General features: G+C 45.5%; 9 protein-coding genes and 5 long non-coding RNA genes across 33 annotated transcripts; 6 read left to right on the top strand and 8 right to left on the bottom strand.

Moving 5' to 3' along the window:
• The first annotated feature begins 823 nt into the window (after positions 1-823).
• On the top strand, positions 824-13,342 carry LOC121077454. 2 transcript variants are annotated; one of them, XR_005824054.1, is made up of 5 exons: positions 824-986; positions 1,150-1,225; positions 2,402-2,474; positions 3,693-9,289; positions 10,231-13,342. It is a non-coding gene; the product is annotated as an uncharacterized LOC121077454 (long non-coding RNA). The 2 variants fall into 2 exon arrangements; XR_005824053.1 differs by lacking the exons at positions 824-986; positions 1,150-1,225; positions 10,231-13,342 and adding an exon at positions 1,742-1,772 and having other exon boundaries at positions 3,693-6,750.
• Positions 13,343-13,533: 191 nt separating this feature from the next.
• RLIM (ring finger protein, LIM domain interacting) lies at positions 13,534-31,200 on the top strand. Of its 6 annotated transcripts, none has more exons than XM_040572372.1 (4): positions 13,537-13,614; positions 22,653-22,841; positions 23,691-23,774; positions 24,600-31,200. In XM_040572372.1, the coding sequence occupies exons 1-4, from the start codon at positions 13,545-13,547 to the stop codon at positions 26,132-26,134; spliced, it is 1,878 nt and encodes a 625-aa protein (XP_040428306.1). In that variant the 5' UTR covers positions 13,537-13,544; the 3' UTR covers positions 26,135-31,200. The 6 variants fall into 6 exon arrangements, with proteins under 6 accessions (XP_040428307.1, XP_040428306.1, XP_040428310.1 ...); XM_040572374.1 differs by lacking the exon at positions 13,537-13,614 and adding an exon at positions 13,631-13,790; XM_040572375.1 differs by lacking the exon at positions 13,537-13,614 and adding an exon at positions 16,247-18,188.
• A 6,809-nt stretch (positions 31,201-38,009) lies between these two features.
• Positions 38,010-60,156, bottom strand: SLC16A2 (solute carrier family 16 member 2; the record flags this gene model as incomplete). The annotated part of the gene is made up of 6 exons (XM_040572785.1): positions 38,010-39,179; positions 39,667-39,895; positions 40,492-40,635; positions 40,818-41,280; positions 43,817-43,961; positions 59,790-60,156. Coding segments are annotated over 6 exons (1,569 nt in total), but the record flags the coding sequence as incomplete, so codon positions are not given.
• Positions 60,157-63,668: 3,512 nt separating this feature from the next.
• LOC121077376 (wiskott-Aldrich syndrome protein family member 3-like) lies at positions 63,669-73,416 on the top strand. 2 transcript variants are annotated; one of them, XM_040572599.1, is made up of 9 exons: positions 63,669-63,789; positions 67,707-67,864; positions 68,566-68,700; positions 68,821-68,974; positions 69,871-69,988; positions 70,104-70,279; positions 70,756-71,013; positions 71,093-71,478; positions 72,436-73,416. In XM_040572599.1, exons 2-9 carry the CDS (start codon positions 67,732-67,734, stop codon positions 72,591-72,593), a joined length of 1,518 nt encoding a protein of 505 aa, XP_040428533.1. In that variant the 5' UTR covers positions 63,669-63,789; positions 67,707-67,731; the 3' UTR covers positions 72,594-73,416. The 2 variants fall into 2 exon arrangements, with proteins under 2 accessions (XP_040428533.1, XP_040428534.1); XM_040572600.1 differs by lacking the exon at positions 63,669-63,789 and adding an exon at positions 65,910-67,036.
• Positions 73,417-74,849: 1,433 nt separating this feature from the next.
• On the bottom strand, positions 74,850-81,093 carry LOC121077377. Its single transcript, XR_005824005.1, has 2 exons — positions 78,947-81,093; positions 74,850-76,522 (listed from the first exon to the last, which is right to left on the bottom strand). It is a non-coding gene; the product is annotated as an uncharacterized LOC121077377 (long non-coding RNA).
• A 3,407-nt stretch (positions 81,094-84,500) lies between these two features.
• On the bottom strand, positions 84,501-85,669 carry LOC121077512 (G-protein coupled receptor 12-like; the record flags this gene model as incomplete). The annotated part of the gene is made up of 1 exon (XM_040572784.1): positions 84,501-85,669. A coding segment is annotated over one exon (984 nt), but the record flags the coding sequence as incomplete, so codon positions are not given.
• A 64-nt stretch (positions 85,670-85,733) lies between these two features.
• LOC121077133 lies at positions 85,734-88,295 on the bottom strand. The gene is made up of 3 exons (XR_005823912.1): positions 88,161-88,295; positions 86,725-86,946; positions 85,734-85,832 (listed from the first exon to the last, which is right to left on the bottom strand). It is a non-coding gene; the product is annotated as an uncharacterized LOC121077133 (long non-coding RNA).
• Positions 88,296-93,708: 5,413 nt separating this feature from the next.
• LOC121077132 (ubiquitin carboxyl-terminal hydrolase 12-like) lies at positions 93,709-124,634 on the bottom strand. Of its 5 annotated transcripts, none has more exons than XM_040572012.1 (9): positions 124,470-124,634; positions 111,637-111,717; positions 107,290-107,503; positions 106,110-106,336; positions 104,881-104,957; positions 103,914-103,997; positions 103,070-103,267; positions 101,079-101,157; positions 93,709-96,035 (listed from the first exon to the last, which is right to left on the bottom strand). In XM_040572012.1, exons 1-9 carry the CDS (start codon positions 124,515-124,517, stop codon positions 95,934-95,936), a joined length of 1,110 nt encoding a protein of 369 aa, XP_040427946.1. In that variant the 5' UTR covers positions 124,518-124,634; the 3' UTR covers positions 93,709-95,933. The 5 variants fall into 5 exon arrangements, with proteins under 5 accessions (XP_040427946.1, XP_040427949.1, XP_040427948.1 ...); XM_040572015.1 differs by having other exon boundaries at positions 107,290-107,363; positions 124,470-124,609; XM_040572014.1 differs by lacking the exon at positions 124,470-124,634 and adding an exon at positions 110,877-111,069 and having other exon boundaries at positions 111,637-111,691.
• A 6,160-nt stretch (positions 124,635-130,794) lies between these two features.
• On the top strand, positions 130,795-142,324 carry LOC121077130 (ras-like protein family member 11A-like). Its single transcript, XM_040572011.1, has 4 exons — positions 130,795-131,506; positions 132,862-132,918; positions 135,318-135,400; positions 139,756-142,324. The coding sequence occupies exons 1-4, from the start codon at positions 131,362-131,364 to the stop codon at positions 140,221-140,223; spliced, it is 753 nt and encodes a 250-aa protein (XP_040427945.1). The 5' UTR covers positions 130,795-131,361; the 3' UTR covers positions 140,224-142,324.
• On the bottom strand, positions 140,880-176,419 carry LOC121077131. Of its 3 annotated transcripts, none has more exons than XR_005823911.1 (6): positions 176,339-176,419; positions 174,342-174,465; positions 170,571-170,746; positions 155,962-156,064; positions 145,691-145,857; positions 140,880-140,966 (listed from the first exon to the last, which is right to left on the bottom strand). It is a non-coding gene; the product is annotated as an uncharacterized LOC121077131 (long non-coding RNA). The 3 variants fall into 3 exon arrangements; XR_005823910.1 differs by lacking the exon at positions 176,339-176,419 and adding an exon at positions 175,309-175,594; XR_005823909.1 differs by lacking the exon at positions 176,339-176,419 and having other exon boundaries at positions 174,342-175,177.
• Positions 176,420-178,409: 1,990 nt separating this feature from the next.
• On the top strand, positions 178,410-210,422 carry LOC121077121 (ligand of Numb protein X 2-like). Of its 4 annotated transcripts, none has more exons than XM_040571998.1 (10): positions 178,410-178,746; positions 190,964-191,426; positions 194,017-194,243; positions 195,639-195,835; positions 197,089-197,457; positions 199,997-200,176; positions 201,646-201,820; positions 201,983-202,193; positions 206,802-206,960; positions 208,242-210,422. In XM_040571998.1, exons 2-10 carry the CDS (start codon positions 191,038-191,040, stop codon positions 208,375-208,377), a joined length of 2,043 nt encoding a protein of 680 aa, XP_040427932.1. In that variant the 5' UTR covers positions 178,410-178,746; positions 190,964-191,037; the 3' UTR covers positions 208,378-210,422. The 4 variants fall into 4 exon arrangements, with proteins under 4 accessions (XP_040427932.1, XP_040427933.1, XP_040427934.1 ...); XM_040571999.1 differs by having other exon boundaries at positions 178,433-178,582; XM_040572000.1 differs by lacking the exon at positions 178,410-178,746 and adding an exon at positions 178,911-179,197.
• Positions 210,423-213,133: 2,711 nt separating this feature from the next.
• On the bottom strand, positions 213,134-239,579 carry LOC121077122 (pre-mRNA 3'-end-processing factor FIP1-like). The gene is made up of 16 exons (XM_040572002.1): positions 239,249-239,579; positions 238,785-238,824; positions 235,695-235,779; positions 234,325-234,431; positions 232,946-233,004; positions 231,771-231,881; positions 229,070-229,200; positions 228,146-228,270; positions 227,091-227,196; positions 225,448-225,646; positions 223,735-223,761; positions 221,145-221,202; positions 220,491-220,546; positions 218,946-219,144; positions 216,838-216,996; positions 213,134-214,289 (listed from the first exon to the last, which is right to left on the bottom strand). Exons 1-16 carry the CDS (start codon positions 239,340-239,342, stop codon positions 214,157-214,159), a joined length of 1,689 nt encoding a protein of 562 aa, XP_040427936.1. The 5' UTR covers positions 239,343-239,579; the 3' UTR covers positions 213,134-214,156.
• LOC121077128 lies at positions 238,847-257,080 on the top strand. The gene is made up of 2 exons (XR_005823905.1): positions 238,847-239,062; positions 253,188-257,080. It is a non-coding gene; the product is annotated as an uncharacterized LOC121077128 (long non-coding RNA).
• Positions 241,180-265,261, bottom strand: CHIC1 (cysteine rich hydrophobic domain 1). Of its 4 annotated transcripts, none has more exons than XM_040572006.1 (6): positions 264,770-265,091; positions 257,755-257,809; positions 250,881-251,036; positions 247,657-247,713; positions 247,372-247,431; positions 241,187-242,359 (listed from the first exon to the last, which is right to left on the bottom strand). In XM_040572006.1, the coding sequence occupies exons 1-6, from the start codon at positions 264,949-264,951 to the stop codon at positions 242,150-242,152; spliced, it is 720 nt and encodes a 239-aa protein (XP_040427940.1). In that variant the 5' UTR covers positions 264,952-265,091; the 3' UTR covers positions 241,187-242,149. The 4 variants fall into 4 exon arrangements, with proteins under 4 accessions (XP_040427941.1, XP_040427940.1, XP_040427942.1 ...); XM_040572008.1 differs by lacking the exon at positions 241,187-242,359 and adding an exon at positions 242,661-246,600 and having other exon boundaries at positions 264,770-265,030; XM_040572009.1 differs by lacking the exon at positions 241,187-242,359 and adding an exon at positions 242,661-246,600 and having other exon boundaries at positions 264,796-265,000.
• Positions 265,262-266,406: the final 1,145 nt, after the last annotated feature.

Below are 266,406 nucleotides of genomic sequence, written 5' to 3'. Positions count from 1 at the left end.
AACATATCCATTTCTGTTTAACATTTTACACTGCAATTTTAACATGTTTGGAAATTATTTGCCTTTTTCTTTTAGAATAAGCTTTATAAATATTCTGTAGAGTCAATTGAAGTATAATTCTTAAGGATCACTCTAAGACGCCTACAAAATCTTGTATATTTTTAAGTGTGCCAATTTGTAAAATATTTTGTAAGTGTATATTTTTCTTAGAAAAGTGCTGTGAAGTGTTTGTATGTGTGAGGTTTCCCTTTTTTTGCACCTTCGGGTGTTAATAAAAGGATGTATACTTAAAAGTTTCTGGTTTTAAAAACCAAAATACAAAGAAAAAAATTAAACTTTTGTTGGGAATTTTGTAATAAAAAGAAATGTTGTGAAAGAGTGTAGTGATATTGTGTAAAGGAAACTGGAAAATTTGTGAGCGCTTTGCTGTTTTATAGATCCTCTTGTAAATTATTCTTGTAATATTTTTGGTTTTGTTGTTCTTGTTGCAAAGGTTTTAAATATTTGTGACTGACTCTGTATGGTGAAAATGTCATATTGTTAACTTGCTGAGTTTTGTTATATTGTTTATGGAATAAATAAAAAAATTTAAAATCTCATTTTAAGATCATGTATGAAGAAGAAATTAAAACTGCCATTTATTGAATAATAGAAATCGTTTCTTTAAACAAATTGCTGCCACCTGAAACAACCAAGTGACAGTCCTACCACCCCTCACACAGGCACTCCTGATTGCAGCCCTCCTGCTTAATTGGGCTCATGTTAATTACTGTGAATTGCATTAGAGACTAGGGGTATGACAGGGGATGGGAAGAAGTGGGAAAAGTGCCTGTGTGGGTTTTGTGTCTTCATCTCTGGCTTCTTCCAGTGGGAAGTAGGCACTGGGAGCACTGGGTTTTTGTCCCGGGGCAGCTCTGCTGGGGCAGACGTTCCTGCAGGATGGGGATGCCATGGGCTTGGTCTTCGGGGCCTCGTGGGAATTGGAGGTGATAAAACATCACTGTTCCTTTCCTGACTGATGGGAACAGTGGGGCGAGGGCTCTCCAAGCCCTCCGCCTGCAGAAAGCAGGGCACGGCGCCATGGGGAGGGGGATCCTGGATCAGTGGTGCAAGGGCTGGAAAGCCGGCACAAGTGTTTTCCAAATCCAGGGCAGTGTTGGGTCAGTGCACCCCAGAGCCTGCTGCTGGGCTTCAGCTCCTGCTGTGGGTACGGAGAAGCCACCTGGTGAGTTGGGGACACAGCTGGGGATGTGCTGAGATGCTGCTGAGCACAGCAGCGAGCACCCACAAAATGCCGGGCAGCCAAACCCAACCGCTTGCTGAAAGGAAAAGGTTTTCTCCATCTTCGCCAGCGCAAGGCAACAGAGTTGCTCTTTCAGCTTCCAACCCCTAAGTCCCAATGGGATGGGCAATTCTTGGGAAATACCCAATTTCTCTGGTTTTCTCATAGCAGCAGTTTTTCCTGCGTGGGGAGGGCAGTACGGGGGAACTTCACTGCTTCCCTGTCGCTGTTTGAGGCTGAAGCTGACAGCGCTTAGGCTGCTCCATAAAGTGACTGTTGCTTTAGGAGTTCCTTTGCTGCTTTCACAGGCTGTTTTGTAGAGGCTTCAATTTGTTGATTTTTTTTTTTTTTTATTAGCCTATCGGAGGTGCGATGTAAGCAGAATGAATGCCCTAGTGAGCCCACTGAGCATCTCAGAAGCAAATCACGTTCGTGAAGCTGCATGTAACTGGGCTGATGCACAGGGCGGTGCTCGAGGCAGGATTGCCAGGTAAGGGCTCTGGGGAGTCAGGAGCAATGCTGCAGAGCACCACCCAGTGCCCACTGCCATGTCCCTGCTGTGGGGACCATAGGGCTTGGTGTGGGGAGGGTGGCACGGCCATACAGATGGGCTAATGGGGTAGCTTGGGGCTCAGCCTGGACAGGAGGCTTGCTTCTGATGTGTAGGGGGAGCTGCTTTTTTGCCAGGAGAGCCGCTTTTGCTGTGCGGATCCCTCTGAAGTTAGAGCAGGGTGAGGGCAGAGGTGGGCACGGAGCGAGTGGTGATGGGCAGTGGAACCTCAGCACCACTGTGCTGAGCAGAAGACAAACTGCCTGGCTGCGAAGGGCAGATGAGGGTTAAAATCGCTGCCACTTGCACTGCTCAGCCCCAGCTTTGCAGCCTTTTAAAGGCAAGGGTTTTGTCATGGCAGCGTTCCTTCCAGTGGAGAGCTTCCCATATATATATAAAAAAATATATATGGTGAAAGCTACCCTATAAAATAAGGCACCCACTAAATGTACACACTCCAGATCTTTGACCCAAATAAAACAAATTTAATTATGCAGCAAAGCCCGAGTAATGTTACAGAAAGGGCCCTGTTAAAGTGCTTATCTACTGCATTTATTTCACATGCACAGGGCTAGAATTAAAGTGCTGATAACTGCTGGATGACCCACCATCCATCCATGCGGGGGGAACCAATTGCAAGAGGTAACTTTTGGTTAATATCAGCCTCAGCCCACCTCTGGGGGGGTACCAGGCAAAGCCCCCGAGCTTCCTTGGACCCAGTCTGATGGGTTTTTACACACCATAAATTGCGGGTGGGAGCTGCCAGAAAGGGGCCTCGTGGGGTTGGTGTCGGTAAAGGGACGCAGGCAAACGGATGGGGTTTTGGTGGGATTACACCTATGGCAGCCTTGCTCAGGAATATATTTTGTGCTGCACCAGTTCAATAAAGCACTTAAACACACACTTTATCTTAAGCATGTTAGAGATTATATCCCTCTTTAGCAAAGCGTTTAAGTGTGTGCTTAATTTAAGGATTTAATTAAGGATTTTAATTGTAGACTTCAGTATGTGCTTACCTGCTTGGCTGAATATGGTGAGATTACTCCATGCTGAAGATTTCTACATACAGTAAATGACTAATTCCTCCAGAATGAAGATGCTACATTGTTCTTGAACAATGCAGCTAAAATATAAATAGGAAAAAGGTGAGAGACAGTCAGCTTGATTCCTCCAGGTGAAAGCATTACCCATGACCAAAGCTGAGTTGATTAAAATCTAATATAATTAGTTTTCACCTCTAAAGTGCCATTACAGATCAATAGAACAGGGTACCTTAAAAATGAGTCTCCAGCTCATAAGCTTTAATTACACAAAAGGAAGGATTCACACGAGAAAGGAGATGGAGACCTTGAAATGTAAATGGCCACCAAATAATAGGCTGTGAGGCCATTTCTCCAATCATTAGTGGTTTAGGCTGATTTCTCTAAGGAAAGAGAGCTTCTGCAATTGCATCATCAGCCTGCCTTTGGGTCATTTCCACTGTGTTTGAATTCTGTGATAAATTTCACTTAATTGGGGGAGGGAAAAAAAGGATTCCAATGATCCCGAGCTTCTGCAGGAGCATCGGCAGCTGCTGGTACAGTGCCAGAGGCTGAGCGTGGATGCTGCCACATTGCCACAGAGCCGAAACTTGGCTTCTGCACCTCCTGCATCGCTGCTGACTTAGGATGCTCTGGGTCCCAGGGGCCTGAATTGTCTGCTGTGATGTTTATTTTATTGCTTGTGTGGTCTAAATGTGTGGTAGTGATACTGGTCTGAACTGTAGGAGTCACTGTGCTTTACTACAAAATGCAGTGAAATGTCCGTGTGTCGTTTCTTTGCCTCTTTTTCTTCAGGTTCTTGTTATTTTACTCTCACCAGCTGAAGTTACACAGTCAATGACGCAAGGGAAGACGTGGTAGCTGCCTACAGGGGAGAGAGAAGTACTCGCAAATGGGAGCGAAGGAGCTGAGACTCAGAATGGTTGGAGGAAATTCAGAAAAAGGCCTAACTCCTCACAAGGCAAGGAATGTATTTTGCCAGTGTTTGGTGGTATTCTTCACCATAATGTCTCCCAGACAGTACGAGTTGTTACGTCCCTATGGTGCCAGCGTCCTGGGCGTGAGGATGTAACTGGTCAGGTGGTCAGATTCTTCCTCTTCTCTTTTGATTTCATTATCAGTCAAGCTGCAAAATCATTATTTTTCCCTTTTCATTATATTCCTCCCCCCAATTCTCACCACTTTCTTACCACCTAAGTACTTCTTTCTCAAACACTCCCCTCCTTCTGCCTGTGCTGCTGTCTCTGCAGAGTGTCCTTCTTATTCCTTCTGAGAGAAAGGAACTACACCTGCGACCTCCCTCCTCCCCCGGCTCCCCTTCACTCCTCTCTCCCTGCAAACACCTCTGTCCCGCTGTCCTCTGCTAACCCTTCTCTTTGGGCTCCCCGTGCCACCCCAAGCATCTTCCTTCCCTTCCCAACCTTCTCCAGGAGCTGCTGGTCAGCAGTCACCATCCCAAGCCCTGGGATGGCAGCCAAGACTCGGTGTCTCACCAAACCTGCTGCTTTCTGCCACGTGATGATGTTTCTCCTCTCTGTCTCTGCTCTCTGACCTGCTGAGGACTGCCTGCTCTCCACCTTATTATCCTCGAGCAGGTCTTGCATGAAATCCTGCAGCCATGCCAGTGGTGAGCTAGGATGCCCCCTGGGCTGGGGCAGCAGGGCTTTGTGGTCTGCATGGTGACCATCATCAGCTACAGGAAACTTCAGCCTTGTGGCTGAACATGGCCCTTGGAAATGGCTCGAGAATGGAAGATCGGACGCTGGGTAATAACTCATTTTATAATACCAGCAGGAAAGAGGAGTGCTTCCTGCTCCACTAGGCTGTAAGGATATCCTTGAGGAGAAGCCCACATGTTCTCGAGAAAGGCTGAAATCCAGGCCTTGGTGCTTCGCATGATTGCCGTCAGAATTCAATTCTAGGTTGCAGGATTGTGCGGGACCAGGCTCCTGCCTCTCAACAGAAACAACAGCAGGGGTGCGTGGCTATGCAGGCAGCAAAATCCAGTAGTAAGACGTACCTGCGGGATGTGACCTCTGCAGCACACAAAATGCTTACAGCTAGGCTGTGCAGCAGAAGTGGCTCAGGAGTGGTGGCTGCAGGCTGGCAGAGTGGGGACACTGGCAGCAGGGAGACAGCCAGACCAAGCACTGCGTCCTGCTGTCTGAAAACGCAGCACAGGTTATTGCAGCAGCAGGCAGCGGTTGTTGGAGCGAGCTGGTTTTGCCTGTCAAAGCACCTCCACTTCAGAGAGTCACTCGGCATCGCTGAATGTGCCTTCGGATGATGACCTAGAACATTATCTCCTTGCACGTTGCACATCTCCCATCTTCTCTGAGAGGAGGGAAAAGAGAAACCTATGGCACTTAGGAAATGGAAATAGAAAAGACATCTTCAGATGTTGTAGCAAAGCGGTGATGACCAGGACCCCTCATGCCTTACGCTGTGCAATGTGGTGCAAGCATTGAAACCTTTTTTTGGCATGCAGAGCTGCGATGGACGTGCTCCTGTCTCAGTGCTCCACCTGCACAGACAGAAGAAAATCTGAGCAGTGTCAGGTGCATGACCTGCAGACCAGGAGATGACTCAATCTAATTTCATCCTGCAGTGAGCACTGGTGCACCTGTACAATGAGCAGCACGTTATCACACCCTTTGCTCAACTATCTCTATATAATATATTTGGTCTTTATAGCCTTTGGTACATCATGTTATTTATTCTTTCACCTAATGTATTTGGAGCAACTTGCTAGCAACGTGCAGCCCTATTTATCCTTCTAGGGACAACAATAGCGGGAATAAATGTTAAACTAAAGGAAGGAATAAAAAAAATAGCAGCTCTATTTGTGCTATGCCGAGATGCGTTTCTTGGCAGCCCTAGAGATTCAACAGTCTGGTATTTATCACGATGAAACGCAGAAATGTCTGATGATTGCATGAAGGGAAATAAAGAGACTGAGCGCACACTGCAGGCTGAGAGATAAGGGTACGTGTTCATGGCAGGCAGCTGCTGGAGCAGTGGTATGTCAAGTCGGCTGCCAGGGGCACGGATCAGCAGCGGTAATCGGCAGCTGTTGGAGGTCAAGCCCCGTGGTGTGGACGTAGCCGCTGGGATTTCTGCCTCCGAGGAAACCAAAGGGCAGCCTCAGCTGCAGCTGCTAGCGGAAAATCTCCCTGAGAGCTGGACCTCGGGGTCATCCTGAGAAGCTGCCACTGTGATGTTGTGAGCCTGAAAAGAAGCGTCAGCCTTGTGCATGAGTGTGCTTGTGCATGAGGAATTTGCACGTGAAGCTGCCGTGACGGTCGGTGCCTGGGCCACGGCTGTGGACAACGTCCTCAGAGGTGCAGGCCAAGGAGATAACGTTCATTACTCTGTACGGAGGGAGGGAGATAACCACTCTTCAAGCAGTTGCATCCCAGTGATGGAAGTCCCTCATCTCCCAGTGCTTTGTGTTATTTACAGGAGCACAAAGCTGAAGAAACTCATGCTTCTATTTTGGCTTCAGTTTGTCCTTTTACACTACAGAGTACTTGGCGCAAGATTCAAGGGACTAATGAACTGCATCCCAGAGCTGGCGTTTCCTAAAGACAGCTCAATATAACATGGGCATGCTGCTTATCGCATGCATCTTGTAGGCTCACATAGGTGGCAGTATGAATCTTTGCCTGGCAAATTCCTCTGACAACTACTTTCTCTGTCCTTTCTGGCCTGGATAAAACCACCAGCCTTTAGGACCAACGATTGCCTCTCCTGCAGCTGAGACCACTGAGTTACCCTGGTAGCAGGCCCTGTCACTCCACAGTGCCAAGGGCATCAGAAGCAATTAAAGAAAAATGAGAATTGATTTGAAGAATGTAATAATCATTCAACTAGCTGGGGAAAAAAAAAGATTGTATCATTGATAGAGAGTAAATGTTATTCTTTCTGGTATGATAAGCATTATGGAACCCACAGAAGTAAGCCTGAAACCTCAAGGACTTACACCATAAATGATTTAATTCTGAAGAACAAGAAAATAATACGTTGAAAATCAATCCAAGAGGCTAAGAAAGTGAGAAGTGGGCAGCGGAAGGGTTTCTGTCTCCAGTGTTGGCTCAGGCTAAGAGCCAAGTAGCCCTCTGGCCCCCACGCCTGCCTTTTCATAGCAGTTTTCCTTCCCAGCACATCATTCTCTGTTCATATTTGTAGCCAGTTCCACAGCTATTCTTGGAAATACAGGGATGTTCCTCCTTGGCAGTTCTCACGAGGTCTGTCCTGTTGGGGCAGATGCAGCTGGAGCTTGGCCATGCTACAGCTCCAGAGATTCGTGTCCTGGTGAAGCAGAGCACCTCCATTTCCAGGTGAGTTTTCCCTACAGGTAGGACACATCTGGGATGTCAGAGCTCGTAGCTTCTGGCTTCTCATTGCTCTAAGAGGGGACAAGAAGGACAGGTTCATTGATCTTTGTAAAGCATTCAGTGATTGCCTCACTCTTCTTTCAAGTTCTGGATGTCCCTGATACACAACACACACATCAAACCCTGCCCAACAGAGTAATTAAGCGGCTCTGCTAACGGGGTGTGAGAGGATGTGCCTGACTACAGCTCATCCAGGATTGTCTTCCACAGTCCCAGGCCCTCCGACATGCTTCTCCCGCATTTCTCTGAATTTCTTTCTGCATTAATTTCAGCTGGCCCTGGGATTATTTGAAATGTGGCCTTGGGGGACTTGTTCAAAGGCACTGCCACCACAGGTGACTTTGCATTTTAAACCGAAGCATTTCACTCCTAGCTGTCTGGACACAGGAGCTGCTCAGCACTGCTTCATTAAGCAAGTTATTTTTCCCAGAAAGAGCAAAACATTGAGAGAGGAATTACCATTTGCTTGTGAAACAGCTGCAGAAAGGATGAGGCACAAGCCCTATGTGCGTCCCCCCTGCTACTTGTGTGATTAACCAGATGGCAGAGCCGAGAGTCACCCACTCGCACTTGCACGACATGTGGGATGTTAGAAATTGCACCTGAATTGAGTGAGGATTGGTAAGGGACCTCCAAAAGAGTGGTTTTGATGTGAACAAGAGGGGGACCATCAACACTGAATAGGAAAATGTCTGTGAAAGATTTCTCTTCCCCCCTGGCCCCACCCCATGTTTCCATTTTTTTCTCCCATTTTTCCCTTAAGGACTTTGACAATGACCACTTAAGAAAACCTCCACTCTAGTTTATCAACACAAACAAATGAAAAGAGAAAATAAAACCTGCCCATGGTCCTCATTCCCCTAAACAACAGCTAAACCCAGCAGGCACCCAATGCTTTCGAAATGCCAAGGGACAGCAATAAGCTGATGTTATTTGGAGGTGCCCTTACCCCATAACACGCTTAAGTTTCTCGGTGGCTTATACTGCTCTTACAGCACGGAGTTAGAGCCAAAGGTCAGCAATAAAGCTGTTCTGGTTATTTTATTTATTTATTTATTTGTTTATTTATTTATTTATTTGTGAATGCTGATTGCCCACAGCTTGTGCTGCTCAAAGCAGCTACGGCTCATGCTGAAAAAGTTACACAAGTGAAAAAAGTGTTGGAAAGCTGTAGCCAGTTACAGAGACGGCCAAAATCTAAAAAAGGAGGTGAGAGGACTGGAAATGACCTTTTCCTGTACCTGGAAGCACACACATATCATTAAATATTTCCAGTGGTGGTCACTGTCGTGGCAGGCAAATGGTGGGTGGGTTGTTTCAGTGGACAGCCTTCCCCACTGCTGAAAATATTCCTGTATACAGCAACCTCGTGCTGATGTCCAGCTAAGAACCCTTTATTGTTACATCTGTCATGTACATTTCTACAGACTGCATTTAAAGTGTCATTTAACCTTTGATTTCTTAATGAACTATGCTCCTTGGGTGTCTCTCACAAAGATGTGCTGTCCAGCCCTTGGGGGAGCCTTCCTCCAACCCTCTCCCTGAAGAGGTTGCAGGATCTCAGCAGCCATGCCTGCAACAGAGGTAATAAAACCTCCCTCGTCTTCCTTGGTGTCCCCTCCTTTTGGCTTCCAGGGAAGTGTTAGCTCCTCTTGTCACAGCATCTCATTAGGAGCTCGTGCTCAGCTGATTATTTCTCTTCTGAATCACTGTTTTCTACGACTTTGCCTCCCGCCCTGCAGTCCAGCTGCTGCTCTATTCTTAGGCGGATGACTTTACATCTGGTGGTGCTGAAAAACATGTTATTTGCTTAGGCTCAGCTCATTAAGTGTTTCAGATTAGGTTTTGTAGTGGTGACCTGCCCCTAACTTTGTACATCTGCAGATCACCGGTAATGATTCTGTATCTTCTTTTAGGTCACTGATCGCACATTAAATGGTGCAGGGTCAAGAACCGACAGAAGGGAACCGTGCCATGTTCAGCGATGAGTCTGCTTACAACTGCACTCTGAGACCCAACGGTTAGCTTTCAGTCCAATTAATATTTGTAATATTGACTTAGATTGTTCCTCTTTCTCAATCAAAATATTATGAAAGACAAGATCAGATTATATCAGCACTGCTACTTGACAGGCATGATATTAAGAAAGGTATCTGGTTAACTTGACAAAGCCTAGTTTTCATAATGTTACAGTAATAGCTTCTTGAAATGGTTTATTAGCGAGGCCTCTTATCAGCCCTATGTTATTTTGCTTGGAATTGCTATCAGTACGACAGGGATACACCATATTTACTTAAATAAAGGCCATACTTCCCCCCACAGGCCTCTGCTTCATTGCAAGGTGTGATATCCCCCCCTTGTCTTTTGCAGACTTGTTCTACCTGGCTGGGAATTAAGGAGCTGGGATGTGGCAGGATGGTACCTGAGCTAATATTTAAGCTCTCCTGAGAGTACAGCACTGCCTGATAAAGAGGTTCCTGATCAGAATTTGTTTATGTCTAGCAAATTACTGAAAACTATTAAAAATGCCTCCCTAAGGTGCAAGGTTTTCTTCTTTCAGCAGTTTAAATCTCTTTGATGCCAGATCTGCTTATTTAAACATGACCAGCTTGAATATCCTCTGAGATATGGTTTGAATGGAAAATATTTTGTTGTATAAGACATAAACCCAGGTTTCTCCCCCCACCAGAAGGTAACTTGTCCAACGAAGAAGATGGCCTGTTGTGAGCACTGGAAAGCAATGTGGGCAGTACTGAAGTGGAAAATAGAAAAGTTAGACTGTTAGCAATTGTTATAACCTTAGGTTTCCTCCCAGGTTAGTTCTGGGCTGCTACGTTAGTGTACAGTGGCTTCATTTGCCTGCTCAGTACCTGGCTCTGCTAATACTTTGAGTATATAAGGATTTGAGTGTGTCAGTTTGTTAGGTCTTTTTTTCTTTCCTTTTTTTTTTTTTTTCTTCAGGTTTAGAAGCTCCCAAGAGATTCAGATTTTTCTCACCTCACTGCATTTGGATTATTACTTATCTATATTGTGAATAAATTATTTTAATACATTCCAAGGAAAAAAAAAAAAGCAAACATTTTTCCTCATCTATCGCTGCATACCAAATAACCAGTTTTTAAAACCCAAGGGGATTTAAAGCAAATTTATTTACCCTCATTGAAGGAAATGACATTAAACTTACCATGGAAAAGTGTTGTAATTCTCCTTTGCTGTACATACATTACCAAACCGCAGACAGGCAGTTAAGGATGAATTACACCAAGCTTTTGCTATAGATTTGGGATTTCTTCCCCATACTGAAAAGTTCTCTATGCAAATATGTTTTCCCCTACAATATCTTTGAAATACACTGCTATGCTGATCCTAATTTTTTTCAAAGCTGCCAAAGAGATGTGTGTGCACAGGTCATTAATTGTTATTAATACTAACTGGACAATGAAATCTACTAAGCAGTTTTGAAAAATCAGAGCTTATTCTGCATCTGATCGACCCTGTGAGGGCATTCGCAAATCATCTCAATGCAGTGGGTGGGGAGGTACTTGTCCCCAGTTGTCTGCCCTGGACCTCAGCTACAAGATTTTACTGCTGAAGTAAAGTGTACTTCAGCAGTACATCACTGGGTTTTTCATCTGCAAGCAAACTGGCAAATATCTACCCTAAGAATGTGAACTCAGCCAAAGAAGTAAAGTATAGCATGCTTCATTCCTCTGTTGCTTTCCATTTCATGATGTTCTAGACTTTCAGTAAGGTTATTCACTCAAAAATATTCTATTGAGAGAAAAAGAAAGAGACAAACAAACAAAAATACTTGCCAGATGTCATAAAACACTCTGAGGCTGCACCAGGAGCATAAACCATCACCCTTTGGTTCAAATAAAAGAATATGCTCCACCTCCCATTTGCTCAATAATCCTACCATTTTGCTGCTTAGGTTACTGGTGTATAACAAAGCCACTTTTATCCCGCTCTGACCTTGCCTGGTATTCAGAAAAGGCAGGGAGAAATACAGGATTCATTTTCATGCATAAGTCTCTGTCACAGCTGCATCACCTTCTAGTTCTTCAGTTCTTTGAGGTCTCTCATCGGAGTACTCTGGTGGGCGTCCTGATGCTTTACTGATTGCCAATCCTCACGCTCAGTGGCTGTCTTATCAGTTGTCAGCAAAACGCTTTCCGTGATAAAATGGATCAATTGTATGCTGATCATCTGCTCCTTGAATTACTGATGTTTTACAGCGGAATGAATTTTTTTACCTATTTCAAAGATGTCTGTCAGAAAAGAAGGCTTACATGCTCAGCCACGGGATCTTTCTTTCTTCAGGGGATAGTTTCTCCAAGCACTGGAATCTATCTAAATAAAAAAATCTGTTCATCATATGTCAGGAACAGCTCCAAGAGGACTTTTCCCAATGGCAAATATTTCGGCCCATTAAAACTGCAAGATTGCTTTTTTGACATTAAATTACCCCCCCCCCCCCTTTTTTTTTTTTAATATTATTATTTTTTTTAATTTTACTCACGTTGACCACTAAAAACAGATTTGTTAGGTCATGGTTTGACCCTACAGCAAATCTAACTGTAATGAAGGATCCATAATGGAGCAATGATGCAAAGCACTGATGTGATTTAACTCACTGTCCCAGCTCCCGTTTGCTTTAAAAACAAACAAACAACAGCTTAACCTTCTGTAAGCAAGTTTTATTCTGGGTTAGGTATCACCTTTTTATTACAACTTTATCAGGAATCATCCCTCCACCTGCAGCTGGAATAAACTTCCATGCTTTATGCTCCGTGTAATTCAACAAAAATACAGTGGGGAATGTACATCTGATCCACATGGAACTGAGATTGTTCCTGCTCTCCTTTAATTATGCTTTTGGCATCATGGTCTTAGTATCATTTCCATTCCTGATCCCATCCTGTAGCAAGTGAAACTGATGAGAAAAAAAAAAAAAAAATGTAACTGAACGCTCCATTCTCTCTAGCACAAACACTGTAGTTGCCTTTTGAGTTCTCAAATCTGAAGGGGAAAATTTGAACTGTGATTATTTAAGAATACTTCATTTACATCAATAGTTGGGCTTGTCGCTTTCTACATGTTCAAGTTTCAACAAACTTTGAATGCCAACCACCCCTCAAGTTGACAGCAATCTCACTACTGTTATCCATGAAGTACCAAAAGGAGAACCGAAGGTCTCCCATGGTCTTTCTGAAACCACATAAATCCTCACAAAGATGCTCTTCTTGTGTGTTCTGGTTCTTCCTCAAAAATAAAGATGACGCTCATGGAAATTTGTTTTTACTGTTCCTAATGGCCTTTTCAAGAGATACTTTTGAGTCAGTAAAATGGGATCTTTTCAAACTTCTAAAGGAATCCCTTCTGTTCTCTGCAAAGCCTTAACCTCTCCCTCTTCTTAAACCAGTGCTAGTACTCAGTGTGGCACTCCAGCCCCTTGGGTTCAAAAATGAGCTCATACGTTTTTTTTCTCTCCTAGTTCTCTCCTATTTCTTTTCAGCTACAGTTTTCTTCCTGCTGTGTCTTATTGATTTCTGATTCTGCTGCTCTGCCAGCCTCTGACAAGGGATACGCACTGATCCTGGAGGTAACAGGTGGAATTCAGCTTCAGTGAGTGGAACTACAGAGATATTTAACCTATCAGCAGGCTTACAGAACATGGGAAGTGTGGTGTTTGATTAATTAGGTTTCACATCTAGCCTTTCTGTGGTGTGAGGAGCGTCTAACACATGGCACCAGGCCAGCCTTTGCTTTATGTAGTGTAGCCTGAGTAAGATGAGGGGAAACCCTATGCATCTACAGAGTGAGGAAGGTGAACATCTTTAACAGCCTTGCTGCTAATATTTTTTCCTCAAAAAATAAAAACTAGCTTGGGAACGCTGGACATTGCCCGCCTCAAGAGCTGGCACCTCGCGCTGTGAGGTGACACGAAATGGCCCCCATACCAACAGGCCTGGCTCTTGTGGGAACACTAAAACTGCCAGTCATGACCCTTGAACAGCGCCACCCTTGGGCTCTACCGAGCCCCGGTACGGCAGGGGGCGGCAGGGGACGGCAGGGGGCGGCAGGGGGCGGTAGGGGGCGGCGGGCAGAGGGCGGCCATCGCCTCGCCCCCCCCCCCCCCAGCCTTTGCCCCTCTTCAAAATGGCGGCGCCCCCCCCTTAGCACGGGGCCGCTCTGCCCTCCCCGGAGGTCCTCCACGCTCCTCTCGTTGGTGAGCGGCCACCCCGCCCCGGCCCTGGAGGCGCCGTCGGCGCATGCGCAGGGCGGGGAGCGCGCGTCTTCACTTCCGCTGTCGGCGGCCGCTTCCGGTCCCCCCGTTCCTTGGTAACAATGGAGCACAAAATGGCCGCCTGAGGGGAGCGGCGGGCGGCGGGCGGGCGGCGCTGCGGCTCTGGGCGGACCCAAGGAGCCGGGGCGGGGGGAGCCGGGACCGAGCCCGGTTTGGGGGGGGGGGGAGCCCGGGGAGAGCAGCGCACCGAGAGCCGGGCGAGCGGCGGGCGGTGAGTGCGGGAGGCCTGCGGGCGGCCGCCCAAAATGGCCCGCGGCGGGGAGAGGCGCGGGGGGGAACGAGGGGGAGCCGGGGGGGAGCGGGGGGCGCCTCAGGGCCCGCTCCGCTCCCCCCCCCCCGGCTCCTCGGGGTGTCGCGGGAGGAGATGGCGGCGGACGGGCGGCCCTGCCCCGGGTGGGCTGGGCCCCGTCACCCTCCGGGGCCTTTAACAGCGAAAATAACGCAGTGGAGGGGGAGAACCTGCTGCTCCCCGCGGGGGGGGTTGTGCTCCCCCCTCCGGGCAGGGCTGGGGGCTCTGCGCCCTCCGGGCGGGGAGGAACGGGGAGTTGGACCCTTTTTGGAGGGGGAGCGGTTGCAGGCGCTGCCTGGGGCCTCGCCGTGCTGCTCAGTGCCTCGTTCAGCAGCCCCAGCCCTTCAGGACCGTGTCCTCGGTTTGTGCTTCCCGTGGGTTGAGACGAGAAGGCCTCTAGTGGGAGACGGGGCAGAGGAGCTCTTCGCGTCGCTGCGTCTCTTGTGAGGGTCTCTATCGGCTTGGGACCTGCTGAAATCTGTAATGTTGTCTGTTCCTGCCCTGTTGGCATGTTAACCACGTTACCTCTGTGCTGTTACCTTAGTTGTCTGTGCAAGTTCTTTCTTCCTTTTCTTAATACTGCTCGTTGACATTCATGTTTACCGTGTCTCAAAACTATTGTCAAGCTCAGTTGTAAATATATTTCATCATCTTCGGTGGTCTGCTTTAGTGGAGGAGCAATATCAAGCTGGTGTAATGTGTAGATTTTAAGGTTAATTATTTATTTTGATTTTAGCATGTAGTAGGAGCCCCACAACAGGTTTCACAGCAAAAACACTGATTTTTTAAAAAACATTTTTGTTTGTTTATTTTTCAAAAAGCTAATCAGGAGGAGCTTATAAACAAGAATTCAGACTGCTCTGTGCCCAGTAGTGCAGTCGCACAGATGAGGTATTTCCCTACCCAGGCTGGCAGTAGTGGTTGATTTCATATTGTCAGTTGTCATGAGGATGCTAAAGGAGTCCCGATACCAATTTGTCCCTGAACGTTAATTGCAGTGACTTGACCATGTTTTTATAAAAAAAAAAATAGCTGGCTGCTTCTTAGGCAGTTAATTATCTTAATTAAGAGTTTGATGCTTAGTTTTGTTGTAGTGGTCAACTAGCACTTCAAATGACTGCATTTCCTCTACAGATTTACCATTTTGGTATTAAACAAATTATAGCTTGGAATTTCGTCTCCCCTGCTGCTAACAAGTGGAAAGCATACCACACATTATAAAATTAAGGAATTTTTGTTAATGTTACACAGCTAAAACATGACAGTTAGCAGTTCTGACTACAGAAACATTTGTGACTGAATAAGCGCACCAGCGTTTGTTAAGCATGTAGTGGCTGACATCTGTATCATATTTATTTTCCATATTCCTGAATACATAGACGTACCAAGGTGCACCGGAAACAGTGCTACAAGTGTCTGGTCTCCATTATGTTTCTCTTTTTTTTTTTTCTGTTTAAGTATTTTTAGGGGAATGAGTAATGTGATCCCTAAATGGAAATATTTTCTTAAACACCCGTGCGTTAATGTACCTGGCTAGTTTATCCCTTTATTCCTCATCCCTATGGAAATGTATCAAAATAAGTTCCTTGATCTTGGTAGAATGCTTCTAATTGCAGCGGAGGTGTTGTAATATCTTTTTTTACTGCTGTAGCTTAATGTTTTGACTTAATTTACATGAGCCTAAAGGTTCCATCTGAGTCCAGCTTAACAAGTTACTAGGCTTTTTTAATTTTTTCGTAGAGATTTCTATTTCCGTGTACTAAAACATCTCTGAATCCAAGCAAGATTATTGGGTATTTATCAGAGTTCTTGAGCCATAATCTCAGTTTTGAGGAGAGCTTATCAACTCTTTAGCTTGGAAAAACTTGGTCTTGAAGGGATAAAACAAAACTCAAGATATGTTTATGATGGTCTTGTGCATCTCAAAACCAACACCTCTGAACAGAGCAGTAGCGTAAGAACTTAGAGACAGGATCATTGTGTGGTGAGTAGGGGCAGCCAGAAGTGTCACGCAGACTCAGTTTTGCTTTTGTGCAGATTCCTGGCTACAGGTAAGATCGCAAGAGACACACAAGGCTGTGCCTCCCTCGTGTTGTCATTAACGAGGGACTTGTTAGTGTCTTGCTGCTGATCTGCAGTGCTGAAGGTCAGCTTTTTACTCAAGGAGGTCTGCAGAGTTGTGCAGTCTCGTAAAACCATCTAAGGATAATTGAATATGTAGGAAAAGTCAGGGCGCGCTCACTTGCTCCTAATTTAGTAACTTAAAAGCATTTCACTTAGAGTAGCCTTAATTTCAATATGCAAGATATATGTGCACATAATCTTGTTAAAGTGCTTGAGCTTGCCTGCCTTAGTTTGTCGTCAGAAATGGAGTTACAGTCTTAGGGATAGGTACTGAAATTCACTTAGATTTTGGTTAAATGTATTTTCCACTTTCATATTTGTTGGGTACTAGACAGTAACAATAACAACAAAGAATCCTCGCAGCAGAATCACTGGGTGGGTTGTATTTGCAGCGATTGGCAGCGTTTTATTGGCCTTCTTGTAGAAGCTCTATTGGCAACAGTTTTGTGGAGAAAGTGAGAGTAAACGTAGAGCTGGGCTTTCCTTTAAGTAAAATCCAGCAGGACACGATTGGTTTGGCGCTTTCACTGACCAGAAGTTCTCCTTCTGCAGAAATCAAAGCGCTACGTGATGGCCTTCGGTTTTGTGGGCACAACTTCCTTACTTGTCAGTCCTGTTTATGCCGCTGGCTTTCCGTGGCAGCGCTGGGTACTGGCGTGCAACATCACTTCTTCCTTCGAGCTTTCTGTGTGCTGAGCTAGCAGGAAGCTTGCTGCTGGGGGAGAAGAGCCCAGCTTCACAACTGTCTTCTCCCAGTGCTGGAAGGTTGTGGTACCTTGTGGACGCTAAACTTTCTCTTCTGTGGTACCCTCTGGGTTTGAGCACAAAAGGAAAGGCTGTCTTAATTTTGTTTTCAACATCTGTGTGAAAAATGCTGTGCTGATAAGCGCAGAAGATAAAACGTGAAGCTCTTATTTTGGCGATTGTTGCTGTGTTATATATTCTTAGTTCCGTCTTCATTCCACATGCTCACTGTTCTGGAATTGCTAAGTCCCACCCTTTCATCCAGAAGGTGATGCTGGAAACCTGTAATGAATTGTTTTGTTTTTGTGCCTAGATCTCTTTGAGGTGGGATACAGTAAGATGGCAAGTGTTTGCTTCTTCTTAGCAGCTTGTTCTGTTAAAATGTTTTCATTGGTTTTTTATTCTGTGGATTTTTTTGCAGCTGTGCTGAACAAGTATTTATTTGCTTTCTATTATTTAAAATATACGTTCAGAGTGATGTCTTGCTGTATGGACTTTGCTTTGAAATGTTCTGGGGTAGTGAATTGGCTGAATCCGTGTTTAACTCTCCATATTAAGTTAGCACTGAATTTTATTGCAGTTTCCCTGATATACTTCTTAGAAGACAAGTTTCTTCCAGCTTTCTACAAGTGGGGCATGTTCCGTGGTATTTTTTGAGGCAAAGAGGACATAGTTCTTGTCTGTTTAGAATTTGTGGTAAGTTTAATCAGAAATCTAGAAACTGTGTAGAGCTGTTGCTCATCAGACTGTCAGAAAGCAAGAGTAGGAGAAAAAGGAGTACGTCCAAAATTCATGCTGCGGTTTCGAAAGGTAGAAAAGTTCCTTGTTACCATTTGAGATGTAGATTAGTGAATTGTACCTACACCATCATAGCCTTCAGTCTAATCTCCAAGGAAGACTTGTGTAGCTACCCAGAAAGACAAAAAAAAAACTTGACGCAATGAAGCTCCATGTATAATGCAAATAGCTGTTTGATTTCACTGTTTCATGGTATCTCCTTTCCTTAATGATAGGATTCACTGACAGTTTTTTGCTTCTGCTTTCGAGCTTGCAGTCTCGAGAGATGAAATATTTAAGATGAAGATGTAGTTCTTGTTATGTCTGCCTTTCTGCTAGCTTTGGTTATTGAGAAGTTGTGTGCTGACGAGCATGGAAACTATTTCTACACTTCTGATACACTACTGAGCCTAGTAGTCGGATCGGACGTGGTCCAGGGGAGTCAGTACTGCCCGTTAGGTTGATTCTGTTTGTGCTTAAAGAGCCTGGAGTAACAGAACTGCCCGCTGTAGCTGCTGTTCTGTGACATCTGAGAAATGGAACGGGAGAGACTTCTGGCTGGGGCCGGTCCTGCTGCAGGGGACGGTATGTTAGAGCTGCTGGAGCCAGAGTTTGTGGAAAGAGTGTTGAGCAGACAGCTGCGTGGCTCTTCGGCAGAGCTAAAACGTCTCTGAGGTGTGTTCAGTGAAAGTGGGGAGAAAATAGTTAAACAAGCCAAAACCAGAAATATAAGGTGTTGTAGCTTCCACTACTGAGTCGCTGCTTTTAGTCAAAGGGTTTGATAATTCCTGCAGACTAGAAGTAGGCAAGGTGCTCTACTGGTTGAAGTACCTAATTAAGATGAGGTTATGAATCATAAATGAGAAATTAGCCTTTTGCTGAGCACATCTATGAGACACTTATTCATATTGTCATCATCCTTTCTGTGTATACCAAGGTATTAATTATGTTGCTGGGACATGAGGTAATTCAGGAAACGTTCGAACGTACAGGGCGCTACGACTTTGCACGTAACGTTGAAATACCAGGAACGCCTAGATGGGGGGAATTTGAGAGATCTTTGCTGCACAGCCGGCTCGTGAGCATCTCATTTTTTTCTGCACATCAGCTAAGTGTCTTTCTCTTCTTAAAATTTGAGGCTTGCCTCGTAAATCTGATGAAGATTATAACGTTAAGGTTTCGTGTTTTCAAGAATGCAGGCTAAGTTAGTGTTCTGGTGTTCAATACAGATAACTGATGTCAGGAAATATTAACCATTTTCGAAGGGGAAAGAGGTAGCGATTTAGCAACGTGACTTCTATTCCATCAGTACTTTTCGGGGAAGAATTCTCTGGTCTGTCAATGCTAAGCACTATGGAGATGCCCAGTATTATTGGTGAAGATAAATGGACAACAGGAGTGTTTTATTACTGCCTGCTGTCCCACTAGTTTTCTTTTTAATGACTGTAAATTCCTGACTGGCTTTTGTTTACACACCCATGACTTGGCATACGGGAAATGGTAGGATATTTCTTGTGCTGTGTACCGTGAGAATGGTCACTTTGCATTACTGAAGGAACATCTAGAATTCGTCAATCATCCCTATCCAAAAGAGCATATTACATCCTCTTGAATAAAATGATGTATCAATACCTGCTTGGGGCTTGCTGTTTTTGCTGCCGCAGTCTAGCAGCGGTGGAGAGACAGCTAGTCAGCTGTGCTCTGAAATCTCAGATTGTTGAAGCGTAACTGCGGGGAAGATCCTTTGCTGACTTGTCAAAGGATGGGAGCACCACTTAAGAATTCACTGTAATATTCGCTGGAAAATATCTGGATATTCAGCTGCTGAAGAGTATTTCCCTTCATTTATTTTTTTAAGAAAAAGTGGTTTATTATAGCTGTGATTCAGTACAATATCTTGTTTTGGGCAACCTTCAGGTGATTTTTTTTCCTGTTTCCTGTAAAAAGATTTTCATTACTGGATATCTTGGCTGAAGCTGGCAGTAATTGACAGATCTGAACTTCCTGCTCACAGATGTGACCTTCCCCACCCTTTGTCAACTCAGTGCTGACAAGGGAGAACACTAAATAAGGAAATTCTGAATCTTTTCACTTGAGTAAGAACAGTCTTACTTTGAGTTGAACGAAACCACTGGGAGAAAGAGAAACAGTTGAAGTGCACCTGCTTATTAGATAATCAAATGTTGGGTATTCTTCTGTAACTTAATAGTATACCTGTAGCTTTTCCCTTGTCAGGTTTCCCTGTGTTGCTGTAGTCAGCTTCCTTAGGCCAGTCATAATTTGCTGCAGCATATGAGCTGAGAGCAGAAGCCTGAATCCCCTGAATGAGGGATGGGTTTCCACTTTGTGTGACCCTCCACTGCATCAAAAACAGAGCAGCGCTGCCACCATGGAAACCCTGTAAATGGGATTTGTAGCTGAGACCCCAGATCTGAGGCTTTTTCTTAGCAATGATGTCTCTTCAGTCTTGACCAACAGCGGACTTTACAGTTGAAAGATGAAAGCTGAAACAGGAGGAAAGGGGAGCAAGCCTGGAAATAAGTAAGACTGACTTCGCTGTAGTTTCAGCATTCCTAAAGAGTCAGCTATTGAAGCGTGCATCAGTCTGTTGGTAAAGAAGGTCATTTTTCTCAACTTCACTTGTTTTGCCTCTGCCTTTCGTCCCTGACCAGGAATAGTGTCCACTTCCACTTCTGAAATGGAGTGGACAAAAGTCTTTCTGTCAAGTAGGTGTTAGATAGCCAAGGTGCCCACAAGCACTGGAGTTTGCAGTCAAAAGGAAAATTTCAAAGCATAAGCAGTAAACAAATGTCATACTTTGTATACATAATGTACTCTTTTAAAACCTGTTGTTGAATTAGCCTAATGCTTACAAATATGTTAATGTTGCAGTTTGTGAAGAACATGTGTTTTAAACTCAGTAAAAATCAAGGTAGCAACCATTTTGAGGAAAATATTTTACAAACAGCTTTATGCTGCCCCTGTCCTTTAGTGCTACTGCATTCCCTAATTTTCCTAATTGTACTGTCAACTTTGCTTCACTGTTGTCAGTCTCATGGAAAAAAAAGAAAATGCTGGTTAGAGCATTTCCACAAAGCTACTGCATCTTTCTGGGCTTTATTTTGGAATCAAGTCTCATTCTACTTGGGATATTATTCAGGTGTATCTTGTAAACAGCAGCAGCTTTGTCTTTCTGGTATTTTCCTTTGATTGGATATGTCTTGAAGTTAGTTGGGGTCATAGTTCTGTTACAGAAAGCGTGTAAAAAGCTGTCACATTTCAAGCAAGCTACGTTCTCGTTAGAAGTACGTGTCTGAGGTTTGAAGGGCATACGGATTTCATAACAGCCCAGTCCGAGTGGGACGTACCTGCTGGAACTGTTGTGCAACTTCCCCTGTGAGTGGGTTTACTTGACAGCATGTCACATGCGAGTCTTCAGACTGGCCATGCAGTCTTCGGATTGCACCCGAGATGTAGCAATGCAGGGACAGCTGATGGCCTTCCATCTGAAACGGTAGTAACCCTACAGATTGCTGCTGCTTACTGATGGTTTTTTTAAAAAAAAAAAAATTCATGGAGACAAGTACCAGTAGCCTTCTGCACCTGTAATGCAGAGGGCCAACAGGTCATTTGTGCTTTAACATGACTAACTTAAAACAAGTTTTACTGTGTCAGAATGAGCATTGGAGTAGCTATTTCTATAATCTGCAAGTCTGCAATAGTGGGATGTCCTACTCTGTGGAATTTCCTACTGCTACACAGAGGTTGTCAGCGCGCTTTAATTTTCACAGTAGCAGCTGAAATAAACTCCACTCGGAGATCATGCGGCACTGGTGTTAACTGTGGGCAGTCTTGACTTGACAGCTGTGCTGACAAACCAAAAAAAGATGCTTTTTGCACTAGACAGATGTCTGAGTGTTGGAAACTTTCCAGCAAGAAGCAAAGAGCTTTATTCTTCCATGTCACATGCAACATGGTTTAAATGAAAGGAACGTTTTTTGATGGGGAATATTATTGCAGAGCTTTTTAGTGTGCAGAGGATTAGCTTGCTAATCACCTCTCTGAGTAACTAGATTCTACCAGTTATACAGGAAAATTCTTGATGTTGTGAGTAGCGAGGCATAATGATTAAGGAAACTAGTTATTTTAACTTCATTTGATATATTTGCATGGCACAACTAGTGCCAGTATGTCTCCTGCATTTGCATGTCTTTTGTTTTAATTTTGATCAAATATAGACACTGTATTCATTAATTTTCTTTTTTTGAGACGCTGTGAAGGATCTCTTCCAAATGAAAAACTATGTGAGGAGAAGATTATATTTAAAAAAAAAAAAATAAAACCACATTATAGAAAATAGTTCTTCGAAGCAGAAGTTATGGCAGGTATACATGGTGGAGTTTTGTCCTGGAAATGTATTAGTCATCAACATCAGTAATTCACTAATTACTGAAACTTGCAAGCAAATTCTTCTCTTGACATACAACTACTGAGCTGATTTTACAACCGCTTTTTCACTTTGGAGGATACTAATAGCCCTGTCTCGTTTCTTTTTTTCATATATAGTGTTCTATAGCATCTTCAGACTCATTTAAATCCCTCCATTCTGTTAAAATTCACTTGGATGTTGAAGAGGGTGTTTCTCTTAATTGGCAGTAAATTAGATAGATGTCTGCTTTCTTTACCATAGTGCAGGGAAGGAAGAAGTGATGAATGTTTAATCTTTTAGAGTACTCTTTTAGAGTTAGTATAATCATGAATGGTTTGTGCCTCATGCTACGCTGTTGTATGGCACTGTAAGGCATGGTTCTGGGATTCACGAGGCAGTTGCAGTATTAGGAGTATTTTATTGCAAAAAGATTGTTGTGGACACTTAGTAAACTGATACTATTCCATGTGTTTGTACTTGCTGCTTTGAATATAAGTAGTGGTGGCTCTAGACTTTGTAGTTCTGGAAGTTGCTCATGCTTTGAGAATGATTTTGTTGCGATCCATGTGGCTATGCAGCCTATCTTAACTGAAAATTCATTAGCAAAGTCTTTTTTTCCTCAACTTAATGAAGAATATACTACAGGTTAAACATCTAAATATCATGCTGTGTTGCACTAAGTTGAATGAAGAGTTTTTTTTCTTTTTTAGATACTCTTCCATTTGTCAAGATGGAGAGCTCAGATTCTAGTGATAAAGGAAATATCGATCAATCCGAAGCACAACGTCAGAGTCAGCTAGATCGGTTAGATCGAGAAGAAGCTTTCTATCAGTTTGTAAACAACCTGAGTGAAGAGGACTACAGGCTTATGAGAGATAACAATTTGCTAGGAACACCAGGTAGGTTATGCTTGTGTATACACATCTTACTGGAATCGCTTGTAGTTGATTTGTGTCCTTTTCTGTTCTCCTCAATCTTTTTCACCCATTTAGTTCATGTGCTGCAGTTGTGTTCTGTGGTAGGGAGTAGCTTGTTGCTAACTTATACATACTCAAAATTGAGGGCTCCACCGCGAAGAGGTGATTGGGACAATGTGGATTCATCAGATACAGAAGTCTACTGTTCACACCACTTGATGGGAACATCCAGAGCTGACCCTGTTATGGCCCCTTAGACTTCTGTGATAGAGAAGTAATCGCCCTTAAGCATGTGTGAAAACTTTATGCTGGTATTAAGAGTTTATAACTAGGATAATTAATCTGGTGCAAGATTCTGCATGGGTGTTTTTATGTCCATTTTCAGTTGACTTACTACTTTAAATTGACTCTTCATAGGATGATGCCTAATTGAAACCAGTTATAATTTTAAAACATGACTTCAACTAATTCAACTTTTTTCATGCTTGTGAACATATTATCATTTTTTTCCCCACTCTGGACAGTCATTTAATTGGTATAGGATGAAGAAAACTGCTGATGAGTTGTAGAGGTTGCAGAACCAGAAAGCACATTTGTCTTTTTTGAGTAGGTTGACACTGTTGGATCCTTCAGCAAAACTTATTTGGAAGAGTGGTGCTGAAGTGTCTGAACTTCCCCTTAGCGACCTGCTTGGCAGTCTCATTATAGCAGGATTTAATTAGAGGAAAAAAAGACAAAGCAGTGGCTTGTACCTTCTGTAGAAGCTTTTGATAATGCTTGCCATACATATGATTTGGAAATATTTTTGGAAAATTTTGCTTATTTTCTAAGGTGAAATTACTGAAGAAGAGTTGCTGAGAAGGCTACACCAAGTTAAAGAAGGTCCGCCACAGCAAAACAGTGATGAGAATAGAGGTATATACAGTATTTGTGAAAACTCTTAACTTTAGCACCCCATACGGACCTTAACTTGAGTGCAGGAGTGGAACAAGTTAAGCCTAGGCAGGTGCAAGGTGAGCTTTGTTTCAAAACTAAGTGAACGTTATGTCTGATATCTGCTGCAGAGATCAGTTTGGGACAGATTTCACCCATAACGTGTCTGTTACTTGCATCAAAATAAAGTTCCATTTAGGTTTCTTTTTCTTTATTTTTAAGATTGTTTTCCTGTCTGCTCCCTTCTAGGATGCTTTTTGGCAATTCTTTTTGTTTTTATTCACCATTCTTCCCTTCCAAAGGTGCTCTGTGGGTTTTGTTATCACCCCTCTAAAGAGGTTGGTGGAGGATTCTTGGAGCTTACTGCTGGCGTTCATTCTTTAGTGAGATGGGTTTGCTGTAAAGCTGATCTTCAAGTGAAGGGTCAGGACAAACATAGGTCTCAATTCAGTGGTTGCTAGATCCCTTAATTGTTTGGAAAGGAAAGCACAGAATATTGATGTGTTTTAACACAGGAAATAAGACTTTCCATTTACAATAAATAATACGTGTTACTTAGACTTGTTTGCTGTGTGATGGCTGCAGCCTGTCTGTGCGTGTTAGGAAAAAAAAGTCCACTCCTGCTCCCTTAACAGAGCTCTGGTAGATAAGAACTGTGATGCTACATGTGAAACCACAGTTGCGCTTGATGGGATTAAGCGCTTCTAAACTGTCACTTTTTTAAATTAAGCACTTATGTTTTTGGAAAAGATCACTCCAAAGTTAGCTAAGTACTCTAATTTTGGTAGTTCACTGTCTTTTTCGCAGGTGCAGAGTCCGCAGAAGATGTTTCAAATGGAGATTCTATAATAGACTGGCTTAATTCAGTCCGACAGACTGGAAATACTACACGAAGTGGGCAACGAGGAAACCAATCTTGGAGAGCAGTGAGCCGGACTAACCCAAATAGTGGTGACTTCAGATTCAGTTTGGAAATAAATGTCAACCGTAATAATGGGAACACAAATCCGGAAACTGAGAATGAGCCATCTGTAGAGCCTTCCAGTGGGGAGGATTTGGAAAACAGCCAAAGTGACTCTGAAATTCCAAGGTCTGAATCACCGTCTGTAAGGCAGCCTGGATCAGAAAGGGGCACTTCAGAGGAGCTAACAACTGAGGAAGCCTCTTCTCCTAGAGGGCAGAGGAGAGCGAGAAGTAGGAGCCCAGAACAGCGGAGGACACGGGCTAGGACTGATAGAAGTAGGTCACCTATTAATCCAGTGAGTGAGGCTACTCGCAGGTCTCATCACAATACATCATCTCAAACGCTTGACCATTCCTCGGTGAATGAAGCTGAGGGAAGCTCTAGAACTAGGCAGCATGTGACATTAAGGCAGCATACAGTGGGGACTGAGATGCCAAGTGAAAACGCAGTTCTGTTTTCAGCCCCTGAAACAAGACCTGTTCCTCAAGCAGCAGGTTCTTCAGAAACTAATGGTGCCAGTGAGTCTGCAACTCCTGGGCAGAGGCCTCCTACCATAGTGCTTGATCTTCAGGTGAGAAGAGTTCGTCCCGGAGAGTATCGGCAAAGGGACAGCATAGCCAACAGAACTCGGTCCCGGTCCCAGACCCCTAACAACACGGTCACTTACGAGAGCGAACGGGGAGGGTTTAGGCGCACGTTTTCACGTTCAGAACGGGCTGGAGTGAGAACTTACGTCAGTACCATTAGGATTCCTATTCGTAGGATCTTAAACACAGGCTTGAGCGAGACTACATCAGTTGCTATTCAGACTATGCTGAGGCAGATAATGACAGGCTTTGGAGAGCTGAGTTACTTTATGTATAGTGATAGTGATGCAGATCCTAGTGGCCCAACTCCAAATCAGAACGTGGATGCTTCCGAGCCACAGAACGGAGGTGGTAGTAGTTCAAGCAATGAAAGTACGGATGTTAGCTCAGGGGAGGTGTACGAAGGTGGTAATGAAGGTGGTTCAACATCTGGTGCCAGACGGGAAGGTCGCAATACAAGAGGATCGGTCACGTTTGAAGAAAGTGGTTCTCTACCATTCCTTAGCCTAGCACAATTTTTCCTACTAAATGAAGATGATGATGACCAACCAAGAGGACTCACCAAAGAACAAATTGACAACCTAGCAATGAGGAATTTTGGTGAGAGCGATGCTCTGAAAACCTGTAGCGTGTGTATTACAGAGTACACCGAAGGCAACAAGCTTCGGAAACTGCCTTGTTCTCACGAGTATCATGTCCACTGCATCGATCGCTGGTTATCAGAAAATTCCACTTGTCCCATTTGTCGCAGAGCAGTCTTAGCATCTGGTAACAGAGAGAGTGTTGTCTAAATGAGATCTGAATTTATGGCCAAGCAGCTAGTGTAATAGTGATGGGCAAAGAAGTCACTTCCTTTATGGCCACTTTTTGAGTGGTACCTCATTGTATAGTAATGACTTGGAGTGAATCTTCCCTCATGAGAGCATTTTCTCTGTATTCAAGCTTCTAAAATTGTAAAATTAATTAGGGGTTTCGAGATCTAGCCAGTTTGTGTGATTAAATTTCACTTGTCCAAAGACGCCTATCCATTTAAAAATACTTTTTTCTTTATGAAGTTCTAGCCCCTTCCTTCCCTCAGTCCAATAAACATTTTGTCCTAAAGATTGTGCTTATGAGGAATCTGAGAAGTCATCCCAGCTTAATGTACATGAGTGGTAGATGATTTTTTGCAAAAAATCCAACTGACTGAAAAAAAAATAACACGAATTTAATTGCACACTTGAACATACTTTTAATTTTCATACTGGGTTAATATTGGACATGTCTGTGTAAATAACACTAATGTTAGCCCTTTCCCCATCACTATGGCACGCTGTAGGATGAGCTGTTAGCTTAATTGGGATATTTATCTTGTTGTGGAAATATAAGAATTGCCTATGCTTGTTTAAATAAAAAAAAATCTGTTTTAAAATTGTAAAGCTTTTTTGTAGAAGCTCAGTACTTTTCCAATGCACTGTTGTACTAACGCATTAAGAATTAAAATTGTACCATGCTTAGAAATCGAGAATGCTTTTCATACAAAACCCACCACACAGAGAGCAAACTAAATACAAGAGAGCTGCTTTTGTAACTGTGTGCCTGTCAAGAGCAGTGCATATCTGTACTATTTATGTGAAAAGCTACTGTAATATAAAAACGGTTGAATTAGACATCTTAATTGCATTTAAAAAATGGAAATTAAATGTTTATAATTGCAGTGTTTTGGCTCAGTAATGCCACCCAAAAAGATGATAAAAATTAGAAACTGTTCTAATGGCTGTTTTTTCTTTATATGGTTACTAATATATAATAATATAAACCGGTGTGTACCAGATTATTCCGTGAGGTTTATGCCCAATCTTTGCATTTTTTACTTTGAAGTTTGAGGTAACCCTGTGTGATTCTTCAGCAGACAAATAGTGACTCCCCCCCCTCCACCATCAGCTTCAGCAATATTAGTAATCTCTGCATCTGTTCAGTGAACGTGATCTATCCAGTGTTGGTTCGAGTGCTACAGAAAAATAAGTATTAACTGGGAGAGATTAATTATTAGAGTGCTACATTAAATTTGGAGATTATAATTGATTACTGGAATATATGTAATCTTATTTTTAAGATTGGCTACACATTCAAAAAATACTCCTTATACTCCCATTGGAACGACTAAAAATTACCTTTAGAAGTATGTTTGTGGCACACTGAAATGGAGAACCAGAAAATGTGTTGCTGCCTCGACGTCATCCTGAGCAACCTGCTTGGGTGGCCCCGCTCGAGCAGGGGTTGGACCAGATGGACCCAGAGGTCCCTGCCAACTGCAGCCAGTCTGATCCTGTACCTTAACTCATCAGTGTCAGGGGAAAGCGTCCCTGCGCTTCAATGAGCTGTCTTTGTTTTATTCTCTGTTGTTGTTTTTTTTTCCCCCTAGCTTATGTCTGCAACAGGGAAAGCAGTATTTCTTTCACCTCCAGAGTGGTAGTTGCAAAGGGATATGAACTGCTCTTGCTGGCTGTAAGGGAAATGTTGCGTGCTCCTCAGATGATAAAACCAAAGCTAGCCTATCTTTTTTTTTTGCCTAATTAAAAAACATTTTTGATGTTTTCTAGTGGTGGTTGCATAAAATACAGTCTCTGCTCTAAGCCATTTTTAATGTCTCATCAGTTAAGGATTCCACTATGTCCCAAAATTCCAAATTTTTAATACGTGTGCATTTTGTAGTGTTTGGTTCAGTGGGAAACCCTGACTGGCTATTGAGTTTGCTTTCCTCCTGGTGGGACACACCGTCATGGCACAGGGAATACATGTTTTTTTGGGATTTTGTTTATTTTTAACAGAGGAATAAATAAGCTCGTGCTCTTAAGTTTTTCCCTCTGTGACATGCATCGCTCTAAAATTGGAAGTTAGTTATTAATTTCAGGTGCTGGACTCGTGAATGTAGGTAATGTATTTGATGCCAAAATTTCTTCAACAAAATAACACTTCTGAATTTTTTCCAGTAGCATTCACATAGCAAATACTTGCTACTGGTTGCAGTTTCCGGTAGCTTTATTGACTTACTGGAGCGTAGAATCAGAAGGAAAAAAAATCCTTCTCCACATGAATGCCATTTTAGATTTTGAAAACCTGACATACATTTCTGAAGACTAAGCACAGTGACCAGAAAGAAAGGAGCCCATTAGTGCTACTTAACGTGAGGCACGGCTGCGATGCGTGTCATTCAACATAGCTTTCTTTTTTAATGTTCTGAGTTTCCAGTAACTGTACCCTTTGGTAGGCTGAACTTCACAGTTTTGTTATAGCTTAATAGTGGCATGCCTTAACATTTTATCTTTCTGTAATGATAGCAACTAATAAAATGTTGGAGGTTTCCCAAATGGTACCAAGAGCAAATAATTTAACCTCAGTTGAGAAGCCCTTGAGTGTTCTCAATGTTTTACACGCGTTTTCCAATGCTGAGTGTACTGAGGGTGCTAGGTGCCCAACGTCTGGAAGAGTTGGCAGGAATTAAATTGCTGATACAATGAAGAGCTCCTTGTGTAGCTGAGTCATCTGTCGTCCTCTGCAGTAGTGCTGGGGAAGAGCAGTGTCCCAGCTGCTGGGAGCTGCAGCCAAAAGCTCGGTGGTGGCCACAAACGCCTTTGTATCGTACCGCATCCACAAACCCCGCGCCTTCTGCGGGACGGTTGTAGGGCTGGGATCTGGCAAGAGGAATTCCCAAGTGCTGCTGCAGTTTACCCTAATATCTTGAGGTAATTCCATTTCTGTCCTTTTAAGGTTATGTTGCAGTTAGGAAAAGTCAGTGTTTCTACTTCGGTTGCTAACAAAAAGTGAAATGCACTAATTTTAAAGGCTCGCCGTTAGCCGATTTTGCAGTTTATGTCATTATGGTATTGAGATTTCGTACGCATTGCTGCCCTCGGTTTACTCTTTCTTGGTATTACAGGCGGGATGCAGCACCTTTACTCACGCTTATAGCCATATGAAAGGTTAAAATGTCCATTTTTGTGATTTTGAGATGCCTGCTCGTACAGAAAAGAGAAGTATAGAGGCAGAGGCAGCCTTGTTGCGGCAGCTGCCTGGTTCGTAGTGCCACCTTGTGGGAGCCTCTCTTACCCTTCCTTCAGAGCCGGCACAAATCTCCATCTCGTCACTTGGAGCAGCCTGGTTTCTTGCATCGAAGGCTTGCGCTTTGTTTTTGAAGGGGATTCCCTGTTACCGCCTGCCTCTGCCTGCCTCCGTAGTTATCGTGGTGTTTCTTTCAAACGGCAAACCACCCAAGCTGCTGTTGTGAGCGCTTATCTGGTGGGTGAGCTGAATTCCTGTCTTACAGGACAGCTCTCTGTCTGCAGGACCTCCATACACAGCTGTGAAAGCAGTTGCGAGGCCAAAACCTGGAAGAACGGATGGTATTTTTTTAATTAAGAGTATGTTTGATAGCTTAACTCAAATTGCAAACTGATACAGAGTTGTGGGTGCTTACTTTTTTTTTTCTTTCTTTCTTTAAATTAGGGCTTTATCCATTAAAAGACTGTGAAGACTTATTCCTGGGGTTTGTTAGATTTCCTTTTTATGTGCACTTTTTTTTTTTTAATCACTTACAAGAGGTTGTTTTTTTTTTTTTTTTTTTTTTTTTTTAAAGAACTTGTAGGCAGTTAATTGACTCATTTTAAAAATGATTTCATTAGTGTAGCTACCGCATGCATAGAAATTACTCATTAAAAGTTTAAAGACTTTTGGTAGGAAGTATTAGCGTGCATGCGTAGCAGCTGCACTAACACGATACTGTACCAGTTTTGAAGGAGCCATAATTGTCCATTGTGTCAGCTTGCAAACTAATGCATTTCCCACTAATGTTGACACAATGGACCATAATGACTGTCATCCCAGTTTCCTGTCAGTTAGCTGGATTATGCAAATACGTCGCGTCCAAAGGGCTGTTTCCCTGTCTAATTGCAGGGGATGTTTATCTTGCAAGGGTTGCCTGCACAATGGGGAGGCTCCACGCCGTGTAATGATAACGAGGGGCTGACTAGAAGACGAGGGAAGAGGCAGTGGCACAGCTGGCCGTGGGGCTGTGACTTTTGGCACTGCCAGGTGGCTTTTTCTGAATCTCCCAACGCAATCTTTGCCACCACACTGCAAGGTTCACCTGGTTGGTGTAAGCTGTGGCCTTATCTTTGGCTTGAGATCCTTTTCATTACCATAACATGTACATATGTAAAAGTGTCCAATATTTTGGTTTTCTCCCCATCATACCGCAGGGACTCGTTGCTTGATGAGGGTGTGTAGTCAAGTGTTGGCTCGGAGCCACATTAAGGGAATCTGTAACAAATTCAGAAATATTTCCAATCTTTGCATACGCTAGCCTGTTTGTTTTTTTGTTTTTTTTTTGTTTGTTTGTTTCTTTGTCCTTGACTAGGGAGGGAAGGAGGAAGGTGAAGAGACAGAACTGATGGTAACTTACCCAAAGTCTGTGTTGTGTTAAAAAAGAAAATCAATTTGCATTTGTTATACCAGGGCTTCCCAACCTCTTTTTGAGATGTCTTTTAACTATACTTTTGGGTTTGTTTTGATTATTTTATGTGGTTTTGGTCCCTTCAGCTAAAACACCCAACACCCCTTCCTGAATCTCCCTCTCTGCCAGTATGGCTATCGGTTGGGAAGCCCTGAATTCAACTGAGAATGTAACAGTTTTCTTTTTTTTTTTTTGTACAGTGCTTTACATCTGTTTATACTGAACTTGTTTAGTACAAAATGGTACTCTGAGGTCATCGGACAACAGTTCGACCAGATTTGATAGTTAATATTTAGGAGGAGTTTGTTCCCTATGTAAGATGTCATAATGCAAATTTAAATAGACTCAATAAAATGCATGACGTGATCATTTTGTGCTTGATCATCACTCCTTGGTCTTATTCTTCTTAGGGTGGGAATGTGCTGGAGTAACTAACGATGGATGTGGTAGGAATTTATGTGTGCCTTTTGCCTTGAGGCTGGGCAGAAAGAAAAGACCTGGAATGGTGCAGAGTTTAGTTCCCTGAAGCATTTATTGCTCCTTAGTACATAAACTAGAAGCAATAAATCTTTGATGAGCCAGACGTGTAAATCTGTCCTTGGATCATGTGGGATACCAAAGCAGTAAGTTATCTCCTGAGTGCGAGCTGTGACTTTTACCAGTACCCATCAGCTACCGGACACTGGCAGTGCTGAGCCCCACCAGAAATGCAGCAAACGCTTCACAGTGCTCGTGGCTTTCATAAGAAGCTCTCACATATGGCTAAAAGCTTCACCATAAATTTACTGGCTGATATACATGCAAATGCTTGCTCGAGTGGGAAAGAAATTTTGTAGGGTGTGGGGAGCTGACTTTATTACCAGCGCTTCCCTCACCTCGTCTCCGCTCCTCGAGTAGGAAGTCAGAGCAGAGGCCTGATGGCATGGAAGGAGGAGAAGGGGCAGGACAGCGATGCACAGCTCGAAAACACACAGCACCCGTCGTTTGGGTGCCATGGACTGCTCCTACTGCCAGGTAGCTGTCTCAGCTGCTTGGCAGCACTGTGCTGATCGCCTTGCTGTGGCGAGGAGGAAGGTTTGTGGGCTTCCCCAGGGACGCGTTGAGCAAGGATTCTGCTCCGGTTTCAGCGTCCCTAGGGAGACCTCTGGGAAGAGTTTTTTCCCAGCTGCCGGAGGCTTCATCTTGAGCTCTGAGGTGTCCTGCTCTGGAAGCGTACCAGTTCAAACCAAAATTCGGTCTTTACCATAGGCCTGAATTTTCATTTCGGTGACTTCACCCATGAAGCTGTTCCCACTCTTTCCATACCAGGAACCCCCCGCCAGCTCCCTGGCTTCAGCCCTGCATCTCCCTGCAGGAAGTCCTTTGGGTCATGTATCCCTGTGTTTGTTCCTTAAAAACTGCCGACTGACCCCCCAAATTGCTTTAGAAGTCCAACCCAACCTTGGAGCACTTGTGCTCTCTGGAGGCTTGGGAAGGGCTCCGCAGACCACTCCTTGATCTCGATGGGAGCTGCTGGTTGTGGTGGGGAGGGAAACAGAGGCTTCGCTGCCAGCTCGTCTTCCCTATCTGTTCCATGATGGGACCTCTTTGGGGGCTTTCAACATAATGAGTCTAAGCTCAGCTGCATCGTGGTTCCCTAAGCCCATACAATAAAGTTGTATTAGGAAAACTAAACCCACTTTTTTGCCTTAAAGGAGACGGCATTGTCTTTGACGCTAATGAGAAGCTGACACTGCATGCTCCGTTCCCCTGAATAAATCCCCTGCTGAGCCGAGCATGTGAAAAAGCAGGCATCGAGCCTCCCTGGCAACGACCGCTTCATCGAACAGGGGTCGGTGCTGTCTGGGTAGGGTTTCTGGCATTTTGGCTGCCATCAGGTCTGGGGTTTTCAAAGAAAAAGGTTGCTCAGAGCATGTTCCTTGTGGTAGCATCACGGTTGGTGCATTGCAGCGGTGCTCAGCTGCAGGAACCTCACGGAGTCCAACAAGAAGTGCAGAGTCCTGCAGATGGAGGGGAACAAGCCCAGGCACCTGGAAGCACAAGGGTTAAGGGTATCCTGTGCTGCATTGGGAAAAGTATCGACAACAGGCCAAGGGAGGTGACCCTTCCCCTCCACCCAGCACTGGTGTGGCCACACCTGGGGTGCTGGGTCCAGTTCTGGGCCCCCCAGTACAAAGGGACATGGACGTACTGGAGAGAGCCCAGCACAAGATGTCAAAGGGCCTGGCGCACCTCTGCTGTGAGGAGAGGCTGGGAGAGGTGGGACTGCTCGCCCTGGAGAGGAGGAGGCTCGGGGAGGACCTCACCAATGCCTGTGAACACCTGAAGGGAGGGTTTCCCAGCGGGATGGGAAAATGGGTTTGGGCTGCTCCGAGCAGGGCTGGTGAAAGTATCAGCACGGGTGGGAGAAGGCTGTGGGAACAACGAGCAGGCTGGGGGGCGATGAGGCGCCGGCCACGTACGCCAGGGCTGAACAATGCCGCAGATGGGCCGATAACAGATTTACAACCCAGCGGCGCAGCGGAGGAAGAGGTGCGAGCCACAACAATAGCAGGAGCCAGGAGCCAGAGCCCCACTCACCCAGCCCACCGCCGAGCACCCACGCCGCAGTGAGCTTATGGCAGCTGATGTGCCAAAAACACAAGAAAAGCACACCCCGAAGCGTCGCCACGACGAAGCAGACAGCCTTTCTGCTCCACACAGTGTGATTCTGGTCCTGCAGTGCTGGGGGCTCAGCCCCTCCAGCCTCCTGCTCAGCATCGCTTCAGGGGCAGCGGTCCTGTGGTCGCTGCCCCTGGCCGTGCACAGCCTCTTGCTTTTTTTTTCCTCCTCCCCTGTGTTGTACTTGCTTTAGATCTAAGTGTGTGTGTATATATATGTGTGTGTACATATATTTTTTCCCCTCCCTTGTTTTTCCCTGCTGCCAATATTACATGGTTTCCAATACAGCCTCCTGCTGCTCTGCATTAAAGAAATCCCCCAAAACCCAAGCTGAAATAAAGCGAGCATGCCCGCTGTGCTCACCCACCCAGCCACTCGCTCTGGTCCCTATGCCTCCCTTTGGTGCTGGGGTGATCGAGGGGTGATGGATCTTGGGTCCAGCACAGCACAGACTGTGTGTGTACTACCAAAAGTGACTGCAGGTATATATACCATTCGCATGTGTGTCTAAAATATGTACGTATTCTGTAGCTCCTAGTAAATTAATATAAGACATTGACATGCTTAGTATTTAATATATAAAATAATTTAAAATTTAATATATAAGACACCAGTTTTCAATTTTAGAAGTAATGGTTCCCAGCGGGCAGGCTCACAAGCACACTGATGGAGCTCTACGTGTGTGCATGCTGCCTGCCCTGTCCCTGCACGCATGGCACGCGGAGGAGCGCTGCTGCTGCCGCCTTTGAATCCCTGTTTACTGCCTCTTATCAGCTCCTGCTGGGGGTTTTTTGAGTATTATTTGCAGTAAATATCCCTGACTTGAAAAAGGGTTGAGATGCATATGGAAAGAAAAATGAAAGCCTGAGCCATATCAAATTAACGTGTGTGTCAGCTTTCATCTGATGTCAATTAAGGCAGCTAGCGTAAACAAATTTTTACTTTAGAGTAACTATTTTTTTTAAAATTTTACTTTAGAACTCTTGCTAAAAGCCATGTTTTTGGTTCCACTCACCCCCTTTCTTGAACACCCTCCCCAAAACTGCTCCTATTGGCAGCACAGCTTAACTCTCCCTGCGCAGTGCTAATGTCCAGGAGGCCTCACTGTGTCCTGAGCCCCTGCCAAAAGGAAGAAATTATTATTATTATTATTATTATTATTACTAGTAGTAGTAGTAATAATAATAATAATACAACCCTGGTGCGCTGACACTGATGGGATGCATTTCTTTAGAAAACCACAATCCCCTTCCTTTTTAAACTGGTTTTATTCTACACATTTTTTTTGAACAACAGTCATAAAACATTCATTACAAAAATGTGCTAATATGGTTTTGTTTTGTGTTTTTTTTTGTTGTTGGTTCATTTTTGTGTTGTTTTTGTATACCAACGATCAGAAATTCACATTTTGAAAGGACAGCCATACTTTTAAGACACACATTCAAATACTTTACTTCCAGATACAATATTTTTAGGGGAATATAAATCGCTTACAAGGAGCAGATGTCAAAAGAAGAAGAAGAAAAAAAAAAAAAAAAGAAAAATTTCAGTTCTACCAGTTTCTTCACCTACATCTTACAAGCTCTTATGAGGCCAGTTCTGCAAGGTGTGGCTTCTCCACCCTTTCCAGCAGCGACTTTAAATACTTATTTTTTAAACCCAAAATGGGGCCCTAACCACCAACGGCTCCAGGCCTGATTTCTGCACTGAATTCAGTGCCTGCTTTCAGCCACAGACACCTCTGGTTCATTAACTAAATGGAAATTCAAGCCTCCACCCCGGTGCTCTCACGTGGAGTCAGCTCAGACATCCACCCATCCGAAAGCAAATATTTGGCTTCATTTGGTTTTCGTGCCGCTGGATTTCAGGGAATTAGGCAGGATAATTGCCCCCAAAAGTCATCTCTCCTTCTGTGATTGGTGAAAGGCTGGGAAAGCCCAGGTCTGGAGAAGTGTCGGGTCCTGTTCTGAAACGTGGATGCCAAAAACCCAGCGCCATCCATGCGGCGCGCTGGAAATCCCAAACGTCATCCTACTGACGCCACCCAGAAACGTGCTCTGGTAAACAGATCATCTCACACGCCATGACCAAAAATGTACAAAAAAAAAAAAGAAAAGAAAAAAAGCTTCATTCCTTGCTAAAATGGACACTAAGTCTAGCTGCTAACGATGCGCCTAAGAGCCGTGCTCCTCTTGGCAGCCGGAGCTGGAAGGTGCAGTGAGGAGGAGATTTTGGGAAGGATGTTCAGGAAAGAGGAGGCACTCGGGAGAGGCACGGCCTCCCTTGAGGAGGCCCGGGTGCTGCAGGCAGGACATAACCAGGTGCACAAATCTCGTTCTTCAAACACTGGGTTCGCAGGTGAGCTTGTTTTCCGAGCACTGATTCGGGTGCTGCAGGCAAAGCTGGGAGCCACAGGGTCACACCACCGTTGGGTCAGACACCAAGGCCATGTCCTGCAGGTCGCATTTGCCAAAATGTCCCCCTGGTGAAGGTAGTTGTGGCAGCAGGGATGGGTTTTGCTCTGCCGGGGAGGGTGAGGATGGGGATGGGGGCACCCAAAGCCCAGCGAGTCCTTGAGGTGGTAAGGGCATTGCAACATTTGCAGGGGAAAAAAAAAAAAAAGGCAATAATAAACCACAAAAGTGGTTGTGCAGGGGGAGAATGCGAAAGCACAGTGATAACCCTGGCGTGGCCAGGAGCAAAGTCCACTGTGCTTCCCAGCCAGCAAACCCGCGGGCAGTGCCTCTGTGGGAGGGAGCCGGCCAGGTGCTGAGGGCCCTGTTGGGCACATGGTGCTCCTGGGGGGCGAAAGGCAGCTGGGATTGAAAAGAAAATGCCTCACAGAGAGGCCCAAAAGGGGCAGGGGACTTGCAAGTGAACTGGGGCTTTCTGGCATGTTCCCATTTCCAACAGCCAGCTGACAAGAAGTGAACAGTGCCAGCATGAGAATTACCAAAGCCAAAATAACCGAGGTAACACCCAGAAAATGATGCTGGGCATGGATGTGCACGAAAGCCGGGGCAGCAGAAGTGAGAAATGGAGGGATGATGGTGCTGGATCTGTCCTCCCAGCTCTGCTTTGCACTTGTGGCTCCTCTGTGACCACCCAGAGCCAGGCTGGAAGCCACCTGAAGCTTCCTGAGATGCCATGGAAACATCCATTCCAGCTGGAGCAAGAAGAGTTAAACCCAGCATCTCACCCGGCCGTAAAAAAAAAAAAAAAAAAAAAAAAAAAAGAGGAAAAAAAAAAGACAACAACTCTTTTGAACACCCTGAAGCTAAAGATTTAGGAAGGCAGACCCAGCCAGCCCTTGCGCTGCGCTGCCGGGGCACGTCCCGCGCTTGATGTGCGCTTACATAAGGTGCGCGGTCGCCTGCAGCGCCAAGCGTGCCGCCGCCTCTGTCGGCAGGAGAAACTTGGTTTTTTTCATTAGAAAAAATAAGTACAAGGTCTTTTTTTTTTTTTTTTTCTACACAACCCTGCCTTCCTGCTTGGCCTCCTGTGCCCACCTCCCAGTGACCGCTCCAACCTTCGCCCTTCCAGCCACACACGCAAGCAGAGCATGGGGTGAGCCTTGCATCGCCTTTCCCGTGGCAGAGACTGGCCTCCTGTTGGCCAAGGGCTTGTGTTGACCAAGAGCACGACCTTGACCGGACAACAATGATGCCAGCAGGTTTGGGAGGCTGTTAACGGGCTTTGGTCCGTGATGTGGGCTGTACACCTTCCACCGAACCTGGGCAGCCCATGAATGCACATCTAAGTGCCCTCAATGATAAGAGGCTCCTCCAGGGAAAAAAAAAAATCAAAAAAAAAAAAATTTGGGGGTGTTGAGTGAGGCAGGGCTCTGTAGGCACCTCCACCCCTCCTTGGCTGCTGGCTGATCCAGCAGTGCAGCACCGAGCCCCCACGGCCCCAGGCACAGGCTCCTCCCAGGGCAGAGACCTTCGTGGGCAGGCTGAGGGTTTAGGGCAGGTGGAAATCAGCAAAATGTGGGGATTTAAGCTGTTAAATCGCTTTATGAGCTAGAGAGGTTTTACAGCCACAAAGTTGGCTGTGAAACCATTCACCCAGTGGGTGCAGTTACCGGGGGCTCTGCCTAGCAGCATGGGCATGGGCTGGGTTTGAGGCAGTGCTGCTTCTCCTATGGCTGGGCTGCAGAAGATATTTCTTTCATTTAACCCCCCCCCAAGCCCTCCTCATAGGGCACTAAGGTCAAAAATACAATTTGAAGAGCTTCATCGGCTTCAGCTGTGACTTCAGACTCCCAGACTTGCACAAGGAGCCACAAGGCAGCGGCTGCCTTCCTCCAGCTGCCTGCGGAGGAGCATCAGGTGACCCAAGGACCCAGGGCTGCTGGGTGCCACGGGCACCTTGGATCCCACTGGCACACATATGTGGGCTTCCTAAAATATGGTCAGGACAGCAGAGATGTGGCAGGGATGCCCTGTGGGAAAGGACGGGTAGGAGATGTCCTGGGAATGCGTGCTGAAGAAAGGGCAGGTTGAACAGACACCTCACAACACACCCGTATATTCTCCAGCTCGTACAGGGACAGAAGTAACAAAAGCACAGACCACAAGACCTTACAATGCATTAACCAGTGCAGATTAAAAAAACAGAAGGGTCAGAGGGGCATGCGGGGTGCGGAGCTACATACAAGGCTCTCGTTTTTAATGGCGGGTGATGGGGAGGAAAATCTGACGTAACCGGGATGGAAGCTGCCTTCGGTCCTTGCTCTCACCCGAGTTAATCCTGGCCCTGCGTGCCTCCATCTCTCCATCTAGCCCAAGGGTTTTGCTGCTTGGAGCTGCCTGGATGGCCCAGACCTCAGGCACCAGATACCGGAGTGGAGGTGGGAGGTGCCCAAGGCACCAACGGGTCTCCTCCCATGATTTTAAGGCAGATTTTGCAGGATGCTCCTGTCCCCGTGAGCGCACACAGCCACAGCTCTTGGGGAGGGCAGTGGAAAAGGAGGGGAGAAAAAGCTGAAAGCGGGGCTTGCTGGCCATTAGTCTGGTTTTGAGTTCCTCCTCTGGAGCTGCTGGCTCTGGCACAGCCTCTGGACCTGGCGCACCAAAGGGGGAGGGGAGGGGATGGGTCTCTGGAAGGGGCAACAAGCTCCGGCTGTGGCCTGCTTTAAAAAGACATTTATTAGCTGTAAACCTCTGTTGTGACGTATAGAAAACTGGGAAAGGAGAGGGAGGTCGATCAAGTTTGAATCCTGGTGAGAGTTTTCCTTAGAAAAAACGGTTAGAGAAAAAAAAAAATAAAGGTGGCTTTGAAATCAAAACTGTCCCAAGAAAAAGCGTTTCTGCTAGTTAAACGCCTTCAACCAGAAGAGCTTTTTCTTTTTCCTTTACAAACGTAGTGCATCTGCAATCACTGAGAATTACAGTCTGGCTAGAAAAGGGCCTGTGCTTGGGCTTGTGGAGGATGCTGGTGGCGATCGCGCGTGCCGGCGCGTCAGATGTGTGCTTCAGAGGCAGGGCAGCCAGGCAGCAGCTCGCCATTCACCACCACCTCGGGGGCCAGCATCTTGTCCTTGCCGGAATCCAGGCGCTGCTTCTGCAGCATCCTCTGGTGGACCAGCGGGACGACGGAGAGCACCAAGCCGCCAACGATGGGGGGCACTCCAGCGAAGTAAAAGGCCGCATGGTAATTCCCGAAATAATCATTGAAGTATCCTTGGGGGAGAAGCATAACAGTGGTTATCGGTCTTATTTTGGCAGGACAGGACAAAGTCAGATGCATGCAAACAGTCTTGGATGCAAGCTGAGCAGGCACCCTTGGAGAATAACACATTGCCATTTATTGGCACCGGAAAAAATCCTTCCGATGCAGGATGCGGGATGCAAGATGCCCTGCGCAGCCCACAGTAGGCTTTTTCCATTGCTTAAGAAATTCCCTAAATTCTTTTCCCTGCTCTCCTGGCCATGAGTCATTCCTGGCCAATTTTTATCTCGGCTTCCGACAGTAATCAGTTAATGTGGTCGCTCTGCTCTTGCTGTCTCCTGCTTTCATCAGCACGGGGAAAGGCGCTGAGATACTGCAGTCTGTAGCCAGAAAGTTCAAAAGCTCTTACACCAAAATATCACCACGGGCAAAAGCAGCCACAAGCATCTGCTCCCTCCCAACAGCTGGGCCCAGGTCTGGCCCGGCGGTGATACCAACCTGCTATCGGCGTGCCCGCGGTCATGGGCACGGCCATCAGCCCCATCAGGTACCCAATGGCCTGGGACGCCTGCATGGGCCCCACCAGCTCAAAGGCGATGGGGGCCATGATGGTGGTGAAGAAGCCGTCACAGAGGCCGAGGAAGAGGCAGATGACGATGACGCCCTCGAACCCTCGGCACTGCGGGACCATCATGCACATGATGCCGAACAGCACGAAGGATGCCACCTGGGGAGACAAAAGTGGGCATGGCATTGGGGGACGGGATGAGTGGGGTAGGGGGGCAGGAAGCCACTCTGCACCATCCCGACGGCCACTTGAGGCTGTCTCCTCCGGGAAGGAGGAGGGAAGGCTCCTGGGCACGTAGCACGAAGACTTCAGGAGGAGCAAGTCCTAACCCTTGTGTTTCTGAGATCCTCAGCTCTGCAGACTTGAACAGGAGCAGCAAAACCAGAGCCATCTGATCACACTACAAGACCCAGGGAGAGAGGATCCACCAAATGCTTCACTAGAAGGAGCGACAAGCCCATGGCATTGAAGACGAGGCCACCCAAGGGCAGATAAGCATCTTTGCCCAGTGCCAGCACTGGGACCATCTCCCTGCGCCATGCAAGGGTGGCTTCTGAAGGCTACTTCAGAAGTCTTCCTGTCCTCTGGGCTCCCAGCCAAGATGGCCAGACCCAGATTTTGTACTTTTTGTGCTAGAAGCTGCAAGGGTGTTAGCTAATGGTCTGTAAATGATGGGCGATCTGGGGCTGACAGTTCCTAGTGGTGTTAATGCTGATGTGGCGATGTTATCCCCAGCTGCAGCAGCCACAACGTACCTGCAGGTAAATCTTCTTCAGCCCCGGAATGCAGTCGCCAATGCGGCCTGAAACCAAGCGCCCCAGCCCGGACATGGCTCCGAGGCAAACGGGGAGAATCCAGTCCTTTTTGGTTTCTTTAAATTCCTTCTCCACGTATTTGACCTGGGATGGACGGAAGGACATAAGGACGTGAATCCTCTGTTAATTCATCTCAGCAGTGGGCAGGACTTTGCCTGCAGCAATTTCTTGGCCTTTAGTGGCTCTGTCCCCACTGCTTCCCTCCTCCTGCCCATCTCCACCTTCCCACCACTTCCTTGCCCGTTCTAAAGAGCCAAGGCTCTTACCAGGTGCATGTAGGGGACAAAATACCCCAGGACGGCCGTAGCGATCCCAAAGGCCCAAATCCGATAGGTCTTTCTCCGGAAAACCCTCAAGTTGAAGTACTTGCGCATCTGGGACCAGCACTGCTGCCGCAGGCTCCGGCTGCCCAGCTTCTCCTGCCCATCGTGCTGAGAGTCACAAGAAGGTGGCAGGATGGGCCGGTACGTCATGGACAGGAATATCTGGATGAGCATTAAGGCACTGAGGACTTGGAAAGTGTGCGCCAGCCCGATGGCCTTCCCCACCATCTTCAGGAAGAAGGGCAGCGGCACGGAGATGAGGCAGCTGCTGCCAGCCACGATGCCGTTGGCCAAGCCAAGGCGGCGCTTGAAGTAGTGGCCAAGGATGACCAGCGAGGGCTGGAAGGCAAAGGAGCTGCCGCAGCCGAAGAGGATGCCATATGTGAAGTAACGGACCTCCAGAGACCTGTTGGGAAGAAGACATCAAGGTGGTCACGACACGGGGAAGGAAGGAAGCCTTGCCACCCCCTGCAAGCCCTTGAGTCAAGACCGAGGGCTCGCATGCCACCGGCGCTGCACAGACAGCCTGGCCTTGAGGAGCTTATTCCCCAGCCAAAGCGAGGATTATCCTCGTTGCACAGCTGGCACATTAAAACCTCCAGGAAAATGAAGTCTGGCTGGGGAGTGCTTTCTGCATGGAGGAGAAGGCAGCAGCCAACCTGCCTGCCTCGGGAAGCTGACCCGACTTGAATGTTTTTTTAAAGTATTGCGAGCTAGATTCTCTAAGGTAGGCAGGGGGTTATTTTTAGCTACAAATCCTTTTTTTTTCTTCTTCTTCTTTTTTTTTTTCCACTGAAACAACTAATTGAAAACATTCTGCACTCAGCGTTTCAAAGCAGAAGGCACCAACCCTGGTTATTAGGCACTTAGGGAGGGAACATCACGTTTCTGCCCAGGCTCCAGGCTCCTTAATTACGTTCTTCTTCTTTAAGCTCCTCTGGGAGCTTCAATTAGGCAGTTAATAGATCTCATTTGTACCTTATGGAGGTGGCTGTGCTTTAGGAGGGAGCGACGTAGCTGCTCTGCAGAGCAGGTGGAAAGTCTGTGAGCCTTTGGAAGCAGCCGCTTCCCAAGGGCCAGCCTGGGTTTCCCAAGAGAAGCAGCAAAGAAAGGAGCCCAAAGTCAGGCGGTGGCTGTACCCTTGAGTTCCCATGAGTTTCTGGCCAGATGAAGGATTTGCTTTCATCCCTGTGCAATACATTCAGCTGCAAAAGTATGCCATGGGAGGAGGGTGTGATGGAGAGGTTTGGGCAAGTGATGCTGCGTGAAGGGGGTCTTCACTCTGACACCCAGAGCTGCTCGTGTGAAATACTGAGTGCTGCTCACGGAGCAGGGGAAAAGACAGCAGCTAGGATCTAACAGAGCAGTTCAAAATTGAGCAAATGTTTACAAGCACATCATTTCTTCCATGACAAGCTCGTCTCTGTAGCTAGCCAAGCAGAACGGGGAACATGAAAGCTGTACCCAGCGGCTCAAAGACAAATGGCTGTCATGAAAGGCAATTTCCAGCTACTTCAGGGCAAAGCCACATTAGAAAACCCATCCCCGGAGCCAGGCAGGCAGCTGGGCTGCCTCTGACCTCCCATGCACCAGCCCTGGCCACCTCAGCTGGGTCACACCAGCTTTGGTGCTGCAAATAAGCTGATGTGTTGGATAAGTGGAGACAAATGCTGCTGGTCCCATCTGCTCGCCGTTGATGCTGAGACACCCCTGCATGGCTGTGCCAAAGCCAGGCTCCTTCCAGCCTTGCTTCTCATCCTGGATGTCCCACCCTGCTTGCTGGGAATGTTCCTGGATGTCCCAGCTGCTCTCCAGTGGGAATGGCGGCACCATCTCCCTCAGACAAGGAGGTCTCCTGTGGGTAACAAGGTCTCCTGGGATGTCTCCCATGGATAACGAGGTCTCCTTGGTAGAGGAGGTCTCCCATGGATAACGATGTCTCCTTGGATGAGTTCTCCCATGGATAACCAGGTCTCCAATGATGAGGTCTCCCATGGATAAGGAGGTCTCCCATGGATAAGGAGGTCTCCTGGGATGAGGTTTCCCATGGATAATGAGGTCTCCTTGGAAGAGGAGGTCTCCCATGGGTAATGATGTCTTCTAGGACGAGGTCTCCCATGGATAACAAGGTCCCCATGGGTAACAAGGCCCCCCCTGGGTAATGAGCTCTGCTGGGAGGAAGAGACCTCCCTCCAGCAGCTGCCCCTCACTGGCACTCACCACGAAAGGTGAACCCAGCAAGATTTCTCCCCTCCTGAGGCGAAGCGGCTCTGGGGTGGCTCAAGCTGGCCCTTCATCCCCAGCCCAACGGCAGATGTACCCGCAACACCCAGCCCCATGTCCCAGAGAGTCCCCAGATTTACAGGGATGTGTCCCTGCTATCCTGCCCCTTCCCAGGGTGGCGGGGACCCCAGGCACCCCCAGTGCCTGGAGCCAGGGCACCAAGCAGGGCACAAAGGAGCCAGCGTCCCAGGGTGGGAACAGAGAGCGGGTGGCACGCCCTCTGTGAAACTAGCATGTTTTTGCTCGGAAAACCACTTCTTGGAGCATTTTAATTAAAACAACATTGATCTGAGCTGAATTCAAACCCATGGAAACATTTTTATTCAGACAAGCTGGGGTGAACGATGCTCTGGAGGATGCCTCGCGGTGCCTTTGAGGCCCCATGCAAAAAGCCACGTGTAAAGGACACTGGGGGTGACCTCGTTTTGCTCTCCTGACGATGCAAATGTGTCAGGTCGGAAAGACTATTGCATCAGGTAGACCTGCCATCAAAATGCATATCGGCAAGCGCCTGCCTGGGAACATTCACGGCGAGCCCCTCGTTTGGGTAAAGCTCATTCTGTCTCATGCCAGGAGAGCTTGAAACCACAAAATCTGCCCCAAATGGCAGAAGCTGGGGGGGATGGTGAGGAAAAGGAGCTGGGAAGGGGCTGTCTTACTTGGTGAAGGAGCTGGAGAGGAGCCCGATGAAGGCGATGGCAGCTCCCAAGGCAGCCGTGGTCCTGCAGCCGATCCGGTCTGTGAAGATGCTCACGATGGGAGAGCAGAAGAAAATCATGCCCATGGCCAAGGAGCCCACCCATGCTAGGGAGAGAGAAGAAAGGTGAGGGCTGTGCATTGAACGAGGAGGAAGAGGAAAAAAATCAGGGCATGGAGCCCATTGGTGCCCAGCTTTGGGCCATTTGGATTTGGGGTCCTGGGTCATGGCCAGGCGCTGTGGCTATCCGACACCGCTCCCCACCATTTCCCAACCTCCCCCCAAGCGTGCCGGGAGGCCTCCCACCTCCTTAGCGGGGTTTTCCCACCCCTCCCTGTCCCACCAGCAACAAGATGTACCCAAACACAACAGGAAAGGCATGTCAATTACGGGGCAGTTTTATATACAGAGCAAATGAGCAGCTGGTGATGCTGGTGTTATGGGAACCGGGTGTCAACAAGAAATGAAAAGCAGAGACGTGGCGGAGGCTGGAGGAAGGAGGAGGGCAGAGCAGGCTGGCATGGGGGGACCACGTCTTTCAAAAGCTGCTGGAGGTGTGTGGGTCATGCCAGGTTACGTCCCCTCCCTCCCCTGGTCGGACCCAGGAAATCCCTTCCAGGAGATCCCTACCCACCTCTGGGGAAAATCTCTGTCTGTCTGCTTTAAGAAGATTTTATTATTCACAGATTATTTCAGCCCTGCCCTCCACCTTCTCTCTTTAATGGTTTCTGTGAGTGTTTTTGGGAGGAAAGGCAGGCTTTCAAGAAAAGCAATGTGGTGATGAAAACATCTCAGCCTGCCTGCGCCGAGGAAGAGCACAGGGAGCATCCCGCACCCGCAACACGCTCCCTGCTGCTTTACGCCTTTTATTTTCCTTGCACCTCCACCGACAGCTCTGCAAACCCTCTCAGCACACAACAACAGCCATGAGATCTTTGGAAAATGGCTGGGTCCCTATTAAAAGAAACCCTCCCTGCACAACAGGCCCCCCAAGCTCAGCCTTTCACGGGGACCACACAGAGAAGCTCTCTCCAGCCTGGAAAAAGCTGACCCTTCCGAACTAATTGCAGGGCTCTCCAGGACCCAATTTACTCAAAACACACACACAAAAAAGAAAAGCTGAGGCCGGGCAGGAGCCCTGCTGCAACGGGGGAGATGGGCGGGAGGGAGGCCAAGATGGGAAGGGCTCATTAACGTGGATAATGCGCTTCCCGAAATGTTCCTTCGGCTGCAGCCAAGGCAGTAAAACGCGAGATGGCCCCGTCATGTTTGAAGTTTGTTATTTTTGGAAATTGCTTTAAGAAACACGGAAATAAAAGCATAAAGCGAGTATTAAAATTTAAAGGGGCCAGATTCAGATCTTAATAACCCCCGAGATTTACATGCAAATAAGCAGGATCAATCTCTGGCCCAAAACACGCGCACTCACCTGCGGAGATCAAAGCGAGCCCGGGCGAGAGGCTCAGCACTGGGCGCGTAACAGCCTCCACGGATTTGTGTTCGTGAAAGGAGATAGCACTCAATTAAACCCGGTAAACAAAACAGATCCCCATGGCAAATTGCTCTACCTTTAGAGAAAGAGCTTACCACAAGCAATGAATAAAAATAGGTTTTGGTAATAACAGTGAGTTATAATTAGCAAGAACAATAGCCCGGCTTCCAGAGGAGGCTGCAGCCTCCCCAGCACAGCCAGCTCGTGGCGAGGCCGTGGCCTCTGGACCTCAGCACAGGCAGTGGGGCTCGGTGGGGCTCACCCCCGTGCTACCAGACCGGGGCTTCTTGGTGGCACCAACCCCTTTTTGGCCCTGATCTGGAGGAAAGCTACGGCTACAGCAGATCCTGAAAGAAATTACGGACTGAGTCCAGCTCGGGATGGGGCTGGGATCCCCATGATGTGAACACGAGCCTGATCAAGGCTTGATGGAGGCTGGAGGTGCCGTGGCATGGCCACTGCCTGCCACCAGCTGAAGGGGCTCTGGGGATGGTTGGGATACACAAAGAGCCCTCCGTGGGGCTGGTGGCCTGGTGCCCAGGCCTTGCCACCTCCCTTTGCTGGAGCAGAGGCGTTCATGGAAGCAAGACGAGGGCAAGGACCCGAGACGTGGCTCCCAAATCCCCCCCGGTGCTGAGCTCATTGTTCCAGCCTTCACAAAAACACCATTAACAACGGTGCCGCACGGCACTTTCGGCTGAGTCTATTTGTTCCTTTAAAAACACCTCTCCAGGGAGACGAGAGGAAGGGACGTCGTTGGCGGCCGTGCTTCCCCGCTGACCCACATACCGCAGGCTGGGGGGATCAAGGGCCAGGAGGTGACCTCAGATCCGGCGCTGGAGGAAGTGTCTTCCCTTGCTTCCCGCGGCTTCTCCCGCTTGGCTGGGGATGGGGACGGGGATGGGAATAGGGGTGGGTATGGGCATGGGATGGGGATAAGGGTGGGGATGGGGTTAGGGATGGGAATGGGATGGAGGTAGGAAGGGATGGGGTAGGGATGGGATGGGATGGGATGGGATGGGATGGGATGGGATGGGATGGGGACGGGGATGGGATAGGGTGGGACGGGGACGGGCATAGGGAGTGGGATGGGGATGGGGATGGGGATGGGGATGGGGATGGGGATGGGATGGGATGGGATGGGATGGAGATGGGGATGGGGTTGGGCATGGGGATGGGCATGGGGACGGGGATGGGGACAGGGATGGGGACGGGGATGGGGACATGCTGCAGAGGGTTGCCTTTCCCAGGTGCTTGGTGTTTCTTGCAGGACAGATGGGGCTACAAAGATAATTCCGCTACCTCTCCCCACCCACTCCATGTCTCCAATAAATAATTTCTCCAGTCGTGCTGGGCGGAGATGTTTGCTGGGCACAGCAAGGCAAGTGGAGCTCTGCTGGCATGGCAAAGCTCATCACGAGTCCTGAAAGCCCTTCACGGCCCCACCTGGGTCGCATTTTGGGTGGCCTGGGAGCCGCAAGCCCTCGCTGCACAGCTGACAAGTGCTGCCCCGAGCATCTGCAGCTGTTTGATCCCGCAGAGCCATCTGCGTCATCCTTGCATCCTCAAAGACGAGCCTGACACGCTCCCGGCATCCAGCTTGGAGGGCTTGGATGAAGGCAGACACGAAGTGAGGGCTGAGGAGGCCACCACCATGCATGGAAAGGGGGCATGCTTAGGTGAGGAGCAGCAAAGCAAAGCTGACGAGCTGCTGGGCTACTCTGGGCACAAGGCGGTAGTGCACTGGTGGCCCCACGTGCAGATAAAGCCAGATAAACTCATTAATGGTATAGCAAGCCCCACTTGGTACCATACCAAAAGCTCCAGAACAAAGTCCTCCTTTATCGTGGTTTTTTTTTTTTTTTTTTTCCTGGCTTCTCCCCCTCCCTCCTTCCATGTGCAACTCACAAACAAGCTGTAACTCAGGATGCAGGGAATTGTTCAGCCCCACAGCAATGCCTCGTGCGTGCCATGCCGCATGCAGGGGATGTTTAAGCGAGGTCCCAGCCACCCCCTGTCCTTGCCCCGGTGGCTGCTTCGATCTCTTGTGACCACGAAGTGACAGATAGAAGCCTGTGCGAACAAAAGTCCCTGTATTGTGGCCGTGTTAAGTGGGGATGGAGGCAGACCTGTGGTTTGGCTCGGCAAGAAGCAGGCGCAGAGGGTTTTGTGCCGGGGATATCTCCTAGAAGCGTACCTCGCCTCTAGGAGCCGTACCTCGTGCCTGCCCCGAGCCATAAAGCCGGCCCCGGCTGGCGCAAGGCACGGGGCGAGTCTCACTGCCTCCTCCCCAGCTGCAGCAGCAGCAGGACCCTGCGCTCCCCCCGGCACGCAGATCCTTGTGAAACCCACCCAAAACCAACAAACAGCATGTGCTGCGCAGATGGGAACCGCTGTGTGCTCCTCTCGGCAGGCTGGGAAGGATTTTCTGCTCCGCATCTCCTCCTGGCTTACAATTTTTGCGAGATGATTCACCTACCACACACTGAAGTCACCAAAAACCATAAGAGCTACAGTTGCGACAATTTTGTCCCGACAAGGGGAGAGGGATGCCTCCGACCCTGCAGGACCCCACTGCCAGCAAAACCTCCCCCCACCGTGTCTCTCCGGCCCCTTCTGCCCAGCACTTTTATGAAAACCAGACCGGCTCCATTTTAATGGGCTGAAAATGCCCTCCTCCCGCACGCTGAGCCAATCTGTAATTAGCCTTTCATGTAGGACGATGTTTATTCCTAGCGGGGTTTGTCTTGGCACGCTCACTCCCTCTGAAAGGCGCACACATTTCAGGACTCGAACCCTGCATTTCGTTCTCTATCTGCCTGTTAATAGTCATTGTTCCCAAGCCCCTTTTCAAAGCACACCCAAGAGGAGAAGAAAGATCCTTTTTTTTTCTGAAAAAAACCCTCTCCAGCACCAGGCACACCAGCAGTGAGTGCAGCCACGCTCACACACACACACTGTTGCCGATGCAACCCCTCACCAAGACCTGGGACGCCTTCCTCTCTGCTTTCCATCTTTTTATTTATGGATATAATTCTATTTTCCTGGCTTTGGTGCCCCTTAGATGCAAATCGATGCAGTGCAGACCCCAAATCGATGCAGTGCAGGGAAGCAAGCCCCTGTTTATTTTGCAGCTCATGCAGGGGGAAAGCGTGGTCCAGTGGCAGGGTTAGGGTTAGGGTCAGGATTTAGAGTTAGGGTTGGGGTCAGGTTTAGGGTTAGAGTCAGGGCCAGGCTGCTCAGCTCTCCCCAGTCCCCTGCACCCTGGCAGCTTGGGGTTTCCTCCAGGCCCCCGGCTCCTCACCACGTGTTTTTGGGGAAAAAGTCCGTGTTGCTGAGCTCAGACAAGTCCCAGAGCCAACGGCAATGATTAACTCCAGCCGGACGGCGCGGGTCAGCTGTGGCCCGGACACCAGCTGCTGCACGTCCGAAATTTTAAGCCTTTGGAAAAGCCGTGACCTGACCAAACTTCACCGGGCTTTGGCTATGATTAACCTCTTCCTGCCCAAGGCCAGCCCCAGCCTGTGCAGCTGGTGTACATGGGGACCATCCCCAGTGGGACCTCTCCACCTGTCCCTGTCCCACAGACGTGTCCTTGCCTCCGAGCCCCACCATGGCCACTTGTAACTGGGGGGCTCAAGCTGGTGCCCGGCTCCTAGGGCACAAACTGGGAGGACAGGGGTGGCGGAGCTGCAGGAATGCGCCCACTGCTTCGCCTCCTCCTGCAGACTGCCGGTGACAAGAGGGCATTCTGCGAATGAGGCAGCTGCCAGTCCAAGTCCTTCAGGGCTTTGAAATGCCATGCAGCCGTGCTTCGTCCCCATGCACACGATGTTTCCTTTGCACAATTTGTTCCCTCAAAAATGGCAGGGCTGGGAGAGGCCGGAGAACCACGTAACAACCCAGCAGGCTCCCAGTGGGTGGGGGGCAGAGGTCCCCGAGCCCCCGCCCCCAGTTTTACCCTGCGAGGGGTAAAACCAAGACTGGGACACCTGGGGCACAACCAGCACTCAGTGCCCTGGGGACCCTCCCAGATCACAGCTGGTAGCCCACAGCTGTTCCATCCCTGGGAAATCTCCATGCCCTTCCCGTGCCCCCGGCAAGCCCTGCCTGTGCCACACTCGGGAATCCTCTTCCTCCCACCAGGAGGATGGGCTGGAGGAAGGATGCTTTTTTCCAGACTGGAAGAGACAGAAAAGCTCTCCTCCCTGCCAGATTTCTCCCGAGCAATCTTCTGTTTCCCATTAACGGTGAGAAGAAACCCTCGGCTTCGGCCCCGCGCTCCTCCCAGTGCAGCTCCCACGGGTGTTTGTCAACATCCCAGAAAAAAGGCGAATTCAAACCAGCCGGGCAGAGAAAAACACCCTTCCTTTTTTCAAAGGGAAAACAAAGAGGCTGGGGAGAATAAATGGAGGCAAAACACTGGGCTTTGCACAGGCTCACAAAGATCTTTTCCCCCCCGGTTGAGTGCTTGACAGCCTTCAACCCCCTGGAGAGCTGAGGGCAGCGATGGGGCAGGAACAGCCCCAGCTTGGTATCAGCCCCCCTCCAAGGAGGAAGACTCCAAAAATCTTCCCCCAAAACACCCCCCAAATCTTCCCAGATGGAAGGAGACACCTCTCCATGTGTCCCCCTGGGGGGGGGGGCTGATCAATAATTAAATGCCCCTTGCCCCTCTCCTCCAGCAGCTCTTGCCAAACCCCACCCCGCCAGCGATGTGCCCGCACCCCTCAACTTGCCGAGGCGATTTTTGGCTCCCGTCCTGCCTCCCAAAACACTTGCTGCCCCTCGGCTTGCCCTGGGTCCACAGCAATATCTGGTGCAGAAACACTGCTCCGGGCCCCACCGGTGGGCGAGGCGGGGAGGGCACCCACGCACTGGGTGCCTCCTCCCTGCACGGAGCCGCCCTCCAGAGGAGAGCACAGCCGAAATATTTCAGCTATGCTCCTCGTTCGCCTACACCCAGCGAGGCCCCAATTTGTCCGCCCAATAAACGCCGATAGACGTGGCTGTAAATATGAAAGGGAAAGTCTAGGCGGCGGCAGCAGCTGCTGCGGACGCTTTCCAAAGCCCTCCCCCCCCATGGCTTTTAGCTTGTTTTGCCCCTGAGCTTGGCTCCCATTGAGATGAGGCTCGGAGAGCTCCCAGTGACGTGGGACGGCGCACGGTGATGCTGGCCACATTGGGGATCCTCCATCAAGTCTCTGCTATGGGGCTAATAGGTTAAAAGGTAGAGAGGTATTAAGGCAAGGTATTTGGGAGCCATGTCCGTGCTGCAAAACCACTGCTTGGTGGAAGATGTGGCCTTGAGGACACGGCTTCCTCCGCCTGTACTGGGGGGTTTCTGCCTTGTCCCCAGCGAGGTGATGCCAATGCCTCTGGCTCGTGCTCCTACAGCCCAATGCTGGGGAAAAAAATCCCCCAAACAACGCAAAGCTGGCATGTTATTGCTAAACCACACAGCCAGAGGCCAAGAGGGGTAAAACTTCCCCGCGATTTTAATCTCCTGGAGTTTCCTGACATTAAAGCAGGCGTTTGAGAACACCTGGGTATCTCGGAAAAATAAGACTGGGCTGCAATTACGCAAATCTGATAGCTGAAGGAAACCGAAGAGCAGCAATATATAGGGATTTTATTATTATTATTATTATTTTCAGCAAGGAACAGGTTATACCCCTTTGCCAATGGGGTGTTATTTTTGGCTGACCCGCTCTCATCTGAAAGTTTTCCAGATGCGGGGACGCATGCATCGAGGTGCATATATATACACCTGTGCGTCCTGGCACATATACCCACGGATATGTCCCTGCCCAGAGCAGGAACGGGGCCGAGGGGATGTGGGGACAGCCCGGGCAAGTCCAAGTGCCTCGGCAGCAAAGTGCCTCCATCCGGGCGGAACGTGAGCGCGCCGGTGTGGCGTTTTGCTGCATCAAGGGCTTTTTTTTTGGGGGGGGAATAAATAACCGAGCAGGTCAATGAAGGGTTCCGTCAGGCACTGGGGAGGTTTTGATCCTCCTCCAATTCGTGTTCAAAAGCTGTATATCCTACTTCTGTGCAGGAAAATGTCAGCAGGTCCCAGACATGGGGCTGATAGTGGTGACCAGCCATTAAACAGCCACTCAGCTTCTTTTCCAGCCATTTATCTTCCATTTCTCCCATGGAAATCACCCCTGCCCAACCCCAGCCAAAGGGAAGAGCAGAGCCCAGTGGTTTCAGCTGCGCAGAGCTGTTGTTCTCCAGGATTTGGGGGCAAGGAGGGATGATGCAGGGCACTGTGGGGCTTTCCCTTCCCCCTGCTGGAAAGCCGGGAGCGGGGAGAGGCTCTGCTCACCATGCCAAATCCACCCAGGCCACAGCGTGCCCAAGGAGAGTGCAATGGGATGGGTGCTGGGGGAGCCGGTGCTCGGGAGCCCCCTGAGCTGCTGCCAGTCCCACCGGGACGAGGGCTCGGGACCGGTCGGAGCAGCTGGGAGATTACACGAGACATTTACAGAGCGGAGGAGAGCCTCCCCCTTCTGCCTGGATTGATGATGAGACCAATACCGGCAGCTTCTCGCTTAACCTGTTCGACCATCGGGGCCGAGCCAAAACTTTACTCATTCATAAGAAAATGTGCAAGGAGATTGACTCGTCACCAGCCCTGACGAATGGGGAAAACCACCAGCAGCCCACAGCTCGCACACCGGTGCCTTTTAAGCCTTCTATCAAGTTCCTGAACTGAAATGCTCCCAACAAAGCAGGGGAGGGAGTGATGCATGGCTGGCACACCCCTGGGAGCTGCCACCCCAGCACAGCCACCAGGAGGGAAAAGGATCCCCGAAATCCAGCCTGGGGCTAATCTTATCCAGGGTGCAGCCAGAGAGGGTTAATAGCCAACCGCAGGGTTCAGATCAGGACCCGAAGTGCCTCCACTCGCGGCTGTTTGCTTTACGGTTTGCTTGATGAACTGAAGCAGGGCAGAGTTTAATAGCTTAAAAAAAAATCCACCGTGATTTTTTAGCTTTTGGCAATACAAGTAATTTTGTGCGATTCTCTCTTAATTAAGGCCCTCTCCCAAAACACAGCACATAGCCAAGCAGCAGAGCTGGAAAACTGGGCTGCGAGAGGCGGGTCCCAGGGGATGGGCTGCAGCCCTGTCCCTTGTCCCCAGGTGTTCCTGAATATCACCACATTACTCGTGGTGCAGAAGGCAGGATATATGCAGCAGATCTTCTCCTCTTGGCACCCAACACAAGCCTCAAAGATGGAAAATCTGTGGGCTGGGCAATGCAGCAGGTGGTGCCCATCCTGGTGCAGGGGCATCCCCAAGCGCCGGACCCCGCCGAGTAAATTTTGAAAATAAAAATAAAAATAAAAAACACCCAACGCAGCTAATATTTACCCCTCGGCAGCACCATATCTCGCTAGTGCTCCGCTATTATTACACACCGCAATTAAATGATAAAGCTCTAATTGCCTTATCTGAGGGCGGCGAGGCAGTGCTGGCCAGAGCCGCGCGTGTGCGCAGCCGCAGCGCTGGCAGCATCCCTTGGGGGTGGCATCACACTGGGCATCTTAAAGCCAGACAAAAGCCTCCTCTGAGCAGGGGGGGCACAGCAAGGAGGGGCTGTGAACAGCCAGGGTATGGCACGTCTGGACACGGGGCTTATAGCATGGATTTTGGCACACTTGGCTGCAGCAGCCAAATTGTGCCGCTTGGTTTAGAGGTGCCAAGCGCCAGCACCACTGCACGCAGAGAGAAGCAGCAAAAGCAAACCTTGGTACTTCATCCCCGCGTTCATCCCCTCTGAAAGAGCCCTGCTGAGCCGCACCATCTTTTCCCTAAAGGTCATCATCCCTTTATTTAGGTTTCCAGGTCTGGTGTCACCCGAATCCCAACTCTTGCCATTTTTCACCCCTTTCCCTGCTCATCCCCAGTGCCCACCCAGACCCCATGAGCAGCCCCAAAAGCCAGTGGGGGCCCTGTTCCCACCTCACGGGGCCGGGTGCCGCTGGGGTGCAGCCACAAGAAAGGCCGATGCAAATCGCATCGTTAGCATTCTTTCCGTTTTAATAACCCAAGGTGTTACCAGCAACAGTGTTGCTGATTTTTATCTCCGCAGTGCCCTTTTAAGAGCTCCAATTTGTTTTTCTTGGAGATCTCGTTTTGTTTTATTAAAGCTGACACCGAGAGGGAAAGGAGACATTCTGGGCCCAGAACAAAAATATCCCATTTAAATACCACGTATTATTTTCTTGGAAACACTTCTCCTTTGACTTTAATTAAGCTCTCCCCGGGCTGGCGAGCTTGGCGTGCCTGGCTTTATAGCCAGCTTAATCCCCGGGCAGCCCCCCACCCCCTAGAGCTCCCTGCTTCCATTGTTTACATAAACCTCAAGAAATAAACGTGTTTTTGCTAAAATACATGGATTAATAGCTGGCTCGAGGTCAAGGACGCCTTGACGTGGCCTCTTTGCCACCGGCCCACCCGTGGAGCAAGCGCGCAGCCCTGGACGCCCCACTGCCTCCTCACTCGTGGCTCTGCCGTAGCCAAAAAAGCAGCTTTTATGGCTTTGGGTTTTTTTGGGGGGGTTTCTGGGAAGGGATGGGGAGAGCTCTGCCTGGTGCCAGGCCATGATAAAGGGCAGACAGTGCCCAAGTGCGACATGTTGCTGCCGGGCTCATGCAAGCGTGCTATGGCGATTGCAAAGCAAAAGCGCTCCCGAGTTGGGAAATCCCAGGAGGGAGCTTGTCCAGGCACTGTGGCGTGCATGCCCATTAGGTAATTACCGTCAATCTTTAATCATGGGCGGTTTTCTCTGCCGGACCCGAGGCTGAGGGTGCAGCGGGAGCTGCCGATACGTTTGGTTTGCTCCAGCATCGTTCAGCGAGCCCCAGCACCCGCTTGCCACAGCCCTGCCGAGGGTTTATGGAAACCCGCCCGCCCAAACGCCCGGCAAGTACTAACATCCCCCCCGAGAGGGAAGGATTTCACCTCCCTTCCACGTGCAGGAGCTGCCGGCACAGAGATTAAGGCCAAGAGCCTGAAACAAAAGCTTTGTTTTGGTGCCCGACATGAGATGTCCAGAAAATTACAAAAAAAAAAAAAAAGGGGGGAAGGGGATTTTGGGGACGCTGCTTGCCAAGGGCTGTGTGCCTCGTCCCCGGGGGACCACGGGGGTGCCCTTGCTGGGGTCCCCCTGCAGCGCTGCACCGGGCAACCCCAGCAAGTTGGCCCATGCAAGGCTGCCGGCCCTAGGTGATGCAGTCCCCGGCAGGTCTCTGGGAAAGGAGGAAACAACCCCTCCGAGCTGCTACATCCAAACCCAGAGCCAAAACAAAACAGAAAGACAGGGGAGAAACGGAGTCCCGTGACACCAAGGCGTGCTGTTGCTGTCCCTTGCAACCTGCTCCGCTGTGGGTTTGCAGACCCAATGTCCCAGGGCACCGTTTCCCAAAGCCACAGGCACCATCCCCATCTTGCAGCGAGGTGTCCATGCTGGGACACGGCACCAGGAGCTGCTCTGATGGTCATCAGAGCATCACGGCACCATCCTCTGCTGGTCCCATGCACGTCGGGGTGGCTGCTGCCGAAAACGAGCCATGGCGGGGTAAAACTCTAGCCCAAAAAGCCACAACCTGGTGGTGTCCTGCAAAGGGAGGGAGCACGGTGAGGCTTCACCCAGCCACCTACCCTAAATCACGTATGGGGGATCTAGGGGTTAAGCCCCAAAAACCCAAAGCCCTGAAGACGAGCCAGCCTGCACCCCGGGAGGACGGAGCAGGGCAGCGCTGCTGCCCGCGGTCCGTGCCCGGCAGCCGGCAGGACCAGTTGTGCGAGGCGCCGGGGGAAGAAGCGATCCTGAACCGCTCACACATGAAAAGCGTGTTGCAGCAATGCTGGGCACACGTCACGGACGTTTTGCAACCGCCCCGACTGCCTTTGGGGTGGATGTACGGAAATAGCCCGGCATGAACCGAGCTGCTGCTGTGGTACCGGTGCCCGCCAGCGATGCCCAGCCCAGCGCATGCCCCACTGGGCAGGGACGGGTGCCAAAAGCAGCATCACCTTCCCTGGGAGCGGGGAGCGATCAATCCTTCGAGGAAGGGGAGGAGAAAAGAGCAGCAAGCAGCGAATGCTGCGATGGGTGCAGCTTGGCTGCAGGTGTTGCAGCAGCACGTGGGTGCTGGAGCACTCAGCTCTGTGTAGGAGACGTCCCTCTGGGCACACTGGTTCCTGGGGGACACCACTTTGGGAGCCACCCATGGGGTTGAGGTGAGACCCTACGCCCCCCAGCACCCACCCTGGCCCTGCGCATCGCCTCCTCCCCAGCCATGCTGACACTCGAGCTGCTGACATTAGCCGAGCACCGCTTTGGCAGAGCTCCCGAGGAGTCACCCAGAGGAGAGAAAAAAAAAAAAAAAAAGCAAAAGGTTACCCGGCGCCTGGTGCTGACAGATCCCAATCCCCTGAAACAAACAGCCCCGGGTGCTGCGGCTCCCTCTGGGATTAGCTCCCCATTAGTATGGCGGGGGCAGTGCTGCTTGCTGCCCCCTGTATTCCCGCAGGAATTTCCCCTCGGCACGGTGCAGGTCACAAAACCAGCCTCCAGGCACTCCCCTGGCATGGCAGGGTGGAAATCCAGGCTCGCCCTTCGTCCCAAGCACCCTGAGGTGCCCAGGAGGGGTCCAGCAGCCCCCGTTCCACCTCCACCAGCTCTGGTGGTCTCCTTCACACCAGGTGGGGGGGCCAGGAGTACCTCTCCTACCGGGGTGCTCAGCCTGGGGAAAAAGGGGGCTCAACAGGATCTTATCATTGTCCATTAATTACAGAAGCACAACAGAGACTGGAGAACTCCCTCAGCTGGCTGCTGGAGGATGAGGGTGAGGTTTGGAGACCTGGGTGAGGTCTGGAGACTTGGGAAGCCCCCAGCATGTTCTGGGTGTGTGGGGCGAGTGATGGCAGCCAACAGTTAATAATAAAAGCACCAAATCGTGCAGATTTGGGTAAGGAGGTGATGGCCCAAGTGCCATCTTCAGGAGCCCTCCCAGGAGCTAGCACTCATCATGGGTCTTAGACACATCTCCCAGTGTGTAAGCACGGGTAAGGTTGCTGACCCCGACCCCAAAGCCCAGAGCAAACACCTGGGGAAGATGTCTTTTGCAGCAGCGGGCTAAATAAAGTGCACTTCGGTGGTGGCCGCTCCCATCCAGCCTCCTCCGGGCTGCGGAGCACTGCTAAAATTAATTGGGACCGCTTCCAAGAGCTACCTCCTGTGATTTACTCTCCCCGGGTTTTCCCTCGTGGAGGCGGCTCCAGCAGCGCTCACCGGCCCTGGGGCTCCTCGAGCCCCAGAGGAGGCCGTGCTGGTTCCTCCTCCTGTTCCCTCCTTACTTCAGCTTTATTTTGTCATGAAACAAGCTCACGCCTTCTCACCGAGCCTCCTTGCTCCATTACGACGCTGGCTTAAAACCAGCCCCTTCCAGCCCAGCTCGCCCCCCCGGGCACACAAAATGGGACGTCCCCGAAGAAATTCCCCGTGAAACCAGTTGGGAAGCCGGGTACGAAGATGACACCCGGCCAAACCTGGCTGGCATCAGTGAGACCAACGAGCCGAGGGCTCCGACAGCCTCCACTCCCTGGCTGGGGCCGGGCTAAAGGGGGGAAAGCTGCTCCCCCCGTCCCCACGCACGGGCGGGAGGAGGAGGCTGCAGGACGCACAGCCGCACTCGCAGGGGCTGCGGCCGAACCCGAGCAGCTCCTCCGAGCACCCGCAGCTCCCATTTTGAGCAATCGGAGCATTAAAGATTAAGCAAAAGGGGAGTTAATCTGTACCTAGGGTATTGACATGAAGCGGAGGAGGGGAGAAAAAGGAGATCAATGAAAATATTACTGGGGAAAAAAATAAATCAACATGATCCTATCCCAGGTGCCCAACCCCAAAATTAGCTAGGGAAAAAAACAAATAAATCAATGTAATCCTCTCCAGACCCCAAAGCTGCCTTGGTGCCTTCAGTGTCCAGGCTGGGGCCGGCAAGCACCACACGGCACCCAGCAAACACCCTCAGACATCACCCAGCACCTCTCCACAGAGGAGAACAGGCTTTTTCCTGGCTCGTGTGCAAGGTTGTTGTTGTGTTGTTTTTTTTTTATCCCAGTGTCAGCGAGCCCTCTGCCTCCCCCCAAAAAGAAAACAAAGCCGAAAGCACAGAGTGTGCCTTGCAAAAGTCCCAGCTCAGGCTTCACGCTGCGAAGGGGCACGGCGGTGGTCGCAGCCACTGAGTGTTTACAGACACCTCGCGGTTATATTCCTTCAAACAAAGCAGCGTATGCATTCAATGCATTGTTGGGAGAGGGTTTGTTTTCACAGCCTGACCCGAAATCTGAACTCCGTGGATCCTGCGTCTCTCAAGATCAAACGCGAGAAAACGTGACCAATGCAAACAAGGAATAAACCTTGATAATTATAGCCGTGTGCTGGGGCGGCTATTGTTTGGTTCAGACTAGTACCCGCTTCAGCATAAACATAACCCTATTTTTAAAGGGATGCTGGCTGGCCTGCGGTGGGGCTTTCCGAGCTCCCTCCTGGGCACAAACCCACCTGCTTGGGAGCGGAGAGGGGCTCTGGGAACACAGCCCCCCGGGGCTGAAGAAGAAAGAGAGGTGCTTGGGGCCATGCTGGGTGTCGGGGCGGGATGGGGCCGGCAGGTCCCCATCACGTCCCCCAGTTCTGCAGGGGGCAAGGGGGACCCCAGAGCTCGGCCACCACTTCCAGCCGTCAGGAGCAGATGGATGCTGGGGAACAGACAGACAGACAGACAGCACCGGTCTTTTCAGGAAGGCCGTATCACTTCAGTGCTTGGAAAGGAGCTACAACACTTTTCCTGATTATGTTTGCACGCAAACGACCGCCGCGGGGAAATTATGCAACCCCGTGCAGGGAGGGACAGCGGCGGGGGGGAGGAAGGGCTGGGGGGGCCCTGCTCCATGCCCCACAGCCCCCATGGACCCCCATGGATAAATCCCCCTGTGGATTTACCCCAAAAACCGTGGCACAATGAGGTGGGACCCACTGGCCCTGTGCGGAGCCCGCCGCACTGGGGTTATCAGCGGCCTCTTCGTTAGGCGCCCAGACCTAAATGCATATTCGTCACCCAGGCAATTTAATTACCGAGCCCAGGTTCACCTCACACGCCCACACACCTTTCTTTTTTGAGGCCTCTGTGCGGTCATAGCCATAAATAAATAGATCTCAGGAGCAGGAGGCAGATGCTGTCTCCTCCGAACCCCGTCTTGGGCATGCAGCCGTGAAACCACCAGAACTCGCAGTATTTAATTTCTTTTGTTACAACTTCTGCAGTTCTCTGCCTCAGGCTCTCCAGATAGGATCACGGGGAGCAGGAAACAGCGCGCTGCGCGATGAGCTTCCCGGGGATGGCACGCACAATGCACAGGCACACACACACATGGACATCAATCACGGTAATTACAATTGTCTGCACGTTCCCAGCTCCCTGCCACGCTGCTGCTGCCCGTCATCTCTCTGGTAACAGCACCACGGGGTTAATTCTGCACCCCCAGGGTTAATTCTGCACCCCAGGGGTTAATTCTGCAACCCCGGGTGCAGCCCGGCATTGCTTTCCTCCTCGTGCACCCATGGCTGTGGTCACTGGTACGTGGGGCAGCTTGGGCAATGGTGGTCCCCAAAATTCAAGTTTGAGCCCCTTGACATCCCCTGGATAGCCCTAGCCTCATCCGGAGTGATGGCAAAACCACAAGCACTTGTCCCTGCCCAGCAAGCTGGGCCACGGTGCCCACCATGGGGACGGAGGTGACCTGCTCCTGGAGGATGCCAAGCCCTGGGACAAGGCAGGCGTCCCTCAGGGACCCCTGGCCTGCCACCCTGCAGCTGGGGTCCCTCTGCCAACTCCACTCAAGCAGAGACATCAAAATGAGAAACATCCCCGTGCCCAGCGTTAACACAACGCAGCCTCGAGCTGGTTTTTGGTCCCACCAAAAGGCACCGTTTGGGGACGAGGCCCCGTGGCAGTGCTTCGGGACCCGCGCACACCGGGTGGCAGTGGCTTCGAGGAAGCGTGGCTGCCAGGCAGATGCTCTCCCACCCCAATCCCAGAGATAGGGCAGGCAGGCAGCCCAGAAAACCCACACCGAGAATCAAGAGGCAAACCCAACAAGCGGGTAGCCGGCACACGCTGCCTGCTCCTCACCCCAAAACGCAGGGCGGGCGGGCGGGACGGGGTGCGGGCACGCTTTTCGGATGAATTACTTTTAATTGAGTACGTAGTAGCTTAGAAACACATGACAGTGCCGGAGATAAATATAGTAAGGAGGGCAGGGATGGCGGGGGCAGGGAGCAAGCACAGTTCAATGCCTCCAGCGGAGGCTCCGGGGGGCCGGGATGGGAAAGGGGTTGGGAAAGGGGTCGGGAAGGGGGTCCCGTACCTGTTTTAAACTCCAGCGCGGGGTCGTTCTCGCCCTCGCCCAGGTCGCTCTGCAGCATGGTGTAGATGATTCCGAAGGAGTTGTGGATGCCGAAGATGGAGCCGTTGCACCAAGCGGCGGCGAAGACCACAACCCAGCCGAAGCCGCCCTCGGGGGGCTGGAAGGGCGCGGCGGCCCCGCTCCCGGCCCCGTTCCCGTTCCCATTCCCGGTCCCACTCCCGGTCCCGGTCCCGTCTCCGGTCCCGGTCCCGGTGCCGTTCCCGGTGCCGGTGCCCGACTCCCCCTCGCCGCCCGCCGCCCCTCGCTGCGCCATCGCGGCCGCGCTCCGGCCGCCGCCCGCCGCCCGCCTGCCCCGCAGCCGGTCCCAAATGCCCGCCGGCCCCCCCGGCCGGCCCCCCCGCCCGCCCCCTCCTGTCGCAGCCTCCCTCCCCGCCTCCCCTCCTCCGCCGCCTCCATCCTCCTCCTCCTCCTCCATCGCCCCAACCCCGGCCCCTACCTGCGCGCCCCCCCTCTCCCCTCGCGCCCCCCCCGCCCGGCCCTTTCTCCCCCCCGGCCCACCCCAAGACCCCCCCAGCCCTCCCCGGCCGGGGTCCCCGAGGGGCTCAGGGGTGGCCCCGGGTCCCGCCGCCGCCCCGCATCGCCCAGCGCCGCCGCCACCGCATCCTGCGGCGGGCACAGCCCTGGGGCGGGCCCCCGCCAGCGCCGCCCCCAGCCCTCCCCTAAAGTGGGGCAGCACCGGGAGGGTGTTGTATTGTGCTTTTTTTTTTGGGGTGGTGAGAGAGGAATAAAAGATCGGGGGGGGGGCGAGGGGGGAACCCCTCGCCCGGCAGGTGAAGGCGGCTCAGGGGGCAGGGAGATATGGGGCGGCCTCGAGGGGGTGTCCCCAAAAAGCCGGCGGCTCTTTGGCTGTGCGCCCCCCTCCCCCCGCCCGTTTTTACGCAGGGGTTTTTTATTTCTCATTTACACCCCCGATTTACTCCAGCGCGGCGAGATTGCGCCCCCACCAGCGCCACCCGGCCCCGCCGCCGGAGGAATTGCAGATTTATTCCCCTTCCTCCGCCGCAGTCTCCTCCCCGGATCCCCGACTCGGCAGCAGCAGGATGGGAGCATCTTCCACTGCCCCCTGCCGACGCTCGCAGCCGCAGCTCCCAGGTCTCAGCCCCGCGGGGGGGGGCTCCGGGCTTGCCCCTTCAGCCCCCCCTGTAGAGTGCAGCTGAAACCCAACGGAAAATGGGGGAGCCCTTCCCCACCGCACACGGCATCCCGATGGGATTTTTCCCCCACCCGTAGTCTCGGCAGGCCCTCGTGGGGTCTTATCCTGCCCACCTCGTGCTGAGCCCCAGCCGGCAGCATCGCCTGGTGGGACGCCAAACAGAGCCGGGGGGGCACAGGAGTCAGTGGCTCCAATAAAAAGCAGTCGGTGGCTCCAAAAAAAAAAGCAGCAGGGAAGGGAGGCTGGTTGGGAATATCTTACAAAAACACCCCGGGAATCGTATCAGAGGGATGTGCCCTTGGAAAAGAACAGGAGTTAACAGCAGGCTGCGACCTCCCTGGGCGCTGCGTGGTGTCGGGGGACTCCAGCCCCGCTGCAGGGCTGTTCCGAGCCAGCATCGAAGACAAAACATTGCTGGCAGCTTCTGGTGCCCAGACAAAAAACCCAGCTCCAGCCGGGACATTGTCATGCCTGGCACAGCCGCGGCCCCACATGCCCGTCATTAGCGAGGCTTTTCTTTGTAGCTTTCAGCCCTGGCTGCGACAGCCATGACATCTGGCCTGACAAAGGCGACACACTGTCCTCCCGGGGGAACAAACATTTTCGGGGCAGCGTTAAGGCAGCAGTCACCCCCTGGCAGGGAGGCTGGAACACAGAGGCCGGAGGCTGAGGCTTGTCGCGGGGAGAAGCCAGCGCCCCAAGGGCTTTCCAGGCGTCGAGCCCCACGTTGGGCTTCGTTTTGCCATTCCAAATTGCAGCGCTGTGTTCTCTCCAGCTGCCCACTCGCCTTTGCCAACCAGGTGAAGAGGTGTGAAGGGTGGTTTCTGTGCATGCCTCATTTCTTTTGCACCTCACCTCTCCAAAAGCAGCGCCCGGCCACTGGCTGTGCCGTGCCGCACCGCCCCACAGGACATCCCTGGGGGCTGCCTGAAGTGCTCTGCCGACCGAGAGATGTGGGGCCGGCGCACAAAGGAGGCGAGGATCCAGCTGGAAATTAATATTTTATAGAACACCAAGAAAAAATCAGAGAGGCTAATTACGGTGATAATCATCGCGGCCTCCAGGCATTTCCGTGGAAGTCAGGAGTTGCCCAGGATTACCTCACCCCTTGCAGCAACCTGTGCGGGAGGAGAGCGCGTGTGGTAGCGGCATGGCACCTGGGATCTCCTCCGGGACTCAAAACTCTTGGCTTTTGGCTCTGGTTTGGCATGGCTACCATAGCTGGGGCCAGTGGAGAGCTGAAGTTATGGGTGCTGTGGCTGGGTGCCCACCCCAACACCTCCTGTGCCACCAAAAGGAGCCAAAGCATCAGTGCAGGAGCTGCTGTTGAGTTAAGTCCCAAACAGATTAAATCGCAAAGAGCCCAGGGCATCACTTGCAGGGAAATATGGGGATGTGCCCCCAGGATAAAGTGTTCCCGTGGTGGTCTGGTAATTGCACATTGCTCTGGGCATGGCAAGTTCCCCATAGATGGGGAGGTCAGGGGTCACATCCTTGCACGGCGTAAGGTTGGCCCCATGCTGGGCATGGCAAACCTGGGGCACCTCCGTGAGCTGTGGGGCTGGGAGGGCTGCCCTGCCCCGTGGTGCAGAGCGTGACCACTGCACACACACCAGATTTGGGAGCAGAGGAGCATCCTCCCATCCACCCAGCCCCATGGGTGCTCTGCAATCCAACTCCTGGCACCATCTGAGCCACCTCCAGCCCAGGAATGGCCTGGGAAGGGACATGCCTAACCAACATGATGCATGAAAAAGGCAGAGTCGGTATGCAAAGGCTGGACCCTCTGCCAAAACACACCAACAGGAGCACCGTGCTGTGTTCCTCTGCCCGTCCCCATGGTGTGGAGCAGATGGCCGAGCTGCGTGGGGTCCTGGGGCACGCAGCCTGCACCTTCCAAGCCTGGCCACGTGTCACCAAAAACCAGGGGACAGGACAGAGCCTCCTGGCACAGCCTCGCCAGCTGGTGGCAACCCTGTGCCGGGGGTGCAGCAGGATTTGGAAGCCCCACGGCTTCCAAAACACCAAAAGGAGAAGCAAGCCCTGCTTCCTGCACCCACACCTCCAGCCCGATGGGTGACACAAAATCAGCCTCTCGACAAGGGCGGCTCCAGCACGTGGCATGGAGAGGACCACCTGGTGCCAAGGGGCTTCTTGGTGGGGGCATTGGGCTGATGGTAGTCCCATGGGGATGCCCAGGGTGCGGGGACGTTGTAGGGCAAGGAGGAAGTGTGAGGGAGGCGGTGGCCACAAGGTGACCACAAGGAAGCTGAGAAGATGGTGCCCAAGCTGCTGCCCATCCTCCTGGTGCATCCTTCCAGCATCCTTTGCCTGGCCTGCTGCAGGATTTCTGCCTGGGCAGTCTGAGCCCTTAGAAAAATAAATAAATAAATAAAGGAAAAAAAGAAAGGAAAAAAAATGAAAAAAGGGGGAAAAAAAGGGGGGGAAAAGCAAAAAAAAGAAAAAAAAAGAAAAGCAAAGGGGTTGTCTTTTTCATCTTGGGGAAAAAAAAAAAGGGGGGGGTGGGGAATAAAAGATTTTCACGCTGTCTGGAAGGGGGCGAGAGGGGGGGGCATCACCTCGGGCTGGGGGGGGCCGGGGCCGCCCGTGCGGAGCGGGGCGGAGCGGGGCGGAGGCGGCGGGGGGGGGGGACACATGCGCCGTGCGCGCACTGCGGAGCGGCGCGGAGCGGAGCGGAGTGGGGCGGCCCGGGCACGGCGGCGGCCGCAGCCCCGGAGCCCCCCCCCCCGGCCCCCCCGGGTCCCCCCCAGCCCGGAGCCGGCGGAGGTGAGCGGGCGGCCGCGGAGGAGGGGGGCCGGGGGGTGTTTGGGTTTGGATTTGGGGTTCCCCCCCATCGCTTTGCAGGTTTTTATTGGGGTGCCCCGCGCTTCTTGCAGGGGGGCACCGCTTTGCGTTTTTGGGTGGGGTGGGGGGGCTCCACCGGTTTGCATCCTTGTATTGCAGGCGTGCCCCCCCCCCCCGGTTTGTATGGGGGGTCTGGATTGCTCTGCATCCTTGCATGGGGGGCTCCCTGTCACTTTGCATTTTTTTTTGGAGGTGGGGGGGGATCCTCCACCTTTTCTTTGAGGGGGGGGTCTGGGCCTCTTTGCATCCTTGCATGGTGGGGGTGGGCATCGCTTTGCATCCTTATGGGGGGGATCCTGGCCACTTTGTAGCCTTGTGTGGGTGGGGGGGGGGTAGGGAGGAGGGGGGGGGCTTTGCACCCGTGCACGGCTGGGGAGGGGGCTGTCACCGTGCATTGCCGCATGGAGGGGGGACCTGCACGCCCTGCACGGCGGGGAGGGGCCCTTGCTTCGCATCCTCCCTCGCTTCCCATTTGTGCACCGGGGGGGCCCCGCTGCCGTGCATTGCTGCAGAGGATAACCTGGACCTGTGCGTGCCCACCGCTTCCCGGCGTCTGGAGCCCCCCCAGCAGGCGCACACACCTCCAGGGGTGCAGAGCCCAGGCCTCGGCGCTCGGTGATTCAGCTTCTTGTGGGGAGCTTTGATAACGGCGCTCCAAACTCCAGCTCTCGGTGCCTGGCGGTGGTGTCACGGCGATGACATGCCCACAGATCAGGAATTATGCTTTTTTTGGGGTAGTTTGGGGCTGTTTTGGTTGTGCCAGGCATCCAGCAGCTGGCCTCGAGACGGGGAGCGCAGGACCTGGGCGCGCAGGCAGGTCAGCGATGGCAGAATTAATAATTCATCCCCAAAACTTCGGTGCGCCAAGGCACACCCCTCGATTGCTATGCTGCCTGGATTTTAGAGAGGCTGCTGGTTTGGGTGAGAAAAAGATGGCGAAAAAAAGGTATTTGGATGGCATTTCTGTGCTTCAGGAGCATTCCTGGTTCAGGCTGGGCAGCACGGCTCAGCACGGCAGGCAGGAGGTTAACGTGCGCCGTGCTCCTCTGTTGCAAGCACAGGGCACGCCGAGGGCTCTTGCACATAGCGCCTGTGATGCAACCGAGTCCCCAAATGCCCGGCTCCTTTCCCCAGGAGCTGGAGAGCCCATGGAGAAAACCAGAGCTGAAGCATATTTTGCTTCGAGCTGTCATCTCCCTCAGCCCAGTTCTGAACTGAAGATGCTCATCCTCCATTTTCTGGTAGATGACAAATCAACCGGGGATGCCAAGCTCTTGACAAGTAACAAGCAACAGCCCTCAAGCCAAAAGGAAAAAACAAAACAAAAAAAGCCAGAATGCTTTTTGCAGAGCTGCCCATCTATCGCAGGGCAACGCGATTTTGCTGGCTGGAGCGCGGCTGTTCCCGAGCAGTGAGCACCCGGTGCCCAGAAAGACCCCTGCTGCTCGCTGGGGCTGCCCCACGTTTATCAAAGCGCCTTCTATTTCGGGGAGAAAAAGGCCGGTTTGTTGAGCAGCGAGCGTCCCGTTCACACAGGCCGCCGGCATGAGAGGGAGAGAGCCGGCCTTCCTTTAATGAGCTGGGCACAGAAAGGGAGAAATGTCATTGAAAGATTTTCCTTTGGTGATGGGGAGCCATTAAAAACAAGGCGTGATTCCTGGGCCAGCCGGATTTTTCCAGCCAAAAAGCACACGGGATCGGTGCTGCCCTTCCCCTGCCCTGTCCCCTGCACTCCCGCAGACCATGGAGAGTGACAGAGGAGGCCCCCACATAGCTTCACCCACTCCTTTTCCTCTCCCCTTTGCTGTTAGGGTACCCATTATTTTCGCATAGATCCAGAAAACCCGCATCAGCTGAAAACCAAGGAAATCATCCCCATGAAAACCTCCTTGCCAATTACTTTCTGGCATGCGCTGGTGGCATAGCTGTAAAGAGACAGTTTAGGTAAAAACATGGAGCCTGCTCGTTTCAAAGCAGCAGGACCAGCTCTTTATTCTAACCACAAGGTAAGGAGGCAGTCACATTTACAGCATCCTCCTAAGGAGGCTTTTTGGCTAAGGTTTGCACTGCAGAGCCCAGCCTCACGAGGGGTTTGTGATTTAGAGGCGATTTAGCCAAATGCTGTTCCTCGAGCTGGAGCGCTTTGCAGCAGAAGGGGGAGGAAAAAAAAAAAAACACTGTGGCATTTACTAATAAAACTCTTCAGGAATATTTTTAGCCGTGTTATGTCGCACTTCGCCACAAAGCGCTCGCTTGTGAAGCCTCCTGGCGGAGGCAGAGGGCTGGGGGAGAGGCGCAGGCGGTGCTCCCGGTGGGATGTGCTGGGGCACGGGGCAGCCCATGCAGATCTGCCCCCAGGCTGGCCAGGCAGCCAGCTTCTCCTCCGCTTGGCTGGAGGGCCTGACCCTTCCCCTGTCCTTGGAAATGGGAAACAAGCTTGTTAGAGATGGGCTTGGCAGGGGCTGGTGGGCGCAGCTCAGCCCTATGGTTCCTGTGTCAGCTGCAGCTGATCCTCGCTGCCACCCAGGATCGGGGCTGAGACCGCCCCACTCATCGCATGTGTGAGCCTCCAGCCTCCCTGAGCTGAGGGATTGGTAGCCCAGGAGCAGCCCCCCGTGGCCTTTCAGGTCTGTCCTTTTTTCATCTGTTCCCATGGCAGGAGCCACCTACAGCACTGAGATCTACCAGGGCACAGCCACAGCAGCACTCAGGGAGCACCTACAACCCTTGGCCAACCTTAAATAACCTGGCCCAGGGGTGCGGTGGGCCCCAGTTGAGGCTGCTGAGGATGGTTATGGGCTGGCAGTGCCCACCTGAAGATGGCAATTTGGCCCTTTATGGCCTGCAGCCGCCCAGGTTTAGTGTCACCAGTGGGTGGCTCTGCCTGGCTGGTGGTGCTGGTGCACCCGTGGCCACCTGCAGCGCTTCCAGGAGCGGTGGGGTCTGGTTTTCGGACCACACTGGACATGTAGAAGAAATAATGAGTTAGTCTTGGCCAAATTCCACCTGTGCTCAGGCTCCCCCTTTCCCCTTTCCCATCGCTGGGCACAAGCGGCTCATTAACAGCTTTCTCCCTTGCTTTGGGAAGCGCCGGAGGGAATAAGCTCAGCAGGCAGAATAGCATCTGCCATTGTGCTGCAGGAGCACAATCGGCCCTTTCGGAAGCTCGGTATTAATGATTTAGACACAAGTTTTGCGCTGTTTGGTCGGGGCAGCTTGCATTTGCATTAGAAAAATCCCGCCGAGCTGGGGAGCCCGGCCGGGCACTATCAATGGGAAACTGTTCTGTGCAGCGCCGCCGGGGCCAAAAAATGCGAGCTCGGCACATTTCTGGCTCCTGCTGTGGTCGGCATTACCCTGTTGATGCCTGGCTGCCCCGCTCCCAGCTGTTAGCATCGCTGCTGGGAAGCTTCTCCCTCTGCTGCCAAAGCATTTTACGGGATGTTGATGAAGATGGGGGGGTCCCAGGTTGCACGGGGACAGCTAATGTGGGGCTGGCAGCGCATGGGGGCACACAGGGATGCTGCGGGGAGCAGGGCAGGACACGGTGGCCCGGTCGGCATGGTGTGAGCACAGATAAAAAGAAAACCCCGGGGAGCTTTGCAGTCAGCTGGAAATGATGGAATTACAGGCGCTCGCTCGTTCCTCTTTGGGTCAGGGTGTTGTGGGGCCATCATAGGGGCTGTAGCACATGGGGGTTTGCTTCTGCTTTGAGCCCAGCTCTGTCACCGCTGTGTCCCAGATAAGTCCCTTGGGAAGAAAGGGGAGAGAAGCGGGGGGGAATGCAAATGGAAAAAGCTGTTTTGGGGGTCATTTCTTCCTCTTTTTTCCTCACCCAGGAGAGTGTGAGCGCTTGCCGGCAACATGCCGCTGGTGAAGAGGAACATCGAGCCCCGGCACCTGTGCCGGGGGGCTCTGCCCGAGGGGGTGACGAGCGAGCTGGAGTGTGTCACCAACAGCACGCTGGCTGCCATCATCAAGCAGCTGGGCAGCCTCAGTAAGTCACAACTCAGCGTCCCCTGGGGACATCCCCCTGGGGGCTGATGCCACCCTGCACTGGGGCTGGGGACAGCCAGGGTGCTGGGATGCTGCGGTCGCTCGCCCCAGTTTGATACTGGTCAAAGAGCCCCTGACTGGGTGGGAATTATCCAGAGAATAAAGAAAGGAGGATGCTCAGGTCCAAAGGGAGGATGTGAGGGCGTTTTAAGACGCTTTCCTTCCATCTCTGCTCTCTTTGAGAACCCCTCATTTCTTGACTTGTCTGGAAATAGGACAGTCAGGCTACTTATTCAGGTTTTAAAAACCCTCTTCTTTTTAATGCAGAGCACTCCTGGAGCCACTTGAATACTCCAGGCGAAAGATAGCGCTGTATAAAAGGTCCAAGTCCCTGCCTGCCTTCCTGCCCCAGCTCCGATTCCTGCAGCAAAGGGAAGGACGAGAGCACTGCAGATGCGAGTGGGGACGTGTAATAGGGGAAACCTATTTGGCTTCTGAATATTGAATTAAAATAGAAAGAGCAGCACAGGCTCTCCCTCTAGTGCTTTTTTCGCCCCTCCAGAATTAGATAACTTTCTAAAATATGCCCAGAAAGAGGAACGATGTACTTAGGGAGCTGCTGGCATGCAAAAAGTCGGAGAGGATTTGGTGTCCCTGTGGGCAGCAGAGTGCCAGGTCACAGCTCATGTGCCCCCCCTGCAGGCCGGCACGCCGAGGACATCTTTGGGGAGCTGTTCAATGAGGCCAACAGCTTCTACATGCGGATGAACTCGCTGCAGGAGCGGGTGGACCTGCTGGTCATCAAAGTGACACAGCTGGACTCCACCGTGGAGGAAGGTGAGGACCACGGGGCGGGAAGCACCGTGCCCGGGGCGGTTTGGGGGCTGGGAGGCACCTGCCCGGTGCCGGGTGCAAGGCCACCCCTGCATCCATCCTCCCCCTGCCCCATGCCCCCAGTTTCTCTGCAGGACATCAACATGCGGAAGGCATTCAAGAGTTCCACGGTGCAGAACCAGCAGGTGGTTTCTCGCAACTCCATCCCCAACCCGGTGATGGAAATGTACCAGCGCTGCGACAAGCCCCCGCCACTCAACATCCTGACACCGTACAGGTGGGGCAGCCCCTCTGACGCTCCTCAGAGTGTGGGGAACCCACGGGGACCCTTCCAGGAGAGGTGCCAGGGTGTGCAGCCACTTTGCTGCTTGGTGAGGGCTGGAAATGCTGTTTTCCCTATGGCTGTGCCACCGTAGGGCACCTGGAATGTGTGGCCCTGCACCACAGAATCACCTAGGTTGGAGAGGACCTTCAAGATCATTGAGTCCAACTATCAACCTTGCATGTGCTATAGCTCTGGTGCTAATTTGCGATGACTGTTTTCAGTTTTGGTGCCTAGAGAGGTTGTGGACTTCCTTGGAAGTTTTCAAAAGCTTCTGGACATGGTCCTGGGCAACCCGCTCTGCATGGCCCTGCTGGAGCAGGGGTTGGACCAGGTGGACCCAGCGGTCCCGTCCAACCTCACTCATTCTGTGGTTCTGTGAACCTGACTTACCAAATCCCACCACTTAATCATGTCCCTTAGTGCCATATCCGCAGGATCCTAATGTGGTAAGGTAACCACAGTGCAGGTAATCACAGATCCGTGTTGGACATGTTCATGGAGGTCCACCAGCTTACAGCTGTGATCATACCAAACTTCCCCATGGGGGGAAAGGGGTCTTCTCCAGAAAAATGATGGGATCTCATTTGGGGGAATAAATGCCCAAGGCAGCTGCCTCACTGTCCCTGCTCGCAGTGGAGCCCTTGGGCTGCATGGAAAACCTGTGTGGAAAGCCCCAAAAGGGGCATGAGGGTAGGCACAGGGTAGGGACCAGGGGATGCTCGTGGAACTGGTGATGGTGGGAAGAGCTGGGGGGGTGGGGTCTCCATCCATGCTCTGCCATTGCTAGCACTGAAACGTTTTTGGGATTCCCTCCCCTGTGCCTAATAGTCCCCTCCTTTCCCCCCCAGGGATGACAAGAAGGACGGCCTCAAGTTCTACACCGACCCCTCTTACTTCTTCAACCTGTGGAAGGAGAAGATGCTGCAGGCGACAGAGGACAAGAGGAAGGAGAAGCGCAGGCAGAAGGTAGCGGGTGCAGGGAGGGCGCCACGATGGGTGCAGCTGGGCGATGCCCCCCAGGCGTCACCCAAGGGCTGGAGGACGTGGGGTGGAGGTGGATCTGTGGCTTGTGTGCCCCCAGGAGCAGCGGCTGGTGGAGGACTCCACCCGGGAGGTGAAGAAAGTGCGGAAAGCCCGTAACCGGCGCCTGGAGTGGAACATGATGGCGTACGATAAAGAGTTTCGGCCCGATAACAGGTTCTCACCATCCCCATATCACATGGCATCATCGGAAGGATCACTGTCCCCAGACAATAGGCAGGTTTTACCTATTATGCGTTCAGCTCACTGGGTTTCCTTTGCTTTTCGGCACTTCTGGTTGTCTTCTTCATCCTTGGGGGAATGCACTTCTGGTTGTCTTCTTCTTCGTCCACGGGGGAACGCAATTCTGGTTGTCCTCTGTCCATGGGGGAAGGCACCACCCGCAGCAGGAAGGGTTTCGGGGCAAGGAGGGGGTGATGAGCCCATGCCTGTGTAGCTTCAGGCACAGCACCGTCCTGGTGCCCACTGGGGTCGCATCCTGGACCTTGGTGTTGGGATGAAGTCAGAGAGCTTTAGGAGCCAAGGGAGGAGACTGGTCCAGCTCCATTGCAACCTCCTCTTCCCCTCCGTGCCTCCTTGTCTGTCTCTGCTTTGCGTCTGCCTTCCTCAACCCCACAACACCCCAAACCCCCCTCCTTGCCCACCCCGACCCCTCCCGCCCGTATGACCCTTGGCTTTTCCCTTTGCCGTAGATCCTATGCCTCAGACGCTGCCGACCACTCATACCCAGCAAGCCCCAACCACCCAGCACAGCTGCTGGCCCCCGCTGCCCACCTGCCAGCCGAGCACAAGGAGGGGGTCCTGGCGGCCGTGCCCCCCCAGGAGCATGTCTACCGCCCGCCGGCAGGCAGCCGGCAGAACAGCCTCAACCGTGCCCAGCCGCCCCACGCACCGCAGCCCCCTGAGGCTGTGCTGAACGGGCCTAGGCCGCACTTGGTCAAGGATTTTGGGTAAGTCCCTAGGGTTTGGGGTGAAGGGGGGTGTCCGGCATCATTCCCCATGTTGCTGACACTTCTTCCTCCCTCACAGCCCACAACCAGTGCCGATGGCAGAGTACTTCGTGCCGCCAGCCCCGCCGCCCCCACCACCCGTCATCCCCTCGGCACAGACCGCCTTCGACAGCCCCATGGCAGCCCCCGCAGCGCTGCCCCCCGGCGCAGCTGCCCCCCAGTCCTACTCGCCCTCGCCGCCACCCCCCGCACCGCCCGGCCCCTACTCTGCTTCCCCGCCACAGGCCGGCCCCATGGGCCCCCCTGTGGCCCCGCCACCACCACCACCAGGGCCCCCGGCGCTCGCCGCCTCGCCGGCGCACTCGGTGTCGCCGCCGGCCCCTGCCGCCGAGCTGCGGAAGCCAGCCATCCCGCTGATGCCCATGAGCGATGCCCGGAGCGACCTGCTGGCGGCCATCCGCAGGGGTGAGGCGGGGGGGGGGGATCTGGGGGGGGGGGGGGGGCACCCCGGCCAACACACCTCGTGGTTCAGGGCTGGGGGTGTTGGCTTGAGTTGGCTCAAGGAGGGCCCTGGGTGAGGCACCAAGGTGGTGGGACCTGAATGGGACCTGAATCGATGGCCCCAGTGGGGGTTGGAGGGGATGCTTTTCGAGGGCTGTAGCACCTCGTGTGGGGAGAGGGCTGGGGGTGTTCAGCCTGGAGAAGAGGAGGCTCCAGGGAGACCTCACAGCAGCCTACTGACACCTCAAGGGGGCTATGGGACAGCTGGGAAAGGACTCCTTACTGGGGGATGTAGGGATAGGACAAGGGGTAATGGCTTAAAACCAAAAGAGGGTAGGGTTAGATGAGATATAAGGAAGAAATTCTTTACTCTGAGGGTGGTGAGGCCCTGGCACAGGCTGCCCAGAGGAGCTATGGGTGCCCCATTCCTGGCAGAGCCCAAGGCCAGAGTGGATGGGGCTGGATGCAGCCTGGGCTGGTGGGAAGGGTCCCTACCAATGGCAGGGGGCTGGAATTAGATGGGCTTTAAGGTCCTTTCCAACCCAAACCCTTCTGTGATGATTCTTTGAGTTGGAGCATCACTGCCAGGGAGGTGGGAACCCATCTCTGGAGGTGACTTGGGGCGTTACGGCAGCACTCCTGGGTCCCCGGCCTCCTTTCAGACTGCAGCTGATGCAATTCTCCAGGGTTGTGCCCATTCCTCCTTCCTGCTCAGTGCAAATCTTCAGGTTGAACGGAAGATTTGGCCTCCAGGAAGCTCCAACATCCTCAAGGCTGGGTGGAAGCCAAGGAGGAGGGCTATAGCTTAGTGATCATGGCCCATTCTCTGGCTGTCCCCTTCCAGCCAGTGCATGTAACTGGGGGTGGTCACACATGCTTAGGGGTGATGCTGCCCCTAAAGCCTTTCCTTTCCTAATGCAGGGATCCAGCTGCGTAAAGTCCAGGAGCAGTGGGAGCAAGAGGCCAAGAAAGAGCCCGTGGGCAACGACGTGGCCACCATCCTGTCCCGCCGGATCGCGGTGGAGTACAGTGAGTCGGACGACGACTCAGAGCTGGACGATAACGAGTGGTCAGACTGAGGGGGCCGGGACCGGGCTGGCGGGGAGCTGCTCCGCACCAGGTGCGTACCTGGGTGCCCACACCCGCTATCAGCCCCGCTAATTCAGGAGCTTTTGCTTTTTACACCATGTCGAAAACCATGTCGGGCAGCGCTGGAGGCTGTGCACGGGTAGGACGCGCCTCTGGGGCGGTGAGGCCGGGAATTAGCAGCACCTCCGCGTTTAACGATGCTGGAAATGCTCTCTGGCAGTGGGTAATGCACGGCCACAGGGTGGCTTTGTTAGGGAAACGACACCACGAGGCAGTAGGGCTTTTGCAGCTAGATGTTAAATGCGTAATGGGGAGATCGAGGGGTTTGCAACCTCTGAGCCCGTTCCCATCCTCAGGACCAGATTTTTGGGAGAAAAGCGTGAAGGCAAGGCTCGTGCAGCTGGCACATGTGTGTCCTGGGGGCAAGGGGCTGGGGTCCATGTCCCAAAAGCCCCATAACACTTGGCCTGACTGCTAAACCACTGTAGTTATATTTGACAAAAAAATATAAAAAATGCTGCTCTTAGGTAAACCCAAACCACTGAAACAGAGCGATGCTCAGTCTCGCTCTCTCGATTTGCACTTTGTAGCCCCACAAATGCCACTAGTACAGTCAAGGACAATTGCATCCCAGGGCACTGGCCCGATGCTGCCCGATCCTCATCCCCAAAGCATGGCACCGGTGGGGAGCACGGGAACAGGGCCCCTGCCACCGTGCCAAAAATACCAGTTTGCTCATCAAAATAGAGCATGATTCATAGCTGCCTTTTCATGCAGCTATTAAGGAAGGATTCACAGGGCTGGGGGTGCAGAACAAATGGGTGTGAAATACTGAAAATATCGCTGCCAGGGGTGAGGATCTGCAGAGGGCTGGAAGAGGCTCCCCACCAGCAGAGAACGGGCCAGTACCAGGCGTGGACCTATCTGACACGGCCACCTGGCCCTCTCTTGCATTCCCATATACCATGAGCCCCAAAATGGGGGAGAAACCTGAATCCTACCCATTGCATTGCTTTTGGGGACTTTGTGCCCACCTCCCCAGCAGCCGGGTGGGTGAGCACATAGGTAACATTCCCAGTCCCTGGGAGTGAATCAACCTGTAAAGCAGATGGGAGGATTTGGCTGGGACCCAAAAGGCTCAGGGAGGCTGATGCTTACTTCTATCTACCCTGAGAACTGCTGGTCTTGAAGGACGCCCTGAGTACATGCTCGTTTCTCCTCCGGAGAAAGAGAGAGACCCTCTGTGGTGAGGCACAATGACTATAGCCCCCCGCTTAGCTGCTAAGAAACATCACCGTGAACCCTTGACTGTGCCGAGTGACACAAAATAGCCTATTTTGTTTAATGCGACACTTCCCATTTCTCTGCATCCCACTGACTCCTCTAGATGGGACTCGAGCAGCATGTCAGGCTCCTCTCAGCCGCCCCCCCCCCCCAAATTTGGCCACAGTGGATGGTCCCACAAGCATCAATGCGGTGCTGAGCAGGGCTTGGGCCAAGTGCAGGAGAGGGCCAGAGTGTCTGGGGAAGGATTTTAGGTGGGAGGCGAAGCCTGTTGGTGCTGGCAGTGGTTCTGCACCCACTTCTGCCCTGTCACGGGCCACAGCCCTGCATTTGATTCTCTGTTTCCTTCAGGGAAGTCCCCCTTGGCATCAGCACAGCTGGAGGAGCTGCACAGAAAGTCCTTGGGGTTTTGGCCCGGTGCCGGTGCCCGTCCCATGGGAACCACCACCATGTCACAGCAGGGGTCCCATTGCAGAGCAGCTGGGATGTGACCTGGAGAGAGATCAGAATGAAGCCTTGTCTAAAAAAAAAAAAAAAAAAATCAATCCAGAGTAACATTTAAGCAGCCAGCTATCAGTACTTAGTGTGGAACAGTGTTAATACAGATGCAAGCACTGTACTGTTTGTATGTACAAAGAGAATGGTTATTCAGGTAATTCAGCAAGAGATGAATTCCCCCTAAGGGAACAAGGCTGCCCTGAGCCGTTAGGGTGCTTTTGGGGACCCCGTGCAGGGCTGGGACACTGCCAGGACATCTTGTTGTCACATGGGGACAGGGAAGGGCCTTGGGGACGTGTGGGGCTGGCTCGTCCCTCAGGTCTGTGGGCATCCCCGTTCTGGGGAGCAGAGCTGTTGTGGCAGGGGCTGGATAGGAGCCGAGTGCCTCCACAAGACCAGGTCTTCCCCTGGAAGGCCAGGTCTCTCCCCAGGCCCTGCTTGTACTATGGCACAAAAGCCATGAGATAACTCCAGCGGGACTCGCTCTGGTGGCACCCGACAGGAGCGTGAGTTTGCAGGGACAATCCGGACCCACCACCTCGTAGCAACCCTGTGGTGCTGGGGGTTGGAGCCATCACCCCGTGCTGTTATTAGGGTCAGTGCCATCACATGGCAAAGCACTCGACAATCACACACTGAAGCCTTGCTTGCCCTGCGTGGGTTGTGTTGATGGAGGAGCCAGGAGCCTCGTGGTGACAGGGAGCAGGGCTCGCCCTCATTCCTCACAGCTTTACGTTCTTACACCACTCTTGGGTGTCCCAGCACATCCTCACCCTTCACACTCTGCCCAAGGAAGCTCCCAGCCCCTAGTGACTATCCCCTTTCACATAGCAAGCCAGCAGGACCATACCCTCCTGGCACTGCCCACTGCTTGCAGTCACCATAATCCAGCTCTTCCCAGGCCTTGGCTGCACTCAAGCAGTCTTGATACCCCAAACAGGCAGATCCACAGGTGGCCTCCCCAGATAGATGAACACATTGCAGCTCATTGCTCTGGTTTCTCATGTAGTTGGTGAAGAAGTGACCTGTACAGGCTGTGGACACCAATTTCTGGCCCAACCATAGCACACTGTGCTCTCCCCAGCTCTCCTGGCAGCATCACAAGGCAGACAAGCAGCACATGGTGGCACTGAAAGCCACAGTCCCACTCCTACAAGGCCAGCTCTGCTGACAGAGCAGCCTCTGTGGTGCCTTGACATGCTCAGGCACCTTCGAGGATGACCGTCTTCATTTTAGGCATACTCACCTAATTTCGACCAGGTCACCTCTGAAACCCAACACGAGCTCTTTGGGTGGTCTGGGCCAGGCTAGCTCTGCTGGAGGTGGTTGTGCCGTGCTAATTAACTCTGGCTGGCTGACCCATATGCTGCACACTCATTGTTTTGTACATATGTGCCTATTTCTGTATACTCCTCCAAAAGTAGGCCATGCCGCATTATACAACCTGAAATGCTCAAATCCCCATGTGGGCTGATATAAAAGTGAATATTTAAATATTTTTATCTAACTTGGCAGCCATTAAAAAACACAATCCAGGTCACAGATGATTGAATTGCTCCTCTCTCTCAAGTGTACCCAAAGTGGGCTGAGGAGATCCTCCTGTACATTAAGGGATCACGTTCCCTGTGAAAATACGGCAGTGACATTTCGTTGCCAGCAGATAATCACGGAGTGCCAAACATTTAATGAGCCCAACCGATCTCCTGAGAGCTCCCCTTGCCATTTTATCTGCCTTCTCCTCCTTGCCAATTTATGGGCACAGATTAAAAATAATAAATAAAAGGCTGCCAACAGGGGGAAGTGTATTCTGTGCACGTACAAATTAATTAGGCTTGAGTCAACCAAAGAATAAATAAGCTGGTTTGAGTCTGCTTAGAGATATTAGCAGAAGACTCTAGTCCCCGAGGTCCATCAGGAAACTCTCGGGCACCTCAGATTTACCTGATGATGGATGTTTTGAAGACTGCGGTGCCCGTGGTATGCTGTCTGTGAGGGCTGTGTCAGCTCTGAAGTCTGGTCTAGCTGAAGTCTCGTGAAGGTCAGTGGAGGTTTGGTAGTGGTCACATCCCAGCTTCTCCTTGATCTCAGGTGAGCTTTGGACTTGCTGTTGGTGCTGGCAGCTTAGAGAATCAGTGTCCTGAAGAAATCAAAAGGCACTGGGTGGTTTCTAGTTTGCCACCCTAGGCATAGACCTGGGGAGGAGCGAGCATCATTGCCTATGGGGGCTCCTGATTTTGCACTTATGCTTGCCACCAGGATGAAGACTTCCTGGGCAAAACAAGACTGAGCACAGCTTCTCCAGGGAGCTCCCTCCAGATAAGAGCCCTCAGATTTCCTTCCACTATCTTTTCCACCTGTACCTCCTTTTCAATGCCCTGACAACCGGAACAGAAGCTTGGCAGACGTCCCTGGGAGCAGAGCATCAACACCTTTGCTTTAATGTCAAAGGGAGGTTTCACACAGAGCGAGACAGGCTTTGCAGCACCAGAGGTGCTGTTTTGGAGGGTGCTTTCCAGAGGTGTGTGGTCAGCAGGAGCCCCACGCTGTGTCCCTGGGGATGGAGCACGGAGGGCCATGGGCAGCTCTCCCCATCCACTCACTGAAGGCCCTCCAGCGCAGGATGCTGGCAAGGAGAGCGTAGGCTGGTTTTGGGGGTTTTGGTTTTTATCATTCCTGTTTTTCTCTCGTAGTAGTTACTTAGGGGTAATGTTTTCTAGGCTGGCATGTCACTTTACAGAAAAAAAAAAAAGGGACAAGAACTCTGTCCTGAGGAGCTTACAGTTTACAGCAAAGACCATATGACCTGCACTGCACTTTAGAAGCCACAAATGTACAATTGTTCTCATACCCATGAATTTACCCTCCCGACTGGGCAGCAGCACCTCGAGGACCGTTGTCCCTTCCCTTGGTGACCCCACGACCAGTACCACAACCACATCCCCCTGCCATCAGGGAGGCTCTCCCATCTCCCCGCCGTCCCCCCACAGAAGTGCCTGAGCAAAGCATGGGAGTGACAAAACCAGCATGTTTTGTCCCCATATAGGTGGCTGGGCTGTTCCCTTGAGGTGGGGCCTTTCCCAGGCCCCCCCATACCACATGGGGCTGTGCTCCTCTGGTATGCCCATGCAGTCCACATGATGCCCTCCTTCAGGGGTTTATACCTAAGCCTAAGCTTTGAAATGCTTCAGTCTTTGAGAAGCAAAAGCAATTTTTTTGGTGAATCCAATCTTTTAACAGACCCCAGGCTCACTCACGCAGGCTTCAGTTTCTCCAGGTGAGAGTTGTGCTTGCATTTTGCTGGGAAGAGGGGGGAAAAGACATGCTTGGGGGGGGGGGGGGGGTGGTTTGCCCCAAAGCCTTCAGTTCCCTGCCCACAGACATGGCAGGAGGAGGTCCCTTTGCTGGGGACCATCCTGGTGGTGGCACCGGGCCAAGGCAGGGCCTGCAGCAAGGGACAGGCTCACACTGCAGGATGCCCTTAGGCTCTTCCCAGATGGGACACACTTGGCTATGGTGTCCCTTGAAGGCAATGTTAATGTAACATTGTCAGTCTTAATCTCTGTCCCATGCTGGGACAGGGCTCTGAGGCCACAGAGCCCTCCATAACACCACACAACAGCAGACCAACCATCTTCTCCTTCCCCTGGGGACATCTCTCCTCACAGAGCTCCCTCTGCAGCCTTGTGCTTTTAGCAGAACACGCTTAAATCTGCTGTTGACTGTTGCATCTGGGGTCTTGTGAGCCCACGTGGTGGGAGATGAGCCTTTCCCTGCACTCCTCACCTGCGGTGACAATGTTAAGGGACCACATTGGCCCTGGGGGACTGGCTCCATGCTAGAATTACCATTGAGCTGAAGGCACTAAGATGGCAGAGGGAAGGAAATCAGCCTGTCATTTTTGGGTGGCTGGTCACACTCCCACCACTCTGTGGGAGAATATCTCAGGTAGGCAAAACGAAGGGCAGCAGGGGGAGCAGCATGGTCCCCATGCCAGTGTCAGACTGAAACAAGGCCCAGGCCTGAGCTGTGGCAGCAAAGTTAAATCGCATCTCAGGGAAGGTGAAGATGGAGAGACTCAGACAGGTTTCTGCCACAGGAGGTCTTTGAGAAGTAGGTAGGTGGACACCGGAGAGAGGGCTGCAAGCCCTGAGCCTGTCTGGGGCCAGGGTATGGTGTGGAGGTGCCTATGGAGCACCTCATCCATTCTGGTGGGTCTGCAGTTCTGCCTCATCCCCTTCTTCGGGCTTGTAGCACCACAACCTGCAGAGCCACCCTAGCAGCCTGGGTACATGCCCCCCCGAGCTTTGTTGCCCCTTTGCTGTTTTTTGACCCTCAAATATAATAAAGATTAAACATACTAGATTAAGATGTGAACTAACAGCAGAAAATCAGGACATACAGCTGGTACCACTGATGTCCACAGACTGCTGTGTGTATGCAACACTGGCACCTTAAGGCCAGCACCTTAAAAGTTACCCATGGATTTGGGGTAGCTCAGCTGAGGGATCTAAAAAAAAAAATAAACCCCCCATGAAAATAAAACCAAGGGAAAAAAACTTACATGATTGCCAGGAGAAAAAAATCCATTCTGCCTTCCTCTGCTAGAGAAGCAAGAGAAAAAATCAGATCCAATGTTATTTCCCAGCTAGCCACCAAAAAAACAGAGCAGTCATCAGCATAACCACTTTCAAAATTGGGTTTATAAGAAACCAATTCACAAGAACAAAACAAAGAGCATACCAAGGCCTACTTCAGCAGGGTCTCCTACCCTTGTAGGAAGGTCTTTTATGCCTGAAGGCCCCACCTCAGCTCAGGTGCTTCAAATCCCGTGAATTTTCACCCATTTTGGGTGTTTGTGTATGCCTGATGCCTCAGCTGGGAATGCTTCCCCAGCAGAAAGTCATTTGCCATGGAAAAACTAACCATACAATTCCTGCATTAGGAATAAAGTGGGATTTGAGCCCAGTGAAGTTACCGTGATGCACGTTGAGGGACTGTTGATTCCTCTAGAGGTGCTCTGGAGGAGGAGAGGTGCCACTGCTGGCCTCCCAAAAGCCGTCCTGGTATGAGCCTTGATCCCAGAACCACCACCAAAGCTGGTTTTACCCTGAGAAGCTCCAGGTCTGCATTTAGCTCTGTCCAGTTTTCCACAAATGGGGCCTCTCTTTGTGGTGCCTTTCCTCACAGATTGGAGCAGTTTAGGACAAAGAAAGAAAATCCCCACCAAAAAGAAACCTTTTGCTCTGAAACACATTTTTAGGGCTGTTTCGGGGTTGATGGCTCCTTGTTTTAATAGACTCCCTTTTGGGGGCTTGCCTGGGGGATCCTGAAGCAGAAGCCACCCGGTGTGAGTTTGGCTCGGTGCCGCAGTGCGGATCCTGCTCCAGGTCAAACATGGGGCTTGCAGGAGGAGAAGCTGGCAGGCAGCAGGGTGGGATTATCGTTGACACAAGTGCCTTTTCTGGAGATCCCCACTGCATTTCCAAGGAGCTCCCGGGGGGGGTTGGAGCAGTGGGTGGTGGAAGTCCAGCAGTGAGAGTGCCCGTCCCCTGCCAGGGGGAAGGGGCAGAGCATTTCTGGGCACTGGTATGTGTTTATGATGCTCGGCCTGCCCTCTCCCAGGCGAAAACCAGGACAAAACCCTGAGATGTCCACCAGGATTCCTCCTTCCTTGCACCTGAGATTTTATCCCAGGGCAGTTCTTGCATCAGTTTTTACTCTGATCTTGGCCAACCTAAGGGATACCCACTCTGGCAACCACACGTCTCTGGGTGCAAAAACAAGCATTGCACCTTGGGCAGGGGACGGACCCCAAAAGCACACAGTAGGGCTGCAAGAAGGGTGGAAAAAAGAATCCCTGCTTTGCTGCAGGACATGCTCCTGCTGGTGGGTTTGTTCCAGGGTGTGTGCTGGGGAGCCTTTCTCCTCCTCCTCCTCCTCCAGATGCAGGACTGGAGCCGTGGGTTTCCACCACCTTCAGCAGGAGCACGAGCACCTCTGGGAAAGGCTGGCAAAGGGCATTTCTGCCTCCCCAGCCCTGCTGGAGAGGCTCAGGGCGGGGTGTCTCCAAGGGGAAGGCACGGTGGCATGGCAGGGACAAGGACAATGTCCTGGTGGTACCTCGTGCCTGGCATCGGAGGGGCTCATCAGCTGGTGGAGATGCCCTGATGCTCCAAAAGGCTCATTTTTTTTTAATACCGGCAGACATACCACCAGCTTTTCCTTCAATTTACCACTTGATAGAAGCAGCTGATGGGAGACAGGCATCTCTCCCACGGGAGGGTCATACATTGCAGGCTATAACCTGATTTCCATTATTATATAGTTGACATTAAAGAAGAAAGAGTCGTTCACTGTCTAATGGGGTCTTTTAACCACGTGCACTTAGTCAATAGGTGAGTAGATGTTGCTGCTTGTATCTATCTACCGTACACAGTTGCTACGTGTGAACAAGTGTATTTCTCCCTGGTGTTGTGGGTGTCCTGCCTGTCGTGACACTAGGACGGAAAGGTAGGGACAACGTTGGTCGCAGGATGAGCTTTCTTCTGTACAGTGTAGAGAGGAGTCCTGCGGAGAGCCGGAGCACCGCTTGTAACTACATTTGTTAAAACGTCATATGACATAATCCCGAACTGTTGACTCTTTATGCATGTGCTAATTAAAAATAATAATAATAAAAAAAGCGTAAAATAAAGATTTTAAGAGGTTAAAGTATATATTTCATTTCTGCTTTTTGTCAGCTTGCCCTCGCCGAGCCTGTTTGCTGCGGGAGGAGTCATCAGCCCCATGATGCTCGGATTTCTATTAGAGGCCAGGGGCAGAGGAAGTGGTGCAGAGCTGTGATATCTCTGTAACCCTTATTTTAGAGAAACCAGCTCTCAAAGATCTATTAATTCCCAAGGGTATGTAATCCCTGACTGCCTGGGTAATTAGATGGCAGAGGACGGCCTTCTGCTGGAAAAGTCTCTGTCCCGGAGGCTTTGCTGAAGGCTCCAAAGGGATGCATGACCCGGGGGTGCCCTTTGCCCAAAACCCACCCAATCTGCCCCTAATTGCCTGAGCCCAGGTCAGGGAAAGTGTAAACCTGTAGTAGCCTGGGTTCAACTGAAATGAAGACACAGACATACACAGTTTGGCACATACCTCGGCCAGGAGCCCAGGTCTTCAAATGTGTTTATTTTAACACCCTCTCCCCCCGTTTTTGGATAACCTCTTGACAAATCACTTTAACAGTTTTATTTACAGTAAGAAAAATAAATTACTCTTACAGATGAATGTATAATATTATACACAATAGAGATACAGTGCAATAACAGCATTGATTTGCTTTCACTCGCTCATAAAGTGCATCGTAGGGGCTTGACTTTACCATGGCCAAACAGTAACTGCACATTTTCCTTTGAGATCAATTCTCCCAGTCAAGTTAAAACAGTTACATCAAGATAATTTGCTGTCCTGATTGCTCTGAAGCGTCCTCGTTGCTGGGAAAGCAGATGTGATGAGAGGGGAAGGAACAGCGGAGGAACAACCTTGGTTTAGACACAATTGACATCAAGCGGAGTTTACAAAGGTGACTACTTCTGTCCTCAGCCTCTCCAGTGCTTTATCCTACAGCGTTTTTTGGCTGGTTTTAAGATCCTTTTCCGTATGACAGTTGTTGTATCCCAGACCGATGGGTTGGCAAGTGCAGCCGGAGGGACTTGGCTTTGCTAAGCCATTGCTGGGCTTGGAGCTGGGGACAATCCCCATTCACATCCCCCAAAATTCACATCCCCCAAGTCCAGGGGCAAAGGAGTGGTGGGCCACCCGTTGTGATGTGGGCCGGCTCTGCTGAACATCTCCTTTATCTCTGCACTGCTCCGTGTTGCAAAGTTTTCCAGCAGGAGTGGGAAGGCTCAGGTCTGCGGGTGGCCAGGACAGGGGCAGGGCAGCTCTCAGCAATTTTGCAAAAAGCAATGGGACTTTTAACAGAAATGGTGCAGATGGTAGAGACGGAGCTGTTAGCAGCAGCACGGCCACCTCGCCCCGAGAAAAGGTCGCATGTGATAGAGAGGAGTTGCAAGGGGACACCATGTGCATCGAACAATTACTCCTGACAATCAAAGGTAGCTGCTGATTAGTTGTTAACAAGGAAGCAAGCACTTGATGCTGGTCAGTACACATCAATACAAATGATTATCAAGATCATTTTTAGAGACACCCCCCCCCCCCCAGATGTGATGCTTTGACAAGAAAGAGGTACTTCGTCCCCCACCAAGAACAGTAATGGTTTCTGGGGCTGTTACGCCAGGTTCAATTAAAACTCCTTTTTTTTGAGATGAGCAAATAGTGGCTGTCGTATCAGGACTGAAATCCTTAGGGTCACGCGTGAGGGTCACACGTTTCCATGGTTTTTCTGTGCTGACTGTGCCCTGAAACCAGCACCGAAGGATGCCCACCTCGTTTCCCACCCCACATGCAGCTTTGCTGGCTTGGGAGGGTTGGTGCTGACGACCAACAGAAGGGGGCCCCAACATCCAGCAAAGCAGCCCGGTGCCCTCACCGATGCCCAAAGTCTCCACTCAAACCTTTCTCCAGTGAAATATGTTCTTTGGGGAAAACAAAAACAAACAAACAACAAAAAAAAAACACTGAAGGGAAGATGCAGTGAAATGGACAGAGATTTCCACACCCTAGTGCACACCATGTTACCTTAGGCACCTTCACCTTCCTCCTCACCTCACCTTATTTCTTTTTACCCTATTCTTACCTCCTCTCACCTTACCCTGTTTCTACCAATGAGTGTAGGATATACAAGAAAACACAACTTTGGGCATGCCAAGGTGTGCCCAGAGCTGATGAGCTCATGCTACGTCTCACTCAGAAATACAAAACGGGAAACGAATGCTGCCTTCCAGAGCAGCTTGTAGAAAAACACTTCCAAAATGTTCACAATGCTTCAAAAGTGGTTTAAACTAACTCTGCATTGGGTGTTCACATCGAGGAGCTGCAGGGACCTGGCTGCAGTTACAGAAACCAGAAGAGAGGAAATGAGCAGAGAACGGTGTGTACATATATCTATGTTACTCTTTTATATATAACTCTGTATATAAATATATATATATTAACTTTTATATGCATACTGATTCGACATTGTACCTCCTGCCCATTGCCCAAGGTGTTTAGAAAGGAAATGAGGGGAAAAAAGAAAAAAAAGGGGGGGGGGGAAGGAAAAAAAAAAAAGGAGAGTGGCCATTTCTGAAAGGTGGAAAACAAGTTCAAGCCCCGTCCATGCTTTGGACGCTCTCAGCTGTGTTTTCACGCACTTGGCTTTGTGGGGCTGGACCCGGACAGACACACGGTGCTGTCGGGTGGCTGTGACCCCCCCACAGCATGGGAAAAATCCTGTCCTGCCCCAGTGGATCGGCTGGTGCCCGCAGGCAGCTGCGTGGTCTCTGCCCAGCCTCCCTATATGGGACCTGAGCAAGCCCGGATCCCTTTTGGGATGCGAACCCTCCCCCCCCCCCCCCATCCCTATACAAAGCAGAGTGGAAGCCAGCCCGGGAGGGAGCTGGCTGGGCCAAAAATCAATTTTTTTTTGGGGGGGGGGGGGGATTCCCTTGGTGCCCCCACCGCCATCAACCCTGCAGCAGCCCAAAATAGAGGCAACCCCCTAAAGTGCCTTCGGCCCCACAAGTCCTTTGCAGACCACATGGAGGCACCGCGCCCTCCCCAGCCCCATCCACCCCCCTCCATCTCCCTGTGCTTCTCCGGGGCTGCCCCCTCCCAGCCAGAGCAGCCCCCCCCCCGTTATTGCATAGCAGAGCAACACCTGATTTTGGGGGCCCCCCCGCCCCACACACATGGGGCAAGTGCCCCCCCCATGCTCCCAAAGCCGTCCTCAGCTCGTGGCCCCAGGGGGCGGCAGGACCACCGAGCCCACTGCCTCCTTACCCGAGACGAGACAAACGCCATCCATCGTACGGAGATCCTTTTTCTTTCTTTTTTTTGGTGTTTTGTGTTTTTAAATAAAAAATAAAATGTGTACGAAAATAACATTTCTAAAGGAAACCATTATCGTTCTTTTCTCTCTCTTTATCCACTCTCCACCTCCCTCCTTTTTTTTTTTTTTTTTAAATTTTTTCTCTATTTTTTTTTCCTTCCCCTTTTTTCCTCTTTCCCTTCTGGCCACCTGCCCATGGAGCAAGATGCGCAGGCCGGGGCTGGGGGGGTGGGGGTGGGGGCTCCTCCCGGTGGGAAACATGAACGGCGGAGGGAGAAAGGAGGAGGAGGAGGAAGAAGAGGCGAGCGAGGGAGCTCCTCACACGTCGCTAGATGTCCTTGGCCTGGAGGAGAAGGCGGAGGGGATGCAGCCGCAGCAGGCCAGCCAGAGCGACTTCTGGATGTCCGGGTTGCGGAAGGCGTAGATGATGGGGTTGATGAGGGAGTTGCAGGTGGCGGGCAGCGCCAGGGAGTAGGTGTAGACGGCGGGGTAGCTGGAGTCGGCCACCAGCGAGTAGATGGCCAAGGGGATCCAGCACAGGGCGAAGGTGCCGAGGATGAGCGAGAGCGTGGAGAGCCCTTTGCGGGTGGAGGTGGCCTGCGCCGTGGCGATGAACTGGTGCTGCACGGCGATCTGCTGGGCGTGCCGGAAGGCGATCTTGCAGATCTGCAGGTAGAGCTGCAGCATCAGGGCGAAGAGCAGCAGGAAGGCGACGGCCAGCACGGCCGCGTTGTCCTTGGTGACGGGGCGCAGCACGCTGCAGGCGCTGGGCTCCCGCAGGCAGTTCCAGCCCAGCAGCGGCAGCAGCCCCACGCCCAGGCACAGCGCCCACATCAGCAGCACCGTGGCGCAGGTGAAGCCCAGCGTGCGCTCGCTGTGGTAGGTGAGCGCGTTGTACAGCGACAGGTAGCGGTCCACCGTGATGGCCAGCAGGCTGCACACCGAGGCGGAGAAGGCGGCCAGCAGCAGCCCCGCCGCCCCCAGCTCCGCCGCCTCGCTGGGGGGCCGCAGCAGGTAGCGCACGGCGAAGTTGCCCACCAGCCCCAGCCCGGCCAGCAGGTCGGCCAGCGCCAGGCTGCCGATCAGCACGAAGGTGGGAGCCCGCAGGCTGGGCGTGTAAAACAGCACCGCCAGCACCAGCGCGTTCTCCGCCGCCACCGCCGTGCCCGTGGCGCACAGCGCGATGTCCCAGGGGCTCACCGGGCCCCCCACGCCGCCCCCGGCCGGGGACCCCCCTCCTCCTCCTCCTCCTCCGCCGCCGTCGCCGTCGCCTCCTCCGCCGCCGCCTCCCGGGGTCGCCGTGCCCGGCCCCCCCCCGCGGCCGCCGCCGCCGCCGCCGCCGCCGCCGCCGCCGCCGAGGGCCAGGCGCTGGGCACCGAGGCTGTGCCGAGCCCCGGGAGCCGCTGCTGCTGCTGCTGCGGGGGCTGCCACGGCCCCCCCAGGGCGCCGGGGCCGTGCAGCATCGCTGGGGAGAGAGGGACAGGTCGGCTGTCAGGGCGGGGGACACACGGACCGGCTCCGGTGGAGCCCCCCGCAGCGGAGCCCGGCACCCGGCAGCCTCCCGCAGCCACCCCGCGGGGGCACCGGGCTTCTTCTCGCCCCCCCCGCAGTCCCCTGCTCCGCATCCCATGCCCATTCCCTCCTCTGCCCCCCCTTCCCGTCCCCATCCCCGTCCCCATCCCCATCCCCGTCCCTGTCCCCATCCCCGTCCCCATCCCCATCCCCGTCCCCATCCCCGTCCCCGTCCCCGTCCCCGTTCCCGTCCCCGTCCCCGTCCCCGTCCCCATCCCCATCCCCGTCCCTGTCCCCATCCCTGTCCCTGTCCCCATCCCCATCCCCATCCCCATCCCCATCTCCATCCCCATCCCCATCCCCGCCCCCCCCCCCGAGCCCCGCTGCGGGGTGCCTGTGTGTGTGTGGGGGGGGAACAGCACCCCGCCGCTCCCTCCCCAGGGCACGGCCACCTTTTTGTCACCCGTTTTTAGCGCAAAGCCCCCCATCCCCCACTCTTTTCTCTCCTCTTTTTTTTTTTTTTTTTGGCGAGTAAAAGCCGCTGCTATTAATAGGCCAGCCCTCGCATGGATGCGGCGCCGCTGATGAAAGGAGAAGGCAGCGGCTGGGGACAGCCTGCGTTAACTTTCTCCTTCCCTCCTGCCTTCCCCTTCCTCGCAAGATGCTGCCGCAGAGCGTCCCCCCCCCGGCTCCTGCAGCACCCACCGCCGGCTCCTGACCTGCTCGGTGCCCACCGTGCCCCTGCAGAGCCCCCCTGGCCCTGGGAGGCTCTGCCCGCTGCCAGCCCCCCACCAGCATCGCCACTTCCCTTCCCATCACAGCCCAGCCCGGGGTTGTCGTCTTACCTGGCTCTAAGGCTGGAGGATCAGCTCGCTTGCCCCCGTTTTTATTTTTCCCCCTCCCGCTCCTTCCAGCCCTTGGTGTTGAGCCTCATTCCTCGGCGAGCATCGCTAATAACGTTGGTAGATAGCTGGCATCGCCTCGCACTTAATATTCCTGCCCCATTGGATCTGCTGATAAATCTCAACTCTGACGTCAAAGTCTTCACTTGCATTCATGATCCAAGCCTGTGAATCAGAGCGGCTGTGAGCAGAATAACAACGAGGCTGGCTCCCCGCTCCGCCGCCACGCGCGCGCTCGCCGGCACGAGGGGGCCGCACACACGCGCACGCACGCCCCTCCCATGTGCCCGATGCAGTTCCCCAAGGTCGGGGCCCAACGCAGAGGCCCGCAGGGGTCACAGCCCCCGGGGAGGCCAGGCCACGCTGGCTTTTTCCCACCCGGTGCCCAGGGACACGGGGATGCCGAGGGGGGAGCAAGGCGGCGTGCTGCAGCTGCTCCCCTTGGGAGCAAAGCAGCCTGGCGAGACGCAGACCCCAAAGGCACGGTTATTTTCCAATGGCTCTGTCGTTCCCAAAGGGAGCTGCGTCTTCGGGGTGGGGACGCTGGGCTCTCTCTGATACCACTTCTCCCCCTCTCGTGCTGGTTTCATAACTTCATGCTCTCGTCCCCCTCTCTCGCGGGCTGGAGCTATGCGGTACAGCGAGCGCGGTGCCGCCACGGGCGTGCAGCTGCCGATGTGCAGTGACAATGTGACACTCCGGTGGGGAACGGTGGCTTTGGCCGCCTCCAGCCACTGCTGTTAGGAGCAGACGGGCTCCCCGTCAGGCTGAGACCACACAAGGGGAAACTGGGAAGGCTCCCGGAGGTCCCAAGCGGCCTCTGCTCTGAGCAGCGGTCCCCTTGCCCACCCCATGCGCACCTAAACAGGGCTTGGCTCGCCCCAAATCCTGCAGTGCTTGGCTGGGACCTCCCCGTCCCTCCAGCTCCTCCAGCAGAGCTCCACTCAGGCAGCTGGGTGCCAGCCCCATGGCATCCCACAGCAGTCCCGAACCGCCCTAAATCCACCTGGGGGGCACATCACACCCGCAGCCCTACCTGGGGGCACATCCTGGCTTAGGGGTTGTGCTTTTTCCATTAAAAACAGTGGCTGGCATCAAGCAAGAGACAAACCCGTGAGCTAAACCACCCAATTTCTACCCTCCTCCGTCCGTAGAGGATGATAACTGCGGTGCCAGTGACTGGCATTTTCACCGGCACACCCAGGGACATGACCGAAGCACCCCAAAAAGGGGACACGCCCACCCTGCTGCATGCACGGGGACAGGAGCCCATTGCCAGCACATGGGGATATGGCCCCCACACTGTGTGTATGGGGATAGGCCACGTCAGTGTGGTGCATTTTTCTAGAAAAAAGGGCTTTTGCTTAATTTCCCCCCACCTCTCGTGGTGTGTTGGGTGCTGTGCCCGGCCACCCTGTCAGTGACTGCTTCGCCTTGGCCGCAATCTGCCCAGCTGTAGGAAACTCTGCGAGCCTGCAGGGGAGATAAATTATAAAAATATTAGGGTAAATATTCGTGATAATGACCAATTAACACCAACCCAACTAACCCTACGTGGCACAGTAGATGGGACGGGATGGGACGGGATGGGATGGGATGGCAGTGGGGGGCTGCCCCTTCCATCCACCTTTCCGCCATTTCCCTTCATTTTTTTGTTTTTATTTTTTTATTCTTTTCCCTCCCCACAAAGGTCAGCTCTCTTGTTGGAGCCAAAGTCACGATCCTGGCCCCTGATCGCGGCGTAGCTGTGTTTGATGAGTCACTTGGTTCACAGGAACAGGCTGGGGTTGCTATAGAGACGGCGCGGCGGGGCGAGGATCCCTTCGTTACCCTAATCACTTCGTGTGACGGAGAAAACCCAGCCACGAGCGATTCCAGGCCGAGCTCCCCTCGCACGTAACTCTTTTGCAGTTTCACACCCTGAGCCCTCTCCCTGCAGCGCCTCGTGGCACGGGTTTTGGGCAGGAGCATCCCTTCCCTATCCCAAATCCCGCTGGGAGAAACGAGATGCAAGCACGGTGCCGGCAGAGCTGAGCCTGCAGCGCTCAAGGTATTGCAGAGAGTTCGTTTTTGGGTGCTTTTCATTATTTTGGGGGTTTATTTCTTGATGAGGATGTGTTCCCTTAACCCAGCCCAGCGCAGCGCCCGTGGGCTGCTCCATTGCAGCTGCTCCCAGAGCCCGACCCTTGATCCTCTGGGATGGGATCAGGTCCCCGTCTGCCTCACGGGGGTCTGTCCCAGGTCCTGCCTTGCAGGGTGCCCCCACCCCTGCCTCGCTGGGTCACTGCACCCCAAGCCCCATGACCCCAGAGGGGACAGCCGGGTCCTTGTCTTCTGCCCTGTGGGGAGTGGGAGATGCAATCAAACCATCGCTGAACCCCGGTGGTTAAACCCGGTCCCAAATCCCTGAGGCCAGGACCACCTGTGGCCAGGTGGCCATTTCAGCAAGACAAAAAAAAAATCCCCATCAGAGCTTTCTCCATCAATTGATTTTATTATTATTTTTTTGCGATGCACCATAGGCAAACAGCTTCCTAAAACAGCCAAGCCCAGCGGCGTCTCCCAGAGGTGCAACCGAGCGAACCAGGGGCTATTTTTATCTGCTCATTTTTTTCAGAAAACAAAACAAAGCCCAGGAAAAAGCACCCCCGATGATCCGTGAGAAATAAACCCAGCCCAGTCCTGAGGAGCATCCCTGCGTGCTTGTGGGCACTGAGCCAGTGGACAGGAGCGCTTGCTCACCACAAATTGAAAGAAATTCAGGGGATTTCACCCCAAGGCTCATGGACTGTTGGGACTGCCTGCCTGGTTAACTGGAAATAGGGCGGTGAATGTGCTGACTGGGGACAGATGCCACTTGCTGGGAGGATGCTGAGCAGGTGAGGCAGCCCTGCTGAGCTCGGTGGCAATCCTTTCATCCTTCAAACCTTTCCAGGTGGCTTTTTGGAGACCCCAGAGCTCTCTGCAGATGCACTTCCCCCAGCCTGCAGCCTCAGCCCTCGGTGGAGGAAGGAGAGGAGGGTCTGCGGGGCAGGAGAGTGGCTGCTCGGTGCTGCAAGGCATCGGAAATCCCAGCCGCTTGCACAAGCCGGGCTCCCTCCCTGCTCCACCAGCCCAGCATGTTATTTTTTTCAGGGCTGGGATATAATTAGCGCCCGTTCTTCAGGAGCTGCCGCTCACCGTCACGCCACGTTTTCTTTTCTTAGGAATATGACTAACTTGCAAGCGATTAAACATGCTCAGGGAAAGAGAGGAGGGGGAAGCAAATTATTTTATTTTTTTTCTCCTTTGGAAGAAAAATGATGATTAAAAAAAAAAAAACACCTTCAGGAGGCTTTTTGCAGTTGCAGAGAACAGAATAAACTCGAGGAGCGATGTGTGGTCAGGCACGAGGTGGCCATGGGTCCTCCCAGTGAGGATGCTCGCGGCCATGGAGGACACCTTCCTGCCCGCTTCTTCCCTTCCCCTTCTCCGGGGGACAACCACCGCTGGCACAGAGGATGCTCTCATTTGCAGCCCCCTCTCCTGGCTGAGCCCTTTCAACACTGCGGGTTTCTTGAAGCTCATCTCCTCGCCAGCGCTGCTTCGAGGAAGGACATGTCCCCCGGGACTGCAGGCAGCACCGCTCTAATTACCACCGAGCTGCGGCCTCCAGAGAGCCCGAAACTGGATCCCGCTGCTTCAGATGGGTTATTTCGGAGAGGTTTGGTGCTTTGTTGGAAGGTATTCTTAGTTTGGAAAGAAGGAGATAATGTGGTTTCCAGCCCGCATGGGAGTTCTGCCGTCCCTGAGCCACTGCTGTTTAACCTGCTGGCAGCACTTGGCTCAGACAGCTGGGAAGGAGCACCCAGAAACTTGTTTTCCCAAATTCATTAATGGGCCTCCTCCCACCGGGGGGCAAATGGGGAACGCCAACAAGAGCAGAGCTCAGCTTTCTGCTGGGTCTTGGGCTTAAAAAATCGAGACACCCCCAAAATTCACAATTAGTTTTGTACTTGCTCTAGTTCCATCCATCAGAAACCAGGCAAATAAGGGTAAAAATCTCCAATTGGCTCTTTACTTAAATAGGGATAAGTCAACGAAAATATTTCTGCTTTGCACTAACCCATGCACTGACGCTCACCACCCCCCCCCACCCTTGTCCCCAGCTTTTGGGGGACACGCAGGGACCCGGCACAGCCAGCAAGGGACTCAGCCAGGCGGCCCCTCTCCAAACTGAAGCAGTTGCAAAGAAGTTTGAAGGAATAAACTGGATTTTTTCCAAACTCATGCTCTTTTGCTTGCAGAAATATTGTGACTCAAAATCTGAAAATGAACAGTTTAACATAAAAAAAAAAGGAAAAAAAAAGAAAAGGGGGGGGGGTGGAAGCGTTGCCAAGAATAACACATCCCTCTCCACCACCACGTCCTCACGTGGTTCGCCAGGAGGTGCTGAGGGTTTGCTGGCGCGAGAGTAGAAGCCGAGGGACCTGCAGGAGCTCTGCAATGGGGCGGGTGTTCTGGTAATGGCGCATTTCACCTGGAGGTTTTACCTCCGAGATCCCAACCCTCTGCTCCTAACTGTTGATGGGCACAGATGTCCCTGCACAGTGGGGCTTCCCTGCCCTTCCCTGCCCTGCCCGTCTCTTCCCATTTTTCCATGTGGAAGGAGGAAATTCAGGCAAAACAGAGTGTGAGGACATGGTCCCTGCTCTCCACTGGCTTGTTCCTTGTTGCAGTACATGCAGGCTGCTTTTGTGCTGAAGGAAACAAATGCACTAATAGAGTGCTAATTAGGACACTTAATTACAGGCGAAGTTATTCAGCTCCTACTGAAACCTGCCTGCTATTTGCTTTTGTGCCTGGAGAGAGGAAATCCAGCCATTTGTTTCCATCGCTGGCTGAGGCTGCTGGTGGGGAGCAGCCTGAAGCCTGCCCCGGCTGCAGGCTGGAGCCCCTCATCCTCGTCCTCATCCCCGATAACCCCAGGCCCTACAGCCCTGGCAGCCACCACAACACCCCACCAGGACCCTCCGAGTTTCTCAGACAAATGGCAGCGCAATTCGTGCCCCCGCTTTGCTGGATCCAGGTGTTGCAGGCGATTCCCAGTGTTGTGGCACCAAAAGCATTTTGCCCTCGGTTAATTTGGGCCAACGTATCCAGAGTAATACCTTTGGGGATCCGATATTTTGGGGCCTTCACAGTTCTTTATTTGCCTGGCCTTCAGGTCCGGCTCCTCCTCTCGGGGTTCCTGAGCTACCTCTGTCCCCGGCCCTCTTCCCTCAGCGCGGCGACTTGTGGGGATCAACCAGGCCGCAGGGGGCCCCCAAAGCCCCCAGAAGCTGTTGACACCCGAGGCAGGACCCTCCATAGCCTCCCTTCTGGAGGCCAAGAGGTTTCAAAGTGGCTTCTCCATCCGACAGAGCCTCTGATGGCAGCAGCGAGCTCCCCAAGCCCTTTGCTTTCCTCCCTGTCCCCTCTGACCACAGGCTGACAAAAAGCTGGTTGAAACGAACAGCCGAGAGGCAGAAAGGGTGAAACCGTCTTCCTTTGCAAAACGTTGCTTCAGAAGGAAAATATGAAATGGCCTGCATGTTATCCCACCCAATCCTGCTTCATTTTTAACCTTTTGTACTCTGGATTATCACCTATGGGCATCTAATCCCAGTTGGCAGCTGCTTTCGGCCGAGCACAGCAGGCCGGCTGGGGAGGGGGTATGCACGCAGAGCAGCCTGAAGGTTAATTAATGCAACGACAGCAGGGCTTTACATGCTGCAAATTAATTGTGTTTCAGGGGATCGCTTCCTTTTGATGAACGCTGAGGACTACAATGGGAAGGTTTTATTTGTCTCAGGGGCCTGTGTTAGTCTATTTTCTTTCTTGCACCAATCACATGCGATTTGTTTTAAATGTATCCTAAACTGAGCTGGCACGGTGACTTTAAAAAATCCTGCTGGTAACTGGAACACGCTGAGCACAAACACCAGCCCACAAACAAGGTGACGGGCATGGGGTCGGCTTCACCCCCACCCCAGCACGATGCTCTGGAGGAAGCCCTGAGGGTCAGTACAGATGCAACCATCCATCGGGGAAAAGCAAAACAGAAGCAGCCCCCAAATCCTAGCATCAATCCTGCCTTGGGGCTCAGAGCTAAACCCACCTTACTAGCAGATCTGCTGAGTGTGGTTGGTCAGCCTCAAGGCTAATTCTGGGAAACGCTCCTAAAGTCACTCGAAGTCAAGCTCACGTACCCCAGAGTAAAAATTAGCTCTATTTATTTATTACTAACGCATGTCCCAGCAGGGCATGGACCAGACATTATTTTGAATTTAAAATGTGCTTTTACAGAGCAGCTGTCACTTTGGAACCTCATTTGCTTCTACTGCATTCTGACTTAGTCCCGTGAATTCCTGCACACAGGAGCAGCGCAGCCCTGAACCGAGTTTTTCCCGTGCAGAAGCGGATGACACAGAAACAGACCTGTCCCGCGATGAACCTGAAAGACTCCAAGCATATGGTACTATTTTTGCCTTTCAAATGTCTCTGTTCCAGATCAGTCAGATAACATCTGCAACAAAGTCTTACAGAGTCCGACAGCAAGGGGTAAAGAATGGAGAATGGAAAGAAATCAGAGGGAAAGGTGACGGTGGAGCTCCTGCAGGGGCTGCAGAACAGATCAGGGAATAGCAGCGATGGGATGGGTGTCAGGAGAAAAGCCTCTGGGTAGAGGCTCCTTCATTTACCAGCACACTGTCTGTAATCTATAATGAATTGTTCAGTTCTCTTTAGTTTAAGCTGCTCCCGCACAGGTTATATGCACGAAAATACAGTGGTCAGAATCACTCAGCCAGCCAACACAGAGAGAGAAGCTAAGGAGAGAGTGACTAAGCAATTACTTTTTGCAATCCGAGGCAGAGGCATTCAAGGAAAACACTTGTGCCACGTGTGTTTGATCATATGTGACCTTTATTGGAGACAGGTGGGGTCATTTATTATACAGAAGTAACATCACACCATTCTCTTCCAACTTAATACCTTTTAGTTTCCTTATAAATCTGTAGCAAAAGTGCACTTTTAACAGTTTTTAATCTATAGTATATATCTTTCAATATTCTCTCTCAATCAGGTATTTGTAAAAACGTATCACCAGATACACAAAATACATGTCTAGTGTACTACATTAATTTTTGTATTTCCTGTTTAGATTATTTTTAACTCAGTGCTCTTTTTATTTTTTGCAAGACTTTCTGATGACAGGCTTCTGCTAGCGCCACCAGGAGAGGACTCACGGCTTGTAATGGGAACAAGGGGAGAAGACTCGTAGCCAGGAACAGTTTTCACACAACAGGAACAAGATGACAAGGATGCTTGCTGTTATTCAATGTCTCTTAAAATGACAGTACTCTGTATAATAAAAAATAATTTAAAAATGTCCATACTTTTTATTTTCTGGAGAAGGAGATGTGCGAAGAGTACTAAGTACTGTACTAAGCTGGAATCCGACGGCAATGACTGATTCGCATTTTGAAGAGAAGTTAATTGCTAACGTTATGCTTCTGGTCATGGTAAGGAGAAACAAATACGTACAGCCACCACAAGAAAATGTTTGCGAAATGCTGTTTTCCTGAGGACAATATTTTGGTAAAATCTCTTCTATCCTGTACAAGCCATGGAATTGCATAAGTTAAACGTCCTCAGGAACAACAACCACTGGTATACACCATGAACGGCCATACTGGAAACAGACACAAAGAGGACAGCTCTGGTGTTATCTAACAAGATGAAGGAAGGAAAATATGAATTTCCTCTGGTAGTTTAGAGCCAGCTGCGACAAGCTTTGGCACAGTAACAGGACTTTTCAAAAAGAAAATTACATATGATTTTCAGAGATTTCTTACAAACTCCCATAGTCTTTTCTTTCTAGTTATCCTTGAGATTATAATATATACACACGTAACGGATAATTACTTAATTTCAGTCTTCAAAAGACTAACAATTTCCCCTGTTAAGCAAGGCCTATAGAGGTAAAACAATCAGAAGCATTTTTAAGGGGGTTATGATTCCCAGACTGGTGCAAATGTTACCAACAGACGATGAGGAACACATAGCAAGGCCATGTCTGGGCTGGTTGGCTGGTTTTCCTTCTTACATGATCATTATTGTGAAGAACAACTGGATTAGTTTGGTAAATAATGCTTCCCTTGGTTAAGCCTTCACAATTAGTGCTGTTTCTGTGTATTAGCATAGATTCAAAATGCTAGTTGCATCAGTTTACTACGTATTGAATGAAATGTTGAACAGATCCTGTTTCAGAAAGAGGGCACTTTTGGTTTATGCAATAGCTCCAAGAAATGCTGTAACTTTAAACTTTCTACAGCAACTGGTTGCCAGACATTCTTCAACACAACTGCTTTTTTGCTCCCCTTAAATGTGCAGCAATGAGGCTCTGAGTCAAAACTTCTGCTTCAAAGCAAAAACGAACATTAGGCTAAGTGTGGATAGCCCTATACCTTCTGAAGAAGAAACAGAACAGTAAAAATAAAAATGCAGAAAGAAGCAGTGCTGTTAGTGTTATCTAAAACCAAGGTAATGCATAATGGGGAATTTACAATGCTGCAGTCAGAGTTTTTTTGTCTGTTTTTTAAAAAAAAAATTACAGACTTGACATTTCCAATATGTCTTAGCTTTGCACTGCTTCTCAAGTCTGAGTCACCAAAAATATCCAGCAACCAGCTGCTGTTCATATCCTAAAATATGCCTTCAGCTGACACTGAATATTGAAATCATTCTGCTAAAATACAGAAAAACGACGACAGAAACCAAGGTATAGCCTCAGGCCAACATTAAATGGTAAAAATTCTACAATGCTACTTTTAAAACTCTTCTTCAGTTCATGAACAAATAAGCAGCCAGGTTTCAAGTAGAGGTAACGCAGATTTTGGAAGATAGCACGTTAAAAAAGCCCAGAAAGAAAACTGGAGCAAAAGCTCTTCTTGTTACGGCAGTCAGCACTAATCCTCCAAGAAATGGCAGAGAGAAACCTTTATTCGCCCTGCTGGATCTGTCCTGGTCCTACAGCAACAATGAGTAACTGCTTCTGCTGTCACAAATATGTTCCACTTGGACATATCTTGATCCCTTTTTCTTTTATTTATACATACATATCTTTTGTCTTAGTCTCTTGACTGGTAGAAGAGGATATATCCAGATTCTGAGTTTTTGGAAATGTCTGATGTTAACCCATAGAACTCTTCAATGGCCTGGGCATCGATTTTCTGGAAATTAACAGGCAGAAATTAGTCTCAGTCAAACACTGCTTTAAGAATCCTTTTCACAAACAAAGTGTTATTTTCCAGCTCTCAGGGGTGATGCTGGAAAGCCGCACAGTATTAGTACAATCATACTTAAATATCATTGAAAACAACAAAATACACCAAAATATTTTCTCCACTTATTAACTTATTCACTACTGCAAATAAGTGAATCAACATAAAATAATTCCTCTCTGAAGTGGTGCACTCTTAAGCTGGACTGTAAAAGGGGGGGAATTAACAAAATCATTCTTAAAATGTTACACAACATTTTTATTTGCCTTTTCATTCAGATTGGAGTTACCTTTCCTGACCATAGGTCTGTAATGTAAATGAAAAAAAGCAGTCAATGATTAGCAAAGAAAGATTTTATATAGTTGGGAGTATATAAGGCCCTTCTTGAGCAGATTTAACATTTCATGTTCTTGTGACCCTCTTACATACAGAAGTCCTGCAAGCGCCACTGGTTAACTATACCATGAAATCTGTGGATCACACCCGACTGTAATCCTCTGGTCTTATGAGAGCTTTTCTTCCTTCAGATTTGCTGGTACAAAGCCTGCTGCAATGTTATCACAAGATTCGTGCTTTAAGAGAAATAACTTATTTGCCATATTAATAGAATTAAATGGCTTGCTTATACTTAGAGTTGTGAAATACTTTAAATGTCTGGAGGGCATTTTAAAGGGCTTTTAAAGATGCAAGTTCTACCATCCTGATTCAGCTCCTGAGAATGACTGGCTTCACATCACTGACTTGGATCCTGCAGTCAGTGGAGAACAAGTGCAGAAATTGAAGTGCTGAAATAAAACACCCCCAGTGGCCTGTGCTGCTCAGCACTCCACACTTGTTTTAGTATTTTAAAAGACCTTTAGGACTTTGGATTCAAAGATGAGAGGCTGATGTAGCCTGAACTTGTTGAGGAAGACCAAGGGGAGAGTGGTCTAAAGTAAAAAAAAATAAAATCTTTTTTTAAAATTTTATTTTTATTTCCCAAGGACTAGAACTGAGGAAGCAAAGAAGCACATAGAATACGAGTCTCTGGGTTGAACATGTCTGCTTTAATCTTGAAAGGGAGTAGCAGAGACCAAGCTGCACTAACATTTTAAGAGAAAGGGACCATGCAATGACTGCATCAAGGAGCCTCCTTGGCTACAGAATCCATTTGGCAGTGTGATAAATGGTTGCTCACCGAACAGACTTCAGTATCACCAGCAAGCACAAAAGCATTGCTTTCTCTAAGTGGCACTGCCAAACAACCCACAAGCTCAGGCCACCCTTTTCCCAGCCTATCTGAAGCATTGAATGCAAGAAAAATGTCTTAAGTTTCCAGAAGATACATTGACCGCAAGACTAGGCAGTGAAAAATATTCCCTTGAATAGTTTTGTTAAACATTTACTGTTAAAATCTGGGGAAGGGGGAGAGAGATAAAACATATTTTGGTTTTCTCTCTCCCCCCTCTTCATTTCTGGACTTCACAGAAGCTGAAATCCTACACTAATGGCATTTGCCTTTTCACACAGTTCACTGAGATAATGTCTACTTCAAATTGTTAGATACATGTTTTAATAAAAAAATAGCGAAAGAACATTTTCTAGTCCTTGTAATATATTTAGCTGACAACTCAAACATTTTATTTTAAGTGCCAACTAGTTTGCCGTGCAATCAAGTCTATTTCCACTACTACTCATTCTGAATGCAATTCAAATGTTTTACATAGATTAATTCATCCTACAGATATTTTTAGTTTTATCATGGCAAAAACAGCTTCCTTTTTAGATTCCACTATCCACAGAAAACAAAGTAGAAATGAAAGAGGATTATATAGACTTTATTCTTCCCATCCTAGCTGGCTGCGTATGTTGTGGACAGCAGATTTTTACCCGGTTGCAGCTTTAGAGCAACAACTGGTTGATGGTTTCACAACTACTTTTACGATTCTGTAGCTTCACTTGGCTTTAAGATGTTTTTTTCCTGTCAACTGAGCTTAAATATCCTTTGATCGTTTCTGGTTCCCCAAACCGCATCTTCCTTACTCACCATCCACAGCATTCAACTGAATCCTGCAAGTCTGTGAACAGACATTTAAGAGAAGACATGCAATCATTCTTGCCCTGTTCTGGATTTGGAGAACTTCAGGAATGGACACCTCTGTTTCAGGTACAGATCACCATGATGTATCAGTTAGTTCTCTAATGACAACGTGCCAAACCCGCCAGAGATCATTTACTCAGGTTTCTCAATTAATTTTCCTTGGCAAAGTATCCCATTTGGACTGACTGACGTCCTGGATTTGACTGACTGACGTCCTGGATTTGATGCAGTTCCTTTTCACATATGCTGTCGTATGTTTGCTTATCATTTATCTCCAATTTAATTGAAAGTTGGCCTCCCAAGCAAACCCAAACAGATAAACATGCCTTCACTGCTTATGACATTTAGTGGGTAATAAGAATAAGCTACTTCCTATTGATACTTCAGAGCTATTAATTCATATCACTTATCAAACACACAACAAATCTTTTAAACCGTATTAAAGGGGAAAAGACTTTCTCCTGCATTCTCTTTTAGCTGCAATATTTGTATATGGGTACGAGGACCTTGGCCCCATCTTCTGACGCCTGCTGACTAATACCCATTTGGCTACGTAGCCGGTTCTCACTCAAAATGTTATGTCTCCAAAGCTTAAAAGAAAACTGCTTTCATGTTCCGAGAGTCTCTGAAGAGTAGGAGGCTCCTGTGGCGAGCCCTAAATACAGAAAATCCTCCAGAATTCATGTTTTGGGAGATTCCAGGGTTAGGGGCTTCTCTTCTTTTTTTGCCACTCAGTTTTTGAGGCCAACCTCTGAAGTGCCATACAGAACAACGTATTTCCTGCAGTGGCACTGTAAGAACAATCACAAGCAGCTTGAAAACAGTACTTGGTTAAGCTCAGAGTAGATAGCTAAATCCCTTTAAGGCAGCAGATGGAGCTGACAAAAGTCATTTCAGCTTTACTTTGTTTTTTCAGTGAATAGCCTACAGCCCCAGAAAGAAACTAATTCTCAGGAGCTGATGACTAATTGGGGAGAGCAAGAACAGATGAGCAAAACTGCAGCTACTTCTTCCAGAAGCCTGTAGCAACAGCAAAGGAAAGGCAGTCTGCACTACCCTGTTCTTCTTGATCACTGAATCTCCAGAAATCCAGGTGACTTCTGGAAGGCTGAGGAAAGGCAAAGGGTGGTGCTTCGTACATAGAGGGAGCTGAGAGTTAAGCTTCACCTTTGTCATGTTTTTAGGAGGCAGGAGCAGGACAGTAAGAGCCCTTGAGACAAAACCAGCAAGAATGCCCACGCTACACGCTTCAGAGCGGCCCAAGGAGCAACACTTGATCGGAAAGGGTCAAAGACCTCAGGTGGCTTGTACGTAAAACTCTTGTGCAAGTTTTTGTGCCCTCCGTGGGCAGGAAAAACAAAGCCTCAGTTTCACAGAAAACAACACCTGCAAACAGACAGCTTTCGAGCAGGAAAAGGAATCTTAAAAGTCCCAGATCTGCAGCTGGGGCAGGGGGAGTGCTACAGCACAGGGCCACACTCCTAAACCTATTCAAGACTCCGAAAACTCACAGAACCATGGAAACCACAAAAAGCAGAAGTTTCATCTGAAAGAGCTTTATTTTTACAGCTTTTAAAATGAACTCTTAAAGAAGGTGAAATTTAAAAAGCCATGACCTAAGTTAGAAAAGCAACTTTAAAAAAAGCATATCTATTCAGGAGAGAGGAACTACATTCTAGCTTGTGACAGCTCCTTGAACTTACTATCCAGTAACAGACAACACATGTTTAAAAGCTCTGTTTGGCACAGCTATAAAAGTGCCAACGATATTTGTGGATTATATTAATTCTGATTTGACCTGAAAGTTAGGATACAACATAGATGTGACTCATTCAAAACAAATATGGAATAACAAGACAGTTATTTTACATTACTTTTTAAATGCCAAGTTTATCTCCTGGATGAAAATGACTGACTATTTGCATTTAAAAATATTAAATTGAGCATTATTTTCAAAATGAGGTGACATATAATTATGTACCACTGCCACGACAGAAGAAGAAAACCCACAAAATACAATAGTGTGGGAAAGAACTGTTCATAGCCAGAGAAGTTATTCAAATCACCAGGAAGTCACACCTGATGCTCAGAGCTGCCTGAAGAATAAAAAAGGGAGAGCTCACTACATCATCATCTCAACACAAACCAGGGTTTTGCTGTACCTGTTCAGACACGTAGCGTCTAACCTTAACCTTGACTGTGAGATCTCAGAAGCAAAAAGTATACTTTTGTCTTTACAAAAAGCAGTTCTACTGTAGTATTTGTTCTACAATTTGATATTTGGTTGATATTACGTGAGATATATGGATGAACATATTTTGGATATTAGATTTATGGGTATGTTAAAAAATAAGGAAAATTTGCTTGAACTGACTATTTAAATATTATTACCAGTAGCCCAAACACCTCTGTATATCCTCAGGACCTTAGTACAGTCTCCAAAGATTTTTTATTTATTGTACAGACTTTCTATACTTGAATTTGTTGGGGAAAAAATGTTTACAGGAAAAAAAGATAAGAAGTTCTTAAATGCAGCAATGAAATGCAACTATCAGAAAACAAGTTAGCAACAAAAAGGAGCCCAGAAGGTGGTCTAAAATATGAGCATTTCAGATTTTTATCAAGACCACTGCAGTATTTGAGCCTGAACAGCTGTACACCACCCTACATCTTAGCTGTCAACACAGCCATTGCATTGGTTTGCCCTTCTCTGTACATGCATCATCTTTGTAGAAGCGGTTAAGTGATAAAGTTTACTTCTGAAATATCCAGAATTCTTCTGTGCATGGGTTTTGCAGAAATCGTTTCACAGGTGCAAGAGCTAATCCGAGACATAAAAATAAACCCTTCACAAAGCTGGAGTGTGATGCTGCCTACACAGCAGTGTTTTCACTCTGTAAAAGCACACCTACCTCTACAATGTCATCATCAAACAGCAACCAAAAGCCATGGCTCTTCACAATGGTGATATAATGTCCACGATTTGGACCACTGCCAGGGGAAAAAAAGATTGAAGATTTATTACTCCTGTGCCTTCAAAGGCAGGGCTGCTGCTCTCCCACATGATTCTAGCTCTAACTGGCAGAATTAGATTTCCCAGCTGTTAATGTTGTCTAATACTACCCAATAACACTGACATTCTTGGACTCTACTAAATTGCTTGAATTAAAATTTCTATCTTTGCTACCTGCCAAATTCAATATATTCAAAATACACTATTCCATAAACATTTTAGGTAATCATCCATATATTTCAAAACTGAAATTAAAAGCCAGTCACTTCAATCACTGTTTTGTCACATAATCATCACTGAGTATTGTGAACACTTAAAAATTTTATTAAGCACTTATCTGAAATACTTAATTTGTACTTTTTTTATTTTTTAAATTTAATGTGGTTTAGTCTATCGCTGACTGCAGATGGGCTTTCTGCAACTGCTGTTCCCAGTTTTCCAGTCTGATTCTCTCCCCTGTGTCCTGAATGCTTACCTTGAAGGGAAGGAACAACAAAATTACTTAAAGAGAGAAGGATCTACAGGATAAAGGCAGGGACTGTCCTGAAAAGTTGCCAGCTTGGGATAGGAAACTGTATGGGTGGGAAAATACAAACTATCAATCTAACCCCAAATTCTCAGGGAACAATTCAGGGGCACAGTGAAAAAAAAACGTATTTTTTCCCCATCTTAACTTTTTGTTTAGGACCTACGTAACGCACGGAGTATTTGGGGTTTTAGCCGAAAGAAAGTAATTCTCTAGTCCTTCCAGAATTACTGATATACTTAAACACTATACCTGTCACAGAATGAAACTTCTGCTTATAATGACTCAATGAAAAATAAAACTATGAAGGCAAAATATTTAAGGCAAATTCTGAAAACTCAAATATTTAGAAAATGAAGTCTATCCTAACTCTTTGGTAAGCTTCTAGTGAGAATTAGAACCAGAAAAGTCATCGGGCCCCCTAAAAGCCCCATGTAAGGCAACAGGCTTGAGAAAAAAAAACAAAGCCATTTAATCCATCTAAATGATGTTTTAACAATGTAAAGAAATGGCTATTGATAAATGCAGCTATAGGTATAGCAAATTAACGCCTACAGAAGATGACATAGGATGAGATCTTAAAATGATAAAAACAGGAATAGTACAATTGTACCACAACAAAAATCACCTAGAATTATATAGTGTTTATACTAAATCTATACAGTATTGACATGTTGAATACTGTCCTGCTCCTCACAAAGATGCTTCCACCATTTCTGTGTGCTGTAGTACTTATTACTTTAAAACTCGCACTTCTAGAAGGCAATCATATTTATTCACTTCCACAACTGCTTTTTTTTTTTAGTGTGCTTATTTTTTTTCCTCCTTGCTATTAAAAACAGAATTAAAAAATACAATAGAAATTTTATAAAGTGTAAATTAAAAAAAAACAGCAGTACATAGTTGATTCCGCGTGGTGGCACCAGCTTCTAAAAAAACAAACCTTCAGTGGTTCAACACAGGATCTATAAACTACTAATATTTTTAAAAGCCTTTTCCAATATTTGTTATTTCACTTTGGCTTCCCTGGAAAGCCGTTGGGTTTTTGTTTGTTGTTTTGGAAGACTGCTCTTACTCTGCTAAACCTCAGAGAAACAACTTTTCTGATTTGCCAGCATATTTGAGGGCTCATAAACAAGCAAGCCTTAGACTGTGTAGTCTGAAAGCAAAATTTAAAACAGTTAAAAAGTGAAAAAGACCCACAAATCATCATTCATTTTTTTTTTTTTAATATTTTTGGAAAACTAGCTTGGCATGCTCCCATATTGCCAGCCACTGTGCTATTATAAAATGGCATATGGATGACAGACTCATTTTAAATTTCAAGAGGATGCATTTAAAGTCTAGAAAGCACAAAGACATACCTGCCACAGTGAACAACTACAGCCACAAGGTCATACATTCTGTCAGGATTTGTAGCATCTCCTGAAGTGTTAAAGAGCCGGAGCTCCAAGGGGAAGACTACACGGTAGGAAAGTTTGGTGTATCGATGCAGCTGGTCCATGTATTTGAACCTTTTTAAGTGCAGAGCTAGAATCATGGGCAACTTTTTCACTCTCATTCTGGAACAAAATTGGGTTAAACAAAGAAAAAGGTGTTAGCAGATCACCTAAAAACAAAGCTTTGTCCAAAAATAGTCTTAATACGAAGAAGTCTCTTAAAACACGTCTAAAATTTTGATGAAAGGTTTTTTTTTTAAAGGCTGCCTTTCCCGTATGTATTCTGGTGAGAATGGGCATCATTTCCTCTGAAAGATTAACTACACAACTGACGTCTGAATGTAGGACAACTGTTTGAGCTGAAAACATCAATTTTTCATCATATCAATGGAAAGAAAGGGATGGAATAAATCTGTCCGGGTGTTCCAGCTGCTACCAAGTACGAGATGAGAAATGAGATTTTTGCACACAGTATTCATAATGAAAGCAGATGGGTGGCTTTGAGCTGATTAATGCTAACTGGGGAAAACACGAATGTCTGGAAACACCAGATATAAGCTCTTCTGGGAGGAATACAAAATTAATCTCATTTCTCTCTGATAAGATTGCCACAAAGTTACCTGGTCTCCCCACTTTTCCTTGCTCCTTTCCCCACCAAACACAGATCAAAATAATCCTGCACTTTCTTTTTACTGATTTCACAAGGTGCATTTTCTAACAGCTGCCTGCTTTAAAAGAACATCTATTAGCCTGAGTATTTTAACCTTACCTTTTCTGTGCTTCCTGTTTACTGCGGCACTGCTCACAATAGTATTTATATTCACTGCATAGAGTTTCAGTATTACTAAACCCTCTGTGGAAATGAAAATGAAAGAAAAGTCAGATAGAGAGGGATATTCAGTCAGACCACCAGCTAAAAGTTACTGCTAATAATGATGAAAAAAACCACACACAAGATAAAATTCTTATTCTCAACACTTATATCTCCCAAACATTTTAGGCCTATTTGTCCCAATCTTGGGCTGTAATATCAACGCTCAGCTAGCAAAATCTGGAAACGATACCACCAGGTACTAACTGCATACTTTCTAGGTAGGAGTCAAACGAGATAGGTAGCACGCAGCAACTAGGTAATCGTGTTTTCTTTCCAGAGACAGCCACTCCATGTGGCAGGCATTAAACAAACTCTGGCCATTAGCCACTGACTAGGGAAAGTGGATTATCTTTCGGCTCCTAGCAATTATACATCCGTTATCAGCTTTTAAAAAGCTAGCTGCTATACACAACTTGTAGTATCCTAGCAGCTGATAAGCCTCGGATTTGGCAGTCAGCTACGTGGACCAAAACTTCTATCAGCAACAAGAACACCTGCCTCAAACAGCAGGACCAGGCAACTGAAATGCACTAAAAATATTAAACAGGAATATATTATGAATCCATACATAATATGTTTAGTTTCATAAAACCCAACTATGTTATGTAACAAATTAAAAACCCCATTAAAGAAAGTGAAACCCAATCTTCCACACCAGCAAGAAATCACCACACTCAGTGATTACTAAAAAACACTAAGAAATGAGCAGCAACACCAGTGGAGATGAAATGAACAGCACTCTGAACAGAACGTATTTTACCATAAGCTCAAAGCCTTCAACTGTTGCACATAAGAACAAACAAGGCTCTTCCCTCTAACCAAGGGCAGGTTATTTTTTCCATTCACAACTATTTTCATTTACCTTAGACAGTGTGTAATTGATGTATTTTGTTCCACATCAACCGACAGATCCAGAAAGTCCTCATCTTTGCTACTAACCTTGAAAAAAATAAGAAAAAATATTTCATAACAGTTTATAATCTTGCAGATTTCTTTTAACTATTTCTGGAAGGGTACAATGTTCTCAATGCAAACAGACTGATTTGAAAAAAATACATACACACACACACAGAGGTTCTTTCTTGAAGTAAATTAAAACTGAAGAAATAATCTGATATGCAGTTATAATCCAAAGGGGATTTTTTTTTAAAAAAAGCCTTGAGCTTTCAAGACATGTTTGCTTACTTCACTGGCAAAACCAAGTTTTTAACCACTCAGAGCTGGAGAAGCTTTATCTGTATTCCACTCTGCTCTGTAGACCGCATACAGTTTTTTGCTGCATTTCTGAGTATAACAGCAACTACTGATAGGAAATGCAGAAACAGTCAGCTGGATTTTCAATTAAATCCTGGGATGGCTTAGCAGTTAGGAAAACCATCCTTCCATTTGTGGAGCAGTCACATTTAGCTTCTAAATTCTTGAGACAGAATCTTATTAATTCCATTTTTAGAGCTTCTATTCACCACACAGCCATAATTTTAGATTTAAAATGCCAAGAGCACTCATTTCAGTTGTAATTGCTTCTCTCTTTCTCTCTCCCTATCTGGGTTTTCATTTTTTAGAAATATTAAATCAGACATGGCACATTGCTAACTACAAATTCCTGGTCTGAAGGTAGCGTGGTTCTTCTAACTCTACACTTTGACACTTCTTTTACTCTCAAATAGAATGGCTATGGACCGGCACCGCAAAGCACAGACTTTTAGTTCAAGAACCATTAAATTCAGTTAATCCCAGAGTTAAATAAATAGTGAGTAACTCTCATGAAGAAACATAACAAACTATCAATCACTGACACAAGAAATAACATGAAGACAAAAAGGCAGCTCATTTCAGCCAGGTGCAGACTGCCTTGATGGAAACAGGGAGGAATAATAGAAAAAACACTATGCTTTTTCTGAGAAACATACCTTAATGAGTATTGGTTTGAACATAGAGGTGATACAGTCATAAAATAGGCTATGCTCCATATTTTAATAGAGAGAGTGTAATTTCATCTATCCTAATAAATGAAAAAGTGTGCTTAGTATTAGGGAAATTGATCCAGAACCTGTGAAAAATCTAAGAGATTTTGTTTTGTTTTAAACGTACAGCCTCACAGTTAAGACATCTGGTTTCATTGGTTAGTGTTCCTTGGAAGATTTCATGGACCCACGTCAGATCAGTCTTTTCCCCTTCTTCACTCTCAATGCTGCCATTCTGGAGCTTGCCATTCTGCTTCTCCTGCTTTTTCTCTTCTTGCAGTAAGTCAGCAATAGTGTTAAGTAGGTAGTTCAGGAATTCATGTGCATCCTGCTGCATATAATTATCAAACAATTCTGGAAAGGAAGAGACAACGAAAAATGAAAAATACAGATAATACATAATATCAAGATACTACACTTTCAGGAATCAGTAAGTACCCTACTACATGACACCACAAATTATTTGGGGTTACACTGTAAGGAGTCTTTAAAGAATTGGGCTTTGTCGTTCTAGCAGAGGATGTTAGGTTACCCTCACCTATTCCTCTGGTTGCATGAAACAGATCAGAAGCTGAAAAGTAACATGAAAGAAGTTTAGTTTGAGCATTTCCTAGAACTGAAGAACAATGACTGTTGTTGTTTTGCTTTCCTTTGGGGAAGAAAAGGAATAAAGAAACTCAGATGGATTGCCTTGGGCCATTAGCTCATTAAGTCCAGCATCAAGGGGCAAAAAATCCCCTACTAGTAAGCTTATCTTTTCAAGTTCAAGCAGAGAGGATAAATCAACATACACAACTTCTCCTCACAAACCAGCCCTGGGAAATAACCACCAGTTCTCATCATAACAAGTTTATCGTACCACAAATGTAAGGAAGCAGGATAAGGGTGGTTAAGGCTCCCTACAGACCTTAACTTTGACTGGCTCCGTAAGGTCTGTTTAGTCATGGCAAATTCTAGCAGTGACCTGAAGCACGATGACTTGCAACAGACTTCTAGAGAACACGGTGCCAACAGGGAGTAACTGGAGTACTGAGACTCGTGTAAGCTCTCTGTACTTGGTCTGAGCAAGCACAGAAACAAAGATATCCAGATAATCCTCTTATGACACAGCACAGTTAATTCTGATATAATCTCTTCCTATGCTACAGAGGTGGCAAAATTCATACCACAAACTGGAGTTCAAAAGTATTCCAGAAATCTGCTACAACCTGACAATTTGGACTCACTTAAAAAGGAAACTGTTCCATTTTTATATGCTTAGGTATTCAATGCTTAAATCTACATAAAGAATTCATTTATTCATTTACCATTTTCTTTCCTCAATCGGGAAATAAATTTCTTGGGTGGGATGACTCCCACCTTCTTCTTTTGCGTAGCAATACTGTTGAAGAGATCAGAAAGGCATGTCAGGAGGCTTTCCTTCTTTCGAGGCTGCACTTTGTATGCCAAAACTTTTTCCCGAAATGGACGACAAAAATAAAGTGCCTGTAAGACTGAGTTGCAGTAGCAGGTGTTGCCGAACTGGTTAAAACAGAACAAAAGGAAAACAAACATTTTTGTGTTAGGTCTGCTAAAAAGTAATAAATGAAGAGAGGTTACTCATAAAGAATGTCACATACTGAAAATGGACACGTTGCCTGTCAGAGGTCATTTACTGGGGAGCTACTAGTAGGCATGTTCTGAAAGACTCATCCGTACATCATCACAACTGGAAGTAGCAGTAAAATGAAGAAAACAGTCACAGTGATATTGGGCACCAAAAAAAAAAAGCAGGAAGGCACTGATGAAAAAAGCCAATTGAGGGCTCATCATAAAGATCAGACCTTCTGGAGACAGCATATTATTAATCCTGGTAGGGAAGATCCTGGCATTACCCATCTGGAGAGGTGCCAATGGTAGAGCAGCACAGAGTAAATACCAAAAGGAAGAGGCGGCATCCCTGCATCTTGACTGTGTTACAGCAATGAGAGCTCAGCGCGTGAATTCATATTTCTGATTTGCCTGTGTCGCATACACAGATTACTTTTTGGAGATAGTTAGCAAGGTATGTCTAAAGTATTTCCTGTTTACAATGAAATATGAAAAGTACATGATGTAGGCAAATTCAAAGAGCAGCTGTTTTACATCTGCCCTATCTGGAGGCAGTGTCATTTTAGAGAAAGGAGGACAGCGATAATGGCTTCCATAGGCAGTGTTCCACATTGCTTAACAAGCAGAAACAAACTGAGATATTAGCATATCATCTAGAAGAACTACAGTATTTTTTGAGTTATTTCTTTGCAATTTATTGTGCAATTATATTCTACAGTGCTGTCATTTCACAAAAGTGAAACAATTTTTGGTTTGCCAGTCCCAAAATATTCTGGTAGTGAGATTCTGCAGCCCAAGAACATTGAGAGCAAAATATTAAGATAAACAAAACGAGCATTTTTTTATTATTTTATTATGTACTACTCAGAGTATGGCCACTACTGTTCACCAGAATTCAGTGTAATTAATGTAGCACAACGACTGCAAGTTTGCTGACTGAGTGAAACAGAAAATTAATAGTTTTAATTCACACTGCTCAAAAGGCTACACCATTACACATACATTAACAATAATTTATACCATATGCAAACATGGAACAACATTTAAAACTGTTATTGACATGAGGAAAACAAATATACAAGCTGAACAAACATGAATTTGGATGGAACCCAACTCATGCATATGAATGACCTTTAAATCAAGCACACAAACAAACATCACACTAACTAAATCTGCATACAATACAAAACAGGCAGGAAAACTACCACAAGCCTGACTAGATACCTCATCTGGAAACAGTAACATATTTGTCCATAATAATTCCAGAAAAAGAGAGAGAAGAAAGTAGAAGGTAACACCTTAAAAAACTGGGAGGTCATGGCGCAGCTTGCGTCCAAAAAGTTCGCAAACACATAGCTAGTGAGATTTCAGGAGTGTCAAAGAACATCCAGTTAACTGGTTACACGTGTACTGCTTTGATGCTGCCCATATAGTAAAAGAAATATTAGAATCAAACTACATGGAAGAGTTAAGAAGTTCAAATGCTATCCAAGTAGCCTTAAAAATTGCTGACAGTAAGAACAAGATGCTTTCCAGTAGCCAAAGCTATGTGGTGAAAAATTCACTTAATGGCATGCTTCAGGCTTAAAAAACTCTCCTTGCATAAAATATTCCTACTAAATAGTGTTTCAGCCTGCTTTGTTTGCTACCACTTTTACACAACATAACATGGAAGCACTTCTCTTCCTACAATCAGAGGACAGAGCCTGCCGGAGTTCAAGAAGCATTTGGACAGCGCTCTTCGACACATGGTCTGGTTTTTGAGTGGTTCTGTGTGGAGCCAGGAGTTGGACTCAATGATCTTTGTGGGTCCCTTCCAACTCAGGATACTCTACGACTATGATTCAATCACTATCTTACCTGCTGGTGTTTTAGGTATTTTACAGCATGCCAAGTACACTGCAGAAAAAACACGTGATACATTTTATTTCAGAAATTCTGACTTCTTAAATGCCAGAACAAAATCCTTCCAACTTCAAGCAATTCAGTGCCTTGGGAAACTTCTGAACAACTCTATTATTGATCTACTCTTCTCTATATTAGAGACAGCTCTCCAAAAATAAGCAGTATTACGTATCAGTGTTAAAATTATAACTTAAATCAGTCTGCGTTTAGAAGAACACTAGTCAGTTCCAACCACGACCATAATTTTGCTAGAAATTCTGCCCCAAAAAAAGGAGGTTGTAGCCATCCATCTTCAACAGAAAGCCAAAAGAGAAGATGGCGTGGCAGTTCTCTGTATTCAGGCTGCTGAATATTTCTAGTCCTACAGTCCTATGCACAGATCAGACATTCAGTTTGTGTGTATGGAGTCTACTGCGACCTAAAATACAAAGGAAAAATAACTACAAACATCTGGTATTTAAAGCATAAAGGAAATTCAAAGGCTCATTTTAAGACAAGAAGCTTTTTAGAATGAAAACTGAGATGAAATTCTAGAACTAAAACAAGGTATGAGATGAAATTCTAGAACTAAAACAGTGTTCCATCCCTCTCACACTTCAGTTCAACATTACACAAAATCTCTTTCAGTAGCAGCTGTCAGAAGGAAGAGTCAGAGCTTTCCCCGACACGCTCTGCAGCGGTGTTAGCAATTGTCTGACTGCAGGCGAGCTGGTTCAGCTCCCTGATCCACAGAGGAAACTATGAAACAATTTTTGGAAAGCCTTCATTGTCCATGGTTTCAACACCTGGTTCTATTTGCAGTGCAACTACATATTTACTAGTACCGAAGTCATGAAACTGCACTCCTTAAAGTGCTCCAATTAATTTCACATCATGAAAGAACTAGAAATAGCTTCGGAAAAAGCTCTCCAAAACAAGCATGAGAACGATCATTCCTAAGAAACTGACTGCAAGAAATGGAGCACAACAGTATTAGTCATATTTTGTCCTTCTGAACAGAGAATGGATGCGGACATAATAACTGCGGTTATTTTTAGAATGCTGTTTTCCCTCTTCACACTGCTCATCACTCTGCTATTTATGTTACAATTGGAGATGCCTTCCATTTTCTCATTATGGTGCAAACCTCAGAAGCTTTGGAATGGCCATTAACACCATACTTACAGAGTATAACTCAATGTGTTTAGATATCTTGGTGTCTGAGAACATAAACTGCCAGAGGCCCACACAGAAGGCAATGAAAAGAGTTTCTGATGAGCTGCAGCAAATAACACTTTAGTAGCTATGCTAACCTTGCTCTGTGCATCTAAAGATGATCATCTCTGTTTTCAATGAGATGTACCTAGATGACCAGCAAAAAGAAGTATACTTGGGGTTCTAGTGAGCTGTATTTTCATACCATGGGTACGATGCCACAGAACCTGTTTCTATCAACCAGCTTCCTACATTCACTGTAAAAGATGTCACAGGCCCAACAGCTGCCTTTCTCCTCCAGAAGCACTGGCAAGATCAACACCAGTTCTCTCCACAGTTAATTTAGGTAGACAATTCCTCCTGTTCAGCAGATCCTAATGAGGTCAGATGCACACAAGCTGATAGATAGAAGAAATAAAGCTTTTTAGAAGGACTCATTGTTACAAAAGGCTGTCAAAAAATAGAAGAGCAGTGTTACTACATGTGAGAAAATTATTGGCCAAGTTAATATCATTCATCCGGCTCTGTACTTGCTTAGAAGAACTGCCACAAATCACACGTGAGCAGGACGTTTTAGAAAAGTAACACTTAAAAACCTCAGGAATCCCACACACCGCAGTATCAGCGTAACATCAAATCTCTCTTCTCTAGATGGAGAGAATACAAACAACATACACACTTTAATGACTTTTCTAGTTCAGTACTAAGATCTTATATTTAGAAATGTACCTGGTAGGAAAAATACTCTCACTAATCAATATTTATAATAAAATACTTACTTTTCTGTTTTTAAGACAAAATTTATATCTTGGTTAACAACGAGGCATTGCAGGATGTGGTGTCTGTGCAGAGTCCCCCTTTACGTCAGAAGGGCTCAAAATAAAGTTCTAACAGAAGCCTGTTAAATTCCAAACTACGATGTGAATTAAAAAAAACAGCACTTAAAGCATAAAACATGCACTTACATTGACCAAGCCAAAGTAATGCTCATTCACAGGGAACTGTTCAGGACCAATCTCTTTCTCCAAAGCAGAGGCATTGGCGCCCTGCAAAGAAGCAGTATGTTAGAGAGAAGAAAAAAAAAATCACAAAAAAATCCAACAGAATTCATACTACCACCACAGAAACAAAGAAGCTAAGAATGAGGTACTTCCATTAAGAATTAGTAGCTGGTGTTTCCTATGTTCTTGAAAATGAAATCAACATGACAACTTTAATTTATTATTATAAAAGGCACCACACTTTCACTACAAGATTCTACTTCATCAGCCAGAACTACGGCAGACCACCATCTGATCTAACAGAAGTTTTTTTTGCATTTGATTTTATTTGAAAATTTCAGCAAGAAAGTTGTTCTAATTTAAGTTTTCTGATTAGTCACAGTGTAGAAATGCCAACTTAAACTTAGTCAAGCATGTACTGTAAAAATAAAGAAACTTGTAACACACACACAGAATTTTTAAACCTAGAGGACAGCAACCATACAGTCTATAAATTCAACGAAAGAAAAAATGTCTGTCTGATGTGGACTGCACTTTCATGAAAGAACAAAAAGACAACTCCCTTACGGAATCTATTGGGGGATGCAGGAGGGAGGGAACTGCATAAATTTTAACTTCCAATGTATTGCATACAACTTCACAGCTAATATTAAAACATTGCTATGTAATCTCGACCTGCATCCATCAGATGCTATGTGATCATCAAGACTTCCGCTGTTACCTTACAGCCATGTTTAAGGTGCCTGAGTAACTAAGACAGGTACTTTCACCAAATTCTCTGTTCTAAACATATTTCAACATGCATTGAATACTTTGAATACTCTAAAGAGTATACTTCTGAGTACTCATTAGATCTTTCAATGCTGTTACAGTTTTTGAAGGTAAATATGGCTGTTGATTATTTGTCTCTATCATACATAAAGATTTTTTTTTTTTTTAAGTCTTACCTTCACTGACACTTCCTATCAGAAATACTATTTTTTTTTCTTCTCTCCCTCTTGAAAAGTATTATGGACAGGTAGAGCATGATTAAGATAAGAATGGAAAGAAAAATTTTATATTTTATGAGACATTCCTCAAACTCAGCCCATTTGGCAGTGCTTTGGTACCTTTAATTTAAGGAAGCTTAACCTTACCGTGTATTTCTGGATATATCCTTGAGTCTCCAGCAATATAATGAGGACAGAACTTACTATTTATAGAGAGGCCCCCAAAATATCACTACATATCCATAGGGTTTTAATTATTGCACAGAACAAGAACTAAAGCACACCAACATCCAAGTTTTAAGTTTGTTGGTTCAAATTCAAAGTGGTTTATGCATTTCTTCCCATTCCCCCTCCCCCTTTTTCTTTTTTTACTCCACCAACACCTCACAGCTGAGCTCCCAGTGGGGATTTGGTGCCTTCCCTCACACCCCACTCCATCCTGTCCTCTGATGCTTCCTGATGATCGCCCACCAGCCCTCAGCTGCTTCCCATTGCATCTGTACAGCTGCCTAAGGAGTCACCATCCTCCAGTGCAGCATCCAAGCACTTTGGACTCCTGACTTCTGTTTTGCATACCCAAATCACTCCACCTGAAACTTTCTGCAAACAGGGATCCTACTGCACAGGTGAGCCATATTAAGGCTTACATTCAAACTCCTCAGAAAAGCACTCAATAATCACAAATTAGAGCCCAGCAAAACACAATTCACCTATTTCCCTGAAGCTAGCAATGGTTTTTAATTGCTATTTCAATCATTTCCATTAGCATTCTGCTATTAATATAAGCCTCTGGCAAGTAGAGACTATATTTAGACCATTAAAGACAACATACGTAGAAAGAAGATAGAAAGAACGAAGAAAAAAATTCTAAGAAACACAACAGAACCTAAGAAATAACTCAGTTTAAGAGGAAGAAGGGCAACGCTGTAGTCAGATCTCCCACATCAGATTTACTGGAATTACATACATCAAAAAAGACAGAAAACAAGGAAGATTCAAGTTTTGGTACTATAAAAACCACACCAAAACATAGGTGCTGATAGATTTACAAGCCAGGCTCTTTACAAGCAGCGATTACACACGACATTTCTGAGGCATCACTGCCAGTTCAGGCAGCTCCTCTCCTGTTTCCCTACACCCATTCCCTGCTCCCAACTACTTTTTTCTTTCTCCCTCCACTGTGTCCCCTCCAAAAAAAAAAAAAAAGGAAAAATATAGTAATAAAAAAAACCCTAGACCTAAGATTTTTTATCTACCATTACCTCTGCCCTTTTACCCCCCCACCTCCAAATGTTTACTTCTATCTACTGCCCCAAAATTGTAACTTCGATAAGTTAGCTATAGGAGTAGATGAAAAATTAAGGTTTCTGTAGTAAATTAAATGCCTAATTTAAAGTTATTCAGTTGCAGAAACTAAATTAACCCAACATTTAGTCACAAAGTTTCTGAAGGCTCCTGTCAGATGGCATTTAAAATTAGCATACCAAAATCATGTAAACCAAAACAAGACTCAGACTAATTGTGTGGGGAATCAAAATCACAAACTACTCAGACGGAGTTCTGAAGTTGTCGATTCACAAATTAAATAATACATAACATACTGAAGAGGCTTTGGAAAACGTACATGCCTATCACAGCATGATTAAATTACTCTACTGCAAGCTGCACAGTGATTAGAGCGATGCAGCGCGGGAGTGAGCTCCAAGAAGACCTAAGCTCCACAAGGCAACAAATATGTAGCGAAAAACACTTCCCAGTGACAACACCAATGGGCCTCGGGCATGTTTCAGGATGGAAACACATGATATTTGTGAGTAAGGCACATAGCTGCAGTCCAAGTTCAGCTCCTCGCAATCTGTGATCCTTGCAACTGAATTTGCAAGTAGCACGTTAACCAGCTGGGGACTTGAGCCATGCCTTGCTGTAATGGAGCCTGAGGAGCAGCGTCGCTTTCGGACTGAAAGGTGTTATACACAGCTTCCCACCCTGCTACAGTATTTTTCCATCTTGATAAATACCCCTGCCAACAAACACCTAGTCGTAAGAAACGATGCACACTTGGTAATTTTGGAAACAAAAATCCCATTTCCCGTCTAGAAATAAAATTAACCAAATTGGCAAGCATCCAAGTGAGAGACTTGCTCTTCGGTTATTTGAAGAATCAAGGAGATGTAATTCTGCTGGCATGCCACAGAGAAACCCTTCTGCATCTTACAGCTTTGATTTTTCTTATCGTTTTACATGCATTCAATACTGTTTTGCTAAACTATGACACACTGTGGGAGCAATAAAAACGTCAAGAAAAAAATCACTAATAGACACCAATCGGGTTTTCTTGGCATATGAAAGCTAAGCAAGCACTGTAAAACAAAATGCAGCTAAATGCACAAGTTTAATGCACAAGATCAGAATTGACTTCTCAATGCAATCACAAGACAAACACACCTCACAAAAACCTCAAAAGAACATCCCTGGGACTTCTAGGAGGCCAGTGAAACGCTCTCAAGGAACTGCTGCTCTGGTTTGGGCAGAGATAAAACTTTTTGTACGCAGTAGTTCTGAGAGAACACAGAAAACACAAATTTGTAGTCAACACAATCACCCAAAAAAAAAAGCCATCCCCCTAGTCTAACTGAAGTGGTAGTACTGATCTACTCCTGTAACCAGACTCAGCGATGCGAGTTCAACACTTCCATAGCGGTGGGAGAGGTGACAACTGCAGTTTCAGCAACCTGAAATCAGGACTTGTAATTTTCTAGAAGTTACCATGCCTTAAAACGATGTCTCAGAGGTTGGCCGCACTTTGCCAGACCTCCCCTATGCTGTTCACATCACTGCGGGCACAAGTGGCTGAGCCTAGAGAAAGAGTGAGCTCAGTTCACTGGGTTTGCACAGGTTGGCACTAACAGCGAAAGGGAAAGCTGCTTGGCCCCTCTGAGCTATCAGCATAATAAATACTGCCAACAGCAGCCAAGAAAACCCCAGCAGCATACAGACAACAAAACGTTTTCTCCTATAGCTGCAGTCATTTTACTTTGTGGATACTGAATCTTAGAAGAGGGAACTTTCCAAGAATAATCGCGCTCACTGATTTCCATCAGAAAATATGAGGAATACCCACTTAAAAAAAAAAAAGTCCCACATGCTGACATTTAAAGAACCAAACAAAGCACAGGGAATTGTTAATATTCAAGTTTTTCCCCAATTTTCATATCAGTTTGGTGAGGACAGCACACCAACATTAGATATGCGTGACATACGGGGAAGGTAGGATTGAGTACAACTCTTGTTTACCCCAAGAGCACAAAAACCTCTCTAAGGCAGGTTTCGTGGAGTTTGGTAGTGCAAAAAGGGATGTGAAAAGACTAGTTTCAAAACCCCTTACCTGAGGTAGCTAGCTAGGCAAGTCATCACAAAGGAAGTGATCCTACAGCGTAGCTGAAATTTTAACTGCATAATCCCTCAAAACCAGAGAGATCTATGAAGTCTTCCAACTTGGAAACTGAATCGTTTTTGCTCAGTAGAGCAACGTTAAAGTTTTATATCCAGTCTGATGCACCACGCAAGTGAAAAAACACTGACAGACTTCTCTTCTACCCACCATACACAGGTAGCTTTAGGGCAGAAACAGTTACGAGGCCCAGAGCTGAGGAGCTCTTCTGAGGTTACGGATGAGCAGCAGAACAGCTGGGAGTGATTGAATACAGCACAGAACTGAACCACGGTCAGCAGGTGACAAAATCCACATGCCCAGCATCCTCACAGTTCCTACTTCAACTTACTACTTCTCTTCCTTCTTAGCACTGCTTTCTTTTTAAAAACTAAAATTCACGCAAGTCCTGCTCCTCTGCAAAACTCAGCTGCAAACAAATGGATTATTATAGAACAAGCAACATTACAAGTCAAATTTCTTATCCCGAATTAACAACGTTCACAGTTTGAAGAATTCACACTTCCATTTATAAGTATCTGCTTCTTGCAGCCATGAAGATAACCGTACAGATGTGGGAATGGTTACAAAAGCAGTGCCGTACTATCTCGATAAGCTTGCAAGCAGACCTCCTGAGCACGAAGCAGCTGCTGCCATAGCTTCTGCAAGAAAAGGATCAGAATTAGCACAACCCCGGGTCAGTATCCTTGCTGTTATTCAGAACTCTTGTCAAAAATAATCAGGTCAACGCCACACTGCTGCTTGGACAAACAGTGAGCAGAGTGGCACTGAAGCTGTGAAATGAAGTAGGAAAAAACACACCAAGCAGATGAAGGGAAAGGGCTATGAGCAGGAAGATCCCACTGCCCCCTCTGCAACACCCTGTGGGTTTGGTGGGGGGAGGCAGAGTAGTTTACGGGATTTCTTGTTGCCAGCTGAATTGCTCTCAAGGACTAAGCACCCAAGGAGGGCTCAGGCAGCTGTCCTGCACATTTTGGAGGGTGCCAGATTCACATCTGCTTTGAGGGAAGGGTGGAATGTCTTACATTAGCACAACTCTGTGGCTATCTGGAACTGGGTCCATTTCCTAATTGTGGAGATGGCAAACTTATGGAATAGGTTGGAAGAGAGAAGTACAATAAGAAAAAAAAAGAAGAAACTATGGTGAAAGAAGAGAGAATAACTGAAGGCACAAAAAAAACCACGTGTTGAAATACTCACTGAAGGCAGCTACCGTACAAGCAGCATTTCTGACATGCTCTGCATTATGCAGCATTCTTGAAATTACACAGGAAAACCCATGTAACAGCAGATTGTCGATGGATTTATAAGTAGCTTCATTACTAGCTCAACACAAAGGGACAAAATACTAAATACTTTGTCTGCCTTCTCAGAAGGACGCAGAAATTTACAGATACCTAAACAGGCAATGCACTTGCCAAACAACTACTAGTAGTGGTTTTTTAAATGCTAGCAAAGATGACGCAGTTGCTTACAGTACAATACGAGAAAGTAAACAGAACCGTGAAGCTCTTCTCATATTTTCAGAAAAATGCAACCAAGAACTTACAGTTTGTTACTTCTTTTAACATTAATGAACTTGTTAAAATCTATGAGAAATCCAAGTATATCATTGCTGAGCTTATTTAGGGGTGCTCCATCCTTTTAGATGCTTCATTTACAGTTTATTTGAAGTTGGCAGGAGATTTTCAGAAGAGTAACTCCTAAAGCCATCAGTATACACGTTACTGCTCTCAGAGTTCCCGAAAAAATCCTATCTGTATGTTGCATGATGTTTAAACTGCAGTTTCCTACGCCTGCACGTATCCTTCAACTGCTCTGCTAGCTAAAATATACCCAAGACCAATCTCATCACCAGATTACTTTTAACAAGCTAGAGAGAATCAGTTAATTTAAAACTCTCCATGCCCAACTCCATACAGTCCATGGAAATCTGAAGTTGCAGACTCTTTTCTAAGATAAATTACTTGCTGTGTACGTATATTTAAGCTCAGTGCAAAACATTGGTTTCAACGTTGTATGCTTTTTATGCAAACCTTTTATCCTCTTCCCATTGCAATTAATATCATTCAGTGCAAATGACATAATTTGCAGCTTAGTTTATGCCTAGAATTCCATTACAGCTGCACATTCAGAAGCTGCAGAGCACGGCTGCTATAGCAGCCTGTTGAAACAAAAATGCCTTCAGATGTACCAGCTTGGGCTCAGCACCACACGAACGCAGCTTCTGGATTGGAACCAGCTGATTCCCACTGAGCGCACAGCGTGCACCTGCCTGCAGAAGACATTTCCCTTCAGGAAAGGGAAAAAAAAGAGGAAGGGATCCATGAGGGACTTCAGTATCCAGAACAGATCTGGTGCACTAGCCTCGCTGAAGCCACTAATTACTCATTTGACCCTTTCTTTTTAAGGAATTAGAGCAGGAAAAGATGTGGCATTTGAAAAAAAAAGCCAGGAAGTGGCTTTTAAGTTGGGCAGAAAGGCTCCAAGGGGCACCACCAAACAGCCCTCAAGATGACAAAAGCTCATTAAATGAGCTGCATGACTAACGAGTGATTTTGAACGAGTGAACAAACAAAAAGCAAAAGGAAAAACGAACAAGAAAGCCAGGCCAGCACTACTCAGAACGTTTCAGGGAAGAAATCCTCGCGCAGCAATGCCTTTTGTACTCTGCCTGCATCTCCTTTGCTACGTTCGCCGTCGTAATAGTTCCAGTTTCAGGACTACTAAAATCACCGTGTGGGAGAGCGGAGGGGGAAGCAAACCTGGGGCTGTATTTCTGAAACACTTGATAAAACGTAGAGCCATGATTTTCTAAACGCAGAATTAGATGCTACTTCCCCTTCTTCTGAAACTTCGTGGCTGTGTGTAGCACTGAAGCCAGACAAAGAGAGCCGTCAGCTCAGCTACCTCACGCTACGACTTCAGTTTTGAAATGATCCCTTTCACGCAGCCAGGAAGGCTCACGTCCTCAGCACAGCAAACTGCGGTAAATTGAACTTTGGATTCCAGCACTTAGCATGCTTATGCAGGCAAACAAGCTGATAATCTTGAAAGGTGCAGGTACGAGAGTGCCGCAGACTTCCCAAACTCCACGCTTTTAAATGTTACAGAATTTTCTGAGTCTGCACAAAGTGCACGCACGGAAGGCTGGCTCTGGAAGGAGTAAAAAGGGAGTAAAACTTACGGAGCATGCCAGCGTTATGGAGACCGACGGGAAATTACAAAATGCTGTGTTTCAAAACAGATTTACTACTACCAAGTGTTTCAAGCCTTAAGTACAGTTTTAATTAAAGTATTTTTAAGTAAATTAAACCAGAGTGCTTTGTAAATTGTTTCATACAGATGTTTATGTAATTAGGAGCTGGTCTTGCAAGGTCCACAGGATCTGTGCCTCACTTACTGAGGTACAGCAAGTCATACGCACTTGCGAAATTCCATAATTTCATGCTCTTTAAAATTAGACAGCAAAGCCAGGCTCCAGTTAAAAGAGCACACAGGAACGACGCCGATTAGGGTTTGGAAGTCAGGACTCCAAGCAGTAGTTTCTGTACCTTTGTAACACGGTACTGTAAGCAATTCATTTCTCCCTCCTTAGCCACTGACTCCAAGCTTACCTAAGTGCTCACAGGCAGCTCCGTGAGGTTCCTCCTGACCTTGGGTTTCTCTCAGTTGACTCAGTAACACATTTAAGAGCAGATGCCTTGCCACGACAGCTCTCAGGTATTTGAGGACCTTTTGGCCCTCTATAGGAACACACACAGGCCCACAGGTGCACTCAAAGCCCAGTGCTCACCAGCATCGCTCTTTTGTGAGTTGCCAATGAGATTTTAGTGTGAACTTCACACATCAAACAATATTGGAAGAAGTGAGGATGTGGGTGCTGACAGAAGGCCAGACTTAACCTTACAGATTTCTGAGCAGGTTGTAACTTCAGGCACTACGCACGTACAGGTTAAACAGGCACTGATGCATTGTAGCTGAAGGAAACAAGGAGACCAGCAGAAGGGCACAAACCTCGGGATAATAGCACAAAATACAGCCACAAGGCCCACTAGTGGGTCTGAAGGTGTGTATATTCACAGCACTGCAGGAGAGGTTAAGTGGATAATCCACTAGGAAAGGAGCTAAGAAGATAAAGTACCAGAAACAAAGCATGATGACCTACAGTGCAGCCCTTTACTTTGGCAACAAGTCCAGGAAGCTTCTGGACTGACATCTGTAAGAGCAAATGCTGAAAGCCGTGCACTCTCTAATGTACAAGCCAGTAAGTGATGTGTGTGTACACACACACAGGTACTCACTGTCTTCAAAACATCTCTTCTGAATCCTGATTAAAGAACAAAACAAGCAAGATTCTACAAAGCATCTCTTGAACAATCTTCACTCTGCTATTTTAATACCTTTTCCCCAGCATTCATACCTCATTTTAAAAACTGCAATAGCTCCTCTAGTACCCATCCTCTAGTGTAATTCATGCCTGGTTTCAGTGAACCACACACTGCCCCCACGTTTCTCAGTGCTCCATGGCACAACAATTGTGCTCTCTCACTTTCCCAGAGATAGTAAAGGCATAAAACCTTAAAGTTTATGAATGATCTGAGATCACAACAGACACCAGGACAGCAGAAAGACTTACCTATGTGGTAGCTCAGGACTCCTGCACAAAACCCTAAAAAGCCTTCAGAAGAAAGCAGCCCACTGTCCACCTGTTGGGCTGCTAGATGCAGGCCCTCTGCCTGCCAGGCACAGGCTCACATCTCCACGCTGCTACAAGTCCAGGATCCGGAGAACACATCGATAACCACCCCCCGCACACCCAGCCTTAAACTAGAGCACAAGCAGAAAAACCAGCGTGACCTACCAACTAGTTTGCAAAGAGTTACACACACTTTTTCCTTCCCTACTATAAAGCAGGGCATTCTCAAGGTGTGCATTAAGTACACAGATGAGTATTTGTTTCCCTTAACTTAACAAATCAAGAAGCAGAGCACTGCTGGAAACAAAAGTCTGCTGAGCTAGCTTGGCTTCTGTCCTCCCTTCTTTCCAGTTCCTCAGTGACACCTTCCCAGCCATAAATGCCATTTCTCTGTTAAAGCTAAAACAAACGTCTAAACATATAGGTGAAACAGCAGGAAGGCACACAGTATACATCCAGGACATGAAAGCCCTGCTTGAACTGAATAATGCGAATTATTCAGGTGGCAAATGGAAATGTATTGCTTACAAATGAATCAGTCATCCCTTCTCTAGTGCTGAAGTTAATAATTATATCCTCACTGCACTGATTCAGAGGAGTAGAGCAGAACTACCACCAATTTGTACACTGGATTTGAGTTCTTCATAAGGCACGTCTTGCTGGTTTAGCAAACAATTAGACATGAATCTAGGGGAAGTGTCCCTAATTAGCCTACCAAGAAACACCAATATTTCTGTTAATAGCTTACTGAAGACTTTTCACAAAGCCTGCAGAGGAAAAGATCAGATCTCTGTGCTTCTTACTTTGCTCCATACTAGCGTTCTGATTTGCTTATACAGACGAAAGAAAAAAAAAAAAAAGGTTATTGTCAATGCCACAAAAGACCCTGACTGGTAAGCTCAGTTCTACAGCTGACTGTCACAGCCCTGGAGCACAGCAGGCGCATTCTGGATCAGACGACACAGTCAGACCCGTGGCAATTCAGCCCTCCTTCCTCTTGTAGTCAAGAGAGGATTCACATCTGTCCATGACTGCACATACACCACAGAACTAGAAACATATCGGTTTAAATATACTTTTGAAACAGGAGCTATGCATTTTTCATGAAGCAGAAGGTAAGGGGATAAAAAAAAAAAAGTCTCAACAGTTTCTGTTGAGTCTTTCTGTTTCATTCTGCCACTTAATTTTGCTGTGACTTACAAAAAGAAAATGAGAAATCCTAGAGTCCGTGACAAAGACAAAGGCCAGGTAATAAAAATTAAGACAAAAGGACAGAGCAGAGAACCAGAGCTCTAGTTGGTAGCTCTTGGCTATGGATGTGCCTCGCCATATGGTGTCAGCATCCTTACCAAGCGATGAATCACTCTCAAGTTACCACGTATTTTCCTGTGAGCTCCAATCTTCCCAACGCCGTAGTTGCCACACAAATGTTATGCAACTGCTGAAAGAGGGACGGTGCTCACACACCGGGAACGCTACGATCAGAAGGCACAGGAGAGGTGATCCACACTACAAAAACCCGGGAGTTATTTTAAGGAGGGGGGATCGAACTCAAGTTACAAACGTACTACTGCCTGCTAATGAGTTTGGGCACGGAATTCAGTTTTTAAAAAAGAGAGATTGCAGAATGCTGGAGTGTCTGAAATGGTAAGTCAGGAACACCAGCCCTTACAGTACTGACTGAGGTCTGAGAACGACATAAACGTGTGTTTCAGCTTTCTAGCCCAAAGTACAGATGATGATGTCCCTGCCTATGGCAGGGGGTTGGAACTAGATGATCTTTGAGGTCCCTTCCAACCTGAGCCATTCTATGACGAGAACTGTTGGTAAAAACTGCATGTTTTACTAGAAGCATGTCAAGTACTGTACGGACAGCACAGATTGGCATAATTCTCGAGAAAGTAGTTTCCTAAAGGGACTGTGTTAAAGTAACTGAATGGTTTTACAAAGAAGGCTTACATTTTTTGCGTTCGCGTTGTGACAAGGCAAATGGTATTTTTACTTACTGGACATTGAAGTAGATGCAAATAAAGCAATTCATTTTTTAAAACATAGCACCCAGAACCTTACATTTTACATGGCAGCTGAGGAAAAGATAGAGTGGCATTGCAAGGAAGTTTATCCAAGCCACATAGGCAGGTAGAACACTTATGCTGAAAAAATCCATAACATCTGACAAAATGCTTATATCACAAAGTTGCAATATTGGGGTTATAACCCCAAAGCTGCAACAGGATGAAAACATAATTGCTAGACATCTTCTATTGAAAATAAATATTACTTCAGAACGGGCATTAATAGGCTACAAGTATCTGCTTATCTTTCATCTAGGTCCCAACCAAAATTAAGGTAAGCACGGGTGCAAAAATGTATCCCACACTGAATATGTATAGACAAAGTCTCTAAAAACAAATCACAAACACATGAATGACTATAGTCAGGTTTGGCTGCATAGTCATAGGAAAATGCACTGCCTTACGTTTACCCTCTTAATCTGAGGCTCAGTCAGCTGATCTCAGGAATGCATCCAAAATATTGTATGGGACTGAGTCAATCGCCTGCCTCTGGGGTACGGAACTCCGCAACGAAGGCGTGATTCAGCCACCTCTCATGACCTTAATTTCACCTGTGTTTCTGATGGGCAATTAGAAGTACAAGTTGCTTTGGAAAAAAAAAGGAAATCTAGTGAAATGAGCGAAGTATGAAGTTCTGGGTGATCTTCTCCAATATTTAAATTGATTTTTTAAATCAGATACTCATTGCCTTAATTAAAAAATAAAAAATAAAACTCGTTACAAGTATTACTATGACTCTCCAAACACCAAGCTTTGTAGAACAACACTACAGTTCAGTTCAAATGGATCTTAGGTGAATCAAAACTGGTGTCAGTACCCACATGGAAAGGCAACGGAAAACCCTTATTCTCTTCGTACAGGTCAGAAGTAGCAGAAGTTGCAACCTTTCTGAGGATGCAGCCCATGCCTGCTTTGCTACTGTTTCAAACAAGATCTAAAACTGAAGTTTGACCAGTTGGAGTAATGGAGATGGGGGGTACAGAGCCACTAAAACCCATGTCCTCAGCCTGATCTTATGTTGGATTTTGGCAATTCAGACCCCTACACCAGCTCGTACTGCTCAAACTCCCCACACTAGGGATAAATACAGTGTGCTTAGACGGCATATCCTTAGTGAGATATGATATTACACTATGAGCCACCTGTGCTTTAGAGCTGGACAAGCCACTTGCTGGCCTCTATTTACAAAGTAGCCTCATTAAAAACCCTGCATAACCACGCAGTTAGCAGCCTGCCTGTCGCTGGGTGTTTTTAGCAGCACGCACCATGCCCTGCTCCACGCACCATGCCCTGCTCTACGCTTTCACCCAAAACGATTACAAACCTTTCACGATAACCTTAAACGGTGCAGTTACCACAAAAAAAAAAAAGCGACGGCCGAGCTGGAGGGGAGGAGAATCCCGGCTCCCTCAGCTGCAGGCACCCCCTGAGGGCACCCCAGACCCAGCATCTGAGGCCTCCCCCACACCGGGGGCTCCCCCTTTTCTCCCTCCCCAGCCGGGCCTCGCCACCCGGCAGCCTCGGAAGCCGCAGCCCGGAGCCCCGTGTCCCCACGGAGCCTCGGCCCGGGCGGGCTCACCCACCATGGTACAGATGGAGGCGAGTCTCCGGACCGTCATCAGCGCCTCCATCCGCCCGCCGCCGCCGCCGCCGCCATGTTGCGCCGCCGCCCGACTGACAGCGGCAGCCGGGCCGCGGGTGGCGCAGCCGCGAAATGGGGCCGCCGGTGCGGCGCCCAAGCGGAGCCGGCTGCGCGCCGCCGCGCCCGCCCGCGGGTTCCGCCTCGCCCCGCGTTCCGCCCCGCTGCCTTTTCAGCTTGGGAAAGAGCCCCCAGAATGAAGGCCAGCCGTCAGCGAGCTGCCAAGGCCACCGCTGAGCCACGTCCCTAAGTGCCACGTCCACACGTCTCTGAAACATCTCTGGGGATGGGGGACTCCGCTACCTCCCTGGGCAGCCCCTTCTAACAGCCCTCTCTGTGAGGAAAGTCTTTCTCATACCCAACCTAAACCTCGCCTGGCGCAACCTGAGGCCGTTGCCTCACGTCCTATTGCTTGTCACCTTAGGGGAGACCTTATTGCTCTCTACAGCTACCTGAAAGGAAGGTGTGGGGGAGCTGGGGGTCAGCCTCTTCTCACAGGTAACTAGTGATAGGACTAGAGGGAATGGCCTCAAGTTGCCCCAGGAGAGGTTCAGGTTGGAAATGAGGAGACATTTCTTCTCAGAAAGAGCTGTCGGGCATTGGGATGGGTTGCCCAGGGAGGTGGTGGAGTCACTGTCCCTAGGGGTGTTCAAGGAAAGGTTGGACGTGGTACTTGGGGACATGCCTTAGTGGTGACATTGGTGGTAGGGGCATGGTTAGACCAGATGATCTTGAAGGGCTTTTCCAACCCTAATGGTTCTGCGATTCTATGATTCTATGAAAAGAGACCGGCACCCTCCTGCCACCACCTTCTGTCAGGCAGTTGTAGAGAGCAATAAGGTCTCCCCTCAGCCTCCTCTGCTCCAGGCTAAACACCTCCAGTTCCCTCAGCAGCTCTTCATACATCTTGTTTTCTAGTCCCTTCAGTGGCTGCGTTGCTCTTTGCTGAGCACATTCCAGCGACTCAGTGTCCTTCTTGTGGTGAGGGGCCCAAAACTGAATGCAGAAGAATCACAGAATCATGATGTCAAAAGGCCAGAATCATGATATTAAAAGGCCAAGCTGGAGTTACATCCCCACAATGGTGCAATGGCTGGAGCTGGGGGACGTCACCAAGCTCCCAGTGAGGAAGGCAATGGACAATGGGGCACTGAATAGTCCTGAAGGATCATCTGGAACTCATCTTCTCCCAAGAATGTCTTCAGCAGTCGTCAGCACCCACAGGCAGGTTTATATAGAGCCATCCAGCATGATGAGGGAGATGGCCATTGTTTCTGCACCAAGTAATTGTTTGCTGCTCTGCACCATGCATCCCCGTCTCAGCAAAATCACAAAAAGGAGCCTTTCAGAGCACAGCGCTGTGTTAACAGTGTCTATTGTACACCCAGCAGGAAAGGAGTGAAAAATGCTGCCCAGTCACTATGTAGCACTTCACACACTGCATACCAAAAGCAAATACCTATCAGAGGAAAAAATCCCTTGTGGAGACAGATGGGTGGAAGCGTTTGTTGTCCCAGCGATGACAATGTACAGAATTCTCTGTGTTGAACCTGGAAGAAACCTGACTAATATTTCGGGTGGCCTATAAATTAAGTGCTGTTGAAAAGCGCTGGTGAAGATCATAGGAAGCCCTGAGCTTATGCTGCGCATGAAACACACCGTGAGCAGGACCGATTCCACATGCCACCCCTTGCTTCAGCCTTGACCTTGTGGGAATATCTGTGGGGAAGAGCTGGTTCAGTTTCCAAAGCACAAACTATTTTATGAGGCCAAGATGTTTCTATTCTATTTGAGTTGCTCGCCTGCAGCGATGTTCTCTTATACACGCTGTACTTCCCACGTCATCTACTATAGGATCTCAGGGGAGAGTGTTCCGCAACCTAAAAAAATATCCTTAAAAATACACTAAAAGTGAAAAAAGACACGTGCAACTTACAGGGTTTCCATGAACAGCAATGCAACAGAATTAGGGACAGGAAATACAGAAATAGTGGAATCTGTACAGCGTTTAACCAGATTTAACTGTAGATTTAAATGATCACCTCCCTTACAACCCAAAATAGAACCAAATATGATTTATCACAGATGTCGTAATAGCATCTGAGGACGCTTCCTTCCCCACTAGCCTCAGGATCGGAACAGTTTATTGCTGGGTACAAATATGGTGCTAAAATGACAGTCTTGTCCCTAAACAACAACTTCTGAGGCTACTGCTGAGCCACAACTGCCTAATTTTTGATGTTTTTACCTGTAATCAGCCCCAGCACAAGGTGCAATCCTGAACACATAGAGAAAGGCTTGCTCCCCATGCACATCACATTCAGCACTGTTTGTCTTACCTGCCACAAAGGTGCTTTGTATTTGCCCCTCCGGGCTAGGAGGTACTGGGTTACTGGGAGCAAAAGGTGGTAAAAATGCTACTTTTGTTTAGTGCTGAAGCTCTGCAGTGTGAGAGCTGGCCTTTGGGCCTCACATTTGCAACAAAGACAGTCAGACAAAGCTGCAAATATCAGTTTGTGCTTGTTTAGAATACGTTCAGGAGCAGGGGGTGTTTACAGGAGCAACCAGCTACGAGTTTCATCCCAGCACCTGCAAAAGCAAGTGGCTTTTCCCCAACACCACACTTCACACATCTGCTCAGAAATGTGCCACGCTTCTCTAGCAGTGTTGCCATAATGTCAAAATACTGTGCAAAAGCATCAGAGAGACACTGGGGGTAAATGTAACCATTGCAAATAGACTTTTAGAATAATTTCTTTTTCTTTTTCTTTTTCTTTCTCTTTCTCTTTCTCTTTTTCTTTTTTCTGCTAGGAAGAAGGGGAAAGAGTGAGAACAATCTCCTTCCTCCCAATATGCAGGGATCTTAGCAAGATGCTCTAGCTCTGCTCATCTGTTTCTCCTTTTGTAAAATGTATGAGGAATAATTACATCCAGTTTTGAAAGCAATTTGACATCCTCGTATGAAAAGCACTATGGTAATGGCAAATATTTTTGTTTTTATTATGCTTCATCACTGAAGATATGCACAAGTGCCAACAACAATAAAAATAGAAAATCTTATAGAAATCATAGCCAAAAGTAACATAGACTAATAAATAAATCTTAAAAAAAATTGGTGTGGAAGTAACGTAATCTGTGTGCAACATGCAAAGGCAGATATCTTTGCATGGAGCAACCTAACGAGTGGTTAGTAAAATCTCCAGAATCATCCAAATGTTTTCAAAATTGCTCTGAGTTTTGCAAACATTCTCCCTTTAATTTAAGCTATTGTTTTTCCAGAAGAATTTGAATTAAAAACATGTGCTTTTTTAGCTAAATATAAGCCCATTGTACACAAACAATGAAAATCTCTTTTAAAAACAATTCTTATTCTACATGCCAAGGGTTATACAATCTTAAATAGTGTGAATCCTTCTGCATGGTTTCACTCGGTGAAAAGACTATTCTGACAATCTAGAAAATCAAATAAAGATCAGATACAAAACCCTCTGGCTTTTACTACGTATCTTACTCAAATTCTTTCCAAATTAGAGCCCCAAATTTATCATTTTTGGTTAATAAGAAAAGGAGTTTGGGAATCTATTTAAAACTTTCTGGAGTGTATGTTGCCTATCAGAAACTATTACTCTGGACAGAGATTTCCGCGCGCAGTGGATGCAAGCGTTGGTTAGAAGCACAAGAAGCCTGGGCTAGTGCATCAGAAAGTTAGATTGAACCATATTAGCCAAAGAACTAGAAATCGATTGGTCTGCTTCCAAGATTCAGTCTAAAACTGCTTTCACATTTGTTTTAAGCAACCAGAAGCTATCACAGCTGCCAAAAGAAGCAGTCCAACATTTCCTCCAGCACTGGTCTTTCATTCCTGCCTCGACACATCTCCTCTCGGGTGTCAGCATCAGCATCCGTGTAAGCACATGGCAAGCAGCTTTTCCAGTCTCCTCCCAGCAGCTGCTCCAAGCCGTGACCATTTCAGTTGCCCGGCTCCACGCCCTCTCAGCCCCCAGTGTGGTTTTGAGATGCAGAGAATCGCACACTGTGCTGGCAGTGGGGATGCTCTGAGCTTTCATGTCGGCAGCAAAAAGCCACCACATGTCTCGTTCTCCATTCCCCTCCAACATTTTGCTGGTTTTTTTTCTTCTGTTGCACACTGAGCTGATGATCTCAGAGAACAGCCGTTGATGACTCCAAGGTCTCCTTCCTAATTTATGGGTGCCAAGTCCAAGTTCAGCACCACTTAAGCATAGTTTATGTTATTTTTCTCTAGATGCATTGCTTTACATTTATCTAGACTAAAGCTCCTCTGCCAGCTCTCTCTGTGCTTGCTTTTGTGAGATCCTTCTGGATTTCCTCAGCAGTGACACAACCCAAAAGGACATTTACTTCTGTTCCTGTCAACGGTGTTGCCTCTCTTTTCAAGCAAGACAGCAGACCTGTATTCTTCTAGGAACGTCTTTGCTCATATAGAACATTCCCCATGATATTGCTTAATTTATCTGGCCGTTTTCCCTGGGATGAAATTGTTCTGGCCACCAAGAAGCTGGTAGATATATTACCACTTGTTTTTATAGGAAGACTTACAATGAATAACTTTGTATTACTCACTCACATATGCTTTTAATAGCAAATGGTAATAAGGGTTCCAACATCCTACACTTAGGGAAGGGGACATTTACATACTGCTGCTAGCTAATCCTAAAATTTATAATGTGTCCAGCTCAACAACACATTTCAAAGTGTCCTGTTAATCGACCACAAGATTTTGAACATTTTCATGTTCCTCCTTTCATTTGGCCAGTTCTTACAAAACTTCTGCAAGATTAAAGCACCCTGGTAATGAAATTTCCTGGAAAAGATTTTTCAGTGTTTGGGTGTTTGCAAAAATCTGGAAGCCAATTTACACTGGAAGATTTAAAACTGTTCCCATAGGAGCCATGTCCCAAAAGACACAGGATCTGGTGTCTCCCTCCCAGTGCCACGAGCTGGATAGCCCTCCAGGCCTTTTGTTCTCCCTCTTCATCAGCTGACTGTCATGATGGCCAAAGTAATAACCCTTCACACTTACACAACAACTCAGCACAAATACAGCTTCAGAAGGAGTTTTTAGAGGGGAAACCAAGCCCTGGAAAAGTGATACATTCATAAATCTTCTGCATCCTGTGCTTATTTTACTGGACTGCTGTGCACCAAAGCTGGATTTTTCTGAAGCTCTGCACCCAGGTCATGCTCAGCATGCATAGGTCCTGTGTGAGGCTGGCATGGAAATTGAGATCATTTGAAAACCTGGCCCCCAGTGCTTTGAGAAGGGGTGGTAATCTAGAGACCTGGCCTGATTCCCCTTCCTCCTGTGCTAGCTCACTGTGATACCCCGGCCTCCAAAACCTGCTTGGGAGAACTCTTGTGTGTGCTGTGATTGAAAGCAGCTGCATGAAAGCGTCTGGACAGAAAAAGCTCTTCTGGTGGCTGCAGCCTCTCTGTAAGGAGCCATGCCTACCTTCTGCCTGGTAGGAGTGTGCAGAAGACAGGAGAAATCTGCATACTCGGGTCTCTGAGATCTGTGGGTGGATTAGCTTTCAGTTAATATCTCTGTTTCCCACGCAGCGTGGCAGAGTACACGTCTCAGAAGAATGCTGTCTGCACCAGGCTTCCTTCTTCCCACCGCTGTCTAAAGCCAGCCCTACCCTTTGCAGATCTCTTTTGACCAGTTTTTTCAGAGATGAATGCTCAGACTGTACTTTCTGTAGTTTCATTTACATCTGTTTTATATTATTTGCAGTTTTCCTTTATCTGGGCCATTCCCTCCCCACTGCTCGTCCCTTTTTCTTCCCTCCCCATTATCCCTGATAACTGAGAGTTGCTTGTAGCCCGTGTACAGTTACGTGCTGTCATCCCTACAGACCTTGCAGCTGCCAGCTGTCTTAAAACTACACCGGGTTTGCCTGTAGAAGTCATTCTTTCTTCATTCCGTCTGTCTGGCTCTGATGGATACTGGCTTCTTTAGCCTTCCCAAGCCTGTTGTCAGCCCTAAATTCACTTTTCCGTGTTCAGAGAAACAGCAGTGCCCCAACCCCGTGCTGACCCACATTCCAGTGGGCAATTACAACTAATAACATGCACAAACCAGCATATCAAATGTATCCTGGAGGATACAGATACGAGCTTGTACTTTGGAATAAAAAACCTACTGCTGTCTGAAAAATGGGGGGGGGGAGGGGGGGGGAGGGGGAAGTGTTTATTTTCCTGAAGAGGAGTGTCCCATCAGCTCCTGCACCCTGAAGGGGCCCAACTGCAGGACACAATAGGACAGGGAAAACAACAGAGCCTGGAGCTGGAGCCCATTGAAAATGCAGAGAAACTAGACAGGCAGAACGGGATGATTCAAAGTGGAATTAGAGCAGGGCACCGGGGTGACTGTCTCTTGCCGCTGTGACGACTGAAACACAGAAGAATCTCGTTTTAGCAAGGAGCCAAGGGGCAGCACACAAACCAGGCGGCAGGGAGATAAAGCGGGGAGCGAGGGAGCGTGGTTGATGGAGGCACACGCTCTGTGCCCGGCTGGAGGAATGTCCTGGTTTCCCTCGTGATTGGCTGGGGAATGGAGGAGTCAGTTTTCACGGGGGTTGATCAAAAAGTTTCCTTTTACTTTCCAAAGTTGCTGTCTGAGCAGAGGCATCGGGAAGAGGAGGCCGGTGGCTGTAACGTTCCTTGGGAAAGCTACTTCAATGAAATGAGAAGGCTTCTCTGCCCGGGGATACACAGCCCAGAGCAGACGCCGAGAAGCTGCTTTCCTCCCTTTCTCTCCCAACTCCTACTGGAGTTGATCAGCTCTCCCTTCTGGCATGCGTCTCATCTCTCAGGATACGATGTCACAGTATTCTACTAACTTTCTCTTGCTTCCCATACCAGAGTACCCGGTGCTAGACTGCGTGCCCAACAAAATCATCAAGCTCGTGGTGCTGGGTGGCAGCAGCGTGGGCAAGACAGGTAAGCCCACAGGTGTCCTTTGTGCTCTTTGCTTGCTGCTGGCTGCCTGCGACGGTGGCTCCGATAGACCCAAGGCTGTGCCAACCCCTTTAACCATTGCAGCTGAAGCATTTGAAGTTAGTTCGTGCTTATGTTTGTTTGTTCGGTGCCTGGTTTGCCAGGAGGATTTGCTGCAGGTCTGTGCGGCCGGCCAGTGCGTGGGGACTTCTGTACTCACAAATGAATCTCCGGGGTCTTGTGCAGAGGGTTTAACATCTAAATTTCCACTCAGAAAAAAATGGGCTAGTGATTTTTATTCTCCTGCTGTAAATGATATATGCTCTGTGGACAAATAACAGCGCAGGAGATGTATCTTCCTGTATTACTCTCCAAAGGAGAGGAGAAGAAAGGAGGGTGAGGAAGCATTACTGCTTTGGAGTAGACGGTTCATGATTTCAGAAATAATTACGGGAAGATCCGTTTTACTGCATCTGGGGTTCCACAGCACTCAGTAAAATGTTTCTTTGCTTTGGATTTGAAGCAGCTGTTTCTGTATTATTTTTAGGTAACTTGCTGAAGGTAGCTGCCCATGTAAATGTACCAAAGAGGTGACTCAGTACATACTGTGAGAAAAATGATTGTTTTAGATGAAATCTCTGATACAGTTGTTTGCAGAACAAAACTTTTTATTTAGATATTAACTGAATGGTTTTGAAAATTATTAGGAATCTGCTGAGATGAAAGCACTACAGTAATATAAATTCCTGTGACCAAAAATGAGATATAAGTGTTATAAAGAGATCAAAAAAAGGAAAATGTTCTAATCCAATAGTGTATGAAAGCACCACAGGTTAAGATGAATAAGGAGGTAATGCCACACCATGACCTGTGTGTGCACAGTACATGCAGTTTGTTTGCTGGGTGTGATTAGATATCGGTAATGGGTTTCATTAGAGGGGGACTGAGGATTTTTAAGGCTGGGAAGAGCCATTTGATCCATCAGCCACACTTCTGATATGGCACAGAGGTCTAAAAGTTGGTATTGGGATTAGTTTCAGTATAGTAAGGGTTTGGCTTGTTACTCTTCTAAATTATTTTAAACCAAAGGTCAGATCATTATATCTGCAGTCACAACAAGCAGCCCTCCACACCCTATACTGAATAGCCTCACTGAACTGGAGGGGTATTTTACAGTACAAGGTGCTATTTTTTTGTGTGTGTGAGTGCAGAGAGGATTTGCAGAATAGCACGTGAGCAATAGCAAGATTAGCTTGGTTTCATATTATACTAACTCTTCCAGTAAGATATTACATGTGTTCTGCAAAGACTGACTTTGGTTCACATTAAAGACCCATATTTTTTTCATTGTTTTACAGCCCTGGTTGTGCGCTTTCTCACTAAGAGATTTATTGGAGACTATGAAGCCAATACTGGTGAGTCTGCTCTCTACTGCAGTGTTGCAGATAGCTTAAAAAGGAATCTACTCTATTTTGTGACTGGTGCATATTACAGGAAAGCCAAGCAGTGTTAGATGCCCATAAGGTGCATATTTTCAGTTAATAGCCTCAAGCTATGAAAGCAATAAATCAAAGCCTCATTATTTATGATCCTTTTAGCTGTTTTTTTTTTTTTTCCCCAACTTGAAGGAAAAGGATCAGAGTAAAAGGCTTGCTTGGGGACATACCTATACTAAAATGCAGACTGTAGGAACAACTTGCATATTGACTAAACCGCAGAAACCCAATGCTGCTCTCTCTGCAACCCCAGGGAAGCCAGAGGAATTCCAAAGTGTGTAAATGGCAGTTCAGAACTTTTTTTTTCCCTTTGTATTCCCTTTTTTCAGTGTCTTTTATGACAAGGGAGACTTCCAAATTGAAGTCTTCTTTCCGTAAGATAAGCAAAGTGGCCATGCAAACTCCTACTGTGTTTCTTGTTTAATCCCGACACCTCAGGGGATGTGCTCATGTGGACTGTTTAATTCTCAGCCTCTGTTCCAAGTAAGTGCTAACTGTATCAGCCAGCATTGTAGAAGGGATCACTGTGCGCATACCTACTAGCACATCCCACACGTAGGCCGCCTCAGATTTGGGGTGAAAGAGGAGGAGATTCAGAGAAGTGACTGCTTCACTTTGGAGACACATGCTGGATTTAGAATGGTGAGCTAGGAATGGAGATGGCAGTACAAGACACCTTTGATCTCTGCCTGTCTGATGAAATACAGTCTGAAAGCTCCTCCTCACAGCTCCCTCTCACTGACCCTAAGTAACCTCGATGGTTGCCTGCACTATTTCTCTTTCTTTTCCTTCATCTTTTCTATGGGAGACCGTAGATCAAGTCAGACTTCTGAGCTTTGGAATGGATTGGTGCCGAGAACCACATGCTTTTCTCATTAAGCTACCAGCCCAACAGCCATGCTGTAGAAGAAACAAATATGCCAGAAATAAGAAACAGGTGGTATTGTATTTGTGATCACTCAAGCATGCTTTTCCTCCACTTGGGTATAAGTAAGAGCACAGCGTCTGGAAGTACCTGATCTTTTTTCTGCAATGCATTACAGACTAGAAATACTATGTTGTCTGGTTCAGGGGTGCAGTATCTTCCCATAAAGTAGTACCATCTTTTTTAAGCAGCTTAAAATCTGATGTGTTTTAATAAATAATTCCCAGGACGGCTATATTACCTCACAGAGTCAGTATTAAAATATAATATGATAATGTTGGATCCAGATGCAGTGAACTTTGCCATATTAAATTTCCTTATATTGTAAATGTTTCTATGAGCTCAGAATCTTTTCCACTGGAATAAAAGCACTTGTTTCCCTGAATCAAATCTTACAAAGATAATTTTCAGAAGTGACAGCATTATTGTCACTAACCGACCTCCCTGCTGGTCTGAATTCCTTGCTCTCCAGTAGATGGGATTTCTCTAGGTTTGAGATGAAGTACATCATTTAAAATGTAGCGATGACAATTATATTTGGACAACTCTGAAAGGTCAAACACAACAGCTGTAGATATAGCATTTCTTGTACATCCATGTGACTTGCATTAAGTTCCAAAGAAAAACGATGATGACATCGGTCTCTGAAGCTGTCCTTATCACAACCACAGACAGTTCATAAGATCAAAACTTAGTTTTCTTTGTCACTTCATCTGCACTCCAGTACCAAAATAAAGGTCAAGCCCAGAACAGTCATGCTCCTATGAGAGCTGGGTCAGCCTTAGACACTTTGCCAGGGCTTGACCTTGAGTATCAGTCATTCAGACTAACCAGAACTCTGATTTACTTTCTGGGGATTTCAACCAAACTCTGACTGCTAAGGTCATACAAATTCCAAAGAGCATCTGGGTATTCTGTATATGCTCACCTGCTCTGTGTCCAAAACTAGAATACTTCCTTTTTTTAAAAAAAAAAAAAAAAATTCAGAAAAATGCAATAGGAAGCAGCTCACCTTTTTTAGAGTAAACACCTGGATAGCTTGGCTTGAGATTAAAAATATGTGCCCTCCACATTTTAAAAAGTTAACAAAACGGACTGGAAACCTGACTGGGATTGATGCACCCACTGTAACTGAGTATTTGACTCACTACAAGTGCCACCCTTCCCATATACCATCCTAGGGATACAGTGGGAACATCCAAGCACACAGCAAATACAAAACCACTTTACTTAAGTAAACAGCCACTCAACCTCCCTGGTACCTTTCACTTTTCTATAAGCAGCTACATATCCTAAGCCTCAAAAACTAGATTTCGACACTTCCATTTTGCCTTTATGTACTCTTTCTTTGTTGTTACAGTCCCTGCCTCTAATGATTTTGCTTTTCCACCAGGTGCTTTGTATTCAAGAAAGTTCACCATAGATGGGGAACAGATCTCCCTACAGGTGCAGGATACTCCCTTTGTTTCACTGGAGGTAAAACATCTGCTCAGTGCATCAGTACTTTACAACACAGTTACTATCTCTTGTTCGTTGCCAGCACTGTCATCTGTTAGTATTCCAGCAGAAATACACCTGGGCTCAAACCCAAAGGAAGACCAACAGGGGTACCTTACCTCCACCAAAACGAGCCCTTGAAGAGGTTAAATCAGGCTCTTTTTAGGAGTAAGTCAGAACTAAACCAAATCTATTTCAAATACATACCTACATCCCAAGCCTAGATAGCAGGAAAATCATAGGCTGGCTTGCTCTTGCCAACTCCCTGTTTTATTTCCTGTCAAATAGTTTCTGTGTCTGTGCAGCAGAAAACTCACCTGCCTAGAGGCTCAGCTGGCTCACCTTACATATTTCAGTGCACCCAGAATCTCTCTTCTTGAAAAAAGGTGTTTCTTTTCAAAGGGACAGGCCTCACAGAAACTGTCATTTCCAGCTAGGGTGCTTTTCGATGCTTTCCCTAATTTTTCATGTTTTAATTTTATTCATTCCTTATTTCTCAGTTGTTGGCTTTTACATATACCCCTCTTTCTATTCTTATTTTAGATATTCAAGGTTTAATATTTGAACAGGAACCTGTTTCTATAAATATTCTTACAAACAGATTCCAAAATAAAGATGTCTTTTTTTGAAGATCTGCTTTACATGTAGAACAACATGATGAAAATGGTGTCAGAGCAGCAGGAATTGTGATGGTTTGTTTTTACAGGAATGTTGGAAATCTCAGGAGAGCAATAATTCCTATAGAATAGCTGAGATTTCATGGTAAAATTAGGCATCCTCTTGTCGCCGTCAAATCTAAACTTCTAGGTTTGGCTTTAACCTCAGTCTATGCTCAGACTTGGCCAAATATATGTCTGGATGGGAACACCACCATCTCTCATCCACTTTCAAGCTAGCCCTGGACGGCTTTATATATCCTGTTTAGTCTGCGTGGACCCATGAGCATGGGCTCATTTCTGTGCTCGTGAAGAGCTGTTCCACCCTGAGATTACAGAACAGGGTAAGCAAAGCTCCCCCAGCCTCAGCTTGCATGTCCATTTTCTCCGACGACCAGAAGCAGATTGAAGTGGAAAGCCTTGACAAGGCTCCAAACTCTCTGCTGTGAGAGGTGCACAGAGCAGAAGAAACCTTGTTTATTCTGCACACTAAAAAGCAAACAAAAGCCATTATGGAAGTCCTCCAAATATTCAAGTGGGACTTAATTGTACAAAGACCCTATGCCAGCTTGCTTACAGAAGACATAGCAAAGAGAAGCTATTGGTGGTGATTAGGCACAATAGGGAATGCCTGATAGGCTTAGCAAAGGGAATCCCTTCTCTCTTCTGTCCCCTGGAGAAAGGAGGGAGTGAATGAATTTAACTCCCCTCTCACACCAGATACATGTTTATTTTCTGATTTCTCTGTTTTAACTAAGACTCTGCCCTAAAGTTCAGAGACTGTAACCAGAGCTCTGCAAAATTTAGTAATGCCAGCAGCTGAGGTTTCCTAGTCAGGAACTATTTTAATTTAGTTAGGAAGGAGTTTCATTTCCTTTGTCCCAATCAAAGGTCTGTAGTGTTTCAACAGTTCCCACAGACATGCTTATCTTAGCTTGGATCTCTGCTGGCATCAAATAATGTATCTGAAATCATTTGAAAGGATTGTTCCTGAACAGAACTTAAGACTGAGTGAGAATAGGTCAGATTTTCTGTTAAAATCCTTAAGAGAGTTGTTTGTAGTGGGCAGGCTGAGCAGAGCGTTTCAGGAGGAAGTCATGTGGAATCACTCAGGATTCTTGCCACACTGGAAATGTTAATGTTTAAGAGAGAAACAGAAGCAAGGAGATAACTGGTTTTGTTAGGTGATTCATTGCTGCTTGGACTATACATGGCAAATGACTGTGTGTTTCAAAATTCATTCTGGAGCAGAGATTTCCATTTAAAAAGTAGCCCATTAGCCTTTGATTTTCCTGAATAAAGCATTCCATTGGGGATTATCCATCCATCTCACTACTGGGTGGGCCTAGCTGGAGTAACTGAGAATTCCTGCTCATTAGGGCTCCCTTGAACGTACACCTTCTCCCAAAACATTTTCCAACGCTTGCCAGAGCAATTAGTTCTTTTTCCCCATAAAGGAGTTTGCTGGTGAAAAGAGGCTAATTGTCTACAGATTGGATACAACTCAGACACCAACAGTGCAAATTGCCCTTCTTCCCACAGCCTGCCCTGGCCTGGCTGAGTTCACTCTCATTTATGTTTCAAGCAAAGCTGCTAGTGAGGCTCCTTCTTCCTTCTCTATGCAACCCTGTTTGTTTTTTTTTTTTTTCTTTCCCTCGGGTGGGGAGCGGGGGAGAGGAGAATGATCAGGACATCTGTTAAACAATTTCTAAACAATTTCTCTGCTAATAAAGGACATTTAAGATTTAAGTTTATATTACTGTGATCTGGCAAGAGCAAAGAATTACTAGGTATGATGGGCCAGTGCCTGTATTGCCCATACTGAAATAAGTACAGGGCAAATAGGTATATCAAAAGGGCAGTTAGAAGAACTGCTGTTGAAAGTTTTAAGTCTTATTTAGACTCTGAGCCTTCAGATACCCTGTTTCCTCCTTACCACAAAAGGGTCTTGTCTGTGGTCCTTCTTTTAAACTGTCTGACACACCATAAAGAACTAATCAGTTTTGCTCATTCTTTACCACCTCTGCTTCCTGAAGTTAGGCTTTGTAATTCATATTTAGATGTCTAAACAAACGTGATCTGTGTTGGGAGATTGCTGAGCACATGCAAATCCTGTTAAAATGTATGAGAAAGGCAGATAAGTGTTATGTAGATAGATAGATATGGGAGCATATGTTCTAATATTTTAAATTTCCGTAACTAATATTGACCAGTGGCTAAATTTTTAACATATTTTTTGTTCTTTCCTATGACAAACTAGATTTCTGTCAAAAAACCTCTAAGTGCTTTTCCAGGTGTTTTATGCCTTTGGAATGAGTCATTACATGGCATCATACATACATGACAAAGCAATTTTTGAATGATGTTGAAGTATGTGAAATGTTGCCAGTTTCAGTGTAGGAAGATACTATCTGACCTCTTGTGCTGGATCTGTCCTCCACAGCCTGAACTGAATTGTTTACTGGGCATATTCTGTCGGCCAGTAACTGTTAGATAAAACATTCATGGACATTAGTGGGCTTTGGAGAGGATTTAAAATGCCTGTCCTAAGTCTTACTAAAGTTCATGAAGATTTCTTGAATAGAATTTAGCAATAATAATAACAAAAAATGTTGGACTCTTATTTATGATGCTGAACTCCCACTAAAACACCCAGGAGCCTCTAATTCCTTACAACTTCAGCAAGGGCTGAATGTGTATCGTGTCTTGTTGGGTATGGAAGAAATTGCAAGTTTCCAGAAAGCCTGGATTATTGACAGGAATGTCAGTTCTTATCAAACCGAGAATACTGGTAATAACTGCAGCACTGATCTCCCTATCTAGCTGGGAAACATGCCAGCAGGGATAACAAAGGGTAGAGGATTAGCTGAAAATAGCGTCATCTAGAAAAGTGAGCAGATCTCTTTTCAAGCTCCACAGTATTGTGGTATTGTATTCTGTTTTATATTCCCCATGCTGGTGACTGCTATGACTGTTTGAGTAGGAGCTGTGATGGACAGAACAAACTTGTGACCAGCAAAGCAGTAATATAAACCCACGGCAGCTCCATAAATGAGCAATGAGATTCACCTCATTTTCAGTGGCAGTAATTGGCTATTTGCAACAAATTGCTCTTTCAAAGTAACTTTACTTCTGATTATTTGGAAAACTATATGGCAGTAAAACCTGTCAGGCTTCACTTAACAGAATTAGTGAGAACCCCCAACCATGGAGACATCCAATACAGAATTGGAAAAAGACATAAAAAAACACCTTGGGGAACAACCATTCACTTGCAATAGTATGACTAGCCTGCTGAGATTTTCTAACGCTTCTACTATGCCAATCCCAATTTTATCCACAATAAAAGGGCAGGTTGCTGTCATAAGGATTTACTACCAGAGAATTCAAAATGAACTTTTCAATTTCAGTATTAGGTTGTTCTCTTATTTTTAACCGATTGGCTTTGATCCCTCTCCACTTCTGTGCTCCTTGTCTGTCATATGCTACTGACACAGAGAGGAACGTTCTCCTGTCCCCAGTGCATCCCCCAGCAAACAGAGAGGTTTCTGCCTGTCTGCTGAGCAACAGCCGTACTAATACACAGCTTTGAGTAACTAACGGTGCTGTATGACTGTTTGCTCCGTCTGCTCCCTGTTCTCAGTTTTCTAATCTCACACCTCTTGGTTTTGACGGCAGGATGACACTGACAGCATATGTTGCCAAGAGCAGATAAACCGTTCAATCTACTGGGCAGATGGCTTCGTTTTTGTTTACTCCATCACAGAATATGAGAGCTACCGAGTCATCCGGCCCCTATACCAGCACATCCGCAAGATTCACCCAAATGCTAACATTCCCCTGCTTCTGATGGCAAACAAAGGAGACCTCCTGCGAGCCAGGCAGGTGTCCTCCAAAGAAGGACTCCAGCTGGCAAGTGAACTGGGAGGTACTTACTACGAAGTCTCAGCTCGGGAGAACTGTGAGGGAGTGCATGAAGCCTTCCAGCAGCTCTGCCAGGAGGTCAGCAGGATGATTGGGAGCTGCAACGGAGAGAAACGAAGAGGCCTCCACCTTGTCCGACCCAAGTCTCCAAACATGCAGGACTTAAAGAGACGTTTGAAACAGGCTCTGACTTCCAAAGGGAAATCTGCCACTACGCTTTGATGTAGCTGCCAGAAATTGGTTTCTACATCCCTGAAAAAAAAGGCAAGAAAATAAGCTGGTAGTAAGGGGAATCAGCAATCAGATTGTGTGAAAGGTTCTTTCATATTGTCTACACATCTTCCTTAAAAGTCCCATATTCATTCAGCAAAGGAACTTACAGAGTGTGCTCTTTGGGGCAAGAATTTAGAAACTGTGATTTAAAGAATAGATTGTCGCAAATTATTTCTGTTTCAAAATGGACACAGTCATACAGTTTAGGCTTATAATGTAGATTTTAATAATAAAATAATTAAATTCTACTATTAAGAGAAGTGGCTTCTCTTGAGGGTGGTTGTGTTCCTAAGCATAGGCAATAAGCTACAGAAGGACACCAGGAGAGCGACAGGAGCTATAATGACAAGCAAAACTTAACAGATTTGCTTAGTCATCAGACTGGAAAATAAAGGCAAAAAGTAATTTTTTTTAAAAGTAATAATTCAGAAACTGCCGTTTAGAAAGTTCTTAGGAACTTGGAGAGTGATTTGCAAACTTATACAGTGTCTCTTTAAAGGGAGATTTCAAAAAATGTCATTTTTTCAGATTACTTTTCTTTAAACACTTGTTATTTATGAAAGTGATTATATGGGCAAAATACTTACTTTTAGCAGCATTTTGTAGCCAGTTTCTCTATGGTCTACTTGTCATTTCTGAGTAGGCTTGCTACATGGCAATGAGGGACAAATAGAGCAGTGTGGCTGTAAAACCTGCTCAAAAAAAAAAGACTGTATTAATCAAGACCAAGGACAGAACGTAAAACTGATTAACTTTTTTTTTTTTCCCAAACTAGTTAAATTTCAAGCTCAAAGATACTGTTTTAAAGAAACAAGGTCTTCACACAAAGTATATCTGATTCATTTATTTTTATTTTTTTAAAGAATAAATGCTTTTTATGATGCCTGAAATTCCTGGCTTCAGGAATTTATCATTTTGTTATTTGCCTTAAAACCAGACTTTACTTAATACCTTGCAATGCATCCAAATCACCAGTCTGTCAATAAATATTTCACTGGCAGCATCTCACTGCATTGGGTGCAAAGGGATTTGATTTGGGTGCATCATGTGCAAAGGGATTTGAAGCTGTATCCTGTGAGCTGGCCAATTTTATGGTAGCAATAACAACAACATGAAGCATCCATCATTCTGTTCCTAGTGGGAGCAGAGAGAAACTGGGTTAAACCATGCAAAAGTCAGGATGCAATGATCTTTTCTTCAAACATACCATCCGAGCAATTCACGGGACCATGAAATGAAGTAAAGCTCAGTGATTTACACCAAGGAACACAGAAGGGAAAATCCTGGTTTGATGGATGTGGAAAAATACTCCCAGCTGTAGTTTCAGCCAGCAATACCGAGCTAAATCAACCCTTTACTCGTGACCAGCAAAAATGTAAATTGAGTCTGATGAGTATTTATAGAGCTCAGGTCTTGAAAATTTATTTTACATTTTACTTGTCCCTGTATTAGACAACACTAGTCATGATTTTCCTTATCACTTGGATTTGCTTTATCTACAGCTCACCTTCAGTTTTATTTATTGTTTTCCACAGCTGGACATCTCAGAATATCTTGTGTTCGGATTAATTTAAAATTCTTTTGTTAACACAAAGCAACTGCCCCTTTTTTAAAATTAGTTTCAACTGGTAGTAGGGAGCAAAAAGGAAAGTTGGATCATCCAAACAGGGACTCAAACACTATCAGGGGATTTCTACTTTAGCTTATGGTTTATTAACAGATTGGTATTTGAGCAGTGTCATAATTCATTGCTGGCATTTTGGTATAGTATTAATCAGCACAAAATTTCAGTATTTTAAATTACTAATAGCATAGCTCAAATATCAAACCTTTAACATGAAAATGAGCAAACAGTTTACAAGAGACACACAAACTAAAAATTATTTACATCAGAATAACGATCACCAATTTTGAAGAACAACTAAATATTTTGCCATCCCGGTACTGTATAATAAGGGCTAAATTTGCTGAAGACAACATGCTGACATTTGTTTTCATAAAAGCCTAAGAGAATTAGGTGCTCTATCCTATTAAAATTGTTTGCAACTTACTCTTTCAGCTCTAATCCTCTCTTATTTGGGAAGAAAGTTTCTTCCTAAAGAAATTTGTTTTGAACAAATTCCAAAACTGTCAATGTTCTATTTTCAATAGCAATTAATAAAAAAAAGCAAGGCCTTACCCGAGTGATATATAAAACGGCTCATTTACATCTCACATCTTTAAATGTTCTTTGTTTATATTAGACTAAAAATATTTTTTTTCTTAATACCCTGCTTTAGAAGTATACACAAGTATTCCTACGTTTGTACTCCTACATAAATTAGTCTTCCCACATTCCTGAGGCACTGGCGGGGAAAAAAAATCTACATTTTAGCTAAGACCAAAAAATATTGAAACATTTAAGTCTTCTCCTAAATACTAACATGTGGCAAGCATTTATTCTGCCACAGAAACTTGAGTATAGTATTTCCTTTGTTCATTGAACAGCAATACAAATCCTGTAATAGCTTTGATACTGGTTTTGAGCCAGGACATACCATCTACAGAGGACAATAGAGCTCAGCATTTTTATTAGCAGCACAGTCCTTGAGCAACAGCATACACCACTGTGCCACTGACGGCTAAGCAAGGCTGAAGAAGGAGAACAGTAGCCTGAAAAGCAGGGGGAAGAGAACAATATAGAATTACGCACCTAAAAATAATCATGTGAAATATCAAAGATTAGTCATATAGAACCTGGTCCTGAATTAGCATCTTCAAGCTGCCACAGAAAACATGCATTCTAATGAAGGTTTAAAACGAAGCCTTGAGAGAGAAGGTACCTGACATAAAGTCATGCGAGAGAATGAAAAATGGATTTGAGGATAGATGGTGGGGGGTTTTGTTTGGGGTTTGTTTTATTTTCTGTTAGCGTGGCAAATTCTCTTCTCAGTTATCCTGGTTAAATCCAAATTAATTCTGTTGGAAGCAATGAGCTGCAGAATTCACTTTCCTTCCCCACCCCCCTCTCTTTTCATTTTTCCTGAGCAGTTTAAATCTTGTGCAGCATCTGGTTTTCAAGATGGTTTACAGCTGGGTTTACTTGGGCACAAAGCAGTTGAGTGATTTGCCCCAAGGTTACACAGCTGAGCAAGTACTTCAGAGGAGCTCAAAAACTGTGTCCTTTGTAATTAATTCCTGACTCCTTACAACAACTACCAGACCATACCACCTCCCTCAAGGTATGTGCAAAGCATAGTTAGTTGTATTACACAAGAATGCAATTAAAAGTTGGAAAAAGTTACTTGAATTACAACCTGTATTAGAAACTGACTGAGCAAAATATTTCTGATGTGCTGGCACTGTGAACAATTATAGTAGTAATGAGACTGGCTCGTGAGTTATTGAAAATATTTGTAAATGATTATTTTCTGCAGTATTTCTGTCAGCTGTATTTTTCACACATCTTTAGCAGTTCCCCCTGGGAATACAGTGTGACTTGGGAGACAAGAAAACCAAGCCTCGTTTTTAACTTTTCCTGTTACCTGCTTGGTGATTTTGGCCAGATCTCTTAACCTAAGTTACTGTGTTTATAAGGGTAAAGATATTTACACATCTTTGCAGTGCACTCTACCATTCCCAGGAAAGAATTACCAATGATAAATATATGAAATTGCTCACATTTGCAGTAGAGACGGCTTAAATCTTAACATCTGAATTCAGATCCCTCAGACTCAGGTTGTTGGGATCCCACGTTTACACTTGAAGCAGAGGAGGAAAATGGAAAATTCAGATCTCTATCTCAAGGGACAGCTCAGACAGAAATGTTTGTATCCAGGCTTATCACAGGATTTATGTCAGGTGCCCAACCAAGGAGGGGTGAGTACCTGAGACGTGGAAAGAAACTTTGTACTAGAAAATAGTTGTCTAATTGTTTCAAAAAGCAAACTGGAAGACAGCCAGCTTATTGTTGCTGCTGATTTCCCTATGCTCTTTCCCTATGCAAGCTAGAAGACTGGGTCAAAATCACACTGACTCTGCTGGAGTTGCAGCGGCGATGCATGACCCTGAAGTGGCAGAACAAAATGACATATTTGCTGGTTCTGAGTTGTTCCTGTGTTTTCAAATAGTTCTTATGAGCTGTCCTTGTCTCTTCTGGGGCTAGTACAGGAAAGCTGTGGATTTAAGTTAAAAAGACCTCTGGACATTATCTAAAAACCTCAAAAGCAGGGACAATGGTCCTAGAAAATGCTATCCAATCTATCACCTCTGGAGACAAAGCACGATTCTTCCTTTGGTACTTTTCCCTCCTGCTCTCACTGGCTCTCCCTTTCCTTGTTCCTCTCCATTCATGCCTTTGTGTTGGCTTAGTTTAGCAAGGAATATTTCTGCAATCGTTCTTCCTTTGATTCTGAGGAATATTTTTTGGTGTTTAGTTTGAGATATATTTCCAACTATTTTAACTCCAAACATGGTTTATATCAAAAGAAGAGTATCTACTTAGCCTTTTGACCTTATTTACCTAAATCATTTTAAATTACATCTAAATCAAGTCAGTAGACCTGTGTATTTAGACAAACCTTTGAATTCATGCCATTTGCCCCCAAATGCTCTCGCTGATTTAGCCCAGTATCTTCTTCCCCTGTTTTGTATTTACCAAGTTAAGCTCATTTCTGTTGCTTAGTCATTGCTTACTTAAACCTGTTTAGTTCTGGTAAAGTTTTACTGCTCTTCTCTGAAATCTCTTTAGTTTAATCAGCCAAATTCTCTTTTCTAAGCAGCTGTGCAAGCTGCAGATGAGCTCAGAACAGCTGGTGACTTTCTGCTCTGTTAGATTTTTGCCTGTTATTGAAGATTTTTGAATAAACAGGAGTATGGAGAGAGAAGCATCAAACCTAGTTCTAGTCTCCTTTCACCTGTCAACTTCCTTTGTTGACAATAATTTTATCCGTCACAAAGCGGACAAAGTTTATCCTAAATGATTGCATTTCAGTTTGGTTCCTAGAGATGGAAAAACACCAAATATGAAGTGGATAGACGAGTTGATAGGCTCTGTAAACCCTAGGATCCAATTCATTCAGGAGCTGTCATACCAATCCTCTTTTCTTTAGGAGATACATTTTTTACATTTTCCATTTTATCCAAATGGGTTTCAAGAAACAGCCTCTGGATCTCGTCACACAGACACTTACTGTCTCCTCTGTAGCAGGTCAAGGGGAAGCTGCACATTTTCTAAATGTGATAGGTGAAAGTATGCATGTCTTGTGCTGTTATTACAGATGATTGTGGAGACTGTTCCTAAGGATAATGTTTTTCTTCTTTCTGGGCAAAAATGCAGAACACTAGCAAACAGTAACTGGCCATTCTGAAAAGAGTTTAGCTGTGTTTGCTGAATCTGGAGACAAACTGTACTTCCTTTGCTGGTTAGAAAACTCACCAGATAAATGGGGGCTGGGATTTTTCTGATGCAGCCTTTGAATTCTCACAGAGAGTTGAATTATGTCACTTCTTGATTGTGATCCAGGTTTCCAGATGCTTGCAGGAGCCACCACTCTTCACACTGTGTTCTGCATTGTATTTCACTTCAAAACTCTCAATATTTCCCTGATGATGAAAAAGAGAAACAACTTCGGAGTATCATGCTGATGTACAACAGCCCATTATCTTACTTCCCTATTTTTGATAAAGACATGAGTGTCTTCACTTGATGAAGACCTGAAGCGTCTGAGCTGCTTTTGCAGTCGCTGGGGACTAGAACTCATAATCTATAAGCATAGGTATTTATCATTTCAAATGAACAAGACTTTTCATTATTTAACTAGCAGAATGAGTTATACTGTCACACACCTCAGCAGTTCTGTGACTGTCAGTAAAGAGCAGTGGGATGTGGAAATGAGAGACATAAAATCTCTAAATTACACTCCTGTGATTTTCTATAAGAGAAAGAAAGAATGACTCTCCCTTAAGCACTGGGAAAGGTAATAGGCTGGTTGCAGTGCTGAATATAAAGAAAGTAGCAATGGCAATTCTGGCTAACAAGTCTGTGATCCTGCCCCTTAGTTTGGGAGCTGGGACAGAGCTCAACATTTGTGAGAAGAACCTCCTAAGTGCACAAAGAAGGCTTACCCTTATAAAAAGGGGAAATGGATGGTTCTCTGAGAAGGAACCAAAACGTTTCTGTGAACTACATATCTGGGGGAGCTCTGCTGAAATGGAAAACCAGAATCCAGGCCTTGGAGAGCCGTTTGCATTTCTCATCCACAACTTTTCAGAGCAGTGGTGAAAACCCCACGTCTTCATCACATTGCAGCCCACACAACCATTACGCCTGTGTCAAAGTCACTTTTCCTAAAGGACTACAGTAGTATTGCTGATCTCAGTGTAGACACCAGTACTGCTCCAGCAATGAGCAGAGGGTTTGATCTACCATTTTTATCCACCCTTTTATCTGCCAAGACCACCTATGAAGTCCAGAGTCCAAGAGCTAGGACCAAATAGATGTGACTAGTGTTCATCAGTCTGTGCTGGGATCAGTAACTGGCGCTCAGGAGAGCTATAATCTGCCAAAGAAGCAGTTTTTAAAACCCAGAATACATATTTGTGTCAGAACTGTGAAATGATACATTTTATATGCAAGTGTTATTCTGCTAGCATTATTTATTGGGCTGCTTTGAAGAAAGCAAGAAGTTTTGTTTCTAAATCCTGAGTGTTAATCATTAAGACTCCTCATTTTATCTATTTTTGTGCTTTTAATTTTAGCCATTTGCACTTATGAACCTTGCACTGGGGAATGAGCCGAAGGAAATGGAGCCAAAGGTTCATCTCTTTGTACGTTTGGCAATGCACATCCACACCCGACGCTCTGAGTATGTCTAAACACTGGAAGAACCAAGGATCATGAATAGGGTTGAGAGGATAGGTACAATTTGTAAAGACCAGGCACCCCTTAATCATAGTCCTGTGGCTGCTGGTAATAGCCACTGGCAAGACAGGCACATCCATCTATCCATACAGCACCAGTGTTCACCACCTATTTGAACATGGTTTGCAATGAGCTTTAAATCTGAGGGATGAGGGAAGAAGGCTGTTGAAGGGTTAAATGTTTCCTGCTTTTAATCTAGAATCACGTAATGTGGAATGAATGTTTCAGCTCAAAATGTTTCCTCACTCTGACAGTTTCATGGTGTGAGGTCAAAGTGTGGGGGAGACAGAAAGAAAAGAGGGGGTGCACGGGGTGGCGAGCCAGCAGAGCCAGGCAAGCACACGAACTCCCGGAGAAATGACAAGGATGGTTTCTCAAGCAGCTTCAGCCCAGCTGGAAGGGGCCGTGGTGGAGCCATCAGCAGCGCCTGTGTGACTTTAAGGGCTTCCTGCTCCGGCTGCCTCTGCTTCTCCCATGTGTGCGTGCTTCTGCTCTGGGCACGGTTCCCACGCTACATTGCAAAATACGCCTTGAGTTTCTCACAGTATCGCTGCCCAGACACAAACTGCAGCTCTGGTCCTTCCTGCACCCCGCAAATCCAGGAGGTGGGACTCCTCTGGGGGCAATGCCTGCTATATTTATGTTTCCTGCCTGTGCGGATCTTTTCCTATGCTACCAGATCTGTTTTGTACACTAAGGAGCTCTACCTAGGGCGGCAAACTTCAATTTATAAACTCGTCAAATTTCAGATGAACGTGAATCTGCAGACCAGCCTGATCTCAGATCACTTCTTACATACTGACCAGCCTCGTTTGATTTCACCTGCAGGCCTCCTACATGAGCAAGGTGATCACTCATTCATGACTACCACTTCCTATGTCAAAACCTACTCCTACAGACTAGTGCATCACGTTTGTCTGTTTTCTCTGAAGTTTCCATCTCCTCTGTTGCAGGTAAAACAGTTTTCATTTGGGGAATTTGTACTTACTTAATTTCTTGCCAATTAACGTGAACAGCTAGGCACTGATTAAGGGGCTGAGAAAAAATAAAACAAACAATTACACAAACACTTAAGCAAACACCTTTCAGCCTTCTCCCCCTGAAGCCAAACGCAGCAGCCTTGACCTCTGCCTTTCACCCTGGGTTACTCTCAGCCCATCCCAAATCCTCGCTGCTCTTTCTTAAACACAGCCGAGCGGGGCCACCTGCGGATGGTTTGGCACACAATGGGGCGTTGCGAGGCTTTCAGAGCTGCTGGTGACAGGCTTGTGGCATGTCATGGCCATGTCCCACATGGGTCACCTTGGCAGCCCCTGGCTGCTAAACCTCAGCTTGCAGGGCCGCAGTGAGCCCTGTAGTTTATGCCCAATATGCTCCTCCTGCACACCAAAAAGAACTGCCCCCCACCCAAAGGATGGCAGTAACACAAAGAGGTTCAGGAGATCAGCCTGCTGCTGAGAAGAGAAAATTCTCCATCTTCCCACCAAATGATAACAAATGTCTGAAGGGAATCATCTGACAAATCCTCTTGCTCAACACCACTCGCCCCGAAGCTGCATGAAAAAAAAACAAACTCCTTTCATGGCAGGAAATCCTCAGGCCAGTTTGTCACCAGGATTCAGAAAGATTTAAATAACGGAGCTACTGACATTCGATTTTGACTGGTGGAGGATACAGCCAGAAAAGCCGGTCAGCGAGCGTTTCTGTGGGCTGATAGGTGCTGATCCTATTGCTATCGGGCAAAAGTGGGTCAGATTGCCTTCAGGGTAAAGATTTGGGCTTCTCCAGAAGAATCACTGGATTCTAGCTCAAGCTAAAATTAGCTAGTTAGGTCTTTTTAAGAGTTCTACATGAAAGCAATTTCCTAGGAATTAGGAAAATGTCAAACTCAAGCCCACAGCTCCAAACATTTTATTTCTAAAATGGGCCCCATGAAAACTCCTTAGGTCAGCCCTGTCAGTTTCCAGCACCCAGTTTCAGCCTTTAAACTGAACGGAAGGATCCAACCTTAAGTCTCTTTTTTTTAACCCCAATATTTATTTGGGGATCTCCTTTGTGGGTCACTACCAGTTCCTCCAACCCCAAATCTTTGCCCTCCCTGTGTCTCAGGCAGGTTTTCTGGCTGGTGCAAGAGGCAGCATAACCTGAGACTCAGAACACTGCCAGGTGCTGTTCAGGTTGTCGCACACCTACGCACTGGTTCCCACTAAATTAAAATGTTACTTCCTTCCTTCGTAGAGTGTTTTGAGATCTATTGATTAAAACTCCTGTGTGTAAGCCAGGTGTCATGTTGTTTTAAATATTCTCTTGTGTGGAGAAGGGCTGATGGTTTGTTATTAATAGAGCAGGAAGTTGGGATTAAACTTTGCTCTCTAATCACAAACAAAAGCTACAAGAGCTCTGTAGCTTCTGGGTAAACCTAGGAATGAACAACTGTTCCTAAGGAAAGTGAATCCCAGAAGGAGAAACCCAGATTGATGTCTCAATGGGAGCTGAATTAAAACAAGGTCAGGCTTGGCAGCCTGCCTCCTCTTCACCTTGTGAATATTCTCCAAGGGACTGATCTGGAACACAACTATTTTGACACAGGGTTTCCTGTTGCAAACGCTCTATGCAAGCTCCACATCAAGCAGCTGGGATATTTTGTTTTGTGTGCCTAAACCACATTTTTAAGTGGTGTAACTTGCCATAGCACCATGAGAGTCTTGCAGATCAACAGAAATCTGTCAGCTTTTATTAGCTGAGGATTCAACCCAGCCTAAAAATCACTCACAGCAAGAAATGTTTCTGAGGCTAGGATGGTAGTTTCACATATGCAGACAAAGCAGGGCATTTTTCAAAGCCCAGAGTACCCCTGCAATTGCAGAGAAAGCTTTGTAGAGGTACCTTTTAGGTCTACTGGTTCTCTCCATTAAGCCACATGGAAAAAGTTTTGAGAGTCGTGTCAACAGTGAAACAAAAGCTCTGAATGTTCAGTGGCCCTCTGATTTGCTTTAAACTCCTGGTGCATATTTTGCATTCACTTTCCAGGAATAGCCCAGTGAGATTCTTCCTGGCACAAAAGCTCCAGCAACTAGGATTGATGTCTATAGGGTATCAATTACCTTGTTGTGCAGCATCAGAGTACTACGACTGCACGTGGGAGTCCTGTGGGTTAGTGGAGTCCTCCCATAAAACAAATATGATATTACAGCAACAACAGAATATTTATAGATACCTTCTAGCACGATACAGAAGCTACTGCTGGCTGGCCTGGTACATCCAGATAGCAAGCCGTTGACTCCACAGCCATACCAGACCCAGACTTGAAAGCACAGCAGTTAGCATGAAATTGCATTCTAGCTAACAATCTCTTTTTAACTGCAAAAATGCATTTTTTTGCAGTAACACAGCCCTGTTGCTTCCAGTTATGGGGCTGGTTTGGTTGGCATTAACTGAGGACTCACTGCCCCACATTACTGTGTGATGTGGGCATGCCCTTAGAGTTGTACAGCTGGGTATTTGTTCTGGAAATGCTTGCATGCTCACCCACTCTGCACAGAAACAATGCAATGTTATTTTTTTTTCTAAGTGGTCATAATTAACAAAGCACAACCCATATAATCACACAGCACTGCTCAACATCATTGGAGAAATACACAGCAAAAGAATTACCTCCCCACTGCTTTTGAATAGCACAAAAAAGTAAATAATCTTTCCACAAGTATTCAGTGAGCAAAACAAAGCCTAAATTCATCAGTAATATCATCTCCCTGCCTTTAAAGTTCAAGCAGTGTTTAATAAAAGCTCTGTGGTATGGGCAGCCTTTACAATTGCTGGGCACTTACTGTGCTGTGAATTGGAGATGTGACAGACACAGTGTTCTATAAACATCGAAGCTCACCAGTGCATGCTCAGCCACTGCAACATCACTGGCGGCAGGAGCTATGCTGCTGCGGTGCGTGCCCAGAAATCCAGGTCTGAGAAAGAGCGAGCCCCAAAAAAACAAACAGGACTCTCTCGTCCAGTTATTTAACAGGGCATGAAAGCAATTAAAGAGATACTGAGGAAACCAGTCATGGAAAAATTAGGTCGTACTATTTAAATTCAGCTTTATGGTTACATTCTTTCTTTAGTAGGTTTCCCTCCCATGTTGTTTCCCTCCCATTACTGTTGTTTCTAATGATAATAGCAGTGACACAAGCATCAAGATCTTTCAGCATTCTTCTGGCTACCTACTGCCCTATTTACCCTCCAATGTTCTGGTAAGTCCAGGTGCCCCAATAAAGATATCATCACTATCTGTAAAGTAAGGAACAGGAAACAAAATGAACCATAAGGAGACGCTAGGTCCATTATGTGAGTTTTATGATGTACAAAGATTAAAGAAAAAGACAAAAAATTAGTACCAACATAACAAAATCAACCAAATATTTCAAGCAAACGTAGAGCAAAAAAGGAGCCTTGTTACTGCAAACCTGTTCTTCTAATACCAGTGCTTCTGTGTGAAAAAGATTTTTCTTCACTTGATTTCAATGGATCAGCTTGTTTAATGTTTTCCCTTAAGTTCTTGCCTCTTTCAAGGCAGATACTTTAACCTCAGTTCTAAGAAGCAAGATAAAGTCACTTGAACATTGCCTAATGCTATAGTTGTGGTTCCCAGATAACTGGTGGTTTAAGACCTTCAGAACCACATTGTCTTTGTCAAATTTTCACCTAATAGTGCCAGGCAGGTGCATGACAATCTATAGTTGTGGTTTTTATAGCTGACAGCAGTCTACAGTCCCAAAAGTTTGTGAATGGCCTAGGGTAGATTAGGTTTTAAAGAAAGGATAACAGCAAATTATTTCTACTGCACCACTTAGTGTATTATGTAACAAGTGATTACTCTCAGTTGATTATTTTTACCTTATTTCTTTAACATCTCCTCTACATATTCAATGGAGGCAGTTATGGGCCACTGAAAACTGTTTTATGTGACATCCTGTGCCATTTTTGAGTGACAGAAAGGCTGTGTTGGGGGTTATGTGTTATACCAGACTTTAAGGCCATGATTTTCCACTACTGAAGTGCCAAACTATGTACTTGAGCTGCCACCACTCAGGCATCCAAATTAGCATCTGGGGATTTAATGAAAGAGGGTGGCTGTTCACCAGATGTCCACGGACATGTAATTGATCTAGGCTATAATGGACATCAGTGTAGAATTTGGCAAAATACCAGCTGGGAAACTAGTAGTTAAAGAATGGGAAACAATGCCTGGTATACGGATGTTGCTGTAGATTAAATTAAAAAACAAAACAAAACTATTTAAACTAGAAATAGTAACAGTAACTGAAAAGCATTGTACTGGTGTAAGCCAAATACTAGAATTTCTGAAGAATCAGGAACCAATCTTGTTAAATATTTTCATGAATGACCCTGGCACAGACCATCAGAGCATGGGAGTAAAGCTTGCTGATGATGTAAAGCTGGGAGGTTCCATCTATATGCAGCAGGATCAGAGTGCCCTACAGGAAGAATGGCATTCCTCTGGGGAACTGAATCACAGCAATAGGATGCAGGAGCAAACGCCCAGGGACTGAGAACAAGAATTTCTCCTCTAATCAGTGAGAAGCAACACAGGAAGAGAAAGGCTGTAGCATATTACAGCAGCGTGCATGAGTATCAGTGTCTTGCAGCTCTGAAACAGGGCATGTGATCTGAGGATGTTGAACAAAACAGTTACAGCAAAGGCAGAGAGTGTTGTAAGTGGCACTGTTCAGGGGCTGCCCAAGACCATCCTGTGAGTACTGCTCTGATCACCCGTACTCCCAATAGAACAGGTGCAGGCAGAGGAATTACTGAGGGTAGGAAGCCTGTCGTACCAGAGGAGGCTGAAGCTGTGCTTATATTTTTATATCTCTGACCTCCAAAGATCCTGGAGCAAGCTCTGAGCATGTTTTTATGTCCACAGGGCTAGGACATTACATTACTTAGGGAAATATTAGCTCAGATGTGACTGGGTATCAGTGGAAGGGTTACACAGAGTTCCTATGCCCCCCTGCAGCCTTCCTCTTCTTGTTCTTGCCCCCAGGCTGTTTCTCTCCATTGTGCCGACAGGAACATTTCTGCAGTCACCTGGGAACTGAGTCAGAAAATTGATCCACCCAAAGAACAATGCTGCAACAACGAAAAGCTCATTTTTCAAGATCAAGCCTCTACACAGTCAATATCTCTGGACTTCTTTGAAATCTGAGATTTACTCCATCAATGGTAACCTGGGAACTTTGGGAAAATTGCATTTTCATTGTATAGACAGGCACCTTTCTCTACTTGGGCGTGCAGGAAGTATTCCAAGAAGGGACAAAGTCACTTGCTACACACCCGTCTGAGTGGTGAAGAAAAATTCCTCAGCAAAGGAACAACGTTGAGCAGGAGTCAATGCAGTCAAAAAACTCAAGTGTCCATGAATTCCCAGTAGCCCAGAATCAGAAGCTGTTATCTAGCTATGGGAGCAGGAATGTTCTGGAAAAGCTTCCCAGTGGGGGACAAACACTTTAACTAGTTCTAAGATGAGGTTTGACCCTTAGGGACTGTACAAGACAGCTCTGCAACAGTTGGAAGTTTCCTTCATGTCTGACAAGGTCCCTTCCAGTGAGCTGGTACATCCAGAGCCAAGTGTTGGGTGCCCCGCTCCAAAACTCTTGGTCACAGAATACAGAAAAATGGATTTGTACATTGGATTCTACATTCTCTACACAAAGTTAAAAACTTGGCTGTTTCTCTCCACTCTGTATTTTTGCAATACAGTGCAAATTCCACCATTAGAGTTTGCCAGCACTTTTCACTAAAATGTCACAAGCCAGATCAACTACACAAGGTGCATGACAGAAGAGAACAAGGCTTGAGAGACTTTTGTCTTGGAAGGAACAAGTCCTAAAGAAAGTGTGAAAAGGGCATATCCTACTCTTTCATGCTGAAGACCGGCATTGAATTCATCCCCACACCATTCTTCAGCTCTATTGAACTTTTCCATCCTCAGCAGATTGACTCCAAGGGGCTTAAATACGCAGAAAAGAGGAGCTGGCCACGAAGGTTCAAAAGAATGTAATAAGGATGACTGATCCTTAATGGAAAAAACAAAAACAACAACAACAAAAAAAAACTCAAAATGTTAAATAAGGAATAAAACATGGTTTTCTTCTGCACCATCCTAAAGCTGCAGCATGAAGCTGGGATGACGTGGGGCTTTCCTGTAGCGTATGCCTCTCCCAGGAGTATGGCCATGGTCACAAGTGCATGCTGCAAGTGCTGGGGCCCCAGTGAACTCCCACTGTCTGCAAACCTGCAATGACACCTACTGGTAACCAAAGATGTTCCTGCTCGTGGACAATGTGAGCCTCCTTGCTTCCAAATACACGCGAGATTTCTTTTATCCCCTGGCTTTCCATCATCAAGGTTCGCCACAGTATTTCTGTACATCCTAGCGCAGGAAGCTGGGCTCTGCTTGGCCTGGTTTATTTGCAAACCACTTATTTACCATTTGTCTTCTGTTCTGAGCTGGAACACATCAGGGTAACTGCCTTGTGGGGGGGCACTGAGACCTCATGACTTCTCTTGCCTAGGGCTAAGTCATTCAGGTATGTAAGGACTTTCGTGGATCACTCCCACACTGCCATTTCTGTCATCCTACAGGACAGGAGTTGTCCTTATACCGCAGTCCTTGGCACCCAGCACCTAGCTACTCTCTGAAGGCCTTGGAAGGTGACCCTCTATCTGTGGTTGTCTGCGATGACACCTAGATGGTCACTCCTGAACTGGTGAAAAGAAGCAAGTGTCACTTCAAACAAAACAATCCCACTGCAGACAGCTAGGGAAACCAACCGTATTTAGTGGAAGTCTAGTTTTAGAGCCTGAAAATGAAAAGTTTCAGAGACAGTGGTACTACATTTCTTTCAAAAACCTCTGCTTCTTCACCCTAAAATTAAGACCTTGACAAAATACATCAACCAAATCTGTGGAGGACTGACAGTACACTAAGCACAAACCAAAGGAAGGCAGGAAGTCCTTTTCAGCTCAGAGTTAGCATTAGGCTTTCTAACATTGAGATAACACAGAAAGAAAGGGAGGACTGTGGAGGAAGAAACTGCACGCATTCTGAAATCTGGAGGGGTTTTAACATGCATGTCCCAGACTGCTGGAACACCGCAAAATGATTAACCCTTGTACAGGGTCCCATAAATCACAGCAAAAACACAAGCAAAGTAATTAGAGTTGGGAATCCCATGTCAGATTTTCTTACTGAATTTCTTGGATTTGTCCTAAATTTTAAATCCTCTCCTTTGTCTTTTTCTAACATATTCCTGGGTAGCACTACAGCCACGCATAAACAGTGAAAATTCCCTAAATTATTTCTATGACTGTAACAGTTGATTGAAATTAGTCACCTGCATTAAAAGAAAATCAGTGGTGAGAATGCTCTGTATTTGTAAATAGGTAAGGAGCTGGACAGATTATCTGTTGGCATCCCTGAGGAGTACGCAGCTTAATCTCATTAACTTTGGATATCTTCAGAGTAGGCACACGTACCTGAGGACTAGTTTTCCAGCAACACTCTACAAGTAGGAGAAATGAGTTACTTGAGTCACTTCATCTCATCCCAGATACCCAAAAACATCTCTGCAAGGGTGAGATGAATTATGCCTCGAGAAGAACCTATTTTTTTCTCATATAGAGACACCATATATATCAACCTTATGTAATATATATAAAAACCTTGTATAAAAGATCCTGTAAAGAGAATGTAGTAGAATTGTAGCAAGTACCTGGCAAGTATCTACTCTGTCGCTGAACTCAATGAACTCTCACTCCTTGTGTTGGGGGAGAAACCTTGCAATAGCTTTTTGTTGTGCTTAGCATGAACCTTCACTGCAAAGACATAAGGAGAGACTTTGTTAATTCATTTTATGAAGGGTTTATCAATTTTGGATTAGATTTTCAACATAAATGTAAACCAGCATTTCTTATACAAAACCGAAGTAGGTATTATGTGGTGGCACCTTGTGATCACACTAGCCCACGTATTTTGAGGTTTACCTTGTCACAGCACCAGTGCCTGGGAGGGGGTACAAGTACTGGAGCCCAGTTTGGATACGTCGCGTTTGACACCATTTGACAGTCACTGAGGAAGAAATCCTCTCCAGTGCAGAAAGCCATCACAGGAGGCAGAGCATCATTTGAGCCCTTAATTTGGGCATGAGTAACATTTTTCTCATCCAAATCTTTCTATGGCAAAATAACATGTAGAACACACTATCTTTTTATATGACTCCAGGAAACCATTTAGCTTCCAAATGGACTAGTTTGTTCATGGTTATAACAGGCAGAGAGCTAATACACTATTTACTTAATTTGGCAAATTTTGAATTCTTCCTTTAATTAGAGCTAAATACAGTCTGTTCTTGAAATTCATTTATTTATACTATTCTGCATCCCCCCTGATATAATCAAAGGAGAACTCTGACTCTCCCATTTCTGCAAACATGTTGTTCCTCCTGCATTTAGAGTGCTCGGCATTCCGCAACACTCCGAGGCCAAAGTCTGTGACTTAAGTGAACCAGTGCTTTGGCAGGAGTCACTTCTTGCAAAAATATTTTTGGCCTGGAATGACAAGGCTTATGCAGCTCTCCACAGCTCCCTATCACTAAAATACCACAAGCTATTATGGAATAAAAAGGAGTCACAGGGCCAAGCCAATGTCCTATGGATCACTGAAAATCCCAGAAGCTGATCCAATTTAAGAGTCTGTCCTAAAAAAAGATGGATTTCTTTTTTTCCCCCAAATCACACTATCGCTAAAACTTGCCTAAGCCACATAACACGATAGCATCTTGAAGGGTGAAAGAACAATGCTACCTGTTACCTCACCTGCACGAATTGCCAGAATTCAAATCCTTCATCAAATCTTCGTAGCAACACTGAGTGCAATTGCTCTTTTTCAAGCTATCAAAACCACTCAAGATACACAGCATGAATTGATTAGCTGTACAGAAAGACTGGATTAGCAGCTGATGAGCTATTACAATTTAAGCTCCTGCATCCCGCTGTGTGTAGCACTTGGGCTTAAACTCCCCGCTCTGATTGCCTAGCTGGTGCATGCTTAAAGCACCAACTAATTTGGATTACAGTTTAACGAGGGGCCGAGATGTAGGCTAGTGTTACAGCCAGCTCAGGTATCTGCACATGCCACTGCTGTCACTTCAGGGACTGTTGGGTAAACAGGAATGAAAACAGAATATGAGAGGGAGCTAGCTGTGCCAGGAGCTGAAAAGGTAGTGTTTTTTTCTGGCCAAATGTCACTTCAATAAGAGACGGAGATTCTGAAAAGGTTTCCTAGAGATCTAGATATGAATTCCGTGCTGTTACTCATGGTGCAAGAGACAAACATCCTTCACACACCACTCTTCAGAACAAACACTGTCAGAGTGGAAGTGCCTGGGTGAGGGAAAAACTCACTTCACGAAACTACTGCAGAGGTGTTTCACCTTGGATCGGTTCTTGAAGCAGGAAAGTAGAGGGATGCTCAGTCACCATCCCTGTGTGTGACCAGCATAACCCTCGGCACAAAAAACTGATGTGCAAAAGGCCCCTCTTCTGCTCCTTTTACAGTCATTTATTGCTCCGTAAAGAAAGAGAAAAACAAATGACATCTCATCCATGCAGCATCGCAGCAATTCAGCCTTTTACTGATGTTAAGTAGCAATAGAAAGTTTTGGAAAACAGAGAATCAAAGGTGCTGGATGCCAATACGTAATTAATCTGTTTTCATTTGTTCATTCAAGTTTTATTAATATGACAGAAGAAAAATCAGGGGATCAGAGCTGAGCCAAATGCTTCACACCATAAAGATTCATTTTGTTGTTGTTGTTGTTTGTTTTTTTGTTTTCCTGAAATCTTTCTGGTTTCGAACACACAATAGCAACTAAATGTCTCCATCAGGATTAGGCCATAAGCCACCCACAAAAAACAAGCACTGCCAAATATAAACAGTCCCAATTCTTTTTTTCTGTCAGCAAACAAAACACCATCTTCTTGTTTACACAGAACAGTAACCAGCTCTGCAATTAAGTAAGGCAAAAATTCAACAACTGATTTGCATGATTTTCCATGCAAATGGAGCATTCGTGGAGCCAGCAGAAAGGTAGGAGCAGCTGATTCTCTCCAAGGAACAACGCCGGGCAGGTTAAATTGCTTTGCTCACTGATAAATAAAGAGCAACCGCAATAAAAGAGCAATGCAGCACGAAGGGCCAACTGCTTCCTTTTCCCTCCACAGAGTTATTTAGTATGAATTTGAAATTGTTAGTCACTGCAGTGTGTGGGTGCAGCACACGGAGGAAAATAAAGATCACTTTCAGTGAGAGCCTTTCCAAATACACGAACACATTTATTGAAAAGTTAGCTCCTTACCCAACACTGAAACTACAGTGGAAAAAACATAGCTGCTTTGCATGTCACTGACCCGACACCAGCATTGGGCAAGGCACGGTGAGTTACTCTCTTCCTAAACTGCGAGTGCTGAAGGCAGGGATTGTCTTGATCCCTGTCTCAGGATGCACCGAGCACTATGTTGGTGCTCATCTAATTGAGAATGATGGTTAAAATGCCAGAAAACTACCACAAATGCAGGGGGAACCGCATCTGACATCAGGACAACATGGTACTCCACCAGAAGTCAACCAGCAGATATGGGAAATGGCAGCTTGGGGGCAAAGCCTCTTGCCCTTGAACACTTCCCAACGTGATGCATCAGGACTCGGAATATAGCGGAGATATTCAAGCTACAATCTAAGATCTGAGCACAGCTTTATGGCTGGATCAAGCTGCTGGACCAGAAATGTTTCAGTGGTTTAGAGCCATCTTTTCGTAAAGCCTCAGTTCTGTGGGTGTTTGTTCTGTGTTTTATGTGGAATGGGACCAATTAAAGCTTATGACACACAGCTAGGTTTGGGGGATCTGCACTAACTAAGGGAGTATTGCTGTTGTAAAGCAATTTTAAGGGGGCATTGCAGATAAATGCTTTTTCACCCCATACAAAAAAATCCAACATCGAGTAAATCAATGTTGATGCCCCTTCTCTAAAATAAAGCTGCAGTTCTCTGCAAGAAGATACTCACATACCCCAAAACTGTAGGGTTAAGAAAATTTCAGTTTCACTTGATGAGCTCATGTAACCTTCACTTTTCTCTCTGTTATTTACAGTGGGTGGGCAGAATTCTTGCGGTTGTGCTTTTTGACAACCTTCATATATTTAGTCAGAAATCTTTGTTTCTGGAATCTTTCTGGGTTGTCATGGAAATTATCACCATGTCCCTAAGACTAGGATAACAATTTTATGACAAATTACAGGAGATAGGGAAGGAGAGTATTTTGGCATAAGACAATACTTACAAGGGAAAAAAAAAATCACACAATGTTTTTGCACCCTTAAAAGGCATCCAATTAAAGATATTATTCTCTAATCTCTGCCCATTCTTTACAGCTTAAAAGAAGAAAATCTAGCAATCTGCAAACAATATTTTTTCTTGCAGGACTCAATACAGAGCAGCTCATGCAATCTAGGGGAGGTTGGCCAGGCCATCTCAGGCTGCTCCCAACCCACCAAAATCTGAGAACAAAGCCTACAAGAATATGAAGAGCTCGTTAATATTTCTGGTGATTTAATACCTGAATCTTGCTACATCGCTCATAGGCACCTTATACAATTAGCAGCGCTTTAAGCCATTATTAAATTGTACCTAATAGAAAAGCATCTGAATAGTAGCCAACACAGATTTTTAACAAGAGGGGCAACTCTTATTACATGAAGAAAGAGATATGGAAGCTGATTTTAGTAGAGGAAAGAAAGATGCTTTTTCCCCTTTTGCTATACTGCTTTGCAGAGGTGTCTGGCAAGCAAAGAAGAAAGATCTAGAGCAGAGACCTGTTGCTCTGGGTTGTGTTCTAGGCCATGCATTTGGCTCTTTAGAGCTAGTAGGGCAGCATGTAAGAGGTTTCATTAAAGGAGCATTTTCTCAAGGGGGGGTGAGTCCCCTTCAATGGAGGACCCATGTTCACACGCAACCTCCAAAGCAATGAAACTTTGCTGGGTAAATGGAGCATTTCTGCTGAGAATGGCTTTCAGGAGGGTCATTTTGAGTTGCCACATCTCAGTCTAAAGATGGTTTCTGCTGCTCCAAATATCAGGCAAACTCCAGGAGCAAGCTGAAAGTCAGCTTTGTCTTCATCGAGCATGTCAGATATGAGAACCAAAAAGCTGATCCCAGTAAGGTTAAAACCCAGACACTAAACAATCTATTTCTAAATCTTCAACCCTGACACCTTCTGTGGTTACCTGGACTCACCGACAAGAATACTAAAGAATGGAAAAATTCTACTATTTTCCATTTAGGGCATGACTAATTGACCTAAGAACAAAAATAACAGTTCTGCAGCTGTCTGGAAAACAACACACCCAAGATAATTTATGTGAGCAGAACTGATATTTCTGATACATTTGAAGTGAAAAGCAAAAAGGAAAAATTAAACTTACATATCAGCCAGATTTTTTTTCCATCAGCTTCTTTTTCTTCCAGAGACATTGGGGATTATTTTGGTTTTCAGACTAAAAAATATATATATATATATATTTTGTTGTTTTTGTTTTTTAAATTATTTTTCAGATAGCATAACACAGCAGTAATTGGAATCAAAATAAAGGGATTTCAACCTTTTGCTGGTTGCATATAAGAAGCCTTATCATCTGGCTCCAAAACCTGTGATTACGCAGTCTTTAGCACCAGAGCTGTGCACTACTGGATCATCCAGAAGAACAAACTTGACTAAGATCACACATTGCATATTTCTGCCTGCCTAGCCAGAGTTAAAGGCAGTGATGAATCTTTTTTTACACTGTTTTTTATGCCAGTTTCAAAATAACAGATATCTTCTGTAAGGTACAGTGGTACAGAAAGATGATATATAACAAGTGTTCAAATTCAATACCAAATTCAATTTCTCAATTTCTTTTAAAAAAATCGGGAACAGCAGGATAACCAGAACACTAGTTTGTGGTATGTGTCTGAGCTGTTTTCAGTTGAGTTCTTAGAAAATTTATAAACAGACGCAATGAATGAGATCCTTGATAAAAAAGTTTCTTAATAATGATTTTGCTTGTTTGTTTTTACTAATATTGATATCCCAAATGGTAACTACTTCAAGAATTTGGAGTTTCAAAGTTTGATTTTCCTTGCTGCTTTTCAATTAGGAAAAGTACTTCTTTCCTAAAAAGAAAGATTTTCCACATTAAAAAGGATTTGGCAGTGTGAGGTGGCCCTAAAACAAAACACAAAAAATCCCAGGTACTTTGAACAGTTTCTCCTTTCAACATGACTTAAGGTGTTCGAGCAGTAATTTCAACCCTTTACCTGCAGAGGGCAGACGTTGACAATGATTTGAGATTACAGCCGTAAATCACAGTAAACTTTTGGTTAATCCAAGTGCTAAATCTGAGAAAAAGGAGTAGGATGTATTTGAAGACCATGACTTACTAACGAGTAAATATGATGAAAGCTCTCAAAATAGCAGTTGTAGTGGATACAGCAGAAGGAAGCTCACCACCGAGGTGAAATCCTCCTACCCAAATAAATAAATAAACAAAAAATCCCTTATTTTCTTCCTGTTGGACAGTAAACAATTTTGGTCAAATGATGTATTTCAAAAGAATACAGAAACTTGCATGAAAACCACACGGAGAAGAGGTTCAACACAAAAAAAACCCACAGCCCCAGTCGTGGTGCCAGCTCCAAAGAAGCTGCACCTTTGGGGTTAGGGCGGCTTTGAAGATTCGAATGGCTGGTTAAAGGCCTGCACATAAGGGCCAGGGAAAGACAAACAAGCCTCAAAGGCACAACACCCCCCCCAGACCTGATAGCATCCTTTAGCCACATCAAAAGAGCACAGGTCTGTTTGATATTCACTTTTCCTCCTTGAATTTGGAAACATGTAAACAGAGAGCCGGGCCAGCAGCCTTGAGCCGAATGCAGGATGCGCAGAGGGAAGTAGGAGTGGTCCATGGCACAGCTGGCCCGGCCTGGCTGTTGTCAAACGGGAAGCCCTGCCTGCTGCCGGCCCCAGCAGATCAAACAAAAGATACAGCCCCTTTGAGAACAGGTCGCTATATACCTTCGGGAACTTCCTGGCCTGGCATGAGGTTACTGCATAGGGTTTCGTGCCAGACCTCCTCTGCTAGTTGTCAGGATTTTGTTGAGAGCTGTCCAGCTTCTCTGAACAACCCCGCTCCGTGCACGGTCCTCAGCATTTGGGTTTAAATAGCCAAAGAAGGAGAACTGGAAATTGTGGCCCTGAAGGATGCAAACCCAGGAAGAGAGCAAACATAACCTGGTGTTTATTAATTTTAGGTTAGTGAGAATTTCATGCAACATCTCATAGTTTAAGTGTCACGAGTTAGGCACTCAAAGCTTGAGGATTACAAACCCATAATTATTTACCACTGGAAAATCAAAGAGAAAGACCAATTTTCATAAACCTCAGCCTTCAGAATGTAAGCCAATCTCTGTTTGCACTGACAGCTTCATTTTGAAGCAGGTTATTTCAGAAAGGCTCCTTGTGGAAATTCCTCAGAAACAGCCTGTCCTGACATCCGCCGGAGATGGCAAATGAGCCACAGGTCGGATGGTTTGACAGTTCCTCAAGCAGTGGGCTACCTGCTGACCAAAATACGTGGCCAGAAAAACGCTCTGAACAACTCCTCGACGGGCTCACTGAAGTCAGCCCTGTCAATCCCGTGGCATCCCAACTTTTTGTGCTACTTTGAGAGAAAATAAGGGGGAAAAATCACCTTGCGTGAGCTTCTGTGAGTTAACATTTCTCCCCAGAGCCCTTCACCAAGAGAAGTTTCTCATCATACCACAAACACCATCTCCACAGCCCTCACTCAGACTTCCAGCCTGCCTTTAAAATTCCTTTTTACAGGTCACACAGAATTTTCTCAACAGTCCTTGCCCTGCAAAACACATCCCGGTTGCCCTCCCACACTTGCTCTGCTCTCCAGTCGGGTCCCACTTCCTTCCTTTTTGCTTAAACTTGGGGTCGCTTTGCCGATTTCCTGCTATTGACACTGCAGAGGAGGGCTTTTACATCCCATCACTGCAACTCACAAGTTTCCAGCAAGCAAAAAGCTCAGGAAAAAGCACCTTTGATTAGTGAAGTTTTTCCCTTCACCCAGTTTCGGAGATTCAGGTGGGACTGCTTTGGAGCTTCTGGACCCATCTCTGAATGCAGTCATGTGTGCAACAGGATTTTACTGCAAAGCAAAGGAAAAGGATGGAAACAAGATCTAAAGGCTCCTGGACTTCTTCCCTTCGCTTTATCAAGGCACCTTATGTTAAAAGGAATGGCACAGTTTAAAGGTCGATGTCAGTCTGCAGCTGGCTATGAAAGGCTCACCAGGAGAATACTTCAACAGTGAGCGAGTGGCTGGGTGGAGATGGCCTATGCACAGCCCCGCTGCAGCTATTGTTTGGCAGCTTGTCTGAATGGGGTTGGAAGCCTCTTCCTCGAGGAGCTGATCTTTTCTCCTCCTCTGCGACTCTTTTCTCACTTTCATGTTTTGTACTTCAGAGCCAGGCTGCTATACCAGCCAGGGTCAGCAGCAGGTCACACTTGTGACATGAGGTTAATGTAGTTGTTAAGTAACAACATGGGTCTTCCAACGGCATGAATATTCCACCCCAGCCTCCCAGACACACGCACACACACTTGCTGTCTCAGGGCTGAAGCCCGAGCCCAACACTTGTTTAACACAAGGCAGACCACACGACTCTCTGCCAATATGCAATGCAGTTGTACTTACTGCAGTTATCATGCACTCAACAAAAATAATCTATTTAGTATGTAGCACTGAAAGATTTCCAATCACTTAAAACAGCTGGGAGAATATCGTGACTGCTGAAAATAAATATTAAATAACAAATATTGACAGTACAACAAAAAAATTGATAAATATTGACAGTACTGTTGACAACACAGTGACCAGGACCAGAAGAGTGCAGGCTGATCAAAATCTCTATGTTTGCTGGGCAGCCACACTATTCGTTTACTTTAAGGGGAGCTGCACATGCTTGAGAAAAAGCTCCAGTGATCCAGATAAGATTTTCAGAGATGTACAAATCATGGAATCCTATTTCAGTCTGCACATTTTCGCAGTCAAACCACTTTGATGTGAGGGCTGTCGTTTGAGAGGAGAGAAGGAAGGAGGAGATGAAAGAAGTTTTTAGGAAGTGTCAAGTCATGATGCACCAAATTTCTTACAACCTCATCTGAAAAACAGGTAATAAACATGTTATTGGAGCAATACCTTCACAGATATTTCCCTTCTCTACTTACTGTACTTCAGCTGAATGTACTCCATGTAGCCTGCAATTGTCCAACCTCGGTGACAGCAGGATACTGGACAGGTATTAGCATCATAATACAGTACAAGGCCCCTGTTTGATAACCACATGTGAGTGTGAAAGGGGCTGAGTTAGGGCTGCAGAAGAGAAATCATACCGACTGTCTGCTTTGCTAATGACACAGCTTTGTCTGTGTCTCTGAATTTTGAAAGGGTCCCAGAATAGCTATTTACCTACCTCCCTTAATCTGATGGCAACCTTTTGATCTCAGCAGGATCTGACCACTCAGTTTACAAAGTGCAATTAAAGACAGATAAAGCCTCTTGAAAACAAATCATTCAAAGCAGAAGACCCTAGAAAAGAAGCCCAAGGATTTACAATCAGAAAACTGCAATTTCAATACCTAAGATTTTGAATCCCAAAATCACCTTTGAAAGAAGGGGCTGAGGCAAGCTACACTTGATGTCTGGCTCTAAATATGAATCAGAGCAGCAAGGCAAAGCAAACCAAATGATACAGCTTCCCTCTGAGAAAGAGAAAAGAAAATCCAAATCTATTAGCTTAACAGAATACTCTATCTGCAACAATCACACAGCTGTAGACTTACAAATCTGACACAGTAGTAAGAGTTTGCAAATTGCCAAGTGTTTCACAGCTGCATTTTACAGTTTGACAGAGCAAGAAGAACACAGATCTCACTTCTCCAGTAAAGTAGATGTCAAAGCATTTTGAAATGCTTTTTATTGCCAAGATTGGGAATACAATGCAAGTTTTGGGTTACAGTATAAATTGCAAAGCTACTGTTTGACATCCATAGCCAACACCAGCCAGCAGAAACACAGGCATTCAGAACTGAATTCCTCTTTGATGCAATGCCCTCTGGAGGGTGACGAACTCAAGAGCTGCTGTCTCATAACATGACACATCCAAGCAGGGCCCCAGGTGTCAAGGACAGGAGAGGAAATCGAGTTGTGTTGTTTTGCTCTTAGTTCAGTCATTACCTAATTGATGGATGTGATGGCGAAGCTTTGGAATGAGTCCTGAAGGACCAGCACCCATCAAGCATGCTCTTGTCTTTGGTTCAGACCTCCAAAGGACTATTTGAGATGCACAGAAAATAAATACACTAATTTTCTATTTTCTGTACAGCCTGAAGTGGTATTTCAGAATCTCTTATGTGTTGCTGGCTCAGTAATAGCTTTATCATTCTAGATGGGTCTGATGTTCTACAGAAGCCAGAGGTATCAGGTTTTGCTTTAGACAAGTGCCTCTAAAGAAGCCTTACAAGCAGCTGTTGTGGTTTTATGTGGGTTTCCATGAACTTACAACAGCTGTCCAGTTATAAAGCAGCCTGCAAAACATCTGTGAGAGGCCCCAGAGAAGACAGTTGGTTCCTATGTGCCACAGATGCCTAGACAGCAGGCGAGTTAAACACAGCAGGACAATCAGGGGCCAAAGGGAACTTGGGCTTTTCTTTCCTATAGATGTTTAGAATAGGGAATGGTCAGAACCAGATACAGTGCAAACTGCAGGTAGCACAATCCCCGTCTCCTTTTCCCTTGCTCTGCAGGGGTTTTCTCATCTTGATCTGCAGCTACTCCTTTCTTCCATCCATGCTGGCTTTCTTCTATTGTATTCAAGACTTACTCTCACAAAAAGACATGGGTACCAGGGACCCCTCTCCAAATTCCAGCTAAGAGCAACTAAACAGGACCTGGATGTAGCAGCCAATTATTACCCAGAGGCCGTGACAATTTTTCTTCCCAATCTCTTCCCCAGAAAACCAATTCTCCTTTGCTATTTACTTTCTTGCTAGAAAGTACAACAATGCTTATCCTACTCCCTCTTACATTTCAGTTGCCAAATTCTTGCTCAAGGCTCTCTGTTGTTCTGCAGTCCCCGCAAACCTTCAGCGTTGCATGTAACATGCATGGTGTCGAGTGTATCAGCACTTAAATATTCTCCAACAGCCAATATCTTATGTCAAGAATGTAAACACCAAGCAGGGAAAGAAATGACTTGCAGTGACCTATGCGGGTGCAAAACCACACTACAGTGAAAATAAAGTTCAGGTAGAATAGTAAGAATTATTAAACTATGAAAATGCCTCTGAAGGGACATCTATCCCTAACTTCTCTCCATGTGGAAACACGAATTTTATTCTAATTTTATTTGGAATGGCATATTTCATAACACAGTAAGACACCACTAGACTTTTGAACTAATGTCATGAAATACTTTTTTTTTTTTTTTTAATTACGAGAAATGACACAAGACAATAGCATCTCCTTGCAAATACTTTAAGTGAAGACAAAATTCTGTTACTAAAAGAGATTACCAAAATTAATACATGGAGACAAGGATAACTGGGCAACATACTACACGTTAAGACAGCCAGATGGAAGAGCAGCAGGACAGAGCCCAGTACAAAAACATGCCAGCAGAGGGTACTCATACTTTGAGCATCCCAGCGTGGGTGTGCACTGTAATGGAGGGACAGCACAAGAAACCTTCGAGACTGAGCAAAGTACTGAAATGAAAGAATGCCCCGAGCTGCTCACCACCTTCCTGTCACTGCAGAGCTTCACTAGGAGCAAGAAAAGAACATAAATTAAACTTTGAAAATGTTGCCAAAGACATTGATTTATAGGTCGTTTCAAAAAAAAAAAAGAAAGAAAGAAAAAAACAACACACACAAAACTGTTCTTTAACTCTTGGTCTTCTAGGATAAAGCAGAAGGTCGTAACTATTACAAAGCAGCTACCTTGATGAAACTATCATAAACATCTGTTATACCTGGGTAGTTAAATGTTGCAGCTAAGTGAATACAATTCGACGTGTAAGTAATATTCTCAGTGTGTATGTTCTCATAACAATACATATTTTTTCCATATGAGAAAAAAAATAGAATAAAAGTACATTTTACATGCATATGCATATACTTGTATGCCTTGATTGAGAAAAAAAAAAGGATCTCTTTGCAGAAGAGATGACAGTACCATGACACCTGAGTTTTGGTCCCAGTTCATTCTCTATGGGACACTAACTTCTGCCACAAGGGTGGGCACTGGTCTAGAAGCAGTCAAAAGCCAGACATTCCCTGGGAGAAGAGGGGAATTAATCACTGAGGTTATTTATTTATTTTTTTAATTACAAAGGCAATTTTTATTATAAAGGCAACTTGAGAGCAGAGAGCAATGAGAAAAGTTTGTGCTTCAACTGTTGCATGATCTGTATCTTGAAGACCAACTTGGACTTTTGCTGCCAGATTTAGAGAAATCTTAATGTACATAAATCTTAATGTACAGAAATCTTAATGTACAGAAATCTTAATGCACAGAATGCACAGGTTAGGAGGGACCCATAAGGATCATCAAGTCCAACTCACAGAAAGTAGCTGGCAGTTGCACAGTCTCACAGTCTGACCACACAAGCTAGGAGCTATTGAGGATTTTTTTTTTCCTTAGCTTGGTGTTTTATTAAGACAGGTATCTCACCTGCCCCTTAACCTGCTGCCCAGACTTAATTGCAGTGTTGTTTTAGTCGAGCAGGGAACATCCTATTGCAGAGGCAGTGCTGTATTGAACAACTCAGCAAATTCTGAGTGAAGAGTGGCAGAACTTGTTTGAACATCCAGTATTGGAAAGAAGAGCAAGGAAGCGTACTAGTATCAGCATTTTTTTTTTGTGCACAGAAAAAAAATGATAATTAATGTATCTGTCCCTTTTTTATTTTGTTATCTTACTGGAGCCAAAATACTACTAGGATTCCTCTCCCCACCCTCTTTGTTTTTATGTTTTTACTTTGGATAGGAAAAACATATCAGATGCATGCTGCTCCGTGCTAAGGTAACAGAAGCAACATCCTGACGCCACAAATACCCAGAAAAAAAGCAGTTTCCCTGCGACAGCTTTACAAGAGAACCTTTTAGGAAGGGAAATTCCATAACCAATATTTAATAATATAAAGTTACCGAGTACCGAGTAGTCTTTTACCTTGCTTTGAAGCCTAAACACCAAATTAACTGCTGATATACCACCTGTACTGCAAATTAGAGCAATATCAGAGATAAATACAACATGTCTGCCTTTGACCTGGAGCCTTATCTGGCAAACTCTTCAAAAAATTCCACATACAAGCTTTCCTCTTCCCAACAGAGATTATATGACTCAGGAAGCCTTCCTTTTTTTGTTTTTTTTTTTGTAGAAAGCAATACAGCTGCTAGACCAATTTTCATAATTATCAAAAGAATAAAGAAATACATAAGCCAATGTAAATAAGAATAGAAGCAGCTCTTTGAGTTCTATTTAACCCTCCATCACAGATGTTCTTTGTGATGCTACAGTGACCAAACCTCTGTGTGCCTCACTTTCTACATCTGTAACGTGAATTGTAACCTGGAGGACTGCCAGGAGGCAAATGTGCAAATTAACATCTACAAACTGTTTTTTGGTGATTAGGTAAAACAAAATGGAGAAGGACCAAATATTCAGAGCAAAGAAGGCAAACTTGCTAGCGAACTCGTCAGCAGAGGGGAGCTTTCATGGAAGATGGGGATGAAGAATGTAGTTTGACCAGAAATCTGAAGATGTCATGAGCTGCAAAACTGAAAGAAAAGCATCTTCATTCACAGGAGAGAACATGCTGCCACATCCATGAGACGGAACTGTCAGTTGAAAATATTACTTCTGGTAATTCATTTTCTAAGATATATTTCAGTCCTACAGTTGAAGAAATTCTTCTTAGCTAGCTAACCCCTGGTACACAGATAAATAATTTAGATGTCCTTCACTCAAGCAGGGATGCAGCATTTATTTATTTTTTATTTTTTGTCTGTTTTTGTATTTTAATCTACTTTGACCATTATACCTTCTGAAAAAAATGTAAAAAGGACAGTACTAGAAGTAAGGGCTGATTCCGGGTCTTGATAGTTGATTAGATTTAATATCAACTCCCTTCACATCAGAAGACACACTAGAATATACACTGCACAATATTCCTAGAGTAGCTGGCTCTTAAATACATCTCTAAGGAGAACCAACAGTGTGACTACTGCATTTGTTACGAATTCAGAGTAGGTCTCCAGACTTCAAACACAACTGAATGTTAAAACACACTAAGACCAAAAGAGCAGTTTTAATTTGGGTGCAAGGCATCTACTTCAATGAATATTATATAATGGATCTGTGTTCAGTTTTACCCGGTACCTCTTAAGTTTTTTATTAAAACAATTTAAGGTATTTCTTGAGTACAAGCAGCAAGATTTGTCTTACTGTATGCACTAATGTACCTAATTCAGGAGAGAAGGACTGATAGCATCAATTAGCATAGAACAGCCTCCTTTCAGAATTAGGTCCATCATAGGAACATGGTACTCAAAATACAAGTGGAAGTTTTTCCAGTGAAGGTCCACTTAAAATATCTGACAGCAGTCACAGAGACATTAAACTCCTTAAAGTAACCGCTTCATATCAAAGTCAGATCCCTACACTCTTCTGGTAAAAATATTTTTACTCCTTTCAGTATTTCAAAGCTCCTACCAGTACAGATGACTGAGCTAGAGTCATGCCTTACCCAAAATTGTTTATTATGTTCAGAATAAAGAATCTTAATAACTTGAGCCCAGCAAGCTCAACTGACTTCGTAGCTTTTTTGCTCTCAATCTATCGAAGATGTGTGTTTTCTTATGTTACCTCAACACTGGAATGTATTTAACAAAGTCCTTCTTCCTAAGTCATGCTTAGCTTAAGCTCTAACTAGGCTGCTAAAACTGGTCAGAATGGTCTCACAGAGCTGCTACACCGTGCAATCTGATAAGCCTCTAAAATGTTGGTCAGTATTCTCGAGTACAGAAATACAAGAGTTGGTTTCTGCAAGTGATGACTTGAGTGTTCAGGGACAGCACGCTCAAAAGGCTGGAAGAGAATTAGCATTAGAATATTCCACGTCAAAGTGAAGAGACTGTATTTTTTCTGAACTTACCATCATCTCCCACATGAGAATTCAGCTTAACGGTAAAGCACAACAGAGGACATCCATCACTCTGCAAAGATTTGTAACTATCATCAAGAAACTCATGTAATAAATCCATATTCCTGTCTTCATAATTCTGCATCAGGACTTAAAGAAACAGCCATAGGGTTCAAAATCTTGGTGACCTAAAAGAACATGCAAAAACTCAGAAAATTCAAGGCATCTCGTGCAGAATTTAAGGTAGCAATCCTGCAGAATTACATTTCTCCAGAAAAGAACCTGGAAGTGCATGCTATAGAAGCACGTGGGACTTGACAACTTGGTCTGTTAAAAACCTGCCTGGTAACAGCACCAGGTTGTGATGGAACTGTTTTAAAAATTAAAGTATTCCTAGGAAAGGTTCATACTATTTTTCCCAGCTGTGTTATCATCAGAATACTTTAAAGCAAACTCTGCAATGGAAATGTAAAGCGATCTACAAGTGCAAAGATTATGGGAAACTCTGTAGTCAGGTTTGCAGTATCCTTTCTAAGCTAGCATCTTGGACACAACCCCTGAAGTTGTACGTGCTGACCACAAGCTTTCCTTTCACGTTATCTCCAGCGGCTCTGCAAGGAGCAGTAAAAAACAGCTGAAGTTGCAGGTCCCCTGGGAGAGCCTGTAGAGTTCCTAACTTTCAGCTAAAAAAATGTAACCTCATGATTTGTATATGGAATAGCTTGGTCTAGGAGTGAGAGAGAGAACTCGCACCAGCTGCCACAAGGGCATTTTCTGAAAAGTCCATTTAATGGTATAATTGTACTTTAAGTGGCTATGTTGCTTATTTCTTTGATCTCTTTCTAGGCGCTGTGGCAAAATGATTTTTTGTGGATTATTTTGTTAATAGGTAATCCTATTATAAGTGGGTATCTTTGCTGCAAGGCAGTCTTGGCTTCCCACCCATTCAGTTAGGAATGTTTATATTTAGCTGCTTTTCTAGAAACAGAGCTACAGCTGCAGCACATACCAATTACTTTTGGATGTATCTTGTTTTTCCCCAGGACATGGCTTTTTCCTGGTGTAGTCAGAACAATCTCGTTAGAAATATGTCACACTGCCTGAACAGAGTTTTGAAGAACAAGTTTGTTTAACTAGTATGGGTTTAGATCTGTGTTAGATCTTGATGAGACTTGCAGTCATCCCACATTCTTCTTTTCAAGCCTTTCAGGTGTATATTGTTGTTATTAAAAACTGATTGCTGTAAATATCAAAGGTATTCTGGGGGCAATTTTGCTAACCGAAAGCTCCAGGGAGAAAACAAATTCCAAGGTGTCTCAATACATTTTGTGTGTCTAACACCCAGATGTTAAGATGCCTCTCTGCTCTCCTGAAGGATGGTGCTATGTTCTGTTAAACAAAGGGCACCGAGTCTCCTCTTCCATTCCAGAAGTGGGTGCAAGTCAGGCAGCGATGGAGGAATCGCTATGGAATCGCTATCTTCTACATAAATCTTTAAATTGCTTTTGCTGTGTTTGCAGTAAGCTGTTGATAGCAAACTGATGAATGTAACCTGCCAGTTTTCATGGGTTTTAGGTCCATAATTTTTATTCCTTAACATACTTTGCATAGCTATTAAAGTACCAAAGTACACTGTCCCACTGATGATGCCTAATTTCACATGTAGGACTTGCAGTAATTTCTTGAATCCAGGTGCAGGCTGCATCTGTACAGCTGTACGAAATACCATCAAAAATAGGCTACAAAACACTTTGAGGTATTGCTCCCAAAATATATTGTTGGGGCATGAACCAAGGGGATCTCTGGTTTGGTTTTCCACATGTAGATGCCTTCCTAGCAGAGAACACTGCACGGCCAAGCAGAACACAAACAGTCTCTGTCCTAGAAATAACCTTGCAGGATGGGAAGAGGACTGGTGCTGTGGTTATCCAGAGCACACCCACTAGCAGAGAATTCAAAATGAATTGTGATTAAAATCCCCAGAACTCCTATCTCAGATTATTTCACACTTACTCTGGAGAAATAAAGATGCTCTATTATCTGGAAATAATTAAAGAGCAAGACCCGAACATGTTCCCAAAATATCACTCTATGCTCCATACTCCTCAAGTCAGACACTCTCATTCCTGCTGCTACCAAACCACCGTGGCGGGGGATTTGCACGCACTTAGGAGCGGTGCTGCAGACTTCCTGCAACTCCTGCTCCTGCAGGAAAACCGCAGCAAGCTGCCACAGCCTCGCCTGGGACTTGGAGGGGAAGAGTTTCCTGTTAGTGGACAGGATAATTCCCCTTGACATACACAGCCTTTTCCTCTGACCCAACTGTCCAAGCAGCAAACAGCGTTCATAAACACAGACAGCAGAAAGTCAGTGTTTGTTTTTAAACAGTTAACAGAACAAAAGTGGTTAGAGGTCAAATTCTAAATTTGACAGAAACACATTTTTTAGTTAATACCAATACTATATCAGAGAGCAGCAGTACCTCCCAGGCAAGCAGTTATACAGATAATGTTCTTGAATTGGAGCAAGTCTAATTAGTATTTGTTATCAGTTTTAAAAGAACAGTGTCGAAATTAGGGGCTATGAAGAAAATTGAGCACCGTACTTGCTTTATAAAAATAATTGCTAGAAGCTTGATGGTACCTTATCTCTTTTTCCCCCTTCCAAGAAGTTAATAAGACAAGGGAGTCAAGACAGGGGGGCTCAGCACTACAAAATATCAAATCAGTCGTGTGAAGTAATAATGGAAAATTCAGTGGGACCTGAAAATTGGCGTAATTAAATGCTATTTCACTTGTTGCTATAGTATCTTTCTTGATAAAAGCTATGTTTCTGAAGTATTATTTAAAATGTTGCAAGAGAAGCATTGTGATGAAAAAAAATATGTTGGTTAAAAAGCAAACACAACGTTTCAACAATATTCTTTAAAGATTATGAAATAGTCATCAACATTATTCAGAACAGCAAATTAGGAAAGCTATTTGTTTCATGTACCTTGTGCATGTGTTATATTAGCTGCTCCACTGTTAAAAGCTAGCTGGGCTACTCCTGTCCTAAGAAAAGCCAGACGTCCTCTTTATATCTGCCAACAGACACTTTTCTATAAGCAAGGAATCAATCTGCTTACTTTTAGTAAAAACATTTTACAGAATCATCAGATAAAGCAACCTGACATTGTTAATAACTAGCCACTGTTAATAAAACTCCACAAAGAAAGACGATAATATAAAGTAGCCCTACTTTAGTGATAACAAATACAAGATATTTATGCTACATTTCTTAGTACTCTACTTGTTCCCATTTGTAGAGTTCAAATAATGGGACACTAACTGCTACCTGGGCATGTACAATGCATATGTAAGGATAGTTTGCAGAAAACAAATAAAATAGAGCAAAAGGAACTAAGGTACTATAGAATCTGGGGGATGAATGCAAGCAATATGTTCAGCACCTTGGATTTACCAGAATCCACCATGCTTTCTTGCATGCATACCTCTCTTGGTCTGCTTTCCACAAAAGGGAGATTCCATGCCTTTTAATCATAAATTCCTGGGATGATTCCCCCTCCTTGTTTGTGGGATGTGGTTTTTTTTTTTTTTTTTTTAAATTGTGTTTACATTCTTGTGTGTGGGTTGGGAATTTAGGTTTGCTTGTGATGAAACATCAAAGTTGGGTCTCAGATTAATCCTGTGCAGTCATTTATTCTTTGTACCTTCCCACAAGAGGACGATAGAAACACACAAGATACCAAGCTTTATGCAACAGTAATGGGATTAAACTAACCTTTAAACCTCTGCATGATAGGATTTTGCTTCTCCGTTCTATTTTCCAACTGCTACTTTTCCTGTTATTTGCATATGGATTTTCTGTCTTCATTTTCAGACTTGACAAGAAATGCTTTCTAGATCTTGACATGAAATAAAAAAATTAATACTAACTAAATATACTTGCATGTTTACAGAGTATATGTAGTCCTGTTCATCAGAAGGTATCATTTCAACCCTGATGTATGCATTGCACAGGTACATCATCTTCCTGAACATAGCATCACAGTGGTTACTGTACTAATTATGCCATCACAGGCAGGGAATTATCAGCAGTCAGAGCAGATGAAAGCTGGAACTGAGACTGCTGTATTTTTTCACAGGGAGTCTTCTCAGTTATCAAAAAAAATCACAAGTAAATTAACAGAACTGCTAATAAAAAAAGCCCTCAAGTTCCCCAGAATGACTTTGGTATTTTAAAACCAACAGCACTAGAGAGTAGAGATGAACTGTGGGGTTTGCAAGAGATGCCAGGAAAGAGACAGCACATTGACCTTCTCTTCAATGTAAGGTTAACCTAAGTTATAATTTGAGTGTTCCCAGAGAAACTATTTCTCTCCCATTCATTGAGATGTTTTTAATGCAAACTGTTTACATCTGAAACAGTATGAGCTGCTATTCAAAGTCACACAACACATTAACTGCTAGCACAACAATCCAGTAAAGCAATCAATTTATGCTTTGCAGACTGAATATTCAGCTGTGGTTTGAGGTACAAATCCTTCTTCACTACGATCAGTTTCATATTTAGCCACTTTGCTCCACTATCGCTTGCCTCTGTACCAGTAGAGAAGAATAAAATTCATCCATAACCTCAAAGTTATAAATTAGATGACTGGAGAACTGATCTCCCTGGCTTAAAAAAACAAACACGAATATATTGTAAATATGTTTATATAACTTAAAATATATTTAAATATTTTCACCTGGATTATTGTTCAGATGGATGAGTGTTTTGATCTGGTTCATGGCTCAGCCACACAAAAAGCTGCAGACGCAACTAAGGGATGGTATGCTGCATTGCAAGGGTAGGAACAAGGAGCTGCTAGGAACCAGTAATACTGCAAAGGCTTCATGTCATCAAGCCACAGCATTATTTACAGCGTGGCTGCTTTTGCCTGGACTAGGGAAGAAATTAATTTCAGTTCCTTACATTTGTGTTAGCTCTGCAGCAGAGACCTGTATCCTCCATGAGTCTATTTAGTAACTATGACTCAGTGATTCCTTTATTGCAAAGCCAAACCAAAATTCCAGCACACTTATACAATAAACTTTCACCATATCTTAATTATATGTGGGCACATTGTCCACTCAGAAAAACAGGTCATCAGACGTGATAAAAATCTCCAGCGAGTGCTAACTAGACAGAGCTCCTAATTTTAAAGGCTTGCACCCATTTGAAATTTCCCTGGGGTTTGCCTTCCCAATACCCCAAGCTCACCCACACATTTCCTGTCCTCACCAACCAAGCTGTAGGCTGCATGAAGGAGAGACTGGTTCTGCACTAAGGCTTAAATCTCTGCCCCACAGAGCACAGCTTAAGCATTTGCCTGTTTGCATGCGAGCCAGCATTCAATACAGATGAGTCCTGGCTTAATGAATACAGGCTCTGAGAGGCTTGCTGACATGCAGGCACAGTCCGATGCCCCTACACCAGGCTCTGGTGCTCCAGAGTGAGCTGGCAATGCACCCCCAGCAGTTACACCACTCCAGCCTGCCGCTGGCTGCTGTTCCCTCCCTAACCAGGAGCTTAATTGCACAGTCTCAGAGCAGTCAGACACTACACTGCCAGAGTATTTTTTATTCAGAATGGTCTGAGGATATAACACCTCCCATCCTTCCTAGCCATGTCTGGCTCAGTGCTTCAGAGAAAATCCTAACAAACAATTAATGTAGCTGAACCAGAGTCTTTGCTAATCTAGATCACAATTCTCAGTCAAACCCTACAAAAAATACCTTTCAGTCTGCATCCCATGGTAAGATGGGTCTCATGGAAAGAGGACACCTTGCTGGGGTACCTTGGCTCCACTGGATTCCCAACCTAAATAATACAATAAATAAATAAATAAATAAATAAATAAATAAAGGGCCTTGTTACATTTTTATTAAATATGATGCATCTACTATGGGCTCACCTTTGCAAAACAAGTATCCTCTCATAAGCTAACATGGCTCACAGCTCCTCCATTGATGACTTCAATATACAAAAAGAGGAAACAGATTTTCTATGCTGTAAAGAATCTCACAGAATGGTTGAGGTTGGAAGGGACCTCCAGAGTCCACCTAGTCCAAGCCCCTGCTCAAACAGGGTCACCGAGAGCATGTTCGACAGGATCGCATCCAGGTGGGTTTTGAACATCCCCCAAGAAGGAGACCCCACAAGCTCTCTGGGCAGCCTGTTCCAGTGCTCTGCCACCCAGATTGTAAAGAAGTTCTTCCTCATATGGCGATTAAACCTCCTGTGGTTCATTTTATACCCATTACCCCTTGTCCTGTCACTGGCCACCACTGAGAAGAGTTTGGCCCCATACACTTAACATGGTCCTCTCAGGTATTTATAGAGGTTGATAAGATCCCCTCTCAATCTCCTCTTCTCTAGGCTAAACAGGCTCCAAAACATAATACAGAAAATTTAATGCAGGATTAAGAAATTGAGCCAGATTGGTCCATGCCTAAGATAAAAAGCTAACTCTTCTCTCTGGACGAACATCATTCCAATAGTCTTACCTGAACAACAAACTACTACTGCCTGCTGAAACAGAGGAGATGTTTTCAAGGCCTCAAAAGCACTCACTCCTCTTTTTATTCAAGGCCTCAAAAGCACTCACTCCTCTTTTTATTCAGGTCTACTTCAGCAACTATGGGACAGGTCTAATGACAACATGGAGACAGGCGTGTGCTAGTTCTACCTGCACTGCACATTACATACATTACTATGCAAAGACTTCATTGCTAATAAATCCTCTAAAACTATGGTTTGATGTTCTGTTTTTATTATTATTATTCACTGAACTGCTTGTTTAATCAGTCTTCTTGTTATGTCACTGCACTGCCCTCTCATATGCAATATGAGTATTTCCAAGGCTGAAAGAAATGATAACCCATAAGATATTACAGTTATTATTATTATTATTTGCCTGAAAGGATTCTAGTTCTCTATGGGGACCTGAATATGTTCTGGCACAGGGAAAGGCACAGGACATGGGCAGCAACTTCTCTCCCTTTCGGAGGAGTTACTAGCTCGGACATAGTGCTGGGCCAACGTAATCTGACACCTTTTGGATCCCTCCTGGTTCAGTGTTTTGCTAGTTCGAAGCACATAAATTACAGTGAAATGCCCACATCTGAGCACGGGAAGGTGGCCATATTTACAGTTTACAGAAACAGCACAGCAACTAGCACTCTGTCATCTGCTATCACTGCACAGCAGCAGCAGGTACCCCATGGCCCCACGGCTGGCAGTGAGCACTTGGCTCACTGGGGCTGACAGGGGCTCTCACAATTTGCCTTCCTAACAGATGAAGAACAAGCCAAATACTTTCAGATGGATAGTATTTCTGCCAGAAGGCAAAATGTAAATTTCAAGAACAGTCCCCCCCTCCCCCCCGTTGTTTTTTTTTCTACCAGCCGTGTCACTGACTGAACTGTAATTTATTCCCTGCTCTCCCAACAGCCTCAGACCCACCAGGTTATCCCATCTTCCATTTTACAGGGGTTTTGGGTAAGGCAGAGGCCGGAGGGAGAACCAACACCCCTGTAGTGGGAGTAGCACCAGAGCAGAATCACCTCAGGGAGCCCCCGGGGATACCCCCAAACACACCCCTCTGCCCAGGGAGCGGGACCGCTCCCCACAGAGTGTCCTGCTGAGGAAAACTTCGTATTTTTTTCGGAGGTGAGCCCCCAGCACCCGTCCCCCACGAAAGGGACTGGGGTGGCTGCGGAGACGAGGTGAGAGCGGCGAATCCCTGAGGGGGCGGCACACAAAATGGTGCCCGCGACGCTACGGCGCCCTCCACGGGGCGGGAGTGGCAGGGGCAGGGGCAGGGCTGCCGGCGGGGTGGGCGGCTCGGTCGGCCTGGCTCGGCTCTACCCGGCCCGGCAGGAGGAGGGGAGCACGGCGGCGGCCAAGGGAGGGCCGTGCCGGGCTGAACCGTGTCGGGCGGGAGACACCTGGGCGGCTGCGCTGCCTCCTCCTCTCACGTAGGTTTCGACTTTCATCCCCGCCCGGAAACTTGGTGGAGGAGCCGCGTTCGCCCCGCCGTCTGCAGGGCCGAGTTGGCGCCGGGCTTCCCTCTCCTCCTCCCTCCCCGGCCCTTTCCCTTCCCGGGGGGCGCGCGAGCCCCGCTCCCGTCCTCTTCGTCCAGGTGAGCGGCGGGGGGTGAGGGGGAGACCTCGCTCCTCGAAGGGCTGCGGCCGCCCTAAGGTGCGAGGAGCGGGGCGAGGGCCGTGCTCCAGCCTCCCCTCAGCTCCCTGCGGGGCCGGGCAGGGCTGGGGGCTGCCGAACGAGCGGCTTTTGTCGCCGTCCGGGGCTTGGCGACACAGGGCGAGGGGCCGCCCGACCGACCCCGGGGCTCGGCTCTGTGAGGGGACCCCGGCCCCGGTCGGACCCCCGAGCTCGGTGCCTGGGCCGTCTCAGGAACCTCGAAGGGAGGTCGTAAGGCAAAATTTGTCGGGTCGGAAGGTGTACGGGGGTTAAGTTGGCGAATTTGGGATGCTGCGGTGATAATTGATGCAGAGAAGCCTATAAATAGAAATCGAGGTAAGAGGCAAAGGAGAGCAGCGTGATGGTGTGGACGTTTTGGAAGTGCCTTAAAGGTAAGAAATACATGTGATTTCGTAGGTGAGGTACTGTTCTGGCAGGGTTTGTAAGAGGCTTGGAAGGAGATGTGTGAGGGATACCATAGGACTGGAACACTTCTGTTTTATTTTAGCTAACAATACGGAGTTAATGAGGGGCTTAAGGCTGTGTAATACCAAAAGGGACAGGCACCCTGTGCTTCGTGTCCTGGTTGTGCATGCTTGACATCTCTCTAGGTCTGCCATTAGCCTCGTTATCTGATTGGAAATTAAGAGCCTGGGCAGCAAGGGGCTGGTGCCAGCCCCAGAGGTGGCCAGGAGAGCAGGGCTGCCCCTGTCGGTGGCACTGCAGGCTCAGTTTGCTGCCAGCTCTTCCCAAAACGACACTTCCAGTCCCTTGAGCAACTTTTTTGGTCCCATTTTATCTTTGTACAGTAAGGGATGCAAAAGGAGTACCTCCCTGTTGCTTGCCAAACCAAAAAAACAAGTAGGGTCGTATTTTCACTTTCTGTTCTGGTTTTACCGCCAAGGAGCAGAACAGTGTAAAGGCTCTCTGTGGAAAACACTATTCCAGCCCAAATGCAGATAGTAAGTGCTGTGAGAGGCCTCTTCTGTGTCAAGGGTAAGCTGGGGCAGGGTGACAGCACGCGAGTCAGCCCAGGGAAATTTCTGTCGCTGTCATACAGCCCCAGAAGTGTCCAGTCTAATATCCTGTAGCCTCTGGAGGCTCCGGAGTAACCCAGGATTTAGGTGGCACGATGTGGTTTAAGGAACTGTAGTTATCCTCCTGCAGCAATGTCAGTTGTGTGCTGCGCCTCTGAGGGACGGCGCTGACGTTTGTCCTTGGTGCTTGAAGGCCAGAGCTCTTTGGCAGGTCTCCAGTAAAGGGAAAGCAGATCGTGCACATGGCTCCTTCAAAACAAAACTTCTTTCTCTTAAACTGCAAGCTCAAACTGTTACACTCAATCTGTTCTTTTACAATATAGCTGAGCAGATGGAGCATGTCTGCTGCTGAAAGGGGTAACTCAGTGGTCATATTTATTCCCTCCCCCAAAGGGATTTGCTGCCTGAGGCAGCTCATGAAGTCAGAAGGACACCAGTGCTTGTGCGGGGAAAAACAAAGGGGTCCTGTGGCTGGGGATAGAGCAGAGAAATGATAAACAGGAGGTCGACCTTTCGTGAGGTTAGCTAGCTCTTAGAAAACTGAGCTGTGTTGGAAACTCCCACCTTCATTCACCTCCCTTACTGTGCCTGTAATTGTACAAAATTTTGGTGCATATGTAACTCAAATAATGGAAATGCACCAGCATAAAATCCAAAGAGGGGAGAGGGACCTGCAGCGTGCAGCAGAAGGGAAACTTGTCTTGTTGAAAACCAAGTTTCTTTTAAAGTTTCTTACCAAACGAATAGCGAGGGAAGTGAGCTAGAGTTAATACACAAACCCAACCACTTGGTCTGGGGAACAAGCTGTAAGAAATGGAAGAAACAGCTCCAGAAGGGACCTGGTGGCTACATGACCTTCCTCTGCTCCAGAACACCATGATGTTCAAAGATGCCTGATGGAACAGGTTGAGGGGTTATTTTGGATAGCATTAGTGCTAGATGAATGGCGATTCCAGTAACTTCAATTAGCACTTGTAATTAATGGTTTCTTAAACAATGATAACTCTGTGCTTCCCTAAACATAGTTACTGGATGAATTTACCTGTGCATGAAATTGTAGAATCCTAGAAATAGTAGGTGAGCAGAGTAAGGTATCTGTAGTTCACAAAGCACTCCCTGCTGTACTTTTAACTCTTCATTGTGCATTGCCATGCACTTTTTTTTCATAAAAAAATATAAAATAATCCTGCTGAAACTGCTATATCAATTTCACTCTGAAAATTTAGCTGCATCGTTTCATTCTGATTGTGTACATCTTGCTAGAGTGGTTGCAGCTGTTGTCTTACTCGCAGGCTTGAGTATGTTTTGCTGATATATTACAAAACCCTCTTGTTTGGCTTTCCCTTCTCAGCTTACTTTAGTGGTGCTGTTCGTACAGTTGTTAGGAATTGTATTTGACAGTCTCTCCTCAGTTTATATTTCCTGATATATAACACACACAATGTTGCTCTAGGCTGAAACTTGCTATAGAAATTTCTTGAAAAAATTATGCTTAAAAATATGCAAATACCTGGAAAACCTTTTGATAATTTGGATAAGAAATTGTTCACAAGCCAGTTATGTCATCTAACATCTAAAGTGTTAGAGGGGGTTTAGATGAACACAAACAGTAGGAATTGCTACGCTGGTCCAGGCCTTAAAACTCTTGAGGCTGAAAGGAGGGAAATGGAATAAATCTGGAGGAGTTTGGAGAGACAATCAGCAGCTTGCAGATGAAGGCTGGTTTTACGTATATACAATGTTCCCCTGAGCCTAGAGGGTCTCTGTGCAAATTTTTTGAAGACTATATTGCTCCTTATTTGGAATCGTCTGTGGAAGGGAAGTACGGCAAGGGATTTTGTATTTATTTATTTTTTTTAAAGTGTCAGTCATTGTCTACTCTTTGCCTGGGCCTTAACTCATGTGAGCTTTGTAAACAGCTGGGGCAGACCTTCTCGTTAAAAGCTGATTGTACAGCAGTTAAAAAAAGGGTTGAGATAAAACTTAACCTGCTCTTTTCAGAGTTTATGGGACTCATCTGTGCCATTAGTTATTTTGCAGTTGTTGAAAGTCCAGTAAATCACAATCAGCCCTATTTGTAAAGTTCTCAGACTTATTAACCTCTCACCTCTAGACTAATAAATAAAGATAATTTCTTCTCATCTAATAAAGCATTACTGCAGGTCTCTAAATAGAAAGGGGAAAAAAAAAGAAAAAAATCAGTCCCTGCCTTGTGAGCCTTAGAACTGAGGATATCCTCTATTAAATGGTCTCAATTGGTAGTGAACAAAAATTGCCCTATGACTATTTCAAGTAGGATCCCTAAAAATAAACATAATGGGTCTTTTGGGCCTTTTTGTGTTCATGACTGGAAAAAAAGAGCTCCCCTGTGAGGTTAACACCTGGCTACTTGGCTGCTCTGCCAGCAATCTCAACAGGCTGAGAACTGAGCAGGGCGAGGAGGTTGCCTCCCTGCTCCTACATATACCCCAACTCAAGGTCGTCCTGCGACGTGTTCGCTGGTGAGTAAGGAGGAATGGCGCCGCTTCCTTGCTCGGTGCGGAATGGGAGGACTTCGGTCAGCAGGGCTCTTGTTCCAGTTCTTCTAACTGGTGAGAAGGCCATGCCAGGATTTTTTTTTTTAATTACTTTTAGAACAAGGGAAAATACAACATAGATAACAATTTACTCATACTGTAAATATATGTGTAATAAGGTAAGATAACAGTGGTTCTGAAAGACCTGCCTCTGATACCAGCTTGGACACAGCTTTAAATCAGGTTAAGATTTGGGGGGGGGGGCGGGGAGACTTCCCCCCCCAGCTGTGAGAGTTAAGTCTAAAGTCAACCAGATACATCAGGTACGATGAAAAGGCATCATAAATTACATGTGCAGCCATACTTCAGCTCACGCACCGATAAGACAGATGTCCTAAGCAGTAGACTGTCTGTTTAAAATGAGCTGTAATTCCACTCTGTGAGTCTTTAGAGGGGTGTAATCCTTAACAGAGAGGCTTCAGTTTATTTCCCACTTGTGCTGCCTTGTGCTGCTGACTTAGAGCTGCCAGCTGTGGGGCAGGCCACTTCAGCTCCTGACTGCGTTCTGCCTGCCCACGGGCGCTGGCGGGAGTTGGAGCTGACTTCAAACCTCGCTGCACACCCCGAGGAGCTGCAGTTTGAGAACACGTGGGCTAGGGAATTAGTGTGGATTTTTTTTTTTAAAGAAGATAACTTGTTTTCTTTCCCCTTTACCATGATCTGAAGAGATACAAAGGGAGTTCCAGATTTAATTATCTTTTAATTCAGCTTTTTTAGTTAGGTGGAACAAGCTTGGGCTAGAAAGTACTTTGCGCTGCTTTTGATAAAATGCCCTCGTGCGCTGTGAAAGGAAGTCTGGGGTGTTGTGTACTGAGCAGGGCGAAACACCCTGCTGCTGCTGGTGGTGCTGCTGGCATCGAGCGTGGGCTGGGTGGTCTGGAGCCACCAGGAGAAGAGCCTGGGCCACGGGAAGTTTGATCTCCCTTCCAGCATACACACCTCATCTGTGCTGCCTGTTTGTCACTGATAACCTGCGTTATTTGGCGGAGTTAGACTCCAAATGCCTGTTGATATAAAGGGATTCTTTCATAGACTGCTCCAAGCTCTTAACTCAAGAGTATTGTAAAAAAAAAAATCAGTGCTAGGTAACTGAGCCCAAGATTTGACTTGTTGTGAGTGACTGAAAGTTCTGATACTTTATCCTGCAATAAAGCCTGAGTGTTTCTGATGGTAACAACTGCAAGTGTGATAGAGATTAGTGATGTGCAGGACTTTCTCACGAGACAGGCAATAGGACTATAGAAATGTCAAATGCCGTACGTCTACCCAGAGCAACAGTCACTCTCTCCATGCCCCCTCGCATTACTGTTAATTACATATGATAGTGGTTGCCCTGGTAAGGATATTTAAACATGAATTTTTAAAAACTTGCAGTTGTATAATGCACAGTCTGCTTCTTCCCTTATGGGCCTTGGAAATTGTGATAGCAGATGTCCACTGTTTTCTGACCTGTATTTTAAATATGACACCCAGATCACAAGTGGCTAACAACGTATGGGGTTTTATCAGGCTACTGCAAGAATAACAGCCACTAGAGACAAGCTCCTGCACATTACATGCTTATTTCATCTGCTGTAAACCGTGGTGCTATTTTCTTTCCATAAACAAGGAATTTACAGGTAGACACAGACAATGATGTGGTAAGTGTGTCTGGTATTCAGATATTGCCAATAGACATGTGATCTTTACCTCCTGTCCTCAAAACCCAGTGTTTAGGAAAGCGTCTGTTCTACCAGCTATCTAGATGAACCTAAACCTTAACATCAAGTCTCGTTATCCCTCTTTGGTTTGGTTTGGGACTTTTTGCTTCAGTTGCAGAAGTTTTTGGTTATTAATTACAGATTAGGTCCTTTATCCTTAAATTATAGTATTGGATTCCTCCTTTCTTTGCAGAAAACCTCATTCACAACTGTCAGACTGATTCTTAGGGATGGAGTTGCAGGTGGTTGCCCAGTTCAAAGTGTTGGTGGGTTAAGTTCCGAGATAGATATCATTAGTTGCAATAGAAAAAGCTAAAGAACACACAAAGAAAATGCATACATACACATGCTGCTAGCGGTGATACTTCCATAGGAGTCTGGGTCACATTCTGCAAAGAAGCAAATTGATTTAATTGGTAAAACAGAAGAATCTGCATAAGCTTTGTGTTTCTGTGACCATAAAACAGGCAACATGATGTACATTTGTGGAGAAGAAAGGGTATAGAAAGGATGGTGAAATGCAGTGGAAACGTCTAGCAAAGGTGAGAAAGCACGAAGAAATAAATAAAACAGCTTCTCCTGCAGCACTTGTCTTCACTTTTATTTACTGGTATTAAACTTACCAGTTTTTCAGAGCAGTGTATTTAAATAGTCACTGTCTAATCCCCTTGGAAGAAAAGTGGAGGTGGAAAACGTTTTACACCCCAGTTTAATTCCTTAATAGAAAAGGGAGGAGATGGGAAACTTACTGGTGCTTGTTACCTAGATAATGGTAACCGAATGATAACAGCAGCCTCTCCTGCTCTGTAGGAAGAGTCTTTGAATTACATCTGTGCAGTCCTGCTGGTTCAGAGCCCGCGGGGTCCCTGGTGAGACCGCTGCAGTTGTGCAGTGGGGTGAGTGGGCTGAGAACCAAACGCACGGCACACGGGGTGGTGACAGGAGGGGACCAGAAGGACCAAGTTCTGAGGTTTTTCATGGAGCTTCTCTTTCTCATAAAATAAGGTGCAAGTTTGCAATTAGTACTGCTGATTTCTAGTAAGATTGAAAAAAATAAGTAATATAAAGCTAAGATTTTTTTTGTTGTTGAATTTTCCAATACATTAAAAAAAAAAGGAAATGGAAATCCACGTACCAAGCTGAGAGCTGATACTGCAAAAGTTGCTCAGGAGAATATTCCTTGGGGTAGTCTCGCTCTACTCAACCAAGCCTTATAGCACATCCCTCAGAATAGGGTTTCCTGGGATAATACGTCTTTTCTAGTCTAAGATGAATATGATTCTGATTCAAATTCATGAAAATACAATTGGCTTTCTGTTTTTCTGGTTGAGAAAACAGATACTTGCCCAGAAGTTCAAGCCAATTAAATACAAAATTGTCCAATAAGCACAAAAATGCGAGGGCTTTAGAATAAAACTTGTTTTCAAGTTTATGGTTAAAGAATGGGCAAAAATGATGGGGGACAACGAGATCTCTAAGTTAGCAGTCTCTGTTTAGACTGAGCACAGTAAAGCATCTCGGATGTCGGCTTTCTCAATCGAAGCATTGCAATAGGTGCTGAGCGGTGACCCTCTGAGGTGGCTTATTAGAAACTCTTTGGCTTGAAGGCAAAGTTAATCATTGAAAGGGCTACTTCTTATATCGCTGCACAAACAAACGTACCATGTACAGAAGCTTTGACTTCATACTTGTACATCCAGTGGCCTAATCTTTAGCAATATCAGAAAGGAAAAAGAAAGGCAATAGGGCACTGAATTGTATTGCCACTTGAAGGTATTCTGGAGCTCAGTGTTGTGGTTTTTGGAAAAACTGACCTGCTGTAAGCATTGCTTATAAAAATATGATGTTTCGACACTATTTTCTGTGCCACTACTGTAAACTAAGGACAGTTCAGTCGTGGTTGTGAAAGACTGCAGCAGCGCACTGGAAGTGTTCAGGTAGGACACTGGTGTGTTTCATACAAAACCTCTCCCTTTTCACGTGTGTGAAATCCTCCTTCAATGTAGAGCTGAAATTCAGCAAAAAAACCTGTTACAGCACACTTTCGCAATCTTTCTCTCTCATTAAAAAAAAAAAAATCCCATTCAGTGAAACAGAAGGCTTCTGAACTAAGGGAAAACTATCTGAAGAAAGATTTTCTTTTTTTTTTTTTTGGTCAATTTTTCTCATGTTCATTGTTAGAGCACTGGGTTTGCTATGTTAGCATCCATCTTGAACTTGTTGCTTTGTTTTTATGTAAGCAGATTGTTTTGGGGTTAGTGCCCTCAGCCATCTTAATCCAGAATGTGCTGGCTTTGTTTTGTCCACCCCAAAAAAAATTAATTGTGGAGCCTTTACTTGGAATGTTGCATTTCCAGTCTCCCAGGGAAATGTAGTCATAAATATAATAAGTAGCATAATTATCACAGTAAACTATTACATAGCAGTATACGTGGGGCATGCACCCTGTAGCCTCAATGCCAGTGTTTATATCTGGGTTTTCAGTAATATTTATCCGTATCAGTGTGTAAGTGTTAACACAGAAAGCCCTTGTATTTCCAAGCTACTTTCCACGGCACAAATAATTTTTTAATATTGAGAATTAGCTACCTGACAGATGCCTTTTAAATGTCTACTTTTTTTTTTTTTAAATCTGTCAGTACGAGGCATTCCTGTAGTGATCCTGATCTGCTGGAAGAATCTTTGCACTTCTGCTCCACGTCCTCACCTTGCAGCAAACTGGCTGCACGCTTCCTTATTTTGCAGCGTGGAATGTGCTCTGGGTCATTTGCCATACTTGTGGTTTTATAAATCAATTAGTTAACAGAAGCAGTCTTTTTCGGGGGAGGGATGGAATATCGTTTTGGACTTGCAGGCTCGGTGTGCTTTGCTTTCCTAGGAGGTCCCTACGTGAGGTGAGGTAAGTCACTTAGAATCAGACTCAGGATCACGTAACAGTGTTCAATTCCCCCGCGTTGTGGCTCTGTGGGTCTTAGTTTAGCCTCTCGTGATGCAAGCTCAGTCTGTAAATTGGAATAGCAGCAAGATCATACCTCAGAAAGATGTCAAGAAGGTAAACATCTCCATGCCTGAAAGCAACTCGTGTCAGGCACTGGAGCTGTATGAAGAGACAGGCCTGGGCTGAACTATGCCTGTTTGTGCTCCCCACTAACCGGTGGCAGAGTGAAATGCCTTACAAACATGGAGCGAGGGCTGCGTTTGGAAATGCTGAGACCTTAAGTGACAAGGTTGGAAGCACGGATGCTGCTCATGGGGCAGCCAGCTGCTACAGCCGCCCTTCCTTTTCAGCCATTCTAGTGCAAGCGGAGGCACAACGTTGGAAAGATTTTTGTACGGTAATTTGCCTTTTTTTTTTTTTTAAAAGGCCTTTTTGAACATCTGCACAACTAATTCATCAGCTCTGTTGCCAGGCTCGGGTGCAGCGGAGGCCAGTTCTGGACTGGGTTTGTCCACCCAACAGGAGCGGTGCCGAGTGGCTGGGTGCCGCGTGCTCCCCACCATGCAGATGTGCAGAGGGGGCTGTGCCCCGGCAGGGCTAGAACAAGAATAGGCAACGTGCTGCTATTGTCAGGAATAGTCTTGCTTGGCAGGGAAATAGATTCGACAACCTGATAAGTTGTCCTTTAAAAAAAAGAAAAAGCTATTCTTTGAGTCAGTGTTACAGCACAAGAAATCCTCCTGTAAAAAACACTGCTTTTGTTCTTGTTGTGTGGTAAAAATGATCTCAAAGAAATCTTTTCTCTATCCACATGTGGTAAAAAGGGGGAAATGTAGAGAAATTTGTGTATGCTTATTTTCCTCAGTTCTTCGTCAGGTATTGGAGTGGGCTGCATTACTTTTTTGATAAATTTGTCTTGGCATGTATTTGTTTTGTTTTGCTTCTAAAACTGCAGAGCCCGCCAGAGCAGCAGCATAAACGTACGTCAGGCTTCATGTGGTCAGTAAGTAGCAACTTGGGACCAAGTTAGGTCCTTATTTTGTGACCTCCTCTTACTATGTACATTGTGTGTAAGCTCAAACAGCTTACACAAGCTGTAAACTCTCTTGGAATTAGTGTGCCTGGGGAGAGGTGCGAGTACTAGAGAAGGGGGGAGCGCCGTACCAGCAAGCTGCACCAGAACAAAGGGGATTGCTGGGCATGGTCCAGCCTTCAGAGGCTGGAGTGAGTAGCTGAAACTTGACGGAAACTGCCAAAGATCGGGTGGACTTCAGACTTCACCTCCAGAGCTAGAATCCTAGGGCCTCGCTGCGGCACAGCCTGAGACAGGCTTGTGGAGCTGGGTGTATCTGAGCAGACGGCAGCTGTGCCTGTTGTGCCCAAACAGCGCAGTTTCCAGACACTTCAAACCTGCCTTGTTGCACTGAAGTAGTCATCTTTGCTGAATAAGATGTTAGCAATTTTCCTCTTACAGAACATCTGCTTTCTGACTGAATCACTGAACAAGCGGCAGGCTTGTTTGAGCCTGCTGTCCTCCCCATGCTGCTCACTGACTCCTGCCTTGCCGAAGGCTGTGGGATGGGTTTCGGGGCTGAGGTGTCAGGCTTTGGTTCCTTGGTGTCTGCAGGAGTGTCCTCCTCGCTGAAGGGACAGCAGTGTAAAAGAAGAAATTGCTCTGGCACTTTCGAGTGAAATCTTCACGCCTTTTTTTCGAGGGTCTCAAACGGAGAGGGCAGAACAGTTACGGGGAAGAAAAACGCTGCAAGGTTGTGGTGATGCTTTTATCTTCCCTGAGTTTTGAAGTGACTCATAAATGGGATTCATCACATATAACCTATAACAAACACAGAAAGCAGAGAATGAATTTGGTAAATAATCTGGAAACCCCCCCCCTCATTCAGAAGTAGTTTATCAGCAAAATTACCATGAAGTTTGTTTTCACCGAGAAAGCAGATTTGTTTAATCACCTGCCAAAATTTTATGCAAATGCTACAACCCGAAGTGCAGGTATTTCGTATTGGTAGGTGTTTGCCTTGGAAGCCTGGCGCTTAACTGCTGGTGCTGAGCTGATTGATTACAATTGGTAGGTGATGGGAAGGGATTGTCTGATGTCGGGAATGTTTCCTTTTCGCTTGTGAGATAATTGAGGATCAGATGGAGACTTACTGTAAGGAAAACAGGAGAGGTATCTGACTGTTTCAGATGGAGGTGAGTACCCAAGAGCAGAGGTGTTTCTGAAGGGACAGGGCACATCTGCTTTGATGTGCGTGCAAAGGTTAAGGAGTAACTGCAAAGAGAAGAGCTCGGACTGTGTAGTGTAAGTGCCTTCCTTGAGGGGAAGATGCTTCCTGGCCCTGCAGCCACAGGAGAAGCAAACAGCACATGCGCTGTGCCCACGTGGAGCCGTGACAGTAATGTTGTCATCTTCTGAACCGAACAGCTTTCTATAGCTAGGAAAATTTGCCCATAAAGTGGCTTGATTCTGCTGGTGATGTGTTATCCTTTTAATTAACTACCTGGTTTACGCTTGACAGTTAATTGAAGTGGAATGATGTATGGTTTTTATTAGAAACCCATGACTAATTTTTTCTTGCCGTTCTTGCTGTCTTATTGTTCTTGCCTACCCTCCTCCAAAGCGCCTGCTGCACGCCAGCCGTGTCCTCCAGGCACCGGTGCAGACCAGCGCTTGCTGTTCGCTCTTGCTTCGGCTGTTACCTGTTCCAAAAAAAGCAACTCTTTTCAAATATTTTCCATGTCTTCTTTCATTTTTTTTTTCCATTTCATCACAGTCCTACTTATTTATTTATTTATTTTTGGGTTTGGCTGTGGGATTTTTAATGAACTTAAATAAAATAATCGCCATCACGACCACAAAAAAACAACAACAGTGTAACAGTGAGTGTTAGCTTCATCCAGTAGCACACTGCCTATTTCATTAAAGTCACAGCTAGGTTAACAGGAATCCTTCCTGCAGTGTCTCTGCCTGTAGGTAATCTGCTAGCAAACTCAGGTGAATTTTATATTTAAAAAAAAATGTAATTACAATAGGCAAGATTGAAAATGAATGTGACTGGAGTTACCATTCTTAAAATCAGGAAAGCAGCAGCTGCGAAGAACTCAGTTTGTCCCTGACTTCTTTCTTCCCACCTGTAGGAAGCTGAAGCTCAAGCCTTTGGGTCACATCATGATGAACTATGACATGGACTATCTGTTGTGCTTTTCCCCCATAGAAAGCTTGCCTCTTTCCATAGGAAATATGTTTCAGTGCGCAGACAGGCACGGATGAGTAGGGAACAATGCAGTCTTTGTTAACACTAACATTTTTGGAGGGAGTGGACTTAAGAGGAAGGAAATTGGTAGATTTTTTTTTCTTTTGAAATTTCTTTCTCTTCTTTTTCCTCATCCCCAATCCCCCAAAAAACCCAGACCATAAAACCAGACAACCAGAAGTGCCTGAAGTGATATTTTGCCATACATACCTTTTAAATTAATAATGCTCAGTGTCATCTGGGAAGCTCTACAGAAAATTTGTCAGTTTAAACATCAGTCAGTTATTCTCTTTCCCTTTCCTTTCTCTCTGTGGTGTTCTCCCTCAAGAACAGGCAGCATTTGTCTCAGCTTTTCCAGTTCATAGGGTTAGCAAGGTTCTACCTACCCTGTGTCACTGTTGCATGCAAAGTAATTGAAGCTTAAACATTTTGCTGACTCAGGTCCCTGTATTCTCTGATCCCAGGGTTGATCATTCACAGGGTCACTCTGGAAGGAAGAACCATAAGAGGGGTTGGTGGCTGTGAAGATACCAGGGGGAGTTTAAGGCAGGAGTGCTATTTAATTTTTAATTGGCTACGTGGAGAGCTGACGGTGGCTGGAAATCTCTCTTTCTTTTCTTCTCTTTTCTTTTCATCAGAGGAACTCTGTCAGACAGCTACTGCGTGACAAGTTTCCTTCCTGCTGGCCTGAGAGAGTGGCATCCTGGCTATCATGGCTGACCCCGCAGCAGAGGAGCACGCGTACCAAGCTGGCGAACTCTGCTGTGAATGCGGCCAGTTCCACCTCTTGCCGGACAATCACCTCTATAACTTCCAGGACGAGGTGGACGACGAACTCATTTGCCACATCTGCCTTCAGCCCCTGCTCCAGCCCATGGACACCCCCTGCGGACACACGTACTGTTTCAAGTGCCTCGAAAACTTCATGCAGGAGTACAACTTTTGTCCTATGGATCGGAAAAAACTCTCTTTCCAGCAGTGCCACAAGTCTAGCCTCCTGGTACGAAACCTGCTGGATAAGCTGGTTGTCAGCTGTCCTTTCAAGGCGGAGTGTCAGCAGACGATGCAGCGCTGTGAACTGGAGGCTCACCTGCAGAACAGGTGCATACCCATTTGCAGTGTTGCCCCTTGTGTAATGCCATCTGTCTCTAGTGCTTCTGACCTGAGAGATCCATGCTCAGAACAGTCCCTGAACTGGGACAAGGTGGGACAGCAGAGATGGCAGAGGGTGAGGCTGGAGAGGTGGGTGGGTGAAGACGGCGTAATTGTGGGGTAGGGAGGGCAGCTCCCGTGTGCCGTGGAGGCGAAGGCTGAGGTCCTTACCTTGCAGGTGAGCTGTCTGCAGACCCTTATCCTATTAAATGTGCTTAAATTTCTGTGTCCTGAGCTGGGGCAGCTGACTCTGGAAATTAGAACAAACGTGGTTATTCCTTCTTTCACTGAGCAGAGAAGAAAAACAGGCACTAAGTCAACACTGTAGAGGCAAGGGATCGTGCAGTGTTGCCAGTTTAATTGGTCCAATTAAGATGCGCAAAATATGTCTTTGATCCAAATAATGCAAGTCCCTCCAAGCTGCACATTATGCAGTTGCTGAATCACCTACTTATAATTCCATTATCTTCTCTCTTCCTTTCTCTGAGAAAGAGACGCAAATGAAAAATACATTTATTTTTTCTCCTGTGCAGAGGAAGACTCTTTTTTACCCTCTGCTTGTCAGCAGACGTGTTTCGGTGGTTCCACTGCCGGCTGAGCTGGTGGCAGGCAGAATTTTGTAGCTTTAAAAGAAGGGCTGGTGACAAAGAGCTCTCGCCACGGTGCTGGAAGAACATTTGTTCCTAGTTAATGATTGCAGGAAAGGGAGCTAAGTGCAAGCTGTACTGCAGGCGGAAGCAGACCTTCATTGGCAAGGTGTATTCTCTCAGCGGGCACTGGAAATGCAACTGGCTTGCTTCCCTTCAGCTGTGCTGTAGCTTTTTGTGGCAGCGCTGTATTTTATAAACAGGTCACCAAGTGCACAGGGAACATCAGCACGTGGGACACGTCACAGTTCGGGCCAAGCACGTACCCTTGTGGTTGCCCATCTGTGGTACCCACGAGCTGAGAGGCCGTGTTAGAGCCAGGGGACGTGATGGAAGATGCTCCGTTGCTGAAAGCTCCCAGTGTCCTTGCAGTAACGAGCTTTTTTTTTTTTTTTTTTTAATTGAGCTTTCTCATTCCCCAGCAGGGTGAATGCTTTGGCTGTGGGGATGGGGCTGCCTGGCAGCCACTGTTGTGCAGGGCATGGCCCAGAGCTGGGCTGGACTACAGAAACAAGCAGGGTCAGAGCCTTCCCCTCCGCTCCATAAATCTGTCCCGGTATCAGAAAACTTGTGCCACTTGTTAATCCCTCTGACGCATGAGTTAAACATGGAAGAGGGAGGCGCCCTTAAATGTTTACATTGAAGACCTGACTGGAAACTATATCGTTCCTGTGTGCCTTTCATAGTTCTCAGCATCTCCTGTGGGGATGGAGTGCTCTAAAAAAATCAAGGATATGTGCTGTGAGCATGGTTAGATTGAAAAATGAGGGGAAAAAAAAAGGAAAAAATTACACTGGGATTTGGGTGTTCATTTTTTTTTTTTTAAATGAGATTAATTGATAGTAGGAGACTTAAGGGGTAAGAAGCATCTAGCAACTTGTTTTCTTGGGGGATTCCTCTGCCCTTTGCAAAGTAAATTTATTTCTCAGCATCTTAGGAGGGACATGCACAAGTGGATCAACCAGCTTCTGTCTTTAAGTTTTAGGGTCATCTTATTGCTTGGGGAATAAGTGACCAGGAATAACCAGAGGAAGTAATACCAGGATGAGACTTGCTTAGCCAGAATGTAAATAGTCTAGTTTAATTTGGAAAGTGACTCTGGTAAACACCCAGTACTACTCATGTCTCTGAAAGTGATGCTTTTGAATTCATCACCCTCCTTACCTGCTACCTTTTTATAAGTACCCTTGATAAAAGAGCTTGTTTTTCCTCACTCGTTTTTGCTGAGACAGGCTAGCTGTGCTGCGGATGCAAACAGAGCACATTTTCTTGAACGCAGAATTGCTCCTTGAGCCTCCGTCTGGGGAGTGGTCGGTGGGAGCACGAACTGCTCTGAAACGTTCAAGCGGAGCTGTCACCTGCAGGGGCTGGAGGTGCAGAGCTGTCTGACAGCCAGGCCTCATTCAGAGAAAAAGAAGCAAGCAAGCCTTGCTCACTGCTCTCCCACGTTACCAACTCATTAAAAACAAAGCCTAATTCAGGACTGAGCTTGAAACTCGAGACACTTCCTTTGCATAAAGATACAGTTCGTCCTCATCTCTAGAAGTGCAGTGTGAAGTATTTGCTTACGTTTTAAAAGAGGTATTGTTGTCTTCACTGAGAGTTTGCCAGGTAAATATTTAGCAAGGGAAAGTCCAGTTCCCATTGCATTCTCCTTAAAATAATGTGCTTAATAATTTTGAAAGTAAGGGAATAAGAAGCCCACTCTTCTATACAAGTAGAAGCTGAAAGTAAAACAAGAACAACTTTTAGCATCTGCGATATGAGCTCTGCAGGTGATGAGATCATGAATGTAGTTCTTTGCATGTCTTTGTCGGTCAGAGCCTGCGTGTGCTGGGTTAGCCATGCAGGCAGAGATGAGCCACTTAGAGTCACTGACAATCTCTCTTCAGGTGTCCTGGCTTCAAGAAATACAAATCTGAACTGCAACGGAAAAAGAATCCCATTTCCAAAGGGAAGGAGGATCCCCCTGTCAAGGTGGAGACGAACACGCCCAAGGATCCAGAGGTACCAAGCACAGGATCATCACTGGTAGCAGAAAGCTCTGCAGCTGCTGTGGTATCACTAGGGACTGCAGAGCCTGGACTGGTTAATCCAGCTTTTGAGGAGACTGAAGAAGGTGAGAGTTTGATAAAGAAGTGTAATTATGTAATTACCTTCTATAATATAAAAATGAGGCAGCTATTTCAGACACTTCAATTTCTAAGGTGTCCCCAACATTCTTAGCTATCCTCACTACTGTTCAGCCGCTAGTAGCTGTAGGAATAATCTCTTTCCCCCGCGTGTCCTTGAGGAGAAGGGAGATGCATTTGTGTGCGTCAGGTGTGGAAAGCTCTGCTCACAAGCACAAAACCCATCAGTGCGAAACAATTCAGAGAATCTCAGACTGCAGTTATTTTATTTCCAGGATTCTTTGCAAAACAAATGCAGTCCTGCTCAGTGGGAACATGCAGCACTTAAAGCATTTGTAGAAGCCAAATAATTAGTAATTAGGAAATGCTCCAGCTTCTTAATCTTGTTAAGAAAGTTAAATATACAGTTGATATCCTGGAGTGTTCAGTACCTCTCTAACAGTACAAAGCAAAGGTGTTTTTATAGCCTAGCCTGGTTTTGGATTAGCAGTTGGCTATGAAAAGCCCTGCAGATAAAGGGAACCACCTCCATTTCAGTATTGACCCCTTTGTCTCAGTCCCTATTAGAAGGCAGGAGCGTGAAGTCTGGGTGCCTTGTCTCCAAGTTTGCCATTTCCAAGCGTGCAGAGGCTGGAGCTGGGAACTTGTCTGCTGCTGTGCTAACGCAGAGGTCAGTTTACTTGTCCGTTGGCTCTTTCCCCAAGTACACTGGGGCAGGTTTTGCACCTCCTGTGTGACAGCGGCAGTTCACCCTCACAGTGTACTTGGATCCTTTAGCGTTGGGCCTACCTAAATGCTGTGGCGCTGGTAAATTTGAAATGACTTGCTAACAACTTTCATCTTCAAAGTGTCTGAGAAGCATTGCTTAGGCTGCAGGAGGCTGTGAAATACGTAAACATGACTCCTGGTGTATGGGAGGCTGGGAAAAAAGGAGGAAAGGAAATTAGAGGAGGGAAATGGCAGTGTGCTGCCTGTGGTAGAGTCACCGTGATGGCAGGCTGGTAATTACAGCTCGGCAGTCCCCCTTCCCAATGGGTGTGGTGGAATTGGGGATTAGTTGTGTGTAGTCCAGCTGTCACAGCAGGAAAAACAAATGAATGCTAAATGAAACACTCTGAATGCCCTTTAATAAAATGCAAGAAATAGCAGTCAGTCTAAATTTGCCATAAGCTAGAAGAGGAGAAACACTCCGGAGAAACCAGAAAAATAGGAGCTTTTTAGCACTCAGTCTGACCTAGCTGTTCCTCTCCTGATAGCTGCTGTCTCTTCCTTTCCATCCAGATGCTACTTTTGAACACAACCTCCCAGTATTGCAGATCTTGTGGTATGTGGGGGAAGATTCTGTTCATGTGTTTTTTTTTCTCTTCAATTTCCCCAACCAGACCTTCCTCAGAGAGCGAGTCTTGTGGCTGAAACGAGCACAATTGAAATTCACCGAGAAGACCCAGAGGAAGAGCTGGGCATGAGGATAGTTGGGGGTAAAGACACCCCGCTAGGAAACATCGTTGTTCAGGAAGTCTTGCGGGATTCTGTCATTGCTGCAGATGGAAGAATAGCGCCTGGGGACCACATTCTGGAGGTACGCAAACCCCTGATTGTCCCATTGCTTCTCTTGACTTGAGATAAGGGGTCAGCAGGCAAAGTTGCCTAGAAAAATTGGGAAATCTCTACAGATAGGGTTTTTAAAGCACTGACCAGACATGCTTATTGGTAGCATTGTGTTTTTCCTGGGGCTGAGAAGTAGATTTGAGGGTCCTTCTATTCCCTTGAGTTTTTGGAATTCAGACCATTTTGGATCAAGGAAAAAGATCTTTACCTGATAAATTTCACCCAGTAGCACCGTTTCTCTCCAGTGGACTGTGCTCTAGCTAGGAAATCTTAGTTTACTTGCTCTGCTACGTTGCTTAAGCTGCCTTTCCTTAATAACTTGAAGTCAGCATCACGTATATAAGGTGGATAATAAGGAGCACTAGCCCTGTACCATGCTGCCCCACTGAGATTAACCAGACTGCGTTGTGCTGCATTGTAGCATGCTAACTGAGGCTGCAGCAGCTTGTCTTCAAGCAGTGAAAACTGTTAGCGCCTCCCGGCTACGGCTGCTCAATCATTTGACGAGCCATAAAGACCTGATTACCCTGCTGGACTGCAGACATCAGTAATGACTGGCATCCTCATGCGTGAGTGGCCGATGCAATCTCCCAGCTGGTTTCTCTCTCAGCCCAGCAGTGTAGCTTGAATGTTGTCCAGTATAACTGCACACGTCTCCATCCTGACTGGGCTGTAAAAAAGGGCAGCTCCCCACACTTGGTAGCCCGACCGATATCCTAAAAGCACACTACAGAGTCTCATGTGACAACAAAGTGAATATTAGCTTCTCAGGGTTACCTTGGTAAAAGCGTGGTTAGGGTGATGATTCCAGCTGTTGTGCAGATGGTGGACCACTCTTCAAGTGAGGATGGGCAGTCTCCCATTTGACTCTTCTCCTCCAAGTGCGCACTGAATGCTGGGAAGTTAGTGGAAAGCAGTTCTGCGGTGCCATGGCACAGATGTCATCACTTAATATTTTGCAGTTTCAGATTTGTTAGCTGTGTTGTCCTGTCTCGCCACTACTCAGCTATTCGCCATCACCGATGGCCTTATTTCATCTGCTTTCTTCTGCATTCTTTTTTAGAAAGCTCTGCTCTCTAATGTGTGTTCGCAGCAGCTGCTTCAGTCACAGCACTGCACAGGGAGTTGTACATCCTGCCTCCAGCTCTGTGATGTTCTGTGCTGCAGAGAGTGCCTAAATTATGGAGGTTCTGATGAGGGACTCTGGTTTGTTTGTCTTTCTAGGTGAATGGTGTCAACATCAGCAGTGTGACTCACTGCCAGGCTGTCTCCTTCCTGCGCCACCCAGGTCCTGTTCTCCACCTCATGGTCCTGCAGGAGAAGGGTTTTTCCAGTAAGACTGCACAGCAGGATTCCACTTCTGCTACCAACCGGGAAGTGATCCACGTCACCTTGATAAAGAGAGACCGGTCCGAACCCTTGGGAATCAAACTGATCAGGAAGACGGATGAGGCAGGGATTTTTATTCTAGATTTGTTAGAGGGAGGTTTGGCAGCCAAAAATGGAAAGCTGAGTCGGAATGACAGAGTCCTGTCTATAAATGGCCAGGATTTGAGGCAAGGAACGCCGGAGACTGCAGCACAGATAATCCAGGTAATTGATAACGCGGGTGAAGTTGTGTAGCTAATGACACTGCAGCTGCCTGCACTGATGGCAGGGCTCCTGCTCTGACCCAAGGGCTAACAGAACACGCGGGAGCAACCTGCCTTCCCTGAGATCCCTCTGGGAAAGTGGCTTCCCTGCAGATGTGTGGGAAGCATTGCTTCCAAATGGAATAAACACGAAGAGTAGGAACACGCTGTGAGTCATCTCTGATGAGTCTGAAGTGAGGCAGCTGCTTGTGGCACTTCAGTTCAGCCGAGGCAATTGGATCACCCCTGTGGTGTGGTGGTGTGGAGCCCTTCTTGCAGAATGGCCGTGTACATCATCTGTAGGGACCAGAAAAGATCAGGATAGCCTCTTGTCCTTCTAGCAACCAAACTGAAGATGTCTGCTGGGGGATGTGACAGGCTGCCCGCACAGGGCAGAACCATTTTGATTGATCTGAAATTCTCTGTGGGATTCCCCATTTTACCAGTATTTGGGAAGGGAGTCTAGAAAACAACATGGGGCATCACAGACTAAAAACCTCCTACAGTACCTAAAATGGTGGCAGAAAGGTGGTCTTTTCCTGCACAATAGGAGTTTGTTGTTATTGCAGCATGCAAAATGTTTTGGTGAACAGAATTGGCAAGGAATTTTGGTTCAGGAATAGGGACTGCTACGTGTGCAGCCGATGTCAAGTAGGTCAGTTTTTAAATTCTTTATCTTCCTAGGCGGTGACCTCGTTTGTTTTTATCTGGAGATCCTGACACAATACATCTGATCACACACTGTTTATGTCCTGGAAAGGATCTGAGGTCAGCTGAGTAAGGGAGAGCCAGTTCTCTTCCTGGTAGTCAGCAAAGGAGAGCACAGTGGAGCAGGAGAATAGAAGAGAAACAGCAGGGTTCCACTTCTGAGATCCTTTTTTATATTATATATGATTCCATACGATGGCCCATTAGAATTTTGCTCTCATCCTAAGTGCTGCTGTATTTCTCTAGTAGTGTGCAAGCATAACTCCTGCGTGAGGGACCCTCTCCTGATCCCATTGAAATTAGTAACCAAAGTCTCACAACTGGCTTCAGTGGGCTTGGGGGTTGAATTCCTTTTGAAGTGACATTCTGTAAAACTGCAAGTCTTCCAAACATTATCTGTTCTTCTGAGAGCTAATTAAAAGTATGGGTTAAACTTCTTTTAATTTTGATTGCAAACCATTTGGAGAAAAGAGTCCTTCCACCTGTATTGTAAAGTACTATTTGCACCTATAATATATATATTTATAATATGCACTGTACATAGTCTGGTACTCTGGGGTGAAGGGGAGGGCACATCCCCAGCTCAGGATGCAATGTTTACAATATCTTTCATGGAGACGTAGATGTGTGCCAACTTGTCTGGAAGAAATTGCATCCTGAAATGATTTTGAAGAGACTCTTTAAAACTCCATTTCAAAAACACAAAAACCCCTCTCCTTTACTCTACAAACACCCCAACCATCCAAAACAACAACAAAACCAGAGCAGCTAATGCAGTGTCTCTTCCCAGGCCAGGGAATTCACTGTTGCATGGTGCTGTGGCACCAGGGGAGCAGGATCCCATGTGGAAAAGTGGGAGCAGCAACTCCACTTCACTCATCCACTGCAGGAAACGCCCCAAGCGAGCACATACGCCTTACCCCAATGGAGTTCTTCACAATAAGGTTTTGTCAGATTAATTTAGTTCGTTCCTTCAGACAGAGGAGCAGTAACAATAGTGAATGCTTTCCCTGTAGTTCTGCCAAGGCCAGATGTACAGCTGTTTTAGTGTTTAATTGGCAGCAGTCTTAGACAAAAGGTAATGTCTTCAGGTACTCTGGGGAAAAATGGGTGGGAGATGCTGAACAATAGACATGGCGCATAAGCTGGGAGGGGAAGAGCTTTAACACGTTTCTTTACAGTAAAAGAAAAAGCATCCAGGACTTCTATCATGGTCACCCATTGTGTGGATCAGTCAGTGTTGTAGCTCTGTTCATTTTACATTGCAATGCGCCATTCTGGTTACTTGTACTGAAGTGGAAGAAGTAAGTGATCGTCCCTTTCTGCCTCCTTTTGTTTGGCATTTGTGGGGAACAGAGGCAGGAACGAAGCCTGACTATACTCCTTTTCCTTCTAACATTTTCTAATTCCTTTATTCTTTTCACCATAGAATTCTGCAGCTCTTCCCAGTTTTCTATGCATCACATTGCATAGATCTGTTTCAGATCGTCTGTAGAAAATGATACCTATCCTTCTCTTTTTCCCAAGAAAATGACAGGGGATCTCCCCTAGTTTCTGACTTATTTTGAACTTCTTTGAGTTTTGCCTTCATCTGCATTTCTTAGTTAAACTTAATCACCAGCATTGCTTTTTTAAGTAGCTCCTTTTATGGATACATGTGGACTGTGGTATTTACTTTTTCACAAAGTGGACAGCTTTCAAAACCAACGCTCACAAAACTAAGGTGCTCCATAAACCATGAGGGGACCTTGCCATCTCATGGTTTCAGACCCTCTCTTTGCTTTTCCTGGCAGACCAGTGAATCAAGAGTGAACTTCGTAGTCCTGAGGCAGCCAGGTGTGCAGCTGCTGGACCCAGGGGAAGATGGCAGCACATCGAACAACAGCAGCAGCAGCAGCAATGGAGGAAGCCCAGTGCACCATCGGAGAAGACTAGACCAGAATCACTACAGGCGAAAGTCTAACTACCAGAAAGTAAGTTTTGTAAATAACAGCAAAAGCACCGGTTACTCTTGGACTGTAGATCTAATGTTTTAGCTCTGTGACAATTATTTGTTATGTAAGGCCGACCAATAGCTCCTTTTCTTCTTGGACTGTTGAAAAGCAGCAGGTTTGTGGCTATTAGTACTGGAGAACTGAGTATTTGTCATCTACCAAGAAAAACATGTCAAAATTTCCTCTGAAGTCTCTAATGTTGATGCAGAAACAGTGTTTAATCCCTCCTTGTTGGAAAGGGCCACGGGATATTTACCATCCGTGAGACACTTAACAGTGCCAGCACTGGACTTCTTGAAATTCATAAAACACGATACATTCAGAGTACTGCACAATGATACCAAGTTATGCTTCTGGTTAGGAGCTAGACAGCTCTATGGAACAGAAGTAGAAAATACACAAACTACACTGTAGCAGTCCTGTGACTTCAGTGTTGCGTCTGCCATCCATTTACATGTTATAAGAATATCCCGCAGGGGGAGAGTTGCCTGTCTGTTGTGCCAGTGGAGGTTTGCCCCATGTTTAGAGTTACCACTTCAGTGAGAAAATGTTCTGAAACTGCCTAGACTTACGTGTTTAAACACCTCCATTGGAGGTTAGTGAGTAGCTGCCACAAATGCCTGGAGTGTGGTGCCTTGGTGTAAACAGTGGTCTGCCATTTACATATTGTATCTATAGCACCTGCTAGAGTGTGTGCTCTCACTATAACCTGAAAAACGAAGATGCTAGTGTCTTCCAAAAATGTTTGTCCTGAAAAAACTAATTTTACCTCCAATTTGCAGCAACTATGTGCAAACTAACAGGGAAACAATAAATCCTGATATTTAAACTTTAAATAATACCATTATAATCACTAGACGTTCTCTCTAAGGATGCTGGCCATCTTCATCAGCATCTTCAAGTTTTGATTTTTGTTTTGTATACTGTATCTGGAAAATATCTCCTCCTTGTCTGTTTTATCCATCTGTGTCATGCTGGCTTGATGAGCAGAAATCAGGGTATGTGGTTATTCTGTTGTAAACACTGTAAACTTGAGTTTACGTGAACCTTTTAAGTCATGCATGAGAAACAAAATGACTCAGAGTGGATAATACAAGTTACTGATCCTAATCTATTAGTAGCCAGAGAGGGGCTGATTGCTTGATAGGCCTGGCCTTGAGAGGCCACCCCTCAGCAAGTGTCTCCTTACAGCAAACAGATGTGGGACTGCTGGGAGCAGCTTCGATTCCCAGACAGCGGTGCCTCAGTCCTGGTGGTAGCACTTTGGAGATACAGAGTAGTGTTTCCACCCAGAGCAAGTACAAGAGAAGCTGACTTCGCCATCTGGCAACATTGCTGAAATGCTCTGGATTAAAGAGGCAGGATGTTCTGTTATTTTGTTCTGGATCTGGGCTTCTCATGTTAATTGCATTAACGAATCTGTATATTGTACCGTCATTCCTTTGTAGGATTTACCTCAGGGATATGTAACTCATGAGAAGACAGTTGCAATAAAAAAGGAACCAAAGGAGTCTTTAGGAATAACAATTGGAGGTGGAAGGGATAACAAAAACAAGCTCCCTATATATGTAACGAGCGTGCAGCCCATTGGGTGCCTCTTCAGGGATGGCAAAATCAAGCGAGGTAAGGAGACTCACATCTTTATACTTCAGGACCTGTTTTTAAGTGAAATTTGGACTTGCACCCTAAAGTGAAGGTGGAAGCAGGGTTACACATGAGACCTTGAGGCAGAAATGGGCTTCCTAGCAAAAGGTTTGCAATAATCCTATCTTATTTAACCAACAGGAGATATACTTCTGAGCATAAATGGCATCGATTTGACTCATCTTAACTACTACGAAGCTGTCTCAGCACTGAAATCTAATGCAGCTTCCCACTCGGTTGTACTGAAAGCCTTGGAAATCCTTGCATCAGACTCAACAGATCCCTCTCTGGACATCAAGGAACGAGGATTCAGCTGGTCTCCCCTCTGGATCACGTGGCTTGGATTGCCTAGGTACGTTTGTTTGGTGACTGTAGAGATCTGTTCAATCACAGGGCTGACTTTGAACTCAAACACTAGAAATTAATTGCTTTGTGGGTTGACTTGGAAGCACTACCAGTATTCTTGTTCACTCTGAGGCAGAGGAAAGCCTCATTCGTCAGTGAGATCACAGTATAATGAACGCACAAGGAAGTTCAACTGTTTTTTACACTGTGACCCGCTCTTCTCCCACTTCTCTTGCACAGTACAGTTTTCAGAGGCTCCTGAATACTTTTTCCCCCCTCTTCCCCTAAGAGAATTGACACAAAAAATGAAATGTACACATTTTGGCATTTAAGGCACTGATTGAAACAGTCATCCTAGAAACAATCCCTGCTAAAATACCATTAACTGAAATCACTGTGGCTCTTTCTGGATTGCATTACAGAGGCCAGCAGATATCTGTGCTGCTTTATAGGCTCTAATCTGATCATCTCATTTAGGGGCATTCTTTCAGTCTAATTCTTTCTGGCTGTTGTAATCGTGTGATCTTTAGCGTGAAGCATAAACAATTCTGAATGGCTGAGTTCTCCTGCACAAAGCTTTGGACCGTGGACTTAGCACAGATTTTAGCAGCAACATGGTATATTCCATGTGACAGGATTGGGGCATTAGAAGCTTGGATTTCTATCTCCTTTCTGGAGAGGTGAACCTCTAATTTGCTCGCTTTTGCAGTTTCATGAAAGTATATTCATCCACAAAAGATACGATCTGTTGTCAGCTGACTGGAGAAGGATCACGCAGGAGATGAACCTAGAACAGCAAAGCCAAACCCTTTTGTGGGAAGCTCAGGTTATTTACAACCTTGTTTCTTAAGGCACCTGGTAGAATAAAGACTAACAAAGCCTCTAGTTACATTACCCTTATGTTACTTAGCAGCCTGTAAACGCTAAACAAAACAGCCCAAGGAAGGTAGCTTTTTGTCTCAAGCACTTGTAGCTTGGCTTGTACTCAGCACCATCCTCGCAGCTTCCTCCGCTGTTCCAGGGATCTGCTCTGTGCAGGCCTAGCAGGAACTAGTTCGAGCTGTGCCTGCGTAGCCCAAACCTGAGTACAAGTCCTCAGATGCTGGCTGATGTTTGTTCCTCACGGGTGCTTGTGCAGTGAAGTACAGAGAGGCAAAAACCGGCTGCGCTTTCTCCCTTATTTCTTCTCCGATTTATTTGGATGTCTGTCGGCTCACAGCTTCACCACGCTTTCTGCTGCAGGGACTGGACTCCACTCTTTGCTTGTTGATAACCTGCCTTTGTCTCAAGGCTGATGTTACCTGCCATGAAATACCTTGCCCGAGATCTTTTTGCTGCTGGTATCAACGTTGACTTCCCTTCCTTTGCCTGTCACTATGTCTCACTACTGAAGCAAGGAGCAATGATTTCAGATGCCGTTTCTGCTCTTCAGTCTTCCTTTCTTGGTCTGACCTTTAGGATCTGACAAAATTTTCCTTCTTGTTTCCAGTAATAGAAGTGGCTATAATTTTTTCTTGTGCTTCCTCACTCATTTTCCCATTTCTTATAATAAGACCTGGTAGCAACTAGCTGGTCCTCCATAGAATGATTTGTAAATGCCCCTACAAATGAACTGTTTTTTTCATCTAAGCAAGTTATTGTTACCATTTGACATCATGTGACTGGCGCAATCAGGTTTTTTTTTTGAATTGTTACTTGAGAATCCTGGAACTGAAGTGGCACCCTTGTTTGCCAGCTGGAAATGTTCGGGGTGCCCCTGCGCTAGCATTTTAGGTTGGCGCAGGTCTCAACCCACTCAAACTGGGTTCCTTTTGGATAGGACTAAACCAGAAGAGCTTCAGAGGAATTCCTATTCCTCTGTTGGTGTCTGGCACTCTGGCACTAACAGACCCTTTACCTCGTGTACCACATTAACACTAGATTACAGAAAATTCCCTCAAGTGTTACAGAAATGGACCTTGAAATGCACCAGCTGTTTCACTCAGATTTGTCCATGTTGGGCTGCCCTGCTAAAGTAGACATGGCCTCAGTGTGCTAAAACATTTTGCAATACAGTGTGAAAGCTTAAAGCTTGTTGCTGATGGCATGTGGAATTTTGTTTTTCGTTCAGCATTTTTTTTGCAGCTGCTACTCTGATCCAGCAGAAAAATCCTTTCATCCTTCTTAGAGGAAACTCTTACGCTGAAAGGCTGGAGTCAAAGTTGGCGCTCAAGGCTAGAGAAATGCATTTGGTTGTTGCAACGCTTGAGCCTACAGTGCTGAATTCTAGACTTGATTCTTGGATCTTGGTGGTTTGTTTTTGTTTGCATCAAAAGCTGTCTGTGATGCCAGCTCACCAGGGGATGTGCTGTCACTGAGCTGCAGAGCCCCTGTAGCCCGTTCTGCAGAACCTGGCTTACATGACAGACTACCGGTGCCAAACGGATTTAGGAGAGATTACAGCCCTGGTCCTGCACCCTTCTTGGGACCCCGGGTAACAGAGGGAATACACAAACATCTTGGTCACGCTGCTCCTAAAGGAAAAGCACTTCGATACCAGAGCATTTGGTGTGTAAGCTTCCATCTCTGCCCATGGCCACACACCTGAGGAAGATACAAACATCCCCCGCTGTAAGAGGGCAGTGTAGTAATTCTCCCTCTAGCCCCAGGCAACAAGTACTGGCTCTACTGAACCAGGTGGCTGGTGTGTTTCTGGCTTTTTTTCTTTTGTATTACAACTGTGGGCAACCCTACTGTCCCTGTAAACTTTTACTCTTTCTCCATTCTTTGCTTTGTTTGTAATTGGTGGTGGTGAGTGTTTCAAGTTAATTACACACTACTAATTATTGCTGTGGAATGTTTATCATGAGCACTGTATGTGTCACAGAAGACAGCGTAGGAACTTTACTTGATTTCTTCATAGTGTTACGTTAAACACCAAATACTCACTGCATAAAATACCATCTCAAAGCACTGTTTGGGGGGTGGTGGTATAATTCACTGCACACTGAATCCTGAAGGTTGAGTTATCCGCTCTCGGTAAAAGCTTTGGCTCTTGAAACAGCCACAACCACTGGACATGGCTATTAATTCCCAAGGGGGTGGAAAAGCAGTATTCCCCTCGTCCTCTCCCTCAAGGTTTATCTGAAGCCAGTCTCCCCGAAGCCTCAGCTCTCCCTGTAATGACCTTCAGGTGCTCCCTGCTGTGGCCCCACTGGAGCAGCGCATTCCATAAGCTCTGAAAGGGATGCAGATCCAGCAGGGAGCTTGCCAGGATAAAATCTGCACCTTTACTTTCTGTGAAGTCTTAAAATATTTTTCCCACAGTCATTTTCCACTATGGTGAATTAATATTTCTCTTTTTAAAAGCCCTTTTTCATATGGAAAGTGGATTTTGAGCAAAGCCTTATTCAGCTCTTGGTGAATGTATCCAATGTTCATTTACGTTTCATGCTGAAGTAGCACGTTTATTCTCTGGGCTATTTATTTGCACTAGATGCCATGTGTATTTGTCATAGCTGTACAATACTATAGTTGTACCATACCAGTAGAAGAAAACTGGAGGTACCAGTATGCTGCAGCTGGGTCTTCCTGTGTTTGTGTGTGAAGAACTTGTACAAAAACAAATTACAGTTTGAAAGTAGATAATTGGATCTTTCTCTCAGTGAGAAGTTAACTGTGAGAAGGCTTTTGAAATCTGAAACTAACCTGCAAACTGCTCAAGCAAAACCCTTGAGGCAAAAACGTTTATTAGGAAAAGTTTAGCTGCTGGAATACCTCAGTGGGGTGATCCACAGCAGTTTCGCAGCGTGGCAGCACGTTGGTGCCAGAATTTAACCTGACTGAGAGCCAGAGCACCGGAGCTGTTTGCCTGTGCTCCTGACACACCTTTTCAGGCCCCTCATGAAGGCTTTGCATGCGTTTGTGCTACAAACTCGGGGAATGAGCACTGTTAGTGCTTATTTAACACATCCTGCAAGGTGGTCTCAGCATTGCAGCCTACTCCAGGCTCACTGAGAAGACAGAGGTCAGGGGCTGGGGTTAGCATACAGTGATCTGCAGTTGCTCTCCAAGGAGTCCAGTACTGTACACACAAGTCCTGCAGGAAAGACCTTTCATAGCCTGATTGGTAGGCAGTAGAAGAAAGGCCGCCTCACCTCATGTTGTTTGCTTTCCATCAGTGATATATGGCTGCCTTTCTTATACCAGGCCCATAGTATACATGCAGAATAAAAAGCTCAATTCCCATCAACTGAATGGGGTCTAGCAGTGCTGTTTACAGTTAATGCTTTTGTCTACTAATTCTGTTCATGTTCATGAAAAATGATGTTCATGATGTTATTCTACAGTGAGTTCATGAATTTTTCAGGTCACAAACCTTTGACAGCATCGCTGTTTTCTGTTAACTCTTGAACTAGCACTGGCAGTACTGAGAAAAGGCTTCTAAAAGACTGGCATTTTCAGATTTGAGAATTACTCCATAAAACACTTTGCAGAGGGGTTGCCTGAAGTCCGTAAAACAAAAATAAAGATGAGGCTGTTCCGTAGCTGCACTTTGTGCAAGGGAAAACATAAGCCTGTTTTCTCTGAAACACACACAAACAATCTCTGGTTTTGACTGTTCTTATCTTTGCAGCTACCTTCACTGCTGTCAAGATATTGTCCTTAGCAAAGGTAACCTGGAAAGTTGGGGCTTCAGCATTGTTGGAGGCTTTGAGGAGAGCAAAGGAAACCAGCCATTCTTCATCAAAACCATAGTGCCTGGGACTCCTGCCTTCCGAGACAGGAGACTGAAGTACGTATGGGCCATCCTGTGGGTCTCTGGTGTTTGAGTCAGAAACATTCTCATGCTTATGGCAGCACGCACCGTTTTCCTGAGGGGCTTTCACCCTTTCAGCTGCCTGAACTAAAAGCTAATGACCTCAAGTTCTTAGACATTCACTTGTGCAGTTAGTTCTGTCACCAGAGTTGTAACAAAGTCCTGCGTTAATGAGTGTTTGGGTTTTTCTATAAAAGTGCAACTACCAACTAAAAGGAGTTAACTTATATTTTAAAAGACTGTAAAGGTTTTAACTGAGTAATTAAATAAAGCCAGAATGGGGATGTTCAAGCATAATCTTGGAGGCTTCTGAGTATAAAATCTTTTGGGCAATGAAGATGATCTCAATACAAGCACCAAAAGCCCTCCAGTGTAGAGAAAATTAAAACTAGCCTTGGTGACCTGTTAGTAATCACAGTGAGCAAAGCTGTGAGTAGCGGAGCTGGAGGCCCCCAGAGAACTCAACTGCAGCATTATCTCCAGGAACCAGCTCCTCCGCAAGCATGCAGCAGGCTGCAAATGCCATACTGTTAAATAAGTAAATAAAATACAATTAAAAAAAGAGGCTCTTCTAGGGGTCAGAGTTTCAGGGTAGTGAGTCAGGCTTTCTCCCCTGAGGAGTGTGGAAGAACAGAGCTGGCTCAGAGCCTCGGTGGAGGACTGGGTGTGCTGTTTGAGTGCTAGGAGAGCAAGGCTCTTTCCCTGTGACACTTGAAGGTAACGGGCTGGCTTTGGCACCTCACATCCTTGCAGCTGAAGTGCACAACCCGGTGGGAGATAGCTGGGTGTGCTGCAGAGCTGGGCAAAGCAGGTGGACTTGGAAGCCTCTCCTGTATTGAACTAGAGTGTGACAATGCCTCGGCCTTGTCAGCACTTCACCTTAGCAAGGGCTGGTCAGGTAGCTGTAAGAGACCTTGGTGGTCAATGCGTTTATCAGCACAACTTTGTTTTGTTTAACTTTTCCCTCTGCTGCTAGGCCAGCCAGTTGTGCTCCTGACGCCCTTCAGTGCTGTGTCACTCAAGTACCAGCACTGTCCTCCTTTTCCCTTGCCCTCTGACTCAGAATTGAGCCTCTGTCAGCAGCCACTCACTGTGCTTGCATCCATTCTCTTCTTGCCCCTAACCTTTTATCTAATTAAAAAGTCACATTAACAAGTTTATGATCTTGGTACAAGGTAGGACAGATGATCTTGGGGTCCCGGGGTGTAATGTTAATAAATTAAGTCTTGACAAGCATATTTCCTGTCTTCTGATTAGGTGTGGAGATGAAATAGTGGCAGTAAATGGAGTGCCAGCAATCGGAATGAGCAACTCGGAACTAATCCCAATGCTGAAGGAGCAAAAGAATAAAGTTACGCTTACTGTGGTATCCTGGCCAGGAAGCCTCGTGTGAAAGCTCAAACCATGCAACAGCTTCAAAGATCATCTTTGGTACCAGATACTTGTTGACCATCATGCTAAACTCAACGTGACACACGGAGGGAATGCTGAACTCTTGCTATACAGTGTATTGTCATGGGAGACTTTTCACTTCATTATTGGAGAAAACATTTCTTTACTGTGCTGAGGTTACCACCAACTCTGAGCGTTAGATTCAAGGTTACGGTAAATCAGAACAGTTGTAGCTTCCTGGACTTGTTAGAGCCTCTCAGTATTGGTGTTGCAGAGAAAGCCGTTTTTTCGGTGTTTCTCTACAAAGTGGCCATCTTTACTTTGAGGCATTTTCTTCAGTTTTAGTGATCGGCTTTCTATTTAATGTTTTGAACAGGTTGAAACAGATGTGACTGTCCTACTTCCCCGGCTAGTTTAAGAATACAATTTGACTACTGGTCTCTCTCTCCCTAACTGCCATATTGGACATAGATTTTAGACATTTTTAAAAGCCACTAATAAAGCTGTAAAGATGCAGACCAATTAAGCGGATCCTACAGCCCCCAGTCCTAATGTTGTTAGGTTACTGGAATTTAATGGATGTTTTTATCCATCAAAAAAAAATCATAACTCTCATAGCTGGTAGCTGAAGAGCTGCCAAATTAGCACAGTAGAGCTGTGTTGACTTGTATGAAGGTCCTATCACCAGGTATCAGAGATGAGGAATTTAATTTTCATCCCCTATCTCAGCTTGGCTTCCCTGGTTTTAAGACTTGATAAAATGACCAGCTTTTCTCACAGAAGGCAGGTGACTAAGTAAATAGGTCTGTTTGTGAGAAACCTCTGTCCCAGGAAGCCATTTATTTTAATCAGAGTTTCCCAGTGGTCAGAGGCAGAGTTGAGGCAGTGGGGAAGAGGCTGCCTCAGCCTCATTGTACCAACTGTATGAAATAAGCTACCTCCAGGACAGTGTGCCCAGTTTGGCTTCAGTTTAAATGCACTGTATAGTTAAAATTTAGAATGCAAGAAACGAAGCCATGTTGCTAAGTTCCTACCTGGAAACTCTACATGAAGCAATTCCCTTTATTTTTTTTAAGAAGGTTGTTAATCAGCAGTAGAAATGACACATCTTTCTCAAATCAGGTTGAATTAAGAGAGATCTTTCCTTGTATGTTCTTTCTGCTGTACCTTTTATGGGGCCAGCTCAGATTGTAAGAATCAAAGGAGCTTCTCCCCCCCTATAAAATGCTACCTAGAATGAGTAATTCCTTCTTGTAGTGAATTGACTGCCGATACGTGCCCATCATTGTCTTAAGCAGTGCTTTTCATAGGGCTGGTAACTTCATAATTAGCTATTAACAGCAGAGTAGAACTGTTCCTTGCTAGACGACTTAGCTGTTTACATTTAGAGTGACTTCACTTCCTCTGGCTGTTAGCTCAAGGCAGTATATAGCAGGGCCTGTTATCAGGGCCTATTATACAGAAATAGCTTAGGATCCAATTGTTACAAAGGCTTCCCTGGCACACAGTGTGGCCTCTTTGTTTGGTTGACAAATACTGCTATGGACTTTGACAGCAGAAACAGTGCATGGCCAGCTGGGCTCTGGGGTCTTTTTTCCTGTTGTTCCTAGTGAATGGTGAGAGCAAAATAATTCAGAAGTCAGAAATGCGCCTGTGGAAAACCAGTCACTGGACCTGCGTCTGACACAAAGGAACATGAAGCAGGTTTTGTCTTTTTCCTGCTATGGTACAAAATCTGTGCCTGGTAGGGAACAGTAAATATGTAGATAGAAAGAGGGCAATTCCTACTGAGTAGTACCAGATGTCACTTGTATAAAGTACAGTAGGAAAAAGCCCCGCAGAAGGTGGTCAGACAGTTTAAATGAAGGGGATGCTGCGGGAGGCAGCATGATTTTTACTATTACTCCATCTCGTTTCAAGGTGCCTTCAACTTCACCAAAATGTCCTAGTAATTAAGTACTGTTTGCAAGATCAACTTGTTAATAAATGTTGGATTTGTTTTGATGCCTTTATAAATTATTCTAATATTACTGAAAACCAACAGTGGATTGTGTGTGTGTGTTGTGTTTTTTTTTTTTAACCTTTTTTCTTATCAGCTAATGTCCCAGAATAGGTCACCTCAGCGAGAGGCCTCAAGAAACTGACCTTGCCAGGCAGGAGGCAGTGCAATTGTCTTCTGCTTCTCCCAGGACAGGAGCTCGACTATCCAGAAATATGCTGTGACTGGAGAAAAACAAAACAACAAAAAAGAACAAAACCAACTCCCACATACCTATTTTCCTCAGCTGTGTCACTGCTGCCTGTGGGGCTCAGAATTGCCTGGACTGAAAAGCTAACCCAGGGAATAAATAAAGCTTTATTTAATGAAGCCTAACTCCCTGATCCAGCTTGCAGCTAAGGGGCTGCTGCTGGTGCTTCTGGAGGGGCTGTGTGCCTGGGCCAGGGGCAGCAGTTAGCTTTGTCATGATTTCCACTGCTGCAGTGCAAAACATCCCTGATCAGTGGCAGAAAGATGCCATTGCCATAAGGAGGAGCTGCACAACAGTAATTAGGTTGACCTCTCTCTGTTGAGCCTACTGTGCGCTGCCAGGAGCTGAACACTTCAGCGGCGTTCCCTGAGCTGCCTTACATCTTCTCTCCACGTTAAGCTGGCTGACACTTGGGTGACAAGACTCGTGCAAGTGCCCCTCTCTGACTAAAGTTTACCTTCTCAGCAATGTTTGGCACGTGGGACGTTCTGCACACAGTCCGGCATAGGCCTGTTTTTCATCTCAATATTTGGTCCCTCCCAAAGTCTGATGTCACCAGCCCAAGAAGTGGCCTTGTTTGTGAAAATTATTGGAGTCACTTTTCAGTATCCCTGGGAAACACCATTATGAAGCCTGCAGTAGTTACCTGATATAACTGAAGATTATTTCCAGAGCCCCACCTTTATACATCTCTAATACCCCAAAGGCAATCATTTCACCCCTGTTTATTTCATCAGAATAAGGCTATTTCCCTTAAATTTACAGCCCTGCTAAGATCAGTGAAAGGCTCGTGTCCAGTTCTGGAAAACCATTCCCAAACATACAGGAGGAACTTGCAGCAGTGACTCTGTGATCAAGATTCTCTGTCCCCTGTCTCGTGCAGAGGGCTGCAGGCTGAATGTGGTGACCTTATTAATTATGCCTATTTAGGGGATGAGTAGCTTCTCTCGCCTCCACACACACACCAAGAGAGAAGGGGATTGGATGCAGAGTGGCTCTATCCACTCCTGGAGAGGCACCACACACACCTCAACACACAAGACCAGAAGAGCTAACGCTGGCTGGGGGGCCAAACCCTACACTTACCTTAGCATCGAATTCTATTGACAAGCATTTTTCCCCTGATTCAAGACAGGCAAAAGAACAGCTCAGACTGGTCTGGGGGTCACTGCCTGGCACTTCCTTTGGTGCTAGCTGCCCTAGCGATCTCAGAGATCGTGTTCTGGAAAAAAAAATCAAATGTCATAGTTACAGAATACATGGAGGCAAGGGAAGGATTCCTGGCCCCTCTCCCTCCTGACAGTCCCCAGCAGTGCAAAAGGGTGGGGGCATGCTTGGCAGCACAGTGTTGGGGTGTCAGCAGCAGGGCTGGCTCATGCTCCCTGGCACTTATTCCCATCACTCCTCTGCACTGGGCCAGCACAAGTGTTCATGCAGTTGCAAATCGAACCAAGGAAAGGACCCTGCTGAACCACAGCCTTGTGTTCCTGGCACAATTATTCTTCCAGCCCAATCCTGCTTTTGTATCACCACATTTTGCTGGCACGGAATGGGGGGCGAGGCAGAAACTGCCTCAACCAGCCCAAAACAAAGTGGAACTGTGGCCTGAGCCAGTGCTGATACACAAGTGATGCGAGACACCAGTGTGTTTCCAGACTGCATGCACCAAGCATTCTGAATCCTTCTCACCACTTTCGTTTTGATTTCTCCTCCGCACACCCCATGCCAAGTCATCCTGAGCTCCTGAGACCTATGGGATGGCCATAACGTAGCCCCCGTCCCTGGCCAGAGGAGGGGCACGGCAGGATGTGTCCCCTCGCGCCGCCTGCTCGAGGCCACGAGCTGGGGGCTCCTGCAGCTCACCCACCTCTCAGCAAACCTCCTGCAGTGCCGACGAGAGACACTGCATTCCTAACTCACAGTGCTCTACCAGAATGCTGACCTGGCTGCGGAGGGCTGAATGCTTTGAAGCCTGTTTGCGGGCCCTGCCCTTTAATTCTGGTTCGCTGCACACACCTCCCCACTGCACGTGCATTTCCCAGGACCTCAAAGCATATTAAAAAAAACTACATTAAAAACAAACCAAAAAAAAAAAAAAAACAACCCCACACTTTATTCTTCTCCCCATAGGTTTTGCAGTTAATGACCCACCAAACGCACCGTCATAGCATATAAACTGTTATCATAGTGCTGTACCAGCTCAAGTCTCTACAATTTTAAGCTTCACGTGATACTTAGACTTGCAAGATTACAATACAAAAAAATATGTAAAGTTTCAGAACCACGTTATTTTAGGGCAAGGATTTAAGACAGTTTGAAATATCAAGTCAAAATAGTGGAAGATACTTAAAATGGGACACTTGTGGACTCACAAAAACAGTATTCTGTAGTCTGCAGCATTCTGTTTAAGTACTAGACATACCAAAACCCCTCAAAATTATTTTGTTCTTCCCACCCAGAAATACCTGTTTCCACCCTGCTCAACCAATACTAAGTCCAAGCAAACTCTGGAATTTGACTGAATTTATTTTGAGATCTATGGGGGAAGGAATGCATTGCACAGGAGTGTTGGTGACATCCAAATAGAAATAAGCCAACCCCATCAGGGCAAAATGCTAGATGGAACTTCACGTTCTCTAGTGTGCTAGATTATTCAGCTCAACCCTTAGTTGGGAAAAAAAAAAACAAAAAAACCAAAAAAGTTAGTCAAAACTAATTAAAGAGAAACTCGTGCTCTTACTATGGGCCCTCCATTGATTTTCCACTTATGGGTGTAACACATGGTAGAACTACATTTGTAATGGATTAAAACAAAAACAAAAAAAAACAAGTCAAAGTCTCTACATAGCCGGTGTAAACACACCTAACAGCTTCTCAGAGCCATCAGACCAAAGCAAGATCTCGTGACCCACCAGTAAAAGCAGTTTTCTCACATGCTGCCCATCTGGCCATGGAGAAATGAGAAGATATTTTTGTAACTCTAAAGAAATGTATTTGGGGATGAGACTTTTCACTACTAGGAACCAGACTCTAAGCTGGCTCTCAGGATCTAACTCACACTTTTCTTTGGACAATAAATTTCAAGTTGCAGTTACTGTCCTATTTTTCAAGAAAAAAGGAATGATGGTCACAAAAGAAACAAAAACAAAACAAAACAAAAAAACAACAACCTATTATCTAAATGCGTTAGTTTCAGCTGAAGCCATCTTCCATCAGAAACCATAGGATCTGATACAACAAAGTTCTCCCTAAGGATGTTTATGAGTAGAGTAGCTCAGTGCTTTATATACTAGTACTGCTGTATTTTGTCTTGTATCAAAAAAACACAAAAAAAATTAAAAAAACAATGTAAGTTTAAGTTTAACTGCACATGCAGCTTCAACTCTCAAACCACTGTGACATGCTTCACTGGTCACCCAGAGTCAGTCTCTCTTCCCTTGGGAAAAAAAGAAAGGAACCAAAAAAAAAAACAGAACAAAAAATCACCAATGCCACGCTGGTTCAAAAGGAGCAAATCCCTCCTGAGGGCTGTTACTCCTTGGCATCCTGCTCCTCTCCCTCCTGGGCACCGTCTTCGCTGGCCTCCTTCTCCTCCTTGCTACGCTTGTTCTTTTTGTGCTTGTGACGCCGGTGACTCTCCCCCTCCTCGCTCTCATGTTGCTTGCTGTGGTGGGGAGGAAAGGGGAGAGGAAAGAGCCATCAGAGCCTGCATCAGCACTGCTCTGCTGCAGAACAGACCCGAGCACACCGACTCCACAGCACGGACAGGGACAGAGGGCTTTGATCTAGAATAAACATCAGCATCAGAAATGCCGAGGGCACCATGGTGCCAGGGAAAGGCTTTCTGGTTTCTTTGGGACGATCTGATACTGCGTGCAGCTGAACCGAGGGCAGGTAATGCAAACTGCTTGAGGAGGCTGCTTTACACCACATGCTGCATCAGCACATGATGCAGGCAGGCAGCACACTGGACTGACTGCTGTCAGTATCATTTCTGGGTAGTGTTTTATTTATTTATTTAACATAAACATCTCTGTGCCCTTCCCAATCCTAAGGGAGCTCTAATAACCTGGCCACATCACAAGCTTCACTATAAAGCACTGACGCTGCTCCGAGAAGGAAGAGTCCTAGACCTGAGAGGTGTTTGGAAGCTTTCACTCTTCTGAGCATCCAGGGGAAATCCCTGGACCAGAAGCAAGAAGTGGATCAGTGCAGCTGGAAAAATGTGGATATCCTAATGGGAGGGCAGATCCTGCTTCCACTTCTGCTTACTCATAAATGACCTTGCACTTCACTACCGTGACACTTTAAAACTCCTCAACCAGCACTGTTTGCTGGATAACTGCGGACATTTATACAGGATTTCTGGGAGAAATCCCAGCCAGAAGTTACTCTGACTCGGCCGTACGTGCCTGTGAGCCTTGGCCCAGTGACCACAGCCAGGTGCACTGTAGGCACAGCACACCCGACACAACCCACACGTGCACAGACCAGTGTCTACCTCTCACCCCTGGAACTGGACAGGTGGGAGCTCTGGCTTTGCCCGCTCTGGTTCTTGGTCCCTCAATGGAGGAGATTGCTGCTGTTTTGCAAGCATGCAACTATTTCTGCTCACAGGTTTAAAACCAAGTGAGCTCTCTAGTGTTGGTGTGAAGGTTGCAGAATTAAAACAGAGCACAGAGTACAAGAAAAAGCAGATTAAATTTGTCCCAAGAAGACATACTATCATACAGTATGGACATAGCTCCATGTGGGGACAGAGTCAAGTGCAGAGACACATCCTTCCTGCAGCTGGGATACCAGGTTAGTGGCAGACACCTAACTGGCTGAACCACTGAAGCTCTGGCTGAAAAGCTTCTGGCTGCAAGTAATTTTTTTGACTTGTTCAATAAGTGGTTTCACAGTCATTAAAAAAAACAAGAGGCTGCCGCCTCTTCTCCAACACATCTTCAGCCACCTCGTGGAGAGCAATGTGGCAGTGGTTTATGCTTGAACAATGTGACTGTCCTTTAATATTTAAACAAGCGTCAGTGGTTTCCTTCAGACTCTTCTATCTGCAGTAAGGTGGGAACTACACTGAAACTCTTCCATCCACCTGCAAACGTCTTAAACAGGCTCAAATCACCTTGAAGTGTCTCAAACAGGGACTCGGACATGCACTAGGAGTGGGCTTAAGCAAAAAGTATTCCTCCATTTGCTTTGGCAAACAAACACTTCTCATCCTACCACTTTGAACAAGACAGAAAGCGTCTGCATGTGGTTTAAGAAGCAAAGGAAAAGTTACCTCATTTCCAATTTAGTGCAGCAGCCCAGTTCTGCAAATCAAAACTCTCAGATTCTGACACCACTTTGGTGAATTCCATTCTGCTTATACAGTCAGATAACACTAGATTTTAATTCTGAGTACAGGAAGCTGAGAAACAACCCTTAAAGCTATTGCCCTGTTTGGCTGGTATCAGCTCAGCTTCCATTTGTTTTCTGTTTAATTTTAATTATACTCCTGGCCTTTCTTTCCATCACCGTTTCCAACTTTTTAGCAATCTGTCTCTTCTTGAAAACCTATGCATCTCCTTAAGGATGAGAACAGCCTTTTGCCTCCAGTCACTGTGTAGGAGTTTTTCTGATACTAATTTCAAAAAAAGTTAATTACTTACAGAGCTGACATAAATTTCTTCTAGAAGAAGAAAGCTGAAGCACCAAAAAAATTGAGCAAGCCTGCTCAAGTCACTACCAGGACATAAACTGACATAGCAACTGAGCATCGCCTCAGACTGGAGCCCAGACCTCTTCTCTTCAGCAAAAGAACATGTAATACCAAAATCTGATGCTTCTGCTGGGGTTTTGCACTTCACTTTGTATACACGTTCTTAACACCAGGAAGAACGAAGCAGTTGTGATGTGATGTCTAGCACAGACTAACTTCTCCTTTGTGACACACTGCTGCATTTTTGTTGGCAGTGATTTGACATCCTGCTAGCTGCCTTACTGAAAACACCAAGAAATCCTCTCCCTACGATGGGCAGCTCTGCTTTCTGCTCAGGTACACGCCCGAGAGCAGTTCCTCTGCCTGGGCACTACGTCTCGGGGCTTTAGCAGGTCACAGGAAGCCAGGACGACCCAGGGCCCCAGTTCACTCCAAGAACATCAAGCTTCTTGTCTGCTGCTAATGTGTGCTCCCATTAACAGGCCGGTTCTCCCTAGGTGGCTCTTACCGCCTTGAAGACTTATGCTTGCTGCTCTCCTCTTTGTCCCTGTGCCTGCGCTCCCGGTGCCGATCCTCCCGCTCCCGGCTGCGATCTCTACTCCGGCGGTAGTCGCGCTCAAAGTCATAGCTGCGCTCTCGGCTGTAGTAGCGGTATCGTTCGTCATCACTTAAGGAGAAAAAGGAGAAGTGAGGCAGGGGCATGAGCAGAACCCCACCCTCACCAACAGTACCTGTCACTTCTTACTCTGTCAACAGGCAGAGGTATTTGTGATGCTCCTGAAAAAACCTGCAGTGATAACCCTCTGCTGCTTATCGATCCCAAGCTAAACCCAGCCCCAGTAAAGCAACATTCTCTGATTGCCTGTTACACAGCCCATACACCCAAACACCCACACGTCGTGGATTTCTTCTAGCCTCCGAAGGCTGACAGTTTACAAAGTGTGCTCTCTGGATTTGCCAAGGGAGTACCTCAACAGCAGGCATGCGGCCAACATCTCGGGGATTTTGCCCTAGCAATCCTGCTGGAGTATGTCCAAGGCAGCCAGCTACCTTGTTCAAAAACAACAGAAACACGTTCCTCTTACCATTCTGCCTCCCCTGGTGCTGGATTTTACCTCACAACACTATTGTTCCAGATAGCCTAACTCACACAAAGGAATTACATGTTAGGAGACTATTTTTCCCCCCCCCATGAGTTTAAAAGCTCAAACTGCACATACTGCAATTGTGAATGTCACCGACACGGTCTTTCTGCCTACACCTTTCTGCTCAAGGCACCTCATTCAATCACGTGGGCATGATGCACCCCAAATTCAGATACATCCCACGCTCCCTTTCCCCCTACATTCACTGCCCTTTTCCCTATTCAAATTTTGAAAGCTAAAATTTGAAGGGTTAACAGGTCCCACTATGGGAAATAATATTCAGACCCTGAGGGAAAGGAAGTCTGAAGCATCATTCTAAGACTCGTGGAAACAAGCCAGACAAATAAATGTCCATTATAATGATCTGAGAATCCAAATGACTCTACTGAGCACAGCTACTTGCCCTGCTTGGCAAGCGTGATCTCAGAGGCCAGCATGCTCGAAAGCACCCAGAAATGCTAACAATGTGCTCAGGAGTGCTGATCGCAGGGCTTGGCTGCAGCATGAACCCACTCAGGAAGTGTAGGAGTCTGAGCTCCTCAAACTGCAGTAAGTTTGTCTTCAACTCTGTTCCTCCCTGCTTCCTCCCACAGTGCCCACAAGCTTAAAAGAAAGGAAAAAGTTAGGAAAACGTTGCCCTGTTTGCTCACCCCAGAGGCCTGGGAGTTCCCTGAGCAGGCAGCGCCCTTTTGCCAGGAATGCGCATTCTGATCGTGTTTTGAATGACTATTGGCATTTCTGAGCCCGAAGCCTGCAAAACACTGACGCTGCTTGTGACAGAACTACCCTGAGCAGCCCGGGGCAGAGCACACAAAGTGATGGGTTTAGGAAGTGTCGTCGCAGTCCAGCCTTCACATTAGCTCTCTAGATCAACACTGGGAGGCTAAAAGCCTCCTCTCCTATGTGCTCGCAGCGCTGCTGTCGCCTGGGATCCCGTCAGCTCCCAGCAAGGCGGCGGTCTCCTGCACTCTGCTCAGAAGCGCCTGGTCTCCTGAAGGATTTACATTTCGAGGCTGACTCCTGGTGAATGGCACTCCTTGCCCTGAAAGCCTCCACAGGAGAGCTGAGCAAAGCATGGCTGCTTTTCCCTTTGATCTGACAGTTATATTTAGGAGACAAGAAGCAGCAGCGTCTATGGCCAATGTTTCACACCAAGCTGAGAAATACCGAGTAAACAGAGAGGGGCTATTTCATTCACTGGACTCACATTACAGGTGGGAGAGGGAGAGCAAGCGTAACTGGTTCTGCTGGGTTAAACAACAACAAAAAAAGACAAAAGAGATAAGACAGTGACACCGGCTCCTAGTTCTGGCCTCGAGTTATTGATCCGAAGCATCTCTTTGCCAGACAACTCAGAAAATTGAACATATAATCCCATTCCTTGACCAAACACCACCTTGTGCTGCAGTCCAAGGCCAGAGCTCCCCACGGGGTTGCTGTGAGCAGAGGGCTGCTAAAACCCAGCACTCACTTGTTGTATTCACTAGTGGTCGGCGTGCGGTCTCTGTCTCTCTCCCGTTCCCTCTCCCGCTCGCGTTCCCTCTCTCTCTCGCGCCTCGAGCCTGAGTACTCCCAGTGGCTGCTGCTGGAGCTGCTTGTGCCTTTGTCCACCGTCGTCACCCAGGGCGTGTGGGATGTGGAGATGGGCGGGTAGCTGATGAAACCTGAATCTGCAGCAGGAGAGAGCAGAATCCTTGTTTGCCTGAAGCATTAACAGCATCCTCCCCATGCCTCCCTCTCCGCAGAGGCCCCCTGGATGTACAGCTGAATCCAAGCAATGCCCCATTCTTGGAGACAGCCACAGCCCAGCTCCCTCCAGCACACATCTCCTTTTTTACCTTCACCAGTTTGCTAAGAACATGTGAAAGCCTGAGGAAGCAAAACCAGGTATTTAGAGATGTTGCTGCAAAATCTCCCATCCCTTACACAGCACATTAACTCAGCGCCTATGCGTCCCCATCTCTTGCTCTCTGTAGGCCCTGCTGTACAGGGCATGCTATGGGGTCTCCACCAAGAAAAACTCCAGGCCGCCCCTCCCAGACATCCTGGCTTGGAGGACAAAGGTGCCTGCAGCGCTGGGCATCCCTCTCCTGCGGGCAAGCAGCTGAGGTCACTTGGCCCGAGGCTCCTGGCCACCCTTCCAAGGTCCTGCTTCTCAACAGCTCTCTAGGGCCAAGGCTGGGGACAGCAGCTGTGGATGAAGGATGCCACCTGACGAGCCCAGAGCCACCAGCATGTCCCCATCCACACGGTGGCCTGCTCAGCTGGTCCAGGGAGGTCACAGCCCAAAGCAGCACTGGCTGACAAAAAGCTGAGCCCGTGACAGCACCTGAGGCTGCTGTTTCTCAGGAAGCCCTCGCACTGCCCACTCTTCAAACCTCCCACGGAGGAGACAGGGCGGTGAAAACGGGAGAGGACACGGGCATTGCTGGCAGGGCTGGGCACTGCTGGCAGGGCTGCGACAGGGAAGGAAATGTGCTCAAAGCCTGGCACTGCCTCTGCCATTACAAAACAAAAGGAGACAGATGCTTGCGAGTGTGTGTAGGCAGGGTGCCTGCGTGTGCCTGTAGGCAAGGAAGGAGATAAAGTGGAGGAGGAGGGCATTCAAAAGCTCAGGGAGGAGATGTAAAGCTGATGGCTCCGCTTGTCCCTGAGGGCTGGGGGAAAAGGTAGAGAACATGAGTAAGCGTGAGCAAGTATGTGTGCAAACAAGTACAAGAAAACGGTGCTGAGGCACATGGGGAAGCTGCTCTGTTGCTGGGTACCTGCACTGAATGCAGTGAGCTTACGCTTTGCATTCAACTAAAAAATTGCATTCATCATTGCTGCAATAAGGCTAACACTCAGCTTTCTAAACACTTCATGGTTTAGTCAGGCTCTCTGTGACGTTCTAGGGACTGGGATAGTTTGGGGCACAAGCAGTTCTCAAATCAACAAAAGCATGATGTCCACGAGACTAAGTAAAGCCTGAACAGAGAGAGAAGCAGTGTGACTCTTCATTGTCTTGGGTGCTCACCTGCAGAGTTGTAGCCAAATGGAGGAGGCTGCCTGTTATTGTAGCTGGCTGGCTGGCTTTGGAGAGAGAGAAAGTGATGCAAGTTACTCACATCAGCAACCCCTTGGCTGAACTGCCCGCAGGTATGCCTGTGCCGCAAGTTCACCCCATTTTTTGTGAAGTCCTGTGGAACATCCTCATGGGAAACCAATGTTCAGTGAAACTGTTTCACTTTGCATTGTAAATTCTCAGCAACACATACAGGTACAGTGCTTTGTCACAGCTTCTGAAACTGTTTTAACTCAACTGCTTGCGCTGCTTCACCCCTCCCTTCCGTAAATCAGGCACAGAATGCTTCCTGGGAATAACCAGGGCCGACAAAGTACCCGGAGATTCTTTAACAGAAAACATCTGGGCAAACATAGCATGTTACCAATCACTCTGCGCTACCCTACATTTTACTGACTCCTTCCCCTGTCATTAACAGGACAAATCAGGGCAAGCTAGCATAATCCATCAGCACCTTGCACGGAGGTTCCCCATGGACTCCGCTCTCATCTCCGACCCCAGCCCAAGACTAGACTAAGAATTACCAACACGGAGTTTAGATCTATCTCTCATCGCTCCGCACTATGGAGATGCTGTACCAACAGCTCACCCCAGGTGTGGTCTTACCCATCCAGCGTCGGAATGAGGAGAGCTGGTGGTGGCGCCAGAGGAGGCGGGAACAGCCCTAGACACAGCACAGAAACGTAAGTCATCACAGAGAGACCTCACAGCCTTACTTCAGGGAACAAAACTACATTGCTGTTTACAGTTAAATGCAGTTAAAGCACTTTTTTTTTTTTTTTTCACTTCAAACAAAGCCCTGTTTGAAATGTAGCATTTTTCCTTCAGGGTCATATCTCCTACCAAAATTAAAGCTCTGCAGCTGTGCTAGTTCTGTAGGGCTAGCAAAAGAAAAACAGACAAAAACCTACCTTCTATTTTGGCTTATTCATCATAAACATAAGATTAATTAAGGCATAAAATTAACCCCTACAGCCCTGTTGAAAACAGAAAAATGTGTTTTTGGGGGATGCAGACATGTTGCAACGACAGCAAAATTTTATTGCTCAACTGATTAAAATGAATGAAATGTTGTAAAAGACAAAGTGACACAGAAATAACCCATTTTTGTTTTTAAAGAAAGCCAAATTCCTAACAACATACATACTTAAAAATCATAAGACGACAGCACCAACAAGGCAGAGATTGTTGGCTAAAAGGTCTGACATTTAAAAACGGGCCCAATTTCAAACACATGAGGATTTTAAATCCAGAATCACTAGACAGTTTCTTCAGAAAGGAGAGTTAAGCACAAGTCTACAGAGGTCACTTGTAGGAGTGACATAAGCCTCAGAAGCCAGACTCCTATCCTTCAGACTGATTTGAAAGTGAGAAGGACATGCTGAGTGCTCCTAAGGGAACTTCTTAAACTTCTGTCCATAACTGTAAGAAACCATGATTTTTATGAGCAGTTACCAATGCCAACAGAAGTAGGCTAACCCACCCATAGGCCTGATTTTGCATAAAAATTTCTCTGTTTACCATTAAACAACAACAACAACAACAAAAGAGCACACTGTACCGATGTAAAAGATAAGAGTCATCTGACTAACTTTAGTTAAAGCTAGCAGCTCCAGGCTCCTTTTCAAGTCAACAGAGCCAGCACACCTGATGAAACTTTGGGACAATTCGTCACCTCTTTCTGTAACCCTCTAAAATGGGTGAGGAGAACCCCTCCCTAGAAGAGGGTCTCACTGCCAGCAGAAGTAGCCTGAAGTCTCGAATTCATCTAGTGGGTATCTATGCTGCAAACACACCGAAGGACTCATCTTGCCCTTAGATGCTTGTTTTTTTCTCTTTTAAGAAAGATCTTCCAATAAAATATAATGCCTAGAGCATTTCAATCACACTTGCTCACCAAGCACAAGCACTTCAAAGTGCTACTGTTATAATAGCTAGCTCTAATGGTGGTGGATCACCATCATTACAATAATTAGCAGGTACTCCCTCTCTTCTCCCTTTCCAACCCAGTTACCTGAACTGTCAGTTCTTTGCAGCAGCCTAGTCATTTCTTCTGCCTTTCTCCTCCCAAACAACTTCAATCTAAATGCACTTGACTAGCAACTGGACGCTGCAGTGTCTGGAATCAAGACCAGGATTTGCATCCAGTTTCACTGCAATAAAGCTTTCTAAATCCAAATTAACCATAAGCAGGTTCCTTTAAGTACTACGAGGAGAACCAGCTCAGAAATACTATTGTACATTGAGAGGAGCATGAAGAGCAACATTTTTAACAGAAATTTTCTCAGCCTGAGGAATTGCCCAGCTGCTACAGGTATTCCACATCTCTACTTGGGAAGCCCTGGGCAGAGCACAGACACAAAAACACGAACACAAAAGCTGTGCAACGAGTCCAACATGTCTGACAGACAGTGAGGACAAGTATATTACGTCCAAAAATGCTTTGGGTGCAGACCTTTTGCAAGTAAATGAATTAAGCGTACAGTCTAACACAGAAGCAGTGGCCTGTGGTGGCCACCAGCCTGGGACTTTCAGCTGTCTGGCACCTGGTCAGAACTACTGGTACAAATAGTTTGCTATGCAAGCTGCTAAATTTCTCTTCCCTAGACTAGGCAAAACTTCTAGTAGAAAAACAATAGTTACAATCAGAGGAATCTCAGTTTTGTGGTAGCCTTGAATTAGCAGAGTTCTGAATTTATGTATGAGACCAGTTGTTATATCTCTCTATTAGCATTCATCAGCTCTACTGCACACCAGGGAGCAAAGGCTTCTGACAGAAATGGCAATTCTTCCATTCAGCTCAGCCTCACACTCCAAATTCCTATACAAAGCATCAATTTATCAGACTTTTGCTGTGCAAGATGTCATAACAAGAACTGAACTATTTCAAATCTAATTAGGTGGTCTTTGCCACCCAAAGTTCTCCATTTCAATTTCTGGATTGGTCTTTAGTTTAAAAAAAAAAAAAAAAAAAAAAAGATAGGATTAAGAAACCCTACAAATTATTATTTAGGTACAGAACACAAGATAAGCAGCTGGAGTTCAGTACTGCATTGGAATTTATTGGCCTTAGATTAATTGTGCTCTAAAATGGGTCTTGGTGTCATCCTATTTCATGTTACTTAATCCAACTGCTCAGCTAGGGCCATCTGTGCATGCAGAATCACAGCTGTTATTAGAGCAAGTTAACACCTACCTGGAATAGGACCGGGTGGTGGCAGACCTGTGGAAATAAACAAGCAAGCAAAACCAGTGAGTACAACAGGAAAAGCATGTCATCTGTGTACCTCACGCTAAAGCTGAAAGCACACTTTTGAACAAGTTTCACACATTTGACCAAATAGACCGGCCAAAAAATTGGTGCAATTAAGCATTAACTAGATCACAAACTGTCATTTTCCCAAACGACAATCTGTTTACCTTCATGTTATAGTTTTAAACGCTGCTGCCTTCATACACTGGAGAATTCCTTTTTCTAAATGTCAGCACACAAACAATTGATTTGACCTTCGGAACAAATGCAGGAGCAGGGAAGAGAACACTCTGCAGGTCTTTTTGCTTCTTTTTGTGTGCTTGTCTTTTTGCCATGTTTTAAAAAATAAAACCCATTTCTTATATGCCAATCATCACTACGTAGTGAAATCAGACACACCAGTGAGCAACCAAAAGAACAAGCGAGCAATTTATCCACCTCCTGATTTCAACAATCATTCTAATGAAAGGCAGTAGGAGAAGCCACTGAGGTCCACGAGCACCTACTGCACTACCAAGCCTCAGATTAAAAGCTTTAACTGTTACTTCTTATTCCGTATCTTCTGCATGCAGACGCAGTGCAGAATGTAGAAGCTACTGTGTGATGTGCTCCTGGTGACTTCTCAATAGACTGGCTGCTGCCTACAGGACCAGAGAAAGCCCAGAATGTGGTCTCTGCTTCACCCCTGATGCACCATTTAACCCAGAAGCAAACCTGAGTTATTAACGTGCACAGAAGAGGCCGTGAAACTGTTCTATAACATGGTGCTCAAGAAAAGAAAATAGGAAAAAAAAAAAAAAAGCACAGAAATGTTACCTCAGCTATCTCTACAGGTTTTAGCACTCAGACTGTAACTGCAGGGGCACAGGACTTACCTTCAGTGTCTCCTCAAGCTCTTAGCTTAACACAAACTCATCTGGTTATTGGTAAGGCCATGCAAACGTGCCAGTGCTGGGGACTGACCACACGCAATGGGCCAGAACCCATGGTAAAGACCTCATTTACATTGTTAATATTTTGCTGTTTAATGAAGCATCACCGTAAAGTCCACTTATAAGACACTTCTAGGAGCATCATCATGCAGCGGCAGTTGGTACAATAAAATGCACAGAAACAAAAAGATACATTTTTTTTTTTTTTGGTATTTCAAGGCATAAACCAACCAAGAATTGACCTGGATTACGAGGAAAATTCTTTGTTAGAGATGCTGTCGCAGAATTGTCAGTTCCAGCATCTTCCTTGAAGCATTTGGAATCAGTCAGAGCCAGACAGGATCCTGTATTAAACAGCCTGCTGGTCTGGCACAGGGCAGCAATTCTTGCTTTCTTAGCCTCCTCCACAGATAAACAAGAACCCATTTCTTTATCAATAAAGCTAAAGGATCCATAGCATCCAAAGGCTCCTCACAGAAACAAAGCCTGGAGTTTTTTTCAAGGAACAGCTGTCATTTTTTTTAAATATTCAAGGGTTGAAAAATATTAAATATTTAAATGTTCAGCTGAAAAGGCAGATGGAGATGCTGAACAACAGCCAAGTCTAAGGACCTGTTACCTGACTGCCTCATAGCGTTTACTGATTAAACCCTTATTTGCTCCACGCCTGGGATGTCCTAACTTGCGGCCTCAGACTGCCGCAAACTGCTGTGTGAACACGTACCTGGAGGATGCAGTGGAGGTGGAACAGAAGTAACTGGTGGAGGAGGGTGGAGGAAGTGTGGTGGAGGTGGCCCGGCGAGTGGGGGTGGTGGTGGGCCTGCTGGTGGTGCAAATGGCTGTTGCTGAGGGGGCTGCTGGGGCTGCGATGGTTGCTGGGGCTGCTGTGGGGGCTGTGGCTTACTTCCGTGGTCTCCTAGAACCTTGGAAGGCAGAGGAAAGAGAAGACAGCATTTTAACCTCTTTGCTCCCGCAGCTAGGGCCTCACTGTGCTGGCATAAAGGGAGCATTTCACCAAAACAGTCATCGTGATACCTAACAGGATCAGGCTATGCTAGACCCAGGGGTAACATCCTTTGGGGAGGAAGGAAGGTCGATCAGAGCAAGAAATATGCTTCGAAAAGTATCTTAAGCAGAACAGCAACAAGACTAGATTCAAGCTGTATGCATAGCGTAACTGCAAGATGGTTGAACATTTCAGTGTTACAAACACCTTTTGTTCCACTGCTGAGTGACTGAATTAATCCTCAAATGGACTTCACTCCTGCACAGGCTTCAACTTCAGAGCAGCCAGCTTTCACGGTGACATTGTAGTGCTCCCTATTGGTCATGTTTTTGTTCTTTTTTAAATCCAGTTTGTCTTTCACAAGGGCAACAAGAGGCCACATTCTGCTCGAGATTGTGCCCATGTAGGTCAGAGGAAACATGGATTCACATCTCTGACAAAAGTAGGTCACACGTGAGCTACACGGTTGAAGGAATGATCAATATGCAGAGATACCAGAATGACTTGGACATGCAGGTATAAATACTTGTAGGTGAGAGCAACAACAACCATTTCCCAGCAAACTTTCTCTTAAACTCTTTATTGGGCCACTGTTGGTAAAAGTTGGAGAACTGACCACTAAAAGTAATCAGACCACAAAAACACATGTAAAAACAGGAGCAGGAATTGTGTCTAGGGGAAAGGTTCTGAGAGAGAGAGAGAGAGAGAGAGAGAGAGAGAGAATTAGGGATGGGTAGTAGGAGAAAGGTGGTTAAGAGATGAGTTCTTGCTAAAGAAGCCTACCAGAACATGACGGACACACACTGGACATACAAGATCAGAACTGGATCCAGTCTGAAGCCCCAGGCTTTTATTTCTTTTAAGATCCAGTAACACTGGGCCACCCTGAATCTGAAGTGTGGGCTGTGTCTCATGATGCTTACTCTGAATGTTACTTCAAAGTAAAAAGAAATGCAAGCCCCATGTAGTTCTCCACTGCAGAATTGGAAATTCCAAACCAACAGTGGTGGGGCAGCAGAGTGGAAGGGGATAATCCACAGAAGAGCCTCCCAGCTACGCACCCTGAGGATGAGAAAGGGAACTCGGCCCTTACTGAGGGGGAAGGCTAGCGCTTGAAAGGACAAACCCTAGCCCCTAGCAAGGTAAAGCTTTTAACAAAGAAGTTAAATCAACCCGCAGAAAGAAGCAATACACGCATACATCTCAACAGGGGTATACTATAGGTAACAGGGATATACTACCTACTGCTTTCTAGATGGAAACAGTGACAGAGGAGGTCAGGAATACACAGACGTTTGCTCAGGGTTCACCAAAAGTGCGGTAAAAATCAGAAATTTGTCAAGACAGCTCAAAACATTTACCTGAATTGGGTTTTCCTCAGAGGCATGCTTATCACGTCGTCTTCCTTCTACTCTCCTAATTGTGCCTGCCTGGCCACCAATCACATCAATTGTCCCACCCAGCTTCCTGGTACAAAGCAGACGCATCTTTTTAGGCTCAAAGACATTACAAGACCAAAGGCTCTACTAACCTTGTGTCAGTACTTTCTGCTAGTTGAAATGGACAAAAATGCTGTATAGTTCAAATACCATCAGCGTCTTTATAGTGGTGTGGATTTTTGAAAGTCTAGGAGAGATGCATAACAACTGGAAAAAAAACTGGCCAATTTGATGACACTATGAACAGCAACAGAAATGCTAGCTAAGTGCTTATATGCAAACAAAATATGAAAAGCTTTAAAGCTTATACTCAAAGCATATAGTTGGTTGTCTCTCAGGCAAAGCTTTATTTGGAAAAAGGAAAGCTGGGATGCAAGAATGATTTCTGCAAGATAGGTTTGCAAAAGACATAACGTGAATAAAACAACAGAAACAGAGACCTCAAAGCCATTGCCTTTCTGGTTTCACATAGCGTTTTTCTGAAGTTTTTGATTAAAAACCAAAAAAACAAAGAACAAAAAAACACCACCTCACAAGGTCAAAGTGATTTTCCCTGCAGAGGCTGCCAATCAAAATGACTCAATCATTTTGCTTTGTCCAGCCTTGTGGATCTTCTCATTATAGGAAGAGACAAACTAGCATGCATCTAGCAGTGTAGTGCACAGGTTCAGAAACCAATAGCTCCTCTCATCAGCTCCCAAACATGTAATTCACTTCCACTTAAAGGCAAAGATTAACATCATGGGAGTAAGAATAAGCCAACTAAGCACAAGCAGCTAGCAAGGAATGCCCTCAAAGCTGACAGATTTGCCTTTTTTCTCCTATCCCAGAGATGTGCCCCTTCAGCTGGAATACAGGTGTCCCTCCCCATATAACACCAAACTGGGGATAACCCAGGTATCTATACATGTAGGTGGGAGGAGCAACTTTGTGAAGAACACAGTGCACCCAGGCTTTATGTCTGCGTCATCTCTTACCTATTAGGAGGAGGCCCAGCTTTCATGCGTCCTCCCACCAGAGCCAAGAAGTCTGTTTTGAATTCTGTTTTGATGATATTGTTTTCCACTTCTTTTTCAGCATTTCCTGTTCTTCCTTGCTGGACCTAAGGAAGGAAAGAAATAACACACAGGTCAATACTTTACTTTCAACCCAACAGAGTATCAGAGATGAAATCTCACTGAAGATCTCCACCGAGAAACAATCACAGGGCTCTTGCAAACAAGAAACCTATTCTACAGTCAAAGAGGCAGACATTTCTGTAAACTAGTTGGCTACGACAACCTGTTGTCCGCTTTTTCCCATTAGAAGTCCAGAAGTTTAATAATCTCACGTTCTGTTTCACATAGTCCTCAAGTCAAAACTGAAAATAGTAATACTTGCTCAGCTCATTGGTTCAAGTTCAGATTAACAACTGCTGGCCAGCTGGTGGACTTCTGCAAAGGCTGGTGTCCCAGGCAGCCACCAAACATGAAATGCAGAACTGCAACAATCTGCACAACTGCATCAGTCAATAGCAAAACAGCCATAGATATCCAGTTTCACTCAGACCAACCTTGAAATCATAGTTCCATCAATTCTACTCTCCTATCCACAGCATCTCCCAGCCAGACACCCCCATGGCTGGGTAGCTTCAAAGTCAAGTAGGAATTCACTCCAGTCATGCTGCTCTGGTGGTTCAAACCTGCCGGGCTGCTGGAGCTGTTTGTTCCACAGAGGAAAGATTTTTAGCACAGAAATCTAATCTTTAAAGATATATTTTTGTATTTCTCATTGCTGAAATGAACAGTGAACAGTTCAGTGTTAAGCTGCCTTGTGTTGTTATACTCTCACCTCTGTGATTACAAAAACACAGGCCCAGTTTTATTGTAGCCATGTGCAGGAATAACACATCAATCACCTACCGTGATCTTATTTTCAGTGCTGATGGGAGGAGCAGGATCCAGCCCAAGCTGAAGCCGTCGCTGCTTCTCACAATAAGCTTTCCATGTTTCTTCATTGAATCCGTAATTAAAGTAATCAGAGAGATCAGCACCTGACAAGGCAGCAGAGGTTAATATTGGGATTCTGGCAGGCTCACATTCCCAAATCGTCCTTTAACATCTCAAACGAAGTTAAGAAAACAAGTCTTTATTTACAGACTACAGCTTACTCTTCATTTCATTCTGTCAGAAAGCTGCTGTGTGCCACAGCTGAGACTGCTGCATCTTGGGGTGCGAGGGGGACTACAGCCAAAACAGCAGTGGGACTATTTGGGACACAGAATACAGCATGTATGCAGGCTATTAAAAGAGATGCTTATGACCAGTTATTCATCAACTGGATTTTTTCAGACTGGTTTCCTGCAATTTCTAAATGAGCTGAGTCTTAGGAAAGCACATGAACAACAATTCCAGTTACCACCATGAACATGGGATGGTGCCGCAGAACCTTCTTCTTGGTGAAGCTCGGCCAGCACGTTTTGCTCCTGACCAGCACTGCCCTTGGTGATCTGAGCAGAGACTGCGGGGCTCAGCCATTTGATGAAATGGGACTAAAGATTATTATTATTATTATTATCCATAGAGCTCATACTACACACGTAATTACAGTTCAGTCACAATCCTATGTCCTTCCAAGATTGTTATCTTACTTTGATATTCAGTCTCCTGTAAAACGTACCATTTCAGCATGAACACTTCTGAGCAAGAGAGGTGGCCACAAACTGTGTGCCAGGAAAAGGTAGATGTAGAGGAACAAACACAGCTGCGACTGTAAGGCAGCCCTCACAGCTGGAAGTGTTATGCAGCACCTCCTAGCCCTGTTGAAGTGTCCCTCACACATCCCCCTTGCAAAGGTATTCCTAGCCAGACTGATTCTAAAACAAGCAGCCGATCCAGGAGGGCTAAGCAAAACACTTCGGGCAAGCAAAGGTTGGATCTATCCAGCGACGTTTATCTTCTCAGTAGGCCACTCTTCCTGTTGTGCCGCCCAAACATGCAAATTTCACCAACACAGACTCAGCAGCATGACATTTACATATCTATTTTATCAGCCTTTATTTCAGCCCTCTATCAGTTTTTCCACACCGTATTTCTTCCTCTCCCTCACGTACAGATACCAACCTGCTGAACAATTAACTGTAAAGGATATAAACCTGAAAGGCTGTTGAGTAACAAGCTACTTACTTGCCATCTAAAATAAACTTACGGGCCACACCTCTGCAGACATCGTCCCTCTATTCACACTTCAATACTGTTTTAAGGCTAGCTGGCTCCGTTTTGGTCCAGGGATGTCAGCATGACCACAATCATTTCCATGCTTTATCTCTGAACTTCACTTCCTTGTTTTCCTTCTAACTTCTTTTCTTCCTAGCCCCCTTTCTCACATCACAATCAATGGGAAATCCCCTGCAGAAGAAAGGCTACGTTTTCTATTATGTCTGTACTAGCTACTATTAATCACAGAGCGCTTACTGCTGCTTTGATACCGTGACACATCAATGTAGTTATTTGCACTGCTATGCGCTGATGCCCTTCATTTCAGGTCAGCAAGAAATATCAAAAACATGCCCCAGACAACCTTATAAAAGTACTACTTACTAAACATGGTTATATTTCTGAAAGACAAATAGTGTACAGGGGCTGGTGGGGAAAAGGATTATTTCTGAGAAGAGTCGAGGGGATTTTATGCGTTGGCTAACATTTTGTTAAACATTTTATTAGATTAGCATAGCAAAAATTCGGATCTCTTTAGCTTCTTCATTTTTTTTTCTTCTGAATTTGATACAAGAGATTATTTGTAGTATCTTACAGCTGTCATACAAGAGTTGCTTCCAAGGAGAAATCTCCCTAACACAAATGAGGAAGACAAAAGAGACCATGTATGTAAGAGACCAGACTGTATGCTGCCTAGATAATATTCTATAGACGTGAGAAGTGGTGACTGCTTACTAACAGTCATACACCTAGGGGCAGAATCTCGTAAAGAATTAGGCACTGCTGCTTTTCTGAAAGAAAAATCCTAGCCTTGTCAGAGTAGAAAATGTTTTCTTCTCCTTCAGTCAATGGTCTGGAGCAGGAAAATTCAATAGCAAAAGCCTGCTTCCCATTATCTGTGGCTACGCGGTGATTCCCACGTCTGCCCTCTTCTTGGGGTACCTTCCCCAGGGCCCAAGTGAGAAGGTTGCACAGGGGTGGCTGTGAGCTTGGCCCTGGTATGACAGAATAAGCAAGCTGCTGCATGTGAAGAGGTGACCACATGTCACCAACAGCCAAATCTTTACCCCACTCGATTGACTTTAAGGCCAACAAACTCTATTGCATTGGTATCAGCACAATGTTTTCTGGAACTAGTGAATTAATAAAATTGAGCAATAAAAAAAAAATTGTTCCCTTTAGGAACGGAAATTAATAGAGTAAATGTAACCCAATTGTAGGTAAAAGCATGGCCTGATCTATCAGTAGACGTCACCAGTTGTCTAGACAGGCATCAGAGGCTGAGCAAAATAAGTTCTTCAGGCTTCCCCCTTCCTTGGCAGCAATAAATGAACAGGAATTACACGTACAATTACAAAGACAACGAAAACTGCACAAAATATTTACCACAAGAACTGTGAGGCCCCACCTGGTTTCCTCCATGGTTTGTCTTCAAATGAATCTAAATCCACTTCTATAACAGGCAATCCATTTATATTCCCTGCGGCATCTAAATCAATACCTTTGGGCTGCAACTTGGCTTTGGAGAGAGAGAAACTGTTACTACCTTTAATGCCTTTAATCCACTAATTTGCTGAACAGATTACTCCAGTTAAAAAAAAGCACTACTCTGAATTCAGTGCTGGCTTTACAACATGTAGGTAACCACAATCAGGTTTTTAATAAAAAATATTTTAGTCACTCTAAAAATAAATAGTCAGGGTATACTGACTGCACTTGCAGTTGCACAGCAGAGAGGCAAATTCAACACAGACTGGTACAACAGACAAACGGAATAAATTATTACAGCATGCATGCTATTTACTCTGAATGAATGAAAAAACTTTATTCTTCTCCCCAGGCAAAATATTTATTTTTCCCTCCCAAGACATGCACATTTTCTTAAAACAAAAGACTTTTTCAGGATCAGTCTTAAGAAGACAATGTATTCACTGGAGTCAGCAATAACCCACTGGGCTCAGAATCTCCAAGGGGAATTTGTGCTCGTCTCCTCAGTCAGAAGATGTGTCATTTGCATAAAGAAATTAATGGAAGGAAGTTTATGAAGCCCACAGAAGGACAGTCTCACATATGAGGAAGGACAGAATCCAGGTCCCAATATACTGTACAAATTAAACTGAATGGAGAGGAAATTTCCATCTGCAGGTGTAGGCACAGGTAACACTCAAGGCCAGTCTGTTTCTTTATTTTAGTATCTTACGCTGTGAGCAGCACAGTATGTTGACCGTAAAGTTATTCTTCAGACAACATAGAATGTTTGGCCCCCGTGCAACAAAATAGCTTAGAAATATTCTGGTTTTTGACAACAGAAGTATTAATCAATGTAGATTATTCCAGTTTAAACAGAATTATAGTCAGCTGGTTCAGTGATCGCTAATCAAATCAATCCATTGCACCTTGAACACCCAGGCTGCCCCAGGAATCCTTAGCTTTAGGGAAAGCTATTTATTATTCCTACTTTACATCAGATTCACTAATTTCATATCCTTCTGAACAGAGAACAAGATTTGCAGCTGTTCCAGCTGTCATTGCCAGAGAAGTGAAATACTGAAAAAATGTGTAGGATAAAAATGAGAGCAATACCTGAAGCTGATGCTCCATAGCCTCTACCCGTTTTTAAGTTTAGATTCATAGGAGTTCCCCTATATGGAAAAGAATCACTAGATTGGTATTCAAACATTATTTAGAGGTTTTCACAGAAAATACATTCAAGTCCTGACATCCTTCAGAAGACACTTTGTTCACTTGGGTTTATTGATGCCCCTCTGCGATTTTTAATACTAACTTGGAACACCTTAGGAAATGGCCTCAAGTTGCACCAGGGGAGGTTTAGGTTGGATATTAGGAAACATTTCTTCACTGAAAGGGTTGTGAGGCATTGGAACAGGCTGCCCAGGGAAACGGTTGAGTCACCACCCCTGGAAGTATTCAAAAGACTGTGTAGACGTAGTGCTTAGGGACGTGGTCCAGTGGTTGACTTGGCAGTGCTAGGTTAATAGTTGCACTTGATGATCTTAGAGGTCTTTTCCAACCTAAATGATTCCCTGATTTACTGTGATTCTCCCTAACGCTAACGCTTGAAACCCAGGAAACATGCCTATAGACTAACATCATAATACACGAGGGTTGTCTTTATCAAGAATGAAAAGGTATTTCACAGAATGGTTGTTAACCTTCTGCTCAGGAACTTGCCCAGAATTATTCAAATGGAACAGAACAACACGGAAATTGAAGCTGCACCTTTATCACAGAATGAGGAAAGAAAGGTAGATGAATCAGATTTCAGAAAGGTTGTCTGCAAAAACCTAGTGAACTGCTGACAGAATGGATGGAGTATTACTATTCAGGGTAATCCACCAGGCTCATACCACCTCCACCACAAGAGAAGGAAATTATCCACGAAATAAAAAAAAATAGAATGTGCTGCAAAGCATGTGCAAGTCATTTCTTTAAGAATAAGGCTGCTAACAGCAAGCAAAAAGGCTGTATTATTATTTTTATTGAGTGCAAATTAGGTCTAATTTTAAGTCAGTGACAGCATTTCCTGGTTTGCAAATTCAGCCTCACCATTTCTGAATCATGAAAAATCAGAGATCTGAAATCAGTCAGTTCACAGCTTTTGCGAATTCTTAACAACACAGACTTTGCTTCTTGAAGTTTTCACAGATGATAAGTTAAATATAACTTTCCAACTTTGACTTTGCTTGATCAAGCAATAGTAATTACTTAGCTCGTTTTCCAACAACAGCTCCGTGAATTATCATTCCGATTTTATGGGCCGATTTTCCAACAAGCAATTACAGGACAGAACCGCCCATCAGCTTCTAACCCCAGTCCTGCATTCTGGCCATTATTCCCATGTCTCCCACAAGACAGATTAGTTCTCATCCCTACTTTCAATCCCAATCAATGCGCTAGACCTACTTTGGATCAAAAATTGTCACGATAATTGCAATACATACATGTACGATGGTGCTCCCGTTTTAATATTGCCAATAGTAACTTTCACGTCATCATCATCGCTGTCGCTATCACTGTCTTCTTCATCATCTTCACCACTTGGAAGGGCCTTGCAATAATAAAAACACACAGGAACTTATTAATACATGAAACTGAGAAGTTTCCCTGGACAGTAATTCAAATCTTACAATGCTCGTATGATGATGTTACAAAGAATGATTCTGATATAAAGACATCGTTTTCTATTGCACTCCAAGGCTTTATAAAGTTGCCGATGGACACAAAACATGGAAGTAACCAACCTTCAACATAAATAGACAGGTGGCCATGAAAAAACTGCTGTCCTTTGAAGAAGCGACCCTCGATGAGAACCAAGTTAAGATTTCTCAAGGTGGGACTAGTTTAATCTCAGTCCAAAGAACTGCAACACATCCCACAGCTCCCTTCCCCTACTTTCTTCAGAACAGCTAGCAGTGTCCTGACACACCTCCTTCACCAGTCCATGGTCAAAGCATAAAATTGCAAACAGAGTCATCAAAATATATTCACCAGCCTTCTCCTAAGGACCTTGGACCAAATATTCTCTCACTAAAATCTTTGCAGTAGGAAGCTGCTGAAGAGCTCTGCTTGGCTTATTCAGCACATTGAGTTCCTTAACTTTACACAAGATCTATGCAGTTGCTGGTTTGACTGCAGTGCAGCTCCCACTGCAATCAAGAAAATACCCTTACTGCTGGCACACAAGAGCAACAGAAGTCTTCCAGATACCCAGCAGTGCAGTTTTGTAAGATTCATGAGCTGAATTAACACTTTGTCACTACAAAATGGTTATGGGAAAGGTGTTCTCAACGCTCCCTCCTTTTCCGTGGCACACAGGGTTGTCAGAACTCTCCACAAGCCCTCTCGACACACCCCAGTGGCAGAAAATGAACCCACCAAAAAGAGTGAAGGGAGTGGAGGAACAAGTCTACTCCTACACACTCAGCAATGAGCCGAGGTCTAAGGAATAATCAAGTCTAGACCCCCAGCAATCCCAGGACTTTGGGCCTTCTATGCCTGTGTTTTCTCTATTTTACTGACCCCAAAGTCATATTAAATATTGAGCTGGAGGCAACATCATGCTCTGCTTTTCCTTTCAGACTGCAGCATCAAAAGCCTTCCTTTGCAGCTTCAGGGGGCATAAGCAATACTTAGACCAAGTATTGCTGTGCAATATTGCTTCCTGTATGCAAGAAGCCACTATCAGGACACTGCAACAGTACAAATGTCATGTGTCAGGCAGCAGCACCAGCATCTTTACACACACATCTTTTTATCCATGAGTATTTACAAGCAGGATAAGTATGTCTACCGTTTGCAGTGGAACACATACATGTTGTGACATCTCTCGGTCTTCATTGCTGACAGGCCGGTTCTCCTGAGGAGCATCTTGCAAAGGATGAGAAGATTCTGCGTGTCTAGTAAATGCAACAGATAAAAAAAAGTAAGTGCACGAGCCTGATCTAGAGGTTTAACTACAAACATTTCTAACGCATTTGTCCAAGTGACTTTCATACAATGGCTTTATTCATGTAGTGTGTTTATTCTGCTGGCAGTTAGCTCAAAAACATGACAAAAAATTAATCATCCTTGCTTGGCTTTGCTTTTGTTGGGAAGAGTAAGTTTAGTGCTTCCAAAGAATGCCAGACAGGCAGCAAGCCTGCCTACCCCAACACCACTCAACAGCTAATATACGTGGCAGCTGTAATACCTTTCAGTTTTGGTTCAGCACAATCACAACTGAGAGGAGTAAGACCGTAACTAAGTGTCCACAGCATAAACAAAACCTCATCTTGTCCTAAGGCTGCTAATAATTACACGCGTCTAGTAAGGAATAAGGACATTTCTCCAGTAGATATTAGAGAGAAAATGATTTTAGTCTTCCTACAAATTGCTTACATTGCATTTTAACTGCTCATTATTGAAGAAACAATGGACAAGTTTGTACCCAACCTCCTCATTCCTTACAGGTTTGTCCTAATGCAACAACAGCCAGTTTCAGATTTGCCTCCAATTAAAGAGTTGGTACCAACGTTAACATTGTTTACCACATTTGCCAAGCAAGAAAGTCAGACTGGCATACACACGCTAGAAAAGAGTATGCTGAATGCTACAAAACTAGAATATGAAGAGTGGTCATTCTCTCATGTCATAAGCAAAACCCAGTAGAACTTCAAAATAATTCTGGCTTTTCAAGAGACTATTCCAATAGCCCAAGCCCAGGAAACTCAGTTCTGCCACCAGTGCTTTGTGGGAAAAAAAAAACACAAAAAAACCTTTGCTATTAATTTTAAAGCCCGTATTGGATAATAAAGATACACAAGGTTATCTTCAATAAGAAACACGTCACACCTAACAGAATCCAAACACTGGTCAGATTAAAGCCATTTCAGAGGCTGCAGGAAAGGAGACACCGAACAGATAAGCCAAAGATCACACTAACACAACTCAGACAGCAGTTATTGGACATAAAAAAGGACGACAACAACAACAACAGACAAGAACAATGTGAGCAGTCACTGAAGCTCCCAAACCGCAAAAGCCCCATGCACAAAGAACTTCAACAATCAAGCCAAGATCAAAGAAGACGGATGAAGGTTCAGCAGCTGACCAAGGAAACACAGGTCCCATTTTTGACATGTTCCTGAGGTGATAGTTGAAAACATGTTCAGTTATAAAAATTAGCAAAGATGTCTAAGAGAAACATCAGCCTCTAGAAATATTTCAAAGATACAGGCTATTGCACAAGGACCAGAAGATGTACCACTGCAGGAAATTTCACAGATGGCTCCAAAAACTTTCGCATTTTGTTTGCCACATCCAAGCAACTTGTAACATTGACCTCAACCCCAGAATTTTGTTAAGAATCCAAGATAACTGAATTAAGGAAGAGTGACAAGCATTACCTTCAGCTTCAAGTCACATGAAGTATCTGTGGGTGTGCATTAAAATTTATGAATCGGAGTTCAAATAAACATTTGCTAAGTTACAGTTGTTCCCTAACCTGCTTGCTTCCCAGGAATGAACAATCTGACAGGGCCACAGCCATCAGCTGCATGCAAAGAAATGCCACAGCTGTTTAATTTCCTTGGGATGCCAACACAAACCCCATGCATTGCTGACGTAACAGCATCCTGCACAGGCTGCTGGTATTCAGAGCATCTTTTAGGCTAAGGACTGTTAATGGGTACTGGGTCCTGTCCTACACTAATTTCTGCTTCATGGGTAGAGACATGAATGATAGCTGCTAACAGCGTAGCAAACAGTTATTTTCTTAAAGCATCCCTCATGTCTTAGTTTAGGAAGATATGCATTGTGCGACATAGGGTAGGGAGAGTGCGCTGGTGTGTGACCACTAATTCTTTGCTTCCACACGTTTTGCAGTGTTACTGTAGATGTAGTGCTTAGGGTTGTTGGAAACGCAGACTGTAAATCCCGTTTTTAAGATAAAATTATATGCAGAAGAAAAGGTCAAGGAACAATAGTTTCAAGCAAGCTATCAGTGAATTTCTAAACTAAAGGTTGTTCCTTCTCACAAAGCTCATTTTGATGTTTTTGGTAAACATTTACCACATCTGCCTAAAATTTATTTTTGGACAATTTGTTATATTCCGTAGGCACAGGATTCTTACTCCAGAAGTCGGATAGCATCTGTAACAATGTCAGAAATTCCAGATATGGGATTTACAATGACCTTAAAGGACAGTAAACACGACACTGAACTTGTGAAGGTACTGAGCACACAGAAGCTCAGTGAACATCTACTCTTCTGAAAACCACTTTGTACTTAAAAACAGCAAACGGAGCATCTCTGATGAGAGAAAACTCTGCTGGTGCAGAACACGCTACCACAACTATAAGGGAGTTATGGTTGAGAAAAGCAGGCAATAAATAGTTCCATACACAGAAAGCAATACTGATCGTTCAGTTATCCCCAGAGCTTTCTTTTTTTTTCACGGTTTGGTCTTACCCAAACCATGTACTCATAGACCTCAAATCATTTATTGATTTGATCGCGTCAAGATTTTAACTTAAGGCTCAAGGCTTTTAGCTTTTCCAGGCTAAAGCACATGCCACAGTTTTAACACCACCAGGCCAGCACAAAGTCCCACCCCCAAGCCACCCTCTTTTTCCTGCGAATTAAACTGGAAAATAGATCTGATTTAAACCTAATTTTGGGGAAAAAAGGGGGAGAAAGAGTTAGTTTTAGCTTAAGTCAATTGACTAACCCAGTTTGTCTTCCAGACGTGTAAATGCTGTGCTGGGCCAAGGCTGGCAGCTGGGGATGACCCCGTGGGATGGGAAAGGGATGCTGCTTCTGGCAACAGCTCTGCTCTAAGGCGTTCATCATGCTACACTGCGCACAACACGATCTTCTATGTAACACAGAGTCTTACAATGAATAAACAGCCTCTGGACTTACCCAGAAATTGGTCCATCTTCTTGCTTGCCAGTGGTGTCGTCTGCAAAAACAACAATAATAATAAAAAGCAAAGTTAGTCAAGTGAGGGGAAGAAGGCTGAGCTTCAGTACAAAACGCGTCACGGCTAACGAAACGCCTAGGAGTGACAGGGTGGTGTAACCCCAAAGTTCTCCCTATGATAAATTTCAACGAGAAGGAAACAAAGCCTGTCTGCACAAGTCCCACAGCGCGGAGAGCTGAATTTGAACTACGCATCCGAAGCCAGGGCACGAGCAAAGGTAAGCATCACACAAGGAACTTCAGTCAGGTCTTCAGGGAGTTTTAAGGCGCCAGGGGAGAAGAAATAAAGGGATTTAAGCGGGGAAGTCCGCGGGGAAGCCGCCCGCAACCCTCGGACACACGGCAGCCCGGGGGTCCCCCTGCTGACGGCCCGGGGCCCATGAGGGTGTCCCGGCGGTACCTACCCCCGTACAGCCAGTGCTCCTCGTCCTCCTCCGCCTCCAGCGGCGCCGCGCCCTGCACCGTACCGGCCGCCGGCGGCTCCAGGTCGGTGGCCATGGCCGCCGGGGGGCTGAGGGGAGCGGGACGACGACGACAAGGAGGAGGAGGAGGAGGGCGAGCAGCGGCCTCCCCCGGGCCCCGCTACGCTCCCGCCGCGGCCTGAGGCGAGGCCGCGCATCCGCTGCGCCCGGCGCGGGGCGGGGAGGGCCGCGGGCGGCGGGCTATGGCGCCGCCATGGCTCCTGCTGCGGAAGGAGGCCGGCGGGCCCCGGCCCTGGCGCCGCCCGCCCGCCGCCACAAAAGCGGGGCCCCGCGCTGAGGGGAAGGGAACGGGGGGGACGCATGCGCGGGGCGGGGGGCGCATGCGCTGACAGAACGTGGCGGGCAGCCGCCAGCCCGCCCCCCCCGGCCTCCGCGCCTTAGGCTCGGGCGGCCGGGGGATGGCGCTGAGGGGGCAGCGGCTACCCGCAGGGCGGCGAGGCTGTGGAGGCACATGAGGGTTGTGGTGGGTAGATGGGGTGTTCATGAACCGCCCTGGTGGCTGTGAAACATCTCCCTGCGTGGTGGTAGGACTCACGTGCCCCTTTTTTTGGCTTTGCGCCTCACAACCAAGGACACCCCTTTACAGCCTCAAGCCGTAGCTCCCAAAGGTTGCTCTTCTCCAACCCTGAGCTCTCTGGTAGCTTCTACTTCTGACAGAACCACACTATTCACTTGTAGGCTGCACATCATCTGCCCTCAGATCCCTTAATTCCACCACAACTACACAGAAACTTACAGCAATGTGATTTCCAGCGTTAACCGATGCTACCAAAAATGATCATACTTGAATGGTATTCCAAGAATGATAAAGTTGCCTTTATCGTTTCATCATAATCCAAGAGTGATAAAGTTGCCTTTTCCACGCACTGAAAAACAACAAAATATTACATCAAAAGTGTGCCCGTGAAGCATCTCTTCTCCTAGTGGTTTGAGGGAGGCTAACGATCCATTCTTCCTTCTTGCTCCCTGCTTTCTGCTACAGGTGGAAAGAAACGCCACATGTGCGCTCACCACAGCAATGGGGCTGGAAATTAGGCAATAGTTCCACAGGAAAACAGGGAGCCCCAGGGCATGCTGAGAGCAGCCCCCGAGGCCCCTTGGTGATACACAGCCAGTGGTTTCAGATCAGCCCATGCTAATGAAAAAACGTTCTGGCGGAAAACTGCCACTCATACAAAGAGCCTGTGCAGCGGCCAACAACTCTTGTTGCCTAATAACAGATTTTAGGGTAATTTTTTTCCCCCCCAGACAGTCCCAAAATAGCACTTGAGCTAAAAAATAAAAATAAAAAAAAATAAAACCCAACAGAAATTAAATTAGATTTGAAAGGCACTTATTTGTACTTTGATGGAAAGAGCAGCTGACTCCTCAGTTTCCAATTTACACCTTTGCACTTCATAAACTTGCTCAGATTAAGATTTGGAGTGACACTCTGTGGCTACTGATTTCACAGTCCAATGGCAGTCATTTTAGGGTCAAACTAAATTTGTCTTTGACAAAGGATGAAGTGTTCAGCTATGTAGGAGACCAGCATGGAATTAAGCTCATGAGCTGCCCTGCTGAAGCGTACCACATCGCTGCAGTCTCTCTGAGCCATGCCCATACGTGATCTGAGTTCTCTGTCACTTTATGCACTCAACTTTAGGAATGTTAAAAAAGGCTATTGTTTGCAGAAAGTCCTAACAGTCTATATTCTGCAAGTGGAATGGCTTCAAAGCATCTCAAATTGGGCATTCAACACAACCAATGGGCATCCTAGTGTATAGTCTACTACTGCCACAACAAAGGTCCCACCAGACTGCAAGGGCTGGTGTAAAACAAGCATCATCACGAAATTCAACAGTACAGAAATATAAAATGACGAGTCTGAAGTGATGGGACTAGTGACAAGAGTGTCTGTTGGGAGCTCCTAACTGGAATTGACTGAAGAAAGAAACTCCCAAATTTATCAGACTGGCTATAAATCAGAAATACAATAGAGCCATTACGAAAACAAATGTGATCCTTTAAGTTTAATGAGTCACATTATTCTCACAGAAGAGGAAACTATTATATTGTTACACCTGGTGCCATTAGCCATGCTATAGACATCAGCCATTATCTGGAACACCAGATCCTTTTTAGTCACCCATATTGAAGGAAAATTAATTCAAATGGGAATAAATGCAAGCAAATGGAAAGAAAGCGGGATGATCAGAAACAGAGAATTTTGCTTTTGAAAGAAGATTAGCATTTTGTCAAGCAAATGAAGACTAAGAAGATTCATAAAAAAGCTTAACTAGAAAAATGAACTCAGCTGGAACATTTCAACAGTTTGTTATGAACAGTAGTGATAGGAAAGATGCATAACATTCTAAATAAATTGGCATGGACATTATAATAAGCTTCATTACTGAAAAGTACTGAAACTACCTTCCAATAGTAGATTCCAATAGTAGAAGTGGGAGCCAAATGCCAAATATTCTTAAGATGGACCTTTGCAGTAGTCTAGGCAAGCACATCTCGTAAGTCCTAATTGGATCAACTCCATGGCTCAGCCAAACGTTCCTATATTTGGCATAGCAACAAAGGAACATTCTCTAAATTTCTCAAATAATATTCAGTAGCAGTTACATGCCTAAACAGCACATAAACCCAGGTGCTCCTGTATTTGTCCAAAACAGCCAAGGACACCAATTTTCAGCATAAAGTGTTGCACGTGCCTATTTTGGGAATGCAACATTTTCCCCTCAGGAATGAACTAAAGGCTTTAATTTTAAGTCCTGCTTTCACAGCTACAAAGTTAGCCTGTTAACACACACAAAAGGCTGCATTGTCCTACATTCACGATCCTCTCCATAAGCCAGTGATTTGTTTCCTGAACACGCTATCCATCCTCAGGTTAGGCTCCCTTTGCAGTGCTACTGCAACAGAATAGGAAAAAGCCTCTGCTCTTCTCAGTTCTCTGAGCTCAGCATCACCACACTGCAGCAGTGTATCACGGATGCTCTGGATATCAAAGGAAGGCGGCAGCAAGAGACTCCTGAAAGAAATCTTTACAATAGAGGGTCTGTACGCCAACTGAACAAGTTATGTGGAAGACTAAATGTCATGATCATTCTACTGTTTTATTTTTGGGAAAGCCTTCATAAGTTTTCCAAGTCTTGTCGTTTAAACCAGCCAAACCATACCGAGTCTCCCAATGCAAGCACTCGATCTGGCCAAGTCAGAAACATCTCATTTAAAGAAAACCCACCAACTGCCATTCCACTCACACCTGATCAGCATACTCCTACAGGGAGAGACGCAAAAGATTTTGTTTCCATAAACACATTGCACTACTCAGAGGTTTTCATCTTTAAATTTAATTACAGAAAAATGTTTCAAAGTGATTAAGCATGTCTGACTTCCAGCTTCTTTTAATGGCACAAGCCAACACAGTAAAATGTAGAAATATAGCTCAGAATTTTATTTAAAAAAAAAAAAAGTCTCAAGGTGTGAGGTCCTATTAAAAAAGTGGCTGTTCACTTGTAAACAGAATAAAAATGTTAAGAACAATTTAAAAAGTTTCATACAGCTTAAACAAAACCACTTTCCTTAAGCAATACAAGTAATGTTACAACATCGTAAGAACAGCAAGAGCAGAAAACATGAAAAGGCAGAGGAATCACATAACATTACTTAAAATGATAACTTATTTACAGTGAGCTTAACATTTTTATTGCTCTGAGGGTAGTGTGTTGACAAGTAAATGTAGTAAATTGTCATAGTGGGACACTAATATGCATATATTTACGTTTTTGCATACAGAGTTTTGTACCTATCAAGAAAAGCATAGGGTCTTTTTTTTCTCATTTATCAAGAACACAAGATTTTAGCGAAGATGTTTTCTGTTTTAAAATTATGCATCTACAACTGAGTCCACGCTTCCTAGACACGTCTGTGCATGTCTTAAAACACATCTTTCCTCCTCCTGCGGTAAAACAACTTCACAGATGCAGGTGGGGAATCATAGGTAAGAACTTTGATTCTTTATCAGTATTCTTTAATACTCCTTACACACAAAAACTTCTTAGATACAAAACCAAGTGCTTCCTACGTACAAGCTAGAAAGAAAAGCAAGTGTCAACATGTTGATATGAAAAATCAAACACTGATTAGGTAGACAGCATTTCTGTAATGACTTAAAAATTTGCTGCAAACTCGCACTATATACTGTTACCAGTTCCCTTTCTCCTTTTTCACTGCACAATATTTTCCCTTTTGTTGAAACAAGTCAAGACACTTTCTTTACCATTTCCATTACACTTTGCTAACATCAATCTCATATTGCTAAGCATTCTTTCTCCAATTAACATTTATCCTCCATACATACGTTTACCAAGTAATGCTGACTTTTTATTGTCAAAAATGAGTTTTTCAGTCTTATGAGATATAATTACCTGCTGTATGTTTTTGTATTAAAGCAAAGGACAGCCTAGGAAAAAAGAGAACCTGTAGGCAGAACAGAAGTGCACAGAGTTCACAGCAGTATTTATAGCTGCCTTCATCTTTAAATGAGCTATTGAACCCATGTCTTTCAGATGCAAATATAATACTGAGTGCTGTTTTTGCATTTTAATGCAAATTTATCTATTAAAACATGGAGCTTGTGTTATTCGCTGTTTTGGCTCTCATACCCCTTTTTACTAGTTGCTCTATGGCCACATATTTAAATGTCTATTAAAACACAAAAGGAAAAGACCCTTTCATGGTTTGAAGATTATATAATTAACAGTTTAGGACAAAGTAACGTGTATAGAATTAATGTACTTGAAATGTAAACTTTAAAATGGGAAAACTCACAGTATTCTCTCCGCTTGGCACAGCATTTCACCAAAACGAGACAAATCAGTTTGAGAAATTTTGAACTGAATATGATGAAGTCAGCACAGACTCTAAAGAGGATTTCTGAAGGCTGCTCAGCATTCACCACTGGCAATTACTAGAACTCTCGTTTGGCTTGCCTCTTCTCTCAGTTGGAAAAGAGCATTTTGAAAAATATAGTCACATAAAAGAAAAAATTAAGGACCTGCTGGGATTTCTTGAGTTTCTTACACAAAAAGAAAATTAATAAAGTTCTGGTATAACAGTAAGCAACTTCCATTGTTCCGTCAAGCTAAGCTCCCTTCATTTACAGAACAAAAACTCATTAGAAAGGGAAATGCATGTAGAATCGGGTATGTTACAATACTGTTTTCTGCCATTAAGTATTTTCTATGCTTCCAGTTAACACTCATCCTAAAAAAATAAAGTGGAGAGAATACTTCATATGGTTCTGTGATAGAAATCTGAGTTGCAAGGTGCAGCTTGAGTTAAATTCACACAACGCAGTAGTTTATTCATTAAATTATATTACAAATGCAATCAGTTTGTCATCAATCTACCAATCCAATGAAACCTCTGCACTAAGTATACAGATTACAGAGTCTGAAGCATCAGCCTGCAACTGGAAACTACTGCAAGCACTGGAGTCTGATACTCCCTGGCTATACAGTAAGAACAGCAAGAAATTTGATTTGAAGTAGCAACTTGTATAAAACTGGCCTTTTGTAAACACTGTGTGCTAGGAATCTGTCCTACTACAGCTATTAGAATGCGATGGTTTTACAAATACTATATTTTAATACAATATTGCATACTGAAGAGATGCAAATACATTCAGAGGAAATCCTAAGTCAGCCTGAAACTAAAAAGAAACCTGGGATGATGTTGCAAGGAATCAAGTTGCTGCGAAGAAATACCTGGACACTTATGATTTGTCACAACTTGTAGATAAACAGTTGTTTTTCCTCTTATTTCTCATTTCTATCTAGGAAAGGGGTGATATTGCATCAATTTTCCTTTGCTGTTAACAAATGGTCATGCTTAGGCCAGGCATTACAGGAAGTTTTTCTATGATTACTTCCTTTCCTGAGATCAGACAAACGGAAGAATCCAAAAATCCTTGTGAAGGCATTTGCGGCTCTTCAGACTGTGCTTGAATGCCATATGCATGAACCCATTCAACTGATCCACTTCCTCCCATAAGCACATTTTGAAACACTACTCTGGTTTAGATAAAATTTATTTCCACTAGAAAGGATGCCATATCATTTAAACTTTAAAACCCTGAAAAGACTATCACACTACAAAATAAACCAGCGTCACTTCATCTTCAATTTGGCTGTTCCAATTTTTTTCTCCATGACAATAACCATCTCCAATTATGAAACACTCTTTTCCCTGCTTTGAAAAAATAAAAAAACCATGAGAATTGATGGACTTCAGGTATTCTGAATTTAAGAACAGGCTTTAGGATATTTTGCTATTAGCAGCTGCCATCTACCCCACAAATGCAACTTTTAAAAAGATAAACAGTATTTAAGGTTCTTATTTCAGATGCTACAAATAACACCTGAAATACTTTCCAAAAAAAAAAGTCAGAAATGCTATGCATTTTTCATCCGTTTACTAAACAAAGTGCAACTGAGCCCTACACATCTGACAGTATGTACAAACTCATTATGGCTTCACCATAAAAACAGCACGCGAATGGGTCTATACAATCAGAGGGATGATAAATGTCATGAATAAAACTATGTCAAACTGTTGGCAATAGAATAGTAAGAGCTATATTACATTCTGTAAACCTTGGCATACCACACTTTACATTATGCAAAGAGTCAATATTTACAAATCCATAGTGGGTGAAATAATTAACCCCCTAATGTAAATGATGATTTTGCAAAGTGCAGGACAAAACCAGTGCTGTTAATTGCAAGTCCTATGCAAGCAAGTTATACTAAAATCTTTACTACTAGACGCTTACCTGGACATTTCTACTGAAGATTTATAGGATTGTGGTGTTTAGAATGAAATATAGTATGACACGGCATTAGGATGCATTTTTGAGGACAGCAATATAGAAATTAATAAGGCAGCATGCTCAGAACAAGTTTAAGCAGCACTGATGTTAGATCCCTAGTGGCAACTATATCAGTTATTGTTAATGTTAAAAATTCAGAGTGCAACATAGAAGCCTCTTTTAACATAAAAAATGTGCAAATTTTTCTCAAACAAAACAAAGTAACATAGCAAGGAAGATATTCTACTGAAGAACAGTTTTTAAATCACAGCAAAGTAGACCATCTTCTTTCCAAAATCATCTACAAGGCACTAAGGGTAGAAAATGACAGGTAACATGAAAGACCAAATGTCGTTCCTCAGTCAGGTCGAAATATGGGATATTTTGGTAAGAATTCTATTAATATTACCTGTTGAAGGAGGGAAAAAGACAAGAACAAAACAGTAATCAACAAGGTCAGACCTTCAGCACAACCTTCCATGCAACATTAGCTAGTATATAAAACTAAACTTGTAAGAGAGTATTTTGTAAGGGAATGTTACTCAGCGTAACAAAGCCGTAATTTCAGTCACTTTGACGTACAGGGCTTACAGATGCTTGACTTTTTGGGGATGGCCATCTCTTTTCTTTAGGCTAGGCAATCTTCGTGGTTACACAAGAAAGCAGATAAGGGAATAGTGCGATCACTAAAATATTTGAAATTCTCCTCTCTTAAATGGACTATCTTGGTTAAGCCTTTATAAAATTAAGAGCCAGCAAAAAAAAATAAGAAAACAATGGTCCAGACAAAAGTCACACTATTGTAAAAATGCTGTATGTCTGCACCCAAATGCTGAATCAAAGTAATCATAAATAGCGATAAAAAAGGTGCTGAATTATGCAATGGTGGGAATCACACCAATGTGTGTAGTCCCAGTGGGTCTCCCTTGTTACAAACTACAGATCAAAGTAAGTGTACCTGCAGCACGCAGGTAGAATTGTTATCAAGAGAAAAAGTTAGCAGTGACAATTTCTAGTCTTCATATATGCTATGTTGTCTTTAAAAGCAGCCGTCACAAACAAATGTCAAACAGCTGCAGATTTTCTGAGAGATCACTCAGGTGAAAGCCTAGTAACTTAAATTTCTCTACAAAAGCAAAGTAACATTGAATACCAAGTAAGTAACAGAAATAACACTTACATACTCCATCATATTGCTAGTTTCGCATTTCCTTTTACTCAGCTTCCAGTGCAAACCAAGCTGAGAAAATAATTATTAGAGGATTAACATGTACCACAGCATTATTTTGATAATGTAACAAGAATTAGCAATATCAAATTACTAGGATCTGAAACATTTCAGACACTGACAAGATCAGTATAAAGTATAGAATTATAACAAGACAGTAAAATTCCTACACGCCAATCATGCAAAAAACTTACTCTACTTTAACATGAAGAAAACAAGCACTCTAACCTTTCTTACCTTATGATATAGTCTGTTATTTTCCCATTCTAATAACTTCTGAATTGATCTTCTAGTCTAAAAAGTAAGTCAGAACTGTATTATGAATGGTTCAGTAGCCAGCCTCATCCAGAAGAATCTTACTATTGTATTTCTGGCTTAAGAATCATTTAAAATAAGTTAATTTTACTGAAGCAGAACCAAGCAAAAAAAATAAATTGTAAATGGAAGTCCTATTACTTCAAGTCCCCATTCCAGAACATCAGATGATCTTCAGAGAAAGAAAAAAAGCAGATTTTTTTTCTTGTTAACTTAGCACTACAACTTTCCCAAAACACTTTTAGGTATTAAGAGATCCTTCTGAATGTACTATTTTTGTCCACCATAGCTAACAAAACAGTATCTCCCATCTTCTCTTGGCCAAATACTGCACTCTCTGCAGGTCAATTACCGACAATACAATTTACAGACATGTAGCTTCCAGGTTTTATTAATGAAATTGTTATCTGAATCCTGAAAAATCTCAACATCACAGAACTCCAGCTCATAACAGAGCCTGTATTTTCCAATTCCTAGACACCCAAGTGCATACAACCTTCACATTATGCTCTTACTATAAACTTTCTTACACTATGGTCCAATTACAGCCTTGACTCTAATACTAAAACTGGTTTACAGTGAGGCTCATAGCTACAAAGACTGTAAGCTTTCTTCTATACCTCTATTCAGAGCTTCCACAATACTTACAATAGTCCATAAGATCATGGCAACCATCAACATACGAAGGAGAAACCCTGGATAGAAGATATACCTGCTTCCTCGGTCTGTATCTACACCAGGGACCTCATTCAAGCAAAGCAACCCACTTCTAGATGTAACAAGGCATTTCACTTACTGTGGGAGAAGGGAATGTTTGGGGAGTTTCAGTGATTTTTAAGGTCACAAAAAGATCATTGTGACAACCTACTGTAGTTCCTGCATGGTATTCCATTCACTGATTTCATTGATAAACCTAACAATGGATGTGAACCACACCACCTCCTTAAAAGAGATACAGAGATACCCATCCAATCCTAAGTCAAGGACTTGATGGTGGAGAATCCACCACCTCTTTGCAAGTTATTCCAGTGATGAAGCTATCCTCAGAGTTAAGGAGTACATGTTGTGTCTTGTTTCAACGGTTTGGAGTTTCACTTTTTTTTTTTGTGCTGAGTGGGTATACACAGACTGGCTGCGATGGAGTTAATTTTCTTCGCAGCAGCCTGTATGGTGCTGAGTTTTAGATCTATGACTAAAACAGGGTTGATAACACACCAGTGTATGTTCTGCTCTTGCTGAACAGTGCTTACAGATCATCGAGGGCTTCTCTTTCTCCCTCTGCCTGCCCAGCATGTAAGGGTAGGGGTGGGCAAGAGGTTGGAACAGCTGACCTGAGCTGACCTGTTCCGCACCAGATAACACCATGCTCAGCAATAAAACTGGAATCGTCATTGCCAAGAGACTGCCTGAATGGGCATTGGTCTGCTAGTGGGAAGTGAAAAGAGATTTGCTTTTGTATCTTTTGGGTTTTCTTCCTATTTTTTTTTTCCTCCATTCACTTATTAAATTGTCTTTATCTTGACCCATGATGCTTTTGCTCTTCAGATTCTGTCCCCCATCGTGCCGGAGGGGTGAGCGAGTGAGTGGCTGGCACATGCTCTGTTACTGATTCAACCATCACAAAAGAAAACCGAGAACCACCTTATACTTTTGATTCTTAGTGATGTAATTTGATCATATATACTTTATGCATATTTATACTCTTGAGAATTATTTTAATGCTACAATATCACATGGGCATTTATTTAGATTTTTTAATAGCACGGGGATATTTAACGTGTTTTCAAAACTACAAATATTCCATCTCTATTTCTCAAGGACACATCTCTACAACGTAGAAAAAAGCAGTTTAAATAAGTTAAATTAAGTCCTGTAACCTTTCGGTGATACAGGATTCAGTAACGAGCACTTTATCAAGTGAAGATATTATGCCTTCAGTGACAAGATTTCATTTTTTGATGCCCAAAAGTGTTTCTTCTTAAGCCCTTGTAAAGTTTTGGTGTCCACTTAAAAAGAAAAACAGTTACCTCTACCAGTTCTCACCACTCAGAAGGGTTACAGGACATAAAAGGATCCTACAAAATCCAACCTGAATGTTTTGTATGGAATTTATTACATGTTGCTTATACAGGTATGCTTCACCTCAGCCAGTCAATGCTACTGTTATTTTCTTGAGTGAAAATTGGAAAGTTTGGCAAAACACTTCTGAAAAGCAATGCCCAGTCCTTGTTTTTGCTTTGCATTTGTATCAAAAGCACTAAGTACTACTTTTTAACAGTTTTACCCAAGATCTTTTCCTATATTTAAATTGACAAGCGCGCAGTTGTGCTTTTTTTTTCCCTCACAGTGCACCCACATACTATTACAATTCACATTTGTGGACAATAAAGTTTTATGGCTTACAAGTCTTACAAAGTATACAGCTACAGAGAATATCATTACACTATGCCTATTTATGTATTTCCAAAACATTTATTGCTGCGATAAAGCTATTCTAAATGTAAACCACAGAAGCAATTAGGATCATGCTTACTTGATACTGACACAGTGCTTTTAAGAAGCATTACTTTGGTGTAATACTTTGGAGCTGTTCTGCTGAAGAAAAAAAAAGGAAGTCTTTAAACTTCCAGAATGGAAAACAAATTTCTGTTTGTTCTTAATAGAAATAGCACAGTAAAGTAAGTTAAATAAGCCACAGCTCAGAAATGTTATGGTATTTATTACAAATAAAAAGTTAGTTTGATTGTAAAAATAACTATTTGGGAGAGGGGAGGGAAGAAGAAAATAAGTTTTCACTCCAGTTCATGCAACCTTTGAGGGTCAATGTCTAGTTTTGCACTTACCTAATTCAATTTTTAGAGCTTTAAAAATCATGAAAATTTAGGTTACCATATAGTACACACTGTTCTTTTAAGTAAGACTGAATGTGGTAGTCTAAGGTGTAGCTAATCCTATCAGCAATTTGGTATCATTTACTTCATTAACAAATGTATTTTTTCTATTTTCTAAGGCATGGAAAATGGAATAAGCTTTGAACGCAAGTGAGATAAAAGGAGTTTGGAACAGAGCTGATACTATTAAACATGATTTAATGTTATCAGTAATTGCAAAATAAAGAGAATAAGACAAATGAAAGATGTACTTACTCTTTTGTTAAGACAGACTACAGGCCACAGGCTACAGCCCAGTGTGCAGCAGCAGCACAGACAGCCACAAAGCAGCCATTTTACATTGACAGGGAGATTTTTTCTTAAACAAGCGTTCACACGACTGATGCTGGTCTTGAATTCTTCTGGAGCAACCTGCAACAGAAGCACTGAACTTCAGTGGAAAGCCATTACATGGGTATTTTCTCAAGAACTGTCTCTACAGATTAAAATGTAAATGAAGCATAATGCCATTATGCAGTATGACCCCATCTTCTAAAACACTGGTCACACAGGGGGTATGAAAAGTCACTTTCCAAAACCAAATTCATTTACAATGCATGCTTTGCAAAACCTTACATTAAAAAAAGCTCAACGTAGCTTAGATGAGCAGCCTCACCCATATTTGTTGTACCATTAATAAATCAGTTGTCTTGACAACACGGTGGCCCCCAACAAAGTGTGCAGCATATGCACTGGCTACACTGACCAGAAAAAAAAAAAGAGAGGAAGAATGAAGGACATCTGGTTTCCAAGGGAACAAGTAGTAATATGTAGTTACTTTGTAGTAAAAACACTGTTGTTTGACACAGGAAAAAAAGATGACATTGTCCAAAATACTTTAATACCAATGCAAGTCTACACTGTGCCTGGGTGAAGGTGGAACACAAATTTCAGTTGTGGTCCACACAGACACAGGCCTGCAACTTTACTTGTGGTTTCTCCCTAAGAAGGAAAGCCCAGAACAGCATGTAGTCTATTACAATCAAGGGTGAAAAGCGCATTTTGTACGCGATTATGAATAAAGCCTAGCTGTTGGAAAAACAACTTAAGAAATATTCTGCTGAGTCTACTCAAAGGAATATTTTCTATATGTTGCCACTGCAGAGTCACAGTGGAAAACTGCATACTCTATCAAAAATAAGCTTTCTCCAATGGTAGCGTGCCTTAAGAGTGAGAACACTCACCTACCCACGTGCGCTGCATTGGTCATCTCTCTACTGTACCTAAATAACTTCAATCTGACAAGTCAAACGTGGATCATGGTATTAAACTTAACTTGACTCTAAGATGGCACTCTTAACCATAACACAAGCCAGGGTTCGGCTGCACGAAGCAGAATAATCAGATCCAACTTCAACAAACTTGAACAGTTAGGCACAACAACTCCAAAAGAAAACTTCTTTCCTAACTCCTTGCCATGCTGAAGAACCCTCTCCCTGGGATTAGCCTGTATCCAAAGCTGTTCAACTTCTGCATAATCCTTCCAACCACCAAGCCCAACTCTGCTCAATTTAATTCTGCTAGCAGGGAGGATAAAAAAAAAAAAAAAAGCCTTTATGACAATGACTCCTTTCACTAAAGAAGCAAAACCAGCAGACAGGAAGTTGCGAGGACCTGATTCTGCTACCTCCGCCTATTCACGAGAGCTAAATTTAATAAAGCATTGAAGGAAAGGGAGTAAGTGAATACAACATCTGTTTCCTAGCCATTCAGATCACCATGCAGCATAGAGTCAGAGGTCTTCTGGGTTTGTATGCTAGCCAGGCCTACAGCTAGTACCATACAAACATCATTTAACATTGTGATTATTTTATAGCAGGAATAAGTACATGGCAACTATTTCTTATGCAATTATACTGACTTCATTCCCTTCCTCAGTATTGAAAAGACTTTCTTGTACTTCTTTATACATAAACAAATGGAGCAAGTCCAAAAATTTTCTTTAACCTAAATGAAACATCAATATTTAAATACATTTGCGACAAATGTACTAGTTAAAAAATAACAATCAGCAAAACAAGCAGTGATCCCATGCATTGGGACATTTTCAATGAACAGGAAAAAATCATATTGCAATGTAGAAACCTAGCCTGTAGTTTCAAGCATCTGAAACAAAAGGTTTTGCAGCTCTCTGCCAATGCCAGCTCTTATATTCAGGATGCCGCAAACATCCACTGGGTGTGGGTACGTGTGAGTAAGACCATTTCACCTTCAAGGCGGGAGCAAGTTTTGTAGCACAGTCCAATTGGGTTGGTTGTATGCTGCACAAGTAACATTGCACAGCTCCTGCAGTCAGACTTGCTTCCAAGTAAACTGAGATTATGCATGTGAACAAATTGGTGTCCTTGATTCTTAAGGAAGTTTTAGGACGATAGTCGCATGTACATATACACCTTTAGTAAATCTTGAAATTTGTACATGTGCCATTCTATTCATTTGAAAGATAACTTTTTTTTTCTTGACTCCATTAGCACTTGTGCAGTGAATTCTACTATACAAAGAGAATGTTCCCTTTTCTTGCAGTCACGAAGTTTACTGGACTTTGACGACACCGCATGCCACCCCCAAATACAGCTGTACAAACCTACCGAAGAGAATGCATTTGCACAATCCAGAGTTCAGTTTATCAGGAAGAAACCTCATCATCAGTGATAACATCCAACATGAAACGAAGACAACCAGATTCTTAGATCACAGCTGGCAGAAAAATTAAGAACCTAACAGGAAAACACTGCCACGGTGAGATTCCCTACTTCTCTGCCACTTCTAAGGCACTGGTCATATCAGCGTAACAGCCTGATGCTACTACATAAGAACATTACTGATGTATTCTCGTTCCAGTAGAACCCGGCACTGCAAATGGCTAAACTAGAAACCAGTTTTAGATGCCTCCAAGAAACACAGATTTCTACTTTAGATACTTTGGTATGCTGCTTACTTAAAACAGTATTATCAAAGCACCACTACTACCTGCTAACGCACCAATTACTCTCTGAGCTGCAACATGAGATGGAATTACTAAAGACTGCTTCAGCTAACCTAATCTACAGGATTTATTTCTTCCTTTAAGAAGCTTAATCACAAAATATATTTGTCAATTTGTCAATGCATCTTCATTTGAAGCTAAAGCAACCAGTGACCATGATAAGTTTCATTCTGTGATAAACAGAAGCAAAACAGTTTTGTTCTTCTGGGTTTCCAGCTCAGTAACAGTTAAGCATTGTTACGCAGTGACAAAGAGTAAAATATCTGTAAATAAAATAACATTGTTCAAATTTAATAAGAAAACAGTTTTCAAATGAAACTGTCACCGAAGACTTTTGTTGATTTTTGGACATAATTTTAAATCTTGTCTTTCTTGCAGATATAGGTTAATATGAAATGACCAAACTATTTCAAACAGAATTAACAGTACCTCTTGTGCAAAGAAAGCTCACTAAAAATCCAGTTTTGAGTATTTTTGGGAAGTCCCTTGGAAAGTTTCTGTTTGAGTCCTGAAAAGAACGAGATAAGTACATAGCTCCTGGCTGTGCAGTACACCTTGTAAAGAGACATTAGCTCCTTTTAGGTCTTTAAGGGGGAGAAAAACATAAAAGGGAAGGAGAGGGTGTCATAATATTTTACAACAGGATGCAAGAGAATCTACAAACACAGGAAGAAAGCAAAGCCCAGCAGGCCCGATCTTTCTCCTTCAATCACCATGATCACAAACCCTATCAATCACGTCGCACTGGGATCACAATACCAAGAGCACATTTTATGGCTTACATTTCCCTGCATTGCACAGTTACCCCTGTATAGGACCCTTATTGTTTTAAGATCAGGGCAGGAAGTTCCACTTGCTTTCTTAAGGTTCGCTGGCTCCATCATTTTCTTGTCACCTGGAGCATTGTTCACTAATGCACCATATATCATGACAAATATTTTTTAAAGCTAGGTTTAAAATTCTTGGCAGCAAAGGAACCATCTAAACTTTAAAAACTAGAAGGCATGCTTCATTTTGGAACAGCTACTAATCAAGCTGCTCTGAAAGCATAATTCAAAAGCCTGTTTTAAAAGAATTTACAACTCTATAAAATCGTAGCACACTGAATTTGAATGTAGCCAGGATTTAAATTTAGACCAAAGTCCAACCACATTATTACAAGTTAAATATTACCTCTGTATTGTGTAAATCAGATCTTTCCTTACAAAATTTTGTTAAAAAGAATGCACTCTCTGAAAGCCCAGCTCTGTATTTATAAACCAATACTTAATATTTATCTAACAGGATAAGAAGCAAGTCATTCGAGTTGAATTAGCTAGATCCAATATATGACCTACTTGGTATTTTCTTTATTGTTTAACTTTCCAGGTTATTTCCTCAAATATATACATCTACTCAAATATTCAGGATGTACTTGCATAAATCTTAGTTCTAGGCTAATTTACAACTATCCAGAATTTGCAAAAAATGAGGAGTAAGAAGGGAAGATGGGTGAAGAAGAAGGGGTATTTCATATTAAAATAGCTAAAAAAATAGTTTGAGGTTTGCTATCATTACATAGATGGGCAAACAGAGTCATGAAACTTAAGTTTAACTTCTTAAGACTACACAGTGGCATAAATCTAAATAGTGTTTCTGGAAAAAAAGTTTAGCCAGACAGTTTTATCTATTTAGGATTTTTAACCTGTATAGGATAAAATTTCCATCCGTTGTTTAAAAAAATCTATTAAATACAAGATGAAAATCTACAAGAAAAACAGCATCATAGGGAAGTCTATTAACTGTGCCTAATGGCTCCATGTTTTACACGTCATTAGCAGCTGGGGTGTATTATTAGTATCAATTCACAGTGGACAACAAAGTCATTAAACTGAATGTTACGTGGACATTCTGAATACAGTAGGACATAACCTTATATTAGCTATGTACTAATGTGGGCTTACCATAAACATTTTATGAAAAAATTGTTAATATAAACAGCCACTATGTTATTCATAAATTATTATTTCATAAAAAGTAAACATTTGTACTTTAAGAAAAATAAAAGACCTTAAAGTGACACATCAGTTGACTGCAATGGTTATTACTATGAATTATTAATCAGGGTATTCGAAGAACACTTATTGGAAAAATCTGAGTTTTCATTTTCAGTAGTGGTAAAGGTGATTGACTGCCATAACCAAAGGAAGAAGCAGATTATTCATTTTTTGCAATTTATGAAAGTATTAAAAACCAAACAACCCACAGCTGCGGCTTTTATTATCTTTCACAAGAGCGTGTGGCAAGCCCTAAGAAAAAATTTGTCTACTACCTCATTTGATTGGTGCTTTCCCCCTGCAAAATGGAAGCAATTTATTTTCAAAGTCATCTTTCTCAAGAAGCCCCTCAAATCCACATATAAAAAGAGGTATCAGGATATCGAGATTCTCAACAGAAGAAGCATCTCTACACACCAAGTGATCTCCATACACCAAGCCCATGTGATTTCTGCTGTCACTGATTAGACCTATAGAACAAGAAGGGTAAACCTGGGTAAACCCAGAAAAGAACATCCTCTTTTCTTTTTGCTAAATTAAGTTCAAGCAGTCAACTGAACTTTAATTTAAACTTTCGCTATAGATCCTGTAGTAAAATCAATTGTTCACTGTTTATTTAACAGGAAGACAACCAACTGGAAAATGTGGCAGGCATTGAGGCTTGTGTTAAAAAGCAGCGGGTCCCCCCCCCTTTTTTTTTTCTTTTTAAATACACACACATTTTAAGAGAGAAATAGACATAAAAAGATGAAATAATCATCCAATCTAATTCTGACATTTCCTGCTGGACTTACTTAAGAAGAACTACAACTTGATTAAAAGAACATAAAAACTGATATTTCCAGAGTATTCCACGGTTTTTCAGTGACCTGAAAGTGCTTTGTGGAAAATAAACCTTAGAAACGCCGAGTATTGAGATGGAAATGGTGTTATCACTAGCCTTCACACTAGGCACTATTAAGTCAGGAAGATGCCTCCTTTTGAGCCCAGTGAGGTTCTGAAACAAGGCCAGGGTTTCCAGGTTGTCTTTTAACAACCTTTTCAAACAACAGTTGGACTGCTGTCAGAAATGCTGGACAAATCGAACACGAGTATTTTACTTGTTATGCTGGGGGTGAAACCCCCAGATGGATTTGGCAGCACCAGGAGATGCCGACCAAGGAGGGAAGACGCCACAGCGTTCAGCTGCATTTCAACATATTGTGACTCAACAGCTACTGCAAGAGGCTGCAGGGACTGTGAAGCTGCAGCTGTATGGTATGTCATTAGAGGAAGCAGTAAGAGCTGAATACCTTTTTCTCACAAATTCTGGAAAAGACGCACGAGGGGACCACAAAACAAAGCACACAAAAAGCACTAGAGACTAAAACAGTCGAAAGGAAAAGAGAAAAATATTCCAGAATTAAAATGCCTCAAAAATATACAATTATGAAAATAAAACAGCAAAGAATTTTGTTAAAAGATTTCATTAATAGCTACAAATGAGTATTTATTAAACTTGCATTTAGAAACAGAACAAAACTGCAGAGAAATCAAGAGACTTGTCACCACCAACTTTCAGAATGAAATAATTACTGTATTTCTGAAAATGTCCTAAAAAACCTACTCAACTTGTACATTTAATGCTTAACACCATAATGTTTTGTTCCTTTATACTTCAGATAAAATAGATTTTCTTCCAGAGATCTCTCTAAAAATGAACTCAAGGCTTGACAGACACTTTGTAAAAAGAAGGTCTAGGTTAACTTGCCAGAAGCAGCACAAACTCCAGGCACCTATAAAGCAAGGGTAAGAGTCTTGCTTTCATGCAGACTGCCTGTGTGAAAGCAGTATGATGCCATGTTTAGATCATCATTAAAGACAACAATCATTGCAAGTTATTTTTTTCTGTAGGGACTGGTCATTGACCAGCTATTTCATACAGGACAAAGTTAAATTTAACAGTCCTCAGTGCAGTGCTGGCCTGCCACCAGTTTTGTCTGGGTTCAGGAGCATGTATTTGTAACACAGAAACCACTGGAGGCTCTGCATCTTTCCATTTAAAAGAACAGTTTAATCTCACACTTACCTTCCCTGTCAGAACAGAAGGAAATTCTGTATCAAACTTGTTGCTCAAGCCAAACCTTGAAAACAAAAGAGACAAACAAAATATATTCCACCTAACTTATTTTGGTTCCCTTAATAAAAAATGTAATAGATGTTGCATTTTAAAAAGGAAAACTATTTCTTTTGCCCTTACATTTACTTTATTTCACGAGCTTTCAATCTATGCTTATATCAGATCTTCTATATCATTCATAAGACAAAGAAATACAGCTCGGTGCTTTACTTTAAAACCTTCAAGCCACTAAAGGCAGAAAAATTCTTTTACAGTTGATGGCAGTAAGTTTCAATTTTTGCTTCCTTAAAGAAAGGAAGCAAAAACCTCCACCTATTAAATTCCAATTTTACTAGGTTCGATAATCCTTCTACTGCTATTTTTTAATTCATGCAATTTATTCACATGCAACAGATAAAGCTAGTTATAAAGGAACCCATTCATCTTTTTAGAAAGTTTACAATTGTACCATTAAAAAAAAAGGGTTTGCTCTGAGTTAAACTCTCATGCAAAATATGCAAGGGTCTACACATCGAGCAGTTTAAAACCAACTATGAACATCAAGAAAATTAAATCTTAGGCAACGCTGTTAATGGTGGCTCTTCTCCAGTGAAGCGCTGTTACTGAGCAAGAGGTAAGGCTTCCTGGTGATGAGTGAAGCCTACAGGCAGCTAGACCAAAGTTTTCCAGAGTTTAGGAACTTCACACACCTACCAAACCAACTGAAATTTCCAAAAGCTCCTTTTGTAGGTCAGCAGGATACTGATGGCACGGGCTGACCTGGCTTTTTTACTGTATTTGAAGCATGCGTGGAAGCAAGAAGTTAACTAAGCTCTGATGCTGTACCTGCTAGCTACTCCTGAATGAAAACCTGATCTCCCATTCTCTCCACTTCCTTGGAAATTTTTAACCTTTCCAATTCAGAAGTATAACAAAATAACAACAACTGACCTCTCAGCTATCACTATATTTGAGCAAAGCTTACTGTCAAGTCCATAAAAGTTAAATACACTGTACACCAAGTTCTGTCAACCCTGCTAAACCATTTCCTGAATATTTTTGTTCAAAAAAAAAAAAAAAGAAAAAAGGATCAAAGCCAAAAAGAAGAGCATGAATACGTTTGGTATTGTAGTAATTACCGTAGAAACAAACCTTCTGGGGAGAGTGTTTGGAGGCAAACTGACACCCGAATTGTTCTTTACTGGTCACCAGTAAGGATGCTGAACGTCAGTCCTCTGCCATTACCCGATACATACATACTCGTGCGCACCCAGAAATAATTCAGATACCTAGGCCTGGCAATGTAACTTGCTTTGCAATGACATGAAAAATAAACCTCAAAGAAGAGAGAAGCACAGTAAGTTGTGCTGTCTATAGAAACCCAGTAAAGCTAACTACAATGTTCATCAGTGATGCTGGTGACGTCTAATTGAGATCTTCAATGGCTAATTTAAGCTAAAGCCTTGACACTTGTAAAAAGCAGCATATTGGAGCACTATTTGTGGAAATATTAAAAAAAACACAAAGCTGAGACCTTCACTAAAGTATTCGTCAACCTTTATCTCTTAAGATATCCTAAGCACTACAACCAATCACCATCTATTTGTGTTGGTTTTATTCAATGTCTTCATCAAAAATTTTCTGGAAGTCAATGTGCCTGAACTGAACACCAGCACAGCACATTCAAGCGAATGCTAAAGCCATGACTTTAAACTAGTGCTACAAATGCAAGCAGTAAAAACACAAAGGTTTTAGGCATGCACAGAGGTTACTAATATAAGCACATTTCCATTTTCTGTCAATGTCATCTGCAGGTTGGTCTCCACATTTTGTAGCCTTTTTTTTTTTTTTTAAGGATGAAATCTTCTGAGTTAATCTAGTAATGAAGTCTTTTCAGTTTTAAAAAATACAGAAAGCACTAACAACTACATGAAGCACATACATGAGCTTCTTCTTGAGGAATACTGACTTTTCTGTCTATTGGCAGTGAAACTATCTGAAATGATAAAGTTTTAGCAATTAGCAATGGAGTAACTATATAATAAATGAACTACTGGAAAGTTCAGGTAAGACTGCAGAATTATTTACCCACATAACAGACTAATTCCACTAGATCATGCCAAAGGTCTACCTAGCCCTGAGCACTGACTCTCATGGTGGCCAGCAGCAGATGCCAAGGAAACAGCAGAATAAAAAAACCGCAAACATGCCATTTCCCCAGAACAGCCTTCGGACCTTCAAACAGTTCAAGAACTTTCCGAGCCATAGGCAGCATCTCTCATCTCACTGTCACAGATACACTCATTAAGATTGCCACTGCACTACCGATTTCCCCCCAGAATAAAACAGATTAGTGCTTTCTGGTTTAGATCTATTAAGAACATAACAGTAGCACAGAGGATTTTATTGGGTTAAATTTGAAGGCTGATAATGTCCTGAAACATATAAAAAAAGACCTTTTATCAGTTGCAAAATATTCCATTTAGTTATAACGCAACCAAGAAACCTCAGTTACAGAAATGCATCTATTTTACACTGACACCCACAAGTGGCTAAAAGAGTATCAAAGGCTTGGAGCATACTGAAGACAGAACTACGCTACCCTATATCACATTTAGGCAGCATCACTGATGGCTTTAACACAGATTTACTGAAGTATTTCCAGAGGTTTTACAAGCTAAGCCTCTTGATGATTTACCACATAGTTGAGAAAGATTAAACTCATATTAGACAGGGGGACAAAGACTCCAGAGCCAAATAAAAAATAGCTTTTCTTAGAACAATGGTAAAAGCAGAACATTACATAGTTCTGGAGCTTTGTGAGCATCTTTGAAAAAATACTGAAGTTTTATTAAAAATTAACGTGAAAAAAAGTTAAGACAAAGTCTTGATTAAGAGATAAATAACCTAGATGTTCTACAACAGATTAATGCACAGCAATAATTGATCTAGCAGGACTTTGCCTATAAAGTCTTCTAAAATTTAGTATGTATACAAATTACTATCCAAAATGAAGGGCAGTATCTGCCCTTTCAAGTATTTAAGGCATCATATTTATTCCTGGGTACGCTCTCGAGTTCTTGATGTAAGCTGCACAAGATCTAATGTTTAGAAATTCACCTAAGTCACCCAGATACTTCAGCTGCAGTTTTCCCTCTGGGTGAGAAATACCTCCAAAAGCAAGGCATCGCTGCCTACGGGGACCACCACTGGAACAGAACCAGGATGACATCAGTTTCTGCTGTCGCGCGCGTGCACGCTCTCTCTTTCTCTCCCTCTCTTTCCCTGTTTAAAAGTATCACCTGAGAGAAGCCCCATCACCTCATTTTCCCCATTTGCAAAGTGGAGGGAACACAACTTCTCCTAGGCAGCTGCCCTAAGTCCCTCACAAATTAAAGCCTGAAAGGAACATCCTGAACCATCACTTGCAAGCCCCAGCTGCAACAGGTATCCCATTATAGCTCCTCACAAAGCATTATCAGGAAGTGAGGTCTCCAGTCCCCAGAACTGCAACTGAAATATTCTGGAAAGCACTTTCTTTTATTTAGAATAGACATACTTACAGATGTTTCACTTTTTTTTTTTTTTTTTCATTTTGATAGAAATAGCCATTCTTGTTTATCCCACTCTTTACTTATAGATGGTTACCAGTCTTACTAGACTACACAGGCTAAACCAATTTAATCAACTCTCCTAGGATAGTCTCTGCAGTCTCCTTTCACCATGGGTCCTTTCCCCACACCTAATTCAGTTTACGATTAACTTATCTTGAACAGATGAACTCAGATCACATGTACAACTCCATACAAGTACAGATGACATTCATCAAGAGCACTCAGATGAAATTTTTCTTTCTAGTCTACGGTCCTGTCCTATGAAGCCAAAAAAAACCAACAACTAAAAGGCATCCTTTCTCAGGGATGATACTTTGGAGAGCTAACTTTTAACTACTGGTAGGCTGAGGTCATTTGCTATTTTAAATATGTGGAAGGTGTGTAGCTTGGGAGTAAGAGAAGACAATAACCAAATGCCTTATCACAACTAAAAGCACCTGGCTCTTCCCTGCCTTCCCTAATTCACGACAACACGCTTTTCCATCAGCACCTTGACTGTGGATCCCTGACGCACTCCTACAGGAAACATAATGGAAGAATAACACTTAACTTGTATCCAACAATAGAAAGTTTGCAGACTTAAGCAGGAATCACAAGCTGAACGCTAAGGGCAAAAAGATGTTTAATGGCTGTTTCATTACCTCATTACTATCCCTCCACATACGCTTAATGATGTGGAAAAACAGTATGTCAGAAAAAATAAAACTCATAACTAAGTTGGCATTTGTTTACTGCTATGTTTTTGGAAGTTACTGCTGCTGCTTTGGTGGGCATATGACTCAGTCTTCACTAAAAACATGTATGCTGAGATATTCTGACATGCCATCAGAGTAACACTGCTATGCAAGAAACAACAAACTTGCACGGAATTTCAGTGGCAAAGAAAAGACATTCACTAGGTCACAGTAATTTCTCTATGCTAAAATTCAAAAGCTTGCTGAAAACAGTAACTATGATGCCTAGGTTTTTGTTTTTTTTTTAAAGCAAGAATATTCCAGAGTGAAAGAGCACTGAACAAGATGAGCATAAGTTTTGCTACCTGCTTTCACAAACACTGTGAGAAAAACAAAACAAATACATTTCACACAGTTACTCTTACCATGCACAGGGGTGAAGGGTTAGCAAAACAGTCAGTGGAAAAAGCATGATCTTACTAAAGCGATTCCTGGAATTTATATTTCGAATAGTTGGATGCTGCAGTATAACTGTGTTAGGGTCAGAAGCTCACCGACAAGGCTACAGGAATAAAAACTCTCATGCAACAAACTAATACACAGTTTGAATCTAGTACTTTGGGAGTATTTAAGAGGAATGTCCATGGAAAGCTGGACCAGAAGATGACCCTGGAATCAGAGAACATCCCTTCCACGTAGAACAAGGGTATCCAAGCAGGCCAGCGTCAGATGAGGAACAGAAGGCATCTGAAACAAAACAATGGCACTGTCTTCTCTTCAAGTAACTGCTTTTCTTTCTTTCTCTCTTTTTTCCCTTTATTTAAATAGAATGTCTGACTTTTGTCAGGACAGAAATTTTTATTAGCAACATTCTAGACAGGCTCAGAAAACAAACACAGGTTTTACTGAATGACATGTCTCTCACTTCAGCAAGCAGAGCAGGTTGCTTCTGAAGCCAACTGATTTCAAAAGCAGCAGCATCTGTGTGATCGGACAGTGACAATTTCAGAGCTGGTACACACTAATAACCAGAAACTCTTTAGGAAGCCAAATATTCCCCATTTATTAAGGAGGTTAGGATTATATACTATAGAGTCCAGATTTTTTTTTTTTTTTTTTTTTGCATTTTTACTGATAATGTCCACTAACTGCTTTTACTAGTTCAAGGAGATTTTTTTAAAAACGATGTCATGAACTGATGAAAGAAAAGCTGCCTTCTACCAGCAGGCAGGTATATCTGTTACAAGGAAGCTAGGAGGAGTGGAAGAGAGGGAAAGTAAGGCGGATGGGAATTTAGGGCATACATTCTAGCTCATGTCTCCCCCATCACTTAAAATTATTACTTTCTTTTGATGTAGATATCACTAGTTGACAGCTCTTGGAGATGCTCCCGCCCATCCCCAAAAGATGCTGGAGCCCCAGAGGAGCTTTAAGTACCATCACTAATACACAAAAAGCATCACAGAAGACAAAGCAAAAAGATGCGTTAACATTTTTCTGTTTAGTGCTTAAAGACAGAGCTAATAAAATGGGTAGGTGCTATTCTGAACATTTTGCTTGTTACATCCCTCCTTTAGTTAGGCTGCATGCTCTGTGGGGTCAGGTCTGAAAGAAACTCCATCAACACAAGCAAGCACACTGCGGTGCAGCACAGCAACTACCCACTAGCACTAGCTCAATGCAAACCTGATTTAGACTTACATGACAGACACCATACCAAATCCAACATTAGTTCTCTTAGGATGAGAGAGCCTTCCCCACCTAGTGCTTTGCTGTAGAAAGCTAGATCACACTGCACCTATTCACAGAGAGAAATGTGCATTCTTTTATGCAGTCCAAAAGACAGACCCAAAGCAACACAAGCTTGATGGATCTCTGCAATACAAGTTCTGATACCTCCCTCCTTGTCATGTAAAGGAACATAACCTGCACTGAGTTCTTGTGGCTATATTTTGTTATACTAATTCCTCCACTTGTTGGGGTAGGAATAGTGAGAAAAACAAAACAAAAACCAAGCAGACTTTGCATGTTTATGTCAGTTTGTTCATCCTGCGTCCCACCAGTTTCTGCGAGCAGAACACACTGCAGCTCACGTTACATCCCAATGACAAAAACTGCTTAAACCCAACAAAACTCACAACTAACTTTGGAGTCAATAAATTACAACGCAGCCACGTGCCTCCTCTGCAGTGCAGCACGGGGACTCCGTGGCTCCGCTGTGACAGAGAAGGGTTACGGTAAAATCCCTCCAACAGCGCCCAAACCTTCGGACTGGGCCCAGCACCATGCACGTTTCCCTTGGTTCTGACAGAAAACAGAGGAGGGAGCCCCAGGATCACCACGGCTGGGCCCAACGGGGGTGGCGTCTGCTGCCCCGGGGGGCGGCGGCCCCTCGCAGCTGCCCCCTCACACAGCCAGGGGGGTGCATGGGTGGGGCCCGGCTCCTCCTCACCCCCTGTCCCCCGAGGCTGGCCCCTGCCCTCTCAGGCTTGCCCCTGTCCCCTCACACCGCCCCTGTCCCCTCAGGCAGCCCCGTCCCCTCACACCGCCCCTGTCCCCTCAGGCAGCCCCGTCCCCTCACACCGCCCCTGTCCCCTCACAGTCCCCTCAGGCAGCCCCCTGCCCTCTCAGGCAGCCCCTGTCCCCTCACAGTCCCCTCAGGCTGCCCCCATCCCCTCAGGCCGCCCCCCTCCTTACACGGTGATGTGCCCGGCGCCCCGTACCGCCACGGGATCCGGCGCATCGCGGGGCCGGGGCAGCTCCTGGCTGCGCACCACGGGCCCGGACTCCTCCTCCCCATCCTCCCCTTCCTCCTCCTCCTCCTCCTCCAGCTCATAGATGGTGTCGAAGTCCGCCATGTTGGGCAGCAGCACGCTCATCGCCAGCCCACCCCCGGCGCGGACCGGCCGCGCGCATGCGCAGTACTCCTCCGGGGGGGGGGAAGGGAGGGGAGGGGGAGAGGCGGGCGCGCAGGCGCACTGGAGCCGACCCCGGCACCTCAGGTGTGGTGGCGGCCGCTGGGGGGCGCGCGCCCTTCCCGCCTTTTCGCAGAGGGGAGCGAGGTGAGGCTGAGGGGCAGTCGGAACGACGGAGTCGTTTCAGTGGATTTCCGATGAAGATATTGTTTTCAAATATCATTTTCAAACGATTCTCTCTCTCTCTTTTTTTCTTTTTTTTAATTCTTTTTGAAAAACGAGTCCAGAATAAATGGGGGTGTTGTGTTGAGAGGGAAGCAAAGCCCCTTAGGAGGAGTTTCACAGCTGGAAAAGGAAAAAAAAAAACATCTCAGACTGGTTGAGAGGGGATGGATGTCCCCACCTGTGTGCAGGTGATTATTGTTAAGTTTAAAATTCGAGCATTTAAGTTTAAAGTTTAAGCACTTAGATTAGTCCCCTACTGCAAGTCAGAAGTGAGCTAAAGAAAAGTATTGGTGTCTTGAATAGCAAGCTAGGAATCAGAAGTAAGGTTCTGACATAATTTATTTTTTCTTCTTAGTGTGTTAGTGTAGGTACTTTAAAGTGATGCATTTGGTTTAGAGTGTGGCCAAATCTGAATTTCTGTCTTACAGCTTCTCTGAGGAAGGGAGCTCACCTATCCCCTAACTGAGGGGAAGAATGGGTTTCTGCGCCTGTCTGCTATTCTTGGGAAAGAATTTTCCTCATAAATTCTCTTTGCTGTTTTTCAGGACTTTCTACGCAGTAGCAAAAAGCAGCTGATTTGATTTTGAAAATCTTTGCTGATTCTGAAATCAAAATTGTATGAGCTACAGTTTTATCTGTGCCACACACTTGTACTTCAACATTCTGCACAACTTAGGTGGAGTTGCAGGTAAATCACATTCTGATGCTTGAGGAAAATAAAAAATCATAACTGAGGTAGAATTTTTTTAATGAAATTATATGTTCCATTTCGATCTCATATTATTAAGTAATATGAGTAAAAAAAGTAATATGAGTTAAAGTAAGTTTATTAGTTATTAATATTGTGGATGAATTACAGAGAAAGTAAGTGTGGGGCAGAACGTATTTTGCTGTCATTCATCAAATGTTAAAAAGGTGTCCTGTTTAGAAACAAGTTGAAAAGGTGAAAGTAATGCTTTAACTGATAATCTAAATTTTTTCTACTCAACTTCCATTCTATACTTGAGATTACTATTCATAATCCATGGAAAGAAAGTCTTGAAACTGCTGAAATGAAGATTTATAAGGGTTACTAATAATGTGTGGGTTTTTATTTTATTCTCAGTTAAATTTGGGATGTCTACTCTTAACTGATCTGAAAGTCAAGAAGATAACTTTTAATCATAGCTGAGCACACTGCAAGAAATTATACGT

This window comes from Cygnus olor, chromosome 13 (assembly GCF_009769625.2).
Source record: "Cygnus olor isolate bCygOlo1 chromosome 13, bCygOlo1.pri.v2, whole genome shotgun sequence".
Classification (NCBI taxonomy): domain Eukaryota; kingdom Metazoa; phylum Chordata; class Aves; order Anseriformes; family Anatidae; genus Cygnus; species Cygnus olor.
This window is presented reverse-complemented; position numbering and strand designations above follow the sequence as displayed.

What these genes read in the sequence shown, in the direction of transcription:
- LOC121077376 (XM_040572599.1), top strand. Translation starts at nt 67,732, where the DNA reads ATGCCGCTGGTGAAGAGGAACATCGAGCCCCGGCACCTGTGCCGGGGG. An exon ending in AGGAGAAGCGCAGGCAGAAG is followed by an intron (nt 69,989 to 70,103) that starts GTAGCGGGTGCA and finishes GTGTGCCCCCAG; the next exon opens with GAGCAGCGGCTGGTGGAGGA. An exon ending in TCACTGTCCCCAGACAATAG is followed by an intron (nt 70,280 to 70,755) that starts GCAGGTTTTACC and finishes CCTTTGCCGTAG; the next exon opens with ATCCTATGCCTCAGACGCTG.
- LOC121077130 (XM_040572011.1), top strand. Translation starts at nt 131,362, where the DNA reads ATGCGTCTCATCTCTCAGGATACGATGTCACAGTATTCTACTAACTTT. An exon ending in AGACTATGAAGCCAATACTG is followed by an intron (nt 132,919 to 135,317) that starts GTGAGTCTGCTC and finishes CTTTTCCACCAG; the next exon opens with GTGCTTTGTATTCAAGAAAG. An exon ending in CTCCCTTTGTTTCACTGGAG is followed by an intron (nt 135,401 to 139,755) that starts GTAAAACATCTG and finishes TTTTGACGGCAG; the next exon opens with GATGACACTGACAGCATATG.
- LOC121077122 (XM_040572002.1), bottom strand. Translation starts at nt 239,342, where the DNA reads ATGGCCACCGACCTGGAGCCGCCGGCGGCCGGTACGGTGCAGGGCGCG. An exon ending in GAAGATGGACCAATTTCTGG is followed by an intron (nt 235,780 to 238,784) that starts GTAAGTCCAGAG and finishes TGCATTTACTAG; the next exon opens with ACACGCAGAATCTTCTCATC. An exon ending in CTATGGAGCATCAGCTTCAG is followed by an intron (nt 231,882 to 232,945) that starts GTATTGCTCTCA and finishes CTCTCTCCAAAG; the next exon opens with CCAAGTTGCAGCCCAAAGGT.
- LOC121077121 (XM_040571998.1), top strand. Translation starts at nt 191,038, where the DNA reads ATGGCTGACCCCGCAGCAGAGGAGCACGCGTACCAAGCTGGCGAACTC. An exon ending in GAGGCTCACCTGCAGAACAG is followed by an intron (nt 191,427 to 194,016) that starts GTGCATACCCAT and finishes ATCTCTCTTCAG; the next exon opens with GTGTCCTGGCTTCAAGAAAT. An exon ending in TTTTGAGGAGACTGAAGAAG is followed by an intron (nt 194,244 to 195,638) that starts GTGAGAGTTTGA and finishes TTCCCCAACCAG; the next exon opens with ACCTTCCTCAGAGAGCGAGT.
- LOC121077132 (XM_040572012.1), bottom strand. Translation starts at nt 124,517, where the DNA reads ATGGAGGCGCTGATGACGGTCCGGAGACTCGCCTCCATCTGTACCATG. An exon ending in AAACAGGAAGCACAGAAAAG is followed by an intron (nt 103,268 to 103,913) that starts GTAAGGTTAAAA and finishes ATTTTGTTCCAG; the next exon opens with AATGAGAGTGAAAAAGTTGC. An exon ending in GTAGTTGTTCACTGTGGCAG is followed by an intron (nt 101,158 to 103,069) that starts GTATGTCTTTGT and finishes TTCCCCTGGCAG; the next exon opens with TGGTCCAAATCGTGGACATT.
- CHIC1 (XM_040572006.1), bottom strand. Translation starts at nt 264,951, where the DNA reads ATGAGCGTGCTGCTGCCCAACATGGCGGACTTCGACACCATCTATGAG. An exon ending in ATAACAGACTATATCATAAG is followed by an intron (nt 247,432 to 247,656) that starts GTAAGAAAGGTT and finishes TTATTTTCTCAG; the next exon opens with CTTGGTTTGCACTGGAAGCT. An exon ending in CTAGCAATATGATGGAGTAT is followed by an intron (nt 242,360 to 247,371) that starts GTAAGTGTTATT and finishes TCTATTGTAAAG; the next exon opens with ATTTCTTTCAGGAGTCTCTT.
- RLIM (XM_040572372.1), top strand. Translation starts at nt 13,545, where the DNA reads ATGCGCAGGGCGGGGAGCGCGCGTCTTCACTTCCGCTGTCGGCGGCCG. An exon ending in TCCGGTCCCCCCGTTCCTTG is followed by an intron (nt 13,615 to 22,652) that starts GTAACAATGGAG and finishes TTTCTTTTTTAG; the next exon opens with ATACTCTTCCATTTGTCAAG. An exon ending in CAATTTGCTAGGAACACCAG is followed by an intron (nt 22,842 to 23,690) that starts GTAGGTTATGCT and finishes TTATTTTCTAAG; the next exon opens with GTGAAATTACTGAAGAAGAG.